This window comes from Nicotiana tabacum, chromosome 9 (assembly GCF_000715075.1).
Source record: "Nicotiana tabacum cultivar K326 chromosome 9, ASM71507v2, whole genome shotgun sequence".
Taxonomy (NCBI): Eukaryota; Viridiplantae; Streptophyta; class Magnoliopsida; order Solanales; family Solanaceae; genus Nicotiana; species Nicotiana tabacum.
Window position 1 is genome coordinate 50,833,371 of NC_134088.1, and position 288,358 is coordinate 51,121,728.

Sequence of the window (288,358 nt, forward strand, 5' to 3'; positions counted from 1 at the left end):
GGATGTGATTGATTATCCTCCGCAAGCCGTTGCTTCCTTGATAGACGTTATTGATTATCCTCCGCAAATCTTCCACGCAGATTGATTGCTATACCTTCCGTAAATAAATAAAATCAAATATTTGTTCTCCTTGATGCTCGTAATTATGGCATGATTGATTCCTTAATCCTTGCTTCTGGATCTTCAGTAGAATCTTGATTTCTTGTTATTCGCACTCTTTCACTTTGCTTTCTAACTTCCTTCTTGGAGTTATTTTCCTGCAATAGAAGTTATTTTCCATCATTAAAACATATATCTAACATTTTTAATGAGGTTTATGGGTGTTTTAACTGGCGTTTCATGACTGGGTTTTGGAGCTAAGAACAAGGTGCTTTGGGGTTGTTTTTTCAGCTGGGTTTGGGACTAATTTTCATGGCTTTTGGGGCTGGTTTTGGGGGCTAATTCGGGGTCGGTTTTTGGGCTGTTTCCAGCTGGGTTTTAATAGAGAAAATTGCTGGTTATAATGGAGGTTTAGAGGTGGTTTCAGGTTATTTTGTGTGGTGTTTGGTGCTAGCTGGTTTTGAAGGTCATTCAAGGACTGTTTTGTAGCATTTTTATGGCTTCTACATGGATGATTTTCGGTGGTTTAATGGAGGAGTTTACAATGTTGTTTCGGCTAGATTTTAATGGTGCTCACTGCTGGTTTTTGGTATAAAAATGGTTGTATTAAAAAAATATATTGTTTCGCTAAATGTTGCATAGTTTGATCTTAAAATTTTAGTACACCATTCATCAATAAAAAAAAATTATTGACTTGTTTAAAGTTTGGAATACTCTTGAAGAAAACTGTGTAAATCTCTTAGAATAAGGAGATTCTATGTGTATCAAACACCAATTATTTATGTAACAAACAACAAAATAAAAATTCATCATCATGAAAAATTATTTTTAAAAATAGAAAGTAAAAAAGGGCAATGCATATACTGACCTTTATAATATCATAGATGCTTAATTTATATTGCTTAATTTCATACACAAGCTGAACAGAAAAGATATCTTCTTTGTACATATATGATATTTGAAAGGTCAGTATATGCATTGCCCTTTTAAAAGTGGTGTAAAATAGTTCTATTAAAAGTTTTTTTTTTCATGAAGAAAATTGTGAGATTCAAGGTCTTTTCATGATGGTTTTAGATTGGCATTCCATGGAGGAAAAAAAGGATTTCGGGGCTAGTCTGCTACTCTATGCTGGTCTAAGGTTTTCCCCCCTTTGCCTTCTATCCGTCTAGGTGTTATATAGTATAAGTGTTATGTCGGTTTTCCCGGGGAGAAAAGATGAGAACGGGTGAGGTGCTGGGAAGGTGAGGTCGGGTGAGTGTAAATCCAAAATCTATCAAATGCAATGTTTATGATTCAGCACGTTCGGAGCTAGTTGAGAAGTTTGAAGTTCATAAGATGATTCAATTTGATTTTGGGGTGCGATTCATAGTTTTGTTATTGTTTTACGTGTTCCGAATGTTCGATCAGGTCCGTATTATATTTATAGACTTGTTGGTGCAGTTGAACGGGGTCTCGGGTGGCTCAGTTATGTTTCAGACCGCCCAAAGCTAAGTTCAAAACTGTTGATATGTTGGTTCTGGTTTCATTCTTCGCAAACGGGGAGGTTGTGTCGCGTTCGCGTAGAAGGGATTGGGAGGGCTGGGCAATTTATCCTACGCATCCGCGATCATCAAGTCGCGTTCGCGAAGCTTCAGGACCTGTGGTCTTCGCGTTCGCGATGGCCACGTCGCGTTCGTGTAGAAGGGTTAGAGGGCAACGAGTCAGTGGGTCGTTGCCCTTTGCATTCGCGAAGGGCAGGTCACATTCGCGATGCTTGAGATGGGCTAGCCTTCACGAGAAAGGTTTTCAGGGCCTTGGTAGGCTTTGCCTTCGCGATCGTGAATAAGGGTCAACTAGGCAGAATCTTGTTTTAAAGTCGGGATTTAGGCTTATTTCTCCCTTTTATGGTGTTGGCCGAATTTTGTGCTTCTTGGAGAGCGGTTTTCATCAAGCACTATAAGGCGAGTGATTTATACCTAATGTAAGTTAAATACATAAATTATGGGTCCATTATAACATGAAAAATGTAGAAATTTTATGAGTTTGTTGAAAGAAAATCTAGGTTGTGATAAAAATGGGATTAGACTACGAAAATGGTTATGGATTGAGCAAAAATTATATATTTGTGTTCGTGAGGTTATGGGTAATAATTATTTACAAAATTTTCCGAAATTCGGGTACGTGGGCCCGGGGGTAAATTTTAGGAATCTTCCAATTAGGATTGGATAATTACTCTAATAGTTAAATTATAAACTTTTGAACATATATTGATTAGTTTGTACAATATTAGGCTAGTTTTGAATTGCGTGGCATCGATTTGAGCCTTTTAGTATGAATTCAAATCAATCCCGAACCACTCGAAAATCAAAACCAAAGAACACACAAGTCATAATAAACCATATGAAGCTATTCATGACCTCAAACCACCAAACTGAATGCAAATACTCAAAACGACCGGTCAGGTCGTTATATTTTAACATATTTATCATTAATAAAGAAAAATAAACTTTTTGTTTAATTAATTTTGTAACATTGTTTTTTTATTATTTAAAATTCCTTTAAAATAGAAACATGTACATAAGGCCATAAGCTAACTCTACCACAAAGACAAAAGAAATTAATCGTAATCAACATCTGCTTCTGCAAAGACATTGAAGAAACTATTCATGAATTGCTTTTGTATTCCAGAAGCAATATTGGCCTTAAAAGCGCTACAACATAAAGGATTAGGAACGACTAATTTTTACAAGCATGGATCAGTTTCAATGTGCAAATTTTCACCATTTTCTTGTTGGTAGCAAAATAATATAATGGCATATATCCAAAAGAGCAGATAATGTAAGAAAAATGGGCTTACATTATTAAATATTTTATTTATATGTAAATATTCAAATTTGATGATAGTGCATAGACATGAGGCCAATAAGTGTTATAATTGGTTATTAGGTTGTGCACTTTATGTGCTTTGGTGGGTCTAGTACGACAGTGAGTGTAGGCTCAACCCGATAAAGTCTGTAATGGGAGGGCCCATCAGGGTTTCATGAATTACAGCTAAGTCCCATCTCTAGCCTTTATATAAATACATAGTCAGAGTTATTTCAGAAGCGTCGTTGTGTGGTAGTTGTCCTATTGGTGCTGCCATATAGGAGAAAGGGTAATAGAGAGGAATACCTAGTCCTTCGTCAATCTGCGATATGGCTCAAACAGGTACGCAACCAGCCTTCTAAAATACCTGATATTTTGTGTCCTAATATCATGTTTGATCTTGGGTTATATTATGTCAATATTCTTACATATGGCATCAGAGTCTAGAGAACATGATTTAGGATAAAAATACCTTGATTAATAAGGTATTATATTTGTTAACCCAAAATTAATATTTGTAATTTCGTCATGATGTTTTTAAAATTTAAAACTGTGATGTTAGGGCTTTTGTTCCTCTCGTCGAGGGCTTCAATTTGATATGTGGAAAGCTATCAAAACTCTCAAAATTGAGAAAGCAACTGCAATTTTGAGAAACTAGGGTTTCAAAATAGAAACGGAAGTGGGTTTGAAATTTTAGAACCATTAAATTCATGTTTTGATTCGATAAAATTATTTTATTGAGTCTCTTTGATTTATCTAAACGTATTTGTGATGTTTAATTGTTGTTTACCTTGTAAAGAATGAATATTTGAAGTTAGGATTTTGGTAGTTTTAAAAGCTTCAAATCTGAATTTAAAACTCACATTCATGATAGATTTTTCAGTTTTCTAGAAATTAAATTATCTAAATATATTTAGAAACACTTTTAGCATGCTTTTCATGTATAAAATCGAATCAAAATCATGAAAATTGAAAAAATTATATTCGGGATAAGCAGCTGAGTCGAACGACCAATTTTCTAGAAATTTCAACCCAACTTGAGGTTGAAGATGACTGCCCAGGACAAAATCCACTCTCGGGACATGGAGCGTGAAGCGTGAAGCGCACGTGCCTCTCTCTCGTTGAGCTAAAACTTTTACTTTAGAACCCAAACATTATTCATGATTTTATAGTATTCTTTCATAATTTTGGAGTTCGGAAAGTATTTATTTTAGATTTATTACTTCGGGGACTTTGAAAATTACAGTAATAATTTTGGCTAGAAAATATTCTGAAATTTTATTAAAAATTATTGAATAATGTTCTGAAGATATTGGTATGCTTCACTCTCTTTGTATATCATTGGATTAATTATTCTCTTATTTTCGAGTATATTAAGCTCACTTTATATTGCAATGAGAAAATATAATTTCAAAAATCGAACTATTTTTCAAAGTAGTCACTTGGTATGTCATACACAATCATTATTATACACATATAATCCTATTTATTTATAAAATTACCAACCCAAAGGAGGGTGATTTTTGAATTAAACGTATTTCTTGGAGTAATTGTAATTGAGACTTGGTTGCTAAAATAATTCTCTCGGGATTATTTTTCAAAATTATTATGTCTCGTGGGATATATGTGACTTGAAAAGTTTGTCTGTCTAAAAGAGATAAATTATTTTTTGAAAGTCACTGTATCTCATTATTATATACTTTGAACTCCATGATGTGGTGAATTGTTGTATGTTATTTTCTCTGCTCAAATAGAGTCAATAATCATACAATCACTTTCATAATTTTTGGTGGATCATATACTAATGTGTATATTGCCATAACTAATCAAATTGTATTTATTACATTATTGTTACATTCTCCTTTATAAAGAGCAATAATATTATTGAAATTGAAATTGTGACTGGGTCAAATTATGAGAAGTAGGAATGTGAAGTTGAGTTTACTTTTGAATTGGTTGAAATGGATATGACTATCCTAAAGGATGCACCGCCAAAACCAACTGAGGAAAGCAGTAAGAAACAGAGAAACCAATATGCTAAATGGGAAATATGTAATAGGCTATGCTTAAAAGCCTTGAAAAGGTCAATTGTTGAGCATTTATTGGGGTCTCTATCGAAAACAGACAATGGTAGGGAATATTTCAAGGTTGTAGGTGAGCGCTTTCAAGTTTCTGATAATGCTGAAACCTCAAGGTTGATGGGTGAGCTAAGAAACTTAACGTATGATGAAACAGTGGGAGTTCACTAGTTTATTTTGAGAATTGTTTCTATCCAAAGCAAGTTGAAGAATTTAGATATTGTAACGACTCATCGGTCGTTTTGAGAATTAACATCTCATTCGGTGGTTTAAGGTCTCAAGCAGCTTCGTATTATGTATTATGACTTTTGTGTGTGGCCGGGTTTGGTTTTCGGATGATTTGGGATTGATTTAGAAGGATGATTCTTATTTTGGAAGCTTAAGTAGTAAGAGTTGACCGGAGTTTAAATTTTATGTAGACGACTTTAGAATAATATTTTGATAATTCCAAAGTTTAAGGTTTGGAAGGTTGAGAGGTTTGACCGGGAGTTGGCTTTATTTATATCGGGTTCGGATTTCGATTTCGGGAGTTGATAAATCTCTGTTGTATCATTTGGAACTCACATGCAAAATTTGACATCATTCCGGGTTGATTTGATATGATTTGGCGTGAGTTGTAGAAGTTGAAAGTTCATAAGTTCATTAAGTTCAATTTGAGGCACGATTCATGGTTTTGATGTTGTTTGACATGATTTGAAGCCCCGAGCAAGTCTGCATTATGTTTTAAAACTTGTTGATATATTTGGACGGGGTACCGGGGTCCCCGGGTGTGTTTCAGATGAGTTTTGGATGGTTTTCATGCTTTTAATCAGGCCTGCTTCTGGTGCGTCGCACCTGCGCATTTTGGAGTACATGTGTGGGGCCGTTTCTGCGTGTTGTGGATCGTAGGTGCGAGGAAGGTTGCTTCTGCGGTTGTTTGGGCGCTTCTGCGATGTCGCAGGTGTGACCCTCTTTTGTGCAGGTGCACGTTTTGGTCTAGGTAGTGGGAACCGTAGATGCTGGATTTTACTCGCAAATGCGACAGCGCAGATGTACTTCTTTGTCTGCAAATGCGAAATCTCTGGCAGAAGGGTTTATATTCGAGGGTTTGCCCATTTTCATCATATTTTCAGTTGTAGACCTCAGTTTTGGGCGATTTTGGAGGGGTTCTTCACGTGTTGGATTGGGGTAAGTGTTCTTTATCCGGAATTGATTATATTTCATGATTCTATAATTATTTTTATAATTAAATTAGTGAATTGAATGAGAGAAAAATGAGAATTTTTGTAAAATCTTCCAAAAATATAAAATGTGGATTTGAAAGCCGATTTAATGTCGGAATTGAATAATTTTGGTATGGTTAGATTCGTATCGGAATGAGTGTTCGTATTTTTGTGAATTTTATTGGGTTCCGAGGTGCGGGGCCGAGGTTGACTTTTGGGTTGACTTTTTAGTATTAATTAAAGATCGAATCTTTATTATCCGAAATTATTTTCTATGATTTCTATTTATGATATTAAGTTGTTTTGGCTAGATTTGAGCCGTCCGGAGATTGTTTCATACGAGAAAGTCATTTTAGAGTATCGGTTTAGCTTCCTTGAGGTAAGTATCTTGCCTAGCTTGGTGTGGGGCAATCACCCATAGGATTCAAGTCGTTTGTACAATTTGTGTCATGTGAAAGCCATGTACGCGAGGTGATGAGTACGTACTCGAGCGTATATATGAAAATTGACCGGTGTAGACTCTTAGGCATCTTTTATGTACTTATTTTGTCACGACCCAAAACACATCATGTCGTGATGGCGCATATCATGATACTAGACAAGCCGACAACTCACACATACCAATATTTTTAAATTCAAGATATACTAAAATAGGTTTAAGTAAGTAAAAATCTCATAAAACTAGATAAAAATGCCACAACTCAATACAGAATTTCCCACAATCCGGGTATTACTGAGTACATGAGCATCTATACGATAACATAGTCCAATATACTGTCTAAGAAAGTAGAATTAAATAAGTATAACTGGTAGATAGGGGAAGGAGAGTCAAGGTCTGCGGACGCCAAGGCAGCTACCGTCATGCACGGAAACACCTGAATATGCACACGAAGTGCAAGGTGTAGCGTGCGTACAACCAACTCAATAAGTAACAAGTCTAACCTTTGGCTAAAAGTAGTGACGAGCTCGAACAATACAGTCCACATACAGAATTAACAGTACGAAAATTGACAGAAAATATGACAATAATATCTCAGAGAATTCATAATCTGCAGGTAACAGTATAAGAATGTAGACATGCTTCCAGGTTTAAAATAAGCTCAATACAAGTAAAATATGTCAAGTTTGTTTGATGTGAGGAATATGACATCTCTATATCCACATGCCAATGTGCATGTCATATGTGATGCCACACAATGAAAGCCTCACGTACTCACATTCTCAGAGTACTCAACCTGACTGTCTCAATTATTACTCATCACACTCAATCATTAGCATTGTACAGGGGCAGATCCAGCCCAAAAATTAATAAATATTGTTGCGGCGCTATAAGGCCCCGAAAAAGTTTACCTGGAATCGGGGTTTCATGATGCCAAGGTAGAATTCGGTACAGACCTTTTGGGTTGAACAGTGCATTGGGGAATTGAAGAAAATATTTGGCAGAACAGGGCATTTCTACGGTTCACTATGCGACCACAGAATCACTCTACGGGTCGCAGAGTGAAGTAGAGAAATGGCCAATTTTGGAGATTCTTTTGTGGTCCATTATGCGGCTGCATAACCATTTCGCGGGCCACACAATCCATCGTAGATCCAACATGAAGATTTCCGGAAGGGAGTTCTGCGGCTCATTATGCGACCGCAGAACTGGTCTGTGGACCGCAGACCTGCTGCAGACCTGACCCGAACATCACAATTCTTAACATTACTTCTACAGCCCATTTTGCGGACTGCATATCCATTTTGCGGTCCACTCTGCGATCGCAGGGCTGTGTTCAGAGGGTCTATTTTTTGGTTTTTATAACCCGACCCTATTTCGATATATATACATTAAGGACTATTTGTAAAGTAAATATCTGTTTTTTTTAGAGTGAGGAAGTGCTCTAGAGTGAGAGGGGGTTCCTCAACTAATTGTTCATCAATTCTTGCTCAAGTCTTGGATAATTAACAAGGAAAACTCATTACATCTTTATCCTAGAGGTAAGATTCTACTCCCTAGCCCTCAATAATGGGATTTAATTGAAAATAGGTAATGAGAAAAGCAATTCTTGGGCGTGGGAGTTATTCATTATGCATGCATGTACTATCAAGGTATGTGGAAAGATTGTTGAGCTCAATTGGGTAGACTTTGGGTAGTGGGATGAAGGAATCCACCATAGGAGGACCTTGAGATCATAATGCCCACCTAATGTTTGATAAAATGCTCAAATGAGCTAGAACCATGAACTCCTTCCTAATTTGTGTTCAACTTTGTTATGTTTCTAAATAGATCAAAGTTACTAAGATTTTCGGAACATTGTAGTAATTTAAGGAAGCTCAAAGTGAGGCATGTTGGATAAACTCCTCTTGTAGAATCGAATCCATGATGTCCTCGTAAGTTGTAATTATGATTGGCTCAAGCTCTTATGCCTCATGTTCCAAGTTATTCCTCATAAGTTTGACTATTCCGAATAAGGCTTGTGTCAAAAGATATATGTTCAATATGTATTCCAAATGCTCCTGTTAGGTTATGTTACCATTTGAGAATGTGTTCAGAGTATGGGTTGTGTATCCAAATGTTATAACTTTAAGTCGTGTTAAAAATGAAAGCTATTATGCCGAATTGTGCAAGAAATCTCAATGTGATTAAGACACTTATTTTCTCACATATGTAATTAAAGTCTCGAGTAGAAATGATTTGTTATTGATGATCCGTGATGATGTTTGGAGGCGAAAGAGGTGAGCATGAAATATGAAATACGGCTAATGTGCCAAGAAAGATATTACATTTGGGGCCGCTAGTGCCAATGAAATTAAGAGACGTGTAAAAGATATTGAAATGAGTTGTAAATACTTTAAATAATAAACACCTTGGGAGTATCTTTAGTCACCGAGGAAGGGTAGGTTGAAATAACCTAACCCCGAAACTACACGTGCCGGTGTAGGAGTGAATTGTGCTTATTCCCCTTATTTGGGATGAGATTGTTGTGATGAGAATATTCCCCTTTATTGGGATGAGATGATTTCTAGAAAAGGTTGATGTCGATCAACATGACATTGTGGTGATACGGCCTAGACGGTCGGGTCGTGATCAGATGCCATGCCACACACATAGTGGTGATTGTGCTTGAAATTATAATTGAGATAATGATTGAGGTTGTGATAGTGATTGTGATTGTGGTTGATGTCTTTGGGTGAGACGGCCTAGCCAATCGGGCTGTGATCGGACTCCGTGCTAAAACCACTGTGGTATATCGGTGCTAAAGATCTCCCAACCTAAAATATGGAAATTTACTTGAAAACATGTCTTGCTCCTAACTTGATGTCTTGATGTTGTTTGAAGTTCTCTTTGAATCTACAATTGTTCTTCCTTGCTTTATTACTAGATCTATTGAGAGGGTGTTTAGTCATTCATACTAGTACTATTCCATATGTACTAACGTCCCTTTTGCCGGGGGGCGATGCATCTTTAATGGGTGCAGGTGGTTCCATAGCAGGCGGCTTTGATCAGTGATAGCAGTACACCCTCTTCCCAACTGACTTGGTGAGCCCCACTTCATTTCGGGGTCATGTACATTTTGTTCCTTGTATATTAAATTTTGAGGTATATCCGGGGCCTTGTCGCTGGCACTGTAATCGTACTCTTTTGTATCTTTTAGATACCCCGTAGGCATAGTGTAGGTTGCATGTTGGTGTTAGAAAAGTCAAACTAGTAATGTTATATTTCTAACACATTGTCAAACTATGAAAGTGTATGTATTTTGAAACATACAAGTGATGTATCTAATGATAATGAATTGGTGTTGTTCACATGATCCTCCTCATTGTCTAATTAATTAAATAGATCTTCCTTTTATTCATGAGTGGGTTCGGGTAGAAGGTATTGTACAGGCTTGCTCGACCGAGTTATCTCGATTGAGCGCCAGTCGCGCTCCCCGAGGTCAGGGCGTGACAGTCGCGCAGTCCGATCCCATCGTGAATTAATAGCAACTGCGCTCACTATGGGTGTGTAGACTTCGGAGAGGTAGATCCAGCCCAAGCGCTATAATAAGCCAATTATGGCATGAATCAATAAAGCCTGCTGCGGCGTGCAGCCCGATCACATAATATTACTCACAAACAGGCCCTCGGCCATACTCAGTCATCAATCTCTCTAGTCTTTCGGGCTCACAACACTCATGCTAAGCAAACCAAATCAATGATACGTGATGTGACAATGTATGATAACAGAGAATGAGATATGATATGCAATGATGAATGCGACTGAGTACATAACTGTAATTAAGAAAATAACTCAACAACAAGGAACGACTACTGTGGGTCCCAATAGCACCAGCACATAGCCTAAACATGATTTCTGATATAAATCACAGCTCAAGTGCTCTAACACATAGGGTACAATAATAATATTCAAATAAGATAGCTACACAGTTCCATGATCACTCATCACTGTAAAGGGGCAGATCCAGCCCAAATGCTGACAAATCCTGTTGTGGTGCGCAGCCCAATCACATCGTGAATTGATAGCAACTGCGGTCATTGTGGGTGTGCAGACTACGAAGGGGCAGATCCAGATAAGCCAATCATGGCATGAACAATAAAGCCTGTTGCGGCGTGCAGTCCGATCCCATAAATATCACTCACAAACAGGCCCTCGGCCTCACTCAGTCATCAATCTCTCCAGTCTCTCGGGCTCACAACACTCATGCTAAGTAGCCCAAATCAATGATATGTGATTTGACAATGTATGATAATAGAGACTGAGATATGATATGCAATGATGAATGTGACTGAGTACATAACTACAATTAAGCAAATAACTCAATAGTAAAGAACGACCATTGTGGATCCCAATAGCACCAGCACATAGTCTAAACATGATTTCTATCATAAATCATAGCTCAAGTGCTCTAACACATAAGGTACAATAATAATATTCAGATAAGATTGCTACACAATTCCATGGAATTGATTGAATCACAATTACTACGATGCACGCCCACACGCCCGTCACCTAGCATGTGTTAATCACATAGCAAGTAATTTCAAGGATTTATACTCTCATAAATAAGTTTAGAAGTGTTACTTACCTCAAACCATGCAAATCTCTACTCCAACAAGCCATTGCCTCGCGAATCAGCCTCTGAATGCCTCAAATCTAGCCATAATCAATTCAAGCTATAGGAATCAATTCCATGCGAAAATGCTAAGTTCTTAATCAAAAGTCAAAGTCAACCCCCGGGCCCACATCTCGGAATCCGATAAAAGTTACAAAATCTGAACACTCATTTAACCATGAGTCAATCCATACTAAAATTACTCAATTCCGACACCAAAATTTCGCTCAAATCCCAAAATTCGGCATAAGAAGTTTTCTCCATTTCTCCCAAATATTTCAACTCAAATCACTAATTAAATGATGAAATCAAGAAAATATTCATGCAATATAACCAAAACCAAGTTAGAATCACTTATCCCAATCACTCCCTTGAAAATCTCTCCAAGAATCACCTCAAACCGAGCTCCAAAAATCAAATTGTGAAATAAACTCAAACCCTCGTTTTTGAGATTTAATATTCTACCCAAAAGTCCTTAATCGCGATTGCGGAAAATGCCTCGCGAACGCGAAGAACAAAACTAAGCTGACCCAGAATTAACTCTACGCGAACGCAAAGAGCTTCAGGAGAATGCGAAGCACTGACTCCTCAGACCTACGCGATCGCGACCCTTTTCACGCGATCGCGAAGAACAAAGCGTGTGACCAGCTCCTCTTCGCAAACTCGACTTAGCCCACGCGTTCGTGATACATTAACTACTTCAGCTATGTTATCGCATACCTCACCTCACAATCGTATAGAACACATTTCCATCAGTGACTAACAACCCTTCGCGATTGCGGACCTATCCACGCGATCGTGTAGAAGGAAACTAAAACACTCCAAACCAACTGGCTTCAACAATCCTCCTTGTCCCATTTCAATTCGTTAACCAACCAAAATCCACCCTAGGACCCTCGGGACCTCAACCAAATATACCAACAAGTCCTAAAATATCATATGAACTCGCTCAAAGCATCAAATCACATCAAACAATGCTAAAACCATGAATCGCACATCGATTGAAGCCTAATGAACTTATGCATTTCTAACTTCTACATTCGATGCCGAAACTTATCAAATAAAGTCCGATTGACCTCAAATTTTGCACACAGGTCATAAATGACACAACGGACATATTCCAACTTTCGAAACCAAAATCTGAGCCCGGTAACTACAAAGTCAACTCTCGGTCAAACTTTCCAATTTCCAAAACTTTCTAATTTTTCAACTTTCACCATTTCAAGCCAAAATCATCTATGGACCTCCAAATCACTATCCGGACACACTCATAAGTTCAAAATCACCCAACGAAGCTATTGAAACCATAAAAACTCGATTATGGAGTCTTTTATAAATAAATCGACATTCAGTTAACCTTTTCAACTTAAGCTTCCAACCTTGAGACTAAGTGTCTCAACTCATTTTGAAACATCCCCAGACCCAAACCAATCACCTCGGAAAGTCACATAACAACAATTGAGCATAGAATAAGTAGCAAATGGTAGAAAGGGGCTACAACACTTAAAACGACCGGCCGGTTCATTACATATTTGGAATTGTTAGCACATGTTATATCTTTTATTCGCCATGTCTACTATCACATGATTTAACTGAAGTTGACAATACATGTCACATTCTTTACTTGTCGAGTTTGCTCTTACATGCTTTATTTGGAGTTGTTACCTCTTTTACTATTACGTGATTTCTTTTATTGTTGAGTTGCTCTTCGTTGAGACTAATGTTACATGATATCCCTTGTTGCGGTTTATTCCCTTGCCTTTATATGTAGTGCTAGTTTGTGTCATATCTTTCATTGTTAGCTTACTTTATACACTAGAATCCGGAGTTGCCATTTCATGGAGATACTTTCCTTATTGAGTTTATCCTTAAACAATTAATTGGAATTAAAGTTATCGAGTGTCATTAATCTATTTTAGTTGAAGTCGTGTTTAAAGGAGATGACATTCCTTGTTGAGTTACTTTTCTGTTCATTTTGTTGTTATTGAGATTCTATATATGTTGTGTTGAGCCGTAGGCTATTTGTTGTGAAAATATTGATATCGTGGAATCCTTGGAAAGGTTGTGGCCTACGGGCACTTGTGATATGAGTGATATGTTGTGTTGTTGTGATGATAGCATGTTAGAATTGTTGTGTGGTTTGATTGTCGTTATGCGGAGTATAAGGGAGGCATGTCACCGTTGTTGTTATATAAGTGTGGCATCTCACTATTGTTAAATGTACATAGTGATATGGGTGGCTATTGTATTATTGTCCGGGCGGAGTGATAAGGGTGGCTATTATACAGAGTGATAAGGGTGGATGTTACACAGAGTGATAAGGGTGGCTATTACATGGAGTGATACAGGTGGCTATTGTACGGAGTGATACGGGTGGCTATCGGAGAGATAAGGGCGGCAATGTCAGGGATGATGTGTGATGTCTTTTGGATATTCTGTTGGTGATTTTCCTTGTGTATGACCTGCACCTTGCATGACTTGTTTTGTTTCTTCGTTGAATTACTCAATGTATTTGATGTTGCTTGTTGACTTGGGCTGCAGTAGTATACTTGCACAAGCATACACCATAGCATATCACTAATACTAGCTCAGGAGTATGAAACTTGATGTTTATTGATCATGCACATGTGTTCTTGTATTATCTGTTTTCATGTTGATATTGAGCATGTGACCACGTCGGGCGGATTGAGATATTGGAACATGAGTTGTCCATGCAGTTGTGATTCGAAAAGTGCGCATGAGGTGACGTGAGTACATGATGATGGGTTGATACCCGTGACTTGTGACTATGAGGTATCACGGGGTGATTTCATTGTGAATCGTGTGTTAGAATGGCTTGATTAATTGATTGTTCTCTATGTTCCTTATTTGGGTTCAATGATACTTCACGGTGTTCTTATTGCTTTACTGTTTATATCACATGTTGATTTTGTTGCCATTTACTGATTTCTGCCTTCCATTATTAGCTTTATACCTCTATACTGCACAGGTTATCTTGTCTAATGAGTGTCTTTACTTGTACCTTGTCACTACTCCACTGAGGTCAGTCTTAATACTTACTGGGTACCAACCGTGGTGTACTCATACTATACTTCTGCACAGTTTTGTGCAGATCCAGGTAATCGGAGTCTGTTGATTGTTAGATAGCGGATCAGATATTGCTACGGAGACTTCAAAGTATACATGTCATCGCATTCGCAGGCCTCAGAGTCACTTTTGAAAGTTATCTTTGTACAGTTTAATTTTGTTTCAGAACAGTTGTACTTAAAGATTTTCTTTAGTAAACTCAATAGAGCTTGTGACTTGTACTACAAATGTTGGGATTGTTAGCTTTGTATATAAATTTTTGTTTCATATTTAATAGTTGTTGGTTTATTTTGCCATTTATTCAGTAAGTATTAGGCTTACCTAGTCTTAAAGACTAGGTACCATCAGGACATCCTACGGAGGGAAACTGGGGTCGTGACCGATGTGACTCTTCCGAATAGTTTCTTCGTTTATGAAGCTCTTTTATAGCTTCTATCTCAATTTAGTCAGATAAGAACTGTTTATACTAGCAATTAGCCATAGACTGTTAATAAGCTAATAACTAAATGTGATGCTGAGGAAGCAAAAGTGAAAAGATAAAAGGTGGATTCTACTATTGAAAAGATAAAATCTGCTAACATGGTTACTCAGGCTAAATCTCCTGTTAATAAATTCAAAGGGACGAAAAAGTGGCAAGGTCCGAAAAGACTCAGAGAATCAAAAGAAATGATAAAAGTGGGAAAATCCATGACAATGAAAATAAAAAAGGTAATGATATGAAATGCCATTTTTGTGATAAGAAGGGTCACAAGATCGCAAATTACTTCAGGTTTAAGGCTTTTAAAGAGAAGCAAAATGGTGATCAAGGTGAGTCTGCTTATATTTACGTAGAAGCTAATTTTATTGAAGCACCAAAAGATACTTGGTGATTAGATAGTGATGCTACTAATCATATAAGCATTGTTTTGCAGGAGGTAAGAAGTCAAAGAAAGTCAAGTCCAAAGGAAGAAAAGGTCAGAGTCGGTGGTAGCACCCTTCTTTATGTTGTTGCTATTGACAATCCATTTAGAGTTAGATAACGATTTTCAGCTTATTTTAGATAATTTGTTTTGTGTTCCAAATTTGGGACAGAATTTGATTTCTATTAATTAGTAGACAAGAATGGTTATCTTGTTACTTTTGGGAATAATAAAGTTGAAATATTTTATGACTCTACATATGTTGGTGTTTGTCCTTTAGGTGTTAATTTGTACAAATTACCTCTGGTTCTTAACTCCTCATTTTATGTTGAGATTGTGAATGATAAGTGAGAAGTCTCGAACACTTTAATATAGACGATATGGTCGCATTTTGAGAGAACGAATTGATAGACTAATGAAGACATATATTCTTTTTCCCCTTAATAATGATGATTTAGAAATATGTTTTGACTGTGTTTGGGGTAAATTGACCAAGATCAAAAAGAAGGCTTCCACTCGAAGTCAAGATCTCTTAAAAATTATTCATACTAATATAAATGGACCATATTCTACGACTTTGTGCGGAAACAAGTACTTCATCACCTTTATCGATGATTGTTCCCGTTATTGTTATATTTATTTAATTAAAAAAAAAGCTGATTCTCTTGATGCTGTAAAAAAATTTTGGGGTAAAGTTGAGAAGCAATTGGGAAAAGTTTATCAAGATTGTGAGATCTGATCATGGTGGGGAGTATTATGGAATATACACAAAAAATGGTTAACACCCGGGACCATTTACTAAATATATTCAAGAAAATAGAATCATTGGCCAAGTAACCATGCCTGCATGCCCGGAGCAAAATGGTGTGGTAGAAAGGCGTAATCGCAAAGTGATGGAAAATGAAAGGCAGCATGATGAGTCAGGCCAATATGCTAGAATTCCTTTGGGTGAAGCTATTAAGGCTGCTAACTATATCCTGAATTGAGTTCTTAGTAAAGTGTCTCATAAGACTCCTTTTGAGCGATGGACTAGCAGAAAACTAAGTTCGAATCATTTTCAAGTTTGGAGATGTCCTATAGAAGTTAAGATATTTGATCTCTGCAAAAGAAAACTGATCCTAGGACTGTTCGTTGTTATTTTATGGGATACTAAAATCATTCAAAAGGATACATGTTTTATTGTCTATCTCGTGGCACCAGAATTGTTGAATCACAGACTATTAAATTCTTGGAGACTAATTTTGCTGATGGAAAAACTCTCAATCTAAAGAGACAAGGGGGAGCAGTGTACATGATATTGCCTCTATGGTGATATAAGATGAGAATATTCAGGCTAATGAATCGTTTTCTGAAGCACCAGCTAACTTGCTTTGTAGATCACAAAGAGAGAGGAGATAGGCTATTTCTACTGATTATCAAGTATATTTGGGTGAGCCTGATTATGACATTGGCCAAATTAAAGATCTTGTAACATATAATTAGGCTATAATAGTTCTGAATCAGAAAAATGGCTTAATGCTATGAAAGATGAGATAAAGTCCATGTAGGACAATGGTGTCTGAGATATTATTGAGTTACCGAGTGGGAACAAACCAATAAATTGCAAATGGGTTTACAAGACCAAGAAATACATTCATGCAAATATTGATCAATTTAAGGCTCGGTTGATGGCAAAAGATTTTACTCAAAAAGAGGAAATTGATTATAATGAAACTTTTGCTCTTGTATCTATTAAATATGGTTTCAAAATTATCATGATATTTGTGGCTCATTTTGACCTCGAACTGCACCAAATGGATGTTAAGATGAGTTTTCTTAATGGAGAATTGTCTGAGAAAATTTATATGTAATAACCTAAAGGTTTCATCGACAGTGGAAAGGAACACTTAGTGTACAAATTGAAGAAGTTTATATATGTCCTGAATCAAGCTTCTCGTCAATGGTATTTGAAATTTAATAGTGTTGTGACATCGTTTGGTTTTTTAGAGAACAAGTTTGATGAATGCATCTATTTGAAGACTAGTGGGAGAAGATTTATTTTTCTTTCCCTCTATGTTGATGATATTCTACTGGCCAGCAATGACTGTGTATTGCTTTTTGATACCAAACAACTCTTGTCAAGACACTTTAAGATGAAAGATCTTGGGGATGCTTCTTTTGTTCTGGGCATCAAGATTCTTCTTGATAAATCTCATAATGTTCTTGGATTTTCTTAGAGGTCTTAAATCATATTCTTTTCAGATTTAATATGTAATCTTGCAAGCCTGGAGATATATCGGTGGTCAAGGGAGACAAATTAAAAGGGAAGCCATGAAAATAATTCCTTATGCTAGTACAATTAACAGTTTGATGTTTGACAGTAGCATTAGGACGACTGGTTCTCGTAGCCCCCTACTTTGTCAATCATAGCCATCTCATCTATTCTATTCTCGATTAATCTTAAATTAAATAAACAAGTAAGAAACCCTCCCTAAGTCGTGCTTGCAATTTTCATTGCACACGGATTTCCCTATGTATACATCAGTTCCTTTCGATCTAGATCTACTTTACCGACAAAAGCTCTTGGTTCGGGTCTGAGGTAAGCCTTCCTCTATCATTGATAGGAAAAAATGGGGTTAATGGTAGGGTAACCATTATCCTTTTTGTAGTGACGAATCTTGTATGTGTTCCTAAGAAAAGGAATTTGTAACTTGCTATCCTCTTGCCTAGCAGTTGATGACTTATTAAGGGAAAAATGAAGTAAGAGCATGCTATTGGAGACGTTGTAACATATGTCGGGAAGGCCCCTCCTTAACTGTGTATCGATCGAAAGGCAGGGCGGCACAAATGATGGAGTCTTTTTTATACATAGCAAAAAAGGCTGACCACTACATAAGTCGCCATCTGTCCAGGAGAGAAAGGCCGTTTTGCGTTGGATGCTCTTTATCTTTCCCATAATTATGGCTCTATTGTCTTGGGGAGCGTTGGGTTGTGTTCCTATCTATTAATAGGACTCTGGTTTACATGATCTGTTATGGTTGTGGCGATTGCGTGTGTACCTTTTATAAAGAACTATCCATTCCTGCCTCTTCCTCTTGCTTGTAGCTATTGAAGTGACTCTTGCTTGTTCCTTTCGGTGCCGATAAAGATCTTTGTCGGTGCTGACTTGGATCTCGGGTGACAGAATAAGGCGACCAGAAGCGACGTATACTCAGGTGTCACGACCCAAATTCCTACTTTAAGGATCGTAATAGCACCTAGTCTCTTCAAGTAGGTAAGCCGATCAGTTACAATAGTTAAACCAATTAACATGATATTACACTGGAATAGTCACAACAATCCTCCAAATACTAGGTAGTATAGTATCACGAACTCTAGATGAATACATAGAAGTATCTCAAAATAAAATATAATACTGTTCAGATAATGAATTAACAATACAATCAAAAGGAAAAGGACTCCAAGGGGTTATGATGACCAAGCAGCTCTATCTTGAATCTGCACGATCAAGAAGCTAACTCTGCCTGAGTCTGTTATCTCCAATACCAGGATCTGTATAAAAATATGCAGAAGTGTAGTATGAGTACACCACAGTCGATACCCAGTGAGTATCAAGTTTAACCTCGGTAGAATAGTGATGAGGTACAAGTCAAGACACCTACTAGACATAATAACATGTGCAGTATATCAGTATAAAGCTAATAATGGAAGCAAGAATCGATAGATGGCATCAAGGAATAAACGTGTGAATAAACAGTAAGGTAATCAGAACACGGTTAAAGTACCATTGAAATCAATTAAGAAAAAAAATTATAATCAAATAATCAAGTCAATCTATCACAAGGTTCCACAACAAAAATGACTCTGAGATACCTCATCTCATAATCCTAAGTCACGAGAGTCACAAATGACAAATCATATGCTCATGACACCTCGTGCCCACATTAGTAATCACAATTGCAAGGACAACTCATGTGCTGCACGGACATTCACATGCCAATATCTCAATCTGTCCGACATGGTCACAGGCTTACTATCACAATCCGCCCGGCATGGTCAGAGGCTCAACATCATAATCCGCTCGATGTGGTCACATGCTCAATATCATAATGGAAATAGATATACAAGAATACATATGCATGATCAATAAATTTCAAATTTCTTACTCCTGAACTGGTATAAATGACATGTTACGATGTAGGCATGTGCAAGTGTACTATTACAGTCCAAGGCAACAAGAAATATCAAAGACATCGAGCAGTTCATTGGAAACAACACAATAAGTCACATAATGTGCATAACACACACAAGGTAAATTACACCATCACACGAATATCATCAATAATTTTTCCACAGGCCATCACGTATCATCCTTGATATAGCCATCCTTATCTCTCCATATTGACAATATCATAATAGCCACTCGTATCGCTCCGCCCAGACAATAACACAATAGCCACTTGTATTACTTCGCCCAGACAATATATCACAATAGCCATCCGTATTTCTCCGTCCAGATGATATATCAATAGCTACCCGTATCACTCCGCATAATCAACAACATTGAAATACCACCCTTATACTCTGCATGTCAATAATCAATTCACATTTCAAATCCACATGTGCCACACATTATAACACGACATATCAACTTGTACCACACGTGCCTATAGGCCATAACATTTCAAAAATAATAATATCAATGTCACCACAACACATAGCCCACTGCTCAACTACAATGTGTACAAGAATCTCAATATCAACATAATAATACCGGGAAATAACTCAACAAAGAAAGATACTCCACAAAATAACAACTTCAACTAAAATAGGTTAACATCTCTTACTAACTTCAACTTCAATTACTTGCTTAAAATAAATTTAATAATGAAACGCATGATGTGTACTAATAACCTCAATTAATACATATAAGAGTAACTAGACAATGAAAGACAGAATATGTACTAACAACTTCAGTTAAAGCATATAAGGATAAACTTGACAATGAAAGATATAGCATCTAATAATAACTTCAAATTAAGACATATAAGAGAAAATTAGACAATAGAAGATAGAACATGAAATAACGATTACAATCTAAGCATATAAGAATGAATTCAACAACGAAAGATGTAACAAGTAATAACAACTTCTAATTAAATGCATAAAAGTGTCATAAGAGTCTAAACCGGCCAATTTTTTCACATAAAAGCCCGAGTACACACTCGTCACCTCATATAAACGTCTTTCACATAATTCAAATAGTGCAATTAGACCAAATCCTATGGGGTAGTTTCCCCACACAAAGTTAGGCAAGATACTTATCTCAAAGAGGCTAAATCAACACACTAAGAAGCCCTTCTCGTGTGAAACAACCTCGAGACGGCTCGAATCTAGCCAATATAACTTAATATCATAAATAAAAATCATAGGAAATAACTCCGAATAATAAAGTTTCGAACTTTATTGAAAACCAAAAAGTCAATCTCGGGTCCGCCCTCGGAACCTAACAAAACCAACAAAATTCGAACACCCATTATGATACGAGTCCAACCATATAAAAATCATCCAATTCTGACCTCAGATAGGCCTTCAAATCATCATTTTATGTTTTAGAAAGTTTTTACTAAAATCCCCTTTTTCTCCAATTTAAATTACTAATTTAATGATAAAAATAAAGATGGAATCATGAAATATAACCAAATCCGGGTCAATAATATTTACCGCAATCCAAAACGTGAAAATTCTCTCAAATATTGCCCAAATCCGAGCTCTCTAACTCAAAAAATGATAAAATAACAAAAGCCCTCGAAATAGAGTAAATATAAGTCTGCCTAGGTATTACTCATTTCAATCGTGGAATGGTCTCCGTGATCGCGAAGACAAAACTCAACAACTGCACAGAACGTTCTGCGCAAACACGAACGACCTATTGCGAATGCGGTGACCAAAACCATAGCCCTTACGCGAACGTGTCTCCAAACACGCGAACGCGAAGGGCAATTGCCTAATGCCTTACCCGCCTTTCCTTAAGCATGATCGCGGGACCTAGCACGTGAACGTGAAGGCAACAGTCTTCCAAGATTCACAAAATGCCTACTGCCAAAATCTCTCTACGCGAATGTGACTCCTTAGTCGCGATCGATGAAGAAAACTAGATATCAGCTGACAACAAACCCAAGACAAGGAGAAATGGCCTGTAGCCCATTCGAAATACAGCCGAGGTCCCCCGGGACCCCATCCAATCATACCAACCAATTCCATAACATACCGCGGACCTACTCGAGGCCTCAATTCACACCAAACAATATCAAAACTATGAATCGCACCTCAATTCAAGCCTAATGAACTTTTAACTTCTACTACTCTTGCCGAACCATATCAAATGAACTCCCAATGACCTCAAATTTTGAATGCAAGTCCCAAATAATACAACGGACCTATATAATGAGTGGTGGTTTTACCATTTATTTTAGTCTCTTTACTTTAGTTTTTGTATCTTTTAATTATAATATGAGGTCATTTATTCTGTGTATTGCTAGATTTTCATGTGAAAGTAATCATGAAGAGAGTTGAGATCAAATGGAGTGGAATTAAGTAAAAAAAAATAGTGCAGATGCAGTTAGTGATTTCTCATCTATGAAATTATGTCATCTTCTGCGGTCTCGCTTCTGCAAGAGTGTAGTTGCATATGCGGAATTGCCAAAGTTCCACTGGGATCGCACATGCGATTGGATATACGCTTCTGTGGTTGAAGTCCGCATTTGTGAAGACGCTTCTGCGGCATCATTTCTGCTTCTGCGGAGCGGCCAGTTCCTCACAAGACTCGCATCTGCGAGTAAAATTACGCATCTACGGATCCGCACCTACGTTGATTTTTCTGCAGGTGCGGCTAACGGGCTTAAGACCTAGAGAACTTAGACATTTTATATTTTCTCCATTTCAAACCCACAAATACACGACCTAGCTTATTGAAAATAAATCTTTGACTAATTTTTGGTCCTCTTGACTAAGAAGACAAGCTTTGGAGATAGGGTACTTACACACACACTTGGGTCTTGAAGATTTGGAGACTTTGGTTGAGAATTTCTTAGTCATTTTTACTCATTTCTTCATTTTCTTGCTTTGTATTGAATATATAAGTGTGTAGTATTTATTTCAACACTTGAATGTTCTTTATGAGAATATTCATTATTAAAGTGTGGATTAAATCTCTTGTTGTGCTTATTGAATGATTTTGATTTATTATGAAGTGAGTTATTATTTCTTTAATTATTCTTGTTCTTTAATATTTTCAAAGGGATTAGCTAACCCTTGGACTCACCCATTAACTTTGAATTAATCTTGGAAAAGGTAATTTTAGTTTGGGAAAGATTAATTAACAAGAACTTAAGGTGTTAACCCTCACTTTATAGATTCTACCTAGGGATAGAATTGAACTACATGTAGCAATAATCGGATGTGCTTAATCTCTTAATTATTTTAGGGATAATTCAATTAGGAAGTCTTGTTAGTCTTCAGAAGAAGCTAATAAAGAATTATTATCCGAGGCTAATTAACATAAACTTACTCATATTTGTAAAATCATGAAATATATTGGATCGTTACTTAAGTGTAATTCCCCGTGTATCAATGCTTGTAGCCATTGATCATTTTACTTTCTTTATAGGTTAGTTCATATTTTTGCATTTAGACATAAATATTTTTCCAAAACCCGTTTAAGTGTTTGGCTTAGCATAATAAGATAAATCTCTTATATTTCCTAATCGCCTACACATTGTTCTCAATGGGATTCGTCCCCAACTTATAGTTGGGTATATTATATTGCACGCGACCGTGTCCGCTTACTTTTTAGTAGTGGATTTGGATGTCATCAAAATTGGCGCCGTTATCGGAGAACAATTTGGCGCATTTAGGTTGTTTGAGAAGAAAGTATACATGCTTTGGTCCAAACGTGTGAATATTTGTGTATTTTGTTATTTGCCTTCTTGTTTAGTTTCTTGCTTATTTTCTTAGTTTTTTAAAATGGCATCACATAATTAAAATTTGTCAGATGATAGTTGTTCATACTTTGATGACCCTTGTCCTTATTGTAGAGGACCACACTTGTGGCAAAATTATTTAAATTCTCTCGGGGGCAGATTGTGCACACAATCTCAAACCCATAAGTAGAGTATTTATGATAAATGCAGTGGTCAAAATGGCCATTTAAAAAATTATGCTTGTTTGTCCTTTCTATCCCCAAGGGGTACTATGACGATTTGACTTTTGGTTTTGATACTTATAGGGATATAGAAGTGGAAGAAATTGAGTATAGTCAAAATGGAGAGTTCAAGCTCATGATGGAATGCCTACTTTAAGGAGGAAAGAATGAGCAAAAAGCCTTAGAGGAGCTTTTGGTAACTAGTGTCCAAAATGATTTGGTGCTTGAAAGGTTGAACTCACAAATGGGAGAAATGCTTAAAGCTTTAGAGGTCCAAAATGCCTCGGAAGTGGATGATAGCCAAGAACCTCTCTTAGAGGTTGAAGCCAAAAATCCTTCTTTGGAAATTGATCAATCAAGAAAAATTCTCAAATGCTCAAAATGAGAGATTAATGCTCATGTTGGAGGCTATTCTTGAAGTTGGGGAGAAGCAAAACTTGGCACTCGAGGACTTGAAATAAGTATTAAATCGGAATGATGAGACTATCCGCACCTTGAAAGATCAAATGCAATCATTGGTTGAGGCTCATAATTCTCACCAACTTGAGAGTGTGGAAAGAGGTCAAGAAGAGTCCAACTTCGAGGAAGAAAGTGAGCTTCATGTTGAGGAATCAAGAATTGAACATCCTCCAACTGACTCCATATTGTTGGTGATGCTGAGAAAAATATAGATTTAGAGTCAACCGGCGTAGTTGAAAAGATGATTGAAAATGACTCTAGTTCGGGGGTCAAAATCCGGAAAAAGTTGCAAGTTGGGAGGCTATTATCTCATTCCAAGCATTTTTCAACTTTGTAATTGCATGGTGACATGGAAATTGAGTCGTATAGATCCATATAGGAGTTCAAAGAAGAATGACAATAGCCATACATCTTGCAATGAGAAAATTCAAGAACGTAAAAAGACATTCGTCAAAAGAAAGCCAAGAAATGCAATATGAATAATTTGAAGTTTGGCTTTTTAATTTACTTACTCCCCCCGTTGCTCGTGGTCACAAGCGTGATTCCAAGTTGCGTACCCAATTCATATCCTCCAAGTGGCGAGAAAAGTGGTAAAGTTGACTCGCATCATACCACGACGTTAAATGCGGTGCTTTGTGGGAGGCAACCCATCGTTTCTAAAATTTTAAGTAATTTTTGAAATTTTCTTTTGTATAATAGTTTATTATCTTATTTTTGACTAATCTGCTGAGTTTCAGAATTTTAGGAGTTCATTTGAGCAGTTTGAGATATTGGAATAAAATAAAATAGTGGCTGCGTAGTTTTCTATTTGATTTCTGGTGCATCCGCATCTGCGAAAAAATTCACGCAGATATGGAAACGCAGAAGCTAGAAAAAGGGCGCAGATGCGCGTTTTGTGCAGAAGCAGTTTGCAGACCGCAGAAGCGCTCAAAACACCGCAGATGCGACTCGTCGGGTAAGTTTAAAGAACCAGCCCTTTTTCAGCAAGTAAATATTCCAAACTCTCCTCTCCCAAATGCTAACTCCTCTCATCTCTTGCAAAAAACTGCTACTCTCACTACCACTGCTTGCATTCTACTGGTAGCACACAAAGTAACCAGGTATGCTCCGTCTCTATCTCTCTTCTACTTCTCTTTTATTCTTCTCTCATTCTCTTCTCTTCTCCACTATAGCTGTTTCCCCCACAGCCCCATTTTTTCTACCCATCTTGATTAGTGTTAGTGTTAGGGTGAGGGAAATTGGTTGAGAGAGTATTTGTGTGCGTTGTCGATGTTGAAAAGAAATTGGGGCAGTCTGAGTACCCAAACAATTTTAAAGAAAAACGAAAACACTCTATGCTTGTACGTGTTCGACCATTTGTCTGAAAGAAATTTTAGTGCTATGTGTAATGAAATCACGTGGAATCAAGTCATATGTTCATGTAGTGTACTAATTTAGAAGTGTTGAGTATGAATTTTGTGCCAAAAACATGATTTGAATTGAACAGAGTCGGAAGTTTCTGAGCCCATGAAAATCTAGTGAAAATTGCTTCTGCGAATAGAAACTCGCAGATATGGGCTCGCACCTGTGTTGACTATTCCGCAAGTGCGCAATTGGCTGAGATGTGAAAAACCACAGAAGCAAAACTTTTTTGCAGAAGCGGAGTTGCACCTGCGATAATTTTTCTGCATGTGCGGAATTAGTTGAGTAATAAAATATCGCAAAGGCGGATTTTCTTCTACAGAAGAGGAACTGCATCTGCGATGGTTTTTCCGCAGGTGCGGTGGCTGGCAGATTTTCACCAAGGCAGTAGCTTTGCATCTATGGCTTACTGGGCCTGTTTGGTTCTATTCTTTGCCTAATTGATGTGTTTTGACTTGCTTAACCTGACTCTAATGCCCAACTAACTTGTTTTTTTATTTTTTAGGTACTTTAAGCTTCAAAAATAGACCCAAACACAAATGAAAATGCGGCACTTGATCATGAAATTGAGTAAGAGGTTGTGGAAGAGAAATTTGACACTGATCGCTTCATGTCTTATGATTGTCATTGCTGATACTATGACAACCTTCTTAAAAATAAGGTCCCGCTTGAAAAGGGGATCTCCGATGTTAAATTGGTCAAATTACTTCCAGATTTCTATGGTCATTTGTAGATCACTGGTTGAACTTGTTTCATGCCTATGCCATGTGATGCCAATGAGGAAGGGGTTCGCTAGTTTTACGCAAACCTTAAACGGACAAACTTCAACGAACCACAACTCACCTTAAGGGCCAAAGTAGTGACATTTGGACCTGAGCAAATCAATGAGGTTTTTGGGCTTCTGGACCATCCACTTGAGCAAGTACAAGAAAAAGATACATGCTCAAACGGAGAGTGGCTAGCATCTAAACTTTATCCCTCAGACAATAGAGCGAAGAGGGATAACAAGAGGAAGCATTTAAAGTCCATTGACTTCATAGCTGAGGCCAATATGTGGCTTATCATCTGTAGAAGAGTCTTACCATGTGGCAATGTCTCTGATGTGTCATACGTTAGGGCCCTAATGATCGCATGCACACTTGACGGCATTCTAGTGAATGTCGGTCATTATATAATTCAGGAGAATAAATAATACCTGTTGCAAGACAGTCCAGGCTTGATGTTTCCATCGTTAATCACAGAGTTGTGCCGACAGGCAGATGTTGATGTGCATAACATCGATCATTGGTTACCAGCTGATAAACCCTTGCATCCGTTGAGAGTAACGGGAGAGGGTAGTGCAATCAAAATAAAGAAGATGAAAATCATCACAGTTGTCGGGCAGAGGGACTCTTTGGGATGCTCAATTCCTAGCTTACATCCATTCGAGACTTAGTGTCATAGCTCCCTAGTGGGCCCTCACACTCTCAGCCTATACCTGACTACTTTACCAGAGAAGATATGAAGACATACCTGGAGGCCCAAAAAAGTCAGGCCGAGTCTCATGAGTAGTTAGAAGCTTCTGTCAGCAGGCTCGAGTCAGCCTATAGCAATATGGCCAAGTCTCATGTTGATCTCCAGGCAGACTTCACGAAGGAGAAAAAGAGAAACAAGAAAAAGGACAAATTCACGGTGAAGATGTGGAGAGGCATCAAGGTCATCTTTAAATGGGGGAAGCCGAACAAAAAGATACTGGTCGAGGACAAGGACAACAGTGAGGGGAATTCCTTCTTGCCGAATGATGCTGATACTAATGATACCGATGATGATATGGCCGAGAGCTCTACACAACAGTGATGAGCCTTTTCCCGCAATCTGCTAGTCTGATGCAAATCTCAGGGGGACCCTCAAACTACTCTTATTTTATTATAATATTATGAAGTGAGGAAACTACATTGTTTTAGTTGGGGTGGCTTTAAGGAGTATATTTTATTTGTACATCTATGCTTGATTTGTTCCCTTGCGGGGATTATGCTTTTGTATGGATATTGTGTGCCCTTACCGGGCTTGTTTTACTATTATGGATAATCATGTGCCCTTGCCGGGTTTAGTTTGTGATTTTATTATATTTGCAGATTAGTCGCTTTTTTTATTTAATTTTCTTTAGTAATTTTTAATTATTTTATTTTTACTCCTTTTAGTAGTTTTTAGTTTATGTTATTTTTTTTATTCCTTTAGTATTAGTCGCTTTTGTTATTTTATTTTATTTAGTAGTTTGTAGTTTATATTATCTTTATCTCTTTAGTAGTAATATACTTGTCAATAAATCTCTTTCGGATTTCTTTATGCCACAGTTCTCTCTCGAGGAGGTTTTTGTGTTGAACCGGGTGACTTTTCTCTATGATGGATGCCGTGACAACTTTCTTAAGGGAATTAGTCTTGTTTATTTATGTGGAGACTTTTGGATTGTTTGGTACTAATAAAATTAGTCTTTTGTATGTGAGTTGTGAATTGAGAATACCCCTCCGAAATTATTTGTTGAAAAATTGAAAATAAGTTGCACGGGGGAGAACAATTTTTGTGATAACATTTTGGCTCATTATGTGACTCTTCGCCCACTAGTTGGCATGATATTTCTCTAATTGTTCTTATTGAGAAGTAAAATTGATCCTTTTTGATTAGTCCATGTGCCATGTGTGTTAGTTTTTGTTAAAAATAATTTTTGTGTTTACTTATATCATCTAAAACTTGTCCGGTTGGTCTTTCACTTCTAATCTTAATAAAGTTTGGTTGGAGGAATGACCTTAGGCATTCTTTGTTATCTTTGAAAAATCCTCTTTAGTCTTTCGAACCTACCATTGCATAAATATTATCACTAGTAATCCCATTTGAGCCTTTAATCTTTTATTTGGCTACTACATTACAAACCTTTATCCTTTTGTGAAATAATTCTCTCTTTTGTACTCGTCCCTCCTTGAATGTTAAGAATGAGGCTAAAAGTCTAAGTTGGGGGTATTGGTGTCAGTTGGAAAATGGTGAAGATATACATTTTGTGGTGTGTATATATATATATATATATATATATATATACTACAAAGTTGTGTTATATGAAGATACTCAAGCTCCAAAAGAAAAGCAAGAGAATATATATATAAGGGAGTCCTGAAAAAATTAGAGAGGTGGTTCAATGTTGGAAACTAGAGGTAAATAAGGGCTATGTGGTTTAAAAGAAGCAAAGTGCAAAAAGAAAGATAAATGTGAGTAGTGTTCAAGGAGGATGTAGTCACTTTTATCCGAAATGCTTATCCTACCCTTCCCTAAAACTATATTATAAGCTTAAAAAGTCCTTATGAGATATCCAACCGACTGTTCTTGAATTGACGGCGAATTAAAATAAGGGCAAGCTTATGGCATGATATTTCTAACACTTGAAATTCTTTGTTGAGAGTGATTGTTTTTGTGCATTTGTCCCTTGTGTTGTTATTATAAATATGATTATTTTGAGACTTTCTTTCTTGTAAGGGTACATGAATTATGATGGATAGGTGACGTTGATAAATTCTTAATTGAATAAATCGAGCATATGTAGTAGACTAGTGCTTTTGAATCACTTCTTGAGGCTTGGTTGTTGTCATTTAATTATTTTGAAACTCCATTGCATCCTTGAAATTGAGGTTTTAAATGAGGGAGTTATTTAGTTGATGTTCACATGCTTGAGCCAAATATTAGTACCAACAAAGTTATAAGTGTAGTGCTTAATTGGAGAATGTGATTTAGGAATGATAGTGACGCTACTTGAGCTTTAAATGGTAGGGCCTTATTGAGTATTTGGTTTTGATTTTCTTGAAGACAAGCAAAAGCTTTAAGTTAGGGGTGTTGATGAGTGGTAATTTTGCCAATTATTTTAGTCTCTTTACTTTAGTTTTTGTATCCTTTAATTATAATACGAGATTATTTATTGTGTGTATTGCTAGATTTTTAGGTGAAAGTAGTTTTGAAGAGAATTGAGATCAAATGGAGTGGAATTGAGATCAAATGGAGTGGAATTGAGCATAAAAGAGTTGAAGTAGTGAAAATGTGGTCAGTGATTTTGCATCTGCTGAATTCTATCCGCTTCTGTGGTCAATTAAGCTTTGGAGCTAGGGTTCTTATACACACTTGGGTCTTGAAGATTTGAAACTTTTCTTCATTTTTACCAAGTGTGTAGTATTTATTCAACACATCAATGTTGTTTATAGGAATATTCATTATTAAAGTGTGAATTAAATCTCTTATTTTGCTTATATATTGAATGACTTTTATTTATTATGAAGTGAGTTATTGTTTCTTTAACTATTTTTGTTCTTTAATATTTCCAAATGGATTATCTAACTCTAGGTCTTGCCCATTAACTTCGAATTAATCTTGAAAAGGCTAATTTGGGGTTGCGAAAGATTAATGTAACGACCCGATCGGTCGTTTTGAGCATTTGCATTCCGTTTAGCTATTTGAAGTCTTGAGCAATATCGTATGATGTATTATGACTTATGTGAATCGTCGGTTTTGGTTTTCAGGTTATTCAGAATCGATTTGAAGAAATCGTCGACTTTGATTTTTAGGTTATTCATAATCGATTTGAAGAATAAATTTCATTGTTGAAGCTTTAAGTTGGAAGAGTTCACCAAGTTTGACTTCTGTGAATTTGACCCCCGAACGAAGTTTTGATGGTTCCGTTAGGTCCGGATAGTTATTTTGGACTCGAACGTATGCCCGGATTTGCATTTGGATTTCTCTAGAAGGTTTCGGCATAAATTGGCGAAAGTTGGATATTCAAAGATTTGGAAAGTTCATATATTTGACCGGGAGTTGACTTTGAGAATATCGGATTCGGATTATAGTTTTGGAAATTGGAATAGCTATGTTATATCATTTGATACTTGTGTGCAAAATTTGAGTTTATTTCGATTTGATTTGATATGTTTTGGCGCGAGTTTTTGGATGTCGAAAGTTCGAAAGTTCATTAAGTTTGATTTGAGATGCGATTCATCGTTTTGATGTTGTTATGCATGATTTGAGGCCTCAAGTAGGTCCGTGTAATGTTATGGGACTTGTTAGCATATTCGGACGGGGTCCCGAGAGGTTCGGTGAGTTTCGGAGATGTTTGGGTTGTGTTGCGCTCGTTTTGTATTATGTTTTGACGTCGTTTCTTCAACCATAAATGGTACCACATTAAGCAAATGAGCTCCAATTTCTGTTTTGATTGATGCATTAGATCGTATCATAATTACGGAGCCATAGCAAAATGAATCGTCAAATTTGGACATCGTATGAGGTGTTTATGGTCATTTTACTAAGAATTGGGTTGTGAGATTTTCGCTGATTAATTACGAAATTGCCACTGACTTCGTATTTAAAAATCTGCACTATTTCTAAATATTGAAACCAACATATCTCCTTCATTATAAGGTCAAATGGAGTGATTCAAAAGCCTAACGTGACTGAACTTTCACGAGGAATCCATTGGAGGCATAAAAAACTAGTTTTGTCATCGTCTGGCACATGAAACGGGGCAGAACAGCTGGGTAAAAATATTTAATATCGAGGGTTTATTCATTTGGTCATATTTTGAATTGGGGAGCTCGAATTTGGGAAATTCTTTAGGCGAATTTTACCATATGGATTGGGTTAAGTGTTCTCTATTTAGTTTTGATTATATTTTGTGAATCTATCTTCATTTATGGTAATTGGATTGTGAATTTTAAAGAGAAAATTGGGGGGTTTTGTACAAAGTTTCATAGAGTGAATTTTTAAGTTTTGAACATCGATTCAAAGTCGTATTTGGGTTAAACTGGCATGGTTGGACTCGTAATTGAATGGATTATCGTATTTTGTGAGTTTGTCGGGTTCCGAGGTACGAGCACGAGTTTGACCTTTTGGTTGACTTTGGGGTTTTGATTAAAGATTTGACATTTATCATTTGGAATTGTTTCCTTAGGTATTATTTGATATTCTTGAGTTTCGTTTTGCTAGTTTCGAACCGTTCAAAAGTCAATACACGCGAGATGGCATTTCTGGAGCATCGTTTGGCTTGCTCGTTATTGGATCCGGCTTGTTCGAGGTAAGTAACACTTCTAAACTTGGTGTTGAGGGTATGAAACCCCGAAATACATGTTATGTGATTGATGTTGAGATGACGCGCATGCTAGGTGACGGGCGTGTGGGCGTGCACTGTAAAAATGGTGATTTAGTCGATTCCATGGAACTGTGTAGCTATCTTATCTTAACATTTTTTACTGTACTCTATGTGTTAGAGCACTTGAGCTGTGATTTATGCTAGAAATCATGTTTAGACTATATGCTGGTACTATTAGGACCCACAGTGGTCGTTCCTTGTTGTTGCGTTATTTGCTTAATTACAGTTATGTACTCAGTCGCATTCATCATTACATATCATATCTCAGTCTCTATTATTGTATATTGTCACATCCTGTATCAATGATTTGGGTTGCTTGGCATGAGTGTTGTGAGCCCGAAAGACTAGAGAGATTGATGATTGAGTGAGGCCGAGGGCCTGATTGTGAGTGATATTTATGGGATCAGGCTGCACGTCGCAGCATGTTTTATTTATTCATGCCTGGATCTGGCCTATTATAGCGATTGGGTTGAAGGAGCCCCTCCGGAGTCTGCACCCCCACAGTGAGCGCAATTTATTTATATTGAGGGATGGATCTTCCTTGGGCATGGATCTTGCCCGAATCATTTATATTTTGGTATGGATTTTCCCTGGGCTTGATTAGCCTTATACATTACTGAGCGACTGACTGTCAGTTGATATATATATATATATATATATATATATATATATATATATATATATATATATATATATATACTTGGGATGAATCTTCCCTGGGCTAGATTAGCCATATACAGTACTGAGTGATTGAGTATTCTGATAGTGCGAGTTCACGAGACTTCCATATTGAGCGTGATGAGTGAAAAGTGTGAGACAGTGAGATTGAGTACTCTGAGAGTGTGAGTATATGAGTTCATCACTGAGATACATTGCATTTGACATGCATACCTAAGATACATGCATAGAGATGCATTCCCTTCTGCTACTTGATTTTGGTGACATTCATGATTTCACCTGTATATTGACATGTAGGTATAGAGATGAATTTTCCTCATGCTATCTAAAAATGAAATATTTTATTTATTGTTGAACTTGTGGGATGGTTCTCTCATTTGAGTCATTTTCCATGACTGAGTACATTTGAATTGTTGCGTATTGGTGCACGGATTGCACGGTTTGTGGCTCTATGTATATTGGTGTGGCATGTCAGTAGAGTAGCTTGTATTTGATAAGATGAGGTCGTCGGATCTAGAATAGGTGCCATCGGATTTGATTGCGGTATATATGAAAAGATAATGTGACTGATTGGCTTAGAAATTTGCTATAGTTCTTGTCTAATGAAGGGGCGCTCCATGACTTGTTGATCTGATGAATAGTAATGAGTTTCTACATGTTTCTTTCATCATTTGTAGTGTACAAAGGTTCTAGAACGAGGTCTTGTTTGATATGAGGTTTATTACCGGTATTGGGTTGTTTTGAGCAGCTACTGTAATCGAAAATTTTGCTACGAGTATGCGAGTCATGTGGTATGTCATGTGAATGCATCATGGGTTGTGGTTATGGCTTGATACAGCTTTTCATACTCATATAGTGTGTAGATGCGAAGTTCGATCTTGTAAGAAATTTCGGATATTGGAAATTGGATTCTGTGGTTTATGGGCTAAGGTTGAAGTAATGATCTTCAGTTATGTTGTGTTGTCAGGTCTATATAGAATAGGGTGACGTGGGATCACCCCCGGGTATGTGCATGGTAAGGTTACACGGCAGTTTGATGTCTTTGGAACAACTCTTAGCACATTCGAGAACGAACATATGTTTAAGTGGAGGAGGATGTAACGACCCGAACGGTCGTTTTGAGCATTTGCATTCCGTTCAACTATTTGAAGTCTTGAGCAGCATCGTATGATGTATTATGACTTATGTGAATCGTCGGTTTTGGTTTTCAGGTTATTCAGAATCAATTTGGAAGAATGAATGTCATTGTTGAAGCTTTAAGTTGGAAGAGTTGACCAAGTGTGACTTCTATGAATTTGATCCTGGAATGGAGCTTTGATAGTTCCCTTAAATCCGGATGGTGATTTTGGACTCGGGCGTATGCACGAATTTGCATTTGGATGTCTCTAGAAGGTTTCAGCACAAATTGACGAAAGTTGAATATTTGAAGGTTTGGAAAGTTCATAAGTTTGACTGGGAGTTGACTTTGAGGATAGCGGATTCGGATTGGGGTTCCAGGAATTGAAATATCTTCGTTATGTCATTTGGGACTTGTGTGCAAATTTTGAGTTCATTTCGATTTGATTTCATATGTTTCGGCGCGAGTTTTTTGAAGTCGAAAGTTCGAAAGTTCATTAAGTTTAATTTGAGGTGCGATTCGTCGTTTCGACATTGTAATGCGTGATTTGAGGTCTTGAGTAGGTCCGTGTTATGTTATGGAACTTGTTGGTATATTCGGACGGGGTCCCGAGGGGCTCGGGTGAGTTTCGGATAGGTTTGGGTTGTGTTGCGTTCGTTTTTTTTTATGTTTCGACGTCGTTTTTCAAGGATAAATGGTACCACATTAAGCAAATGAGCTCCAATTTATGTTTTGATTGAAGCATTAGATCTGTATAGTCATTATCGTCGAATTTGGACATCGTATGAAGAGTTTATGGTCATTTTACTAACGATTGGGTTGCCAGATTTTTCAGATTAATTGTGAAATTGCCACTGACTTCGTATTTAAAAATCAACACTATTTTCAAATATTGAAACCAACATATCTCCTTCATTATATGGTCAAATGGAGTAATTCAAAAGCCTAACTTGACTAAAATTTCACAAAGAATCCATTGGAGGTATCAAAGGCGAGTTTAGGCATCATTTGGCACACAAAACGAGGCAAAATATCTGGACAAAAATATTTAATATCGAGGATTTGTTCATGTGGTCATATTTTGAGTTGGGGAGCTCGGATTTGGGCAATGTTTGAGGCGATTTTCACCATATAGATTGGAGTAAGTATTCTCTACTTGATTTTGGTTATATTTTCTGAATCTATCTTCGTTTTTGGTAATTGGATTATGAATTTTAAAGAGAAAATTGGGGGGTTTCGTACAAAGTTTCATAGAGTGAATTTTAAGTTTTAAACATCGATTCGGAGTCGGATTTGGGTGAAACTAGTATGGTTAGACTCTTAATTAAATGGACTATCGGATTTTGTGAGTTTTGTCGGGTTCCGAGGTGCGGGCCCGGGTTTGTCTTTTTGGTTGACCTTGGGGTTTTGATTAAAGATTCGACCTTTATCATTTGGAATTATTTCCTTAAGCATTATTTGATATTCTTGATTTGCTTTTGGCTAGTTTCGAACCGTTAGGAGGTCCGTACGCGCGAGATGGCATTTTTGGAGCATCGTTTGGCTTGCTCGGTATTGGATCTGGCTTATTCGACGTAAGTAACACTTCTAAACTTGGTGCTGAGGGTATGAAACCCCAAAATACGTGTTATGTGATTGATGTTGAGGTGACGCGCATGCTAGGTGATGGGCGTGTGGGCGTGCACCGTAGAAATGGTGATTTAGTCGATTCCATGGAACTGTGTAGCTATCTTATCTGAACATTTTTATTGTACTCTATGTGTTAGAGTACTTGAGCTGTGATTTATGTTAGAAATCATGTTTAGACTATATGCTGGTACTATTGGGACCCATAGTGGTCGTTCCTTGCTGTTGCATTATTTGCTTAATTGCAGTTATGTACTCAGTCGCATTTATCATTACATATCATATCTCAGTCTCTGTTATTGTATATTGTCGCATCTCGTATCAATGATTCGGGCTGCTTAGCATGAGTGTTGTGAGCCCGAGAGACTAGAGAGATTGATGACTGAATGAGGCCGAGGGCCTGATTGTGAGTGATATTTATGTGATCAGGCTGCACGCCGCAGCATGTTTTATTTATTTATGCCTGGATCTGGCTTATTATATTGCTTGGGTTGAAGGAGCCCCTCCGGAGTCTGCACCCCCATGGGTCTTGCCTAATTATTTATATTGAGGGATGGATCTTCCCTGGGCATGGATCTTGCCCGAATCATTTATATTTGGGGATGGATCATTCCTAGGCTGGTTTGACCTTATACAGTACAGAATGACTGATTGTCATTTAAGATATATATATATACTACTGAGTGATTAAGTATTTTGAGAGTATGAGTGCACGAGATTTCCATTGAGGTGCATCATACATAGTACATACATTGGCATGTAGATATAGAGATGTCATATTTCTCATATCATTCAGAATTGATCTATTTTTACTTGTACTGAGTATTGAGCGTGATGAGTGAGAGAGTGAGACCATGGGATTGAGTACTCTGAGAGTGTGAGTATATGAGTTCATCAATAAGATACATTGCATTTGACATGCGTACCTGAGATACATGCATAGAGATGCATTCCCTTCTGCTACCTGATTTTGGTGACATTCATGATTTCACCTGTATATTGACATATAGGTATAGAGACGAATTTTCCTCATGCTATCTGAAAATGAAACATCTTATTTATTATTGAAAGGTTTTGGGAAAATCACAGTTTTCAAACTTATTCATATATTTTCAGGGTTTTCGGTGAAAGATTTGGGATCTATTGTTATACTTGAAAAGCATGCCTATTTTCTGTAATTGTGAACCAGCTGAGTTATTTTTGCACCATCTTTATTATATTGTTATAAATTGTTGCTGGTTATTGGAGTTGGACTCTGACCCTTGTCCCAGCTCGTCACTACTTTCAACCTAAGGTTAGGTTTGTTACTTATTGAGTACATGAGGTCGGTTGTACTCATACTACACTTTTGCACCTTGCGTGCAGATTTGAATGCTTATGTTGGTGTGCATGACGGGAGCTAGCATTGAAGACGTACCTACTTTCCGGTCATAGATGCCTCTTGTTCATGGTAGCTCTAGACTTATGAAAATATGTTTATGTATTATTTGGATAGATGATGTATTTATTTTTACACTAGCTTTGTAAACTCTAAATCTTAGAAGCTCATGATTTGCACTACCAGTCCTTGGAGAGTTGTATAAAATTTAGTTATCTCATTTTTGACTCACATCAGTATTATTATATTAGGTTTTATTGTTAGTTGGCTTACCTAGCGGGTAAGGTTAGGTGCCATCACGACGATTTGGATTTTGGGTCGTGACAATTAATTAACAAGAACTTGAGGTGTTAACCCCCATTTTATAGATTCTACCTAAGGATTGTACTACTTATAGCCATAATCGGGTGCGATTAATCTCTAAATTGTTTTAGGGATAATTCAATTAAGAAGTCTTGTTAGTATTTGGCAGAAGCTAATAAAGAATTATTATCCGAGGCTAATTAACATAAACTCGCTCTTATTCGTAAAATTGTGAAATACATTGGATCGTTACTTGAGTGTAATTCCCCATGTATCCATGCTTGTAGCCATCAATCATTTTACTTGCTTTCTAAGTTAGTTTATATTTTTGCATTTAGACATAAATATTTTCTCAAAGCTCTTTTAAGTGTTTGGCTTAGCATAATAAGCGATAAATCTATTACATTGCCTAATCGCCTACGCATTGTTCTCTGTGGGATTCGACCCCGACTCATAGTTGGGTATATTATATTGCATGCGACCGTGTCCGCTTAATTTTTAGTAGTGGATATGGACGTTATCACTATACTAACTCTCGGAATCACAATCTAAACCCGATATTAACAAAGTCAACTCCCGGTTAAACCTCTTAATCTTCCAAACTTTCAACTTTCTAGCTTTCGCCAAAAATATCACATCAATTTATGAACCTTCAAATCTAAATTCGGACATACGCTTAAGTCCAAAATTATCATACGAAGCTATTGGAATCATCAAAATACCATTCTGGAGTCGTCTACATAAAAGTCAAACTCCGGTCAATTCTTACTATTTAAGCTTATAAAACAAGAATTATTCTTCCAAATCAATTCTGAATCACCCAAAAATCGAAACCGACCCTACACGCAAGTCATAATATATAATATAAAGCTTCTCAAGACACTTAAACCACCGAACGGAACACTAAAGCTCAATACGACTGGTTGGGTCATTACATTCTCCCCCTCTTAAACAAACGTTCGTCCTCGAACGTGCCAAGAACCATTCCGAAGTCATCAAATCACCGAATGAACTCACCATACACATACTCACGGGTGATCCTATGTCACCCCAATCCACACAAACCCGACAACACCATCCCAACTGAGGATTATTCATTTCACCCATATTGATAAGTCTTAGAACCAAATTTCAATATCTGACCATCCCCCAAAGATCCGATTCCCACATAAACACACTGTATCAACCGCAACCGGTTGTAACAGCTTATGCATTCACCCACAAGGTATAACCACATGACATAACACATCGTCCATATGCCCGTAGCAATAACTCTGAACAGAATGGCTGCCCACAAACAAACCCAGCACCGGTAATTAACCTCACATCAACTAGAACCATGTTCCAAACCTTGCAAACACTTCTAATGATGTAAGAAACATGTAGATCTCATAACCACTCACCCAATCAACAAGTCACACCCCACGCCACTTAGACCCATAAGATGCAATATCTACTGAACCACCACAATGTGAATACAACTGAAGATAGAAAGAGAGATGCATGAGAGAGCTACCCAACATATCCGATAGGCACAACTCTGTATCAGTACCATATTATGAATCCATTCCACAAGAGAGAAACAAAACATATGAACTAATCACAAAGGATCTCATCCTAACATAACTCCATCGTGGCACGCAGCCCGGTCCAAACATACCGACCCACACGAAAACACGAAGATCCTATAGATTTATCCGTAGCTCTGAATCACAAGTAGAATAGACATAAAACCAACCGAAAACATTTCACTAACTCAATTCTGCAGAATAAAATCAAAATACGTAATGGGCTTCCCATATCGGTAGAGCACCCAAATCACAAGTCTTAACCAAACCATCACATCAAAACCTACAGTATTAAATAGCCGAGAGTTCATCCTAGTCTCATAACTCTCAATAGTGAACAAACCAAAATGATAGACACGAGCTACCACTATAAAATCTCTCAACAAGGGTAAACACATAAGCAGAGTATAAGAATCACGAAACACATCCATATATGAAGCAAGATAGAAGGACTCACACCGATAAATAGGACCAGATCAAGATAAGACTGGTACTCCTCAATGACAAATCGAAACCATACTTGTAGCGACACTATTTGGTGCAGTGGCCTCAGCCCTACCAGGAAAAACATATTAACGGGTCGGGCCTCCCCCTTCAGGATGTCCTCTACCCGTCTGTCCTCCACCTCTATCTAGCTGTGAAGATGGAGTAGAAACTGGAGTGGAGCCTATAGCCTGAGTGCTATGATGAAGTCCAACCCTCCACAGTATGGGACAATCTCTTATGATGTGCCTAGTATCGCCACGCTCATAACAACCCCTCTATGGGCGTGGTTCCTGGTGCTGAGTCTGTGCCGAATAACTAGAATAACTGATGTAGGAACTCTGTGCAAGAGGTGCACCAAAAGATGACTGCCCCACATGAGTACCCTGAGGTTCCTGACTAGCTGGAGCACCATGAGTAGTCTAAAGTGCGGACTGGATTGGCCGGCTGATGGAGCCTCTACCATGATGGGTTAGAGCCGAAGAGTAGTATCCACTAAATCCTCCAGGACCTCGAGGCCTCTTGGCCTCCCTATCCTCCCATTCCTAACCCCGCACACCCTCTAACCTTCTGGAAATCTCCACAACCTGCTTATATGGAGTATTAGTCTCCAACTCCCGAGCATGCTGAATCTAAGACCATAACTGAGCCCCTTGATAAACCTGCGGACTTGCTCTCTAATGGTAGAAACCAAAATAGGTGCATGAAGGGATAACTCACTGAAACCTGATGGCATACTCCGACACTGTCATAGTGCCCTGACACAGCTGCTTAAAATCTGTGCGACATGCATCCCGGAGGGTTTGGGAATAAACTCCCTTAAGAATATCTCTGAAAATTGAGCTCAAGTAAGTGGGGCTCCATCAACTGGCCTACCCTCCTCGTAATCTTGCCACCCCTCTGGAGTTTGGGACAATCTCTCATAATATGCCTATTATTGCCACACCCATAACAACCCCTCTGTAGGCATGGCTGGTGGTGCTGAGTCTGTGACGGATAACTAGAATAACCATTGTAGGAACCCCGTGCAGGAGGTGCACTAAAAGATGACTGCCCCACATGAGTACCCTGAGGTCCCTGACAAGCTGGAGCACCACGAGTAGTCTGAAGTGCGTACTGGCCTACCCGCCTGACGGAGCCTCCGACGTGATGGTTCAGAGCTGAAGAGTCGAATCCAGTAAATCCTCCAGGACCTTGAGGCCTCTTGGCCTCCCTATCCTCCCTCTCCTAACCCCGCACACGCTCTAACCTCTTGGTAATCTCCACAACCTACTGAAATGGAGTATCAGTCTCCAACTCCCGAACCATGTTGAATTTAAGACCATAACTGAGCCCCTCGATAAACCTGCGGACTCGCTCTGTAATGATAGAAACCAAAATAGGTTCATGATGGGATAACTCAATTAACCTGATGGCATACTCTGACACTGTTATAGTGCCCAGATGCAGCTGTTCGAACTCTGTGCACCACACATCCCGGAGGGTCTGGGGAACAAACTCCCTCAAGAATATCTCTGAAAATTGAGCCCAAGTGAGTGGGGATACATCAACTGGACTACCCTCCTCGTAAGCCTACCACCACCTATAAGATGCTCCTAATAGCTGAAATGTAGTAAAAGCAACTTCGCTCACCTCCACAATACCCATGGTGAGGAGAATACGATCGCACTTATCCAGAAAACCCTGTTCATCCTTAGTAACTACACCACTGAATGTGGAAGGATCATACTTCTTGAGCCTCTCAAGCCTCTTCTGCTCCTCCTCTGATGCTTTTGTCCTGACCTCAGGCTGAACCGCGATGACAGGCTATACTAGCACCACACCCGGAGTATGACCAACATGAGCCTGTTGCTCTAGAGTATGGGCGGCGGGAGTCTGAGCTCCTTCCCCAGTCTGTGAAGTATCTGGTGCAACCGAAATCAATCTCGCCTGAGCCAATGTACCAAACATGCTCAGGAATGGCACTAAAGTATGCTGAAGTCCAGGGGTAACAACAGGCGCCTCCGGTGCTTGTCCCCCAATCGGAGCTACTAGTGGCTCCTCAGCTGCTGCTCGGATAGATTCTCTAGCTGCTGCATGTGCCCCTCCTCTACCTCTACCTCGGTCCCGGCCTCTGGTGGCTCTAGTAGGGGAACGGGTGTCTACACAGCTGATCAGGTAGTGCGTGTTCTCACCATCTGTGAGAGTATAGAAATACACTCCGAAATCAATAAACCCGCATAATAGGAATGAAAGAAGTGGAATTTTCCTAACAGTTATGTAGCCTCTCGAAAATAAGTACAGACGTCTCCATACCGATCCACAAGACGCTAATAAACTTGCTCGTGACTCCTAGATACCATGAACCTAGGGCTCTGATACCAACTTCTCACGACCCAAATTCTCATCTTAAGGATCGTGATGGTACCTAGTCTCTACAACTAGGTAAGCCGATCAATTACAACCGTTAAACAAATTTACATGATATTTTTAAAGTAGAATTTAAAATAAAGTACCAAAGAAAAGGTGATACAAGCCTACGCGACAATAGTCACAATAATCCTCCTAAGACTAGGTAGTACAGAGTCATGAACTCTAGATGAATACATAGAATTATCTCAAAACAAATACAATAATGTTTGGATAACAAATTAACAATATAATCAAAAGGAAAAGGATTCAAAGGGACTACACCGACCAAGCAGCTCTACCTTGAATCCTCGCGATCAAGAAGCTAACTCTGCCTGAGTTCGTTATCTCCAATACATGGATCTCCATAAAAATGTGCAGAAATATAGTATGAGTACACCACGGTCAGTACCCAGTAAGTATCAAGACTAATCTCGATAGAGTAGTAACGAGGTACAAGTCAAGACACCTACTAGACATAATAACTTGTGCAGTATGTCAGTATAAAGCTAATAATTGATGCAAGAATCAATAGATGGCATCAAGGAATAAACATGTGAATAAACAGTAAGGTAATCAGAACACGGTTAAAGTCCCATTGGAACTAATTATGAAAATATAAATGACAACCAAATAATCAAGCCGTTCTAACACAAGTTCCACAACAAAAATTACTCCGAGATGCCTCATCTCATAATCCCAAGTCACAAGTCCTAAACCACAAATCATATGCTTATGGCACCTCGTGCCCACATTAGTAATCACAACCGCACGGACAACTCACGTGCCGCATAGACATTCACGTGCAATATCTCAATTCGCCTGACATGGTCACAGGCTCACTTTCACAATCCGCCCGGCGTGGTCACAAGCTTAACATCATAATCCGCTCGGCGTGGTCACAGGCTCAATATCACAATGAAAACATATATACAAGAATACATGTGCATAATCAATAAATTTCAAGTTTCTTACTCCTGAACTGGTATAAATGATATGTTACGGTGTAGACATGTGTGAGTGTACTATTACATTCCAAGTCAACAAGTTATATCAAAGACATCGAGCAGTTCATCGGAAACAACACAACAAGACACATAATATGCATAACACACATAAGATAAATTACACCATCACACGAATATCATCAATAATTTGCCTCCAGGCCACCACGTATACTCCTTGATATAGGCACACTTATCTCTCTGTATTAACAATATCATAATAGCCACCTATATCGCTCTTCCCATACAATAACACAATAGCCACTTGTATCACTCCGCCCAGATAATATATCACAATAGCCACCTGTATCGCTCTGCCCAGACAATATATCAATAGCCACCCATATCACTCCGCATAATCAACAACAGTGAGATGTCACCCTTATACTCTGCATGGCAATAATCAATTCACACAACAAATCCACATGTGCCAAAGATCACAACACGGCATATCAACTTATACCACACGTGCCCAGAGGCCACAATATTTTCAAAACAACAATACCAATGTCACCAAAACACATAGCCCACGGCTCAACCACAATGTGTAAAGGAATCTCAATATCAACGTAATAAAACGGGAAATAACCCAACAAAGAAAGATACTCCACAAAACAACAACTTCAACTAAAACAGGTTAATAGCTCTTACTAAATTCAACTTCAATTACTTGCTTAAGAATAAATTTAACAATGAAATGCATGATGTGTACTAATAACCTCAATTAATACATATATGAGTAACTCGACAACGAAAGATAGAACATGTACTAAAAACTTCAATAAAAGCATATAAGGATAAACATGACAATGAAAGATATAGCATGTAATAATAACCTCAATTAAGACATATAAGAGAAAATTCGACAATAGAAGATAGAACATGAAATAACGATTATAATATAAGCATATAAGAATGAATTCAACAATGAAAGATGTAACAAGTAAGAACAACTTCTAATTAAATGAATAAAAGTGTCCTAAGAGTCTAAACCGGTCAATGTTTCCACATATAAACTCGGGTACACACTCATCACCTCATGTACACGTCTTTCACATAATTCAAATAGTGTAATTAGACCAAATCCTACGGGGTAGTTTCCCCCACACAAAGTTAGGCAAGATACTTAACTCAAAGAAGCTAAATCTATACACTAAGAAGCCCTTCCCATGTGAAACAATCTCCGGATGGCTCGAATCTACTCAAAATAACTTAATATCATAAATAAAAACCATAGAAAATAACTACGGATAATAAAGCTTCGATCTTTAATAAAAAACAAAAAGTCAACTCAAGAAGTCAACCCCAGGCCCACACCTCAGAACCCGGCAAAACCAACAAAATTCGAACACCCATTCCGATACGAGTCCAACTATACCAAACTCATCCAATTACGACCTCAAATCGGCCTTCAAATCATCATTTTATGTTTTAGAAAAGTTTTACAAAAATCCTCAAATTCTCCAATTCAAATCACTAATTTAATGATAAAAACAAAAATGAAATCATGAAATATAACCATATCCGACTCAAGAATACTTACCCCAATCCAAAACATGAAAATTCCCTCCAAAATTGCCCAAATCCGAGCTTTCTAACTCAAAAAGTGATTAAATAACAAAAACCCTCGAAATAGAGTAAATACAAGTCATCCCAGGTATTGCTCATCGCAATCGGGGAATGGCCTTCGCAATTGCGAAGATAAAACTCAACAGCTGCCCAAAACGTTCTACGCAAACGCGAACTACCTGTCGCGAACGTGGTGACCAAGATCACAGCCCTTACGCGAACACGTCTCCAAGCACATGAACGTATAAGCCCGAGTACACACTCATCACCTCATGTACACGTCTTTCACGTAATTCAAATAGTGTAATTAGACCAAATCCTACGGGGTAGTTTCCCCCACACAAAGTTAGGCAAGATACTTAACTCAAAGAAGCTAAATCTATATACTAAGAAGCCCTTCCCGTGTGAAACAACCTCTGAATGGCTCGAATCTGCTTAAAATAACTTAATATCATAAATAAAAGCCATAAAAAATAACTACGGATAATAAAGTTTCGATCTTTAATAAAAACCAAAAAGTCAACTCAAGAAGTCAACCCCAGGCCCACACCTCGGAACCCGGCAAAACCAACAAAATCCGAACACCCATTCCGATACGAGTCCAACTATACCAAACTCATCCAATTACGACTTCAAATCATCATTTTATATTTTAGAAAAGTTTTACAAAAATCCTCAATTTCTCCAATTCAAATCACTAATTTAATGATAAAAACAAAAATGAAATCATGAAATATAACCATATCCGACTCAAGAATACTTACCCCAATCCAAAACATAAAAATTCTCTCCAAAATTGCCCAAATCCGAGCTTTCTAACTCAAAAAAGTGATAAAATAACAAAAACCCTCGAAATAGAGTAAATACAAGTCATCCCAGGTATTGCTCATCGCAATCGCGGAATGGCCTTCGCAATTGCGAAGATAAAACTCAACAGCTGCCCAGAACGTTCTATGCAAACGCGAACTACCTGTCGCGAACGAGGTGACCAAGATCACAGCCCTTACGCGAACGCGTCTCCAAACACGTGAACGTAAAGGGCAATTGCCTGCCCTACCTGCCTTTCCTTAAGCGCGATCGCGGCACCTAGCACGCGAACACGAAAGCAACAGTCTTCCAAGCTTCACGAACGCGGTTGTCTCTTCGCGACCGCAAAGAAAAAAATGTCTGCTGCCAAAATCTCTCTACGCGGACACGACTCCTTAGTCGCGATTGCTATGAAGAACACTAGATATCAGCTGACAGCAAACCCAAAACAACGAGAAATGACCCGTAGCCCATCCGAAATATACCTGAGGCCCCCGCGACCCAGTCCAATCATACCAACCAATCCCATAACATAATACGGACTTGTTCGAGGCCTCAAATCACATCAAACAACATCAAAACTACGAATTGCACCTCAATTGAAGCCTAATGAACTAATCATCTTTCAATTTCTACAACTCATGTCGAACCATATCAAATAAACTCTGAATGACCTCAAATTTTGCATGCAAGTACCAAATGATACAACGGACCTATATCAACTCCCAGAATCACAATCCAAACCCGATATCAACAAAGTCAACTCCTGGTCAAACCTCTCAACCTTCCAAACCTTCAACTTTCTATCTTTTGCCAAAAGCATCAAATCAACTACAGACCTCCAAATCAAAATCTGGACGTATGCCTAAGTCTAAAATAATCATACGAAGCAATTGAAATCATCAAAACATCATTCTGAAGTCGTCTATATAAAAGTCAAACTCCGATCAACTCTTACCACTTAACCTTCTAAATCAAGGATCATTTTTCCAAATCAATCCTGAATCGCCCGAAAACCGAAACAGACCATAAACGCAACTCATAATATATATAATATGAAGCTTCTCAAGACCTTAAACCACCGAACGAAACTCTAAAGTTCAAAATGACCGATCGAATCATTATATCAGGTTTGCACTAGACTTGACATAGCTTTTGCTGTAAACGTCCTTGGTAGATACTTATCCGATCCTGGTCATGATCATTGGGTTGCAACCAAGAAGGTCATGAGATATCTTCTTAATACTAAAAACTATATGCTAATCTACAAAAGGGTTTCTAGTCTTGAAATAGTGGGTTATTCAGATGCTGATTTTGGCGGGTGTACAGATGATTATTAGTCCATATCTGGTTACATTTTCACACTTCCTAGTGGTGCTATTTCTTGGAAGAGCATTAAATAGACGTTGGTTACATCATCGACAATGTATGCTGAGTTTGTGGCTTGTTATAGTGCATCCACTTAAGTTGTTTGGCTCCGAAATTTTATTTCAGAACTCAGAGTTGTTGACTCAATTCAGAGACCCATTGTAATCTATTACGATTACAATGCAACTGTGTTCTTTTCTAAGAATAATAAGCTACGTAGTGACATCAAACACATGCAAATCGAGTTTTCGACAGTTAGAGATCTGGTAAAGCAAGGAGACATTATTATTTAGAATATTCATGCAAACAAAATCCTAGCTGATCCACTAACTAAAGGTCTCAGGCCCATTGATTTTAAATGTCATGTTATAAATATGGGTGTTGTAGAGTCTTTTGGTTCTTTAGTTTAGTATGAGTTTTAATATTTTGTGGTTGTGAATATTTATTATATGAAATGAAATGCCCATTTATTATTATATATTATTTTTATGATGCATCATTTCTGTTCACATTATTTGTAAGACACATCATCGTATCTTGAGGTAAAAATAGGTTCGCCTAAGGGTTTTTCAGATGTGCTAATATATGCAACTGTATTCGCTATATATATTGGATGTATTTCAGTAATACGCTATCTTGATATGAAAACTGGTTCGTCCAGGATGTTATTCACTTTTGGTACGTGATGCAATTCTGTAATACGGTATCTTGAGCAAAAATTTGGTTCGCCCAAAATGTGCACCTGTTATATGACTTTATGACATATAGAGGACCGATAAGGTAATAATGCATGAGAACATACTTTTGTATCACATGTGGTACTATTTCTTGCTACACTACTAGATCATGATCTTGTTGACTTAAGAATGTTGTGATTATGGAAGTTTATGTTGTCACGCCCCCAACTCACCCTCCGTAGGATGTCGTGATGGCATCTAGTCTCTAAGACTAGGTAAGCCTAACAATTTTGTGGAATAACATAATACAAAACTGAAGACCAATTCTCAACACATGAAATAAATATAAAACTGCAATTCAATAATTACAACTTCCAAAACCCGGTGGAAATAAGTCACAAGCTTCTAAAAGAAAATACTAAGTGTCTCTATATATCAAGTCTAAATAGAATAAGGGAAAACAATATAATAAAGGTAGAGGGGGACTCCGAGGTCTGCGGACGCTGGCAGATATACCTTAAAGTCTCCACGTGTAGTCCAACTCACTGGTATCTAGTCTGGTGGGAAGAACCTAGATCTGCACAAAAAGATGTGCAGTAGTGTAGTATAAGTACACCACAAAGGTAGTAAAAATGGCGTGTGGTAGCCACTAAATAAGGTGGTGTTTATTTTTTATCCACCAATTCTAATGTTGAGCAAAAATAGTCACTACTCTATTAAAATTAATATAAAAAGATATTTTTACCCTTTCTTCTATTTCTTTTATTCCCAAACCCTTCCTTTATACGCTTCTCTCATTTAAGTTCAGAGCCAAAATTTCATAGGCAAAATTTCGCTCCCTCAATATCGTTCCTGCATGTAACACTCTTCTCTCGATTGAAGTTCAGAGCAAAAATTTCATAAGCAAAATTTTGCTCCCTCAATATCGCTCCTGCCCAGCCCACAACAATTTTCTGCGTATACTTTGTCCAACTTAATCTCTTCTCATTTGTCATCCTCTCTGCAGCGAACTAGCGTACTGGTATGTTTTCGATTTTGCTTTTATGCATTTTTTATTTTGTATATCTCTAATCATGATCAATGCTGTATTTGTCATCAAGTATGTGTGAAATGTCCAAAATAATAATTATAACTTGATTCGCTGAGGAATAAGGTGCAGATTTTTGTGAGAAAGTTATTGAGAACCTTTTGGTATTGAAATGTGTTTGTGGTTCAATCAATATATTGATTATGTAAGGACATTTCAGAAAAATAGTCCTAAAAATTTGTAAGCTAACTGTGTTTAGGAATTTTAGTTAATTGTGCTTCTATTAAAGATGCATCTAATTAGGTCCTGGATTTTAGTTTTTTAGTTTAAATATTAAGGACATTTCAGAAAAATAGTCCTACGAATTTGTAAGCTAATTTTAGTTAATTGTGCTTCTATTAAAGATGTATCTAATTAGGTCCTGAATTTTAGTTTTTTAGTTTAAATATTAAAGACATTTTAGAAAAATAGTCCTAAGAATTTGTAAGCTAATTTTAGTTAATTGTGCTTCTATTAAAGATGCATCTAATTAGGTCCTAAATTTTAGTTTTTTAATTTAAATATTAAGGACATTTCAGAAAAATAGTCCTAAGAATTTGTAAGCTAAGTTTAGTTAATTGTGCTTCTATTAAAGATGCATCTAATTAGGTCCTGAATTTTAGTTTTTTAGTTTAAATATTAAGGACATTTTAGAAAAATAGTCCTAAGAATTTGTAAGCTAATTTTAGTTAACTGTTCTTCTATTAAAGATGCATCCAATTAGGTCCTGGATTTTAGTTTTTTAGTTTAAATATTAAGGATATTTCAGAAAAATAGTCCTAAGAATTTGTAAGCTAATTTTAGTTTATTGTTCTTCTATTAAAGATGCATCTACTTAGGTCCTGGATTTTAGTTTTGTAGTTTAATTATTAAGGACATTTCAAAAAAATAGTCCTAAGAATTTGTAAGCTAATTTTAGTTTACTGTTCTTCTATTAAAGATGCATCTACTTAGGTCCTGGATTTTAGTTTTGTAGTTTAAATATTAAGGACATTTCAGAAAAATAGTCCTAATGTTTACGTTCTATTTCCTTCTTTGTAGTGTGCTAATGGAAGGAGATCGTGTTTTCGAGTTTGATGATTGGCGTAATTCGATGAGCTATTGGAAAGGAGATTTTCAGTATAAGGAAACAATAAAAAGTTTCTTGTCGAACACGCAATGGAAGAAGTTGAGGGATGGTGTTTTTGGAAACTTTTTCCGATTACAAGGTGTGAAGTTCTGTGGTAGACTTATTCATTGTGTGTTGCTTTCAGAAATTATAAGCAATGACTCGCATTCAATGACATTCAAGGTTTTTAATCATGAAGTGAAGTTTACACGTGAAGCGTTCCAGATAATTACTGGGTTGAAATGTTCTTCTTCAGTGGACTTCAAAATTTTACGTGAAAGAGAGAATAGGATTTCGAAAGTCTACTTCCCAGGAAAGGATAGAATCGAGTTAGGCAATTTGTGGCATTTTATTACTAGTCACCCATATGGTACAACTGCATCATTTGTAGGCAGCCATAACGATACGGTGAAGTTGGCAACAATTTATTTTTTTGAATATGTGTTGATGGGGAAGTGCAAGAATCGGAATGTGTCTGAGCGGGTAATGAAAATCGTAGATGACGATGAACTCTGCTCTTCTTTCAATTGGGGCTCTCTTTGTTATGAAAAGTTACTAAAATCATTGAAGAGCTGCTTGAAGCCCAAACAAAATACTTCAGACAATGAGAATGAGAATGAGAAAGAGAAAGAGAAAGATAAAGAGAAGGACAGTTATATTATACTTGGCTTCCCTTTCGCCTTCCGTGTTTGGATTATGGAAGAATTCCCAATTTTTCAAGAAAAATAATTTGTGAACTTCAGAGAATGTGGGTTCCCCCGGATGCTATGTTAAGCGGGTTGTCGGCAAGCGTGACGAGATCTTTCCGTACCTTCGCTTAATTCACCAATTTTACTAACAACAAGGGCTCAAATAGCAATGGATACCATTCAGATATGAAATCTCCACATTATGACACCCTATGTAAAAAGTACTTCCATAATGAAAAAGTAAGTTAACAGGATTACTAGCGATTTTTTTATTTATGTGTTTTAGTTCTGAATACTTACATTTTTTTTCTTATATAATAGTTGTATCAGTTGCTCGAGATGGTACCATTTCTTTCTTTTGAAGTAGATGCGGAGCCCACTAGTGTGCATGTGCCATTGTCTCAAGATCAAAGTTCAATGCCTTCAACACAATTTGATGAAGTCTTGCTTAAGGAAATTGTTAACGTAGGTTTTCTGTCTTTGAATACCATTAGTTTTTTATTTGCTTATTTTTGCTTAAGAGACTTTTTGTTTATATGGTTTTTGATTTAGAGATTATCGGAGAAGTTCAAAAAGGATATGGAGGTAGAATGTACTAGAATACATCAAAAAATAGCTTTATCAGAAAAAAAGGATTCAAAATGACATCAAGGTAATATCCTTAATTTCCGTGCTTGTAACTCTAAGTTAAGGATACCATGTCCTTAATTTTTTAGCTTGTAACTCTCAGTTTAGGACTTCCTATTCTTAACTTTTGAACTTGTAACTCTAAGTTCAGGACTACATGTCCTTAACTTTTTAACTTGTAACTCTAAGTTCAGGACTACATGTCCTTATTTTTTGAACTTGGAACTCTAAGTTAAGGACTACATATCCTTAATTTCTGTGCTTGTAACTCTAAGTTAAGGATCAAGTGTCCTTAATTTGTGAGCTTGTAACTTGAAGTTAAGGACTACCTGTCCTTAAATTTTTAACTTGTAACTCTAAGTTCAGGACTACATGTCCTTAACTTTTTAACTTGTAACTCTAAGTTCAGGACTACGTATCCTTAATTTCTGTGCTTCTCACTCTAAGTTAAGGACCAAGTGTCCTTAATTTGTGAACTTGTAACTTAAAGTTTAGGACTACCTGTCCTTAACTTCTTAACTTGTAACTCTAAGTTCAAGACTACATGTCCTTAACTTTTTAACTTGTAGCTCTAAGTTCAGGACTACATGTCCTTAACGTTTTAGCTTGTAACTCTAAGTTCAGGACTACCTGTCCTTAACTTTTTAACTTGTAACTCTAAGTTCAGGACTACGTGTCCTTAACTTTATAACTTGTAACTCTAAATTCAGGACTACATGTCCTTATTTTTTTAACTTGGAACTCTAAGTTCATGACTACCTGTCCTTAATTTCTGTGCTTGTAACTTGAAGTTTAGGACTATTTGTCCTTAATTTTTTAACTTGTAACTCTAAGTTCAGGACTACATGTCCTTAATTTCTGTGCTTGTAACTCTAAGTTAAGGACCAAGTGTCCTTAATTTGTGAGCTTGTAACTTGAAGTTTAGGACTACCTGTCCTTAACTTTTTAACTTGTAACTCTAAGTTCAGGACTACATGTCCTTTAACTTTTTAACTTGTAGCTCTAAGTTCAGGACTACATGTCCTTAACTTTTTAACTTGTAACTCTAAGTTCAGGACTACATGTCCTTAATTTCTGTGCTTGTAACTCTAAGTTAAGGACCAAGTGTCCTTAATTTGTGAGCTTGTAACTTGAAGTTTAGGACTACCTGTCCTTAACTTTTTAACTTGTAACTCTAAGTTCAGAACTACATGTCCTTAACTTTTTAACTTGTAGCTCTAAGTTCAGGACTACATATCCTTAACTTTTTAACTTGTAACTCTAAGTTCAGGACTACATGTCCTTAATTACTGTGCTTGTAACTCTAAGTTAAGGACGAAGTGTCCTTAATTTGTGAGCTTGTAACTTGAAGTTTAGGACTACCTGTCCTTAACTTTTTAACTTGTAGCTCTAAGTTCAGGACTACATGTCCTTAACTTTTTAACTTGTAGCTCTAAGTTCAGGACTACATGTCCTTAACTCTTTAACTTGTAACTCTAAGTTCAGGACTACCTGTCCTTAACTTTTTAACTTGTATCTCTACGTTCAGGACTACATGTCCTTAACTTTATAACTTGTAACTCTAAGCTCAGGACTACATGTTCTTATTTTTTTAAGTTGGAACTCTAAGTTCAGGACTACCTGTCCTTAATTTCTGTGCTTGTAACTTGAAGTTTAGGACTATTTGTCCTTAACTTTTTAACTTGTAACTCTAAGTTCTGGACTACGTGTCCTTATTTTTTGAACTTGGAACTCTAAGTTCAGGACTAACTGTCCTTAATTTATGTGCTTGTAACTCTAAGTTAAAGACCAAGTGTCCTTAATTTGTGAGCTTGTAACTTGAAGTTTAGGACTACCCGTCCTTAACTTTTTAACTTTAACTCTAAGTTCAAGTCTACATGTCCTTAGTTTCTGTTCTTGTAACTCTAAGTTAAGAAACACTTGTCCTTAATTTGTGAGCTTGTACCTCTATGTTAAGGACCAATGTCCGTAACTTATAAGCAGCTAACATTCTGATTCTTATTTTAAATACTATCTCACAGGCTTTAAAGAAAAACCTAGGATCAAAGATTGATACTTTATTGAAGCTTCTTGACAAACCTCATGAAAGGACCATAGAGAGAGAACCTAGTGTTCCAATTAGCAAAGATGCAATTGATGATCAATGTGATGATATAGATGTGCATGTAGAATATCATTATGAAAGCGATTATAGAGATGCGCATCTAGAAGATGAAACTGATATTGGCATCGAAATTGGGAAAGGTTAGATACAGTTTTTGAATTTGTTATCATTGAAATTTATATTCAATAGCATAATACATATAAATTTTTTTGTGATTACAAATGTGTGTAGAATCTTTTGATGGAATGGAATGTCAGGACCAGGAAAATCCAAAAGAGACAAGTGTAACATACATAATTTGTGAATCTGGAGTGCAATCTCAGGATTTAGAAAATCCATTGGGAACAAGTATAAGTGAGATTGTATGAAAATGTGTTGAAAAAATATATGATCTATCTACACCTCTCTCACTTAAAGAGAAATTTGGAAATCAAAATGATGCCAATCAAAGTTAGATGGAATTTTCATGACATATTGAGTGTTAGTTTTAGTAAACTATTAGTAAAGTTACAAGCTCACAAATTAAGGACACTTGGTCCTTAACTTAGATTTACAAGCATAGAAATTAAGGACATGTAGTCTTGAACTTAGAGTTACAAGTTAAAAAGTTAAGGACAAATAGTCCTAAACTTCAAGTTACAAGCACAGAAATTAAGGACATGTAGTCATGAACTTAGAGTTCCAAGTTAAAAAAATAAGGATATGTAGTCCTGAATTTAGAGTTACAAGTTATAAAGTTCCAAAAGAGACAAGTGTAACAGACATAATTTGTGAATCTGGAGTGCAATCTCAGGATTTAGAAAATCCATTGGAAATAAGTATAAGTGAGATTGTATGCAAATGTGTTGAAAAAATATATGATCTATCTACACCTCTCTCACTTAAATAGAAATTTGGAAATCAAAATGATGCCAATCAAGGTTAGATAGAATTTTCATGACATGTTGAATGTTAGTTTTAGTAAACTATTAGTAACAAGTATTAATTGTAAATGTTACAAAATCTTTTGAAACTGCAAGGAAAGAAGATGGAGTGGACTATCAAGATAATAAAATTTCAAAAGAGAGAAGTGGAGGACAATATCAAGACATAGAAAATACCCAAGGAACAAGCATAAGTGAGATTGTTTGCAAATGTATAGAAGGAACGTATGCTATCTCTACACCTCTCTCTCTTACAGACAATATTGGAAGCCAAAAAAATGCTAGTCAAAATAATGATTTAACTCGCATAATCTTGACAGTTGCAAAAGGTTAGACGGAGTTTTTTCTCATCTTATACATGTTTGTTTTAATCAAAAATTAGTAACAAGTACTAATTGTGTTAGCTCCTGTAAATATTTTGCAGAATCTTGTGAACTTGCAATCGAAGAACATGGAGAATAGTTGCAAGATAAAGAAAATACAAGCAATATGTCAGCACTATTGTCTGTTAAAGAAATACAAGACGGCAGCGTGGCCAACATAAGTATTGATTGTGTCTTTAATATTGTATTCATAATTCAAATTGTCAAGACATTTCAAAAATTATGTCCTTAGTTTTTGTCTCTTCATTTGACAATTCATAGAATTGACGACTTGTCGCAAACTAATGTATATGTAGTGTTGCTTGCAGAGCAAAACAAAAATGAAGCCGTTAACCAATATACTAGGAAAAGGAAGAGAGATATTATCGGTTTTGATGGTCCATCATTTTCTATTCTTACTCCTACTCCTCCGACTACACAAATGAGCATTGATGAGGGTTTGTCTATGGAGGTTGAAGGAAATGTTGAAGAAGAGCTTGGTCGAGGGAAAAGGAATAAGAAGCTTAGTTGGCAATTGAAATCTCCTTTTGAACAGAAAAGAAAAAGAGGAACATCGATGGCGCACAATGAAAATACTCCTAAGTATACAGGCTGGATAAAATCAAAATATACTCGTACATGTATTTTTCATTATGCCAAAGATGATGAAAACTTATTGAAGAAATTCATTGGGTGGTTGGGCAAGGAGAAATGGAAAGGTCGCAAAAAAGTGTAAGTCCCTAAATGTATTCATTATTTCTTAATTGCTTACATTTGTGTCTTGAACTTGTAATTTTAAATTCAGGACTAAGTGTATTGAGCTTCCAACTCTAACTTCATGACTAAATGTCCTAAATTTTTGAGCTTGTAAATCTAAGTTAAGGATTAAATGTCCTTAACTTTTGAGATTGTAAGTGTAAGTTCAGGACTAATTGTCCTTAACTTTTTAACTTGTAACTGTAAGTTAAGGACTACTTGTCTTTAATTTTTGAATTTGCAACTCTAACTTCAGGACCAAGTGTCCTTAATTTTTGAACTTCCACTCTAAGTTCAAGACCAATTGTCCTTAGCGTATGAGCTTGCTTCTCTAAGTTCAGGACTTTAATTTATGAGCTTGTAAGTCTAAGTTCAAGACCAAGTGTCTTTAACTTTTGAACTTGTAACTGTAAGTTAAGGACTACCTGTCCTTAATTTTTGAATTTGCAACTCTAACTTCAGGACCAAGTGTCCTTAATTTTTGAACTTCCACTCTAAGTTCAGGACCAATTGTCCTTAACTTATGAGCTTGTTACTCTAAGTTCATGACTAATTGTCCTTTAATTTATGAGCTAGTAAGTCTAAGTTCAGGACCAAGTGTCCTTAACTTTTGTACTTGTAACTGTAAGTTAAGGACTACATGTCCTTAACTTTTAAATTTGCAACTCTAACTTCAGGACCAAGTGTCCTAAACGTATGACCTTGTTACTGTAAATTCAGGACCAAGTGTCCTTAATTAGGAATTGAGAACTAACTTATAAACTTTCTAACTTTGATATTTTCAAAATTTTCAGGGGACAAACTGATATATATGCTGAGGATAATGGTGTGAGAAAGAATCCATATAAATTGTACCATCAAAAAATCAGTAGAAAAATGTTCTTCCTTGAGCTTGCAGATAGTAGCTTTGTACTTGATGATAAGGTTTGATAATTCACAAGGCATTTATTTTCTTTCTTCTTAATTTATTGTTTTTTTATTTAATTATGACTGATTGATTTTTTTCCTTTTTTTTGTCATTTTATGAAGCATATTGATATTGCCCTGTATTATTTGAGAAAGAAGGAATGCTACCACCCTTGTGCCCATCCTTTTTATTGCACAACTACAGATATACTTTTTGATAACTATATGCTAATTGTGTATAAGGATTTTAATGAAGATGCTTCAGATTTGTTTTGGTGTGATAATAATCAGTTGGTTCTCACACCATATGTGTGGGGTGACAATCGTAGATGTGGAATTGCTTGGACAGAGGTTGACAAAATCTTTTTTCCATGTCGGCTTCCTTCAGAAGATAATGATGTTGTGACACATTTTCTTTTGGGGGTATTGGACTTGAATGAGAGAAAGATTGATGTGTATGATTCCATATATAGTGAGCCATATGAGCAAGGAATGAAACACATTGAAATGTATGCACGCATGATCCCCCACTTGCTAAAGTTCTCACAGTTTGAGAAAAATCACAAGTCTTTTGGAAATGCATTCAACAAATTTGATATTCAGTGGCAAAGATCACCACACCAAACTGGATCGTATGTATTGTCATTTGCTATATAATTTATATGTACTTTAGATTTATTTTATTAAAGATATTATTTAATTGACTCCATATTTTTCTTAGGACTGATTGTGGGGCATTCCTAATCAAGTATGTGGAGTTGTTGATGATGGAAAAGGATGTGGAGAAATTCCAACCTGAGGATATATCAAACTTCAGAAAAGAACTTGCAGCAAATCTTTGGGCACAGGGAGAGTGGAAAAGAAATTCTGGTTATGATACACTACCAGAAAATGTCGGCGACGACTATGATAGTGAAAATGAAACTTCCTGCCCAAAGGAGCTGTAGTGTAGTTATAAAGAAAGTCAGCTGTAGTGAAATTGGTATAAAATTGTTGTAAAGAATCCATATGAATTCTGAAATATCCTGTAAATTGTCACAGGAAACTTTATTTTGTTTGCATAGCATAATTTTTTGGTCACAACTATGCTAAATTATAGTTTCAGCAGTAATATGAAGGCATCGTGTTATTAATTTCTTTCTTTCAGTTAACTATTGATTTGTCCATTTTTTCACAGTTTTAAAGGGCCAATCTTTGATTAAATTATCTTGAAGTTTTTAGAAATTCAAAGCAACACACATTGATTGTTGTAGAACTTCAGAATCTGTTAACTACATCCTTATTTGTTGAAGGATGAAAATAATATTCAAGACATATTTTTTTAAATGTGCTAAACTTCTGGAATATAGACAATAAACTGAGATTTTCAGAAGTTAAGGACATTTTAGAAATTTATGTCCTATATATTAGATTCATACTTCAAATGTTCAGGACGTTTCAAAAAATTATGTCCTGAAGTCTACTTGTACCAATCTCATTTTAAAAATAAGATGTAGCAAGCTATGTTTAGCAAGCTGCAGATGTCAATTTTATAACTACTGATTTGTCCATTTTAAATTGTCAGTTTTTTATTAAATCTGTAGAGATATAGCAAGAGATACATTGATTGTTGTAGAACTTCAGGACATTATGTTCATAAACATCCTGATTTGTTGAACGATGAAAATAATATTCAGGACATATTTTTCTGAAATGTCCTGAACTTCTGGAAATCTAGATAATAATCTGAGATTTCCAGAAGTTAAGGACATTTTAGAAATTTATGTCCTTAATATTAGATTCATACTTCAAATTTTCAGGGCTTGTAAAAGATTATGTCCTTAAGTTTTACTTGTACCAATCTCATTTTAAAAATAAAGATATAGCAAGTTGCAGGCGTCAAATTATATAAAGAAAAGAACTTTCTTGTTTACTTACGGCAAGAATAAAATTCCATAAACAATAATTGATCCGACAAAGGTAAATTGAACTCCCAGAAAAAGAAAAAGAAACAAAGAGCAAGTAAGTGCAAAGAAACTTTGAAAATTCAGGACATCTTTTATATAACCATCTGCTAATGTTTACTTGCTCAAATAAAAACAATCTAAATGAATCCAATTTATAGAAAAAACTTAAAAGAGTAGATAAACATAAGTGGATATATCTATTATTCTCTATGCTTCCTTGAAAATGGATGGACTGCCGGAGAATATATACAAGATATTCTATTATGACCAATTCTTCTGCAACGACCACATTTGAATGTTATTTTTGATGATTCAGTAGTTGGAATATGCCTTTTCTTTTGCCTTCTACCTGGCGGGCTTTGAAATCTGGAGGTTTAATAATTTGTGACTTAATACTCTCTGGTACAATCCAAGAATCTGTATGTCCTACAGGATATATTTGTCTTTCATATGTTTTCAGCCAAGATTCCTTTAAGTACCAGTCCGAGCAGAAATTGGACTTCTTGATGTTTCTCTTCTCGATAGCTGCAATTGCATGTATACATGGTAATTCATCAAATTGAAACTGAAAACAATCACATGTTCTTTTGTTTAAGTCCACCAAGAAAGTAATTCCTTCTTCCTCAACTCTAGAACGCCATGAATCAACAGGGAAGACCTTCAAAGTTGAAAAACTATAAGTTAGTACATTATGTTAAATTATCATTAAAATAATAAGCTAAAGTAAGAACATAATACTTACATTTAAAGTAAAAGCTAAATCTATCTTTTTCTTCAATTCCTCTTCTACCCAACAAGAAACGTCATAAAAAGTTCCTTTTGCTTCATTTCTTCTTTCATAAAACCAATGTTGTAGCTTCACTTGGATGAAATTCATCATTCTTAATATAGGCAACTCCCTTGCTTCTAATAGCACAGAATTCATTGACTCAACTATGTTTGTTGTGAGCATGTCATATCTTCGCCGTGGACTACAAGAACGTGCCCACCTTTCCGGTGGTTCTTCCATCAAGTATTTAAAAGTCTTCTTATCAACTTTTGCTATATCTGACATGTATAGATCAAATTCTTTGCGCCTGTATACTCTTGCAGCACTTTGGAAAAGTTTTATGACCTCACTTTTCACTTTTCTTCGCTTTAGGTTCTGCTCCAAATGATAGATACAAATCCCATGGTGGCTTTCAGGATATACCTTTGCAATGCCATGTACAATAGATTGATGCATGTCCGATAAAAAAATTAAATTGTCACGGCTCCCAATTGCATTGCGAAGCTCACTAAAGTACCACTCATAGGAATTGTCATTTTCAGATTCTGCAATTCCAAAGGCTAGTGGGAATATTTGGTTATTTGCATCCTTTGAAACTAAAATCATTAAAACACTACGATATTTTGACTTCAAAAAAGTTGCATCAACAGCAATCACTGGTCTATAATGATTCCAACCAGCTATTGATGATCCATATGCATAAAACATATAAAGAAACCTGAAAATACAGTTTAACAGAAGGTTAAAAATACAGGACACCAAATCCTTAATATTTTCACTGCACATATCAAAGTTAAGGACACAATGTCCTTAACATTTTCAGTGCACACATCAAAGTTAAGGAGAACTTGTCCTTAACTTTTAGAATGCACACATCATAGTTAAGGACACCATGTCCTTAACTTTTACAATGCACACATCAAAGTTAAGGACACCATGTCCTTAACATTTTCACTGCACACATCAAAGTTAAGGATACCATGTCCTTAACATTTTCACTGCACACATCAAAGTTAAGGACACCACGTCCTTAACATTTTCACTGCACACATCAAAGTTAAGGAAACCATCTCGTTAACTTTTTCACTGCACACATCAAAGTTAAGGACACCATGTCCTTAACATTTTCACTGCACACAGCAAAGTTAAGGACGCACACATCAAAGTTAAGGACACCATCTCGTTAACTTTTTCACTGCACACATCAAAGTTAAGGACACCATGTCCTTAATATTTTCACTGCACACAGCAAAGTTAAGGACACAATGTCCTTAACTTTTTCACTGCACACATCAAAGTTAAGGACACCATGTCCTTAACTTTTACAATGCACACATCAAAGTTAAGGACACCATGTCCTTAAGTTTTTCACTACACACATCCAAGTTAAGGACACCATGTCCTTAACTTTTTCACTGCACATATCTAAGTTAAGGACACCATGTCCTTAACATTTTCACTGCACACATCCAAATTATGGACACCATGTCCTTAACATTTTCACTGCACACATCAAAGTTAAGACACCATGTCCTTAACTTTTTCATTGCACACATCAAAGTTAAGCACAACATGTCCTTAGCTTTTTTACTGCACACATCAAAGTTAAGGACACCATGTCCTTAACATTTTCATTGCACACATCCAAGTTAGGACACCATGTCCTAAAGTTTATAAAACAGACTAATAAAAATCTTTTTGATTGTTTACCTATTGTTGTCGTCTATCTTTATGTTAGTGTATGTTCCCAGATTTTTACTTTTCATCATATACAAGTATGAAGACAATAATTCATAATTCTCTTCAGGAGTTCCTCTTATTAAAGTTGAAGCACGTTGAATAGCACGCCACGCTTTGTGATAACCAATGTCTAGTCCATGCAATTTTTGCATTTCTGCCATGACAAAGGCTGGTGTAACTTCAAACCTTGGGTCTCGAAGATTGTCGATAATGTAACCACTAATCAACTTTGAAGTTGCATGCCTTTGATCAGCTTTCATAGTGTTAACTGAGCAGTCATGATTTTTCTCAATCTTTACTATATTGAATAGTGTTGAATCTTTAATTCTGAAAGCACGCACACACAACCCACACCTATCATCATTGCATTTCAACGAATATCTTGTTGATCTTGATCTAACAACCTTGAATTCAAAATGTCCTTTAATTGCTATATTGGAAAAACAGTTAATTATACTCTTCTTTTTGTCAAATATTGATCCCACTTTTATTTCATCCAACGAAGCATTTTCTCTTAATATCGTAGTTGGGGATTCTTTTTGTTTCGAATTTGAGCTTTGTCTAGTTAGTTGAGTAAAGGTTTTTTCAGCAACTTCTTCTATTACTGGTGCACTCTCTAAGACTTGAATACCCAAAGCTTGTTCGTTGTCAATCTCTATAATGCTTTGTCTTTCTGCTTGAATAGAATCAAATGTTTGAAACACCTCTTCAGTTATTGGTTGAGCTTCAACCACATCTATTTCCATTATCTGTTGGCATTTGTCTTGATTGTCTTGTTGAGTTTCTGTATTGACATGTTCAAAGGTGCTTGTAGAATCAAAAACTCTTTTCGAAATATCAATAATGAAACGACAGCCCTTGAAGAGTGAATGACTTTTTAGTAACTCTATACATGTGTGAAGATCTAAATCTTTGGATACAAGCATTCCCTTGCTTGTTCCCAGATTGATATCAAACCATATCATTGCTTCAAACTTGTCTCTATCCAATTCAATAACTTCAAAGACCTGGTTAATGAAATCTTCAAATCGAATTGCCTCAGGTACTAGAACAAGCTTTGTTTGATGATCAAGATACTTATAGTCTGCAGTCCATCTACCATTAAAAGCAACTATAATACATATTGTATCCATCCTGCAAGTCAAGAAAATGGGAAATTCAGGACATATTTATACAACAATCGTGAAGTTAAGGACAAGATGTCCTAAACTTTATCAATACAAGTTGCAAAACACAGGATACTATGTCCTTAATATTTAGAACAACAGTCATGAAGTTAAGGATATCATGTCCTAAACTTTATCAATACAAGTTGCAAATACAGGACATTATGTCCTTAATATTTACACAGTAGTCATGAAGTTAAGGATATCATGTCCTAAACTTTATTAGTATAGGTTGCAAAAATAGGACACTATGTCCTTAATTTTTACACAGTAGTCATGAAGTTAAGGACATCATGTCCTAAACTTTATCAGTACAAGTTGCAAAAACAGGACACTATGTCCTTAACTTTGATATGTGCAGTCAAAATGTTAAGAACATGGTGTCCTTAACTTGGATGTGTGCATTGTAAAAGTTAAGGACATGATGTCCTTAACTTCGATGTGTGCATTGTAAAATTTAAGGACAAGTTGTCCTTACCTTTGATGTGTGCATTGTAAAAGTTAAGGACAAGCTGTCCTTAACTTTGATGTGTGCAGTGAAAACGTTAAGGACATTGTGTCCTTAACTTTGCTGTGTGCAGTAAAAATGTTAAGGACATAGTGTCCTTAATATTTAGAACAACAGTCATGAAGTTAAGGACATCGTGTCCTTAACTTTATTAATACAATTTGCAAATACAGGACACTATGTCCTTAATATTTAGAACAACAGTCATGAAAGTTAAGGACATCGTGTCCTTAACTTTATTAATACAAGTTGCAAAACACAGGACACTTTATCCTTAATATTTTTTAGAACAACAATCATGTTAAGGACACCAAATCCTTAACATTATGTCCTCAATATTTACAGAACAATCACAGAGTTAAGGACGCGATGTCCTTAACGTTATCAATACAGAAAAGAAAAACAAAATCAAATTCCTAGCATCTTATTCTTCAGTAACGAAATAAAAATCCACACAAACACACAAAAGCATATAGAGATATCTGAAACTTTAGAACTTACTATAATTTTATGGTGAATTTTGGACGAGAAAGTTGAATTATGAACTTAGACAAAAAGTTTGAAATCGGAAGAGAAGCTTCTACAATTTTGGATGATCACAATAATTCTCTGCACGTAAGTTTGCACGTAAGTTTGAGCTGCTGCTGATCGTGAATAAGGAGCGTATGTATCAGCGAAATCCTATATAGCATAAGGGTATTTTCGTCCGATGGCTAAATATTTATTAAAGCAGTGGCTAAAGACTAAATATATTTAAAACAGTGGCGTAAAAGTAAATACATGTGTTATTACTGGCTATCTATGCACATCGCCCTTTACCCAGTAAGTGCCAAGCCTAACCTCGGTAGAATAGTGGCGAGGTCAGGTCAGGGCCCTCCTGGTTTAAAAGATAAGCAAGGCAGAAGATATAATAATATTTTGAAATGAGTGAGAATTTAAGCAACGAGAAGTTTCAGAAAATAATAGCACAGCAAATAGAGTTAAACAACGGGAGCACTCCTGAGGTATCGCCTTGCAACCCAAAAGTAAATGCTCAACAAGGGGATCTCCCGAGTTACCACCTCGTAGTCTCAAAAGTAATTATGCAAGACAGGGAGATCTCCCGAGGTACCGCGTCGTAGTCCCAAAGTAAATATGCAAGACAGGGGGATCTCCCGAGTAAATGCCTTATAGTCCCAAAGTAAATATGCAGTACCGGGGGATCTCCCGAGGAACCGCCTCGTAGTCCCAAAGTAAATATGCAGTACATGGGGATCTCCTGAGGAACCACCTCGTAGTCCCAAAGTAAATATGCAGTACAGGGGGATCTCCCGAGGAACCGCCTCGTAGTCCCAAAGGAAATATGCAGCAGATAACCGAAGGAACTACGAATTTACAGCAAGAAATCTTACAGTTAAAAATTTAATTCAAGCCAAGGGAAGCAGGTAATTCAAATAAGCATGTTGCACAAATTTCAAGTAAGAGTTAAGGCACATAGACATGCGATACTAGGTTAAACATGATCACTACATATGCTAAGGCAACTCAGTTAAAGAATTTAAAAGAAGACAACTCAGCAAGAACCAAAACTTTCCACAATTAGCCCGTCTACGCACTCGTCACCTCGCGTACACAGCGCTCACATATCACAAATTGTTACAACAGTACCAAATCCTAAGGGGATTTTCTCCACATAAGGTTAAACAAGTCACTTACCTCAAATCTCACCCAATCATTCGATACGGATGCCTTTCCCTCAATTTTCCAACTCCGAATAGCGCAAATCTAGCAAAATGCAATTACGTACCATGAATACAACTACAAGAAACTAATTTAAATAGTAAATCTATGACTTTAGCAAAGAATCGAAAAAACGGCCCAAAAAGTCGACCCGGGCCCACATCTCAAAATTCGGTAAAAGTCACAAAATACGAACACCCATTCGACCACGAGTCCAACCATACTAGTTTTACCAAAATCCAACACCAAATCGCCACACAAATCGCCAAATTAAACTCTCCAAATCCCTAGCCTCAAACTCCCAAATTCCACCTTAAATACACACAATCTAGGTGGGGAATCAATGGGGAAACAAGATTATTGATCAAAAATAAGTACAAAAGAATTACCTCAAGAAATCTCTCGAAAATGCTCTTAAAAATCGTCAAGACCCGAGCTCAAAATATTTAAAATGATCAAAAATCACGAACCCTTGAATTAATAGAGTCTGCCCAGTGTTTGATCACTTGACCGCTTTTGCGGAAAATGCACCGCTTCTGCGGTTTTGCCCAGGCTTCCTTGCCTCCGCTTCTGCGATCTCCTATTTGTTTTTGCGGACTCGCTTCTGCGAGAAGCAGTCCGCTTCTGCGGCTCCAGCGCACCTGCATCCTCCTTGTCCGCATCTACGGTCTCGCAGATGCGGAATGTTCCTCGCATCTGTGATCTCTGCCCACACTACTCCAGCCCGTTTTCTGCGATCAACGTGCCGCTTCTGCGGGCTCGCACTTGCGGTCAATCTTGCACAAGTGCGATTACACCAGAGCCGGTGCCTGCCAAATTTGCTCTTTTAACCATCCGGAATCTACCGGAGACCCCCTGGACCTCAACTAAACTTACCAACAAGTCCTAAAATATCATACGGACTTAGTCGAGCCTTTAGATCACATCAAACAACGCTAAAAATACGAATTGCGCATCGATTCAAGCCTAATGAACTTTAGAACATCAAACTTCTATCTCCGACGCCGAAACCTATCAAATCAAGTCCGATTGACCTCAAATTATGCACACGCGTCATAATTGGCATTACAGACCTACTCCAACTTCCGGAATCGGAATCTGACTCCGATGTCAAAAAGCCCCTCCCGGACAAATTTCCCAAAAATTATTCAATTTTCCAACGTTCGCCAATTGACGCTAAAATGACCTACGGACCTTCAATTCAATATTCGAACATTCTCCTAAGACCAAAATCACCCTACGGAGCTATTGAAACCATCAAAACTTCATTACGGAGTCGTCTTCACACAATTCAAACTACGGTCGATTCCTACGACTTAACCTTCCATTTTAGGGACTATATGTCCCATTTCACTTCAAACCAAAAATAAATCCTCCCGACAAGTTACGTAATCACAAAACGAAATAGAGGGAGCAATAAATAGGGGTTCGGGGCTAATACTCTCAGAACGACCGGCCGAGTCGTTACACATGTGTTGATAAAAATACATAGATCACCGTAGTCCGATGTTCAGGGTTGAGTTAATAAAGGTCGGTTAAAGTTTATGGACTTATTGTAAAATAAAAAAATGTGGCCACAAATGTTTTTCTTTCATAATCCCAGAATTTTCTTTTTAAGAAAATTAATTTTTCTTTAGTTCGTTTTAGTTTTGTTTTAAAATAATTTTTTTTCTAATATATCCCAAGTGGGAGAATGTAAGAAAAATGGACTTACATTTTTAAATATTTTATTGGGATCTTTATACAAATAGCCGGCTGGATTTACTCTTTACTTTTCTAGCCGGTATACATAGATTATACACGATTATACACATATTATACATGAATATTTTACTCTCTCTCTCTCTCTCTCTCTCTCTCTCTCTCTCTCTCTCTATATATATATATATATATATATATATATATAGAGAGAGAGAGAGAGAGAGAGAGAGAGAGAGAGAGAGAGAGAGAGAAAGAATTCTTATTGATTGGGATAAATTACAATGGAATAGAACACCACTATTTATAAGAAAAAGTGGCTTACCCACCAAGTAATAAACTCTAAAATCTCTCTAAAATATAGACATTTACCTTAAATACAATTCTATTTGTAACACTCCCCCTTGAATGTCTATTCAATAGATAATGTGCCTCGTTAAAACCTTAACTATGAGCCCAATTATAAGTGTGATAATTGATTATTGGGCCATGCTTTGTACTTGGTGGGTCTAGTATGACGGTGAGTATAGGCTCAACTCGATGAGGCCCTTAATGGGAGGGCCCATCAAGGTTTCATTAATTATAGCTAGGTCACATCTCTAGCTATTATATAAACACATAGTCAGAGTTAATTCAAAATATTTGTTGTGTGTGGTAGTTATCCTATTGATGCTGCCATATTGAAGAAAAGGTAATAGAGAGGAAGACCAAGTCCTTCGTCAATCCAGGGTATGACTCAGACAGGTATGCAAGTGTTCTTGCAAATCTAAATCTAGTTTGTGTCCTAATATCATGTTTGATCTTGGGTTATATTATGTCAATATTCTTACCGATAAAACTTGAAGACCCCAGTACTAATTAAAACCAATTTCATTCAGAAAATTAAGAGCTTATGCGAGGCTCTGTAACACAAACTACAAGAATTAAGACGCATAAGAAAGTTTTTTTTAGGCAATAAAATTAGCCTATGTATTAAGTTAAAAGAGATTTACAGTATTACATCAGGAAATCATTTCCTTGATCTCCTTGAAGTAGAACTTACTTATTTATTACATTTTCAGTTTAAAGGAATTCCTTTTAGAAAGATGTTTACAAATTTATTAAATAAAAGAGTACATTAAAATGGCTTATAAGCAAATCACACTTTATTTATGTGGCAATATTTTAAAGTCCTATGTTGACAAATATCTTAAACTAAACCATATGGCAGCCCTTCTAGAAGCTATGAGACAAATGGCAAGAAGCTTTTGAAAAGTGGCAATTGCATTTGCCACGTTCTTTCCTCTCACCATATGGATCCATGCACATGTGCCTATAAATAGGCTCTCAACTATACTAGAAAATAATCATTAGCAAGACAAAGAAATCCTTCTACTTCTCTCCTTCTAATTTCGGTCTTCATCAGCTTTCCTTTATTTTTTTCTTCTCAAAGTTTAGTAGTTTAATTTCTTTTGTTTCCCTCTTTTAACTAGCTGGATTTGTAATTGAAGTTTGCTGATTCCTGTATCCTATTAAATAGAGATAGACTTATTTAATCCTGGGGAGACATTTCATACTGCTAAAATAGTTTCTTAGGACAGTGCCTAACACGACTCAAGTCAACCCGTGTATCCGCTTACAAAGAATATTATAGCCGTGTTATTATTGAAATTTTTTCTCTCACCTCCTACAATCTAAGAAACTATGGCAAGAAACACTTATGCTGAAAATACTACTGATACTACCAATATTGGCAGTACCTGCGCTGTTCCAGCCCCAGTTGTACTACCATATGCCAGGGTATTTTTCAGATGTGTCAAATATTGAAATTTTTGCCAATAAAAATTTTAAGTGTTGGCAAGAGCGTATTTTCTCACTGCTAGATGTCCATGGTGTTGCACATGTACTGTTGCATCCACAACCTAGTGCAGACACTGATAATAAAATAGTGAAATCATGGCAATATGCCAACAAGGTATGCTGTCATACCATATTGCAAACTATTTCTAATAAACTGTTTGACGTGTATTGCAGTTATAAGGAAGCAAAAGCCATCTGGGAAGCCTTAATTAAAATATTCACTACTGAAGATGCTACAAAACAAAAAATTGTAGTAGGAGAGATGAGAGATGATAAAGAGATGAACGTAAAAATCAACGAATATCAAAAATTGTTAGAAGACTTGAAGGCCGAGGGGATGTCATTACCAGAAAAGTTTGCTGCTGGAGTTCTAATTGAGAAGTTGTCTAACTCATTGAGTGACTACAAAAATAACTTAAAGCACAAACAGAAAAATTTTGCCATTGAGGAATTTGTGACCCACATCCTAATTGAAGATTCCAATAGAAAAAAATCTGCCAAAGCTAGGATGACAGCTCTTAAAGCAAATTTAGTGCAAAGTAGCAACAACAACCGCAAAAGGTACCAGAATAGGTCTCAAGGTTACAAGCCTAAAAATCCTAACCTTAAAAGAAAAAAAGGCTCTTGTTTTGTTTGTGAAAAACTAGGCCATCATGCCTCACAGAGCAGGTACAGAGCAGGAAATGACAAAGGAAAAACTAATACTCCTAAAGCTAACTTAGCTGAAGGAAGTGATATTATTGCAGGTGTCATTTTCCAAGTAAATATTGTTGCACATGCAAAAGAATGGGTGGTAGACTTTGGGGCTACTCGGCATATTTGTGCAAATCAAGAAGTATTTTCCTCTTATACTCCTGTAGAGGATGATAGAGAAGAGGTCTACCGTGGAGACTCAAGTACTACCAAAGTCTTGGGTAAGGGTAAAGTTCTCCTAAAACTCACTTCGGAAAAAACTTTAGTCCTTGTTGATGTACTGCATGTTCCAACTATGAGGGCAAACTTGATCTTTAATCCTTGTTGGGAAGAGCCGGAGTGAAAGTGTCATTTGAATCTGATAAGATCATAATGACTAAAAAAAATGTGTTTGTGGGAAAGGGCTATTGTAACCAAGGACTCTTTGTACTTAATGTTTCTGATGTTATCAATGAAAATGTACCTGCTTCTGCTTATATGGTTGAGTCTATTTCTTTATGGCATGCTAGACTAGGATATATTAATATCACAAATATAAAAAAATGCAGTCACTAGACTTAATATCTGGTTTAGACTCAAACAATATTTGACAAGTGTAAAATATGTGTTGAAACTAAAAGTACTAGAAAGACTTATTTTTCTGTAAATCGAGAAACTGAATTATTATCCTTGATTCACACTGATTTAGGTAATTTATAGCAGATTATGACTAGAGGTGGTAAAAAATATTATGTGACTTTTATTGATGATTTTTCTAGATTTACTAAGTTGTATTTTCTTAGAAATAAAGATGATGCCTTTAAGGAGTGAAGATGGAATAATGTTGTCACAAGAACATTATGTTGAGAAACTTCTTAAGAAGTTTGAATATTTTAATGTCACATCTGTGAGCACTCCTTTTGATACTAACTCTTAGTTGAAAATGAATAATGGTGACCCAGTTACTCAATCTAAATATGAGCAGATTATTAGGAGTCTGATGCATTTAATGAATTTTACAAGGCATGATAAAGCCTATGCTGTGTGTAGACTGAGTAAATACACTCATAATCTCAACAGAGAGCATTGATCTTCATTAGATAAACTAATAAAATATTTGAGAGGAACCATGAATTATGGTATCCTATATAGTGGATTTCCTTCTAGTTTAGAGAGGTACAGTGATGCAAACTGGATCTCTAATTCAAATAAAAAAAAATCCACTAGTAGTTATGTATTCACCCTTAGTGGTGGTGCAATATCGTGGAAATCAGTTAAACATACGATCATTGCTAAATAGACTATGGAATCAGAGTTTGTAGCTCTGGAGTTAGCTGGTTCTGAGGCTGAGTGGCTAAGAAACTTCTTAGCTAATATCCCTTTAATAAAGGACGTATTGCCTCCTATGTTCATGCATTGTGATTGTCAAGGGGCAATAGCTATTGCAAAGAATAAATCTTATAATTGTAAAAGTAGATACATGAAATTAAGACATGATGTCATAAAGCAGCTATTAAGAGATGGAATAATTTTCATTGACTATGTGAAGTCAGAGATAAATTTGGCCGATCCTCTGACTAAACATGTGGGAAGAAAATTAATTCTTCAAACCTCAAAAGAGATGGGGTTAAGGCGGACATGTTGTTAATAGAGATGGTAACCCAACCTATGTGATTGGAGATCCCATGAAGTAGGTTCATATGGGTAATAACAAGTTGATATTGACACTGAAGCACTAAAAGAGAGTGCTTGACTGCTACTAATTGAGAGGTTGAGTTATAACTCTTAATGAATTCGTATTCCTTATGGATGGTGTATTTAAAAGCAGTATACACTTGATGAATTCACCTATATGAGAGTGGAGTGGGGCCGCTCCTATGAGATTTTGGCCTAGTCTCTGGAGCTCTCATGAATAACCATGCACGTGCATGGCCTAGTGGCGCAAAACCGCGTTAAACAACAAAATCGTGAGGGTCGAAATGTGATTCATAAAATCTCTAACTTACAATAAGAATTATTGGTTCATAGAAATATTATATTTCAACAGTAATTCTGTGAGTTAAATTTTATCGGTCTAAGTTTGGTTCATAGTCCAAAAGATACCAAATCTATTGTATTTAGACCATACAAATCCAAGAAGTTTATTTTTGAAGGTTTTTAAAATAGTGGGGGATTGTGACAATATTTTAAACCCCTTTGTTGACAAATGTCTTAAACTAAACCATGTGGCAGCCCTTCTAGAAGCTATGAGATAAATGGCAAGAAACTTTTGAAAAGTGGCAATTGCATTTGCCACGTTCTTTCCTCTCAGCATATGGATCCATGCACATGTGCCTATAAATAGGCTCTCAACTAGACTAGAAAATAATCATTAGCAGGACAAAGAAATTCTTCTACTTCTCTCCTTCTAATTTCGGTCTTCATCAGCTTTCCTTTATTTTTTTTCTTCTCAAAGTTTAGTAGTTTAATTTCTTTTGTTTTCCTCTTTTAACTAGCTGGGTTTGTAATTAAAGTTTGATGATTCATGTATCCTCTTAAATAGAGGTAGACTTGTTTAATCCTGGGGAGAGATTTCATACTGCTGAAATATTTTCTTAGGACAGTGTCTGGCACGACTCAAGTCAACCCGTGTATTTGCTTACAAAGAATAATATAGCAGTGTTATTATTGAAATTTTTGCTCTCACCTCCTACAATCTAAGAAACTATGGCAAGCAATACTGATGCTAAAAAAACTACTGATACTACCAATATTGGCGCTACCTCCGTTGTTCCAGCCTCAGTTGCACTACCATATGCCAGGGCATTTTTCAGATGTGTCAAATATTGAAATTTTTGCCAATGAAAATTTTAAGTGTTGGCAAGAACGTATTTTCTCACTGCTAGATGTCCATGGTGTTGCACATGCACTATTGCATCCACAACCTAGTACAGACGCTGATAATAAAATAGTGAAATCATGGCAACATTCCAACAAAGTATGACATCATACCATATTACAAACTATTTCTAATGAACTGCTTGACGTGTATTGCAGTTATAAGGAAGCAAAAGTCATCTGGAAAGCCTTAATTAAAATATTCACTGCTGAAGATGCTACAAAACAAAAATTTATAGTAGGAAAATTTTATCAGTGGCAGATGAGAGATGACAAAGAGATGAACGTACAAATCAATGAATATCAAAAATAGCTAGAAGACTTGAAGGCCGAGGGGATGTCATTATCAGAAAAGTTTGCTGCTGGAGTTCTGATTGAGAAGTTGTCTGCCTCATAGAGTGATTACAAAAATAACTTAAAGCACAAACAGAAAAATTTTACCATTGAGGAATTTGTGACCCACATCCTAATTGAAGATTCCAATAGAAAGAAATCTGCCAAAGCTAGGATGACAGCTCTTAAAGCAAATTTAGTGCAAAGTAGCAACAACAACCACAAAAGGTACTAGAATAGGTCTCAAGGTTACAAGCCTAAAAATCCTAACCTTAAAAGAAAAAAAGGCTCTTGTTTTGTTTGTGGAAAACTAGGCCATCATGCCTCACAGAGCAGGTACAGAGCAGGAAATGACAAAGGAAAAACTAATACTCCTAAAACTAACTTAGCTGAAGGAAGTGATATTATTGCAGGTGTCATTTCCCAAGTAAACATTATAGTACGTGCAAAAGAATGGGTGGTAGACTTTGGGGCTACTCGGCACATTTGTGCAAATCGAGAAGCATTTTCCTCTTATACTCCTGTAGAGGATGATAGAGAAGAGGTCTACCGTGGAGACTCAAGTACTACCAAAGTCTTGGGTAAGGGTAAAGTTCTCCTAAAACTCACTTCGGGAAAAACTTTAGTCCTTGTTGATGTACTGCATGTTCCAACTATGAGGGCAAACTTGATCTTTATATCCTTGTTGGGAAGAGCCGGAGTGAAAGTATCATTTGAATCTGATAAGATCATAATGACCAAAAATAATGTGTTTGTGGGAAAGGGCTATTGTAACCAAGGACTCTTTGTACTCAATGTTTCTGATGTTATCAATGGACTTTAGTGACTTCAGGAGAAAAAAAGAAATAACTTTATTAGGCAATTTCATTAAGTTGTATGACTATTTAAGGAATTAAGTCGTAGTCAAAATACTTAGAAACAGCGAATTATCTATAATTGCAGGATTTAAGGCACAAGCTTTCTGATCATTGGGCAAATGGCCCTGCAGTCCGAGAAGCTCTCCATGTTCGAAAGGTATGTGAACTATATTATCAATTATTACTTTAAAAAGGGACGTATTGCATCAAGTATATATATATATATATATATATATATAACAAGAAATTGAAGTGTTATTTTGCCTTGATTTTCTACTTATACTAGGGAACCATAAGAAGATGGGAAAGATGTAAGCAAGATGGTATAAAGAGATTCTACACATTTACCTCCATGGATAGTTTTTCGTATCATGTAAATCTTAGCACCAAAGGCTGTCGAGCGCTTATATTCAGATTAGTTTTTTCCCCCCTTCATTTGCTTATAATTCTCAAAATTAAAGCCTTTCATTTAAAGATTTACCAATGGATGTATATTGAAGGCAGTAGATACGGACATATAAATTAACTACTTCCGCGTCGAGTTATAATGAGGTAGTAAGTGTAATAATATTTTAAAAAAATTTCAATATACATAATTGGTCTAAACTTTTCAATATACATAATTGGCCAAAACTTGATTTTCACAAATGAGGTAGTAAGTGTAATGATATTCTGCACTAGATAACTTAAAATTTTGAATCCGCGGCTTGTTGAAGCTGTGGTGATCATGACGGGTGTTCCATTCATGTCTACGGAAGCGTGGATTAAAGCTCTAAACTATTCCATTATTGATGATTGGCGTCCAAATAGGAAGAAAATGCACCGGGTAGGATGGGAAAGGTTACAACTCCAAAATGCCATGGGGCTTGGGCTTGCAAAAGTGGAGTGCAAGAAAAGGACATTCCATGTTGGTTTAGCCCGGAGGATATTTCATAATACCTCATCTCTCTGGGCAAGAGTCCTCATCTCTAACCACTGTAATTGGAACCATATCCCAAAAAATTCAAATCTCCAATCTGGCAGTGTATTCTCAGAGGATGGGATACATGTAGGCAGGCCGGTAGGTGGGTCGTTAACAAAGAGGACAGGGTAGTTTTTTTTTAATGATGCATAGATACCAAATAATACATCCATCAAAAAAAAAAATGCTTGGGGGTTCTCTTACACTAAATGACCTTATTGCCAAGGTGGCCACAATCTACAATAATGGGGAATGGAATACCTCTTCCCTCTCCCTCAACCTTCCAAACAACATCATGAACCTAATCTAATCTACATTCATTCCTACTAATTCAGTCAAGGAAGACAAAATGATTTGGGGTCTGACACACAATGACATCTTTACCACCAAATCAGCCTACACCTTTCTTAGCAGCAAAGATGATTTAATAGAATAGGGAAGGAAATAAATTTAGTTGGATTTGGAAGTTAAAGGTACCCAATAAGATCAAAACATTCATTTGGCTACTGTCCCATGACAGACTACCAACAGGAGCCCTCCTTCACAGAATTAGGATTAACTGTAACCTTGCTTGTTGTTTCTGCTCCTGCACTCTAGAAACAAGTACCCATATTTTCTTCGACCGTCCTAATGCTAAGTTGTTCTGGCATGATCTCACCACTAAAAGCACAACTGCCAGCCAACAGTGGTACCCAAACTTCACAGCCCAGTCTTGGTCCAATGCATGGACCAACCTAAGGAAAATGCCTTTCAATGATATTTTATCATGGGAGGTTATCCTTCCCTTCTGCTTCTGGCACATATGGATAACAAGAAATCATAACCTATTCAACAAAAAGAAAGATCACATCTCCACTTCTAACACCATTGCTATGGTCACTGAATTCTACATAGTAACAGTCAGGGAGAATTTGAGGAATACAATTACTGTAGGTGTCAAATGGGAACCTCCACGGCGTCACTATAAGATTAACATAGATGGGGCAGCTCTAGATAACCCAAGGATAGGTGGCATTGGAGGTGTCTTTAGGACATCCAGTGGAGACTGGATCCTTGGATTTATGGAAAAACATGCCCCATACCACCAACACCCTGCCGGAGACGACTGACTTTTAAGGGGTCTCCAAATTGCAGAACAAAGGGGCCTAACACCACTGGAAATAGTCACAGATTCTACGGAGGTAATAAGATGCTAATCTCAGGAAATAACACTCATGACTCTATTATTTCTGAATGCAGGTTGTTGATTCAAAGGATGGGCAGCGTAGTAGTGAAACACAACTACATCGAGCAGAATAGGGTGGCTGATGCGAGGGAGCAAGAACCAACTTTTTGGGAAGAACAACAATGCTGCCAATTCCTCCGGTGTTTGCAAATGGAATATTTTGGGCAGACATCCTAGGAACTGTAGTACCTAGAACTAGGTGTTTGCAAATGGAATATTTTGGACAGACATCCTAGGAACTGTAGTACCTAGAACTGTTTTGGTTTGTAATAGTGATAGCTCAGAACAAGTTGTCCAACATAGGGGGGAACCAATATCCCCCTAACAATCAGTACTCTATTTAGTAATAATTATTAATATATGCTAATCCCTTTCACCCCAAAAAAAAAAAATTGCTGGGTATGTTCTAGATTCAGTCATTATATCTTTCTATTGAATTACTACATCAGACTTTTTTTTGCTCCATAAATACTGAGCTAACACTCTTTATTGCTTGTCGGTAGTTACATGAGATCATACTCCAATAAAATGACCTATGCCGCAGTAAAGGTAAGAACCTTAATATCATTTCAAATAACTTAATTCCTTTTTATTCCCCCCTTCCTTAATACATGTTGGATTGCTTTAAACAGTGAGCAGGGCACGTAGCTGCAGAGTACAAGCGAGAAGAATGCTTTCTTACGTTTAAGAGATGGATATCTAATGATCCTTTATAAGCAGTTGACTCTAAAGCATTAATCTTTTCCAATACTTCCGTGCAAAGATAAGCTCTTTGAAGCTATTACCATCCCTACTAGCTGAGAATCTTGGTGGGCGCTCCATTGACTCTGTTATGGTTGAGGATTTACAACTCTACTTCTTATTTGTCGCATTACCTTCATAAAACGTTAATTAAATTTTCCTGGATATTCTTCAGGAATTGAGCAAGCATCACAATTCACATGCATGTGTGCACGTATGCATAATGCACGTGTACACATTTCCTAATGTGTAGATATATTTTCTATTTCTTTGTCACTGATATCTCATAATCAAGACAATTTTGTGAAACTCTTTCATGAATTCTTATTCTTAAGAAGCATATATAATATAATAAATAGTACTCAAAAGAACATCCAAAACCGCAACCAAACGACTGAGTTTAGTCCGAATTTCACGTATATGTATAGATTCCAGACTGACATCAAGGGAAAAAATGATTGGACTCTTAAAAGGCTTAAAATGAATGTTGAGGTGAGCACAGGGGGACGTAGCTTGAGAAATCTCAATCATAAAAACAAAGGAACAAATCCTCCAAAAATAGCAATTTATGCTGATCCTGAACCGGTCTTACCTTGGACTGTGTATCCCATGTTTGTTTTGCGAATGTCAATGAAAATTATGGAGTGATTACAAAGGAAAAAGGTTTAGTTTCTCAGCTGAGGTGAAGGGGGTTGTGGCCGCCAACTTGAAAAATAACAGCATTGACGAAACAATCAAAGTAGCAAAAGATCCAGCCTCGGAAAACTTCATTTAATGTACCAAATTCATAAACTTAGAAAAATTACCTATTTATTGTTTAATAAATAAGAACAAATTACTAACAAAATTTTTTCCAACAGGAAGTCTAAGGGTATGAGGGCGTATCTGATCTTTCAGCTGCAACCTAATGACATGTAATGCTTGAGCTACATTTAGTCACTTACTTCCAATATGCTCACAAGAATATAGAATGAGGTGTGTTGGGGTTTCAGTTTTATAATATCCATATCCCCATTGTACAGTTTATGCAATGTCTAAGCAGCATTCAGCTTACTTGTCGCGTACTTCTCTTTTTGGAAGTAAGTCAGCACGTCTGAATCTGAAAGTGAACCTTATTCCTATAAACAAGGAAGCAACAAATATTATACATAAATTTCACTTGCACGGTAAAACTCAGTCCTCATTTAGTTTTTAGATGCTTCAATCTCAATGTCTACAAGTTGACAATGCCTTCTCCAGCAGTAATACTAGAAATACAAGCTCAAACTTGTTACCAGTCTATCTTAATTTCTGTTGTTCACTTCATTGTAGAATGTACGACCTCTAAAGTTGTTTAGAGGAGCAAAAAGGAAAGGTAAACCTGATGTTCATGATCAAAGGCATAGGTTGAGTTCGAGTTTTACAATAGGTAGTGTTATCCTTCTCAATTTCACTTAATAAATTATGAGTTGAGAGCCTAAGAGCGTATTGGGGATTGCCATTGACAACCCACCACAATGGAAGTTTTTATTTTCTAATCATTTAAAAGAACAGGTTGAACAGTATTACCTGAATTCCGAGAGAAGAACTTCAGTATTTCATCAATTATTATCACCTAACAAGAAGAGTAGCAGCAGTCATTAAGGTAGAAATCATGATAAATGGAAAGAACATTTATGAAGGAGAACAGAAGAAACAAGCTACTGGCAAAAGAAATCACCCAAAGCACGATGGGGAAAGGTCAAACAAAATGTCAACATGATCACATGAACACAGAAACATAGCAAATGATTACAATAATTCAGCAACTCCTTTTGGTCCCCGTTGATCATTTTAAGCTCGAGAAACTTGGCCACAATGCATGGTTTTAAGGATTGAAATACAGAGAATCAGCAACCGAGAGAAACAGCATAAAATATATCTCCACCATATTTTCTTTCTGATGCCTGACTTCTAATGTATCTATATATACCGGCAGTTAACAGGGACTCTACCTAGGCAGCAGCTGGGCACGTAACTCAGATTGCATTTAAGATGGATACGAGCTATAGAGATCAACTAAAGATCACACCTTTTTGTCTCCTAAAAATGACATATTTGATACATGTGGCACCAACCTTAGCAATACTTTCCCTCATTTAAAACTAGAACATCTCTCCACCAAATCAGACACTTGGCTGTTTTCAAACATTTACGATAAAAGAATATCTACAGTGCGATACAGCACAAAAAGATTTTTTGCAGCTCACAAATATAAATAAGAATAAGGAGTTCACAGTGCAGGATTTTGATGGTCAATTCTCTTACAGGAAATGAAAGATATAGCACAGCTGTCCACTCTGCCCAGCTTAACGGTGTCACCTGCAATTCACATATCAGAATCATTTTAAGTAACATGTTCAGCACAAAGAAGCATCACCAAACTGAAAGAACTTACACTGAAGTCAGAAGAACAAGAGGTCACTTACAGAGAATAGAGCGGATAATGGTTGCACATAAAGAATGAGGATGTGAAGGATCATGGTGAAGATAATTGAACCAACAAGCCATAAATTACTCCATGGAGGGATGGCACTTAAGAACCAAAAAAACATAGTCAGTCCTGAAAGGACATAAAGTTATTCTGATGTAATGTCTAAATATTGTCGGCATTCTATACAGAAATGGCAAGACAACAAGATCTAGAAACAAAACAGAGCCTCAGCAAACAATGTCTCTAGAAGCTTTAAAAAGACAAGTTAATTCGACATAGAATATGACAAAATGCGGACCGCCATCCACATCTTGTGAAGGACAAGTAACTGCCCCTTGTACATACATTTACTTCTTGAGGACCAAAAAGAGTAGATGAGTAGATCACAAGGTGATAATTAATGTAAAGAACAAAAACATCTTTCCTCAGTCAGAGAAAATATTCAAAAATTCATACCCACCTTCAATAAAATCCTAAAATACTATTTTTATCATTTCTAAGAGGGATTCTGGAATTTAGGAAGGGGTTTTCGATCTCTAAAGAAATCTCTCTCTTAAAATTATAGAATGGTCAAAAGGACTACCAAGTGGATGAGGTACACAGGACTTTGAGTGGCTTTAAATTAACTTTCAGGATCTAAGTTGTAAGGATTCGTCAGAAAAGAACTCAGAGAAACATGTCAATCAAATATTTACTTTTAGCAAAGTCTTTTTGATATAGAAGAGAATTGAAAAGTTGGTAAGAACAAAGCAAAGGAATCATAAGCAATAGGAAAATGACAGTACAACTGCCTATGAGGAGCACCATGAATTTCCAATATTACTGCAATTGGTGGAGGCATTCGGTAGATGCAATTCTTTATTTTAATAACTGTAGCGTCCGGGCCAGCTTGCGCGCACCTCGACTAATCCCACGGGATACCTGCCACCTCCCACCAGCAACAGGTACCTGGTAACTCTATCCACCAAGGCTTGGATAGATGAGAAGAAATCACCTAGTATTTTTTTCTTCCGCTGGGATTTGAACCCGAGACCTCATGGTTCTCACCCATTTCATTGACCACTAGGCCACATCGTTGGGTGCAGATGCAATTCTTTAAAAGAATAGACTTCCATTTCCTCAAATTAAAAGAGAAAAAGGTGTAGGGTTTTACTTTTTAAAAATGCAAGATAATAAATTAGATCAGCAACAGTTTCAGTAGCATGCTTACAGTAAGGATTGATTTTCACTGAGATTATTCAATGCATTGAACATCTCAACAACAACAAGCACCGTCATTGAAACAGTAGATGGGTGGCGATCACTGAATATACTACATGGATAATTTGCTTCCCTGGTTGAACAACTGTCAAAATTCATCTGAAAAAATAAACATGAAAGAGTTAGTTTTATTTTAAGGAAATTCAAGGACACATTCCAAGTCATCAAGTCCCTGAATCTGAATGTTCCCGCCAAACCACATATTAACACCTAAGTTGCTCGGATACGGGTGAGGATCTAGACGTCGGATCCTTCGAGATGTAAATTCAAAGATTCGGGGATACGGATCCTAGTATGGATACAGGAGCGGGGATCCGGCTAAAAATAATTCAAAAACTAAAAAAATAAAAATATCTCTAAATTGTGAGAAATTTTGTGGAATACTTACGTATAGCTTGTAAAGTGTAGATTTTCTTTTTATTCTCAAATTGTAGATATGTCAATGATTGATTTGCTAGATAAGGTATGCTATTTTCTTCAAATTTACCCTAGTTTTGGTTCTGATTTCGGGAATCAAATTGTATCTCGTCTCGGATTTTTTCATCCGTCGTGGTCAAAGTACCCAAAATTATTTGACCAGATCCGGTACGGATCCTATACCCACACCCATACTAGTGTCGTGTCGACACGGGTGCGGCACCTAAACTGCCGTGTCGGAGCAACATAGATTAACACTATGAAACCAGCTCTTCAGTGCTGCCCTCTTATATGCACAAATGAGAAGAGAAAGAACTTTCATTCACCCATAACTCATTTGTTTTCCGTTTGGCCCTCAAGGGAGGTGTTAGAGGTAGATTCTTATTGACAAAGGTTTGAAGTTGGAAAAGAGCACAGTGATTGCCGGTTTTAAATGTAAAACTTTTTCTGACCAGAGGTACTTGAGAACACTCCAACCTCATCAATATAAGAAAGAGAAAGAGAACAACATAAACTGGAGAGAACTGAATAGGATGCACCCAATGACTTCTTGGAGTGAACTTACCAATTCATTGTATGGGAGTTTGGGTCCGTTATCATAATAAACAAACCACCATATGAATCCTGCAACAGTGGCAAGTCCAACATATGCTGCATGAATGGGAATTATGATCAACAAAGAAGTCGAGGAAAGCAAATATAGGACCAAGTATCATATAAAGCATTAAATTACTGCAAGCGAATTTTTATCTCCAAATGCTAGTGGCGTTGAGCACTAATAACATATGCAAAATATTCACCCTCATTTAATCGTGTTACAAATATTTTAGATATTAGCTTCACCAAGGAAAACCTACGACAATTTTAAAATAAGGGGAAAAACAAAAAATCAGACACAAAAAGCGTGAAGAAGAAGCTACAAGACTCGACTAAAAACAGAGGCCATAAACCTGCAAATACTAGGGTTGTAATAAAAGTGAACAAGGAATGTGTACTACCTCCAATAACTAGATAACGAAAAAACAGCCACCCAGAAACTACTGCTTCATTGACCTGTCATAAACAAGTGAAGTAAGTTTCAAATTTGACAATTTTTCAGCATCTTAGTTTTTTAATTCATGTAAAAGGTCAAAAATTTAATGCATTTCCAATCCAACAAACAAAGATGAGGAACAAAGGCTTCATCGAAGATACAAAGCAGAAAGAATACAATCAACTTTGACACATTAAGGACATTTGACACTTTACTATATCAGTCAAATTGAATAATACAAAAAAAGTGAAAATACGTGCATTTCCAAGTTGCATTGACAAGCATATGTCCCAAGTATTTAAGATCAGAAACTTCATCGGAGATATATGTGAAGGAGATGCTACAAAAGCTTGTTTCAAAGTGATGGAAGATAATAAAGAGAGAGAGAGAGAGAGAGAGAGAGGAACTGGGAAAGCAGAGATTCATATATTCTATTTCAAACTTGCCAAACTTGGATATTGTCAAGAACTCCTGAAAAGGTCAATCAACGACCATAATTCTGCTCTTGCAAAATACATAAGTTTGTTAAAACGGATAAGCTATATGTGAGTACATCTCAATAGAAGTACTAGAATGGATTAAGATAGACCCGTCTTACTTTTGTATCCTTTAGATCTTATTACATAGAATTGTTAAGTAGTCATCTAACAAGTAACAACATTATATCTCTCAGACGGGATTCTCCAGTTATTTATGTTTGATTGCATTTATATTCTGAGAATTAGAACGGGAAAAGAATATTATTAATCTATTAACTATCATACGATGAGCCCTATTTATAACTATACACAATTCATATTCTACTCCTATTCCATGTGGGACTAGGATTAATAACATATTAGTTATATAACTATCTAACACTCCCACTCAAGCCGGTGCATACAAATCATATGTACCGAGCTTGTTACATATGTAACTAATACGAAGACAATTGAGGGACTTGGTGAACATATCTGCAAGTTGATCATTTGACTTCACAAACTTTGTAACAATATCTCTTGAGAGTATCTTTTCTCTTACAAAGTGACAGTCAAACTCAATGTGTTTAGTTCTCTCATGAAACACCGGATTTGATGCAATATGAATGGCAGCTTGATTATCACACATAAGTTCCATCTTGCTGATCTCACCAAATGTCAACTTCTTGAGCAACTGTTTGATCCAAACTAGCTCACATGTTGCTATAATCATTGCTCGATATTCTGCTTCTGCATTAGACCGAACAACCACATTCTGTTTCTTGCTCTTCCAAGACACAAAATTACCTCCTTCTAAAACAGAAGGTGATCCTACCTAATTAGCATCTAAGTATCCAACGATCTGCTCATGGCCTCGATCCTCAAACAAATAATCCTTTGCTTGGAGCTGATTTTATATACCAAAGAATGAGGATAACTGCATCCCAATGATTATCACATGGAGAATCCACAAACTAACTCATAACACTCACAGGAAAGGAAATGTCGGGTGTAGTCATTGTGAGGTAATTTAATTTACCAACCGTCTATATCTTTCCCCTGTCCTCGCAGAAGTTTAGAATTCGGATACATAGGAGTATCAACAGGTATACAGCCTGTCATTCCTATCTTCTCAAGAATGAGAATGTCTAGGCATACTTCCATTGTCAAATCCCAATACCTGAGCTAGACTGAGCGACCTCAATACCCAAGAAATACTTTAATCTGCCCAGGTCCTTAGTCTGAAAGAGATGTTGCTTCAACTTAGTAATAGCATCCTGATCATTGCCAGTAATAACAATATTGTCAACATAAATCACTAGATAAATACCGAGATTTGAAGCAGAATGCCGATAAAATACAGAGTGATCGTGCCAAACTCCCGAATAACTGTGCTGAACTTACGAAACTAGGCTCGAGGAGACTGCTTTGGACTATAGAGTGACCGGCGCAACTGACATTCAAGGCCATTAGACTCCGCCCGACCAACAAAACCAAGTGGTTCCATATAAACTTCATCCTCAAGGTCACCGTGAAGAAAAACATTCTTAATGACAAACTGATAGAGAGGCCAATGGAGAACAACAACCATGGATAGAAAAAGGCGAAATGATGCTATTTTAGCCACAGGAGAGGAAGTATCACTGTAATCGAGCCCAAGTATCTAAGTATACCCTTTGGCTACAAGACGGGCCTTAAGTCGATCAACCTGGTCATATGGACCAACTTTGACTGCATAAACCCAACGACAACCAACAGTAGATTTACCTGAAAGAAAAGGAACAAGCTCCCAAGTACCATTCATATGTAAAACAGAGATCTAGCCAAGCTCCCAAGTACCATTCAACCAGGAAGCTATGTTGCTCGGACTCTCCAAAAGTGTTGCCGCACCCGTGTCGGATCCTCCAAAAATGCACTAAATTTGGAGGATCCGACACGCACCCAACAACATTTTTGAAGAGTCCGAGTAACATAGCCAGGAAGAACAGAAAAAGTTCTTCAACACTACATAGGCTCTGTCTCTGATATAATTCGTCACCTTAAAATTTATGCTTCATGTTTGGGGCTAATAACAGAATAATGGGATCTCGTAACTTAACAAGCACTATCAAGCAGTCCATAATCACCATAAAGTTATAAAAACACGAGCCTGATTCACCAGCCTGGTAGCAGAAACAACCGGACAAAAGCACGAGAAAACAGAGCTTCTAAAGTCAAAGCAAGTACGCCATCTAAGCCTTGCAGTAAACAACTTGAAACAAACAACAAAACAGCAGTAGCAATTGCACACAAAAGACCATATTATCTTGAAATACAACGACATGAGTCAACTAAGACGGAAAGAGAAGATAATACCTTCCGAGGTTTGGATTTCATAACATCTGAGTCTTGTTTATTAAACCCAATAGCAGTGGCAGGCAATCCATCAGTGACTAGATTTACCCATAGCAGTTGGACCTGCGTATCAACAAAATAACCTGATAAATCTGAAAAAACTAAGCTCGAGAGTAATAAGGGAATTAGAAACGAGCCAACTTAACATACTTAGAAGAGAAACATATAAAGCATCAAACTAGCTTCCCAGCCTTCAAAAGAACGCTGGAGCCATGTTATTAAAAAATGGATATGGATGATTGTTTATAGTGAAAGAAATGGATACTACAGGAGGATTCAGAGTAAAGATGACTTACAAAAAGAGGACTCAGAGTAGGTATTAGATGCTACCTATGTGAAGCTGAAGCAAAAGTAGAATCCCCTATACACTTATTTTTGCAGTGCCGTTTTGTTTGGGACATTTGGGACATTTGGGCCATGTTCCTGAATGTATTTGGAGTGCATTGGGTAGTTCTTCCAACCTTTAAATCTGCAGTAAGAAGCTGGAGAGGACAGATGCTCGCGGAAAAACTTATTCTTTCACCTTTTGTATACTCTTGGTGTGATTTAAGCAGAACTGATGTATTTTCTTTTGCAGACTTTCTGGATTCCTTTAATATTTAAGGGAAGCTAAGTCCTTTTTGTGTACATATTTAGCACTTTCTTGGTGCAAATCAATGAAACCTTTACCCCAAAAAAATGTTCAAGGTGGACCGCTATTGCATCACTTTCCTTGAACCTCATGCTTGCAAAACAGGGACTTTTTTTTTGATAAAGTAATAAAAATTTCCTTAAAAGAAGGGCATAAATGCCCGTATACAATAAGTATACTAAGAAAAGAGAACCTCACAACAAAATATGGTTCTCTACAAAAGACACTCAATCTTCTATGCCTAAGGGAGTCTCATGGGTGCACCTAAACATAATAAGAGAAAAAAAGGCTACTCCTCAACTGTACAAAACCCTTCTCTACCCCATCAAAAGCTCTCAACACTTTGAGACAGTAACATATCATGATTGCTTCTTTAGAAATATAACAAACACTACTCCGAGAGTGGGGAGAAGGGGGGGGGGTGGCTAAAATGCAGATTAGCAGGGGAAAATATGCACTTGAGATGCTTAAGAACGGGGATGAACATGTTACAGAAGTTATAGGCTACGAACTCACAGGGACAAGAGTATCAGGAATCCCAAGCATAGCTGCCACAAAAATACAGACCACTTCACCAATATTTGAAGATATCATGTATCTAATAAATTGTTTTGTATTGTTGTAGATAGCCCTTCCTTCAGCAACCGCCTGTTCAGAAAACATAATTCAATAAACCAAAGGAATATAGTTTTAAAGGTAAGAGATTTAGGAGAATTTGATGAAAATAGAATATCAGCTTACAGCAACAACAGTGGCAAAGTTATCATCTGCTAAAACCATATCTGAAGCACTCTGCAAGTTGAGACCAGGATGAAAGGGACTAAGTTCACATGTCAATTTCGGGAATCCAATATAAACAATTTATGACAGACCAGAAAATCTTAAAACAAAGCCCACTATGTCATTAAACAATGTATTTCTTGGTAAAGTCATTCGAAACTGCAGAAGGGTAACAAAAAGGTGGTTGCACCAATGTACTGCAGGATATGATTACTGTTTTACATATTCACTGATTTATTTAAGCAGTGGCAAGTTTTGTCCAGTTTGGTTATTTTTATTGTGAAAAGAATTTCTCCAAAGAAAATATTTTCCACGGGAAAACCTTATGGGCAGAAGCCATATTCATTTTCACATATTTAAGCATTTAACGCTATATTACTTGTTTCAAAGAGCTCCTAGGAATTTTGTCAACCTTTACTGTTAATTGTAACAACTTCAACTGCTAATTACAAAATAATAAAAACCTGAAACTCTCGAGGTACAAACAGAAGGAAAAGGAGGATAGGATCCACTCCACCTCTAAAGCAGTAAATCATATTTAGGTGAATTCTTTTGTACAACTTTCATATTAAAAAAAATAACAGACAGATACGTAGGCCTAAGAGAATCAGGTAGCATCAATAATATACGGTCTTACTCGGTGAAACCCTTTCTGGCACTATATTACCTGAGCTAACCAGAAAAGTAATGAGGGCGAGAACGAGGGACAATAAAACTCGTCTAGACAATATACAAGAGCGCCCATTATATAGGAGTTTACGCTACTAGAAATACGATCATTTTAGACTACATAAAATAAGAAAACTTTATCATGAGAAAAAATTTCCAATTACCAGAATTCCTACTTATGACACAATAATAAAGAACATAATTATATACCACAAGACTAATCTAGGAGGGTGTTTGGATTGGCTTAAAAGCTGGTAATTTAGGTTTGACCAAGTATTCACATTCTTATCCCTTACACTTTATATAATTCCCTAAATATCCTTCACAATGAAAGGCCCTAACTCTATTTGTTTCTTTTCCTTCTTCTTCCTCAGCTGCCGTCCATCTCTGCCGTCCTTGTTAGTTCAAGTTGAGAGGATTTTCTCACTTAAAATATCTTAAAACAATTTATCACGTAAAGAAAGTTCATCCAATATTTCGCAGATTCTAAATTTACCGAACTGTTATGTTTTTCTATAAGTTAGATTATGTACAACTGATACTTTCTTTAAGAATTTGGACTTGTATGAGATTTTTGCTGCAACTGAAAAACGTGGAATAAACTTTGATCAATTGCTGCACATTCCGGAACATGATGAAAGGCTGGTAATTTAGGTTTGACCAAGTATTCACATTCTTATCCCTTACACTTTATATAATTCCCTAAATATCCTTCACAATGAAAGGCCCTAACGCTATTTGTTTCTTTTCCTTCTTCTTCCTCAGCTGCCTTCCATCTCTGCCGTCCTTGTTAGTTCAAGTTGAGAGGATTTTCTCACTTAAAATATCTTAAAACAATTTATCATGTAAAGAAAGTTCATCCAATATTTTGCAGATTCTAAATTTACCGAACTGTTAAGTTTTTCTATAAGTTAGATTATGTACAACTGATATTTTCTTTAAGAATTTGGACTTGTATGAGATTTTTGCTGCAACTGAAAAACGAGGAATAAACTTTGATCAATTGCTGCACATTCCGGAACATGATGAATGGCTCTATAGTGATGGGAAAACCACTACACGCGTGACTTTAATGGCTCTTTTCTAATGAAATTTGAAATGCTAATGCTTGTAATCATATGAATACTTTTCACTATTTAATTAGTAAGTTGTTTATTTATAAACATTTATCAAATTATCAATTATTTGTATATTATTCCAATAAATAATTTATATTTGTTAAAAATAATCTTATCTAATTAATTTAGAACTGAAAATGGACTATAATCTGGCAATAATTAGTTTATTTTAGTGTTAACAGCTTTACGGGCATTTTAGCCATTTTAACAGAAAATGGTGCTTATCAGCACTTTTCCACCAAACACATCAACTACTTATTTTAAGCTTCAGCGCTTCTAGCCAAACACGTAACTGCTTCTTTTTTTTAACTCAGCTCCAGCACTTCAAAAGTGCTTTTAAGCCCAAGTAAAGCTACTTTTATTCAGCTAAATCCCAATGGGCTCTAGATACATTCGGACATATATCAGCATTAAATCTCTTGATTCTCACCGTACCCCCTCAAACTCAAGGTAGAGAAGGAATTTGTAAATCCAAACAGGAACGCTGCAACAAAAAGTTATTCTCAAAGGAACAGTGATTTGCAAAATAGCGTCGCCGAAATAGTGTCACCAGAAAGACAATAAGTGTTGAAATTATCATCCACAGAAAGTCACAGATAAGTGTTTCTCATATCACACTAAAAGGAATCTCCTCCCAATTACCAATAAGAGAGATGATAATACAATTTCCACGACATCATCGGCATAGTTTGAAATGGTAGCTGGAGAATAGCCAAATAAATTTCCACAATTTCCATAAGAACAAAGGTGACATTCAGAATTGTAACAACTATAGGGGCATCAAGTTACTAAGTCACACTATGAAAGGTTGGGAGAGCGTAGTGGAAGGGAGGGTGAGGAGGGCAGTGTCTATATCCGACAACCAATTTGGGTTCATGCCGGGTCGTTCCACTACGGAAGCTATCCACCTTATCAGGAGGTTGGTAGAACAGTACAGGGATAGGAAAAAAGATTTGCACATGGTGTTTATTGACCTAGAGAAAGCGTATGACAAGGTTCCTAGGAAGGTTCTTTGGAGATGCCCGGAGGTGAAAGGTGTGTCGGTAGCTTATATTAGGGTTATAAAGGACATGTATAAGGGAGCTAAGACTCGGGTTAGGACTGTGGGAGGTGCCTCGGAGCACTTCCCGGTTATTTTGGGGTTGCACCAAGGGTCTGCGCTCAGCCGTTTCTTATTTGCCCCGGAGATGGATGCACTAACACACCATATTCAAAGGGAGGTGTCATGGTATATGTTGTTCGCTGATGATATAGTTTTGATTGATGAGACGCGAGGCGGCGTTAATGAGAGGCTAGAGGTATGGAGACAGACCCTTGAGGCTAAAGGTTCCAAATTGAGTAGAACTAAGACATAATATCTGGAGTGTAAGTTCAGCGATGCGTCGGGGGAAGCGGACATGGATGTGAGGCTTGACTCACAAGTCATCCCTAAGAGAGGAAGTTTCATGTACCTTGAGTCGATTATTAAGGGGGATGGGGAGATAGACGAGGATATCACGCACCGTATAGGAGTAGGGTGGATGAAATGGAGGTTAGCATCTGGAATCCTGTGTGACAAGAAAGTGTCACCGAAACTCAAAGGCAGGTTCTATAGAGCGGTGGTAAGACCGGCCATGCTGTATGGGGCTGAATGTTGGGTAGCCAAGAATTCGCATACCCAGAAGATGAAAGTAGCAAAAATGAGGATGTTGAGATGGATGTGCGGGCACACTAGACTGGATAAGATTAGGAATGAAGATATTCGGGAGAAGGTGGGCGTGGCTCCCATGGACGACAAGATGTGGGAAGCGAGGCTTAGATGGTTCGGGCACGTGCGGAGGAAAAGCATAGATGCCCCGGTTAGGAGGTGTGGGCGTTTGACATTGGCAGGTACGAGGAGAGGTAGAGGGCGGCCAAAGAAGTATTGGGGTGAGTGACCAGGCAGGACATGACGCGACTTCAGATCTCCGAGGACATGGCTCTGGATAGGAAGGAGTCGAGCGTTTTTCTATGTTGTTCCGGGGGCGGGGCGGGGCTGATAATGTTGCGCTATGGGTTGTTAGTGGTTTATGTAGTTTCCACACTATTTTCTATGCCATTATTGCTGGTTATTGTTATTGCTTTTACATATATTTTTCTATTTCTTACGATGCTGATACTATTTTTCTGGCTTCTGTTGTTGTCACTGATCTATTTGTAGATTTTGAGAAGAAGAAAATGCTTCTTGTAGAATTCTAACAGTGTTCATCTTAGAACCAGGGGCAAATGTCTCTTGGTAATCCACTCCATAAGTCTAAGTGAATCCCTTGGCCACCAATCTTGTTTTGAATCTTTCAATTGAGCCATCAACTTTGTGCTTCACAGTGAAGACCCATTTGCAGCCAACCAACTTCTTGTCTGGTGGTGAAGTGACAAGTTCCCAAGTATCATTTTTTAACAAGGCCTTCATTTTTTTAATCATAGCTTGCTTCCATTTAGGATATACAAAAGCTTCTCTCCAATTCTGGGTAATAGACACAGAAGAAATAGACAAGGCAAAGGCCTATAGAAGGGAGACAAAGAATTATAGGAGACAAAATTAGATAAAAGGGTGTTTGGTGGTGCAAGATCTGACTCCTTTTCTGTGAGCAATAGGTTCATCTAACTCATTAGGAAATGTAGATAACTCACCGGTAGAAGAAAGTTCAGCTTAGGTAGATTGCATGATAGATTCTTCTACTCTATTTTTCCTTGAGTAAGTTTTCAAATCAGGCCTATCCAAACGCCCAATAGTCACCCCATGAATTCTTTCTCCAATTTCACTTTCCTCTATGACAATGTCATCAAGAGGTCCAGTAATGGAACTAGGTAAAATCACCTCTTCCTCCTTAGTGCTCTCCCCCTGCAGAGGTGATGAGGTAATACTGAAATAAGGCTCAGATTCTCGAAAGGTAACATCCATGCTAACAAAAGATCTCCTAGAGGGAGGATGATAACATTTGTAACCTTTCTGTGTCGGAGAATACCCAATGAAAACACACTTTATAGCTCTGGGATCAAGTTTCCCAGAATTTCTATTGTGGACAAAGCAAACACACCTAAACACCTTTAAAGGAACAGTATATTCATTCTTACCCTTTAAAGTTTCCAGAGAACTTTGAAAATTGAGGGGTTTAAGTGGCATTCTGTTGATAAGTTAGGTAGCCGCTATAATAGCATCCCCCAGTAAGATTTTGGTAGATGCATGGTGAACATAAGAGATCTTGCTACTTCTAACATATGCATATTTTATCTTTTAGCGACCCCATTTTGTGCACTAGTGTAAGGACAACTAGTCTGATGGACTATCCCACTGGACTCCAAATAAGCACCAAATCTTTTATCCATGTATTCACTGCCATTATCAGTTCTCAAGATTTTTATTTTGCCATCAAACTGAGTACAAATCAGCTTATGAAATGACTAAAAACAAGAGAAAACTTCACTTTTGGCTTTTAACAAATATACCCAAGTCATCCTAATGCAGTAATCAATGAAAGTAATAAGCCATCGACTACCAGACAAAGAAACAATTTAGGTAGGACCCCATACATCAGAATGAATAGTCATAATCGGAGTTGTGCTTCTATTATCACTCACAGGATAAGAGTTTCTAGTATGCTTGGCATATTCACACGCATCACAGTACAAATATTCAAATCTAGTCCTTGAAAACAAATCGGGATATAACTTCTTCAAAACAAAGAATGATGGGTGTCCTAACCGTCTATGCCGTTGTATTATTTATTGGTTGACATCCTTACTTTCCCCAAAAAAGGCTTGACCAGAGTTTTGAATCCCATCTAATATATACAAGTCATCACGCAATGTACCACTGCCAATCGTTTTCCTTGTTTGAAGATCCTGAAAAATACAATGATCGGGAAAGAACTCGATTTTACAGTTTAGAGCTTTGGTGATGGCACTAATAGATAAAAGATTGACAGGGAACTCAGGGACATGGAGCACGGATGATAGTTTAATATTAGGGGTACAAATGACAGAACTTGTTCCAGAGATAGGTGTTAAAGAACCATTGGCTATTTTAACATTATCTCCTTTGGGACACGGAGAATAGTTTTGAATGCCTTTAGAAAAGCATGTCATGTGTCTATTTGCACCAGAATCGACAATCCAAGAATTAAGGTGAGCAGCAAAGGCAGTACCTGATTGAACATGATTGGATGTGACAACATTAGCAGAGTCAAGTTTGGCTAGGAGGCGACGGAGAAGCTGAATTTCATCAGAAGACGAGATTTCTCCAGAAACCGTCTCCTTGAATGTCTCCATATTTCAGCTCAATCAGAAGGAAATCAGAAGGCGTTTGTGTTGCGGACAGCCAACAAGAGAAAGAAAACTCAACCTCTTTGATAAAAACGGAATCCTAGTGCTGCGAGTGAGATAACTCACTTCAAAAAGGCAGCAATGGCTCTGATACCATGTAGATTTTGACAAGAAGAAAATGCTTCTTGTATTTCTACGTATTTACAACCCATGAACAAGCGAATTTATACAAAGCTCCTAATGCTAATTAAGGAAATAAAATAAATCTATACAATCAATCCAACTATCAAATCAAATCAGAATAAAATCAGATCTCCTAAATAAAAGCAAATCTCCTGAAATCATGTTACTCCTAAATCAAGTTTCCTTGATTCATGCTAATCAACACTATTGTCTATTGTTTATTTTCTTCTTCTTGAGCCGAGGGTCTTTCGGAAACAACCTCTCTATCCCGCCGGGGTTAGGGTAAGGTCTGCGTACACTGTAGCCTCCCAGACCACACTTGTGGGATTTTACTGGGTTGTTGTTGTTGTAATAATATAGAATGCAAAACCCAAACTTTAATACCATGGTATCAAGAAATGATACAAGTCTTGAATAAGAATCTAGGACGCGCAAGAACATCCTAGTTGACAATCCCTTACTCCAGTAGCATGTAGGGTTCCTTGATTCAAATGGCATGAATAGATATTCAATGTTTTGCAATTAAAACAAAAAAAACAACTGGAGGCATTTTCTTGATAACTGGAACCTCCTTATAAGGAGAAAAATGAACTAAGCATTCTTCTTACAACAAGATCCAATCTCCTAGTCCCTCAGAAAGAAAAAAGAATTTCAAACTTTCCCTTTTGGGAATGGAAGACTGAAACCTATGGTTTGATACATAATAATTATCCTTTTTTTGCAGACAAGTGAATAAGTTCGATAATCAATGCTCCATTCTTCATTTATTTCTCGAAACAGTGATTGGAAATTTAATGTGCACAATAGAGACTCAATTCATGTTCTAAAATCATGAAGAAAAAGAAGGCAACACGACTTTCCTGGAACAAATATCCAAATTTAATGTTCAAATGAGGGACTGAATATCCTGTTAGAATAGCTTTGTGAATATATATGTAATTAGTCTGAGTCCCGTATGTAATAGGAGTAGGTTATATATTATGTGTACTTATAAATAGGGTTCGTTGTATTACCATTAACATCAATAATAATATTTTTCTCCCGTGCATTCTCACATGGTATCAGAGCATTAGTGAGAAACTTATCGTTGTGCATCATTCCAGCGACTTCCGGGAAGAAAGACCTCGTCGCCGTGCAATTTTCCGGCGACTTAAGAGGTTGTCTGTAACAAAATCACTTTCCTGGTTTGGTAAGTTCAACACAGTTATTCAGGAGTTTGGCATGACTCGTAGTGAAGCTGATCACTCTGTGTTTTATCGGTATTTTGCTTCAAATCTCTATATTTATCTGGTGGTTTATGTTGAAGATATTGTAATCACCGGCAATGATTAGGATGGTATTACTAAGTTGAAGCAACATCTCTTTCAGCACTTTCAGACTAAGGATCTGGGCAGATTAAAGTATTTTCTGGGTATTGAGGTCGCTCAGTCTAGCTCAGGTATTGTGATCTCACAACGGAAGTATGCCTTACACATTCTTGAGGAGACAAGAATGATAGGCTGTAGACGTGTTGACATTCCTATGGATCCGAATTCTAAACTTTTACCATGACGGGGGGAGCCGCTTAGCGATCCTACAAGATATAGGCGGTTGGTTGGTAAATTAAATTACCTCATAGTGACTAGACCTGACATTTCCTTTCCTGTGAGTGTTGTAAGTCAGTTTATGGATTCTCACTGTGATAGTCATTGGGATGCAGTTGTCCGCATTCTTCGGTATATAAAATCAGCTCCAGACAAAGGACTATTGTTTGAGGATCGAGGCCATGAGCAGATCGTTGGATACTCAGATGCTGATTGGGCAGGATCACCTTCTGATAGACGTTCTACGTCGGGATATTGTGTTTTAGTAAGAGGTAACTTGGTGTCTTGGAAGAGCAAGAAACAGAATGTTATTGCTCGGTCTAGCGCAGCAGAATATCGAGCAATGGCTATAGCAACATGTGAGCTAGTTTGGATCAAACAATTGCTCGAGGATTTGAAATTTGGTGAGATCAGCCAAATGGAACTTGTGTGTGATAATCAAGTTGCCCTTCATATTGCATCGAATCTAGTGTTCCATGAGAGAACTAAACATATTGAGATTGATTGTCACTTCGTCAGAGAAAAGATACTCAGGAGATATTACTACAAAGTTTGTGAAGTCGAATGATAAGTTTGCTGATATTTTCACCAAGTCCCTCACTGGTCCTCGTATTAGTTATATATGTAACAAGCTCGGTACATATGATTTGTATGCACCGGCTTGAGGGGGAGTGTTAGAATAGCTTTGTGAATATATATGTAATTAGTCCGAGTTCCGTATGTAATAGGAGTAGGTTATATATTATGTGTACTTATAAATAGGGTTCGTTGTATTACAATTAACATCAATAATAATATTTTTCTCCCGTGCATTCTCACATATGCAAATTCTGAATCATGAAGAAAAAGAAGAAAAGATATTTTTTCAGAACTATGACCGTAAAATTATGTTCAGAGGAGGACTCAATACCAAAATACTCATCCACTGAAGACAGAAAAGAAGTTTTCAAAAATGTTTTACTAGTAAATTCACCTGAAAAATGGCCAGAATAATGGTCAAAGGAGATAGTGCCACCAAACATCACCAAAAGACAACAATATTATGGAAAAACAAAAAACTTTGCAATTATGCCTTCTTCCAGTAAGTGGAAGCTAATTATATTTACTTAAGATTGTAGAGGCTGATATCATATAGTCAAAGAGAAAAACTCGTGTTGAATTGATTTTAGACAAAACATTAAAGAGTATTCATGATATAGGAGTTTAGATTACATAAAATCAGAAAAGTTTAAGCTAGGAAAACTTTCTTAATCACTGGAATTCCTAATCATGGGCAACCAGAAAGAATAAAGCATATTACCAAGCTAGATATACGCTAACACACAACTACGTTAAATCCTCGACTATCTACAAGGGGAAGGTTAGAGTGCATCTAGGTTCTGAAATTCAAATTGGCAAGTGGGAGTTTTAACATTTCACTAGACTTCTAGCAAGCTTTTTAATTCATCACCAGAAATAAGCTATGCAAAAAAAAGCAAGTACCTTCGCAACTGCAGTTCCAGATCCCATGGCAATTCCAATGTTTGCTTTCTTCAATGCAGGTGCATCATTGACTCCATCTCCAGTCATAGCAACCTTAGAATTAAAATATTAGAAAAATATATCAATATGAAAAGAAAAGAGAAAGAACTAAGTTTGTCAACACAGGAATAATTTGGCGGAGAGATATTTCATAAGCATGGAACTAAAAGAACGAAAAATCCAGGTCTCTTTCTGCAAATTTATGATGCATTCCAATATGAAGAATATTAGCAAGCTTTGATAATCAAAACACTCATGACAAAGCTAAGAGACCTGTTCATTTGAACAAGGATAAAAAAAGTTTCACATGCAAAGTATTAGAAAGAAGTAATGATCGAGGAAACCAATCAACGTGGTTATGGTCCATTTCAATGATAACAATTGTTAAGCAAACTCAGGCGGTGAAAATACTTGAGAAGAGGCTAGAAGACAGCAAATTTACACAAGGACGAGAGAATATTCATATAAAAAGTTTGGAAAGAGGTAATAACAGAAGGAATCTTGTACCTCGTACTGTGTTTAAAACAGCTCAAAACAGAGGTATACGCTTGTCATTGCTACTAACCATTTCAATGGGAAGAGTTGTCAAGTAATCTTACATTAAAAAGTACTCGAGAAGGTAAGCTAAACCTATAGGACATGCGAAGACACATCATATCAGAGACTAACCCAAAGAAGCACTCAAGATGCCAAAGTACCCACTCCATGCAGGTTAATAAGCAAGTAAAAGCACTCAAGATGCCAAAGTACCCAAACCCATGCAGATTAATAAGCAAGTTAACAAGCAGAACTAGAAGTTGCCCCAGCATATAGACAAAGAGATAATGATTTGCAAACAAATGATTGGCCGTACAAATGCAACTTCACCAGCCTTACTACACGTGCCATCATACTACCAGTTCAAAACAGTTTATCACGATGCATACTTTACAAAAAACAAATGTACTCATGACAAAGTTACGAACCATATTTTATGTGGTTCCTTTCTAGTATAAAACAGAGGACCTGTGCAAGCACATTTTCATTTGAGGAAAGATCAAAGCGACAATCAAAAGAGGGGAGAGTTACCACTTCATTTTGATTCTGTAATGCTTCAACAAGCATCCTCTTGTGGGATGGTTCTACCCTGACAACATAAAAGATATCTGTCAATGGAAGGAAATCAACCACTATAAATGACAGAAAAAGACAAGTTAGAACCAAGAGTCAATAACTTTATGTATATATAAATTAAAAATTAAAAATTAAAAAGGGTTCTAACAAGAAGCAAAGTTATTACCTGGATAAAATTGTCATTCGCTGTAATGCCACTGACTTCTGCAATGCCGGAAGTTCTTCAAACTCAGAAGCAGTATAAGAAAACCCAGTAAAATCTCCCAAGTGATCAAAGGCACCGATTTTTTGGCACAAGGATTCTGCAGTTGTCTAAAATTATGCAGAAATTAAATTGGGTGCAAAGCAGATTATTGCAGCTCAAAATATTCAGTATTCACCAGACTCTTCATTTTACCTTGTTATCCCCAGTAACAACGATTACACGTATGCCCGCATTCATACATGAAAGGATGGCATTTCTTACTTCATCCCTTGGTGGATCAAGCATCCCAACCTTTAATTAAGCAAATATTAGAGTAGGTATGTAATTAATAATTTAATATGATCAATATTAAAATGAGAGCAGCATAAATGTAAAATGCTAAAGTTTTGCCGTGGACAAGTAAACTACAGCAACAACATGTCCATCAAACATCTGACTTAATCGGATAGTGAGAGGGTAGGAGGCACCACTAAGAAAATTTCTTTATCATACTATGATTTATGGTAGGAACATGGATGCACAGTTGGAAAAAGGCTCTTTGGATGTAAATCTACTGCATCAATGTTTCAGCAACTAAATGTCACCAAAAGAAAAAATGAAAAATAAAAAAAAATAAACACTATGCCTCTATCCCAAATGAGACTGGTTCAACTTTTGAATCAATTACATCCAGTCCCTCGGCTAGCCAACACATCACGCACTGCGCTCTTACCACTAGACCATAGCCCTGGAGGTCTGAATACTGTCTATTTTATTAATGTCAACTTGTGATATTTAAGAATTTAGCCGATACTGATTTTGAATGACAGAATATTCATAGTAGGACAAAAGGGAACATAATAGTAGTGACATTGTATACACAAATAAGAGTAAGCGGCCTAATCTCTTTGTGTATCTAGAGGAGCTATTCCTTCATAGAACTTGTTGCGTTGAACAAATTAAGGTAAGAAAACCTAACTGAAGAAAGACTCCTTCCTTGTCAATCTATACTGTTAATTTCAAGGCATTTGTATTGTGCGAAGGCGCGGGAGAAAATATGTTATTGATATATTGAATGAATGAATAATACTACACAAGAGGTCCTTATTTATAGCTATACTATACAAGGACATACTACTCATCTACCAATGTGGGACAATACTACACTATATACATGCTGTAAATTAACACTCCCCCTCAAGCCGGTGCATACAAATCATATGTACCGAGCTTGTTACATATATAACTAATACGAGGACCAGTGAGAGACTTGGTGAAGATATCTGCAAGTTGATCATTTGATCTCACAAACTTTGTAGCAATCTCTCCTGAAAATATCATTTCTCTGACGAAGTGACAATCAATCTCAATGTGTTTAGTTTTCTCATGGAACACCGGATTTGATGCAATATGAAGGGCAGCTTGATTATCGCACACAAGTTCCATCCGACTGATTTCACCAAATTTCAACTCCTTGAGCAATTGTTTGGTCCAGACTAGCTCACATGTTGCCATAGCCATTGCTCGATATTCTGCTTATGCACTAGACCGAGCAACTACATTCTGTTTCTTGCTCTTCCAGGACACCAAATTTCCTCCTACTAAAACACAATATCCAGACGTAGAACGTCTATCAGAAGGTGATCCTGCCCAATCAGCATCTAAGTATCCAATGATCTGCTCATGACCTCGATCCTCAAAAAGTAACCCTTTGCCTGGAGCCGATTTTATATATCGAATAATGCGGGCAACTGCATCTCAATGACTATCACAGGGAGAATTCATAAACTGACTTACCACACTCACAGGATAACCAAATTTCCTCCTACTAAAACACAATATCCAGACGTAGAACGTCTATCAGAAGGTGATCCTGCCCAATCAGCATCTGAGTATCCAATGATCTGCTCATGACCTCGATCCTCAAAAAGTAACCCTTTGCCTGGAGCCGATTTTATATATCGAATAATGCGGGCAACTGCATCTCAATGACTATCACAGGGAGAATTCATAAACTGACTTACCACACTCACAGGATAGGAAATGTCGGGTCTAGTCACTGTGAGATAATTTAATTTTTCAACCAGCAGCCTATAGCTTGCAGGATCGCTAAGCGGCTCCCCCTGTCCTGGCATAAGTTTAGAATTCGGATCCATCGGAGTGTCAACAGGTCTGCAACCTATCATCCCCGTCTCCTCAAGAATGTCTAAAGCATATTTTCTTTGAGAAATAACAATACCTGAGCTAGACTGGGCAACCTCAATACCCAGAAAGTACTTCAATCTGCCTAGATCCTTAGTTTGGAAGTACTGGAAGAGATGCTGTTTCAGGTTGGTAATACCATCCTGATCATTGCCAGTAATAACAATATCATCAACATAGACTACCAAATAAATACAGAGACTTGAAGCAGAGTGCCGATAAAACACAGAGTGATCAGCTTCACTACGAATCATGCCAAACTCCTGGATAACCGTGCTGAACTTACCAAACCAGGCTCGAGGAGACTGCTTTAGACCATAAAGTGACCGACGCAAGCGACATACAAGGCCACGAGACTCCCCCTGAGCAACAAAACCAGGTGGTTGCTCCATATAAACCTCATCCTCAAGATCACCGTGAAGAAAGGCATTTTTAATGTCCAGCTGATAGAGGGGCCAATGACGAACCGCAGCCATGGATAGAAAAAGGCGGACTGAAGCCACTTTAGCCACGGGAGAGAAGGTATCACTGTAATCGAGCCCAAATATCTGAGTATATCCTTTGGCAACAAGACGGGCCTTAAGTCGATCAATCTGTCCATCGGGACCAACTTTGACTGCATAAACCCAACAACAACCAACAGTAGATTTACCTGAGGGAAGAGGAACAAGCTCCCAAGTACCACTTGTATGTAAAGCAAACATCTCGTCACTCATAGCCTGGCGCCATCCTGGATGAGACAACGCTTCACCTGTAGACTTAGGTATGGAAACTGAGGACAAAGAAGATATAAAAGCATAATGGGGAGATGACAGACGATGATAGCTCAAACCGACATAATGAGGATTAGGGTTAAGTGTGGTCCTTATACCTTTCCGAAGTGCAATCGGTGTACTAGGAGCAGGGTCCGCAGCAGGAGAAGGGTCAGGTGCAGGACGAGAACTAGTTGGGCCTGATGGAGGACGCAAACGACGATGATAAGTCAAAAGTGGTGTTCCTGTGGCCGGGGAACTAGGGGGAACAACACTAGACTCCTCAACGGTTGGTATGGATGAAAACTCTGTGGTCGAAGGTGGAGGAGGAGCTATAGTAAACTCCTCAAAGGTCGGTATAGGTAAGACCTCAGATATATCATGGTGGTCAGCAGAGGTAAAGAAAGGTTTAGACTCAAAAAATGTGACGTCAGCTGACATAAGGTACCTACGAAGATCTGGAGAATAACAACGATATCCCTTCTGAACACGAGAATAACCAAGGAAGACACACTTGAGAGCACGGGGAGCTAACTTATCTTTCCCAGGGGCTAAGTTATGAACAAAACACGTGCTCCCAAAAACACGAGGTGGAATAGAGTATAAGGGTGACTGGGGAAACAATACTGAATGCGGAATCTGATTCTTGATGGGAGATGAAGGCATCCGATTAATCAAATAACAAGCTGTGAGAATTGCATCGCCCCAAAAACGCAATAGAACACGAGATTCAATTAGAAGTGTGCGAGCAGTCTCAATAAGGTGCCTATTCTTTCTCTCAGCAACCCCATTTTGCTGAGGGGTATAAGGACAAGATGTCTGATGAATAATTCCCTGAGAAGTCATAAATTGCTGAAATTGAGAAGATAAATATTCTAAGGCATTATCACTGCGAAAAATGCGAATAGAAACACCAAATTGGTTTTTGATTTCAGCACAGTAACTCTGGAATATAGAAAATAATTCAGAACGATCTTTCATTAAGAAAAGCCAAGTACATCTTGAATAATCATCAATGAAACTGACAAAGTAACGAAATCCCAAGGATGAACTGACTCTACTAGGACCCCATATATCAGAATGAACTAAGGAGAAGACAGACTCTGCATGACTCTCAACACTACGCGAAAAGGAGGCTCGGGTATGTTTCCCAAGTTGACACGACTCACAATCTAATGTAGACAAACTAGATAAACTAGGCACCATCTTCTGAAGTTTGGATAAACTCGGATGTCCTAAACGTCTGTGGATTAGATCTGGAGGATCTGTAACTAGACATGTTGTGGAAGGACTGAGTGAGTTAAGGTAGTAAAGACCTTCTGATTCACGTCCTGTACCAATTATCTGTCCCGTACTGCGGTCCTGCATAATAAAAGAATCGTCAATAAAATATATACCACAATGGAGGGCACGAGTCAAACGACTAACAGATGCAAGACTAAAAGGACAGCCAGGGACATAAAGAACGGAATCTAGGGTGATAGAAGACAAGGGATTAGCTTGTCCAACTCCTTTTGCCTTAGTTTGACATCCATTGGCTAAAGTAACAGTGGGAAGAAACTGTGAATATACAATATTTGACAAAAGTGATATATTACCAGAGATGTGATCAGAAGCGCCGGAGTCCATGACCCATGGGCCAAGAGTGCTAGACTGGGAAACACAAGCAAAAGAATTACCAGAAACAGAAGTATCAGTCTGAGCAACTGAGGCTACTTGTGGAGATGTCTGCTTACTTGCTCGATACTGAAGGAGCTCATTATATTCTTCATTAGATAAAGAAAATCCTTGATTACCTGGAGTCTCGGTCTGAGCAATGTAAGCATTTTTGGGTGGACGACCATGTAAGGAATAACACATTTTACGAGTGTGTCCAAGTTTGTGACAATAAGAACACTTGGGTCTAGATCTTCCAAAACGACCTCCTCGTCTATGCTCCATAGTTTGAGATGCCCGAACATCCATTGTCTGGGATGCAAGAACAGAGGAATCAAGTATCTGTGATGAGCTCACTGGTGGACTTGGTGCTGCAGCAAGGCGAAGTAATCGAGAGAATAATTCATCAACTGTCGGGACAGACGGACTAGCCAAAATCTGGTCGCGTACTGAATCAAGATCATTAGGAAGTCCAGCGAGGGTAAGAACGAGAAACATCTTCTGTCGCTGCTCTTGTTGTTTTTCCACACTAGCCGAAACTGGCATCAACTTCTCAAATTCCTCCATGACTGCCTGTACTTGACCCAAGTAAGTAGACATATCCAATTCCTGCTTCTTTAAGTTTGTCATCCGTGATATCACATCATAGAAGCGAGATATGTCATTAGTGTATAAGGTGCGTGCCTTTGCCCAAACCAAATAACATGTCTGGAATGGACGAAACAAGGGCATCAACTTGGAATCAATAGATCGCCACAAGATGCTACATAACTGAGCATCGATTTTTGCCCAACGTGCTATTGCCTTTTCATCTCCATCGCTAGACTGTTTGATTAGATGATCTTGAACACCTTGAACTCTACACCATAACTCGACAGATGAAGCCCAAGCTAAGTAGTTTGAACCTCCCATTAAAGGTTCCGAGGTAATAATAGCACTAGAGTTTCCAGAACTCATGTTTCTAGACCCAAAAGCATCAAATCCCAAAGACATTGTTGCAAATTATTACCAAATAGGAGAAAGAATCAACTGTAATCCACTGAAACAGTGTACGGAAACACAGAAACAGAATACTGAAATACTGTAGCTGCCGGAATCTACTGTAGCTGTCGGAATAGTACTGTAGCTACCGGAAAAAACTCAAAGTTGTCGGAATGAAATGAAAACAGTAGGGGTAGGATCGGAATTACCAGGCGACCCAACTGTTCTGAAGGAAGATTTTCAAAAAATGGCCGGAAGTGGTCGTACGCGCCGGCGCGTGAGCTCACGCGCGTGAGCTTCTGGTGGCGCGTGGAGGCGCGTGAGGCTGCTTCTGCCGGAGTTGTTCACTGGGGTTTGGTCGCCGGACAGTGACGACTCTTGTGGTAGTGTTGGATTTTGCACAACACTGACAGAAATGAAGCAGATAGAAAACAACCTTAAAAAATACTGATTTCTCTTTCCCGGAATCGCTGGAATTTATGCACAGCGATAAGTCTCTCACAATTGCTCTGATACCATGTGAGAAGGCACGGGAGAAAATATGTTATTGATATTGAATGAACAATACAATACAAGAGGTCCTTATTTATAGCTATACTATACAAGGACATACTACTCCTCTACCAATGTAGGACAATACTACACTATATACATGCTGTAAATTAACATGTATCAGGCAATACCTAAGAAGCATACGTCCAAATGAACCTCTTCCGTCCCATATCCACACATGTATTTCTACCTTAACCGAAACATAAGATCTTTACTAGAAAAACCATTTATAAACAACTCCAGGGCTATGTTCTTAAAGGTGCCTTTGAGGCGCACTTAAACCTTGAACTTATATGAAGCACAGAGTAAGCAATTTAACTCACATAGGTGGTGCTTTAATGTAAGCATCGAGGTACTAAGACATGCACCTCAACACCCACGTGTTCTTGACTTTTAATTCAAGGGAAAATACAGAGTCTGGTGCAGAGCCTATGCAGTGTAATAAAAGGCGAAAAGTCGGTTAAATCTTGCGAGAAAGCACAGGAGAAAAATATATTATTGATATCTTCTATTAAGTTCTATATTAAATGTCTACAATAGCCCTATTTATACAATACATATTCTGCTCCTATTCTATGTGGGATTAGGGTTATTTACATAACTATCTAACACTCTCCCTCAAGCCGGTGCATACAAATCATATGTACCAAGCTTGTTACCTATGTTACTAATAAGAGGAGTAGTGAGGGACTTGGTGAAAATATTTGCAAGCTGATCATTTGACTTCACAGATTTTGTGGCAATATCTCTTGAGAGTATCTTTTCTCTGACGAAGTGACAGTCAATCTCAATGTGTTTAGTTCTCTCATGGAACACCGAATTTGATGCAATATGAAGGGCAGCTTGATTATCACACAAGTTTCATTTTGCTGATCTCACAAAATTTCAACTCCTTGAGCAAATGTCTGATCCAAACTAGCTCACATGTTGCCACAGCCATTGCTCGATATTCTGCTTCTGCACTAGACCGAGCAACCACATTCTGTTTCTGGCTCTTCTAAGACACCAAAATACCTCCTACTAAAATACAATATCCAAATGTAGAACGTCTATCAGAAGGTGATCTTGCCCAATCAGCATCTGAGTATCCAACAATTTGCTCATGGCCTTGATCTTCAAACAATAATCCTTTGCATGGAGCTGATTTTATATATCGAATAATGCAAACAACTGCATCCCAATAACTATCACAGGGAGAATTCATAAACTGACTCACCACACTCAGTTGAAAGGAAATGTCAAGTCTAGTCACTGTGCGGTAATTTAATTTACCAATTAGCCGCCTATATCTTGCAGGATCGCTAAGCGGCTCCCTCTGTCCTGGCAGAAGTTTAGAATTCGGATCCATGAGAGTGTCAACAGGTCTCCAAACTGTCATTCTTGTCTCCTCAAGAATGTTTAAGGCATATTTCCGTTGTAAGATCACAATACCTGAGCTAGACTAAGGACCTCAATACCCAGAAAATACTTTAATCCGCCCAGATCCTTAGTCTGAAAGAGATGTTGCTTCAGCTTAGTAATACTATCCTGATCATTGCCGGAATATCATCAACATAAACCACCAGATAAATACAGCGATTTGAAGCAGAATACCAATAAAACACAGAGTGATTAGTTTTACAACAAGTCATGCCAAACTCCTGAATAACTGTGCTGAACTTACCAAACCAGGCTCGATGAGACTGTTTTAGACCATATAGCAACCGGCGAAACCGATATACAAGGCCAGTAGACTCTCCCTGAAAAACAAAACCAGGTGGTTGCTCCATATAAACCTCATCCTCAAGGTCACCATAAAGAAAAGCACTATTAATGTCCAACCGATAGAGAGGCCAATGGCGAACAACAGCCATGGATAGAAAAATGCGAACCGATGCTATTTTAGCCACGAGAGAGAAAATATCACTATAATCGAGCCCAAATATCTGAGTATGCCCTTTGGCAACAAGACGAGCCTTAAGTCGATTAACCTGGTCATCTGGACCAACTTTGACTGCATACACCCAACGATAACCAACAATCGGTTTACCCGAAGGAAGAGGAACAAGCTCCCAAGTACCACTCGTCTGTAAAGCAGACATCTCGTCAATCATAGCATGTCACCATCCTGGATGAGAAAGTGCTTCACATGTAGAGGTAGGGGTGGAAACGGAGGACAAAGATGATGCAAATGCATAATGGGGTGATGTCAGACGGTGGTAACTTAAACCGACATTATGGGGATTAGGATTAAGTGTGGACCGTATACCTTTCCGTAGTGCAATCGATTGACTAAGAGGAGATAAGTCTGCAGTATTAGCAAGGTCAGGTGCATGACGTGAATCAGCTGGGCCTGTTGATGGGCGCGGACGACGATGATAAGTCAGGAGTGGTGGAGCTGTAGAAGGTTGAGTTGGTCTAGGTGGTGAGCTTGGAGCTATAGGTGGTGGAGCTGGAGTTGGAGATGTAGGTGGTGAAGTTGGAGTTGTAGAGGAAGATGAATGAGAGATAGTGATTGAATCTCCAAAAGATGGAAACGGTAGCACCTCAGAAATATCTAAGTGATTATCTGGACCTGTGAAGTATGATTGGGTTTCAAAGAAGGTAAGATCAGCAAACATAAGGTACCGCTGGAGATTGAGAACAGAAATAGTAGTGAAACAAGAGTTGTTACCCGAAATGGGATCAGATGCACCTGAATCAATGACCCAAGACTCAGAGGATGAAGATTGGACACAAGTCACGCTATTACATGTTTGAATAACAGAAGCTATCTCAGAAGATGTCTGCTTACATGCTTTGTATCGAAGAAACTCCATATAATCCGGTAAAGAAACCACCCAACCATTCAAAGTATCGGTTCCCATTTTGTTTCGACCAAAATTCTAACAACCTCCGTGAGCCCTAGTTGACTCCCTAAGTATAAGAGAAACTACTGTAGCTCGCCGGAAAATAAAAAAGTCGTCGGAATCTGGTGTAATCTTGATGGGTAGGCTCGAAAAAGCCTTGCAAACAATCTGTCTTGAAGGTCGGCCAAAAATTGGCTGGAAGTAGGCTCACGCGCCGGCGCGTGAAACAGACGCGTCGCCGGAAACTTGTCTCTAACCAGCGCGTGGTGGAGGCTTTGCTGGAGATTTTTTCTGGGGTTTGGTCGCCTCTGTCTTAGGAATCTTGTGGTGGTGTTAGATTTTGCACAACACCAAGGTAAAAAGATTTTGTTGCGGACACTGTCCCTTCTTAAGTCGCCGGAAAATTGCATGGCGACGAGGTCTTTCTTCCCGGAAATTGCTGGAATGATGTACAGCGATAAGTTTCTCACTGATGCTCTGATACCATGTGAGAAAGCAACAACAACAACATACCTAGTATTATCCCACACCGTGGGGTCTAGGAAGGATAGTGTGTACGCAGACCGTACCCCTACCTTGTGAGGATAGAGAGGTTGTTTCCAAGTCTCGGCTCAGGAAAGCATAAGAACCACATTAATGATACCATGTCAGAAAGCACGGGAGAAAAATATATTATTGATTTTTTTCTATTAAGTGTTTTACAATAGCCCTAACACAACACATATTCTACTCTTATTCCATGTGGGACTAGGGTTATTTACATAACTATCTAACAAATATATTGGCGCTTTAAATGTGAAAAATAGAGCACGGACTTTAATGAAGAAAGGTGCAAATGAAGGAAGTGATAAAAAAAATCTACGTATACAACTTTCGGGATAAAGTGGTATGTCCCTTTCACAATCTATTAAGTGATAGGTAAGCAGATAGAGATAGAAGAAGTTAAAATTCTCACTCGCTTAGGCTAGATCACAGTTAAAATCTAAAATTCTTTTAAACAAACTGGTAGTGCAATAAAAGAGAACCTATCCAGACCATAAGAAATAATTTCGCAGTGAAATAAATCATTTGTAGCCAAATAGGGTAAATGAGATATAATTTTAAGAGCAAGGTCTTTATCCCACATAAATATAAGAAATGGAAAACTTCTCTTTCAGTATGTTTGTATGAAAATACAGATGTGTGTTAGAATGTCGAGAAATTTCAGAACAAGAGAAATTCCATACAGATTCTCATTATTTAGAAGAATTCAGAGCGGTGTCCGTAAGTTCAGATTGGATAGTTTAAAATCTTAGCATTTCATGAACTTAAACCTCTGATAGAAGAAACTTTCGCCATGTATTAGAAAGAATGGGTGCAAAAAGATCATTATCAGTAGCAGTTACAGGCATTAAAAACTGCTAAAAAGGTATTCCATGTACATATATATGTGTGTATATACATATATCAATCAACTACGCCTCTACACCAAATTATTTGGAGTCAGCTATTTCAATCCTTTGCATCCGTTCCACTCTACTCAGATCCATCTCATTCCGATACTAAATACTTTGTCTTTAAAGGAAGTACTCCATAAATCACACAAAAAATTAGTAAACAAATCAAAGAAGTTGTAATGCTTTTAACATGCAAAAGTAAGACTGACATTAAGAAGAGAGAGCATACCAACCCAATAAATGTAAGGTCATTTTCGTCATCAAAGGAGAGTGATTGTTGACCCATAGGCATTCTTTTCAAGGCTAATGCTAAGCATCTAAGAGTTTCTTTTCCTGCAAAACTGGAGGGAAAAACAATATGCATCACCTACATAACCTTATATATAAACAAATGCACCAGATTTTCAAATAGTTACGAGAACCCGTTGATACATAGAAGATAAAAGTTAGAAAGATGAACAGCCATGCATCTAGAGGACCTGTCAGATAACTCTGAGATAACTACCATATTCATGTTTAGTACACTAGCAAGAGAGGAAAAAATCCCCAATAATCATAGCAACGGCAATACTCGGGCGTAACGGAGCCTCCTGAACCTGCTTAAGAAGTAATTCTCCCACTCGAGAATGAGAAGATTTCAATCCAACAGCAGCTAAATTCTGCTAGAGCTCATACTGAGCGACTGAACTCTTGAAACAAAAACATTCCTTAATCAAAGAAATATATAGGAAAGGTTATTCACTGTCTCATACAAGTAGTAATCACTACTTACGGAATCTTGGCACTCTTGTAAAATGTTCTCAAAAAACTTAACCATTAGCAGAGGCCACTAAGACTCGAAATGGTCTGTCTATCAGTAGGTGCCCTAGTACAACCTTTTGGATAATGGTGGTATTCGGGCCAACTTACATGCACTTCACTAGCCCACTAGGCATAGAGTACTTCCTACCAGCACACATACCAGATAACTTTATCTGCCAAGACTTAAGTAGATGGAGAGATTTCACCGATATTGCCTCTGGTGGGACAATAACCTTGGTGCCTTCATACAATTTCACATAGGAAAATGTGAGAAGGCACGGGAGAAAATATGTTATTGATATTGAATTATAAATACAATACAAGAGGTCCCTATTTATAGCTATACACTACAAGGAGATATTACTCATCTTCCAATGTGGGACAAGATTACACTATACAGCCGGTGCATACATATCATATGTACCGAGCTTGTTACACATGTAGCTAATACGAGAACCAGTAAGAGACTTTGTGAAAATATCTGCTAGTTTATCATTCGACTTTACAAACTTTGTAACAATATCTCCTGAAAGTATTTTTTCTCTGACAAAGTGACAGTCGATCTTAATGTGTTTAGTCCTCTCATGGAACACCGGATTTGACACAATATGAAGAGCAGCTTGGTTATCACACACTAGTTCCATCGTACTGATTTCACCGAACTTTAACTCCTTGAGCAACTGCTTGACCCAAACTAACTCACACGTCGCCATAGCATGGCCCGATATTCGGCTTCGGCACTAGATCGAGCAACTACATTCTGTTTCTTGCTCTTCCACGAGACCAAGTTACCTCCTACTAGAACACAATATCCAGACGTAGAACGTCTAGCAAAAGGTGATCATGTCCAATCAGCATCTGTGTACCCCAACAATATGCTCGTGGCCTCGATCCTCGAATAGTAATCTTTTGCCTGGAGCTGACTTTATATACCGAAGAATGCGAAGAACTACATCCCAGTGACTATCACATAAACTGACTTACAACACTCACCGGAAAAGAAATGTCAGGTCTAGTCACTGTGAGGTAATTCAATTTGCCAACCAACCTCCTATATCTCGTAGGGTCTCTAAGAGGCTCCCCCGTCCAGGCAGAAGCTTAGCATTCGGATCCATAGGAGAGTCGATAGCTCTGCAACCCATCATTCCAGTCTCCTCAAGAATGTCTAAGACATACTTCCGCTGTGAAATAACAATACATGAGCTAGACTGAGCGACCTCAATACCTAGAAAATACTTCAATCTGCCCAGATCCTTAGTCTGGAAGTGCTGAAATAGATGTTGCTTCAGATTAGTAATACCATCCTGATCATTGCCAGTAATAACAATATCATCAACATAAACCACTAGATAAATACACAGATTAGGAGCAGAATGCCGATAAAACACAGAGTGATCAGCCTCACTACGAGTCATGCCGAACTCCTGAATAATTATGCTGAACTTACCAAACCAAGCTCGAGGGGACTGTTTCAAACCATATAGTGACTTGCGCAATCTGCCAACACAACCATTAAACTCCCCCTGAGCAACAAAACCAGGTGGTTGCTCCATATAAACTTCTTCCTCAAGATCACCGTGGAGAAAAGCATTCTTAATATCTAACTGATAAAGAGGCCAATGACAACCAACAACAGACTTACCTGCAGGAAGAGGAACAAGCTCCCAAGTGCCACTCGCATGTAAAGCAGACGTCTCGTCAATCATAGCATGTCGCCATCCTGGATGAGATAGTGCCTCACCTGTAGACTTAGGGATAGAAATAGTGGACAAAGAAGATATAAAAGCATAATGAGGCGACGACAGGCGATGATAACTTAAACCAACATAGTGGGGATTAGGATTAAGTGTGGATCGTGCAGAGTGCAATTGGTTGACTAAGAGGAGACAAGTCCGCAGTAGGTGCAGAATCTGATGCGGGGCGTGAATCACCTGGGCCTGATGCTGGATGTGGACGACGATGATAAGTCAAGAGTGGTTGAGCTGCAGAAGGTTGAACTGGATTATGTGGAGGAACTGGAGCTATAGGTGGTGGAGCTACAACCGGAGCTGTAGGTGGTGGAACTGGAGCTATAGGTGGTAGAGCTACAACTGGAGCTATAGGTGGTGGAGCTACAACTGGAGCTGTAGGTGGTGGAGCTGGAGTGACTGAATCTCCAAAAGATGAAACTGGTAGTACCTCAGAAATATCTAAGTGATGACCCGAACCTGTGAAGTATGATTGGGTTTCAAAGAAGGTAACATCAGCGGACATAAGGTACCGCTGGAGGTCAGGAGAGTAGCATCGATACCCCTTTTGTGTTCTCGAGAAACCCAGAAATACGCACTTAAGAGCACGAGGAGCTAACTTATTTGTTCCTGGAATAAGGTTATAGACAAAACAAGTGCTTCCAAAGATACGGGGTGGAAGAGAGAACAAAGGTAAGTGGGGAAACATGATAGAGAATGGAACTTGATTCTGGATAGCTGAAGATGGCATACGATTAATAAGATAGCAAGATGTAAGAACTGCATCCCCCAAAAACGCAACGGAGCATGAGATTGTATGAGTAGGGTACGAGCAGTTTCAATAAGATGTCTATTCTTTCTTTCAGCTACCCCATTTTGTTGAGATGTGTACGGACAAGATGTTTGATGAATAATCCCATGAGATTTCATAAACTGCTGAAACGAGGAAGACAAATACTCCCGGGCATTATCACTACGAAATGTGCGAATAGAAACCCCCAAATTGATTTTGAATTTCAGCGTGGAAGGTATGGAAAATAGAAAACAGCTCAGATCGATTTTTTATCAAAAATATCCAAGTGCACCTGGAATAATCATCAATGAAACTGAAAAAGTAGCGGAATCCCAAGGTGGAACTGACCCGACTAGGACCCCAAACATCTGAATGGACTAAAGTAAAAGGTGACTCTGCTCGATTATAAAGACGCCGAGGGAAATGGGAGCGAGTATGCTTACCGAGCTGACATGACTCACACTCTAGAGCTGACAAGTGAGATAAACCAGATACAATTTTCTGAAGTTTTGACAAACTGGGATGTCCCAACCGTTTATGTAATAAATCTGGTGAATCAGTAACAGGACAAGTTGTAGAAGGAAGACAAGATGTGAGTCCATGTGATTTAGCAAGGATAAGGTAATAAAGTCCGTTTGATTCACGCCCGGTACCAATGATCCGCCCCGTACTGCGTTCCTGTATAAAAACATAGTCATCAAGAAATAAAATAGCGCGTTTAAGTGATTTGGCAAAGCGACTAACAACTATGAGATTAAAATGACTATTGGGAACATAAAGGACTGAATCTAAAGGTAAGGAAGGAAGTGGACTTGCTTGACTTATTGCAGTTACCATGGTTTGAGACCCATTGGCCATTGTGACTTTTGGAAGAGATTGAGAATACAAAATAGTAGTGAAAAGAGATTTGTTACCAGAAATATGATCTGATGCACCTGAATCAATGACCCAAGACTCAGAGGATGAAGATTGGGAGAAACAAGTCACGCTATTACCTGTTTGAACAACAGAAGCTATCTCAGAAGATGTCTGCTTACATGCTTTGTACTGAAGGAACTCAATATAATCTGCTAAAGAAACCATCCGACTATTCAAAACATTGGTTCCCATGTCGCTACGAGATGTCTGCTTACATGCTTTGTACTGAAGGAACTCAATATAATCTGCTAAAGAAACCATCCGACTATTCAAAGCATCGGTTCTCATGTTGCTACAATTTGTAGTAGTAGGGTTAACTTGAAATAGTGGAAATAAGTAACTCCTGTGAGAAAACTGAAGAAATAGCTTGAAAACACTGTTTACAGTAGGAAAACAGAACATTGTAGCTCGTCGGAATCTACTGTAGCTAACGGAAAAACTCAAAGTGGTCGGAATGAAACAAAACCAGTGAGGGTAGAATCGGAATTACCAGGCGATCCTACTGTTCAACTGGAACTTTTTCAAAATATGGCCGGAACAGTGCTCACGCGCCGGTGCGTGGGTCAGATCTCGCCGGAAAATTTTTTTCTTTTCCAGGCGCGTGGACGCGTGTTTTCCGGTGGGGTTGACTGGAGTTTGGTCGCCAGAGCCTGAGGAGTCTTGTGGTGGTGTTGGTTTTTTGCACAACACCAACAGAAAGTGAATTGCTTACGGACAGCCTTCTAAGTCGCCGGAAAATTGCACGGCGAAGAGGTCTTTTTTCCCGGAAGTGGCTGGAATGATGCACAGCGACGGGTTTCTCACTAATGCTCTGATACCATATGAGAAGGCACGGGAGAAAATATGTTATTGATATTGAATTATAAATACAATACAAGAGGTCTTTATTTATAGTTATACACAACAAAGAGATATTACTGTTTTTCCAATGTGGGACAAGACTACACTAAACATATCTGTAAACTAACAGAAAAAAAAAATTGGAGTAGAGAATATCAACATTCCCACTCCAAAAAAGCCCTATGAAAGATTCTAAGCTAAGCAAACAAAGAATAACAACTAGAATACATATGCCCTTTCATCTTAGATCTAAGTCTGATATAATAATTATCTCACACGGCGCACCACATTATGCGAACATCGCAATATTTACAATAACATCATATATCCCATCCTCATTAGATTCAAGCTTTAACACTTGCAGAGAGGTAACAGAGGGTCAAATACTACAAATTCCACCCCCTCCCGCCCACCCAAACTATTTCTTCCTCCGTTTCTCAAAGATCTAATACAACAACAACATCAAACCCAGTGAGTTCCCGTAAGTGAGATCTGGGGAGGGCAAGATGTACGCAACCTTACCCCTACCCTGGAAGGGCAGAGAGGCGGTTTCTGATAGACTCTCGGCCGGAGAAAGGATGAAAAGGAGTAATGGCAACAAAACAAGATAAAAATAGAACCGAAGCCAAGAAAGCAGTTAGACTCTAGGTAGTAATAACAATATATGAATTAAAAGATATCATACTAAAGCTAGCAAACTGAGAAAACAAAGGGAAACGTTCGACTACCTACTAATCTTCTACCCTAATCTTCGACTTCCACACCCTACTATCAAGGGTCATATCCTCAATAAGATCTAGTTGCGTCATGTCCCGCCTAATTACCTCTCCCAAGACTTCTTAAACCAACCTCTACCCCTCTTGATACCCACCAAGGCTAACCTCTCACACATTCTAACTAGGGCTTTTATGCTTCTCCTCTTAACATGTCCGAACCATCTCAATCTCGCCTCCCGCATCTTATCCTCCACGAGAGTCACTCCTACCTTATCCCGAATAACATCAGTCTTAATCTTATTTAACCTGGTATGCCCATACATCCACCTTAACATCCTCATTTAAGCTACTTTCATCTTCTAGACATGAGAGTTCTTAACCGGCCAACACTCTGCCTCATATAACATAGTTGGTCTAACAACTACCTTGTAAAACTTCCCTTTAAGTTTCCCCGGCACATTCTTATCACACTAGACACCGGAAGCGAGCCTCCACTTTATCCATCATGCTCCGATACGATGCGTAACATCCTCATCAATCTCCCCATCACCTTGTATTATAGACCAAAGGTACTTGAAACTTTCTCTCCCGGGGATGACTTGTGCATCAAGCCTCACATCCATGTCCGCTTCATGGGTAACTTTGCTGAACTTGCACTCCAAGTACTCCATCTTGGTCCTGCTTAGTTTGAAACCTTTAGACTCAAGAGGTTGTCTCCAAACCTCCAGCCAGTCATTAACACCTCGTATCTCGTCAACCAGAACTAAATCATCCGCAAATAACATACACCATGGCACCTCCCCATCGCCAAGGAAAACAAAAACGGGCTAAGGGTTGATCCCTAATGCAACCCCATCACAACGAGTAAGTTATTTGAATCTCCTCACGTTGTCCTCACTCGTGTCTTAGCTCTATCATAAGTTCCAAAAAAATAATTTACGGTACATTCCATCATCCAATCCCCTCCACCCTGTAACCCAACAGTACCTCTTTCCCACTTTACTTCATGAGGGACTTGAATCCCTGACCCTATGTTGGAGGTGAAGGATCTTTACCACTAGGTTATCCTTCCCTTTTCCTAACGTTCCCAAAGAAATATTTCATAAAAGACGTCATTTTGGGTTTCCTTTTCTCTTGGAACTTAGTCACAATTGAAAAGGGAAGACATTAATATTGTTCTACTTCCCAATCCTGTTGTTTCCCTCTTTAATTAAATGTTTCAACATCTAGAAATAATCATATCTCCTTGAGGATGACAAATATGTTTCTGTCATTTCTCACAAAGGCGGGAATTCCATGATGTAGATGCAGTTTATTCGCTTTTTTCCCTAAAATCTAGAGATGCCTTTATCAGTATCCATATCCTTTTGTTAGGTGATGGAGTTCACTCAGGGAAGATTGAGATAGAGATACTTATCTTACTACTAACGGTCTGTAAAGAAAGTATTGAAATAGAAAAAGAAAAAAAAACTTATGATCTGCAAAGAAAATCTTATTTGCAGATCTACAAAGAAAGTCTTATTTGCATTGTCCTGACAAATCAGACTCAAAGATATGAAGAACAACAGAGGATAATCATAATTATACCATCTCTCAATTTCGAATGAAATGATTGCTATCAAAATGATATTTTTTTCCAAAAAAGTTATCCCTTTTTGTTCATTTTATTATTCTACATAGTGCACGATAGGGTATGTGCACATGTTGGAAAGGGTTGATTTTAAAGTGTTACTCTTCCATTAACTCAGCTTCTTTTTGAAATATCTCAACTAGAGGTTGTTAAATCCTTGAACTTCCCCTCAAGAAGCATCACAGATATTTCATAGGTACATAGCCATTTTTAGATCTGCAAATCCGTGAATATTTGCACTATGCCTTTAGAATAGAAATTGTCTAACAATAAGAGAGACCAAGCATAAAGGATAATAGAAAGAGCGGACGATAAAAATAATGAGTAATAAATGCTAGCATATTACAACCGAAGGACATTATTAAATGATGAATTGGTGAAATGTGCAACTTTTATTATTGGCTCATTGACTGCAGACTGAATTAAGTCAACAAAGCCAAAACATAAATCAATTGTCCTTTGATAATTGAAGTAGGTGCTAAGTATCAGACTTGAACATATATATATGCATAGACACCAAATTAAGGCCACAATCCCAGCACAGCAGAAAAATCCACACTTATATCCTCCACAAATGTCATTCCTATTTCAGATAAGTTGAATTCAGACCTTCAAAAATACCTCTAAGAATACAAGCTTTCTATCTGAACCATCCGCATCAAAATATCCCACTCACACAAGTACCAAGCTTGCAGAAAAAATACAACCATCAAAGAGAGCGAATAGGCCTAACCTATTAAATTTTACTTCCAACTGAGCTCTAATATGTGCAGAAAGAGGGACTGTAGAACCATCATCATTGCACAGTATATTGTTACATCTTGAAAGTATGCTTTCCGGAGCTCCTTTTGAGAACATTATCTCCATCTGCTTTCGGCTACAAAGCACACTCATCATTTTGCGATCACGTGAAAATTCCAGTACAGAAACCTGCAAGATATGGAATAAGTAAAGACGAATATCACAACAAGCATAGCACCAAATTTGGTGTTTTGATTCTTTTTCATAAATGATAATCATATAAGTAAACAAATTAATAAAGCAGCTTGATTTCCGGGAGAAGGAAAATGAAAGGCGTTGATTCTAAATACAACAACAACAACAACAACAACAAAAAATCCAGTATAATCCCACGAGTGGGTATGAGAAGGTTAGTGTGTACGCAGACTTTACCTCTACCTTGAGGGTAGAGAGGTTGTTTCTGATAGACCCCCAGTTCAAGGATAGAAAAAGAGAGCAGTAACAACAAGCAATACCAACAGCAAGATAATAAGAAAACAAGCAGTAACCATAACAAGATAATAAGAGAACAAGTAGTATCAACAGCAATATAATAAGAAAACATGTAGTAATAAAGACTGTCAATAACCAAAATACAAGGCTGACTAGCTACTACTACCGGTATGGGGAAAACACACACTCGACTACCTACTAACATTTTACCCTAATCCTCGACCTCCACACCTTCCTATCAAGGTCATGTCCTCTGTGAGCTGAATCAACGCCAAGTCCTGCCTAATAACCTATCCCCAGTACTTCTTTGGCCTACCTCTACCCCTCTTCAGACCACCCAAGGCCAACCTCTCACACCTCCTCACTGGAGCATCTGTGCTTCTCCTCTTCACATGTCCAAACCACCTAAGCCTCGCTTCTCGCATCTTGTCCTCCACCGAGGCTACTCCTACCTTGTCCCGAATATCTTCCAAAGGTGTTGATTCTAAATACTCTGCAAAATTAACCTTTCCTGATTTTTCAACTTCAGATTAAAAATACAATCATCGGGGCCATAGAAGCAGCAATGATCATACTGTAAAGCCGAGTAAATTTTCGTAAGGCTTTAAAGACTTTATGGTGCACTAATGATTAATTTGATCATCGTTTTGCAAGCCAAGCTAACCACGGATAAAAAATATATATATATATATATATATATATATATATATATATATATATATATAATATTGGGTATGTTGTTGTTGTTGTGTGTGTGTGTGAAGGTTTGGGACGTGACAAACTTGGTATCACAACACTAGGTTCAAGAGTCCTAGGGTGTTATGGAGGTGTGTTAGTGTGGCTAACCACACTTATATTGGGGAGGCTACAACGACATTTAGGAAAGTTTCCCTTGTTCTACTCTAGATCGTGCGTCGAAATTTAGAGTAAAGTCTAAATGATTCGTCCGTCAATTTCACGGTAAATATACACACGATGCGGTGGAAAAAGAAAGGCCCAAGGCCTAAGAAATGTCGCGAGTTGCAAAGATTTATGTGAGAGGTACCAGTTTCCCTCGTACTGATGAAAGGGATATAAGTTAGAAAGAAGACCAAGGTAAATAACGTCAAACAGTTGGCCTCGAACATCAGAGATATCCTAAAGGGGTGTCAAGGATAAGCTATGAAGGAGACAAAAAAGCTCCGTTCTCAGAAACATTTGGAATCGTACAAGGATTCGTAAATGAGTTCTAAAGATTAGAATGAGTAAGGGCATATCAAGAAGTTATGTCCCTAAACAATATTAAGATTCTTGTCAAAGGAACTAAAATAATACAATCATTGCAACGACCACTACTGATGAGATCAAGTGAGACTCAAACAGGGAAAATAGAGAAGTCAAAAGCCAAGCAAGCAAGACTTGTGTCCCATGCTTCTTTGAGAAAAAGTTGTGAGTAGACAAGCACCAATGAGCTAAAGTGGTGCAAATTGATGAGTTCACATGAACGTCTTATGACTCAAGTACAAGAAGAGCTCAGAATAATGTTTTAGTATGATTAGTGCGTGCATCTTTATGATGAAAGGAAAAGACATATCGAGAAAGACGAGTGACGAATAAGAGCTAACGTGACGAATGTCGACTAAAACTTTTGGTCAGCTAAAACTTTTGGTTTGGCAAGTCCTAACCATGGCCATGTAGTACATGTCGACAAGTGACGAATAAGAGCTAACGTGTATTGTTGAACATGAGAGCTAAGTTCATGGTATTCGAAACATACCATATATGAGGAATATGTTTGGAGTTTTAGCCACCTCTCAAGAGCTAACGACACGACAATTGAGACCTAGAGTCAACTAGTACATATGGATTATGTGAGGGTCATATATGATCCTAAGTGGATTGAGTAGAAAAGTGAATGAGTTGCTAAGGCATGAGATATAGGAAAGACCAAACCTTGAAGGTGATGAAGAAAACATAAGCCTCCCTCGGAAGACAAGTTGCTAGGAAAGCATAATGACGAGCTCTTCATGCCATGTATGCCTCGTTTGGCAAATGGACCTTAGAGCTTTTTTGTGTTTTACGCCTTTGATAACACTGATACTCTCAAGGACAGCTATAACCTGATGAGCTTATTATCATTGCCAAACGAGGCATACATGGCACGAAGAGCTCGTCATTGTGCTTTCCAATACATATTTGTCATTATTCAAAAGCAGAATGACGAGCTCTTCGTGCCATGTATGCCTCCTTGGTGTTTCCCTATAGGATCTTGTCGGGTAGCTGATCATCAGTTCTATGACCACCCAAAACTTCTAGGAGTGCAAAAAGATCATTGACTTCCTAGTCTTGTAGGTTCCTTTTAAATAGAGGGTTCCAATTGTTACCCTCCTTGCATTTGAGCAATCTCTACATTCTGGCTGATGGTGATCTAATATAACCCAGTATAGGATTCTTTTAATACAGTGTTACCAAGCCATTTGTCCTCCCAAAATCCGACATGACGACCACTTTAAAGGATACATTCTGGAAGAATTCATTGTGATAACTATTGATGTGCTTCCATACCCAACCCAATGAGAACTTGTGCTTTTCCTTGTGCACCATTTATTTTGAACTCCATATCTAGCATCTACGACTTCCTTCCAATAACCTGCCTCACTCTGCCAATATTTCCATAGCCATTTCATCAGCATGCTTTTATTGTGTAGTTTTGAATTTCTAATTCTTAAGCCCCCGTGTGCCTTAGGTTGTGTTACTCTTGTCCACTTCACAAGAGAGAATTTGTGTGTTAAGTTGTTGCCTTCCCATAAAAACTTCCTTCTCAGTCTATCAATCTGCTTCAAGACTGAACTTGGCATTGGATATAATGTCATGCAATAGGTAGGGATACTGTCAAGAAAACTATTGACCAAACTAAGCCTGCCACCCATTGAGAGGTACTGCATTTATCGAGTTGCTAGATTTTTCTTAATTTTTTCAATGACTCCATTCCATATGCCAACTGGTTTGACTTTAGCACCAAGGGACAATCCCATGTATGTGGTGGGAAAAGGTCCTATTTGGTAACATATGATGTCAACTGGCTCATCTAGGTTGGGTACTACATTAACAGGGTTTATAATACTCTTAAGCATGTTAATGTGTAAGCCAGAAGTTGCTTCAAAGATTGGTAGAGTAAAGTTGAGGTTTGAGACCTTTCTGCCCCACAAATAGATCAGGGTATCAGAGAGACAGATACTGCATTAGCAGGATTTCTGCCAACATGAAACCCTTGTATCCATTGTAATTCTTTAGCCTTCTCCAGCATCTGGGTGAGCCCTTACATATATAAATAGAAATATGGGAGAGGGAATCCCCTGTGACTCTTCTTAGGAGAAAAAAAACAGGTATTCTATTAATCAAAACTGAATATTTCACAGTAGATATGCTGAAGTAAATCCATCTTATCCACATGTTCCCATAGCCCATTTTTTCAGTATCTTGACTAAATAAAACCAATTCAATTGGTCAAAACCCTTTTCACTATCCAACTTGCACAAAATTCTAGATTTACCACTTTTAATTCTCCAGTCCAAGACCTCATTAGCCATCAAAGGAAGCAATTGTGATTTGCTTTTTTTTTCATGAATGCACTCTGTTGTCCTGATACCAGCTTGCTAATGACCTTCTTCCTTCTTTCAGCTAAATTTTTGCAGTCTACTTGTAAACACTGCCTATTAGACTGATAGGCCTGAAGTCTCTGAGCTCAATAGCACCTTTCTTTTTTGGTATAAGTGCAATAAAAGAAGCATTACAAGATCTCACATGTGACAGTTCTGATGGAAATAATTGAGGGCATCTAAAATATGTGACTTGACAAACTCCCAGGACTTCTGAAAAAAAGTCATAGTGAATCCATCAGGAACTGATGCTTTGTCTGGGGCACAGAAATTCAAAGCTTCCAGCACCTCTAATTCATCAAAAGGTAGTTCTAATTCTTCACTTTCCTATATACAGAGTGTGGGCAACCCCTCAAAGTCTGCTGCAGACCTCCATGATTCTGCCTCGTTGTATAGATTCTGGTAATGGCCCAAGATTTCATCCCTGGGTAGCATTTTATCTTCTATTATCTCTTCCCTCACTTTTTGTCTATCAATACAGTTGCTTCTTCTATGTGAGTTTGCCATTCTTTGAAAGAATTTTGTGTTCTTATTTCCTTCCTTCAACCAAAAATATCTGGATTTTTGCTTCCAAGAGATTTCTTCTGCAATTGCTATTTGTTGTAATTCAAATCTTAGGTTGAGTGCCTTTAGTTTTCTTCTGAAGTTTGAGCCCTATGTTCAGCAATCTGCTCTAGTAGGTCTAGTTCAGCAAGCGCCTTGTTCCTCTTAACTTCAACCTTGCCAAAAACTTCCTTGTTCCATTTTGTGATTCTTTCTTAAGATTCCTTAACTTTTGGTTGAGGATGAAATCTGGAGTATCCACTACTATATAAGAATTCCACTATCCTTTTGTCATAAACAAATTCAATTTGTAGCCACATATTTTCAAACTTGAAGTAACAGGGTGTGACCTCCCAATCCCCACTTTCTAGGATAATAGGCTTGTGAAGATAGATCATTCTAGGCATAGCAATCTGTTTAATATCTTTGAACATGTCATTCCATTCTAGTGAAACAAGGAACCTGTCAATTCTTGAGGCTTGGAGAAAATCCTCCCCTATTTACCAGATGAATTGGGCACCCTGAAGTGGAAGATCAAGCAAAATCCAGATCCATGGTAATGTTAGAGAAGTCAATCATTGCCCTAGATCTCCTTGTACAGTTGAGTCATTCACTTTTAAATCTACAAACAATGAAAAATCACCACCAATTACCAAGTGATCAGACCACAATCCCCTGACTGCTGCTAATTCATGCCATAATACATTTCTTTCTGAATTGGAGTGAGGACCATAAACCCTTGTCAAGACCCATATAAAATCATCTGTTAAGCTTTCAAATCTACACGAAATTGAGAAGACCCTAGTTTGGAATTCAACACATTGACAGAATCTTTTGTCCCACATGATTAGGATCTAATTTGCTCGGACTCGGGTGCGGGCATCTGATACGGGCACAGATCCGAGTGTCGGATTCGGCAAAATTTAAATTTTAAGATTCGGAGGTGCGGATCCAGGTATGGATAAGGATATGGGGATTCGGCCAAAAAAAATCAAAATTATAAAAAATAGAGCTATAAAGAGAAAAAGAAAGTCATTCAAGACCTTCCACCAACTCTCTGTCTATATCGTTGCTACTGTCTACCAGAAGTCCGAACTCAAAACATGACCCCTTGAATTCTTGGTTTTTCCGAAACACAAAGCAGCAAATATGAGACAAAAGTACTACAATATTGAAGGTATGCCATTTCCCATGTCTTAAATCTGTTTTATTTTTAATTTTGAGAAATCAAAATCTCAATTTCGCCCCAAATTTGTCGATGGACTCAGGTCAAAGTATCCGAAGTTAGTTGACCGAATACGGGACGTATCCCGCTCCCGCACCCGCTCCCGTCCCGTGTCGAGACGGGTGCGTCACCAAAAACGAAGAGTCCGCGCAACTTAGATTAAGATCCCTCGAGTACCACATGTTTTCAAATCAGCCCATGAAACCCATATATTCCCCCAAATCTACCTGATCGTTCTCGGGTCCTCAATTTTGGTCTCTTGTAGACATAAGACATCAACCCTTCATTTCTTTATAAGAGATTTCAAAGTAGTACTCTTATTATTATTGTTTAGACCATGTAAATTCCAACTAAGTAGCTTCACTTTCATTTAGAATGAGCTTTTTAGACCTGTCTTTTTCCTTCTTCCCACTGCCCTCCCCATGCCAACTTTTTAAGTTCAGTTTTCCCTTTATTCTTCCCCTTTTTAATTTCCTCCAATTTCATTAAGAATCTTACAAGCAAGGTATGTGTTAAGTGATGCATGGAAGGGTACACTTCCTCATTGATGTCGCAACAAGTGTCTTGAGGCTAATATGATGTATCCACAAATAAGGGAAAGAACCCACAAGGCATATAGAAGGGTGCAGGTACATACTTTCCATTAATGGGGTAAAGTTGGGTAATCAAGGTCACTTTGATATGTTGTTTTAGTAAGAAAAGACTTACCAACTAGAGGAAATGAGGTAAAAGAAGTTAAAGATGATCTCTAAGCTAAGATGATCATAGTTACCGTAAAGGAGTTCATACCAGCCTCATAAACTCATTTAGAGCAAAATTGTTAATAAAAGGTACGAAACTACCAACACTAACGCAACGGATTTCGGTATCAACAACTATAAACTAAAAGATGACGGGGAGTTCATGACTCTGTGTTATAACGGGAAAGTGAGACTACTAGTGAAGATGTGATGGTGTGGTTAAGTCAAGAAACACATACAATGATACCACGAGTTTATGGGAGATAGGGAGCTATGTGACTTAGTAAGGGTGTTAATGATGCATTTAGAATGAAACGAGACGAGGAACGAATATCCAAGTCACAAAGAGAAAGCAGTACCAACACTTCGACTAGGCCGAGAGGGTAATCTAAAGGTAACAAACAGAATAGCCTACCCAAATACACAAGAACGGGTTATGAGTATATCACAGGGGCATCAAAAGAGATGATAAACATTTGATACGAATTGGGCATGCTTACTATGATATATCTCAAGCTACAACTCAAAACGACATTAATTAGTAGATATAGTATTGGTAATAACATGAGTTACTTACCGATGATTGACTCAAGTAGGGCAAGTGTTATATTCAAACTTAAGGACAATGAAAGGTCGTTTACAAATAGTTTGAAAAGGGCTTAAAGTTTCAAAGGAAGTCCAATGAGGGCAAGGGACATGTTTGAATAGAAGTTCATGAAAGGCGTTAAGGGTACTTTGGAAGTGTTAAGCAATGAAAAGGTGCATGAGAGTTTTCATAAAGGGAGTAAAATGGACCCTTAGTTCCTACTAGACCCTACGAGCATTACAAGAAGAAAAGGAATGTGGCCTTAGAATGGCCTTACCCTTAAGGTTGTTTTCAGTCGACTCAATGTGTCGTAGGTCAATACTACAAGAATAGGTGCACAACCCATCGCTTGATATTCCTTCGAAACAGAAGAGCATATAAAGAGGATCACCAGTAAGAAAATCCTACGTTGCAAATTTGGATAAGACAGGTTACGAGTTATAATAGATTCAAGAAAATTATTGCAAAACTCAATTCCTAAGAAGCCATGTACCAAAGAAAGGTGGGTAAAAAGTAAAATGCCTTCATTAGCTCCAAAGGTACATGTATGTAAGCTTTCACATATGAAGAAGTCCAAGTTGTATCCATTTATGTTCGATTAGGTAAGAATTCATCTTCACGTAAAGAAGTGTAATAATGATGTTGCGTGATTGTTTACGGAGCTCAAATGTATATAGCTCAAATGTATGTAAAGGTAACGTTCATGTGATTCTAGAAATAAAGTTCATGCTTTGCATTGTCTCTTGAGTGTAGATGTTCATGTGAGAAAGCACGGGAAATAATATATTATTGGTGTACGTTAAGTGTCTTACAATAACCCTATTTATATGTTAGGCTTACCTAGTCTTACAGACTAGCTGCCATCACGACATCCTACGGTGGGAGATTGGGATCGTGACATAATCATAACACTGGAACTTCCATAACCCATGTTTTTAGACCCAAAAACATCAAATCCCAGACACATCGTTGGATTGAAGAGAGGTCTAGCAAATTATCACCAAATAACAGGAAGAATCAATTGTAACTCGCTGAAACAGACGAAGGAAACACTGTAGTCGCCGGAAAATTTACTGTAGCTGCCGAAAAATTAGTGGTCGCCGGAAAAATCCCAAAGTGATCGGAATGAAAGAAAATAGTACGGGTAGGGTCGGAATTACTAGACGAGACAATTGTCCGGAAGAAACCTTTTCAAAAAATGGTTGGAAAAAGTGTCACGCGCCGGCGCATGGGTCTGACGTGCCTCCGGCGTCAAAGGTTCTTCAGACACGTGAGGGCGCATGGCTAGGGTTCTGCCAATGTGGTTTTTTGGGGTTTGGTCGCTTGAGAATTCCGCATCTGCTGGTGGTGTTACTTTTCATAACAAAAAACCACCGGAGAAGAGGTGACGCAAAAACATCCTGAAATTCACCAGAAAAAAGGCACGGTGACTGTCGCGGACTCGTTGGTTACCGCACAGCGGAGATTTCTCACTAGATGTATGTTATTGATGTACGTTAAATGTCATACAATAGCCCTATTTATATACAATGTTTACATATACCTAAATCCTTCTATACTATTTCTAACAATTCAAATATGAGGAGAGAAGCTACATGGTGTTTATTATGTGTACTTAAGTGTATCGAGTTGCATTTGAGACGAAGAGCGACTATGGTAATATGTTTGAAGAGTAAAATGCCAAATGGGCCATAGTCAAGCATCTTATTGTGTATTGAGTTGTTGTGGCATTGGTTGCTGCCATGGATGGCCTTATTATTGTGTTTCTTATGGCTCGCTGACAGGTTGAAGGTATTTTGGATAGTCTTGTATACAAAGAAAACTATGCCGAAATTTTTAAGAATTTGGGGAGTTAGCCGAATTTAGAGGCCGTAAGAAAGTTAAAGTTTTGTGAAGGAGGTCTATGGCCCATTTAGGGTCATAGACCTAAAAGGAGGATAATTCTATAAGTAGGAATGACTTGCGAGACATTCGAGAAGTCGACTAAATTTTGAGACTCTAAAGGAAATGAACTGGTAGCAAAGAAACCTAAGAGCTTGTTCTACGGATGAAGAAGGCTAAGTTCCAACATTCGAGGAAGAATGTTACTAAGCAGGTAAGAATATAAAGCCCTGTAAAATTTCGTAAGGTTTTAAAGACTTTATGGTGCACTAATGATTAATTAGGTCATCGTTTTGCGTGTCAGGGCTAACCACGAACTAAGAAAATATTATACGAGCGTGGTTATATATATATATATATATATATATATGTGTGTGTGTGTGTGTGTGTGTGTGTGTGTGTGTGCGCGCGCGCGGCGTGACAAAATATAAAGCCTCGTAATATTTCGTAAGGCTTTAAAGACTTTATGGTGCACTAATAGTTAATTTGGTCATCAGTTTACGTGCCAGGGCTAACCATGGATTGAAGAAAATATTATACGAGCATAATAATATGTATACATATATATATATATATATATGTGAAGGTCTGAGGCGTGACACATACGATTCAAGAGAAAGGGGGAAAGGAGATAAATTCTAGAAATCTAAAGATAAATAGTCTATAGGACCCTACACAACTTCTATAAACACCAAAGGTTAAACAGTAGCCAAGCCCGAAAAGGGACAAGTTCTGACTTATTCATGTAACAGTGCCTTGTATTTCTTGCTTGGCAGAATTATGCTCTAGACTGAATTAACTAATCGAAAAAAAAAATTCGCATTCTAGACTGAATTAGCTCACAAATCTAAGGGTGGCCCACGGTCGCAGTTCAAGACCTTTCACGTTTTGCAACCAAAAATTGAGGACTACTAGGGATTTGTAGAACTTGCAATAACCACTTTTTCTCAATAGATAGTCCGGATCTATGTTGCACGGACTCTCCAAAAGTGCTGCCGCACCCGTGTCGGATCCTCCAAAAATGCACTAAATTTGGAGGATCCGACACGCACCCAACAACATTGTTGAAGAGTTCGAGTAACATAGGTCCGGACTACTAGGGATTTGTAGAACTTGCAATAACCACTTTTTCTCAATAGATGGTCCAGCTCTACGCTGGAACCCCCTAGTCGCAAAAGCTTGGTGCACCCAGCTGCTATTTAAGATTGTATTACCTGTAACAAACTTTTACCTTGAATTCATCTTAGCTTTTTGCCTTCATTCAAAATTTTAAAGGCAGATGCAAACAAGAGGGAACAATTGATGCATGATGTCTTTAACGAATGTGACAATCGAAATGGTGAAAACCATTATATTCACCGTATTTTCCATGATAAAACTATTGCATAAATTTCACGGTCTTGTGCGCATTTGATAATAGGGAGTTACTATCATCTCAGCGGGAAGCACGCTTTTAGTAAGATCCAATAGGGGAACACATTTGGAACACTTATGAAAGTAACATGATTTCAAATGTGTTCGGCAACTTGAATCACGCTCCCATTTGGATATCTCAGATATAATTTATTTCCAAGTTTAAGCACAAGCAATTCAGTTTGAAAATCCATGAGAATGTGAATGCAACTCTTAAAATTTTTTATTATCAAAGTAAAAAGATAAATAAATTAGCATAACTCACCTTTTTAAATTGGCTTTCCCAATAGCGATTACAATAAGATGCCCGTTCATGCTTGCTTAGCATATTTAAAGCAGATGGCATTGTATCAAAACCAGGAAGACCAATCTGACAAAAATTGAAGAGAGAAGAAACATAGAATTACATCTGATTATCAGTCAGAAATTCAATTTATGCGCATGCAAAATGTACATATCTTAAACAAATACTTCCTTCATCCCTTTTTATTTGACCTGTGGGAACTAAAATGTTAATTTGACTTATTATATAAGTAATAGTGAAAGGAAACAATAGAAATAATGGTTGTACAGATAGATTGATAGAAAATCATCAAATCATTTAAAATTTGAGTTATTAAATAAATTATAGATCTTGAAAAATGTAAAGTTGTATAAACTAATACAACAACAACAACAAACCTAGTATAATCCCACAGGTGGGATTATAAACTAATGTTATCAATTAAATGATGTCAAACATTTGGGACTTATACAAAATAGAAAGAAATGTTATATAAATTAGAGGGTTAGGAAGTAATAAAGAAACTACAGAAGCTAAAGTCAAGACTAACTTTTTCTGCCAGCAAACGAAGGGCAACTTCAGTTGATTCACCAATCTTCTCGTAAATCCTCTTATCTGGGTTGTACTGTATAACAGACTCATTGCAAAGAGCTGAGCACATTGCTATATGAAGAAGACAAGGAAGTTGTGCAGGAATCTCTAGCTGCTCATAGGAACACCAAAACAAATGAACTATTAAATGAAGATACTAAGGAGAATAGAAGCAAGTAGCAAACAAATAATCTATATATTATTAAAGGAATGAAGTCTAGCCTATAGGAGAAAGACATAAAGTAGTTTTAGGAAGAAAAAAATTAGTTAGTTTAGTTAATAATTAGTTACTCATTTTGAATTTGAAATAAAAATAATTAAATATCTATATATTTTTAAGGAAACTATTATAAAAATAAATGAGGAAAAATATATAAATAAATAACTTCAGTGTTAAGATACATAAAAGGATAAGACTAATTTATTTTTTGAGATGAGAATGTTTTTGAATAATAATAATACATATGGTCTTGCTATATCTATACCTATATCTATATCTATAACTATATATTATTAAAAGGAAGGAAATCTAGCCTAGGATTATGACAAGTGGCAGCATAGGAGAAAGACATATAGTAGTTTTAGGACAAAATTAGTTAGTTTAGTTAATAATTAGTTACTCATTTTGAATTTGAACAAAAAATAATTAAATATCTATATATGTTTTAGGAAATTATTATAATAAATGAGGAAAAATATATAAATAAATAACTTCAGTGTTAAGATACATAAAAGGATAAGACTAATTTATTTTTTGAGATGAGAAAGTTTTTGAATAATAATTCATATGGTCTTGCTATATGGATAAGATCATGTAACTAAAAATATTATAATAGATAAAACTCCAAAAATAAATAAAAAAATATAAAGATATAATTTAAATTCTTATGTAGTAATCTTAATAAAAAAATTAAACTTCCATATTAAATACAAACGGGGAGGAGAATTTAATTTAATTTCTTATTGAAAATAACATAAAAATAATAATTATTACAATTATTAATAGATTTATGACATATAATAAAACAACTTCTATGTTTAATCTTTGAAATAATTCAACACCATCCATTTAAAAGAATAATATAATAATTTCCGTATAATAAATAAACACAAAAATAACAAAAGGCTTATCTCTTTATAATTGTGATGAATTCAAAATTATAATTTACTAAAACAATATTATATATTTAAATTTTGAGTAAAAAACAAAATGAGAAAGATAATGAAATATTATAGTAGAAAAGAATATACGAAAAGAGGGGGATAAAAGATAATCTTATGATATTTATACTTTGAATTAATAAAAAAATAAAATATAAATAAATAACAATCAAGAAAATTATCTTTATCCCCCTCTTTGTGGGAAAATATATAAATATAATAATATATAAATTTATGGAAAATATAAAATATCAGACTTATTATTAGAATTATGATGAGAAAAGTCATACATATAATAATAACTAAAATCATAATAAACAAATAGTCATAAAGGAAGAATACTAAAAAAAAGAACGAAAGAATATCAAGCGATAAGCGTAAAAATGTATATACTAATTAAATTTCTCATGTAGGAAATTTTACTTAATAAATAAACTCATAATTTCATAATGAAAAAAATATATATAAAGATACTATTAGGACATTTACACATAAGATAAGCATATTATATATAAAACACAAAACAATACTCTCTTCGTTTCAATTTATGTGAACCTATTTGACTGGGCACGGAGTTTAAGAAAAAAGAGAAGACTTTTGAATTTATGGTGCAAAATGAGGCACATATATTTTGTGTGGCTATAAATCATTGCATAAAGGTAAATTGTTTCCAAATATGGAAAGGGGTCATTCTTTTTGGCACGGATTATAAAGGAAATAGGTTCACATAAATTGCAACGGAGGCAGTAATTATTAAAAATATTGATAGACTTTTACAAAAATAACAAAAGGCTTATCTCTTCATACTTTTGATGAATTCAAAATCATCATTTAGTAAAAAATATTATATTATTTTAATTTTGAGTAAAATACAAAATGAGAAAACTAATCAAATATTACAGTAGAAAATAATGTACAAAAAGAGGGGGATAAAGATAATTTTATGATATTTATACTTTGAATTATATCATAAGCCAATTGACAAGTTAATAAATAAAAGATAAAATAAATAACCCCAAGAAAATTATTGATAAATTCAGATAATTGAAGAATTTTAAACGGTATAAAATAAGTTTAAAAAAATAACAAAAATAACATAAGCCAATTGACAAGTTAATAAAAAGTCACATTAGTAAATGTATAGTACTAACCACTTGTTAATTTAATAAAGAATAAATAAGGAACAAGATTATTTGGTTACTATATGATGTGTTCCTTTTATTTTGTATAGATTTGGTTATATTTCTGCACACTATATTAAAAGATAAAATAACAACTAATATTTTTTTTTAAATATGATATATTAGATCATAATTTTATAAGCTTAATACTCTGTCAAATTATCCGCGCATCGCAGGGGTTCTAACACTAGTTGTTTTCTGTAAAGTAGAAGGGTGTTTACTTTCTACTAATAGCATATATACAGGCTGATCAAGAAGCCGCCCACTTCACAGGTTTTGTACATGCAAAAGAGTTTGCCTACTAAGTGCTGGAGAATCATCTAGGCATCAGACATGAGAAAAATGGCATTTCAATTCACAGAATCCCGGAGTGTAGCAAACTCATCATAGAGGGTCCTTGGACCAATAAAATTAGGTTAACGCATACCACTACGAATTAGCTGTCCTGTACCTTTCTTATTTCAACAAAGAAAACACAGGACTAGTCAGATGCCAACATCGGTGAACTAGATTCTTGGGATTAACTTAGGTCCAAGGTCCATTTTCTTGACATGGTATCAAAACCGAACACATTCCTAATGTTGAACTACCCTATACTCACCCAAGTAACGCTACTACATGCTCCAGATGTCCAGTTCTAAGCATCCAACGGATGTTAGAATCCCACATAGATTAAGTGTATAAGTTGTAGTTTCCTTATATGGTTTTGCACAATCATCACATCTTAATCTTGATTTTGGGATTGAGCTAACTCCATTTTCTTTACCAGACTCATTCTTAGAGGAGCTGAAAGGATAGGAAAAGTATTTAGCAGGGACAAATGACAAGCTTGAGGGGGCTTTTGAAAATTCTTAATGTAAAAGGTCAATTTCACAACTTCAGAAGGTAGCACAGGGCCAACACTGCCTTTCAGAGACTATCCTATTTCTCTTGCTCGTTGCATAAATTTAAATGCCATAAGGAAATTATATTTGGTAAGTTTTCTGATTTTTCTTTTTTTCCTTTTTTTTTTTTGGTTTTGCAAAGCCTTCACTTGAGATGATAAGCATTCAAGAGATAATTGTCTAAGATTTACATCACAATCACGGAGAATTCAGTTTCACCGGATCCATGTCCTACACTGCTAACACATGAGCGGCATTGCTTGCAGTCAAAACAAAAGAAGCATATGTAGTTCAAGGAAAACCTGGGCTCCCAAGCTGTCAAATATAAAACCTTCTGGTGCATAAGTTGTGCCACTGATGACGTATTCAGAGGCCACTGGACCATTATTTACTGAATGAAGCACACAGATCTGAACAGAAAAAAAATATCAAAAATTCTTTAGCAAGTGAATACTATTTGTCAAAGAACTTACAGACTAATGAACAAACCTCAATATTGTAGGTACCAGAAAATGATAGACTTAAAAAAAATATTGTGCTCTTCAAATCTAGAGTACACAATTTACATGTGCTAATGATTTTTTAAAACATTGGCAGAATATCTGCATTACTATCCATTTCGGTCCTCCGGGCCTATTTCTTTCGAATATTTAGCAATTTAGATTATCTCTACCTTTTCAACTGCCTTTGAAAAGATTAGGAAGACTCCTAGCAAAAGTTGGACCTAACATAAGCTTACCAGCATGACTAAGTCTTATTCCAACTAGTTAGTATCACCTATATGGATCTTTTATTTCTGCTGCGTTCTATTTTTCGCAAAGTTTGCATGTATTCCAGGAGATTGTAGCCCTTTCAAGGAAACCTCCGATATGATTTTAGGTCTACCTCATTCCTCTTTAATATCTTCAATTATCATGCTTTCATACGTATGGATCATTGCATACCGGGCTCTATGGAATTTGGAAAACATGTCTAAACCATCTCAAATGACATTCTCTCAACCTATCATCTACTGTGCTACTTGTACCTAATGTCAATAGTGTAATGATTTCTAATATCGTCAAATCTAGTACAATCGCACATCTATCTTAACACTCACATTTCTACGACACTCATCTTATGAATATATTTGACTTTCGAGGCCCATCGCTCAATCTTATATAACATTCCTGCTCTTATTATGGTTTCTACAGAACTTGCCTTTTAACTTTGACAGATGGACTACTATCGCAGAACTCTTCGATAAACTTTTCTATTTCAACCATCTACCTTAGTTCTATGTGTTACATCTTCATTTATCATACCATTCTCATGGAACATCAAGCCTAGATATCTGAATTGTCTGTATTTAAGCACCACAACCCCATCTAATCTTACATCACCTTCACACTTCTTATGCTGCCTTAACTTGCGGAGTCCTAGCACCCTCACCACCCACCCACCCACACCCATCCCCACCCCCCAGTCTTTCAAAACCTTTGCTGTAAGAAAAGCCATTTGGGAAGAACGGGAAGGAGGGAAGATTAAAAAGGGACAAATACAGTATATAATTTAGAACATACCTTTGACACAGACATCATATTTGTTGTGAGAGTACCAGTCTTGTCGCTGCAGATTACTGTCGTGCAGCCCAAGGTTTCCACGGATGGCAAGGATCTCACAATAGCATTTAAACGAGCCATTCGCTTTGTCCCAAGGGCCAAACAGCTGCCAAAATTAGAAAAACAAGCATAGGATTTTCTAACTTTTATTTCTTTTCTATTGGGAGGGAGGTGGATTGGAGGAGACTGAAAAAAAGAGCATAAAGTAGGGTTAAAAAGCAAAAAGTATCTTCGAGCAACAGACTAAAACAATAAAAGATTATAGTGGTGAGCATGTCGGGGAGTCTTTTACATTATGGTGGAAGATAACTCTTGCTTAAAATATATTTTTTCTCCAATTTTGACCAGAAATCGAACATAAGAAGCTGGTATTCAGTGAATCTCCCTGCTTCTATGGTGTACTTGGTTGGTTTTATTCCCTGCCATAAGTACTATAAAGGAGAAGTACTAATGTTCTTCTAAACATGCCACTCGTGACGAGAGAAGAGTCTCATGCATCAGATACATGAAACAGGAGAGAATATGTAAACAGAACATGTTGGGACACATAACCAATTCATAATTGTATGACATACAAACCAATTGCCCGGAAGCAATTTATGGAACAACATATATATATATGCTACTTATAAAAGTTGAGTTTGTGTTAGAGCTTTAGCATGTGTTTGGTTCTTTCTAGTTTTTCCACTCCGGTATTACCCTTATACATGATCAACGGCTTCAAACATATAGAAGGCAATTGGTTGTTTTATTTTCAATTTAGCCAAACTTGAAGAGATTTCACGATCAAAACTGACATATGTTCTTAAGTTATTTTGAAGTGAAGATAGCACTTGCATATAACAGACAAAAAGAGAAAATCTAACATAAAAATCAGTAAGTAAATGCAGAATCAATTAAAACCATTATGGTGCTACTATTATTATAAAAAGAAATAAACTATAAAAACCTTTTTTAGCTTTTACTTAATATATTATACAACAACAACAAACCCAGTATAATCCCACGAGTGGGGTCTGGAGAGGGTAGTGTGTACGCAGACCTTACCCCTACCTTGAGATAGAGAGGTTGTTTCCGATAGACTCCCGGCTCAAAGAAGAAAAAAGAAAGAAGTAACAACCAGCAATATCAACATCAACATAATAAGTGTGAGAAGGCACGGGAGAAAATATGTTATTGATATTGGATGAATGAATAATACTACACAAGAGGTCCTTATTTATAGCTATACTATACAAGGACATACTACTCCTCTACCAATGTGGGACAATACTACACTATATACATGCTGTAAATTAACACTCCCCCTCAAGCCGGTGCATACAAATCATATGTACCGAGCTTGTTACATATATAACTAATACGAGGACCAGTGAGAGACTTGGTGAAAATATCTGCAAGTTGATCATTTGACCTCACAAACTTTATAGCAATCTCTCCTGAAAGTATCTTTTCTCTGACGAAGTGACAATCAATCTCAATGTGTTTAATTCTCTCATGGAACACCGGATTTGATGCAATATGAAGGGCAGCTTGATTATCGCACACAAGTTCCATCCGACTGATTTTACCAAATTTCAACTCCTTGAGCAATTGTTTGGTCCAGACTAGCTCACATGTTGCCATAGCCATTGCTCGATATTCTGCTTCTGCACTAGACCGAGCAACTACATTCTGTTTCTTTCTCTTCCAGGATACCAAATTTCCTCCTACTAAAACACAATATCCAGACGTAGAACGTCTATCAGAAGGTGATCCTGCCCAATCAGCATCTGAGTATCCAATGATCTGCTCATGACCTCGATCCTCAAAGAGTAACCCTTTGCCTGGAGCCGATTTTATATATCGAATAATGCGGACAACTGCATCCCAATGACTATCACAGGGAGAATTCATAAACTGACTTACAACACTCACAGGATAGGAAATGTCGGGTCTAGTCACTGTGAGATAATTTAATTTTCCAACCAGCCGCCTATAGCCTGCAGGATCGCTAAGCGGCTCCCCCTGTCCTGGCATAAGTTTAGAATTCGGATCCATCGGAGTGTCAACAGGTCTGCAACCTATCATCCCCGTCTCCTCAAGAATGTCTAAAGCATATTTTCTTTGAGAAATAACAATACCTGAGCTAGACTGGGCAACCTCAATACCCAGAAAGTACTTCAATCTGCCTAGATCCTTAGTTTGGAAGTGCTGGAAGAGATGCTGCTTCAGATTGGTAATACCATCCTGATCATTGCCAGTAATAACAATATCATCAACATAGACTACCAGATAAATACAGAGACTTGAAGCAGAGTGCCGATAAAACACAGAGTGATCAGCTTCACTACGAATCATGCCAAACTCCTGGATAACCGTGCTGAACTTACCAAACCAGGCACGAGGAGACTGCTTTAGACCATAAAGTGACCGACGCAAGCGACATACAAGGCCACGAGACTCCCCTGAGCAACAAAACCAGGTGGTTGCTCCATATAAACCTCATCCTCAAGATCACCGTGAAGAAAGGCATTTTTAATGTCCAGCTGATAGAGGGGCCAATGACGAACCGCAGCCATGGATAGAAAAAGGCGGACTGAAGCCACTTTAGCCACGGGAGAGAAGGTATCACTGTAATCGAACCCAAATATCTGAGTATATCCTTTGGCAACAAGACGGGCCTTAAGTCGATCAATCTGTCCATCGGGACCAACTTTGACTGCATAAACCCAACAACAACCAACAGTAGATTTACCTGAGGGAAGAGGAACAAGCTCCCAAGTACCACTTGTATGTAAAGCAAACATCTCGTCACTCATAGCCTGGCGCCATCCTGGATGAGACAACGCTTCACCTGTAGACTTAGGTATGGAAACTGAGGACAAAGAAGATATAAAAGCATAATGGGGAGATGACAGACGATGATAGCTCAAACCGACATAATGAGGATTAGGGTTAAGTGTGGTCCGTATACCTTTCCGAAGTGCAATCGGTGTACTAGGAGCAGGGTCCACAGCAGGAGCAGGGTCAGGTGCAGGACGAGAATCAGTTGGGCCTGATGGAGGACGCAAACGACGATGATAAGTCAAGAGTGATGTTCCGGTGGCCGGGGAACTAGGGGGAACAACACTAGACTCCTCAACGGTTGGTATGGATGAAACCTCTGTGGTCGAAGGTGGAGGAGGAGCTATAGTAAACTCCTCAAAGGTCGGTATAGGTAAGACCTCAGATATATCATGGTGGTCAGCAGAGGTAAAGAAAGGTTTAGACTCAAAAAATGTGACGTCAGCTGACATAAGGTACCTACGAAGATCTGGAGAATAACAACGATATCCCTTCTGAACACGAGAATAACCAAGGAAGACACACTTGAGAGCACGGGGAGCTAACTTATCTTTCCCAGGGGCTAAGTTATGAACAAAACACGTGCTCCCAAAAACACGAGGTGGAAGAGAGTATAAGGGTGACTGGGGAAACAATACTGAATGCGGAATCTGATTCTTGATGGGAGATGAAGGCATCCGATTAATCAAATAACAAGCTATGAGAACTGCATCGCCCTAAAAACGCAACGGAACACGAGATTCAATTAGAAGTGTGCGAGCAGTCTCAATAAGGTGCCTATTCTTTCTCTCAGCAACCCCATTTTGCTGAGGGGTATAAGGACAAGATGTCTGATGAATAATTCCCTTAGAAGTCATAAACTGCTGAAATTGAGAAGATAAATATTCTAAGGCATTATCACTGCGAAAAATGCGAATAGAAACACCAAATTGGTTTTTGATTTCAGCACAGAAACTCTGGAATATAGAAAATAACTCAGAACGATCTTTCATTAAGAAAAGCCAAGTACATCTTGAATAATCATCAATGAAACTGACAAAGTAACGAAATCCCAAGGATGAACTAACTCTACTAGGACCTCATATATCAGAATGAACTAAGGAGAAGACAGACTCTGCATGACTCTCAACACTACGCGAAAAGGAGGCTCAGGTATGTTTCCCAAGTTGACACGACTCACAATCTAATGTAGACAAACTAGATAAACTAGGCACCATCTTCTGAAGTTTGGATAAACTCGGATGTCCTAAACGTCTGTGGATTAGATCTGGAGGATCTGTAACTAGACATGTTGTGGAAGGACTGAGTGAGTTAAGGTAGTAAAGGCCTTCTGATTCACGTCCTGTACCAATTGTCTGTCCCGTACTGCGGTCCTGCATAATAAAAAAATCGTCAATAAAATATATACCACAATGGAGGGCACGAGTCAAACGACTAACAGATGCAAGACTAAAAGGACAGCCAGGGACATAAAGAACGGAATCTAGGGTGATAGAAGACAAGGGATTAGCTTGTCTAACTCCTTTTGCATTAGTTTGACATCCATTGGCTAAAGTAACAGTGGGAAGAGACTGTGAATATACAATATTTGACAAAAGTGATATATTACCAGAGATGTGATCAGAAGCGTCGGAGTCCATGACCCATGGGCCAAAAGTGCTAGACTGGGAAACACAAGCAAAAGAATTACCAGAAACAGAAGTATCAGTCTGAGCAACTGAGGCTACTTGTGGAGATGTCTGCTTACTTGCTCGATACTGAAGGAGCTCATTATGTTCTTCTTTAGATAAAGAAAATCCTTGGTTACCTGGAGTCTCGGTCTGAGCAATGTAAGCATTTTTGGGTGGACGACCATGTAAGGAATAACACATTTCACGAGTGTGTCCAAGTTTGTGACAATAAGAACACTTGGGTCTAGATCTTCCAAAACGACCTCCTCCTCGTCTATGCTCCATAGTTTGAGATGCCCGAACATCCATTGTCTGGGATGCAAGAACAGAGGAATCAAGTATCTGTGATGAGATCACTGGTGGACTTGGTGCTGCAGCAAGGCGGAGTAATCGAGAGAATAATTCATCAACTGTCGGGACAGACGGACTAGCCAAAATCTGGTCGCGTACTGAATCAAGATCATTAGGAAGTCCAGCGAAGGTATGAACGAGAAACATCTTTTGTCGCTGCTCTTGTTGTTTTTCCACACTAGCCGAAACTGGCATCAACTTCTCAAATTCCTCCATGACTGCCTGTACTTGACCCAAGTAAGTAGACATATCCAATTCCTGCTTCTTTAAGTTTGTCATCAATGATATCACATCATAGAAGCGAGATATGTCATTAGTGTATAAGGTGCGTGCCTTTGCCCAAACCAAATAACATGTCTGGAATGGACGAAACAAGGGCATCAACTTGGAATCAATAGATCGCTACAAGATGCTACATAACTGAGCATCGATTTTTGCCCAAAGTGCTATTGCCTTTTCATCTCCATCGCTAGACTGTTTGATTGGATGATCTTGAACACCTTGACCTCTACACCATAACTCGACAGATGAAGCCCAAGCTAAGTAGTTTGAACCTCCCATTAAAGGTTCCGAGGTAATAATAGCACTAGAGTTTCCAGAACTCATGTTTCTAGACCCAAAAGCATCAAATCCCAAAGACATTGTTGCAAATTATTGCCAAATAGGAGAAAGAATCAACTGTAATCCACTGAAACAGTGTACGGAAACACAGAAACAGAATACTGAAAACTGTAGCTGCCGGAATCTACTGTAGCTGCCGGAATCTACTGTAGCTGTCGGAATAGTACTGTAGCTGTCGGAATAGTACTGTAGCTGCCGGAAAAAACTCAAAGTTGTCGGAATGAAATGAAAACAGTAGGGGTAGGATCGGAATTACCAGGCGACCCAACTGTTCTGAAGGAAGATTTTCAAAAAATGGCCGGAAGTGGTCGTACGCGCCGGCGCGTGAGCTTATGGTGGCGCGTGGAGGCGCGTGGGGCTGCTTCTGCCGGAGTTGTTCACTGGGGTTTGGTCGCCGGACAGTGACGACTCTTGTGGTAGTGTTGGATTTTGCACAACACTGACAGAAATGAAGCAGATAGAAAACAACCTTAAAAAAAATACTGATTTCTCTTTCCCGGAATCGCTGGAATTTATGCACAGCGATAAGTCTCTCACAATTGCTCTGATACCATGTGAGAAGGCACGGGAGAAAATATGTTATTGATATTGGATGAATGAATAATACTACACAAGAGGTCCTTATTTATAGCTATATTATACAAGGACATACTACTCCTCTACCAATGTGGGACAATACTACACTATATACATGATGTAAATTAACAATAAGAAAACAAGCAGTAACAATAACAAGATAATAAGAGAATAAGCAGTATCAACAGCAAGATAATAAGAGAACAAGCAGTATCAACAGCAAGATGTAGTAATCATATCTGTCAAAAACCGAATACAAGGCTATGTTGACTGACTTAATTATTAGGAAAGATTTGATTCTGAGTCAGATTTGATTTTATTCAGATTAATTGTAATTGATTGTAAATTGATTGTAATTTATTTTCCTTCCTAAAATAGTCATAGGACTTAGTGTATAAATACCTTTGCTTAGGGATGTAAGAAATACACAGAAATATAAGAAGCCTTTTCTTCTTCTAAAAAATCTACATGGTATCAGAGTCATTGCTGCCATTTTGAGGTGAGTTATCTTCCTCGCAGCACTAGGATTCCGTTTTTATCAAAGAGGTCGACTTTTCTCACTGTTGGTGGCTGTCCACGACACAAACCCCTTTTGGTTCCGTCGAGACAGATTTGTTTTCCGGCGAGACAAATTATTTTGAGCAATTTTCTTCAGATTTCCTTCTGATTGGGCAGAAAATATAGAGACATTCAAGGAGACGATTTCTGGAGAAATTATCTTCGGATGAAATTCAGCTTCTTCGTCGCCTCCGAGCCAAACTTGACTCCGCTAATGTTGCCACATCCAATTATGTGCAATCAGGTACGGCCTTTGCTACTCACCTTAATTATTGGATTGTTGATTCTGGTGCAAATAGACACATAACAGGCTCTTCTAAAGGCATTCAAAACTATTCGCCGTGTCTCAAAGGAGATAATGTTAAAATAGTCAATGGGTCTTTAACATCTATCTCTGGAACAGGTTCTGTCGTTTGTACTTCTAATATTAAACTATCATCCATGCTCCATGTCCATGAGTTCCCTGTCAATCTTTTATCTCTTAGTGTCATCACCAAAGCTCTAAACTGTAAAATCGAGTTCTTTCCCGATCATTGTATTTTTCAAGATATTCAAACAGGGAAAAGGATTGGCAGTAGTAGATTGCATGATGACTTGTATATATTAGATGGAATTCAAAACTCTGGTCAGGCCTTTTTTGGGGAAGGTAAGGATGTCAACCAAGAAATAATACAGCGGCATAGACGGTTAGGACACCCATCATTCTTTGTTATGAAGAGGTTATATCCTGATTTGTTTTCAAGGACTCAATTTGAATCTTTTTTCTGTGATGCGCGTGAATATGTCAAGCATACTAGAAACTCTTATCCTGTGAGTGATAATAGAAGCACAACTCCATTTATGACTATTCATTATGATTTATGGGGTCCTACACAAACTGTTTCTTTGTCTAGTAGTCGATGGCTTGTTACTTTTATTGATTGCTGCACTAGGATGACTTGGGTATATTTGATAAAAGCCAAAAGTGAAGTTTTTTCTTATTTTCAATCATTTCATAAAATGATTTGTACTCAGTTTGATGCCAAAACAAAAATCTTGAGAACTGACAATGGCAGCGAATACATGGATAAAAGATTTGGTGCTTATTTGGAGTCCAATGGGATAGTCCATCACACTAGTTGTCTTTATACTCGTGCACAACATGGGGTCGCTGAAAGAAAAAATAGGCATGTGTTAGAAGTAGCATGATCTCTTATATTCACCATGCATCTACCAAAACCTTATTGGGGGATGCTATTCTTGTGGCTACCTATCTTATTAACACAATGCCACTTAAAACCCTCAATTTTCAAAGTCCTCTTGAAGCTTTAAAGGGTAAGAATGAATATACTGTTCCTCCAAAGGTGTTTGGGTGTGTTTGCTTTGTCCACACTAGAAATTCTGGGAAACTTGATCCTACAGTTATAAAGTGTATTTTCATTGGGTATTCTCTGACACAGAAAGGTTACAAATGTTATCATCCTCCCTCTAGGAGATCATTTGTTAGCATGGATGTTACTTTTCGAGAATCTGAGCCCTATTTCAGTATTACCCCATCACCTTTTCAGGGGGAGAGCAGTAAGGGGGAAGAAGTGATTCTACCTAGTTCCCACTACCTAGTGAAATTGGAGAAAGAATTCAGGGGGAGACCATTGGGCATTTGGATAGGCCTGATTTGAAAACTTACTCAAGGAAAAATAGAGCAGAAGAAGTCATCATGCAATCTACCGAAGCTGAACCTTCTTCTACCGGTGAGTTATCTACATTTCCTAATGAGTTAGATGAACCTATTGCTCACAGAAAAGGAGTCAGATCTTGCACCACCAAACACCATTTATCTAATTTGTCTCATATAATTCTCTGTGTCCCTCCTATAGAGCCTTTGCCTTGTCTATTTCTTCTGTGTTTATTCCTCAGAATTAGAGGAAAGCTTTTGCAAATCCTAAATGAAAGCAAGCTATGATTGAAGAAATGAAGGCATGGTCAAAAAATGAGACTTGGGAACTTGTCACTTCACCACCAGACAAGAAGTTGATTGGCTGCAAATGGGTCTTCACTATGAAGCACAAAGCTGATGGCTCGATTGAAAGATTCAAAGCAAGATTGGTGGCTAAGGGATTCGCTCAGACTTATGGAGTGGATTATCAAGAGACATTTGCCCATGTTGTTGTCTTGTGCAGCTAATCTTGATTGGGACTTGCAACAGTTTGATGTGAAGAATGCATTTCTTTATGGTGACTTAGAAGAAGAGGTGTATATGGAGATTCCTCCTGAATTTGATACTGCACAAAGTCAAGGAAAGGTATACAGGTTGAAGAAAGCCTTGTACGAACTGAAGCAATCCCCCAGAGCTTGGTTTGACAGATTCTGCAAAGCAATAATCTCCTTTGGTTACCAACAAAGCAATCATGATCACACTCTCTTCATAAGACATCATACGGCTAAACTCACTCTTCTCATAGTTTATGTTGATGACATAGTAATGACATGAGATGACAAAGAGGAGATGGCCCGATTGAAGAAGTTGTTGGCACATGAATTTGAGATCAAGGATCTAGGAAAATTGCAGTACTTCTTGGGAATTGAGGTTGCTAGATCAAAAAGAGGAATCTTTATTTCTCAGAGGAAGTATATTCTGGATCTCCTGAAAGAAAGTGGTATGACAGGTTGCAGACCCGCAGAATCGCCCGTTGAAAGCAATCACAAGTTACAAAGCGGAGTTGGAGAGTCAGTTGATTAGGAGAGACATCAGAGGTTGGTTGGAAGACTCATTTATCTCTCACACACTAGACCAGACATAGCCTATTCAGTTAGCCTGGTGAGTCAGTTCATGCATGATCCCCAAGATCCTCATATGCAAGTTGCCTTTCACATTTTGTGGTATCTAAAGTCTGCTCCTGGAAAAGGTCTACTTTTCTCCAAACATGATCACCTCCAAATAGAAGCCTTTACAGACGCAGATTGGGCTGGATCTCTGGATGAAAGAAGATCTACATCCGGTTACTGTACGCTCGTAGGAGGAAACTTAGTTACTTGGAGAAGCAAAAAGCAAAGTGTAGTTGCTAGATCAAGTGCGGAGGCAGAATATAGAGCTATAGCCTAGGGAGTTTGCAAACTGTTTTGGCAACAAAAGCTACTAGAGGAGTTGAGGCCGTCGGAAAAAGGAAAACTTTCCTTGTACTATGACAATAAGGCTGCTATCGGTATAGCTCATAATCCAGTCCAGCATGACCGAACAAAGCATGTAGGAACTGATCGACACTTCATTAAAGAAAAAATTACAACTGGTGTCTTGAGTTTGTTTCATGTGCCATCGGAAAAACAGTTAGCTTATGTGTTTCTTAACAAACAGACTTTTCATACACTGGTTTTCAAGTTGGGCATGTGCGACATTTTTGCACCAACTTGGGGAGGAGTGTTGATTGACTTAATTGTTAGGAAAGAATTGATTCTGATTGAGAAAGATTTGATTCTAAGTGAGATTTGATTTTATTCTGATTGATTGTAAATTGATTGTAATTTATTTTCCTTCCTAAAATAGTCATAGGACTTAGGGTGTGTTTGGTATAACGGAAAATGTTTTCCGTGGAAAATGTTTTCCAAGAAAATATTTTCTTGGAAAATTAGTAGTCTTACTCATTTTCCGGTGTTTGGTATGCAAATTAAGGAAAATAACTTCTCAAGAGTATTCATAAATAATTTAGATACAATAGCCATAAAATTTCGAACCAACAAACTTCCGAACCGCTAAACTTTCGAACCCGTAAACTCTATAATTTCTAAACCCGCAAACTTCCAAATACATAAACCTCCGAACTCATAACTTTGGAACTCGTAAAATTTCGAACCAGTAAACTCAAAAATGAAAAAACCAGAACTGAAAAAATATATATTAAAAAAAAAAAATTGCCGTAAGGGTGGTTTGAGGAGGGGTTAGCAGGATGGGTGGTGACGAAAAAGAAAAAAAAACTGAAATCTGAATAAAAAACCTTTTTGGAGAGAGGAGGTGGGAGAGGTGGGTTAGGGGAGAGAAGGGGGAGGGGCTTGCGGTTAGATGTGGGGGTAGGTGAAGTTTTTGAAAAATGTTTTCCTAACTTTTTCTAGGGAAGTTATTTTCCTCCAATTTCAGGAAAATGTGATATCTAGGAAAATAAAATGGGAAAATATTTTTCGGAAAATGTTTTCTATCATACCAAACACACCCTTAGTGTATAAATACATTTGCTTAGGGATGTAAGAAATACACAGAAATACAAGAAGCTTTTTCTTCTTCTCAAAAATCTATAGGCTAATTACTAATACTACCGGTATATGGAAGACACACACTCGACTACTTACTAACCTTCTACCCTAATTCTCGACCTCCAAACCTTCCTATCAAGGGTTATGTCCTCAGTGAGCTGAAGCAACACCAAGTCCTGCCTTATTACCTCCTCAGTACTTCTTTCCTACCTCTACCCCTCTTTAGACCAACCGAGGCCAACCTCTCACACCTGCTCAATGGGGTATTTGTGCTTCTTCTCTTCACATGCCCAAACCACCTAAGCCTCGCTTCCCGCATCTTGTCCTCCACCGAGGCTACTCCTACCTTGTCCCGAATATCTTCATTTCTAATCTTATCAATCATGGTATGTCCGCACATCCATCTCAACATCCTTATTTCCGCTACTTTCATCTTCTGGACATGAGAGTTCTTGACTAGCCAACACTCTGCTCCGTACAACATGGTAGGTCTGACAACCACTCTGTAAAACTTACCCTTAAGTTTAGGTGGTACATTCTTATCACATAAAACACTGGATGCGAGTCTCTATTTCATCCACTCTGCTCCAATACAATGAGTAACATCCTCATCAATCTCCCAATTTCCTTGGATAATAGACCTAAGGTACTTGAAACTAACTCTCTTAGGGATGACTTGTGTATCAAGCCTCATGTCCACGCCTGCACCATCAGTTTCGTCATTGAACTTGCACTCAAAGTACTCGGTCTTGGTCCTACTCAACTTAAAACCTTTAGACTCCAAGGTCAGTCTCCAACCTCCGGTCCTACTCAACTACTTAATATATTATCTTGAAATTAAAAAAGAAAATATTCTAATAGATAAATACTCTCTCAGTGCATGCGTTACGAGGTTCGAGAAAGCCATAACAAAAAAATACACTAGCACATAAAAAGTCTTCCACCAGATTGAAACTCAGATAGGAAGTGAAGCATGATTAGGTGAAATATTTAAACAAAAAGTAATGGCCTGGATATAATAGAAAAATTAAGGAAACAAAAAGTTCTCCAAAGAAAATCGCAACAAGAGCAAAATCTATTTTCTTCTGTAAACTCTTATTTAAACCACTTCCAATTTATCACACAAAGGGACATTATCATCTTCCACTAATCATCACAGAAAGAAATATGTCGGGATACTCTCATTTTACTTATCATGCTTAGGAAATTAGCTCGTAGTATTACTTTTAGTTTTCAAAATAAAAACATCAATACCCAGCGTTGAAGGAACAAACTGAAGATTTGGTAACAAACTCAATAATAAAAAGAACAAAAAGGATTCCTTTTCATTTAATTTTTCAGTACTAGGTTATTTTTAACATTTATATGTTAGTTAACCTTCTAACTAAATTGATAAATTACTGTTTTTCATCTTCTACTACTATCATGGGCAATGCATAAGTGTCCAAAGTTATTAGAAAAAGAGGACGGAGATGAGAAAATATTGCAGCCTTTTCTCCATCAGCAATGTACCTAACCAAAATTCAGTGTTACTGTTTACTGTCCTTTTTATCTAAAATGGTGCTGCCCTACGTGTTGGAAAGATGAAACACCTTATTAGCACATAACATGTTTTAAAGCAACAACTTTCTGGATACATATCAGAATGAACAGAGAACTTAAACCAAGAGAAAAATGGCTATATGTAATACGCAAAGCACTTACTCAACAGATAAACAGAGAAACAGTGAACAACCAAGAATTATCTTTGGAGCCGATAACAAGAAATACACAGTTCAATAGACAAAACTCATTTTGTTGGCATGCTGATCACATGATAAATCTTAAGCCATGACGCTAGTAAAAAGTTCTTCAAGGTTTATTCTCTGCCCAGTGGACTACTGTGATCTCACTCTTTTTGTTGAAACCCATAAGGGGGAATGACGTTTACGTTTGGCTCCAATGGACATTTTGGTGGAATATTTTTTTTTTGGTTGGGGGGAAAGAATTAAGGATAATGACATCCACGCAAGTATCCCAACTGAAAAATACACAGATATTTTATATAAAACTTTTCCAGACACCAACTTAGGAATTCAAAGAACATGGTTTCACATACTCACGTTGTAACAACAGCAGGAAGCCCTTCAGGGATTGCTGCAACAGCCAGGGCAACTGCAATCTAAACAGGGAAGACAGAAATACTCATTGTCAGTTATACGGTCAAAAACCAAATCAGTCCATGTAAGAAACCAAGGACAAAAAAAGGACTTACTGGAAAATGGATAACAAACATAAGATGCCCATTATATCAAACAAACAAATAATCCCATGAAAGTATCACTCATAATGAAAATAATTGTTCAAACTCACGAATCATGTAATCTAAGCATCATCTGTTACTTTAAAGTTTCCTATGAATTGTTTAATAGCTTTGTGATAGGGGTATAAATTAAATGGATCGGCATGTGAACTACTGGCTCAACTTGGTGTTGATTTGACCAAGCTCCTCTTTTCATGCTTGAGCCAGCTCAAGTACCACATACAGATTTCATCTCAACAAGAAGGGTATTTAGTTTGAGTTAATGTGAAGGATAACTGAAAGAAATCAATCAAGAGAGAGCTGGAACTGACTTATGCTTAAAAAACATGAAAGTCTTAGACCTAAACAGCATTCCTTGAAACAGAGGAAAGTAAATTTGGTTAGACATCACTGCAGGATATGTAGTTTATTGCTGTCCTATACACTATTATAATCCAAATGCCCACATGGGATGTCCTTGCGATGGAAGAGCTGGAGTGACTTTGATACTAGGTGAATTCTTCCTACCTGCCTAAGCCTTGGTGGATAGAGTTACCTAGTGCCTGTGTCATTAGGGCCTAGTAGATAGCCAATGGATTAGCCAAAGTACGCAAACTGTGGACAACCGTTATCAATAGAAAAATATAAGACAAATGGATGAAGGCCATGACCAAAAAAATGGGCATTATAATTTGGTCATTGGTCTTGAATTTAACTACTCAAAGAAAAAAAAAAGGGACAAAGTTTCAATTAAGATTTGGAGAAACCCAGGATCATATTCTCTGATTTAAAGGTCAGAAAAAGCATCCATAATGTTGGTTTTATCTCTAATATCTACAGCTTCCATTCTTCATCTTTGTAATGCTAGTCGATCCCTCAATATGTACATCACTCTTAATCTGCATCAGCTCTTAACAATAAGCCCGAACGCCTGGAAGGTTGAGACTTACAACTGTGAGAAAGCACGGGAGAAAATATATTATTGATATTAGATACTCAATACAATACAAGAGGTCCTTATTTATAGTTATACTCTACAAGAACATATTACTCCTATTCCAATGTGGGACAAGACTACATTATTTACATATCTGTAAACTAACACTCCCCCTCAAGCCGATGCATACAAATCATATGTACCGAGCTTGTTACATATATAACCAATACGAGGACCAGTGAGGGACTTGATGAAAATATTTGCAAGCTGATCATTCGACCTCACAAACTTTGTAGCAATCTCTCCTGAAAGTATCTTTTCTCTGACGAAATGACAATCAATCTCAATGTGTTTAGTTCTCTCATGGAACACCAGATTTGATGCAATATGAATGACAGCTTGATTATCGCCGACTGATTTCACCAAATTTCAACTCCTTGAGCAATTGTTTTGTCTAGACTAGCTCACATATTGCCATAGCCATTGTTCGATATTCTGCTTCTGCACTAGACCGAGCAACGACATTCTGTTTCTTGCTCTTCCAGGATACCAAATTTCCTCCTACTAAAACACAATATCCAGACGTAGAACATCTATCAGAAGGTGATCCTGCCCAATCAGCATTTGAGTATCCAACGATCTGCTCATGACCTCGATCCTCAAACAGTAACCCTTTGCCTGGAGCCGATTTTATATACCGAATAATGCGGACAACTGCATCCCAATGATTATCACAGGGAGAATTCATAAACTGACTTACAACACTCACAGGATAAGAAATGTCGGGTCTAGTCACTGTGAGATAATTTAATTTACCAACCAGCCGCCTATAGCTTGCAGGATCGCTAAGGGGCTCCCCCTGTCCTGACAGAAGTTTAGAATTCAGATCCAACGGAGTGTCAACAAGTCTGCAACCTATCATCCATGTCTCCTCAAGAATGTCTAAGCCATATTTTCTTTGAGAAATAACAATACCTGAGCTAGACTGACCAACCTCAATACCTAGAAAGTACTTCATCTGCCTAGATCCTTAGTTTGGAAGTGCTGGAAGAGATACTGCTTCAGATTGGTAATACCATCCTGATCATTGCCAGTAATAACAATATCATCAACATAGACTACCAGATAAATACAGAGACTTGACGCATAGTGCCAATAAAACACAGAGTGATCGGCTTCACTACGAGTCATGCCAAACTCCTGGATAACCGTGCTGAACTTACCAAACCAGGCTCGAGGAGACTGTTTTAGACCATAAAGTGATCGACGCAAGCAACATACAAGGTCACGAGACTCCCCCTGAGTAACAAAACCAGGTGGTTGCTCGATATAAACGTCATCCTCAAGATCATCGTGAAGAAAGGCATTCTTAATGTCCAGCTGATAGAGAGGACAATGACGAACCGCAGCCATGGATAGAAAAAGGCGGACTGATGCGACTTTAGCCACGGGAGAGAAGGTATCACTGTAATCGAGCCCAAATATCTGAGTATATCCTTTGGCAACAAGACGGGCCTTAAGTCGATCAACCTGGCCATCGGGACCAACTTTGACTGCATAAACTCAACGATAACCAACAATAGATTTACCTGAAGGAAGAGGAACAAGCTCCCAAGTACCACTTGTATGTAAAGCAGACATCTCGTCACTCAGAGCTTGTCGCCATCCTGGATGAGACAACGCTTCACCTGTAGACTTAGGGATGGAAACCGAGGACAAAGAAGATATAAAAGCATAATGGGGAGATGACAAAGGATGATAACTTAAACCGACATAATGGGGATTAGGATTAAGTGTGGTCCGTATACCTTTCCGAAGTGCAATCGGTGTACTAGGAAGAGACAAGTCCGCAGTAGGAGCAGGGTCAGGTGCAGGACAAGAACCAGTTGGGCTTGATGTAGGGTGCAGACGACGATGATAAGTCAAGAGTGGTGTTCCTGCGGCTGGGGATCTAGGAGGAACAACACTAGACTCCTCAACGATTGCTATGGGTGAAACTTCTGTGGTCGAAGGTGAAGGAGGAGCTATAGTAAACTTTTCAAAGGTCGGTATAGGTAAGACCTCAGATATATCATGGTGGTCAGCAGAGAAAAAGAAAGGTTTAGACTCAAAAAATGTGACGTTAGCTGACATAAGGTACCTACGAAGATCAGGGGAATAACAACGATATCCCTTCTGAACACGAGAATAACCAAGGAAGACACACTTGAGAGCACGAGGAGCTAACTTATCTTTCCCAGGGGCTAAGTTATGAACAAAACACGTGCTCCCAAAAACACGAGGTGGAAGAGAGTATAAGGGTGACTGGGAAACAATACTGAATGCGGAATCTGATCCTTGATAGGAGATGAAGGCATCCGATTAATCAAATATCAAGCTGTGAGAACTGCATCGCCCCAAAAACGCAACGGAACACGAGATTCAATTAGAAGTGTGTGAGCAGTCTCAATAAGGTGCATATTCTTTCTCTGTGCAACCCCATTTTGCTGAGGGGTATAAAGACAAGATGTCTGATGAATAATTCCTTGAGAAGTCATAAACTGCTGAAACTGAGAAGATAAATATTCTAAGGCATTATCATTGCGAAAAATGCTAATAGAAACACCAAATTGGTTTTTGATTTCAGCACAGAAACTCTAGAATATAGAAAATAACTCAGAACGATCTTTCATTAAGAAAAGCCAAGTACATCTTGAATAATCATCAATAAAACTAACAAAATAACGAAATCCCAAGGTTGAACTGACTCTACTAGGAACCCATATATCAGAATGAACTAAGGAGAAAACAGACTTTGCATGACTCTCAACACTACGCACCATTTTCTGAAGTTTGGATAAACTTGGATGTCCTAAACGTCTGTGGATTAGGTCTGGAGGATCTGTAACTAGACATGTTGTGGAAGGACTGAGTGAGTTAAGGTAGTAAAGGCCTTCTGATTCATGTCATGTACCAATTGTCTGTCCCGTACTGCGGTCCTGCATAATAAAAGAATCGTCAATAAAATATATACCACAATGGAGGGCACGAGTCAAACGACTAACAGATGCAAGACTAAAAGGACAGCCAGGGACATAAAGAACGGAATCTAGGGTGATAGAAGATAAGGGATTAGCTTGTCCAACTCCTTTTGCCTTAGTTTGACATTCATTGGCTAAAGTAACAGTGGGAAGAGACTGTGAATATACAATATTCGACAAAAGTGATATATTACCAGAGATGTGATCAGAAGCGCCTGAGTCCATGACCCATGGTCCAAGAGTACTAGACTGGAAAACACAAGCAAAAGAATTACCAGCAATAGAAGTATCAGTCTGAGCAACCGAGGCTACTTGTGGAGATGTCTGCTTACTTGCTCGATACTGAAGGAGCTCATTATATTATTCTTTAGATAAAGAAAATCCCTGGTTACCTGTAGTCTCGGTCTGAGCAATGTAAGCATTTTTGGGTGGACGACCATATAAGGAATAGCACATTTCACGAGTGTGTCCAAGTTTGTGAAAATAAGAACACTTAGATCTAGATCTTCCGAAACAACCTCATCCTCGTCTATTCTCCATAGTTTGAGACGCCCGAACATCCACTGTTTGGGATGCGAGAACAGAGGAATCAAGTATCTGTGATGAGATCACTGGTGGACTTGGTGCTGCAGCAAAGCGGAGTAATCGAGAGAATAATTCATCAACTGTGGGGACAATCGGACTAGCCAAAATCCGGTCGCGTACTGAATCAAGATCATTAGGAAGTCCAGCAAGGGTAAGAACTAGAAACATCTTCTGTCGTTGCTCTTGTTGTTTTTCAACACTAGCAGAAACTGGAATCAACTTCTCAAATTCCTCCATGACTGCCTGTACTTGACCCAAGTAGACATATCTAATTCCTGCTTCTTTAAGTTTGTCATCCGCGATATCACATCATAGAAGCGAGATATGTCATTAGTGTATAAGGTACGAGCCTTTGCCCAAACCAAATAACATGTCTGGAATAGACGAAACAAGGGCATCAACTTGGAATCAATAGATCGCCACAAGATGCTACATAACTGAGCATCGATCTTTGCCCAAAGTGCTATCGCCTTTTCATCTCCTTCGCTAGACTGTTTGATTAGATGATCTTGAACACCTTGACCTTTACACCACAACTCGACAGATGAAGCCCAAGCTAAGTAGTTTGAACTTCCCATTAAATGTTCCGAGGTAATCATAACACTAGAGCTTCCAGAACTCATGTTTCTAGACTCAAAAACATCAAATCCCAAAGACATCGTTGCAAATTATTACCAAATAAGAGAAAGAATCAATTGTAATCCACTGAAACAGAGTAAGGAAATATTGTAGTCGTCGGAACCTCAATGTAGATGCCGGACAAAACATGTCGGACAAAACACTGTTCACGCCGGAAAAATATAAAAGTTGTCGGAATTTGGTGTAACATGGATGGGTAGGAATTGTTGTGCGAGTAAGCTTTCCTGAAGGAAGTTCGTCGGAAAATGGCTGTAAGGGGTCTCACGCGCCCGGCGCGTGCACAGATCTCACCGGCGCGTGAGGGCGCGTGGTTTGAGTTTTCCGGTGGGAGTTTTTTGGGGTTTGGTCGCGGGACTACGGCGGACCTTGTGGTGGTGTTGGTTTGTTCACAACACTTATAAATAGTGACTTTGACGCAAACAGTCACTTAGGGCACCGGAAAATTGCACGGTGACTGAGTTCTCTCTTCCCAGATGTCGCTGGAATGACGCACAGCGATCTTTTCTCACCGAAGCTCTGATACCATGTGAGAAAGCACGGGAGAAAATATATTATTGATATTAGATACTCAATATAATACAAGAGGTACTTATTTATAGCTATACTCTACAAGAACATATTACTCCTATTCCAATGTAGGATAAGACTACATTATTTACATATCTCTAAACTAACAACAACTAAGTGAATGCCTGGAAGGTTGGGAGTTAAGCCCCACATTACCCCCCCCCCGGCTCCCTCATAGGCCACCTCAATGCATGTCTTTAACCCCCCCATCGCCCCAAGGCTTGCCTTGAGACTTACCCAGAAACACCTTTGAAAATAATGCTCTAAAGCAGGAGCAATACGTTAATTCCTACATAACATATGCCAAGACATTGATACATGTAAAATCTAAGTTGAACATGTAATCCCATAGAAAGATTTCTTTTTATGAATTGTTCATTTTAAATATTCAGTTTAAATAAGTCGTATCTTGCTCAGACTAATAAATAGAGCTGAGGTTCTAGTTAAAGCCACTAATAGAAAAGTGAAATAACTAGTTATAGTAAGCATGAAAGGGCTAAACTGTCAGATCCTTCATGATCTGAATTTTAAGATTTGGGGGTACGGATCCATGTATAGATGGGATTCGGCTAAAAATAATTCAAATATTTAAAAATAGAGTAATAAAAATATGTCTAAATTATGAGAAATTATGTGAAAAACTTACAAGGTCTATGAGAGAGAAAATATTGATCAAGATGAGAATCCAAGAAGGAGATAAAAGGAAAAGGACTAACATAGAAATTTCTATATACAAGATATTCCATTTTCTTCAATTTCACCCTAGTTTTTGTTTTTATTTCAAAAGCCAATGTATCTATCCCGAATTTCTCCATCGATTTTGGTCAAAGTACCCAAAATTGGTTGACCAGATCCAGTATGGATCCCACACTCACACCCATGTCCTGTCGACACGGGTGCGGCAACGATAGTGAAGAGTGCGAGCAACTTAGTGTACAATAACTAATAGAGACAAAATCAGTCAGGTACAAAAACTAATACTGAAACAAACCAATCATGTCGAAAAACCTCTGTACTAATAAATAAGGAGGGTAAGATCTACTATCCAACTCATAAAGCTTTATTGTAGCGGTACTTTAACATTAAAATAGCCACTTGTGAACTTACAATATTTAGGCACAAACTGATTAGAAATGCTATTGATGAGAATCCTATACCTTAAAGTAATGTATTGCACCTCGCAAGAAGCCACCATGGGCAGCATCACTAAAATGCCCAATGTTTACCACCCAAACTAGTACACATATACCTGCAATGATCTAAAATAACAAAAGCATAGCTTCAGTAACATATCAAAGATTAATGAAAAATGTGGATAAACAAATAAGTTTCTAGGTATTATCAGGTGGTTAATGAAATTTAAAGAACTATTAGATAGGTAATAAATCATTTCCTAATTATATGTTTGCTTTGCCCCATTTAGCAGTAGAGCAAGTTCATGTTTATTGGAGAAGATATTATGGAATAAGACAAATAGGGCACATTCACTCCCTTAAAGAGCTATTGTAGGTTCCACTCCATTACTCAATCACTCTTCTTCCTTTTATAATATTTTCCCCCCCTTCATCCCTTTTCCTTCTGAAGCTAAGAGGGTAGGGCATATGTTCAAAATGTAGGTTTGATCCTGATTAATTTGTAACTTAGCAGTATGACTGTTGAGAATATTGGGTGAAAATTTGTGTATATTAATTAGAATCAATCAGGGAATATTTGTTTAAACATCCACTAGCTTAGAAGAATTATCACGCAACATTCTGTCTCCCGTGTATGTTTCACTTTTCACATAGTAGTAGAGCAAGGTTAGGAAATAGTCGCTGCACAACCTCCGGAAGAAAGAAAAATAGGCGGCGTGCAATTGTCCGGTGGTCATTATTGTTGCTTTAGTTATTCTCTAATTTCGAGGGTGTTGTGCATAAGGCGATAAACCAGCACCATCACCAGGTCATGCATCGTCCAGCAAGCAACACCCAGCAATCCCGTCGGGAAAGGAACTCTCACTTGGTCTCACGCACCAGTCAAGGAAGGAATTTTCCAGCGAAATCTATTTACGCGTCAGTTATTTTCCAGGGAATTTTCCATCTTCCAGGCGATGATTCTGCAGTTTTTTCTACACTACGGAGTTTCTGCATAATCTGGATTTTGTCTGTTTAAATCCAACTCAAATCTGAACAATTTTGTCATGAGTATCCAACAGTATCCAACTAGCAGAACTACATTTTCTGGTGGCACAGTGACTTTGTATCCAATTTCATCACTTCTCCGACATATTGGAGGAAGACTTTTCATTCCTAATCCAGTCTAGGGAACATCAAATTGTCTTGGCAATAAGATATTCCTGAACCTTCTTCTGAAGTAATATTTTAATGAACATTTGTTCAATTATGTTAATAACCACAAACCCAGTATAATCTCACAAGTGGGGTCTGGGGAGGACAATGTGTACGCAGACCTTACTCCTACCTGGTGAAGGTAGAGAGGTTGTTTCCGATAAACCCTCGACTCAGCAAAGGTGAAAAAAAGGAAGAGAAAAAGAAGAATAATTTTTTTCTGAAGTAATTTTTTTATCAACATTTGTTCAATTGTGTTAACAACTAACCCAGTATAATCCCACAAGTGGAGGTCTGGGGAGGGCAGTTCGTATGCAAACCTTACCCCTACATAAGATAATTGGAGGAGGAACAACAACAGTAAAATAAGATAACTAAAGTGAACGAAACAACAGGAAGTAATAGAGATTTAAGAATATGAAAATACAAGAGTGCTACTAATACTACTAGTAAGGGAAGGGGAAACTTTCGACTACCTACTAAACTTCAACCCTAATTCTCAACCTTCACATCCTCTATCGAAGGTCATGTCCTCAATAAGTTGAAGCAGCGTCATGTCCTGCCTAATCACCTCTCCCCGGTACTTCTTTGGCTTACCTCTACCTCTTCTCAAGAGTATCTGTGCTTCTCCTCTTCACGTGTCCAAACCATTTCAGCCTCGACTCCCGCATTTTATCCTCAACGGGGGCCACTCGTACTTTGTCCGGAATAACTTCATTCCTAATCTTATCTCTCCTGGTATGCCTACACATCCATCTCAGCATTCTCATTTCTGCTAATTTCATGTTCTGAACATGGGAGTTCTTGACTGGCCAACACTCAGCCCCATACAGCATAATTGGTCTAACCACCACTCTGTAGAACTGACCCTTTAGTCATGGTGGCACATTCTTATCACATAAAACACCGGATGCGAGCCTCCATTTCATCCACCCCGCTTCAATACGATGTGTGATATCCTCGTCAATCTCCCTGTTAACTTGGATTATAGACCTGAGATACTTGAAACTACCTCTCTTGGAGATGACTTGAGTATCAAGCTTCACATCCACGTCCGCTTCATGAGTCCTGTCACTGATCTTGCATCTCAGGTATTCTATTTTGGTCCTGCTCAGTTCAATAATGTTAACAAGAATTGAAAACCACGGCTACAGGGATTCTGGTGATTTGAACTCTAACAAGGTTCCTTTATGGGAATACACTGAGTTTCTTAAAGTATAAGGAAGCACATAAACAAACATCTTCAGAAATCACATCTGTTGTCCAAACAGGTAAACTTGTACCTTAACTTTCTCAATCTTCCATTATTGGGACCTTTTTTATGAAGTAAAGGAATTTTATAGATGGCATAGAGAAGATGCAAGAAGTACATAAGAGGGAGAGTACATAATAAAAGAGTCAGCTATGAAACAAAAAAGCTCTAAGAGCTAAAGAGCTGACAAAAATCCGAAAGGTTTAGGACAAAATCTACAGGAGCTAAATTATGCCAACTATACAACCATAGGAGACATTATTGGGTCTTGGATCACTAACTTAGGATCCTCTGATCATACTTTTGGTAATAAATTTCTTTTTTACTTCTAATTCTTATTCTCAATCTCTTCAGGCTATTACATTAGCCAATGGATCTCAAACCATGGCAACTAGTGCAGGTCAAGCTTCCTTACTGCCCTCTTTGACTTTAAACTTAGTTCTTTATCTTCCTGGTTGCCCCTTTAATCTAATATACATTAGTCATTTGTCTCGGTCTCTTAATAGTTCCGTTACTTTTCTCAATAACTCTGTTGTTATACAGGATTGTAGTAAGGGACAGAAATTGGTACTGGACACGAATCACATGGACTTTACAACCTTAATCTTTCGAGATCAACAGAACTTGTCTTATTTCCAACTCGCCTGAGTTACTTCATGGACAATTAGGACATCCTCATTGGTCTATTTCTAATTTGTGTAACTTGTCTACCTTAGAATAGGAGTCATGTCAACTTGTAAGCATACTCACGCTTCCTTCCCTCGTTGCCTTGATAATCATGCAAAGTCTTCTTTCTCTTTAGTTCATTCATATGTTTAGGTCCTAGTCGAGCCGGCTCTTCTTTGGGGTTCCATTACTCCGTTAGTTCATCGATGATTATTCAAGGTATACTTTGAATTTCTTAATGAAAGATTATTCGAAGTATCAATTATCCAGACTTTTTGTGTTGAAATACAAACTCACTTTGTTGTTCTCATTCGCACCTTTACATTGTCTGCAATTTTCATTCACACCTTTTCAACTAAAATGGAGATAGGCTATGATTGAGATACTTGCTTTACACTCTAGTGGTACTTGGAAACTTGTTCATTTACCTCTACGTAAATCTACTATTTGTTGTTGATGGATTTATGCAGTTAAAGTTGGCCCAGTTGGCAGAATTGATGGAATTAAGGTACATCTAGTGGCCAAAGGTTATGCTCAAATTTTTGGACTAGAATACAGTAATACATTCTCCCATGGCTACAATTGCAATTGTTTGCCTTTTCTATCCATATTGTTCGTCATTGGCCTCTTTATCGATTGAACATCAAGAATGCTTTTCTCTATGGCAATCTTGAGAATGAAGTATATATGGAGCAACCTCTCAATTTTATTACTCACGAGGAATCTAGTGGTCTTGTACACCAGTTGCATCAGTCTCTATATGGTTTGAAACAATCTCCTCGAGTATGGTTTGGTAAGTTCAACATGGTTATATCAGGAGGTTGATATGACTTGCAGTGAGGCTAATCATTCTATATTCTACTGGTATGTTGCTCCACATCTGTGTATTTATTTGGTAGTTTACATTAATGATATAGTTATCATGAGCAATGATTAGGATGGTATTAGCAAATTGAAGATCTGCCAACACTTCCAGACAATGGATCGAGGCAAATTAAGTATTTCCAAGGCATTGAAGACCGCTCAGTCCAAATAAGGAATTGTCATCTCACAATGTAAGTATGCTATGGATATTCTAGAGGAACAAAAAAGACAAATTATAGACCAATTGATACTCCTATGGATCCGAATGCTAAGCTTCTGCCAAGAGTGGGGAAGCCCTATAATGATCCTGGAAAATTGGTAAGCTGAATTACCTCATAGTGACTCAACCTGACATTGACTTTCAAGTGAGTGTAGTAATTCAGTTTATGGACTCCCCAAGCAACATTCATTTGGATGTAGTTGTATGTGTTCTTCAGTAAAATCAGCCTTATGATTGCTTTTCGAGGATCTAGAACACGAGTAGATTGATGGATATATAGATGCAGATTGGGCAGAATAACCATTTGATAGACGGTCTACTTCTAGATATTGAATTCTCGTTCGAGGTAATGTCGTGTCTTGGAAAAGCAAGAAGCATAGTGTGGTTGCTCGATATAGTGAAAAAGTAGACTATCGCGCAATGGTTGTGGCAACCAGAAAGCTAGTCTAGATCAAGCAATTGCTTAAAGAATTGAAGTTTGAACAAATCCGTTAGATGGAACTTGTGTGAGATAATCAAGTTGCTATTCATATTGCGTAGAATCCGATGTTTCAAGAGAGAACTAAACACATAGAGATCGGCTGTTACTTGTCAGGCGATATTCTCAGGAAACATTGTCACAAGTTTGTGACATGAAACGATCAGTTTACAAATATTTTTACCAAGTCCTTTACTGGTCATCGAATTAGATACCTTTGTGACAAGCTTGGGTACATATGACTTGTATGCACCAGCTTGCGAGGAAGTGTTGAGAATATTCAGTACATTAGTTAGAATTGACTATGGATATATTAGTTTAATTGTAATTATGTAGCCTTGATTTCTTTCCTAGTTTAGAATAAGTGTATGTATTATTTAAACATAGACTACCTTAGGAGAATTATCAAGCAATACATTTCTCAATCCTTCTCCATTGTATGTTTCATCTCTCACAATTAGCAACAGAAATAATCATACCAGGTCATATAAATATAATGAAACTAAGACAATAAATCCTACTCATTTATGCATAGTGCACAACTGGGGTCAGGGCTTTTATTCAAAACTGTACATAAGAAGTAAAAAAACAAGAGGTTGAGGGGGTTCAATCTACAGGTTTTTACATCAAGGTAAAATCTAGGAATAACAAAATCATCTCAGAAGTTGTATCTGGAAAGGAAATAAATACACACCTTTGCCAAAAAAGTACCAAATTCATCCAACTTTTTCTTCAATGGTGTCGCCTCCTGCAACAACAAGACAGCAAATCACTGTTATACCAAAACAAAGGGTATTGTTAGTACGGGTCAACGTATAAAGCTCACATCTTCCGTCATCAACATAGAATCACGTATACTGCCCATTGCAGTATTAGATCCAACCCCAATAACAACAGCTCTTGCCCTTCCAGCGACCACTGTAGTGCCCTGGCCATCAAAACAGAAATTTATCACATTGCCATGTTCGAAGACTATTTTAAGCAGCCAGCTATGGCTAAAACAACATACTAAAAACAAGTTTCTGAAGAAAGAATTATTACATATAACAAAAGAAATGTCTTTGACATTATAACCAGAAGTTAATTGTTTTCCATCATCTTTATTCAGTTGCAGGTTCTAAATGATGTCTACCTATTCTTTCATCCCAAGACTTTATGAGGGTTAACTGATCAATTTTCAGTCTATCATCCAGATTTTTTGGGGTGGAGCAGTCTATCATCCAGAATCAAAATTTCTTTTTTTATTTTTATTTTTGATAAGGAGAAATCTCCAAGTGTGAAAACTTTCATTTTTCTAAATAAATACTATAGATTTAGAACTTACTTAATTTGAAGTTAACAATGATTTTTAGTAATAACAATAATTATTAAGAATAATTTAAGAAAAAGAGAAAGTCACAAATGGGAAGAAGATTCAAGATAGTAGTTAATACCACAAAACCTACAAATGGTGAAAAGTGGAAGAGCTTGTGACCAGTGAAGAAGATGCAAACTTAACAAGCCCAAGCAAGTCATCAATATTCCCATTTTACCACAAAAAAAAGACAGTAGATTTCTAAAGTCATCTTACATAAGCAAACTGTTCAGGGTCTCTATATCTACAAGAGTTTTCGACCTATTGACATGTCTCTTAAGTAAAAAGGTAAATCTCAGCACTCTTTAGCATCCCACAAATTCAAGGATGCGCTTCTTCAACCGATAGAAAGTTCACTCGCAAATACTTCTAATTTTTAAATCAAACATGCAAAGCTAAACATTCTTCAAGCTGAATAAATCAAGTCACAGTATTATCATCTCCCACATTACATGGTCAATGACATCAGCATGATGTACCATTTTAAGAAATTCATGCTCTAAGCTCCCCTTACATAGTATACTCCACAGGACTGGTTTTAGTAACTTACAGAAAAGAGGATGTTTGTCTTGTCCTGGTATACTGCATTTGTAGCAGTTGTTGCATCAAGCTCTTTTTCAACAGAGCAGCTCTCACCTGTCATCAGAAGATGGCATAAGAAAAATAAAAGACAAGGAAAGGACTTAAAGAGCCTACAATTACATGTGTAACAAGCTCGGTACATATGATGTGTATGCACCGGCTTGAGGGGGAGTGTTAGTTTACAGATATGTATAGTGTAGTCTTGTCCCACATTGGAAGAGGAGTAATATCTCCTTGTAGTGTATAGCTATAAATAGGGACCTCTTGTATTGTATTTATCATCCAATATCAATAACATATTTTCTCCCGTGCCTTCTCACATGGTATCAGAGCATTAGTGAGAAAAGATCGCTGTGCGTCATTCCAGCGTTAACCGGGAAGAAAGAACTTAGTCATCGTGTAATTTTTCCGGTGACCTAAGGCTTGTCTAAGTGAAAGTCACTTTCTGTCGGTGTTGTGCTAAAACCAACACCACCACGAGGTAGATCACCCTCCGACTACCAACCCCTGAAATTTTATCCGGCAGAAAAGCCGCCACACTCCTCCACGCGCCGGCAACAACTTTTCCGGCGAGGGTTCCGGCCACTTTCCGGCCATTTTTTCGCGAAGCTTCTTCAAGACAGTGTGCTCTCCTCAAAATTCCGAGCCTACCCATCTAATTCAAATCAAATTCCGGCCACTTTTGAAAATATTTCTTCAGGACAACTTGCTCGCAAAGGAATTCCGAGTCTATCCATCCTGGTTACAACAAATTCCGACAACTTTGGAATTTTCCGGCGAGCTACAGTATTTCCGGCGTGAACAGTGTTTCCGGCGTGAACAGTGTTTCCGGCACAGAAAGTGTTCTATTTTCCTGCTGTAAACAGTGTTTTTCAAGCTATTTTTTCAGTTTTCTCACAGGAATTACTTATTTCCACTATTTCAAGTTAACCATACTACTACAAAATGTAGCGACATGGGAACCGATGCTTTGAATAGTCGGATGGTTTCTTTAGCAGAGTATATTGAGTTCCTTCAGAATAAAGCATGTAAGCAGACATCTTCTGAGATAGCTTCTGTTGTTCAAGCAGGTAATAGCGTGACTTGTTTCTCCCAATCTTCATCCTCTGAGTCTTGGGTCATTGATTCAGGTGCATCAGATCATATTTCTGGTAACAAATCTCTTTTCACTACTATTTTGTATTCTCAATCTCTTCCAAAAGTCACAATGGCCAATGGGTCTCAAACCATGGCAACTGCAATAGGTCAAGCAAGCCCACTTCCTTCCTTACCTTTAGATTTAGTCCTTTATGTTCCCAATAATCCTTTTAATCTCATAGTTGTTAGTCGCTTAGCCAAATCACTTAAATGCGCTGTTTTATTTCTTGATGACTATGTTTTTATACAGGAACGCAGTACGGGGCGGATCATTGGTACCGGGCGTGAATCAAACGGACTTTATTACCTTATCCTTGCTAAATCACATGGACTCACATCTTGTCTTCCTTCTACAACTTGTCTTGTTACTGATTCACCAGATTTATTACATAAACGGTTGGGACATCCCAGTTTGTCAAAACTTCAGAAAATGGTATCTGGTTTATCTCACTTGTCAGCTCTAGAGTGTGAGTCATGTCAGCTCGGTAAGCATACCCGCTCCCATTTCCCTCGGCGTCTTGATAATCGAGCAGAGTCACCTTTTACTTTAGTCCATTCAGATGTTTGGGGTCCTAGTCGGGTCAGTTCCACCTTAGGATTCCGCTACTTTGTTAGTTTCATTGATGATTATTCCAGGTGCACTTGGATATTTTTGATAAAAAATCGATCTGAGCTGTTTTCTATTTTTCAGACCTTCCACGCTGAAATTCAAAATCAATTTGGGGTTTCTATTCGCACATTTCGTAGTGATAATGCCCGAGAGTATTTGTCTTCCCCATTTCAGCAGTTTATGAAATCTCATGGGATTATTCATCAAACATCTTGTCCGTACACATCTCAACAAAATGGGGTAGCTGAAAGAAAGAATAGACACTGCTCGTACCCTATTCATACAATCTCATGCTCCGTTGCGTTTTTGGGGGGGATGCTGTTCTTACATCTTGCTATCTTATTAATCGTATGCCATCTTCAGCTATCCAGAACCAAGTTCCATTCTCTGTCATGTTTCCCCATTTACCTTTGTTCTCTCTTCCACCCCGTATCTTTGGAAGCACTTGTTTTATCCATAACCTTACTCCAGGAACAGATAAGTTAGCTCCTTGTGCTCTTAAGTACGTATTTCTGGGTTTCTCGAGAACACAAAAGGGGTATCGATGCTACTCTCCTGACCTCCAACGGTACCTTATGTCCGCTGATGTTACCTTCTTTGAAACCCAAACATACTTCACAGGTTCGGGTCATCACTTAGATATTTATGAGGTTCACAGGTTCGGGTCATCACTTAGATATTTATGAGGTTCTACCAGTTTCATCTTTTGGAGATTCAGTCACTCCAGCTCCACCACCTACAGCTCCAGTTGTAGCTCCACCACCTATAGCTCCAGTTGTAGCTCTACCACCTATAGCTCCAGTTCCACCACCTACAGCTCCGGTTGTAGCTCCACCACCTATAGCTCCAGTTCCTCCACATAATCCAGTTCAACCTTCTGCAGCTCCACCACTCTTGACTTATCATCGTCGTCCACATCCAGCATCAGGCCCAGGTGATTCACGCCCCGCATCAGATTCTGCACCTACTGCGGACTTGTCTCCTCTTAGTCAACCAATTGCACTCCGCAAAGGTGTACGATCCACACTTAATCCTAATCCCCACTATGTCGGTTTAAGTTATCATCGTCTGTCGTCACCACATTATGCTTTTATATCTTCTTTGTCCACTGTTTCTATCCCTAAGTCTACAGGTGAGGCACTATCTCATCCAGGATGGCGACATGCTATGATTGACGAGATGTCTGCTTTACATGCGAGTGACACTTGGGAGCTTGTTCCTCTTCCTGCAGGTAAGTCTACTGTTGGTTGTCGTTTGGTTTATGCAGTCAAAGTCGGCCCGGATGGCCAGGTTGATCGGCTTAAGGCTCCTCTTGTTGCAAAAGGATATACTCAGATTTTTGGGCTTGATTATAGTGATACTTTCTCTCTCGTGGCTAAAGTAGCATTTGTTCGTCTCTTTTTGTCCATGGTTGTTGTACGTCATTGGCCTCTTTATCAGTTAGACATTAAGAATACTTTTCTCCACGGTGATCTTGAGGAAGAAGTTTATATGGAGCAACCACCTGGTTTTGTTGCTCAGGGGGAGTTTAATAGTTGTGTGTGCAGATTGCGCAAGTCACTATATGGTTTGAAACAGTCCCCTCGAGCTTGGTTTGGTAAGTTCAGCACAATTATTCAGGAGCTCGGCATGACTCGTAGTGAGGCTGATCACTCTGTGTTTTATCGGCATTCTACTCCTAATCTGTGTATTTATCTAGTGGTTTATGTTGATGATATTGTTATTACTGGTAATGATCAGGATGGTATTACTAATCTGAAGCAACATCTCTTTCAGCACTTCCAGACTAAGGATCTGGGCAGAATGAAGTATTTTCTAGGTATTGAGGTCGCTCAGTCTAGCTCAGGTATTGTTATTTCACAGTGGAAGTATGCCTTAGACATTCTTGAGGAGACTGGAATGATGAGTTGCAGACCTATTGACTCTCCTATGGATCCGACTGCTAAGCTTCTGCCTGGACAGGGGGGGCCTCTTAGAGACCCTACGAGATATAGGAGGTTGGTTGGCAAATTGAATTACCTCACAGTGACTAGACCTGACATTTCTTTTCCGGTGAGTGTTGTAAGTCAGTTTATGGATTCTCCCTGTGATAGTCACTGGGATGCAGTTGTTCGCATTCTTCGGTATATAAAGTCAGCTACAGGCAAAGGATTACTATTCGAGGATCGAGGCCACGAGCAGATTGTTGGGTACACAGATGCTGATTGGGCAGGATCACCTTTTGATAGACGTTCTACGTCTGGATATTGTGTTCTAGTAGGAGGTAATTTGGTCTCGTGGAAGAGCAAGAAACAGAATGTAGTTGCTCGATCTAGCGCCGAAGCCGAAAATCGGGCCATGGCTATGGCGACGTGTGAGTTAGTTTGGGTCAAGCAGTTGCTCAAGGAGTTAAAGTTCGGAGAAATCAGCAAGATGGAACTAGTGTGTGATAACCAAGCTACTCTTCATATTGCGTCAAATCCGGTGTTCCATGAGAGGACTAAACACATTGAAACCGACTGTCACTTTGTTAGAGAAAAAATACTTTCAGGAGATATTGTTACAAAGTTTGTAAAGTCGAATGATCAACTAGCAGATATTTTCACTAAGTCTCTTACTGGTTCTCGTATTAGTTACATGTGTAACAAGCTCGGTACATATGATGTGTATGCACCGGCTTGAGGGGGAGTGTTAGTTTATAGATATGTATAGTGTAGTCTTGTCCCACATTGGAAGAGGAGTAATATCTCCTTGTAGTGTATAGCTATAAATAGGGACCTCTTGTATTGTATTTATCATCCAATATCAATAACATATTTTCTCCCGTGCCTTCTCACAGATAGAACTGATACACTTTTACTTTCCAGTCAAAATCTCATGTTATCAGTGAAACAGTTTAGTTTGAGAACATAAAACTTGAAGCATCATTTAATTAGTAGATATAACACCTACAAACTCTGAGTATTCAAAGGAAGGGTTTACATATTGCACTCTAACAGTTCCTTTTTACGAGGATGCTGGCACTCCAATAGTAAATTCTTTTTTTGGAAATGAAAAGAACAACATACACTACTAGGTTCCCATACAATAGTAATTAATATTCCAAAGTAAGCAACCCTCCATCATTAATAAAGTTTTGCTTTATGACGGCAGTCGACTATTCCACCGGGTACCTGTTACCTACAATGGTGTCGAGTTAACTCTGGCTACCAAGGCTTAAGTAGATCAAACGAAATCACCTAATGTTTTTTTATGGGACCTCATGGTTCTCCTCCAGCTTCATAGACCACTAGGTCATACCCTTGGGTCCCCATTCCCTTCTCTATCCCTTCAACAATTAATTAAGATGGTTCGAACATGTGAAGAGGAAAAGCACAGATGCCCCAGTTAGGAGATGTGAGAGGTTGACCTTGGTAGGTATGAGGAGAGGTAGAGGTAGAGGTAGGCCAAAGAAATATTGAGGAGAGGTGATTAGCCACGACATGGCACATCTTAAGCTTACGGAGAACATGATCCTTGATAGGAGGGTGTGGAGGTCGAGAATTAGGGTAGAAAGTTAGTAGGTAGTCAAGCATTTTACTTTTCGTTTCCCGTACTGGTAGTTTTAGTGTTAGTATAGTATCTTTTTATTATTAGATTGCTATTACTACCTACTCTTTGACTGCTATCTTTCGCTTGGGTTTTCGTAATATCTTGTTGTTGTTACTGCTTGTTGCCACTGCTTCTTTTCATCTTTTTTTAGCCCAAGGAGTCTATTGGAAATAGCCTTTCTGCTCTCCCAGGGTAGGGGTAAGGTCTGCGTACACACCACCTCCCCAGACCCCACTTGTGGGAATTCACTAGGTTTGTTATTGTTGTTGTATAATTAGTATTTCTAGCACCTAATAGTTGATAACTCATAACTGATAATTTTTAAGAAAATCTTATATAATTTAGTTATGACCGTAATCAATTCAGTATTAACAGCTATGTAATTAATTTAAATTAATGTCAATAACACTAAATAATTTGTTATTTTGATCACTTTAATGTCAGTTTTGTAGCATAAGGTCTTAGAAATATACAATTCCTATAAAATATAAGTTGTTTGTGATGAAATTATCATTGATCATCCTTTTTTTATTTATGCAGGTACATTTGGGAACGTTATAATAAACAAATAAGCAAACTTCTAGCCTCACAAGATTATTAATTGTTAAAGAGTTCACTATATTCACATTATTTGTGAATTCTTTATATGATGTGTTTTCATGCATTCTTGACAAACAAATGGTAATGGAAGGTCAAGTTTCATTAATCTGCAAAGAAAATTGAACAAAATTATCATCTATAAGGACAAGTGTACCTGTTAAAATTGCCTGATCAACACGTAAGTGATCACTCAAAATCTCAATCATTCTCATATCAGCTGGAATTTTACACCCAACTTCACATTTCATGGAAAGGTCAAAAAGAAAAGTTTAGTACAAAATAAAAAGAGAATGAGTATAACAATGTTATACAATTTTCCAGTTGATAAAGCTAAAAGACTTAACATACCACTCACTTCTACAATATCTCCAGGTACAAGGTCCGTTGCAGGTAATATGGAGAAACAACCTGACAGATCAATTTCACACGATATTTGAGCAGGATATGTTGAAAATGCTAATAGTCATACCAAGGACATAAAAAGGAAATGACTGAAAGTGATAAATAAAATCTTCCAAGGTTTTATTTAGCAGTAGGAAAGGAATTTCACAATTCCATGTCTCTATGTACTAGAGTGGATTCCAGGATGATGTATAGATTTCATATGGAGATCAATGGAGTTACAAAGCAAGGCAATATTACAACAACAACAATCCAGTAGGATCCCACTAGTGGGGCATGGGGAGGGTAGAGTGTACGCAGACCTTACCCCTACCCCGGAGGGGTAGAGAGGCTGTTTCCGGGAGACGCTCGGCTCAACAGAAGAGACAATAATATCAGAAAAGAACAAAAGAATAGATCAGTAACAACACACGAAACCAGAAAAATAATATCAGCATCGTAAGAGACAGCAAATAAGTGGAAGGGCAATAACACAATACTGTGCAAAATGAAAAAAATAGTGTTAAAACAACAAAAACCGCTAGCAGTCCTAGACACAACTCTATCAGACTAGCCGGTACAAAGAGGAAAACGCTCGACTACCCCCTAGCCTACAACCCTAATGCTCGACCTCCACACCTTCCTATCAAGAGCCAGGTCCTCGGAAATCTGAAGTCGCGTCATGTCTTGTCTGATCACCTCACTCCAATACTTCTTAGGCCGCCCTCTACCTCTTCTTGTACCTGCCAAAGCCAACCGCTCACACCTCCTAACCGAGGCATCTAGGTTTCTCCTCCGCACGTGCCCAAACCATCTAAGCCTCGCTTCCCGCATCTTGTCGTCCATGGGAGCAACGCCCACTCTCTCCCGAATATCTTCATTCCTAATCTTATCCAGCCTAGTGCGCCTGCACATCCATCTCAACATCCTCATTTCAGCTACTTTCATCTTCTGGATATATGAATTCTTGACTGACCAACACTCAGCCCCATACAACATGGCCGGTCAAACCACCGCTTTATAGAACTTACATTTAAGTTACGGTGACACATTCTTGTGACACAGGACTCCAGACGCTAACCGCCATTTCATCCACCCCACCCCCATACGGTGCGTGACATCCTCGTCGATCTCCCCATCTCCATGGATAATTGACCCTAGGTACTTGAAACTCTCTCTCTTGGGGATAACTTGTGAGTCGAGCCTCACTTCCACATCTGCTTCCCTGGTCACACCGCTGAACTTACACTCCAGATATTCTGTCTTAGTCCTACTCAACTTGAAACCTTTGAACTCCAGGGCCTGCCTCCATACCTCCAGTCTCATTAACGCCGCCTCGCGTCTCATCAATCAGAACTATATCATCAGCGAACAATATACACCATGGCACCTCCCCTTGAATATGGTGTATTAGGCCGTCCATCGCCAGGGAAAATAAGAACAGGCTGAGCGAAGATCCTTGGTGTAACCCCATAACCAACGGAAAAAGCTCAGAGTCACCTTCCACAGTCCTAACCCGAGTCTTAGCTCCATCATACATATCATTTATCGCTCTAATGTACGCTACCGGTACACCTTTCACCTCTAGGCATCTCGAAAGCACGTCCCTAGGGACCTTGTCATACGCCTTCTCTAGGTTAATAAACACCATGTGCAAATCCCTCTTCCTATCCCTGTACTGTTCCAACAACCTCCTGATAAGGTGGATAGCTACCGTAGTAACGGCCCAGCATGAACCCGAACTAGTTTTCTGATATCGACACCGCCCTCCCAAACTTTCATGGTATGACTTAGTAGCTTGATGCCCCTATAGTTGTTATAATTCTGGATATCACCTTTGTTCTTGTACAGCGGAACCATCGTACCCTATCTCCACTCATCTGGCATCCTCTTTGTCCTGAAATAACATTAAACACCCCAGTCAGCCACTCCAAGCCTGCTCTACCCACATACCTCCAAAATTCTACTGGAATCTTGTATGGTCCAGTCGCTTTGCCCCGACTCATCTTACGCATAGCTCCCACGACCTCCTCAACCTTAATATGCCTACAGTACCTAAAGTCTCGGTGACTCTCGAAGTGCCCCAATTCGCCTAGCACGATGTTACCGTCCCCCTCTTCATTCAGAAGTTTATGAAAGTACGCCTGCCATCTTTGCTTAATTTGGGTCTCTTCCATCAATACTCTACTTGCCTCGTCTTTGATGCACCTCACTTGATCCAGGTCATAAGCCTTCCTCTCTCTCGCTTTAGCCAGCCAAAATAACTTCTTGTCCCTACCTTTACCCCTTTTTCCCTTCAGTTCCTCATACAACCGACCAAACGCAGCAGTCTTAGCCTCTGTGACCACTAATTTCGCCTCCTTCCTAGCTTCCTTATATCTTACTCTATTCGCTCTCCTGCTCCTCGTCGGTGCTCTCCACTAACTTAAGGTACGCCGCTTTCTTTGCTTCCACTTTACCTTGGACCACGTCATTCCACCACCAGTTGCCTCGGTGCCCGCCATAGTAACCCTTCGAGACCCCTAACACCTCTCTCGCCGCCTCCCTTATACATTCCGCCCTCGCCGTCCACATAGCGCTAGCATTCCCACCACTCTTCCAGGCTACCATAGCCGTCAGCCCCAACTCCTGCGCATTATCCTTAGTCAAAACTCCCTACCTGATCCTCGGTTGATCCCGTACAAACCTCTCCTTCCTCTTTATCAAGATACCAAAATCCATCACCAAGAGCCTATGTTGAGTCGCGAGGTTCTCAATCGGGATCACCTTACAATCCTCGCACAACCCCCTATCACACCTCCTAAGGAGGAGATAATCAATCCGAGTCTTAGCCACCATACTCCGAAAAGTAATCGAATGCTCCTCCCTCTGCGGAAATAAGAGTTCACGATCACCAACTCAAAAGCGCTAGCGAAATCCAACAGTGAAGCACCTCCTCCGTTCCAATCCCCAAAGCCGAAGCCATCGTGCACCTTGCCATAGCCCCCAGCAGACGACCCAATATGACCATTGAAATCCCCTCCTATAAATAACTTCTCCGTAGGCAGAGTACGCCGCACTACCTCATCCAACCCCTCCTAGAAGCGCCTTTTAACCTCCTCGTCCAAGCCCGCTTGCGGCGTGTAAGCGCTAATGACATTCAGAGTGCTCCCTCCAACTACTAACTTTATCGCCATCAATCTGTCATTCATGCGCCTAACCTTAACATTGTCGTCATAGTAACATACAGCTTTTGTTGATTTTTATTTTTTCTTTTTTTGTTTTTTATTCTTTTTGGGCAAAGGCAATCTCACTTTTGCTCAGGACCTTCTAATCAACTTTGAGTCAGAACTTCTACCAATGACAGGCTGATTATCTAAATTTCTTTTTCAATTTCTCTAAAGATGAAAAATTATTTGAGCTTGCAGTCTAATCCTTGACATAAAATAATACAAAAGAGACTGTGAAAAGCTTTGGACAGCCTAAATAAGTTGTGCATTAGCACATCTATAAATTGTTACTCACAATAAAGTCAAAATGTGGATTTCACCTAATAAAAAGATACAGAATCACGAATGTTATAGGTAACAAAAATAAAGACACTGTGGCACATGTTTCAATATCAAAGATCATAATACCAAAATATGAAGCACAATAAGGATACAGGTAATCGAGCACCAACAACAACAACAAACCCATTGTAATTCCATAAATGGGGTCTGGGGAGGATAGTGTGTACGCAGACCTTACCCCTACCTTATAAAGGTAGAGAGGTTGTTTCCGATAGACCCTCGGCTCAAGGAACAGTGGAGATAAGATAAAGCAACCAAGTAGCAAACAATGATAACAACAATGTAATATGGTAACGAGCGCGAATGACACAACATGTAATAATAAAGAACCATGATAAGATAATACAAAAATAATCCTAGTACTACTGGTAAGCTTAGGAGGAACACACTACTATCAGTCAACCTACAACCCAAATCCTCGACTTCCACACGATAGGTAAGCTGAAGCAACGACATGTCCTGCCTAATTACCTCTCCCCAATATTTCTTCGGCCTACCCCTTCCCTTCCTCAGACCCGCCATGGACAAACCCTCACACCGCCTGACCGGAGCATCTATATCTCTCTTCTTCACATACCCAAACCATCTCAACCTCGATTCTCGCAACTTGTCCTTCACAGATGCCACTCCTACCTTGTCCCTAATAACTTCATTCCTAATCCTATCATTCCTGATATGCCCACACATCCATCTCAACATCGTCATTTCAACTACTTTCATCTTTTGGACGTGGGACTTCTTAACGAGCCAGCACTCAGCCCCATACAACATATTCGGTCTAACCACCACTCCGTAAAACTTGCCCTCAAGTCCAGGTGGCACATTCTTATCACACAAAACCCTCGAGGCTAGCCTCCATCTCATCCACCCCGCTCCAATACGATGAGTAACATCCTCGTCGATCTCCCCGTTGCCTTGAATAATAGACCCAAGATACTTGAAACTACCCCTTTTGGGGATGACTTGAGTACCAATCTTCACTTCCAGTTATTTTATGCGATTGAATTTTGTCTTACATAAATGCAGCTTACACCCATTAAGAATAAAATATGTAAGCCAAAAGAAAGAGACACAATGAACAGGATCAGAATCAGATTAGAGGCTTAAAGGAACATCCATAAGCACTAGTAACAAAAAAATAACTTTCACCAGTTGATAAGAGGATTCAACACTCGGAGAAGGTCAAATTACCATTGCGCAGGACAGTGGCAATGTCAGCTTGGTATGCACGTAATTCCTGCAATTAGGAAACAACTTGTGAGTTAAACATTTCAAGAGCAAACGATGGACAAGACAAAACATAACAACTACAAAAAACTGATACATTTTATGAAAATCATAATTTTCCTCCATGTAAGCATAGATAGTCAAAATGCCAAACACTAATGATCAAGGGACAAAGTGATACCATGACAGTTTAAAAAATGACTAGATTAGTTTGCACCTTATCTTTTTCTTTTTGTTAATTAGGAATATCTAGTTCGTACATCGATATCATATATCATAGCATATTTATGTAGCTCAATCAAAATAACAATGAGCACAACCAAAAACCATTTAGCATGTAATTTCTCCATTTTGGGATAGTTCGTAAAACAAAAGTTGCTAGTATGACCATGAACGGTGGATTTTTTGCTAAATGGAAAGAGGTTGTTACTGCCAGGGGTTAACGGGGAGAGAACAGAAATCAACAATTTAAAAGGTATACGCCAAGAATAGGTAGAAAGATGGATTAGAAACTTAGAGATTATAGCTCAATATTAACAGGTAAACGCTACCCAAATGGATAGTGTTAAATCAAAACTATAACTGTTTGAAATTTTCACAAAAAGAAGGTGAAGATCAGCAGCAGCAGAAATTTTGATAAGATCTAGACAAGAGAATAATGGTCAAGCGCTTTACCATAATGTGCCAAATCTATAACATCACATAAACGAAAAGTTTAACAACAACAACAACATTAAATAACATAAACCAAATCTATAACTTTTCGTTATACGGTGTGAAAAAAACTGTAACAATAAAAAGCATCCCAAACAACTTAGGAGTCGTTTGGTTGATTGTATGGGCATAAATAATCCCTGCGTAAACTAATACAGTGTTTGGTTGGCCGCTAACAAAACATAATCGAAGCATAACTCAATTAGCATTTTGCTGGCTGCATGAGAAAAAATAATCGCCACATACTTAATGCAGCATTTGGTTGGCTGTATTAAACAATACCCGCATTATGTTAGGCGGGAATCTATGTATTATTTTATGGGGGATAGGATGTAGAGTAAGATATGTGTATTAGTGACATGGGCGTTAAACTATCTAAAGGCGAAAATGCCCTTTAAAGCAATTAATTCCTGTGTAATTATCCCTTCATTATTTATCACCGCATAACAATCCCTTAACTATTAATCACCACATAAACACACTGCTTTATAATCCTGGATAACTAGTATGTGAACCAAACGACCTTTTACTGTCTACAGAAGCTAAAACAAAAACAAGGTACGAGTTATTCTATAGATCTTAAGAGAATACAAACCATAAAGATTTAATGCACAATTTGCTATATTATTCTTGTGAAAGAATCTGAGCATCCAACCAAAAACCTTATGGCAATGGGTGGAGTAGCCCAGGACTATTTAAACTCCTTTGGAAACCCTTGCATAACCAATGAGGGACAAGCGTAGTATTCTCGGACACCCTCCCGCATGTCGGCATGTGTCACCCAATTCTAGGGTTTACACGTGGATTTGAATTTTTTTTTACTTTATCTCTTTTGAAGCAGAGAGAGAAGAAGCTCAACAAGAGTGGTCCTAGAGTAGGAGACATATTAGACTCAACAAAGGGGGCTTGGAGCAATGTCAGTGGTTTGACGAGCTGATTTGGGAGAGAGAGAAGTCAAGAGCAACTTCATGGGTTAGGTTGAGAGAGAAGCGCAAAGCGATAGAACATGAGCGAAGGAAGTAGTTGTACAAACAGGCTCACCAAAGTTTGGCTCTGATACCATGTGAAAGAATCTGATCATTCAACCCAAAACCTTAATGTAATGGGTAGAATATCCCAGGATTATTTAAACCCCTTCGGAAACCTTACACAACCGATCAAGGACAAGTGAAGCATTCGCTATCAATTCCCATAAACAATTTATCACTGGAACAAAGTCATGACAAGGAAAATACTACAGTACACACATCAAATTGTGTACCAAGGACCAGTAGGATCGCGTTTGGATGAGACATGACAATTTGTAGTAACATGAGGATGTGATGCTTATCCTGTCTTATATAATAAGAATTGAAATTACTGACGCGGGAAATGAAATAAGATGTTCCTTTTTTTGATAAGGTAAATAATTTTATTAACAATTGGGGGAAACCAAATGAAGAGAACCTACACCAAAATATGGTTCTCAAGAAAAGAGGCCCAATCCTCTCTACAAATGAAATAAGATGTTAAGCACATGGAACGACTAGTTTCTAAATTAACTTGATGCATCCTCTCTTGTGAAAAATGATCTGGAAAAGAAAAGAAGACAAAAGGACGGAATATACAAGAAAGAGCACACATGTGATCAAGAGGATAGAGAATTCAACCTAGTAAAAGGAGACCGAAATCAAAAGAATAACTTAAAGGAGTAGGATGCTAACACAGCAATGTAACTACTTTTACACTAAACTGGATATCTCACCTCAAGAGCCTTTTCTGCATTTGTTTCTGTAATCACACCGACCGCTGCATTTGCAGCCAATATCATCAAGATAACCTATAAACATAACTTGTGATTATGGTAAAAGGAAGATTACTGCAAAAATGAAACGAATTTTGTTCTTCAAAATTACCCCCAAAAGACTTTTCTACGCACTTTGTAACACACTTTCTTTAGATTAATCGATATCACACGGAGAACATGTTCGCTGTAACATATTGAATTATTACTTCTGAGCTATTTTTGCCACGTAGTATCTTCCTATTCATACTTTTTCCTTGCTACTATTAGATAATCAAAAAATGATGCTATTCATACTATAAGCAAAAAGTACATCATGTGCTAAAATCATGAAGCAAACAAGGATGAAAAAGTATACATTAAAATGTTCATAAGTAGCTTAAGTTTGATGAAAAAGTATACATTAAAATGTTCATAAGTAGCTTAAATTTGGTAACATCGTTTCATTCTACTATCAGTATGACACACTATTGTTAGTTTATTCATTAGACATTTATGTTTGGTGGAAGAAAAATTCCACCAAATTGTACTCCTGCTCCGTGCCCTAATGGTAGTAAGAAAGAGAAGTCAAGCTAGCTTACAGAAGGTTCAATGAAGGCTGATAAGACCGTCTCTCCATTAGCCAGTGCCAAAGAAAAGGAAATAAAAGCAGCTGCAATTAGAATTTTAACCAGCAAATCATCAAATTGCTTCAGCACCAACTTCCAGAAAGGAGTGCCTGCAATAAATGATAATACATAGACAGAACTAAGCCACAATGTAGCAATTATTACTTATCAGAAGAAAATTTTCTTCATTAATAAGCACAATGCCTGAACTTTATTCAACTCAATTGAATTGTTGAAACCAGCAGTAGCTTCGGTTCATTCAATATGTCATGATGTGGGTCATGAAACACCTGAATCTGGCTGATACTCTATTACATACTCAATGAATAATATTCATAGAACACTGCAAACTCCCCCATTGCTGAAAGGAATGGAGATTGTTGAAGATACAATTAAGTAATTAAAAATGTGCTCTCTTAACAGCTTAACCTTCTAGATGCGATAGTCACACACTTCAGCCTGGTAGCAGAACAGGCAGAGGTCCTGTGTTCGAATCTCACTCCCATCCATTATTACGAAGAATTTTTTTGTGCTTGGCTCATATAAATATAAAAGAATCAAACCCGTACGTGAGGGGGCGTGCTGAAGATATAATAGAGTAATAAAAAGCGTAAGCTTTTAGTTAGTCACACAATTCAACAAAGATAATGTTGTAGGATACGGGATTAGGAATCAGTAATATCACAAAGAAGGACAGGATATGGAGTTTCACTTTTGTGAAGTGGAGAGACCAGTGCGATCTAGAAGCCCCTAGCCCTGATAGATTCAGATTGGTGTTTGTATTTTACATAAATGCTGGAACATTGAGAGATGTTTCAGACACAATATAAGGAGAAGAAATTTTGAAAGAAGTTTAAGTGCTTTTATTTCTCTGATCCCAAAGAAAAGTGGAGCTTTGGAACTAAAGGTCTTTAAACCAATAAGCTTGACAGTATTAATAAGAGACTGCAAAGGTCTTTCCAGCATCCACTTTGCAGATGACACATTGTTTTCACGTGAAGACAAGGATGATCAGTTAAACAATATTAGAGTAGTCTTATTGGCCTTTGAAGTAGCCTGCAAATTGCATGTCGATTTCGAAAAGGGTAGCTTTTCCTCTATGAGGAACATCACAAATATTCAACAGCTCGCATGGATACCAGGATTTAAGATTGGTACATCACCAACATCAGGCATACCATTAGGAGCAAAACATAAAAGCAAAGTGTATGGTGTAGAGTGGTAAAAAATCTGAAAGAATCTTAACTACCCAAAGGATGCATTACCTAGACAGGCTGACTTAGATAAACAGGCAGTTGAGTACCATTCTGGACCACTGCCTACTTCACTCACAATTTCAGCAAAACGGGAGAAAAGATTAGACAAAATCAGAAGGGGCATCTTCTTGAATAGAAAGAAAAGAAAAAGGGAAAATTCTTGTAAGGTGGAAAAAGCACTGTGACTGCCATAGGAAGGGAGATGAGCATCAGACACTTAAAACACCACGATACGAAGTTGTCTCGGGAAGTGGGCATGGGGATTTTGCTATGGCAAACGAAAAGCTGAATTCAGACCAAATTATCAGAATGGAAGGAAATGGACCCCTAGCCAATATGGCAATAACCACATTTTGAGGAGTGAGCCTATGGAGATGGATCAACAAAGAATGGGAGAAAAGAATTGTTAATGCAATTGCAAAGGATGGGAGAAATCTTCCAGAATACAGATTGATAGTAGGGGTTGCGATAGAGTCAGATTTTGATCTGATGTTAGAATTTCGGACACTTTCACTCAGGAGAGATTTCTAGATCTATACAGATTTCCAGAGAATCCTGAGGGCCTGATAGCTCAGAATTATAAAAATGGTAGCGACATTAAGTTCAGAGGAAAATGTAATGATTAGAACTGGAGCAGATCAATAAAATGCTTACTTTACTGCAAATCATTCTGCATTCTATCAGCACCAAAATGAAAGAAGTTTAAGAAAATTAAACCTTTATGCATAGCATGGATAACAAGGAAAGAGGGGAATAGAAGGTGTTTTGAACAGCAGGTCCGCTCTGTTCTCTTGAGATATTCTTTTGAAATGGGTTCTCTTGAGATTTAATCATGAAAGCATCAACTTGGTGACCTACAAAATGTGAATATCTACTTTGTCCACAAAGAAAATGAAGTTTTGCTATTGATTTTGGAACCAAACACTTGTTTGCCATTTATCAGGAAATACACTTACAGCATAACAGTGACATTGATTAACCTGGTCATTTATTTATGACCAATTTGGCTTAAGCCTGTGGATCAGCTCTATAATTGTGTTGAGTAATTAAGAATACCGTTAATTAGAAAAATTTTCTTATCACCTGTACTGTAAGCTCCTCCAGAAAAAGCTCTCTTGTAGTACCATATCAATGCAACAAGAGCTTTCTCTGTTTGTCTTCTCTATTCACGAATGCTACTTGTTCATCAAAAGTCTAGATTTTTATTAAAAGTAATTAAATGAAACACAGAAATAAAATCTCCATAAGTAAACAGAAGTTAGCTTATTGACTATGCATGTTTATCTTTTACCCTATTTTAGATGCCACCTAATTGTATGTATCTGAGAAAGAAGGAGAGAGAGGAAGACGAAAGAACTTACTTTTTTCTTGAGGCAGCACTGAGAACATTCATGGAACATGCAACCAAAGAGAAAATTGATATCAGAGAAGACAAAAATCAAGGAACTGACAAGCATATATATAGTAATATGAAACAATCCCATGCACAATTATCAAAATTATAACTTATTAAACAAATTCCGCTTATCATTTGTGTTGAAGGGAAAACTTATCACCATAGATACTAATTAGAAAGAGAAAAAAACATTTCTTATTGTGTCAGAGACAAAGAAAAGAAAATTGAGTGACACTTTAGGGGTATCGCAATGGCCTCTCCTGAAATAAACATTGTCTCACCCTGCCCATTAGAACATTACTGTATTCATGACATCCCATCCAGAATCATAAGGCAGTGCAAAACATGCCCTCACTGTCTCAAAGAATGATAATAATATGCACCCAAGGATATGGCTTGATGGTCAATGAAGTGGACGAAAAATCATAGAAAACCAAGGTTCAAATCTTATTATGCTATGCGATTTCTTCCATCTACCTAAGCCTTGGTGAGCAGTGTTGAGTTGTTTCACATCGGTGGGACCTGGAATTTGGTCCCCTTATATGATCTTGGGCAATCTTCACCTCATGAGCTAGCTTTTTGGGTCAAGTTAAACTCAAGGTCCTTACATGGTATCAAAGCTACACCCATCTTAATTATCCAATGTTGGGTCTCCACACTATGTTGTCTGCGCTCCAATTGGCAGGCCCAGGAATGCGTGGGGAGGGGTATAGAGTTGTCCCACATAAGTGTGATGTGGAATATTTGGTCCCCTTATATGATCTTGGACAATCATAACCTCATGAGCTAGCTTTGGGGTTGAGTTAGGCCCAACGTCCTTTTTATTTACGGACAAAATTACCACATGCATGTTCTGGTAGAGGATAGCAGGTACCCGGTGGGAATCGAGGCGAACTAGCCAGACACCACTGTTAGTTAAGAAAAAAGAACATTAAGGGTGTGTTTGGTTTCCAATTTTCCCATGTTTGGTTGGTTTAAATATTTTGGAAAATAATTTCCTTATGAACTCATTTTTCCTCCAATTAGAGGAAAATGTTTTACTTATCAAGAGAAGGGAAAACATTTTCCAAAACTCCTTCTCAACCTTCCCCAATCTATTCCCCACCCTCACCAACCCACCCCACACCCACCAACCTAACCCCACCCACCCCCTCTCTCAGAAAAGGCTTTTATTTCTTCAAATTTCAGTTTTTTCTTTCCGTCACCACCCACCCTACTTCCCCCCGCAAATTTGTAATTTCAAATTTCTATTTTTTCATTTTTCTGCACCACCCACCCCCGCACAAAAAAAGTTTTTTTTTGTAATTTTCAAATTTCTTTTTTTTCTTTTTTCTGCACCACACACCACTGCCCCCCACCCCACCCCGCACAAAAAAATAATAATTTTTTTTTTACTATTTTTTTTGTAATATCAAATTTCTGTTTTTTCGTTTTTCTGCAAAAAAATATATATATATTTTTAGTTTTAGTTTTTTTCATCTTTCGGTTTACAGGTTAGAAATTTTACAAGTTATAAAGTTATGAGTTCAGAGGTTTATGTGTTTGGAAGTTTACGGGTTTAGAAATTATAAAGTTTGTGGGTTCGAAATTTCGCGGTTTCGAAAGTTTAGCGGTTCGGAAGTTTATGAAATTTGTGGGTTCGGAATATTGTTGGTTCGAAAGTTTATGGCTTCATGTTTATTGTACCTAAATTATTTATGAATACTCTTGAGAAGTTATTTTCCTTAATTTGCGTACCAAACACCGGAAAATGAATAAGATTACTACTTGTTTTCCAAAAAAATATTTTCTTGGAAAACATTTTCCGTTATACCAAACACACCCTAACACTATAACATTTTGTGGCCTCATAACTCTTGGATCCAAACACTTCACTTTATTCTCCACATCCTATACCCGTTATAACACCCAAATTGAACTAGCTGCATAATCAGCTCATCAATTGTTTTCCATCATTAGCCAAAAATTACAATGCAGTTTAGAAATGATAGCTACCTAAGCATCATAATTACATTCGGAACTTGGTTGGAAGTGGAGGTTGCTTACCATCAGAGCAACTAGCACTAATCTTGTTAAATTTACTAAACTAGAAGATTCTAATTCTAGGAACCTTTTTTCCTTCTCAAAAGACCTGGCTAAGGAATCTCTACAGATTCTATGAATTTACATCAACAGAATGCCCACAAACCTAAGACCAACTCCCGCTAGCACAATGTATGCTATAATTAAAGTGTGCACATGCCTATAATGTTCCGCTTACTGAATGTAAGGGGCACAAAGGAGTCAAATTGCACATATTTTGGTCCTGAGTTCGTTCCTGTGAACTCATACTTCACAAAAACAATAGTTTTACAAGATGGAAATAACGCGTGCAGCATAGCCAATTAAGTATGTGATAAAATAGGACACAACAGAGTACTGTAACTTATATTTGTTTACACTATACAAGATCCTGATCCCAGAAATATTCCCGAATATGCAGGCATAGCAAATGAGAACTAAATGGAAGAGAATGATTACCATTTTTGCCGTATAATCTGGCGTGTTGTGTAACCTGGGAAACAAAAGAAAAAGAATTAGATCACAACCCAAAAAAACTCATTTCCTAACAGGTAAGAAATATACAAAATGATGATATAATTCAACAACAACAACAACATACCCAGTATAATCCCACATAGTGGGGTCTGGGGAGGGTAGTGTGTACGCAGACCTTACCCCTACCTTTGTAGAGGTAGAGAGGTTACTTCCAATAGACCCTCAGCTCAGGCAAGCATAGGTACCACAATAATAACAAGAAACAAGACGGGACAACACCGAAAAACCATGTAAAAGCAGGATACACAACAAGATAATGTAATTAAAAAAAAAAATTAAAAAATCAAATAAGCCTACTACCAACCAAATGCGAGAGTACGTACTAACACTACCGCTATCAATAATCTAGACTACCTAACCTACTATACTAATCTTCGACCTTCACACCTTCCTATCATGGGTCATGTCCTCGGTCAGTTGTAGTTGCGCCATGTCATGCCTAATCACCTCACCCCAACTCTTCTTCGGCCTATCTCTACCTCTCCTAAGGCCCTCCAATGCCAACCTCTCACACCTCCTTACCGGAGCGTCTGTGCTTCTCCTCCTCACATGTCCAAACCATCTAAGCCGTGCTTCCCACATCTTGTCCTCAATAGGGGTCACGCCCACCTTGCCCCGAATAACTTCATTCTGATCCTATCTAATCTGGTGTGCCCGCACATCCATCTCAACATCCTCATCTCTGCTACCTTCATCTTCTGGACGTGAGAGCTCTTGACTGGCCAACACCCAGCCTCATACAACATAGCCGGTCTGACCACCGCTCTATAAAACATACCTTTAAGTTTTGGTAGTACCTTCTTGTCAGTGTTTTGAATAGCGTGAGGCGACAAAAAGCGATGAGGACCCGCTTCACTGAGGCGAAAAGCGAGAAGCGTAGCGCTCGCCTTTTTTATGTGAAGCGAAATAAAATGTTAAATTTGCATATATAAATAACTAAAAACTCAATAACAACAGCATATTAATAAATATATAAATTCAAAAACTCAATAGATAGAAATCAAATATTTTAATATACGGTTTATAGAGAGAAATTAATTGTAATTAAAGAGAGAAAATAACAGTTAATTGTAATTGTAATTATAGAGAGAAGTTAATATGCAAGTAATTGTTTACTAAACTGGAAAAAGTAAATCAAAAGAGAGAAACAGAAGAAGAAAGAAGGGCAGAAGCAAAAACAAAGGTGAAAGAAAAGAAAGAAAGAATATTTCTGCTGGAAATCAGTTGTTGCCGGAAAGAAGAAGAACAAAAAAGACTTAATACCTGAAAAAGAAAAAGAAAAGAAAGTAGAAAGAAGAGAGGCTTACTACCGGAAAAGACGCCGGAAAAACAGAGGCATACTGCCGAAAAAAGAAAGAAGAGAAGCTTACTGCCGGAAAAAGAAAGAGAAAAGAAAGAAGAAGAAAAGAAGAAAGAAAGAAGAAAGAAGAAGAAAGAGGTACCTGGGAGTCGAGAAAACCCTAACTTTTATTTAAGTCTCTTCTTTTTTTTAAAAAGCGACGCCTCTGTCACCTTGTCGGCGCTACTTCGCCTCGTCGGTGCTTTTTAAAAACGCATCGCAACAGGCCAAAAAAAGCGTCTGAGCCTCGCTTCGCGTCGCTACTCGCAATTAGCGACGTAGCGAGCGCTATTTACAACACTGGTCGCACAAAACACCGGACGCAAGTCTCCATTTCATCCATCCCGCCCCAATACGATGTGTGACATCTTCATCAATCTCCTCATCCCTGTATAATAGACCCAAAGTACTTAAAACTAGGGATGGGCATTCGGTACTTCGGTTCGATATTTAAGAATTTCGGTTCGGTATTTCGGTATTCGGTTTATCAATTGTGTATACCAAATACCGTACCAAAATATTTCGGTACGGTTCGGTATTTCTTATTTTGCTTCGGTACGGTTTCGGTTTAAACCAAATCTTCACTATCTCCCCCACTCCATTAACTAATGTAATCCATGTTGATCGTAGCTTTTTCAAATAAATTGTCATGCTATGTTATGAGGCTTCTGCCTATTCAAATCTGTAGTTCTTTGGGTTGAAAAGATACGTTTCAACTTTTAAAACCAATGCAGCTAGTATTATTTACTAGCATTTGACTAAAAATGGAGGCAATGCAAGGGAAGCATCTTATAATACCATTTGCTAATACAAGAGAAAAAGTTGCACCAAGTATTACAACTTACACGTAAAAAGCAACATCTCCTTTGATGCCTCGAGTATAAAGCCATACTTTATCCTAAAGCAAAAAGAAGGATAGTTGAACAATCCATTCAAGCTCAATGCCGAAGATAGTTGCTCTCTGTACACTTTTCATCTCTGCTTCGAGATTTCTGGAAGTTCTTAATCTGCTTGGTGGAACTTTGCTAAAGCCTAAGGGTAAGGAATTAGGGAATTAGAGATTTTGGACTTTTGGGGTGTGGAATCATGGCAACATGCCAACAAGGTATGTCGTCATACTATATTACAAACTATTTCTAATGAACCGTTTGACGTGTATTGCAGTTATAAGGAAGCAAAAGCTATCTGGGAAGCCTTAATTAAAACATTCACTGCTGAAGATGCTACAAAACAAAAATTTGTAGCAGGAAAATTTTATCAATGGAAGATGAGAGATGATAAAGAGATGAACGTGCAAATCAACGAATATCAAAAATTGCTAGAAGACTTGAAGGCCGAGGGGATGTCTTTACCAGAAAAGTTTGTTGTTGGAGTGCTAATTGAGAAGCTGCCTGACTCATGGAATGACTACAAAAACAACTTAAAGCACAAACAGAAAAATTTCGCCATTAAGGAAATTGTGACCCACATCCTAATTGAAGATTCCAACAGAAAAGAGTCTGCCAAAGCTAGGATGACAGCTCTTAAAGCAAATTTAGTGCAAAGAAGCAACAACAACCGCAAAAGGTACGAGAATAAGTCTCAAGGTTACAAGCCTAAAAATCCTAACCTTAAAAGAAAAAAAGGCTCTTGTTTTGTTTGTGGAAAACCAGGCCATCATGCCTCACAGTGCAGGTACAGAGCAGGAAATGACAAAGGAAAAACTAATACTCCTAAGGCTAACTTAGCTGAAGGAAGTGATATTATTGCAGCTGTCATTTCTCAAGTAAACATTGTAGCACATGCAAAAGAATGGGTGGTAGACTCTGGGGCTACTCGGCATATTTGTACAAATCGAGAAGCATTTTCTTCTTATACTCCTATAGAGAATGATAGAGAAGAGGTCTACCTTGGAGACTCAAGTACTACCAAAGTCTTGGGTAAGGGTAAAGTTCTTCTGAAACTCACTTCGGGAAAAACTTTAGCCCTTGTTGATGTACTGCATATTCCTACTATGAGGGCAAACTTGATCTCTGTATCCTTATTGGGAAGAGCCTGAGTGAAAGTGTCATTTGCATCTGATAAGATTATAACGACCAAAAACAATGTGTTTGTGGGAAAGGGCTATTGTAACCAGGGACTCTTTGTACTTAATATTTTTGATGTTATCAATAGAAATGCATTTGCTTCTACTTATATGGTTAAGTCTATTTCTTTATGGCATGCAACATTAGGACATGTTAATTTCGCATATATAAGAAAAATACAGTCATTAGGTTTAATATCTGGTTTAGACTCAAACAATATTAATAAGTGTGAAATATGTGTTGAAGCTAAAAGTACTAAAAAGACTTGTTTTTCTGTAAATCGAGAAACTGAATTATTATCGTTGGTTCACATTGATTTAGGCGATTTAAAACAGACTACGACTAGAGGTGGTAAAATATATTATGTGACTTTTATTGATGATTTTTCTAGATATATTAAGTTGTATTTGCTTAGAAATAAAGATGATGTCTTTAATACTTTTATTTCTTATAAAACTGAGGTTGAAAATCAACTTAGTAGAAAAATCAAGAGAATTAGATCTGATAGAGGTAGAGAATATTTATCTTTAAATGGTTTTTGTGAAAAGAATGGAATTATTCATGAAGTAACTCCGCCTTCTTCACCTGAGTCAAATGGAGTAGCTATAAGGAAAAATAGAACATTGAAAGAGATGATGAACTCTATGTTAGTTAGTTCTAATGCTCATGATAATTTGTGGGGTGAAGTTATTTTATATGCATGTCACTTACAAAATAGAATACCACATAGAAGAACTGGCAAAACTCCGTATGAATTGTGGAAGGATTATAAACCTAACTTGAAATATTTAAAAGTGTGGGGGTGCCTTGCTAAAGTCCTTTTGCCTGAACCTACAAAGAGAAAAATAGGTTCTAAAACTGCTAATTGGATATGCTAATTGGATATGCTAAACATAGTGTTGCATATAGATTTCTTGTTTTAAAAAGTGATGTGCTTGATTGCAATACTATAATTGAGACAAAGAATATTGAGTTCTTTGAATATATTTATCCACTGTCTGATAAAATTTCTCATACACCTGTTGAAACAAATAATGAAATTACCTCTAACGAGGAATTGAGAAGGAGCAAAAGGCCTAGGAAGGAATATTTTTCTTATGGAAATGATTTTCAAACTTTTCTTGTTGATAATGAACCATCGAATTATTTTGAAGCTATATCTTGTTCTGATGCTGAATATTGGAAAGAGGCAATAAAAATTGAAATTGATTCTATTATGAAAAATAATACATGGATTTTAACGGATTTACCTCATGGTGCAAAACCTATTGGTTGTAAATGGATTTTCAAAAAGAAATTTAATCCTGATGGATCTTTAGATAAATATAAAGCTCGGTTAGTAGCAAAAGGATTTTCTCAAAAATAAAATATAGATTATTTTGATACATTTGCACCGGTGACTAGAATTTCTTCTATTCGAGTTTTAATTGCCTTAGCTTCAATTCATAAGCTTTTTATCCACCAAATGGATGTCAAAACTGCTTTTCTAAACGGTGATTTAGAAGAAAAAATTTATATGGTTCAACCTGAAGGCTGTGTCATTCCTGGACAAGAAAATAAAGTTTGTAAATTAATTAAAGTCTTTATGGCCTTAAACAAGCTCCTAAGCAGTGGTATGAGAAATTTGAACAAGTGTTACTGAGAGACAGTTTCTCTTCGGTGGAGGTGGATAAATGTGTTTATACTAAAGTGGTAGACAATGATTATGTGATAATATGTCTGTATGTTGATGACATGCTTATATTTGGTACAAGTTTAAATATTATGCAAAGTACTAAATTATTTTTGTCTGCTAATTTTGATATGAAAGATCTGGGTGAAGTAAATACAATATTGGGAGTTAAAGTTATAAGGAGTGAAGATGGAATAATGTTGTCACAAGAACATTATGTTGAGGGACTTCTGTGAGCACTCATTTTGATGCTAACTCTCAGTTGAAAAAGAATAATGGTGACCCAGTTGCTCAATCTAAATATGCTCAGATTATTGGGAGTCTGGTGCATTTAATGAATTTTACAAGGCCGGATATAGCCTATGTTGTGTGTAGACTGAGTAGATCATAATCCCAACAGAGAGCATTGGTCTGCACTAGTTAGACTAATAAAATATTTATGAGGAACCATGAATTATGGTATCCTATATAGTGGATTTCCTTCTACTTTAGAAGGGTACAGTGATGCAAACTGGATCTTTGATTCATATGAAACCAAATCCACTAGTGGCTATGTATTCTTGGTGGTGGTGCAATATCGTGAAAATCAACTAAATAGATGATCATAGCTAGATCGACTATGGAATCAGAGTTTGTAGCTCTGGAGTTAGCTGGTTCTGAGGCTGAGTGGCTAAGAAACTTCTTAGCTAATATCCCTTTAATAAAGGACGTATTGCCTCCAGTGTCTATGCATTGTGATTGTCAAACGGCAATAGCTATTGCAAAGAATAAATCTTATAATTGTAAAAGTAGACACATGAAGTTGAGACATGATGTCATAAAGCAGCTGCTGAGAGATGGAATAATTTCCATTGACTATGTGAAGTCAGAGATAAATTTGGCCGATCCTCTGACTAAACCTGTGGGACACATGAAATTGAGACATGATGTCATAAAGCAGCTGCTGAGAGATGGAATAATTTCCATTGACTATGTGAAGTCCGAGATAAATTTGGCCGATCCTCTGACAAAACCTGTGGGAAGAAAATTAATTCTTCAAACCTCAAAAGAGATGGGGTTAAGGCTGACATCATGTCAATAGAGATGGTAACCCAACCTATATGATTGGAGATCCCATGAAGTAGGTTCATATGGGTAATAACAAGTTGATATTGACACTGAAGCACTAAGAGTGAGTGTTTGACCGCTACTAATTGAGAGGTTGAGTTATAACTCTTAATGAATTCATATTCCTTATGAATAGTGTATTTAAAAGCAGTATACACTTGATGAATTCACCTATATGAAAGTGGAGTGAGGCCGCTCCTATGAGATTTTGACCTAGTCTCTAGAGCTCTCATGAATAACCAAGAAAGCGCATGGCCTAGTGGCGCAAAACCGCATTGAACAGCAAAATCGTGAGGGTCAAAATGTGATTGATAAAATCTCTGACTTACAATAAGAATTATTGGTTCATACAAATATTACATTTCACCAGTAATTCTGTGAGTTAAATTGTATTGGTCTAAGTTTGGTTTATAGTCCAAAAGACACCAAACCTACTGCATTTGGACCATGCAAATCCAGCAAGTTTTAGAGCCCATTTGGACATAAGAAATTTTTCCCTTTTTTCCAAAAACAATTCACTTTTTTTCGAAATCAACGTTTGTTCATAAAATTTTCAATTTTCACTTGAAGATGCATTTTCGAAATTTTTGAAATTTTGAAAAACTTGTTTTTCAAAATTTTCACTCAAATCACTCACAAAACTTCAAAAACAACCCAAAATTATATTCATGTCCAAACACAACTCTAAATTTCAAATACCATTTTCCCTTGAAAAAAATTTTCCCTATTTTAGAATTTTACAATTCTTATGTCCAAATACCCACTTACTCTTCTATCCATTACTCTTTTATTTGTACAACAAAAAAATTGAAATAGTGGGGGACTGTGGTAGTATTTCAATATTGTTGTGGACAAGTGGCTACATAAATGGTAAGTGGCTTGATCTCCTAATGCTATGGCCAAATGTGTAGAGCACCTACCAAATGTCTCTTTGCATGGAAAGTTTTTGACAAGTAGACGAACACGTGTCACTTTCTTATACAATACTTACAATTATAAATACCCACTTCCTATACCATCCGAAAACGCACCAAAAATATTTTGTTCTCTAATGATTGCTAATGATTAGTAATCATCACTACAAGCCTTTTCATTTTCAATTACGGCCTAGCCTTTTGTGTAATCCAATTTCTTTTATAATCTTTGTTTATTTCCTCAGTCCAAACTTGCTGGTATTATTTAATTTTGTTGATTCCTGTATCCTCTAAATAAATAGAGGTAGGCTTGTTTAATCCTGGAAAAACATGTCACATTGCTGAAATAGTTTCTTAGGACAGTATCCAGCACCACTCAAGCCAATCCGTGTATCTATATCTACTCACAAATATTATTGCAGTATTATTGTTATTTTCCCGTGTTATTTCCCTACAAGAGTAATAGTTGTTGTTTGTAATTGTAAGCTTATTAAATATATGCACCTGTATATCCGTAAGACCTTTAGTCGGATCCACGCCAAAGAATTCAAGAACCTGTAAATGGAATTGCAGCATTGTTATAAAAATTGGGTCTTGAGAGAATCCAGTTTAAGCAGAAATGGTACAATTGAGAATACCTCAGAGACAGATCGGGCGTAAGCGTCCTCCATTGAAGGAGGTGAGCTTCTAGGGCTGGTATTTCTATAATTTGAAGTGAACAGTGTTCTTGTCTCTCTCTCTCTCTCTCAGTACAATATAGGACTTACGGAGGTGATCTTGTGCACCTGTAGTCTTGTCTGATGAGATCTGACAAAGCGACTGGTTTCTTTTGCCAGGCAAAAAACGTTATAATTAAGGAAGTTTTTAGTCACCAATTATGGCGTTGGCCTGTATTAGGGTTTAGATAGGAAAAATGGTGTGTTTGGATTGTACCAAAGCCGGATAAAACTTATGGATACTCTTAAAGTTTTTAGTATTTAACTCATTATATTTTCAAAGTTATGGGTTCATATTTATTATTTTTATAATTTTAATAAATTTTTACATATAAACTTTTACTCTGTGTCAAAAGTTATGAGTTCAGTTGATCACGTCGGTGATACACTACATCCGCCCCTGGATTGGACCTCGGTATCTGTCAATTGAGAATGGCGTGAGCATTTCATGGTTGGTGAGTATATTTTTCTAAAACAATTGTTTTGTATAGTGATTTTGTTTGGCGGTTTTCGCGTTTGATAAAGTTTGAGAGAATTGCTTGAGTTTCATGGACGGTCTATATTCTGTATACAATAAATGGAGAGGTAAAATCACCATATTAAGCTAAATGGTACAGTCATATCTCTCTATAACAACATACTTATATAACATACATTCACTATAAAAGCCAAATTTTCCTCAGAACAGATTTTTTAAGTTATATTTTAACTCTCTATTATAACTTTTTACATATAATGGCAACAGTTATATTTATACCAAACGCTTTTTGTAAAATTAGTCATCTATAACAGCCATATAGAATCTTTAAGATTACTAATAATAATTCTAAAAATAAGCACAAACCTTTTCCATTAAACAAAGTTTTTATCTTTCATTAGATATAAGATTTGAAGATTTACACATTATCTCTTTTTCATTGGACAAATTTCAAGAAATATTTAGATAAAAACTTTAATTGTTAAGCTCTTAGATTATCTTCAAGGAATAACTATTTGATACTTTTTTAATCTTCAATAATTCAAGTGTTATATCATTATATCGCTAGTAAGATAATGAAATCTACGAAACAAGCTATAATTATAAAGTTCTTCCATCAATCTTGAAAAAAATTATTTTTTAGGTAGCTTTAAAATGTCTGCCTTAGAGTTTAAATCTTTATACTTTTAGTTATAAATTTATTAATAATGTATTAGCTTTCTTCAATATTTAACTAGTGAAATATGCATATCTTTTGAGATTATAATTTTGAATAATTTTCTTATCTTTTATATGTAACATTAAAAAAAGAAAAAATAATTAATTTTGGATAATTTTTATCTATAATAGCAAAAAAATATTTAAACGTCAAATGATGTTATAGGTGTATAATAACCATTCACTATAAAAGTCAAAAAATATAAGAACAAACGAGGTTGTTATAGAGAGGGTTGACTGTATAACCATATTAAGTGGTATATAACAAATGTAGATTTTTAGGATAAAGTTCCAACAACGTTGGAGTTTAAACTTATTTTAAAATAAAAAACGTAAAAAAAAAACTACCAATCCAAATTGGAGAATACTTTCTTCCCAATATGGCATATATATATATAAAGATGACAAGTGTAGAGTTTTAGGAAAAAATTATTTTCTCTAGCATCCATTTGCTCGCGAAAAAATAAGAATTTTTTCCTGATTTAAACATATGTTTTTTATTATTTTTTTCAATAAAATATGTCAATAATTATCCAATTTCTCCACAATTTGTGCCAAACGGTTCAGCCACCATAAGGTCATAATCCATCTTCTTCTTCCTTGTGGGTTTTCTTCTTGGATGTAATCTTTATTGGATGTAATGTAACTTAAAATATTTTTGGCATCTCAATTTATGTATTGCAGTTTCACCATATATTGTTATATCTGTGCATTATAGTTGATAATTAATATGTTACAAAAGTTGTGGTTCTAACATTTATTATTTTTGCTTGTTTGTACTATGTGTGTATATGTATTTGCTCATATTTTCATCGCTCTATTATGAATAATCAAATAGAATATAACATGTTTCTTTATAGAAGCATGTTTTATTTTCTTTATTTGTTATATATAGTTGTGACATCACGAAAATGGTCCATGGTGATGTAAAATCAACTTGAATTCCTTTGTCAAAAAGTTAGAATTGTTAAGGTATTGTTTGTTGAGCTAAGCGTGAAGTTGTTCCTCTCTTTATCTGAGAAATATAGCCTTAGCATGTTGACGATCAATTTTGACCCTATCCTTTATAAATTAAGGTATTTACACTTATTAATCAGCAATAAACATAGTAAAATATTTTTAAATCAGTAATACCTAATTTCTAAAATATAAATGCTTATCGCACTATGCCCAAGGACCGTAATAATGTGTGGGGTAAGTCTAAGGCTAGCCTTAAATCAAGGCTCAGGAGACTCAGCTGTAAGGCTAAGCCCAACATTGGCCCAGACAATCAAACAGGACAGGCCTATGCAGGAGAATCAGGAAGGCCCACCAGTGAAAGGGAAGGCCAAATGCGTGAAGGGGAAGTCTCCCACACAACCCAAATTGTTAATGAATTTCATCATCTGGAATGCTAGGGGGAGCTAACAATGGTGAGTTTAGGAGGCATCGTGCTGAGATGGTCAAGCTGCACAAACCTGCAATGATTGTCCTGCTGGAAACTAGGATGACTGAGCATAAGCACCTGAGCCAAGAATTGGGCTTCTCAGGCCAAATCCAGAACCCAACTGTGGGTCTGTCAGGAGGTATTGTCATCATGTGGAAGGATGACCTCCTGAAGATTGATGAGGCTTTCTACCACCCCTCAAGGCATCAATGTTATGGTTAAGGTAACACCATCTTCTAACCCTTGGATTTTTACTGCTGTTTATGCTAGTAATACTTATGTAAATAGGAGAAACCTTTGGCAGCAACTTAGAACTATTCCTGAGAATATAAGGGGAGTTTGCTAGTAGGCAGGGACTTAAATGAAGTCCTAAGAGCAAGAGACAAGCAAGGGGGAATTGCATCTCTTCTCCAAGAGCCAATTTATTCTGACAGTGCATCAACCACTGTAAACTTATTAATCTAGGCTTCAAGGGCAGCAAGTATGCATGGACTAACATGAGGTACAGGAATAGAAGCCAACTAATCCTAGATAGACAGATAAATACTTTGGTAATGATCATTGGATCCAGGAATACCCCTCTAGTACAATTAGCCACCTCCCTAGAACTCATTCTGATCATTGCCCCATACTAGTCAACATGTGGTACAAACCAAGCAATACATTAACAAAACCTTTTAGGATTAGTGAAATCAAGCACCTTTAATGACATCACAACACAATAAAGACTATTTTCTTCACTTAGGCTAATTTTTAAGGTTAGGTTTAGGTATTTTATTCACCCCTCTCCTTAGGTTGAGTCATTTTTAGGACATAACAAGCGTAGATGTTGAAGGAAAACATGCTAAACTTGAAGTTGGAAGTAAGTTTGAGGTGTTGTGCATATGGGACTGTTTTAGAAGGTTTTTGAGCTAGCTTAATCTGGTTCTTGATGTAGTAGCTGGATGTGTTGTTGTTGATGTTGTTCTTGTTGTTTTGGGGTGTTGGTTTGAATTGGAAGGAAATGATATAGGTGATGTCCAATTTTATGAAATCGTAGGTATGTTGTTGTTGATTGTTGGACTGTTTGGGAGGTATAATATGATTATTGTTGATGTTGTTTGGGCTGTTTAGTGATTTTTGTAACTTGTGGGAAGTCATATAAATAGGGGAGATGCTGCACGTTTTATCATAAAATAGGTTGTGGTCGATATGTAATAGTTACGATGCTTACACGACAACGATTGTATCATTTCTCTTATTGTAGACTAAGGAGCCGTGGCATTTGCATAACTTGAGGTTGGGCAGCATATAGAAGGTATGTGAGGCTATCCCTTTCTTTCTTTTGCACGACTCCGGTTGTGCGTAACATAAGCGAATGAGCTTCCAAAGATACTCCACTCTAAGATGCTAGCAGTACATACATTGTTTTCCCTTCTTATGGAATGATTGATGTTGATGTTGCTTCTCTTATTCTTATGTTATCAAATATTGTTGGTATTTCCTGATTCTTATAAGATTCGTGATTTCGAGTTAGCTCTAATAACTTATATGGAGGTTACCGACCTTACGTCACTCCGAAAGGTTCAGAATATGATTTCATGAGTCCAGCATGCAATATATATATATTCGAGTTAGCTCTAATAGGTGCATATATATATATAATGATTTCATGAGTCCAACATGCAATATATATATTCGAGTTAGCTCTAATAGGTGCATATATATATATGCACCTATTTTACTTTACCAAATCGCGATATAGTCGGCCATCTACGTCACCTATTGTACAACTACTAATCAGTTAGGTTTTACCGAGCTCCACATGGTCGGGTACGATTCTACCGAGCCTTATGACGGGTCCTATTTATAGCTCTATTTAGGGAGACAAGATCCCTAAATCAAGTTCCTCTTGAATGATAATAAAACTATCATCGATGGCTGCAAAATGGTTGGCTTTAAATGCAAATATTCTTTCTGACGGCTGCTCATTGAATGCTATCCAATATCAACTCTTCAAATCTTTGCTATCGGTTACCCTATCTCCGGAATTCACCCAACACCGGTCACATGCTCGCATCCCCAACTACTTGCTGACTCACATCTTCCCTATCTTTAGTTCCAAGTGTCACTTCCTCATTTGTCCAACTGTCACTAATCAATTTTACTGCATACAGTTATCGGGGTTGGATTTGAATTAATAGACTACCCAATGCTAATACCAGGGAAGGAAAAAAAAGGGATCTTTACGCAAATAGCCGGCCATATTCATTATTATTTTTTTTTTAGCCATATACATAGATTATATACAATCCAAGGCCAGTCAGTCAATCCAAGGCCCTCACTGCCGCAATTGGAAGCCTTAAATAACGCCGACTTGATTTCCCAAGTGCTCCTCCAATACCATAACCCATTTCACGCAATGGAATCCTCTCTTCAGCTCCACGACATTTCTCTCACCCCTTTCCTTGTCCATCAAGCCCTCCTCTGCCTAAAACACTCTTCAAAAATTGCCCTCTCATTCTTCCAGTATTCCCAGTCCCATCCTAGTTTCTCCCTCGACTCCATCACTTTCAATCTCCTCATCAACATTCTTTGCAAAGTCCACCAGTTCGATGTTGCGTGACAACGTATTATCCAAATGGACTAGAGGCTCATTAAACCCAACTTTACTACTTTCTATTTGTTGATCCGTAGGCTTATTTCTGCTGGTTTGACCTTGTCAAGCCATTCAGGCATTCAATGAAATGCATATATTTATGGATGAAGAAAGTGAAGAGCAAGTGTGGAAGTCGTATTTTTGTTATCTTCTTGATACCCTTTGTAAATATGGATATGTTAAAGTGGTTATTGAAGTGTTAAATAGGGAGAAGTGGAGATTGGAGCTCAATTGTAAGATTTATACCATTTTGATATATGGTTGGTGTAAGGTGAAGAATATAGACATGGCTAGGAGGTTTCTAGGGGAGATGTTGGAGAAGGGAATTGATCCGAACGTGGTGAGTTACAATGTGTTGTTGAATGGGATTTGCAGGAGAGCGAGTTTGCATCCTAAGGGAAGGTTTGAGAAGGTAATTAGGGAAGTAGAGAAGCTGTTTGATTAAATGACTGAACGTGGTATGGAATCGGATGTGACCAGCTATTCTGTACCCCTTCATGTCTATAGCCGAGCTCATAAGCCGGATTTATTACTTGATAAATTAAGGATTATGAGACGCAAAGGGATATGCTTGAATATTGTGACATATAGCTCAGTTATCAAGTGCCTCTGTTCTTGTGGTGGGATTGAAGGATATCTGCCATATAAGGTAACCTTTGAGACACTTTATAAAGGCTTAATACAATCCAATATGTTGAGAACGTGGAGAAGGTTAAAGAAAAGGCTTGATGAGGAATCAATAACTTTTGGTTCAGAGTTTGAAAATTATAACCTAAAGCCTTACGGAAGGTGATTTGGTGAAGTCTTGAAAGGGGTACAAGGCTGACTAATCTGATGTCGAGCTAATTGGTATGTCCTGATTCATGGGGAGCTACTTACCGTTACTCATTCAATATGTTAGGATTATTACATGCCCCTGCCGACCAGCACATGCACGCAGTTGGAGAAAAACAATCATCTAGCTTTTGTCTTTGCTGGAATTTGAACTTTGATTTCCATGGTTTTCAACCGCTAGGCCACACCGTAGGGTGCTGTTTTTGACACATTTTAAACTTATGTTGTATTTGGCATGAGTTTGTTAATTTAATGTCCCCGGAAGTGGTTACTCCATTTGGATTGACTGTTTGATGGTTGTTAAGCTGAAGGTGTAAAAGCTGCAACAATGGATCACATGCAACCACAAATTATCCTTGTAATTGATGATGTAGGAGACCTCAAGAGCACAGAAGTAGCAAATATTCTGTCATTCTTAGGATTATGTCACAAACCTGAACATGTCAATAAAATCTTTTCCATGGAGAATGAATATAAAAAAAACTGCATGTTCATACTCAAAATGGTCTAGTGGAATCATTGATCAAACGCCTCCAATTAATTTCTAGAACAATGCTTATAAGAAGAAAACTTCCTATCTCAACATGAGGTCATGTTATTTTGCATGCAGCTCTTGTGCGGATCAGGCCCACAAGTTATCATAAATTCTTCCCATTATAATTGGCTTTTGGTTAGGAGCCAAGTATTTTCCATCTTAAAATATTTGGATGTGCGGTATATCTTTCAATTGCTCTACCACAATGCATAAAGATGGGTCCCCAAAGAAGGTTGGGCATATATGTTGGGTATGAATCTCCTTCTATTATAAAATATTTGGAACCTATGACTGGAGATTTATTTACGGCAAAACTTACTGATTGCCATTTTAATGAATTAGTATACCCAATATTAGGGTGAAAAAATAAGCAGTTGGAAAAAGTGATAGATTGGAATGCATTATCACTATCTCATTTAGACCATCGAACAAATCACTGTGAACATGAGGTTTAAAAGATAATTTATTTGTAAAATATTACAATCAACTGTTAGATACATTCACTGACCTACGAAGGGTGACTAAGTCGCATATTCCAGCTGCTAATGCTCCTATTAGAAAATGTCCCGGATGGACAATCTATAAATGCAAATGAGTCTAAGCCACGCTTAAAATGTGATCGACCAATCGGTTCCAAAGATAAAAATCTTCGAAAAAGAAAAGGAGCAAATGATCTAGGGAATCATAATATGGAGGCAATTGCTCAAAAACAGTCTCGTGACATAATAAATGATAATACCTCAAATGAGGTCGAGGTACCTGAATATAATAAGAATGAAGAAATATCAATAAGTTATGTCTCTAAGGGAAAAAAGGTGGAACCAAAATAATATTATGGTCGACAATGTTTTTGCTTATAATGTTATTGTTGAAATAATGCAACAAGATGAGGATCTTGAACCATGATTTGTCGATGAATGTTGATAAAGAAATAATTGGTCAATGTTGAAATGTGTGATCATCTCATCTAAAAGCTTAAAGTGTTAGAGAGAACACATTTTATTAACTTAATTATCTCTTTAACATGCTCCTTCACGTGCAGAATTCATTCATTTTTTCATTGGCCAAGCACATGAAAAATTAATTTTTTATAATAGTGGTGGTGAGACTCACATTCAGGACCTCTGCCTGCTCTGATACCATGTTGAAGTGTGTGACCATCTCATATAATAACTTAAGCTATTAGAGAGAGCATACTTTATTTACTTAGTTGTCTCTTCAACAGCTAAAATGGAAAGATTATATCCACACAGAATTGACTTCACTTGAAAACACCTAAAGGAATAAAGCTAGTGGGATACAAATATATTTTTGTGCGAAAACGAAATGATAAAAATGAATTCGTTAGCTATAAAGCATGACTTGTGGCACAAATTTTATTGCAATCCGGTGGTATAAGTCCAATCAGTTAGAGCTCAAGTAAAACATATGTGAATCTTCCAAAATTTCACAACAACAATAGATAACAAGTAAGTGCAATAATAAATAAAAGCAAGTACAACCTCTCAAGGCAGCAGTCACTCAACTCATCACAACAGCTCATACTCTAGGCTCTCAGCCCTCAATACACACTCTCAATAGGTACCTGCGCTCACTGGGGGTGTGCAGACTCCGGAGGGGCTCCTTTCAGCCCAAGCGCTATATCGTTGTGGCGTGCAGCCTGACCCAATCATATAAGTAGCCATAAGGCTCGTTGCGGCGTGCAACCGATCCACAATCCATAAATAAACATAAGGCTCGTTGCGGCGTGCAACCCGATCCATATACCCTCACATAGCTCACAACTCGACACTCAAGCCCTATCTCAGTCACTGACCTCTCCAGCCCCTCGGGCTCACAGAATATCATAATAATCAGCCCAAACAGAGAATACAACAAGTACCAACAAGAAATGAGAGGGAACAGAGATATAACACACTAGTAAGACTGTGATTGCGTACATGACAACAATTAGCAGTCAATTCAGCAAGTATACAACAGCTACGAGTCCCAACAGCGATATCATATGGCCTAACAAGGTTTCTAACATGAAAGGCAGTCTATTGCTCAAAGACAAGGAAAAATAAGTAATAACAATGAATATTCAACTTTACAGTCTCACGGGACGGACCAAGTCATAATCCCTCGCAGTGAACGCTTACACGCCCGTCACTTAGCATGTGCGTCACTTCCAAACACTCACATCATACCAATTCTCGGGGTTTCATATCCTCAAAACCAGATTTAAGACTGTTACTTACCTCAGCCGCACAGAAATCCTACTCCGCAATGCCCTTGCCCCTCGAATCAATCTCCAAACGCCCCGAATCTAGACATAAGTAGTGCGATATAATTAATGTAGGCTAAAAGAATCAATTCCACAAGAGAAGCACGAAATTATAAGTCAAAATCCGAAATAGGCTCAAACCGGCCCCCAGGCCTATGTCTCGAAATCCGACAAAAGTCACAAAATATGAACACCCATCCACTCACGAGTACAACCATACACGAATTACTCGAATCCAACCTCAAATCACCTTCCAAAACTTGAAATTTTAGTCTATGACGTTTCTACCATTTCCCCCCAAATTTACAAATCAAATCCCTAATTAGATGATGAAAATAGCAATAGATTCATGAAATATAGTCCAACCCGAGTTAGAATCACTTACCCCACCAATCTTATTAAAGAAACCTCGAAATATCGCCTCACACCGAGCTTTCAAAGTCCCAAAATCGAAATGGGAATCAAACCCTCGAAGTTCCAATTTTTGCCAGTTCTTCCGCACCTGCGGACATTCTGTCGCATCTGCGATGCAACACCTGCAGAAATTCCATCGTAGGTGCGGATCCCACTTAAGCTCCCAGACTCCGCATCTGCGATCACTCATTCTCATCTACGGGCCCTGCCCATTTCTACGATCCTTCCCACTCATGTCTTCTTCCGCATATGCGTTTTCGCATATGCGATCCTAACCTCGCACCTGCGCTTCCAGTCCAACCCAGCCTTGCTCGCATCTGCGTCTTCCTCTTCGCTTCGGCGGGGCCGCACCTGCGGGCTCCCACCGCAGGTGCGAAATACCAGAACACCCGAAAAAAACCAGCAATGCTTAAGTCCAAATTTCCTTCCGATGGGCATCCGAAACATCGACCTCAACCAAACATACCAACAAGTCATTTAACCCCATGTGAACTTAGCCAAACCTTCGAATCACTCAAAACAACATCAAAACACCAATTACACACGGATTCAAGCCTAAAGAACTTCTAAACCTTCAAATTCCACAAACGACACCGAAACCTACCAAACCATGTCCGATTGGCCTCAAATTTTGCACACAAGTCATATTCAACATCACGACTTTATTCCAACTTCCAGAATCGGAATCCGACCCCGATATCAAAAAGTCAACCCCCGGTCAAACATCCCAAAAAATCGACTTTCGCCATTTCAAGCCTAAATTAGCTACAGACCTCAAATTCATAGGCCGGACAAGCTCATAAGTCCAAAATCACCCAACGGAGCTAATAGAACTGACATAACTCTATTTTGGAGTCGTCTTCACACAATTCCGACTATGATAAAAAAATCCTGAGACTTAGCTTCCGTTTTAGGGACTAAGTGTCCATCCTCTTCGCTTCTGCGGGGCCGCACCTGCGGGCTCCCACCGCAGGTGCGAAACACCAGAACACCAGAAAAAACCAGCAATGCCTAAGTCCAAATTTCCTTCCGATGGACATCCGAAACACTCCCGAAGCCCCCGGGACTTCAACCAAACATACCAACAAGTCATATAATCCCATGTGAACTTAGCCAAACCTCCGAATCACTCAACACAACATCAAAACACCAATTACACCCGGATTCAAGTCTAAAGAACTTCTAAACTTTTAAATTCCACAAACGACACCGAAACCTACCAAACCACGTCCGATTGGCCTCAAATCTTGCACACAAGTCATATTCAACATTACGAATTTATTCCAACTTCCAGAATCGAAATCCGACCCCGATATCAAAAAGTCAACCTCCCGTTCAAACTTCCCAAAAAATTAACTTTCGTCATTTCAAGCCTAAATTAGCTACAGACCTCAAATTCATAGTCTGGACAAGCTCCTATGTCCAAAATCACCCAACGGAGCTAACAGAACCGACATAACTCCATTCTGGAGTCGTCTTCATACAATTTTGACTACGGAAAAAAATCTTGAGACTTAGCTTCCGTTTTAGGGACTAAGTGTCCCAAAACACTCCGAAACAAAAAACAAGACCTCCCGGCAAGTCACATAAGAAGAAACAGATACGGGGAAAACAGTAAATAGGGGATCGGGGAAAATACACTCAAAATGACCTGTCGGGTCGTTATATCCTCCTCCTCTTAAAATAATCGTTCGTCCTCAAAGGAGCATAGAGACATACATGAAGTGGTGAAAAGATAAGGATAACGGCTGCACATATCGTGCTTGGTCTCCCAAGTCGCCTCCTCGACCAGCTGACCCCTCCATTGAACCTTCACAGAAGCAATATTCTTCGACCTCAGATTTCGAACCTGCCTATCTAAGATCGCCACTGGCTCCTCAACATAAGATAAATCCTTGTCCAACTGGACTGAGCTGAAATCCAACACGCGAGACGGATCGCCGTGATACTTTCGGAGCATAGAAACACAGAATACTGGATGAACTCCTGCTAGACTGGGAGGCAAGGCAAGCTCATAAGTAGCCTCCTTAACACATCGCAATACCTCAAATGGACCGATAAATCTCGGGCTCAGCTTGCCCTTCTTCCCGAACCTCATAACACCCTTCATGAGTGACACCCGGAGCAAGACTCGCTCTCCAACCATGACTGCAATATCGCGAACCTTCCGATCCGCATAACTCTTCTGTCTGGATTGGGCTGTGTGTAGTCTATCCTGAATCACCCTAACCTTCTCCAGAGCATCCTGAACCAAGTCTGTACCCAATAATCTAGCCTTGTCCGGCTCAAACCAACCCACTGAAGACCTACACCGCCTACCATACAGAGCCTCATACAGTGCCATCTGGATGCTCGACTGATAACTGTTGTTGTAGGCAAACTCTGCTAGTGGCAAGAACTGATCCCACGAACCCCCATACTCTATCATTCACACACGGAGCATATCCTTTAATATCTGAATAATGCGCTCGGACTGTCTGTCCGTCTGAGGGTGAAATGCTATGCTTAACTCTACTCGAGTTCCCAACTCATGCTGTACGATGCTCCAGATTCGTGATGTAAACTGCGTACCTCAGTAAAAAATGATAGATACCGGTACGCCATGAAGCCTGCCGATCTCGCGTATATACACTCGAGCCAGCTGCTCGGAAGAATAGGTAGTCATCACAGGAATAAAATGAGATAACTTGATCAGCTGGTCCACAATCACCCAAACTGTATCACACTTCCGCTGAGTCCGTGGAAGCCCAACAACAAAATTCGTAGTGATCCGCTCCCATTTCCACTACGGAATCTCTAACTTCGGAAGCAACCCACTTGGTCGCTGATGCTCATACTTCACCTGCTGGCAGTTTAGGCACCTAACTACATACTCCACTATGTCCTTCTTCATCCTGCTCCACCAGTAATGCTGCCTCAAGTCCTGATACATCCTTGCGGCACCTGGATAAATAAAATACCGCGAACTGTGACCCTCCTGGAGAATCAGATCACGCAAACCATCTACATTGGGCACACATAGCCTGCCCTGCATCCTCAATGCACCATCATCCCCAATAGTGACATTCTTAGCATCACCATGTCGGACCGTGTCCTTAAGGACAAGAAGATGGGGGTCATCATACTGATGCTCCCTGATACGATCATAAAGAGAAGACCGAGAGACCACACATGCCAATACTCGACTCGACTCAGAAATATCCAATCTAACAAACTGGCTGGCTAAGGCCTGAACATCCAATGCCAATGGCCTCTCTACTGCTGGAAGATATACTAAGCTCCCCAAACTCTCCGCCCAGCGACTCAAGGCATCGGCCACCACATTAGCCTTCCCGGGATAGTACAAAATAGTGATATCATAGTCCTTAAGAAGCTCCAACCACCTCCGCTGACGCAAGTTAAGATCTTTCTATTTGAACAGATGCTGCAAACTCCGATGATCAGTGTAAATCTCACAATGGACACCGTACAAATAATGCCGCCAAATCTTCAAGGCGTGAACAATAGCTTCTAACTCAAGGTCGTGGACAGGATAGTTCTTCTCATGAGGCTTTAACTGGCACGAAGCATAAGCAATCACTCTACCCTCCTACATAAAAACACACCCAATGCCGATCCGCGAGGCCTCATAATACACTGTGTAAGAACCAGAAGCTGATGGTAGAACTAGAACTGGAGCCATGGTCAAAGCAGTCTTGCATTTCTGAAAGCTCTCCTCGCACTCATCCGACCACCTGAAAGGAGCACTCTTTTGGGTCAATTTGGTCACGGGCGATGCAATAGATGAGAAACCCTCCAAAAAATGACGGTAATAGCCTGCCAAACCAAGAAAGCCCCTAATCTCCATGGCTGAGGATGGTCTGGGCCAACTCTACACCGCCTCTATCTTCTTCGGATCCACCTGAATACCCTCACTGGACACCACGTGCCCCAAGAACGCCACTGAACTGAGCCAAAACTCACACTTGGAGAACTTTGCATAAAGCTTCTCCTCCCCCAATCTCTGTAACACAATCCTCAGATGCTGGGCCTGCTCCTCCTGGCTACGAGAGTACACCAGGATATCAACAATGAATACAATGACAAACGAGTCTAAATAAGGCTGAAACAGACTGTTCATCAGATGCATGAACGCTGCTGGGGTGTTGGTCAACCCAAAAGACATCACAAGGAACTCATAATGGCCATATCGGGTCCTGAAAGCTGTCTTAAGAATATCCGAGTCTCGAATCTTCAACTGGTGATACCCTGACCTCAAATCAATCTTGGAGAACACCATCGCTCCCTGAAGCTGGTCAAACAAATCATCAATACGCAGCAAAGGATACTTGTTCTTGATTATGACCTTGTTCAACTGTCTGTAGTCAATGCATATTCTCATAGTACCATCCTTCTTCTTCACAAATAGAACTGGTGCACCTCAAGGTGACACGCTAGGACAAATAAACCACTTATCAAGGAGTTCCTGAAGCTGCTCCTTCAACTCATTCAACTCAGCCGGCGCCATACGGTACGGTGGAATAGAAATGGGCTGAGTGCCCGGCACCAAATCAATACCGAAATCAATATCCTTATCGGGTGGCGTGCCCGGCAGGTCTGCAGGAAACACATCCGGAATATCATGCACCACCGGAACATAATCAATGGCAGGAGTGTGTGTACTAACTTCCCTCACAAAAGCCAAATAGGATAGACAACCCTTCTCAACCATCCGCTGTGCCTTCAAGTATGAAATCACTATACTGGGAACATAGTCTATAGAACCGCTCCACTCAACCCTCGGTAACCCCGGCATCGCCAACGTCACAGTCTTAGCGTGACAATCTAGAATAGCATAACATGGAGACAACCAATCCATACCCAATATCACATCAAAATCGACCATACTAAGCAACAAAAGATCCACTATGGTCTCCAGACCCCCAATAGTCACCACACATGACCGATATATGCGGTCCACAATAATAGTATCACCCACAGGAGTAGGTACGTGAACAGATGAAACTAAAGACTCACGGGGCATATCCAGAAAGTGAGCGAAATACGAGGAAACACATGAATAAGTGGAACTAGGGTCAAATAATATAGAGGTATCTCTGTGGCAAACTGAGACAATACTTGTAATCACAGCATCCGAAGCAATGGCATCTAGTCTGGCAGGAAGAGCATAGGAATGGGCCTGGCCACCCCCTGATCGGCCTCCCCCTCTCGGGCGACCCCTAGCTGACTGGGCTCCACCCCAAGCTGGCTGAGTGGGTGGGGAAGAAACTGGTGTTTATGTTATAGACTGGTTTCTCTGCTAAGCCGGACCTCCCGTAAGGCGGGGAAAGTGTCTCCTGATGTGGCTAAAATCTTCAAACTCATTTCAATTCCCCGTTGTTGGTGCCGAGGACTGAAAGGAGCCCCGAGCACCGAGATAATTAGCAAAAGGACATAGAATAGACGAACCCTGACCCGATGGAGCACGGGACGAACTTTGAGCTGGGAGGGCACTGCGAGATGAATGGCCCTACTGATAACTGTGTGAACCATGGCCAGATGATGCACCACGGTGAACTAGGCGAGCCGTGTGAGCATGTCTGAAAGGACGACCCCTACTGTGGTGGAACTGCCCCCAGAAGGAACACCGCTAAATCCACCCTGCCCACGAGGCCTCTTGGCCTTTCTCTCAACCCGCTCCTGTTTGCGAACTATCTCAATCTGACGAGCAATGTCGACAACCTCATCGAAAGTAGCACCAGTCACTCTGTCTCTAGTCATAAGCAATCGCAACTGAAAAGTGAGGTCATCTATGAACCTACTGATCCTCTCCCTGTCTGTGGGAACCAACCAGATAGCATAACGGGCCAACTCTGAAAATTTCTTCTCATACTGCGTCACAGACATATCACCCTGACGAAGCTGCTCGAACTGCCTGCGCAGCTCCTCTCTACGGGACTGTAGCATGAACGTCTCCAGGAATAGACCGGAGAACTGCTGCCATGTAAGGGGTGTTGCGCCGATCGGCCTACGCCTCTTGTAAGCCTCCCACCAACTGAAGGCAGCCCCATAGAACTGAAAAGTAGTGAACGAGACCCCACTGGACTCTAGAATACCTGCTGTACGGAGTATCCTCTGACACCTGTCCAATAGGCCCTGTGCATCCTCTCCCTCGGTACCACTGAAAGATGGAGGCTGGAGTCTCCCAAACCTCTCCAATCGATGCTGCTCATCATCAGGAATGACAAGAACCACATAGTCCTGAGCAGCTGCAACTGTCTGGGCTGGTGGTGCCCCCGGTGTCTGGAATCCCTGTACCATCTGCTCTGGTGTGTGGGCAGCGGGAGTCTGAGCACCTCCCCCGGCCTGAGAAGTGGCTGTTGCGGCCGGAATAGAGACCGCCTGAGCAAGACTAGTGCATGCGGTCAGAATCTGAGCTAAGGCCTCCTGAAGGCCTGGAATCACAATAGGAACAAGTGGTGCCTGAGCTGGTCCCATTGGCTCATCCACAATTAGAGCCTGCTCCTAAACTGGGGCCACTGGTGGATATGCAGGTGCTGCTCTAGTTGCTGTGCGAGCTGCACCTCTGCCCCTACCACGGCCTCTACCACGACCTCGGCCTCTCGCGGCCCTGACTGGTGGTACTGGTGGCTGTCCATCCTGCCCTATAGTACGCGTCCTCACCATTTGTGAGAGAATTAGAACAACAGAAATTTAGTTACCAGAATCAAAAGATTCGCACGATAATAATTCAAGAATGTAAAGTTTCCTAGGGGTTCGGCAGCCTCTCGAAGATAAGTACAGACGTCTCTATACCGATTCGCAAGACTCTACTAAACCTGCTCATAACTCGTGAGACCTATGTAACCTAGGCTCTGATACCAACTTGTCACGACCCAAATACCTAACCAGTCGTGATGGCGCCTATCGTGGAACTAGGCAAGCCAACATTCTCAATATGCTTTCAATATATAATAGAAGAGAGCTAAGGCAATTAAAGTAACTGAAGGTTTACATAATAACGGGGTAAAAACCCAAAATGCCAGTGCAGAATGTAGCTCGACATAGCGGGTGTCACTAAGTCATGAGCATCTAACAACCAATGTAGAAACAGAGTCTACTACAGTATGTGCCAAATGCCAATACAAGAGAGAAAAGATAATAAGAAAGGAGAAACAAGGACTGTGGACACTGGCAGCTACCTCATAAGTCTCCGATAATCAGCTCTCGCACGAACTCAGCGACTGTCAGAACCGTATACACCTGGATCTGCACATGAAGTGCAAGGTGTAGCATGAGTACAAGTAACTCAGCAAGTAACAAAATTAAATAAGGAACTGAGAAGCATTGACGAGCTATAAAAAAATACAGATCATTTCAAAAGTTATCAGTGAAGGGTGAACATGCTTTCAAATCCGGTGGTATGAGTCCAATCAGTTCGAGCTCAAGTAAAACAAATATGAATCTTCCAGAAATTTCACAATAACAATAGAGAACAACTAAGTGCAACAATAAATAAAAGCAAGTACAACCTCTCAAGGCAGAAGTCACTCAACTCATCACAATAGCTCATACTCTCGGCTCTCAGTCCTCAATACACAATCTCAATATGTACCTGCGCTCACTGGGGGTGTGCAGACTCCGGAGGGGCTCCTTTCAGCCCAAGCGCTATATCGTTGTGGCATGTAGCCCGACCCAATCATATAAGTAGCCATAAGGCTCGTTGCGGCATGCAACCCAATCCACAATCCATAAATAACCATAAGGCTCGTTGCGGCGTGCAACCCAATCCATATACCCTCACATAGCTCACAACTCGGCACTCAAGCCCTATCTCAGTCACTGACCTCTCCAGCCCCTCGGGCTCACAGAATATCATAATAATCAGCCCAAACAGAGAATATAACAAGTATCAACAAGAATTAAGAGGGAACAGAGATATAACACACTTGTAAGATTATGACTGAGTACAAGACAATAATTAACAGTCAATTTAATAAGTATATGACCACTGCAGGTCCCAACAGTGATATCATATGGCCTAAGCATGGTTTCTAACATGAAAGGCAGTCAATTGCTCAAAGACAAGGAAAAACAAGTAATAACAATGGTTATTCGACTTTACAGTCTCACGAGAAGGACCAAGTCACAATCCCTCGCGGTGCACGCTCACACGCCCGTCACTAGCATGTGCGTCATTTCTAAACACTCACATCATACCAATTATTGGGGTTTCATACCCTCAAAACCAGATTTAAGACTGTTACTTATCTCAACCGCGTAAAAATCCTACTCCGCAATGCCTTGCTCCTCGAATAAATTTCCAAACTCCGCGAATCTAGCCACAAGCAGTGCTATATAATTAATTTAGGCTAAAAGAATCAATTCCACAAGAGAAACACGAAATTATAAGTCAAAATCTAAAATAGGCTCAAACCGGCCCCTGGGCCCACATCTCGAAATCCGAAAAAAGTCACAAAATATGAACACCCATCCACTCACCAGTCCAACCATACAAGAATTACTCGAATCCAACCTCAAATCACCTTCCAAAACTTGAAATTTTAGTCTATGAAGTTTCTACCATTTCCCCCCCAAATTTACAACTCAAATCCCTAATTAGATGATGAAAATAGCAATAGATTCATGAAATATTGTCCAACCCGAGTTAGAATCACTTACCCCAACAATCTTCTTGAAGAAACCTTTAAAAATCGCATCACACCGAGCTCTCAAAGTCCCAAAATTGAAATGGGAATCAAACCCTCGAAGTTCCATTTTCTGCCTAGTTCTTCCGCACCTGCGGACATTCTGTCGCATCTGCGATGCCGCACCTGCGGAAATTCCATCGCAGGTGCGGATCCCACTTAAGCTCCTAGACTCCACATCTGCGGTTACTCATTCACATCTGCGGGTGCGCACCTGCGGGCCCTGCCCGCTTCTGCGATCCTCCCCACTCAGGCCTTCTTCCGCATGTGCGCCTCCCTTTTCGCATATGCGTTTTCGTAGATGCGCTCCTAACCTCACACTTGCGCTTCCAGTCTAACCCAGCCTTGCCCGCATCTGCGTCCTCCTCTTCTCCAGAACACCAGAAAAAAACCAGCAATGCCTAAGTCCAAATTTCCTTCCGATGGGCATCCAAAACACCCCTGAGGCCCCCGGGACCTCAACCAAACATACCAACAAGTCGTATAACCCCATGCGAACTTAGCCGAACCTTCGAATCACTCAAAACAACATCCAAACAATAATTGCACTCGGATTCAAGCCTAAAGAACTTCTAAACTTTCAAATTCTACAAACGACGCTGAAACCTGCCAAACCACGTCCGATTGGCCTCAAATTTTGCACACAAGTGATATTCAACATTACAGACCTATTCTAACTTTCGGAATTGAAAGCCGACCTCGATATCAAAATGTCAACCCCCGGTCAAACTTTCCAAAAATTCGACTTTCGCTATTTCAAGCCTAAATTAGCTACAGAGCTCAAATTAACAGTCCGGACACGCTCCTAAGTCCAAAATCACCCAACGCAGCTAACAGAATCGATGGAACTCCATTCTGGAGCCGTCTTCACACAATTCTGACTACGGTCAAAAATCTTGAGACTTAGCTTCCGTTTTAGGGACTAAGAGTCCCAAAACACTCTAAAACCAAAAACAAGACCTCCCGACAAGTCACGAAAGTAGAAACAGATACGAGGAAAATAGTAAATAGGGATCAGGGCTAATACACTCCAAACGATCGGCCGGGTCGTTACAATGCCCATCACCAAAGCAGGTATATATAACACTATGCATGCGCCCACTGCTGGCATGTCAGACTCCGGAGGGCGGATCCTGCCCAAGTGCTACTCATAATCACACAGTCCAATGGTGGGGCCTAGTGCATGTGTTTCCCCAAATCAGTAACACTTAGCCTAATATGAGCCTGGTGTACGCGTCACCTCATAATCAATTCCAAATCGGCTCTATGTCCCAAGCTTAACCATCAACTACTCAAGTCTCAGTTAACCACATCTCACAGTACTCAATTCTTCAGTGTTACACATATGAGGCATCAACAAAATGTGAGGAAAAAAATAATCAAGTATTGAGATAGAGATATGATACACGGATATAGCTTCATGATTGAGTGTATGTGTACAATTAAGGCAATTAGCTTAGAAATAATAGATATAGCCCTATTATGTCTCAAACAACTAGCACATAGCCTAGACATGTTTCCAACATGAATTAGAACTCAAATAATCATACAGGTTTAGAAACACGGATATAATGAGGCATGATAGCAAAATAATCCCGTAACAGTCTAAAAGTCACCTCCAATTATGAACACTCCGGTGCACGCACACACTCCTATCACTTAGCGCATATCTCACCCTAATATCTCTTATATAACATAGTTCCTAGGGTTAAATACCCTCAAATCCAATATTAGAAATGCTATTTACCTCAAAACGCGGAGATCAATACTCCAAAAAGCCCTTGCCAAACGAATCGACCTCCGAGCGACTCGAATCTAGCCAAAGCAACTTAATATCATCAATAAAAACCATTGGAAACAATTCCAAATGATAAAGCTAATATGTTGAATCAAATATGCAAAGTCAACCCAAAAATTCAACCCCGGGCTTGCACCCCGGAATCCGACAAAATTTACAAATTTCGAACACCCATTCAAATATGAGTCTAATCATACCAATTTTATCCAATTTCAACCACAAATTGACCCTCAAATCATCAAATCTCACTGTCCAACAACATAGCCTAAAATCTCCAAATTCCATATTAAATTCACATAAACTAAGTGTAATAATCAATGGGTAATCAATATCTATCATCAAAAGTGATTAAACTTCACTTACCTCTTCAATTGCAGCAAAAAGTCTCTCAAAAATCGCCCTTAACAGAGCTCCAAAACTCCCAAAATGAGAGAACACTCAAACCCTTCGAATATAAGAACCTGTCAGTGATTACGCATATGCGGCCAAGCCTACCACAGATACGAAAACACCAGAAGTCTGCATCATCAGCAATGCACAAGTCCAAAATATGATCCACAACTCATCTAAAACACACCCGAGGCCCCCGGGACCCCGTCCAAACTTACCAACAAGTCCTAAAACACAACACGAACCTACTTGAAGCCTCAAATCACATCAAACAACAACAAAATCACGAATTGCACCCCAATTCAAGCCTAATAAACTAATGAACTTCCAACTTCTAAAACTCATGCCGAATCACATCAAACCAACCCTGGAATGACCTCAATTTTACACACAAGTCCCAAATGACACAACGGTCCTATTCCAACTTTCGGAGCTAAAATCGGAACTCGATATCAATAAAGTCAACTCTCGGTCAAACCTCTCAACCTTCCAAACCTCCAACTTTCTAACTTTTGCCAAAAAGCATCAAGCTGACCTTCGAACCTCCAAATCCAAATTCGGACACACGCCTAAGTCCAAAATCAATACGAAGCTGTTTAAACCATAAAAACTCCATTCCGAAGTTGTCTACACAAAAGTCAAATTCCGATCAACTCTTACAAGCTAGGCTTCCAACCTTGGGACTAAGTGTTCCAATTCACTCCAAAACCTCACAGAAACCAAACCAACTACCCCGGAAAGACATGAAACCTCAAATACATATAAGTAAAGCATCAAATAAGGGGAACGAGGATAAAGTACTCAAAACGACCGGTCAGATCATTACATAAAATTTTGTCTTGGTCTTAAAATTGGGCATATGAAAGATGGAATTTTTGTCCACCAATCGACATACACCGAAAAGATCTTAAAGCATTTTTATATGGATAAAGCACAACCATTTAGTACCCGGATGGTTGTGAGACCACTTGATGTAAATAAAGATCCATCCCAGTCTCACGAAAATGATGAAGAGCTTAATGGTGATGAAACTACATAACTTTGTGCAATAGGGGCACTAATGTATCTTGCAAATAGTACTCGACCATATATAACTTTTGCAGTAAGTTTATTAGCAAAATTTAGTTCATGTCCAATAACAAGAAACAGGAATTGTGTTATGCATATTTTCAGATACCTCAAAGGGACTATTGATATGTGATTATTTTATTCTTATGAATCCGATTCACAAATGATTACTTATGCAGATGCAGGTTATTTGTCTAATCCACATAACGCCCGATCTCAAACAGACTATCTATTTACTTGTGGAGGTACAACTATTTCATGACGTTCAACAAAACAAACTTTAGCTGCTACATCTTCCAATCATGCAGAGTTAATGGCTATTCATGAAGCTAGTCGAGAATGTGTATGGTTGAGATTAGTGACTCAACACATTCAACAACCATGTGGTAATTCTTTAAAGACGAATATTCAAACAATATTGTATGCGGATAATGATGCTTGCATAACTTAACTAAAAGAAGGATGTATCAAAAGAGACAGAACACAACATATTTCACCAAAGTTTTTTTTCACGCATGATCTTCAACAGAATGGTGAGATAGATGTTCAATAAATCCGTTCAAGCGAGAATCTGACAAATTTATTCACTAAGGCATTACCAATATTAACATTTGAGAAGCTGACACGTAAGATTGGAATGCATCGTCTCCAAGATATCAAATAAAGTTTTCATCAGGGGGAGTTTATTACGTGCTGTACTCTTTTTCCCTTAACCAAAGTTTTGTCCCAATTGCATTTTCCTAGTAAGTTTTTTAAAAAGGCAGCACTCAATGAATATTATAAGATGTGGGTGTAAGGACTTTGCTCACTCACTCACTCTAACTCTCGTTTAGTAGACAACCAATGGAGTCCTAATGCCCCTTCTATATATATATATATAGGTGACCGAACAACTGCCACCTAATTACTAGATAACCCATTATAATAAATATTTATGTACTTCGAAAATCACTTGCTTGATCAAACCCAAGGATGTCCCTAGCTATTCTTCTTCTTCTTCTGTCATTTCTTCACCTACTTTGCTATTGATGAATCCCACCTCTTCGACTATTTTATTAACTTGCACCAGAGTGCAAAAGATACACCCATACCTCAGAATATGTACATCAGTAGCTTTTCCCTCATAACAGATGGAGCATCACGAATCCTTACACACACATTGAATATGACTCAATCAAGACGGTTCTGTTCAACTCTCAAGTCAAGCAAGTACATGTTGAGAAGTTTTTAAGCAATAATGCACTAGGTGACATATAAGTCAAACAACTGAGAAAAGACATCACAGGGTAGGCTATTTATTTCACTTAGGCATCACATTTCAAATCAAATATACCGGCAATTAAGCATGAACATACGAAATTCACTTCCTTACCGTTTTAAACATGCCCAAGTATTAGCAATTTAATTGAACCAATTCCAACAACCTACCCATAACAACCCTACCTCAAGAGCAGAATCGTTACCACTAAGCACCCTCAACTCGCGCACTCACCCAATAAGAGAAGTTAACAATATCACCAGTCCGCCATCTGACCATGTTCCCTCACCAACAAACAAGAGAGTGAATATAGAAATAGTCAACACATTCAAATATAACTTTGAATATAATTTAAGGACATTACAACAAACAAGAGAGTGAATATAATTTAAGGACATTACAACAAACAAGAGAGGACCATGTTCCCTCACCAACAAACAAGAGAGTGAATAAGAGTTGGATTCAATTTATGTTTTGTTATTAGAAAAAACGAGCTTACCGCTCAATATGATTGTTAAGATAATCGGAGAAGCTCATATTTGATTATATTATTATTGTTGCTATTGTTTGTTATTGTTTTTGTTGTTGTTGATGGGTTGTTGATGACCCTTAGTGGTCTTTGGGATGTATTAAAAACAGGGGAGTTGCTGCTCAATTTTCTGTAAGCTATGCGACTAGCCAAATACGATAGTATGACATTATATGTTGATGACAATATCATTTCACTTGTTATAGACGCAAGAAGTTGTGTTGTGCTTGGGTGAGGAATAAGGAAGATATCATACAAGTATGTTAAGATACTTCCTTCTTTCTTTTTGAATGATCTAAAGTGAAATTAATGTAAACGATACGCTATTTCATAACGGATCTACTCCTAGCAACTAAGGTTGTCCATGTTGGTCTTTTCTTATGAAGTTATTCTAAGAAAGTATATATGATCCTTGAATCCTATTGAGGTTCATATTGATGGTATGGAAGTCCATAATGTTAATCAAAGGTGCGACGACCTTACATCACTCTAAAAAGGTTTAGAACGTGATTCCATCTGCCAGCATACATTATATATATGTATCTATTTTACTCTTCCGAGCCACGCTATAGTTGGCTGGGTACAACACCTATTGTGCAACCACTGATCAGTTGGGTTTTACCGAGCTCCACGTGGCTAGGTATGATTCTACTGAGCCTAATGATGGCCGGGTATGTTTTTACCGAGCCTATTACGGCCGTGTACGATATGATGATAATGATGCTCATAGAGGCGAATGTTTTTAAAAGCTTATGTATATATATGTATCATGCATTTCATGTTGGTAGTCCTCAGAGGTACTCAAATGTTACAGGTTGTATCTTCTCTATCACTTTTTACATTACTGTTCTTATTTATGCTTTCCAGCCTTACATACTCGATACTTTATTCGTACTAATGTCCCTTTTGCCCGGGGATGCCGCGTTTCATGCCCGTAGGTCCCGATAGATAGGTTGACGATTCTCTTAGTAGGCTATTAGCTCAGCGGAAGGTGTTGATGCACTCCACTTGCTCCGAAATTGCCTATTTGGTCAGTATGCCTTGGACATGTATTGATTGGTATGGCGGGGCCCTACCTCGACCCTTATGCCGTTTATGTAATCTTGAGTCTTATAGATAGATGTCATGTATATGGATGCTGGTAAGTCCTTGTCGGCATATGTTTTGAGTATACAAATGATCATGTCGGCCTTATAGGCCCGTATGTCACATGTATAAATTTGTATATCATGTTGGATCGTCCTATGTCGATTATTGCCTTATGTTTTATTCTGGTTATCTCATGACTGCCTTTCCGGCCCATTTACGCATGATGATATGATAATAAAAATACGTTACGTGAGTACTCGGTTGAGTAAGGCACTGGATGCCCGTCGCGTCCCTCCGATTTGGGTCGTGTCAATCGTCACCAATCAAAACCTCCTTAGCACCACCCCGTTGAACCGTGTCCTTCAATACCAACAAGTGAGGATTATCAAACTGGTGAGCCTTGATATGCTCCAACAATGATAACTGAGCCACAATGCAAGCAAGAACTCGACTGGGCTCCGAAACATCCAATCTCACAAACTGATTGGCCAAAGCCTGAACATACATGGCTAGTGGCCTCTATGCTACCGGTAAATATGCCAAATTGCCCATACTCTCAGCCTTCCTACTCAATGCATTGGCCACCACATTGGCCTTCCCCGGATGATATAATATAGTGATATCATAGTCTTTCAGCCACTCTAACCATCTCAGCTGCCGCAAATCAAGGTTCTTCTACTTGAACATGTGCTGGAGACTCCAATTGTCCGTATAAACCTCACATTGAATGCCGTACAGATAGTTCCTTCAGATCTTCAATGCATGAACAATGGCATCCAACACTAAGTCATGTACGGGGTAATTCTTCTCATGAACCTTCAACTGCCGAGACACATAATCTATCACCCTAACGTCCTGCATTAACACCACGCCAAGCCCAATACGTGACGCATCGCAATATACGGTATAAGATCCCGAACCAGTGGAGAACACTAACACTGGGGTTGTAGTCAAAGTAGTCTTGAGGTTCTAAAAACTCGCCTCACACTTCTTAGACCATCTGAAAGGACCACCCTTCTTGGTCATTCTAGTCAAAGGTGCAAAAATGAATGAAAAACTCTCCACAAAACGACGATAATAATCTGTCAAGCCCAAGAAGTTTGAATCTCTATAGCTGCAGACGGTTTAGGCCAACTCTGAACTACCTCAATATTCTTTGGATCTACATTGATCCCCTCACTATACACCACGTGGCCCAAGAACGCCACTGAATCAAGCCAAAACTCACACTTGGAGAATTTAGCATATAACTTCTTCTCCCTCAAAGTCTAGAGTATGATCCTCAGATGCTGCTCATGATCCTCCTGGCTGCGTGAGTACACCAATATATTATCAATGAATACTATGACGAAAGAATCAAGATATCGTTGGAACACACTGTTCATCAAGTGGATAAAGGCTAATGGGGCATTGGTCAGCCCAAAAGATATTACTAGGAGCTCGTAGTGACCATAGCAGGTCCTGAGAGCCGTCTTCTAAATATCCAAATACCGAATCTTCAACTGATGATTCCCAGACCTCTAATCAATCTTCGAGAACACTCTGGCACCTGAACTTGATCAAACAAGTCATCAATGCATGGTAGTAGGTACCTATTCTTGATAGTGACCTTATTCAACTGCATGTAATCAATACACATCCTCATAGTACCATCCTTCTTGTTGACAAATAGAATTGGTGCACCCCAAGGTAACACACTAGGCCGGATGAAACCCTTATCAAGTAATTCCTGCAATTGTTCCTTCAACTCAATATGTGCCATGCGATACGATGAAATAGAGATGGGCTGAGTGCCCGATAACAAGTCTAACCAAAATCAATGTCCCTATCGGGTGGCATGCCCAACAGGTCTACTGGAAATACATCCTACGAAAGTCTCTCACAACTGGAACTGGCTCAACGGTAGGACTATCAACATTAACATCCCTTATGAGTCCCACCCCGAGCTGGCTAAGCGGGTGGTGTAGTAACCGGTGCAAAAGTCGTAGCCTAACCTCTATGCTGCACGGGACCTCTAATAATATGGGGGAAAAACCTCCTCACGTGTCCCAACTCCCCTCACTCATAGAAACCTTAATCTAGGGATGACCGTGGGGCCTAAACTTGACCCCGAGAACTAGAATAGCCACTAGAAGAACACAGTATGAACTCTTAGCTGGGAGTACACTAAAAGATGACTGAATAGGATGAGTACTATATGTACCATGTGTCACGCCCAACCTCGGGAAGCGCGACCGATGCTCAACCGAGTGAACCCGGCCGAGCAATCCTGTTAGATACTTTCTACCCAATTCACCCATGATCAAGAATTGACGTGATTTCGTAATTATACCGTAGGAAGCTCATTCATACAATCCTAAATCATTTCATTAGTCATTGCGCCTTTAAGTCTCAAAATACACATTTCTTATAGTTCGAGTGGAAAAAGTGATCAAACACAACATAACTTGTTTAACATTCCCAACACCCATATACAACCCCATAGTGTCTACGGAGCCTCTGAAGATACAAAGGAGAGTAAAGATGGTGCCGACAACAAGGCCCTGACTATACCTTAAAAGTGACCACAATATAAACAAAAGGTACAATACATGACCCCAGAATGAAATGGGGCTCACCGAGTCCACTGAGAAGAGGATGCTACACTATCTGTGATCATCACTGTCTGCTTTGTAACCACCTGCATCCATTTAAAGATGCAGTGCCCCCGGCAAAAAGGGACGTTAGTACCGTTGAATAGCACTAGTATGTATAGCTAAACACTAACTCAATAGAATGAATAATAATACAAGAGGAACATCAAAAATTCAATAAGAGCTTCAAATAATATTAAAACATCAATTTAAAGATCACATAAGTTTTCAAGTTAATTTCCACGTTATTAGGTTGGGTGATCTTTAGTGCCGATATTCCACAATTCACAATGCCTCCGTATTCTTACACGAAGTTCGATCTCGACCCGATTGGCTAGGTCGTCTCATTTGAGACATCAACCATAACCACAATTTACAGTAATACCATGTGTGCGGCATGGCGTCCGATCACGGCCTGATCGGCTAGGACGTCTCACCCAAGACGTTACCATTTTCAGTCAACCATCTCACATCATACTTCTTTCATATCTTTCAATTCATTGGCACTAGTGATCACGATTACAAAGTCATTCTTGGCACTTGGCCGTATTTCATAATTCCAGACCCCTTTTCCACATTCAATATCATTATCATTGTCAACAACAATAAGGCTTACCATTCAAGACATTAAATTCACATATGAGCAATTTGGGAATCTTAGGCACATAGAGGCTTTTTATACAATTTGGCATAACAACCTTTATTTTGATCTTGACATGAAGTCTTAACATTTCTAACACATATTTCACATTTTTGAACACATCCTCAAATAACAAGATAACATGATGAAGCATTTAGAATAAATATTGAACTTACATCCTTCAACACAAACAGATTAGAAATCACCAATTCTATAATTATCAAGGGCTTACTCCAATTACGAATACTGTGAGATTCGATTCTAAGAAGAAAGGAGTTTAGCCAATATACCTCAATTGAGCTTATCAAACTCTAAAATGATCAGGAATTCTTAGCAACTTCAATCTATTTTAGAAATATAACAAGTTGGACCAAAATTAGGAAGATGGTCATGATTCTAGCTCATTTGAGTATATTATCAAACACTAGGTGTGAATCAATATTTTAAGGCCCTTTTTGTGGAAGATTACATCATTCCCCAACCCATTCTCTATCATTTTTAGCTCACAATCTTCCCACATACTTCAAGGTTACATGCATGCAAGGTAAGCACTCCCATCCCCATGAATCACCTTACTAATGGCCCATTCTAGTTACATTTTGAAAGTAAGAGTTTGGGTGATAGAATCTTACCTCTTAAGAAGAAGACCTAGGTGCCTCTCTTGATAATCTTCAAGGTTTTAAGTGAGAATTGAAGAGCAATTTGATGAAGATCACTTCTCCTTCTAGGACCCTCTCTCTCACTCTAAAAATATCAGAAATAAAGCTCAAAATGCTCTATGGGATGTGTTTTAACGGAATAGGGTCGGGTTTAAAAACCCCAAAATTAAAGCTCCGGAACAGGTTCTACGGTAGCATAGTGGTTATGCGGTCCGTGGAATGACCGCAAAAATGGGTGCCAAAACTGGAAAGAAACTGACCTGGTCTGCGGTCACTATGCGGCCCGCAGACCTGTTATGCGGTCACATAATGCACCGCAGAACGGTTCTATGGTCGCATAGTGTACCGTAGAACCTCCATCCGAAAAAGTCTAAGGATGATTATGCGACCAAAGTGCGGCCCACGAAACGGTTATACGTTCGCATAATGGCCGCAGAATTGACATAAAAAATGCCCCAGAAAACTATCCCACTCTGCGGTCCGCAGAGTGGTTCTGCGACCGCATAATGGGCCGTAGAAATGGCTACTTCTGCCCAAAATTTTCCTTCAACTCTCCAGCGCATTGTTCAATCCAAAAAGTCCGAACCGCGACTCGCAAGCTCGCCGCGAAGAATTTCTTCTATTATTAACCTCTACGCCTACTTTGGCATCACAGAATCCGGGTTTTTAGGAAACGTTTACGGGGACTTACACCATGACTAGCTGATGATGAACTGGACGGGCCATATGAGCAGGCCTAAAAGGAAGACCCCTATTGTGATGTGATTGACCTCCATATGAGGTACCACTGAAACTACCTGAACTACGGGGCCTCTTTCCCTCCCGCTCCTCATGCTCAAGCCTACGAACCCGCTCCAAGTGCCTAGAAGTCTCGACCACCTAGTCAAAACTAACATCTATCTCTGTCTCTCGAGCCAAACTAAAGTGTAGGCCATAGTTGAGGCAATCAATGCACCTTCTGATCCTCTCTCTCTCTCTCTCTCTTTCTCTCTCCATATGAACCAGCCACATTGCATGAAGAGCTAGATCTGCGAACCTCATCTCATACTGAGTTACTATCATACCCTCATATTGTAGCTACTAAAACTGCCTACGCAACTCCTCCATGCGAGTCTGTGGGAAAAACTTCTCTAAGAAGAGAACTTAGAACTCATGCCACGTAAGTGGTGCTGTGTCGGCTGGCCTGTTTAACTCATAAGCCTGCCACCATTTGTAGGCTGCCCCTGTCAGCTGAAATGTAGTAAATGCAATTTCGCTGGTGTCCAAAAGACCTGTTGTGCGCAGGATCCGATGACACCTCTCTAGAAAATCCTGTGCATCCTCTAACTCTGCTCCACTGAACTTTGGAGGCTTAAGCCTCCCAAACCGCTCCAATCTTTTCTGCTCCTCATCACTCATAGGTGGGAAAACCTTGGCATGATCAGCAGTAACTAGCTGAACTGGTAACACCCTCGGTGTCTGATGAACCGAAGCTAGCTGCTCTGGAGCACAGGCGACAGTAGTCTAGGCACCTCCCCTAGCCTATGAAGTGGCTGGTGCAGTTAGAACTAAAACCGCCTGAGCCAGGCTCGTGCATACATTCAAATTATGGGTTTAGGCCTCTTGAAGGCCAGGAATAACGATGAGCACTGTCGGTGCCTAGGCTGGTCCCACCGGCTCTATAATATTTGGTGCCTGCTCCTTAATTGGAGTAATTGGTGGCTCCACAAGTACTGCTCTGGCTGTAGTACGAGCCGCACCTCAGCATCTACTGCGGTCCCGACCTCTAGTAGACCTAACTGGTAGTACCGGTAGCCGTCCGTCTGATCCGGTCGCACGTGTCCTCACCATCTGTGAGATAATAAAAGAGTCAAGTTTCAAGCTTTGGAAATAACAAATCCGCATTACAAGAATGCAAGAAAGTGAAGTTTTCAAACGATTTGGTAGCCTCTCGAAGATAAGTACAGACGTCTCTGTACTGATCTATAGGACTCTACTAAACTTGCTCATGATTCGTGGACCTAAGCAACCTAGTGCTCTGATACTAGCTTCTCACGACCCAACTCCCATCAGAGCCGCGATTTGGCGCCTAACACTACTTGCTAGGGAAACTAATAGCCACATAACACTATGCATCTAGGTAAACACGGTTTAATAAACTTTAACATTGAAAATATCATAATTAATTAATGAAAAAAGTAACAATACTGATACAATCATCCTCAAAATATGGTGTCAACGAGTATATGAGCACTACTGAGTATGAAAATATAAACCAAATACTTAGTACAATTGTCTGGACAATAGAGCAGTAATAAAGGAAAATAATGGAAAGAGAGTCAAGGTCTGCGGACGTCAAAGCAGCTACCTCGAAGTTTCCAAATACTAGTACCGACACAGATCAAGCAATAACCATGTCCAGATGTACCTGGATCGGCACACGAAGTGCAAAGTGTAGTATGAGTACAACCGACTCATATACTCAATAAGAAATAGAACTAACCTTAGGCTGATAGTAGTAACGAGCTCAGAAGTAGACAGTCAGAAACCAATATAAACGACAACACTAATATAATGATGACAATAGCAATAGCTCGCAGGAATTATCCTAATCAGCTCGTTCATATTACATAAATTTACGAATGCTTTCAAGTATAACAATTAAAGCCCAATACTGATAAGAACATGTCAGTTATAGATAGCATGAGGAATGATACTTCTCAATGCCTACATGTCAAGTATGCATGTCAAATGAATAATTTTACACTGATATCCCCAGATGCTCTCACTCTTAACATACTCAAATTATCTGTCTCAAATGCCCATCTCATCAACACACATCCAAGCACTCAGCACTATACGAGTACCTACATCAATGCCCTTCACCAAAGCGTGTGTGTGTATATATAGGGAAAAAGGCTAGATGTGTCCTTCTATTTTCGTATATAGTTTATATTTATCCTCCGTTTCACTTTTCGTTCAAATCCATCCCTACTGTTAGCAAAGTAAACAAAAATACCCTCAACCCTAACGGTTGTCCACCGTGGCAACCCAATGCCTCAAAATTATAAACGTGTCATTTCCTTATTGGACATGTTTTAAAGCTTCTTTTCTTAAAAATTTCTCTTATTTTGAAATACATTTTTATTAGTGGGTCTCATTTCCCATTTATTTTTCTTTCTCTTTCTTTTTTGTCTCAGCTCCTCAGACAAACCCAAAACGCGCCACCACCGGGCAGTGTTGGTGGTGGGTCTATTTTACCTTCCCACCTCCCACAAATATTTTACTTTCTTAGATCAAAATTATCATTCATGAAGGTTGCTAGCTTAGTGTAATCCTTCTTAAGCAGAGCCTTTTGTTCTTCCACAGATACGTTTGCAACTTCTTCCATAGCAATATATATTGTTCACTCCACCGTCCACAAACTGATGAGCAGTGAAAATATCAAAAAGATTTAATGCATTATAAAAGGGTGAATTCAAAGAAATATTCAAGTTGAAAATTGGCAGCTTATAAAAAGTGAATTAAATACAAAGAAATTTGTAACTGCTGAGGAGAATGGGCAGGCACTGGTGGTAGCAAGAATTGGAAACTTAAAGCATGTTTGTTGTATTGGCTCTTTAAGCCTCTAAAAATCTCATTAATTCTACTTACTTCATGAAAAGAAAAAGAAAAGTAAGGGATTCATACATAAAAGAAGAGATAATCTTCCAAAGTTAAAATCATATGTAGTTTCCAGAAAAATAATTTCCATTCACCTTGCCGATGCATTGATTAAAGGACTCTGTGTGAAGAGAGACGAAAAAGAAAGAGAACGGAGAAAAAAATAAATAGGAAGAGGGACCCACCAATAAAAATGCATTTCAAAATAAGAGAAATTATTAAGAAAAGAAGCTTTAAAACGTGTCCAATAAGGAAATGACACTTGTATAACTTTGAGTGACTGGGTTGCCACAGTGGACAACCGTTAGGGTTGAGGGTATTTTTGTTTACTTTGCTAACGGTAGGGACGGATTTAAACGAAAAGTGAAACGGAGGATAAATGTAAACTATATATCACTGTGCCTGCTCTTACTACTGGTATGTCAGACTCCGGAGGGGCAGATCCTACCTAAGCGCTAATATAAAGCCTATATGCCATGCTGCAGCATGCAACTCCAATCAACATAATAATAATAATAATAATAATAATAATAATAATAATAATAATAATAATAATAATAATAATAATAATAGTAAAACCAATATTGCATGCTGTGGCGTGCAACTCGATCCACAATAACACTCTCAACATGGCTCTAAGGCCCACCTCAGTCATCAACTTCTCAAGTCACAAGGGCTCACAATCTCATATTACTCAGCCCAACAGAACCACATATAGAACAACAATGATAACATAACAATGAATGATGAACAACGACTGATATATGACATGCAAATAAAGAATCATGACTGAGTGTAAAATTAAAGGTAAATCAGATAACCCAAAATAATAGAAATAGCCTCATCAGGTCTCAGTCAAATAACCACATAGCCTAATATGATTTCTAACATTATCATGGCTCATATAATCTAACAAGTAGGAAAAGCACGGATAAAACAGGACATTATAGCAACATAGTACAAAAATCAACCCGGATCAAGATTACTTAGGTGCACTCCCACACGCCAATCATCTAGCATGTGCGTCACCCCAACACGTCACAAATAACATGGTTCTCAGGGATAATTACTCTCAATTCCAAGTTTAGAATTGTTACTTACCTAAAAACATATAACTCAATACTCCAACAAGCCCTTACCCCAACAAAATTCACAAATTCCGAATACCCATTCTATTACGAATCCAACCATACTAATTGCATCCAATTCCATCCACAAATCGATCACCAAATCTCACTCTCCAACCACATGGTCTAAAATCCTCAAATTTCAATTCACATAAACTAGGTGTAATAATCAATGGGTAATCATTATTTAACATCAAAAGTGATTAAGCTTCACTTACCTCTTCAATTGTAGCAAAAACCCTCTCAAAAATTGCCTTTAACCGAGCTCCACAAGTTCAAAATGAGAATAATGGCTCAAACCCTCGTTTTAACCTTCTTCCCAGTGATTCTCGCACCTGCGACTCACTTAACTGCATTTGCGGTTCCGCTGGTGCGGTCCAAGAGGCGCATCTGTAATCCCTTATCAACCTCTAGCTTTTCACTTTTGGAACACACCCTTGCATCTATGAGTCCGCTTCTGCGGAAGTCCTACCACACTTGCGAGCTCCCCAAACCCATCCAACTCCGCACCTGCGCATCCACATCTGCGGCTCATCCTGCGTATCTGCGCTCACACAGCCTTGCCCAACCTTCTCCGCTTCTGCGTTCCCTTCTTCGTATCTTCGGGCTCGCAGATGCGGAACATCCCCGCACCTGCGCTCCTCCCCAACCCCAGCCAATCTCGCTTCTGTGACCACCAGGTTGCTTCTGCGGCGTTGCACCTGCGGCAAATCCCTCGCAGGTGCGATTACACCAGAACTGAAACCTTTAGCCATTCCTCAAGTCCAAATATGAATCCGATTTAAATCCGAATCACACTCGAAGCACCTAGGACCCCATCCAAACATACCAACAAGTCCTAAAATACTTTACACACTTACTCGATGCCTCAAATCACATCAAACAACATCAAAATAACGAATCGCACCCCAATTCAAGCCTAATGAAACTAATGAAAAGAAAATTGCCCTTTGTCCACCTATTGAGCCAAAAATGTCCCTTCCGTTATTTTAGTGGCTCAATAATGCGCTTATTACTAACAAACTTATCTGAAAAAGAATTAATTAATATCCACGTGTCACCTTCCCATTGACTAAATATAAATCTCTACTAAACTATAAAAAAAAACCACCATAACCTAGGTTTTGATTGGCCGCATTGATTTTAATCACGTAATCCAAATCTTTTGTTCGTAAAAGACAATGTAACTTATTCTTCTTCATCTTTTAATTAAGTTCTGCGAATGGGAGAATTTTTGTCACCATAAAAAGAAGAAAAGTAACAATTTAAACAAGAAAATGTTGATTTTGGGAATAAAATGAAACGAGTATGGGAATAAAATTTCGAATTTTAACTTTGGAAGTAATTCAGTAAATGAAAGTAGATTCATTAAGGAAATCAAATGGGTATGACATGGGTCTGAGAAAATAATTCATTATCTCCTCCTCTAATTCGATTTCATGGAGATCGGAGAAGAAAGAGGGAGTTTGCAGCGAGGCGGGTCCGTTTTTGGGGCAGGTCCGATGAAAACGTAGGTTATGGGTTTCTTTTTAAATTTTGGTAAGGATTTATATTTAGACCAATGGACGGTAAAACGTGGATATTAATTATTTTTTTCCAAATAAGTCCGTTAGTAATAAGGGCATAATTGAGCAACTAAGATAACGGTAAGGGCATTTTTAGCTCAATAGGTGGACGAAGTTATTTTTGCACCAAATCAAATAGTCTAGGGGCAGTTTTGGCCCTTCTCCGATACTTTTTCTACAACATGAAAAGGAAGAACTCATTTTGTGAAAAAAAGACAATACTTTTTATACATCATGAAAAAAAAGTACTTATTTTATTGAAATAAAAGAAAATACTTTTTCTATATCATACAAAGAAAACATTCATTTTGTAGAAATTATTAGGCACGACACTTTATCTATAATATTAAAAGAAAATACTTTTTCTACAACAAGAAAAGAAAGTACTCATTTTATAAAAAAAAAATACTTTTTTTACTACTTTTTTATTATTCTTATCTTTGTTAGTATTATAAGATGAAGAACTATCAAATAGAATTCTAAATTCAAATTGAGGAAAGAAATCATTTGACATGAATTGACATTTGTTCCAAAACATAAGATAATTTTTATGTATGCTTGTTTAAAATTAAAGTTGAGAATATTGCAAAAAGTTGGATCAATTTGGGCGGGTTGGGTTGCAACCTACTGTTTAGCCTATCTTGATCTAACCCATTTTAATCTAAGTAAACTTTGGGCAGGGTTCGACAATGTCAGCCCCGCCGGGGCCCAAATACAGCCCAAATAACCCATTTGTCCACCCGAACTAATACACTAGCATAAAAGGGATCAATAAACTTATGCAGGCCATAACACGTGGGTACAACCAAGAATATGTAAAAACAATGCAAGGCATATTGTAAGAATAACAGAAGATTTAGCACCAACAAAAGTTACGACATCCGGCCCTCTCTCCACAAATTCTTGGTGAATGACACTTGCATTTCTTTTCAAGCTCTCTGACAGCTGCCACATAAAGAACTCCACGAGGGATTTAGCAGTTTCAAATATCACCCTGCCAGTCACATAGAGCACAAATCTCCTATTGTGTGGCACTGCTAAAGTCGACGACACACATGAGAGCCATCCATTGCTCTGTAAATCAACGGGTTGACTCATATCTTCTAATCTTTTTGAAGTCACTTTCTCAAATGCCTTGTGATTTCTCTGAATTGATTACTCACTTCATCAACAATTGAACAAGCAGAAATTGATTTGGAAGCTGCCATAGCTTGATGAGATGTCTTCACAAATGTTTCCACTGCCCCATTACAAAGGGAAACTAGAATGTCTCTCATTTTAGCTTGATGTTTAGGATTGGTTAACCCAGAAAATATCTCATCGTAGAAGTTTATGTCCACTGTTTTATCAAGATAAACAGCAACTGCAGTGCTCACAAATGTCTGGATACAAACACCTATCATTACTTATACACATATCATCACAAACCACATCCATCCATCTTGGCGCATTCGATGAATTTGATTTCCAATAATGGTCATCCACATTCAACTCCTTCCGTGAATGGCTCTTTGAGTAGAATCCTATAAGCAGATTCCTCGCAAAGCTATCAACACCAACTGAAACGAACCCATTCCCAGCTTTACTCGTCATTCTTGTTAGGATATACTATAAACCATGCTGTTGTTATAATATTCTTTATGGAATAATAGTTTATTTATTTATTCAATTCAATAAAGTTTTATTTTAAATAGATCATGTGTTTGTCTGTGTGTCATTTGATTATATAATAGATGATTTAGTGTATGAAATTTAGCTTATACACGGAAGATTAAATCATCGGTTATTATAAGTCATAAAGTTTATATTCACAATATGAAATTTGACAAACCATCGAAATGGTTGTAGCACAAGATTTAATATAATTTATCTTGATTATGAGAATGATTTAGTTCCGACTTCTTGTGCTAGTACATTTTATATGTATTGAACGGATCAAGTAGAGATAAATATTTTATACTGACTTAATAAAATAATTTCTCTAGTCCATTCAATGTACTTATACTCTTAATCTCGATATAATTATTATTAGTTGTGTATGTCATTTATTGTTTTGATTTACTAAAATACGAGATTCTTTCGTGGGCCAATAATCCTAGTAAATTGGACAATAATAATATACATTGGCGAAGTAATAATTAGTTGTAGAATCCATGTCTCGGCTTTTGAGATTGATGATACTCCTTTATGAAAGCTTATAAGTTTTTAATGTGTAAACCCAACTGGTGAATTTTGTATCCGACACATGAAATAAGTTAAGCGAAAGTCTAAAGGAAGTAATTAATAAATTAAATTGTCAATAATTTAATTTGATTGATTAGTATCTGAATCTTAACATGAGGAGTTAAATAAGGTTTTATGGAAGAATTTCGAAATTGAACTAAGGAGTGCAATTACGAATTTTTAGTGGAATAATTTTTAATTTATTATGGTAGAAATTAATTTTGAATTTCGAAATTAATTCCATAATAGGGAGCCTTGTTAATTAAATTTTTTGGCCCCTACTATGCCTAAATAATAGAAAATAAAGGAAACCCTTTCTTTTGTGGAAGAAGAAAACCTGACAGGTTTTGAAAAAGGGGTTTTAACCTAAAATATATATTTAATATAGGGCTGGCCGTTTTTGTACTCGTTTTTGCCTTGGAATTTCGCCCATCCGAAATTCTCTCTTTCCGAATATTATTTGGGTAACACAGTAGAAGACTGTGGAATGTTTTGCTGAGGTCGTGGTCTTGCTACTATGGAACTGGAGACAGATTAATCTGCTTTGTTCACGCTTCAAGAGGTAACTCGAATAATCTCCGTATGTGCTAATTTAATTTACACATGAATATGATACTGTAATTACTTCCGTTGTGATATATAATCCAACTTGGTATTAGAGCCTACTCACGTCTAATTAGATAATTAGGATGAACATGAAAAGGAACATCATGTTAATATACAAGTTTTGAATTACATGCAAAGATTTTTTTTTCTGTAAAACTACACTGTTTTGAGCATGAATATTTGTTCCGAGAATTTGATTATTTTAAAAATCATGTAATATCTGCTTATTGTTGATGATATTTGATTAGAATAATCTGAAAATTTCGTTAATCCGAGGAAAACGCAAAAGCCACTATTTATTCGAATTGGTTAGAAAATCGGAGGTCAATATGTTGACGGACTCCGATTGACCTGAAATTTGGCAGGTCCATGAGAAATGGCCCATTGATCAATACTCATCAACTTCGCTCCTAATGTAAGCCGTTTTCGGGCTTTCGGGGTCGTTTAGATGGTGTTTTGGGCGTTTTTCTAATTTTCTGGAATTGTTTCAATTTGTTTTAAAGTTATTTTTAATCCAGTGGTGGTAGGGATCGTTTCCTATGGACTCCAGGGTTAAATTCTGGTGATATAATGACACACGTTGACGTAGGTCTTCTTCCATATTGGATAAACTCATTATAGATAATCACTAGGTAATACTAGTTGTTGATTACTTGTATTTACTCTCCATCTGAGTATGCATGTTGGTTCAATGGGACTAGTATATTGAATGTTGATTCACTTGACTTAAATTAACAATTTACTCTCCATCTGAGTAAGGTCTGTTTAAATTCATGGAGTGAATAATCTGTCATTACATATGTATATTGCGAGAATAGCTCTTTTTCCATCGAAACTTGTTGTTCAAGGTGCATGGATTATATATATGTAGTGTGTTTTGAATTTTAATATTCAATAAAACATGACTGATTTTGATCTATTTATTTAATTGTTTCTCAGATTAACCATGACTGCTTTCAATCCCCTTGCTACTATTCTTACTCAAAACAAACTTGAGGGTCCGAATTATGTTGGTTGGAAATGAAACTTAGATATTGTCCTAATTGCTGAAGAGTACAAATTTATGCTCGATGAGGTGTGTCCAGAAAAACTCGGAGATGATGCTACGGATAATGAACAGAAAGTTTACCAAAAATGGGTTAAGGCTGATGAGATGGCGCGGTGTTACATTCTGACATCTATGTTTCATTGTTCTGCAACATTAGCATCAGTCTATGGAGTCAGCTTATGACATTCTGGAAAATCTCACAGAGAAGTTTGGAGATCAGAATTGTGCGGCTAAGCAGACTGCCATGAAAGCTCTTCTGAATACCAAAATGGTTGAAGGTTCATCAGTTAAGGATCATGTTTTTAAGATGCTGAGTCTTCTGAATGAACTGGAGGTCCTTAGAACTAACATTGATAAGGACACGCAGATTGAGATGATCCTGCAGACTCTACCTGACAGTTTTCAGCAGTTTTGCCTGAATTATAATATGAACAAAATGGATTTGTCACTTGCAAAATTGCTGAATGAGCTACAGTTGGCAGAGACTATTATCAAGCAATAAGCTACTCTTGTGGCATTGAATTTTAAGGTAGGTTCTTCTTCAAAGCCGAGAGGTAGGCAGAAGAAGATAAAGGCTCAAAAACCCTCTGTTGCAAGCGCAACTGCTGGCGTGAAAAAGCATAAGGGCAAGTGTTATCACTGCAAGAAGCCTAGACATCTTAAGAAGAAATGTCCGGCTTATCTGGTCAAGCTGAATAATAAACCAGGTGATTTACATCTACTTGTCATTGAAACTCTTTTAGCGGTTGTTTCTACCATGTCATGGTGTGTAGATTCAGGAGCCACTAATCATGTCTGCACTTATTTGCAGGGGTTTCAAGTAATGTGGCGGCTAAGTAGAGGAGAAATCAATGTTTATCAAGTAGATGGTTCGGCAGCCCCAACTTTAGCATTAGGAAATATTAGTATTTTGTTTGGTACTAATAGAGTATTTATTAGCTTTAAAGGACACATTATATGTACCTTCCGTTAGAAGGAATTTAATTTTGGTTTCTAGCGCTATGAGAGATGGTTATGACATTAATTTTTATTATATTGATAAATATGTTATTAGTCACAATAAACGTTATCTCTCTTCGCCTACATTGATTAATGGTCTTTTTATTATTGGTTCTATTCCTAAACTGTTACAACCTAAAGAACTGAATTATAATGATTTACCAAATAAGAGAAAACGCTCTTCTGAATTAATTGAAACATATTTATGGTACTTGCGTTTGGGTCATATAAATCTAAACCGTATTTCAAGGTTGGTTAAGGATGGACCTTTAAGTTCATTAAAAGTGGAGGCACTACTAACTTGTGAATCTTGTTTAGAAGAAAAAATGACAAAACGAAATTTTCCCTCAAAAGGAAATCAAGCAAGTGATAAATTAGAGTTAATTCATTCTGATTTGTGTGGTCCAATGAATGTCCAAGCAAGGGGCGATTTTTAATATTTTATGACTTTCACAGATAATTACTCAAAGTATGGATATATTTATTTATTACGTCAAAAGTCTGGATATTTTGAAAAAGTTTAAAGAATTTAAGACAGAAACTGAAAAGCGACATAATAAATGTATCAAGACACTACGATCTAATCATGGTGGGGAGTATCTCTCTGCAAAATTTATTAGTTACTTATTAGAATGTGGAATTACCTCTCAATTATCTGCACCTGGTACACCACAACAAAATGGTGTAGCTAAAATAAGAAATATGACTCTTATGGAAATGGTTAGATCAATGATGAGTTATTCTAGTTTTCCTTCGTCCTTTTGGGGACATGCCTTAGAAATAACAAATTACGTTCTGAATTTAGTTCGTTTTAAGTCAGTACCTTTGACCCCTACAGAATTGTGGACTGGGCACAAGCCTAGTTTGCGGTATATTCGAGTTTGGGATTGTCCGGCACATGTGCTTAAAGGGAAAACAGATAAATTGGAGGCGAGAACGGATATATGTGTGTTTGTGGGTTATCCAAAAGGGGCGAAAGGTGGTTTATTCTATTATCCTAAAGAAAGAAAGGTAATTATTAGCACTAATGCCAAGTTTCTTGAAGAAGACTATTTTATGAACCATGTTCCTAGAAGTAAACTTGTTTTACAGGAACTTAGCAAAGGAATGGAAACTCAGTCATCTGAAAAACAAAACGACCAGATGCAAACCCCGGAAGTCGATTTTGACCTGCTATTGCATTTTAGTAGTGGGAGAAATGTCAATAGACTTGATATTCCGCATGAACAAGTGCCCAAAGCCATACTACCACAAATTAGTGGGAGTTATGTTGAGCAAGCTGCACAACAGGATGAAGTCATTGATATCCCTGTGGATAGCATGGAGACTCGGGTTCCTAATAATGATGTGGTTCAACCACAAGATCATAATGGTGTAGTTACAACTGGTGTAGTGCGTAGTCATAGTGGGAGAGAAATAAGATAGCCATTTCGTTATACACTCTTGGGAGAATCATAAGATAGAATCCCTGAAGAGCCAACTTTCGAACCTGTCAATTACGACCAAGCACTACATGATAAAGATGCTGATACGTGGGTTGTTGCTATGAAATCAGAGACGGGGTCTATGTACTCTAATCAAGTCTGGGATCTTGTAGGACCACCCGATAGGGTTAAACCCATTGGATGCAAGTGGATCTATAAGAAAAAAATAGGTGTAGACGGAAAAATGTAAACTTTTAGAGCAAGGCTTGTAGCGAAAGGGTTTACTCAGAAAGAAGGGATCGATTATGAGGAAACCTTCTCGCAGGTAGCCATGCTTAAGTCTATTAGGATTTTCTTATCCATTGTTACTCATTATGATTATGAGATTTGGCAAATGGATGTCAAGACAACTTTCCTTAATGGAAGTCTTGATGAGTGCATCTATATGATGCAACCAGACAGTTTCGTGGAAAGTGGCAAGGAACAGATGTTGTGTAAGCTTAAAAGGTCCATTTATGGACTGAAATAAACATTTAGGGCATGGAACACTTATTTTGACAAGGCGATTAAAACTTTTGGTTTTGATCAATGTCTTAACGAGTCTTATGTATACAAGAAGTGGGATAAGGACAAAGTGGAATTTTTAATCTTATATGTAGATGACATATTGCTCATAGAAAATAATGTGGGCATGTTGGGTTCAGTTAAGCAGTGGTTGTCCACGCACTTTGATATGAAAGATTTGGGAGAAGCAGCTCATATCCTTGGGATCAAGCTCTTGCTAGATCGCAAAACAAAGATATTAGGCTTATCCCAGGCTCTTTATATTGATACAATACTCTCCAAGTTTAGCATGCATGATTCCAAGAAAGGATTTCTCCCTTTCAGGCATGGAATTTCTCTATCTAAAGATCAGTCTCCTAAAACTGACGAAGATATAGAAAAGATGAAGGCGGTCCCCTATGCATCTGCTGTGGGGAGTCTGATGTATGCCATGTTATGTACTAGACCTTACATCTGCTTTGCCATAGGCGTTGTTAATAGATTTTTGTCTATTCTTGGGAGAGAGCATTGGACAGCGGTTAAGCATATAATCAAGTACCTGAAAAGGACTAGGGATTATATGCTAGTCTACCATTCAGATGACCTTGTGCCTATTGGGTATACTAATTCAGATTTCCAATCAGATAGAGATTCTAGAAAGTCTACCTCAGGAAATGTGTTTACTCTGGGAGGTGGAGCCATAAGTTGGAGAAGCATCAAGCAAACTTGTGTTGCTAATTCCACTATGGAAGCTGAATATGTGGCTGCCTCTGAGGCAGTCAAGGAGGCGGTTTGGCTCGGGAACTTCTTAAGAGAGTTGGGTGTAGTTCCCTCGATTCAAGCACCAATAACACTTTATTATGATAATACTGGTGCGGTTGCAAATTCGAAGGAGCCACGAAGCCATAAAAGAGCAAAGCACATTGAGCGTAAATATCATTTAATTCATGAGATAGTGCAAAGAGGGGATGTAGTAGTCACTAAGATTGCGTCAGAGAACAACTTGGCAGACCCGTTTACTAAGAGCTTGTTGTCACAACCCAAACTGATGGGCCGCGACGGGCACCCAGTACCTTACTCATCCGAGTACCAACGTAACATATCTTTCTTATTACATCATCATATACATATGACATACGGGCCTAATCGGCCAACATGATCATTTATATACTCAAAACATAGGCCGACAAGGCCGTACAATCTTTCACGTACACGGCGTATGTCTACAAGCCTCTAAGAGTACAAAAATATCATAAAGGTCGGGACAGGGCCCCGCCATAGTAATCAGTACATGTCCTACTCATACTGACCACATAAGCCACTCCGGAGCAAATGGAGCGCACCAACACCTTCCGCTGAGCTGATAGCCTACTTGGAGAACTCTCAACCTGTCTATCAGGACCTACGGGCATAAAACGCAGAGTCCCCAGGCAAAAGGGGCGTTAGTACAAATAATGTACCGAGTATATAAGGAATAAAAATCAGTAAATGATAGACATGAGGAACATGGAGTAAAAGACTCAACATGTAAATCTGAATAACTCTGTGAATAAATAATATTTACAATGCCATGCATATGCGTATAATGTCATACCATGCATAGGTATATGCGTTCATAACATCATCAAGCCTTTAAGGGCATCCCATCATATCATCTTGGCCACTGTGGGCAAATCATCAACGTATACCAGCTGATCAGGTGGTGGTGCGTATATAACGCCGTAACCTTTTTTCATATCCCATATACATAGATATACATATATACACGTATATAACGCCATCTGGTCATGGGTCAATGTACATGTATAAATGAGTGCAATGCATGAGAAGTACATCAATAAAATCTTTCGGAATATCATAAGACCATTATGTCTTTGATTAATATCATAAAATAAACTTTATCAACTATGTATTTTTCTAAGACCCATGAGCATATGATAAAATAATTGGACACATGGGGAATCAAGAACTTAAGCATCTCTAGCATTTCTATGAATAGAGTCATTTATGAAAGTTGCGTATTTTTCTCGTTTCATTTGTATCATTTGGATCATGCCAAAAGAAAGAAGGGATAGCCTTAACATACCTGGAATAGGAAAAATTCGTGTGATATTCTTGAGAAGGATTACACCGTACTCCTTTAGAACCGCAAAAACTTTCGTTGCTAAGGTACTAATAATTCTCGTTAGAAAGTTTGTTGAAAACTTGCTGGATTGAGCGTAGCGTCTGGTTTGAAATGTTTGAATTAGGAAAAGGTTATAAGATTTAGATGAAGCGAAATGAAGCCATTTTAAGTCTTGCTGATTGAGTGTAGCATCTTGGTTATTTTAAGTCCAATTAAGCCAAATGTTGCCAAATCTCTTCCACGTAAGTATCATATGTACATCACTTTAGATGCCACCTTTCAATCAAGATTGTTAGTCACTTAATTTGAGTGGGGGGTGGGGGAGGGGGCTGCCACATCATGCCACTTAGTCTTTATCATATATATATCCCTAATTAATTAGGTAATATCCCATTACCCAATAATCAACCAATTACCCACATAATTAAGAATCATCTCAAATTACTTAAAATACTACTCACTTTTAACACACCTTATACACCTTACTATCATGGCCATGTGGTACCTTGTATGGTACTAGTCCATAAATACCTGGTATTTTAGCTCGGGCCGTATTTTATCCCAAATTACCAAACTTTGACGAAACTCCTTTCCTTCAATTTTCTTACCCTCTCCCCTTTACGAATTTACTCATCACGTGTTTGAAATTTCATAATGCTTATAATCTTAATATAAACTCATTCCCGTTCTTACGTAGATTAACTTACGACAAAACTTTAACGTACGAAAAAATAAAATACGGGATGTCATATCTCATTTCCGAGCTTTCATCAATTTACTTATGGCGTACTTTTAAGTACAAAAATATGGGGTGTAACATATCCCCCCCTTTGGAACATTCGTCCTCGAATGTTGACTGATGCACTTATCGTTCTCATAACCCGTAGCTCTTGCAAATACTTTTATACTCTTTTTTCCATTTAGGCAACTGTTCTTTGAATAAATCCAAAGTACAGGGTATTCCCACTTGTAGGTCTCTTTCTCACACCACGGCCTGTGTTCAGAATTCTTCTAATCTTGTAACTGTTGCTACCTTCTTTCATGCAGCCTATACGATTCTGACCTTGTAAGTGCGCCTATGCGACTCTTCTCTCCTTTTTTCTCCAGCTTTTAGCCAATCTCTAGGCCTCACTTTGTGAACATATATAGAGCTTGACAAGATGTCCCTCTGGGTATCTATAGGTATATTGAAGTTCTTCGCTCGGTACTTTGTTGAACTTACAAATATTACTATACCTTATTTCATAGATCTGTTTATCCATCCACATGACTTTACTGCATCAAGGTAGGTCTTACTATACCTTAACTCTTACTTCGATTTATCGTTGCTGAGGTCTGCTATCAAATTCTAGCTTACTCTCGTTGCTTATCTTATATGCATAAGTCTAAGTCCTTTAACGCTTCCTCATTACTGTTCATCTTAAGAATAACGACCTAATCTCATTTCATACTTTGTAACTTTTATCCATCCATTGTTGATTCACCTCAATATTGATCTACAATCTACCACTGATAACTGAAACTCCTTACGTAATACCTTGCCACTAGGGCTTATGTTGCATAGAGGAATATTTGAAGTGATTTTCTTGATCCACCTGGGGGCGATACGATACTATACTTCCATAATCGTATTTCATAGCACCCCAATGTGATTTACCTTATGTGGTATTTAATCCTGTACAATTCATGAAATCATTACTCAATCGAAGGCCCAAACGTCATCCTTTATCTGTCACAATTACACCCTCATTCTACTACCAGAGCAACATTCCATTTCTTCTAAATGCTACTAATCTTAGACTCATTTGGGTTCATTCAGGCTATACTGAGCTTTCTATAACTTAGAGAAACTACCAGCTCTCTTGTTTTCATGGGCTTAATCCCGAGGACTTATCCATTCTCGACACCTCCTCCCTCGCCCTTTCTTATCCTTACTCCTGTCTTCCTAAAACCTTGTCGCCTTACCATATTTTAGCTTGCAACCTTCCTTCAACTTGCTTGCACCATAGATTTTCCTTGTTTTATTTTAGAACATCAAGTGAGACATCACATTGTCCCTAACTCCTCTTTACTTTCTTAATTAGACTGCTCGATATAGGCTGGAAGACATGCTATTGACGATGCTGCTGTCATTCCTGGATACTGAATCCCCGTGCTCCAAGCCTTCTATCCAAAGTATGAACTGTTCACAACCTTCTGCGTTTGAGTATTTCATACATTGTTTACCTTTGCCTTAAAATCTCGCATCATATCTTCTATCTCCTTCATGACCTCCCTTCCACATAGGTATAATTCACATCCATAACTTGAAGCTCTATTATAATACCTGCACCTCTGGTGCACACACAATACGGCGGGAGCTTCATACTGACTTCTTATGAGGCTGGTACCCTTCTAACTGGCTTTATCGTAGAGCTGTTGTAGAATATGGTTGTTGTAATATCTCTCTTGTACCTATGATATTAAGAATAATTCTACAGTGTTCTCAATCATGATGTCTAAAATTTTCTGGGTCCCATAATTAGACTCGTGATTCATTTGGTTGATGTAACTCTTTAGTTTCCTCTTCCTTCTGATCAGCCTTCATGTAGGCTTGAGCTATCTTCTGATCTGCGGCTCCTAGTATTATTTATTACTTTAGCCTTCCATGGGTGCTATAGAATATCCATGATACAATCTTCTAACAATTCAATCCTTTGTTTATACCCTGAGCTCAATTCTTTCTTTTAACTTATACCGGAGTCTTCTACGGCTTGTATAATTGTCAACATATATGATGCATAGATAATACTCCAAAATCTTAAGTGCATTCATAACGTAACTCACTCTGGATCACTGATCGAATAATGCCTTTCGTTCCTTCTTAACTTTCTTTAAATGTAAGCAATTACTTTTCCTGGTCGTTTTGCCACTTGTTGCATGCATACTTAGCTTATCTTAGTTCCCACACAAGCCGAAATTTTCGTGCAACTCATATGATCTCGAATATTACTTTTGATTTTTTCTTCCTATTCCTTAGCCACGGTACGTGCCAATTTCTCATGGAGTGCATACAATGTTGTAGTGAGACTGTTTTTTTTACATGACCATTTCCTTTTTAGGTCACTGTGCTTAGGTTGAAGCCTTCTTCCTTATTTTCTCAGCTAGTCTTTCGTTGTAGTACTTAGGGAAGACCTTCTGACTCTTGTAAAGCTGCGAGCTTATTACATCGCATATTTGATGGAATGTTTTTGATTGTCTTCCTCGCCTATAATTATCCGTAGTTACTTATTTCCATGCCCTTGTGCTTGTAGGGTTGCTCCTGAACTGAAGTTTAAACTGTCTTCCCAGTGAGACTATCTTTTATTTCCATAACATTCATACGGTACCTTTAACTACCCCAACTCTTATCTGAATATTTCTCAAGGGTCACGATGTCGTATCTGTGAGACTGAATTCCCCATGTTGGGGTTCACTATGTACGTCTTACATAATCTCTTGATTTGTCTATGACCTCTTGTCTATCCATAACTAGACTCTTCCTGAATCAACTACTAACTGCTCGTTGGTCAATTTTCATATCTGTATTCTGCATAATCCCTCTTGGGTTATTCCCTTTGTCTTAACTTACGTCTTGCACTGGCTCCTTATTTATCAATAATATCTCGGGTGGGAACCCTTACTTCCTTTCCTTGACATCGTGTTTGCATAATGTTTTGGAATCGTAGCATATCTGTAGAATTTGAATCAGTGCAATCTCAATCCTTTTCTTATTTTTTCGCATTCTTTTACCATTCCATAGTTACTAGAACCACTTAATTCTGACTTAATGCCACCTCACTCCATTTTCCCCCTTTAGGAGAGCATTAAGATTTAGTGTTGCGATGATCTACGTATAGATGTTTTACCTTATCATCTTTGGCATCTTTTCACATCATCGATGATCCTTACTCGCCTCGTGGAAATCCTTCTGTACCAAGGATAACGAAATTCCTCACTCGCGAGGGTGACACTTAGTGCAACTGGCACATACAATCCCTTAAACTTAAGGGAGGCATCTTCTTGAATGACCATTCTCTGAATTTCTCATGAATCTTCTTCTGTTGTCCATTCTATTATCGCTAGAATGCAAATCTGAAATTCTCATAATGTCGACCATTACCAAATCATTCAGTCCCTAATTCATGTTTAGTTTATCTTATTCACCAGCCCATACTGATTTCTATTATTCCGGGGTCTAACTTTTCCTTCTGATAGTCGCGTTGGAGTCACAAACTTATTTCTCGAAATGAGGATATGACTTTATGGCCTATACTCTTTTGTTGTCTCAAGGCCTGTCACCTCTCGTCCTTTCCTTCACTTGACTATAGACTCTTTAATACTATCATCATTTTTTTTAATCTACCGTTGTCATCCATGTATCACATCCTACTCATAATGCTTCATTAACTCTCTTCTTATTTCCCCCAAACATTTATGTCTATCACTTTATTCTCAAAACTCGAATAAGATATTTTTTTGCTTTTAGCCCCCCTTGCTCCATCTACTGGCTCTTTGGGTTGCCTAACATTCTTTCTCCACTAGGGACGGGAGCTACACTAAGGTAATACTTATCCTTTCAAGGCTTCCAGTGCCTATCTTTGTAGTATTCATATCTAGCTGTACTATTTTAGAGTGCATCCTCTGGGTGTGTCATAAGGAGAACTATTAGCACATTTGCAATATCCTTCGGAAATGTCAGCTAACACTAATAATCTATCCACCATTTTGGGTTACCCTAACCCCAACTAGATCCTGACATCCTGCCTTCTCTTATACTAATTCTGTTAGCCCCCATAGGGCATAAATGAGATGGGTGTGGCCAATTGTACATACCACTGTTATTGTTGAAGGTAACTCAAAAGGCTTATATTCCTCTGCCTGAATTGTAAATACAGAAAAGTTTCATTAACTGGGTGCCTCATACCCTTCTTCATCTTGCTTTTTTTACTTGTTGAAACTTGTATCTATCTTCTGAATCTCTCATTGCCTTTCACTATAGGGGTGGATAGATATTCCTGCCTTAAGGCTCCTTATTTAAAAGGCTTACACGTCTTAGTACACACATGATCTGCTGAAGACCTTTCATTTATCCATCATAAGCATCATGCAAAATCGATTTCCTCTGGCTCAACTCTTTCACAGCCATATGCAATCTCTTACCAACCATTTTTCTAGACGTAGGCATTGTCATATTAGGAATAAGATAGAGTTTAGGAAATTGAGTTCCTTCAAATGAGCTCTACCACACGATCTAGAGTAAGAAGAAAGAGTGACATTCCTAAATGCCATGTAGCCTCCTGCTTATAAGTGTGGTTCACAATACACCCATCAATAAGACTCTACTAGATATGACTTGTAGACTCCCTAGGACAGAACTGCTATGATACCACTGTCACGACCCAAACCGATGGGCCGCGATAGGCACCCGGTACCTTACTCAACTGAGTACCAACGTAACGTATCTTTCTTATTACATCTTCATATACACATGACATACGGGCCAAATAGGCCAACATGATTATTTATAAACTCAAAATATAGGCCGACAAGGCCGTACAATCTTTTACATACACGACATATATCTACAAGCCTCTAACAATACAAAAATGTCATAAAGGTCGGGACAGGGCCCCATCATAGTAATCAGTACATGTCCTATTCATACTGACCACATAAGAAACTCCGGAGCAAATGGAGCGCACCAACACCTTCCGCTGAGCTGATAGCCTACTTGGAGGACTCTCAACCTGTCTATCAGGACCTGCGGGTATGAAACATAGCGTCCCCAAGCAAAAGGGACGTCAGTACAAATAATGTACCGAGTATGTAAGGAATAAAAATCAGTAAATGATAGACATGAGGAACATGGAGTAAAAGACTCAACATGTAAATCTGAATAACTCTGTGAATAAATAATATTTACAATGCCATGTATATGCATATAAATGTCATGCCATGCATAGGTATATGCGTTCATAACATCATCAAGCCTCTAAGGGCATCCCATCATATCATCTCGGCCACTGTGGGCAAATCATCAACGTATACCAGCTGATCAGGTGGTGGTGCGTATATAACGCCGTAACCTTTTTCCATATCACATATACATATATACGCGTATATAATGCCATCTGGTCATGGGTCAATGTACATATATAAATGAATGCAATGCATGAGAAGTACGTCATAAAATCTTTCGGAATGTCATAAGACCATTATGTCTTTGATTAATATCATGAAATAAACTTTATCAACTACGTATTTTTCTGATACCCATGAGCAGATGATAAAATAATTGGACACATGGGGAATCAAGAACATAAGCATCTCTAGCATTTCTATGAATAGAGCCATTTATGGAAGTTGCGTATTTTGCTCGTTTTATTTGTATTATTTGGATCATGCCAAAAGAAAGAAGGGATAGCCTTAACATACATGGAGTAGGAAAAATTCGTGTGATATTCTTGAGAAGGATTATACCGTACTCCTTTAGAACCGCAAAAACTTTCGTTGCTAAGGTACTAATAATTCTCGTAAGAAATTTTGTTGAAAACTTGTTGGATTGAGCGTAGCGTCTGGTTTGAAATGTTTGAATTAGGTAATTTTCCAAATGTTGCCAAATCTCTTACACGTAAGTATCATATGTACATCACTTTAGATGTCACCTTTCAATCAAGATTGTTAGTCACTTAATTTGAGTGGGGGGGCTGGCTGCCACATCATGCCACTTAGTGTTTTGATTTATTAAAAGGCGAGATTCTTTCATGGTTCAATAAGCTTGGTAAATTGGATAATAATGATATACATTGGCGAAGTAATAATTAGTTGATAGAATCCATGTCTCGGCTTTTGAGATTGATGATACTCCTTTATGAAAGCTTATAAGTTTTTATGTATAAACCCGGCCGATAGATTTTGTATCTGACACATGAAATAATTTAAGCGAAAGTCTAAATGAAGTAATCACTAAATTAAATTGTCAGTAATTTAATTTGACTGATTAGTATCTAAATCTTAACATGAGGAGTTAAATAAGGTTTTATGGAAGAATTTCGAAATTGAACTAAGGAGTGCAATTTCGAATTTTTAGTAGAATAAATTATAATTTATTACAGTAGAAATTAATTTCCATAATAGGGAGCCTTGTTAATTAAATTATGTGGTCCCTACTGTGCCTAAATAATAGAAAATAAAGGAAACCCTTCCTTTGTGGAAGAAGAAAACTTGACAGGTTTTGGAAAATGGGATTTAACCTAAAATATATACTCCATATAGGGCTGGCCGTTTTTGTACTCGTTTTTGCCTTGGAATTTCGCCAACCCAAAATTCTCTCTTTTCGAATATTATTTGGGTAATACAATAGAAGACTGTGGAACATTTTTCTGAGGTCGTGGTCTTGCTACTCTGGAACTGGAGACCGAGAATAATCTGCTTTGTTCACGCTTTAAGAGGTAACTCGAATAATCTCCATATGTGCTAATTATTTAATTTACACGTGAATATGATAATATAATTTCTTCCGCTGTGATATATAATCCAACAATTCTATCCATGGCCGTATCAGCAAAAATTGTGCTACCCAACTCTCCAGTCCCCACTTTATTTTCTAATCCATAGCCCCTCAAAATCCCAACTGTTACAGCCTCTAAAACGCGAGTAACAAAATTCATGAACTCCTCAAATGTAGCAGTTTTATATAACTGTTTTAAACTACTCCTATTAGGAACTTTCTCTGAAGCAGACTGCAAATATTCTGTAACATCCTTAGATATAACACAGACAGCTTCGGCGGAATTAGATATCATTTCAGCCATTGACACTAAAGCTCCCAACTGCCTCAAAACCCCCGTTCTTTTCCTTTCCACAGAGGGCATGTGACACAACCTATATGCACCATAACTTGACAAACCAAACAACTGTTGCTCCCAAACGCACAAGCAAGTATACGTGATTGTATAAGTAATATAATAATAAGAAGAGTATCGAACCCACAAAGACTTGTGTTAACTACCTATTAATTTCACCAAAATCTTTATTCAGTCGAGTTAATCAGAGTTGAATAGTGTGATTATAACTAAGCAATGAATGTAACAGTAACTAATTAAACATGAAGAAAATGGTTGTTGAGAATTCAGTAGAGATAACATTCCAGAGTTGTGATCGATTTACCAATCCTATTGCGTTCTAATTAACTCTACCTTTCATACAATTCGCTCATGGTTACTAATTAATTGAGTAATTGCTCTTGTACCATTCTCCCGAATTACTACTCGCCTACTCGAAATAGAATAGCGCCTATATTCCTATGGAATCAATCTATTAAGAATGCATTAAGATTACGATATTTAATTAAGCATGGTGACTAGGTATATTCCTATCCTAACCGCAAATCCGCACCCCACTCAAAGTTAAGATCATGCTTTCTTTAATTCTTCTCTAATCTAAACGTAGCTTTCCTAAGCATAGCATAGATAGTAAATAGAACCTAATTGTTGGCTAGACAATTAAGCAATTAATCACAGAATTGAAGAAACAACCATATATTAGCGAACTATAATCAAGGTAAAATCAACATCGAACAACAATATTATGGCTAAATCACAACCCTAGAACTTATGGGTTTTAGCCACTCATGATAAAGTTAAAATTTTTTACAAGTGTTTGAATAGTTGAAAATACTGAGAAAGATGAAGAAAAACTGAGAATCCTTGCTCCTGAGTGTTCTGTGTGTGTGCTTTCCTCTCAAAGTGGCGTCTCCCCCTCCAAAATAGGTTTAGACTTCTTTTTATACGAGTCGGGGGTTTGTAGGGCCGTCAAAACCTTGTCCCGAACGAAATAGGAGAGTGTCCCGTTACCCAGCGTCCAGGGTAGCACGTCGCACTAGCCCTGGTGCTGAGCTGTTGGCCAAAAATTTCAGGTCTATAATTTGTGCCGCTTTTTTCTTCTGTTCTCTTTTTGATTCAAATCTTGCACTTTCGTCCCACATTTTCTCCGGGTGACTTCTACACATAAAAATACCATGAATTAGAATAAATTATTACATTACACATACGAAATCCACAAAACATGAATAAAATGCTAGGCAATATGCATATAAATATACATACTTTAAGCCGAATATCAACACACCACACTTAAACTCTTGCTCGCCCTCGAGCAATGGAACTATTAACTACACCCCAACCACTTACATATCAACTATAGAGGAGAAATTCAATTTCTTTTCAAATCATGCACTCTACCTTTGACTATGGTCGTTACCGGCAATCAAGCATGAACATATGAAATTCACATTCGTCCAATTATAAATATGTCCAAGTATAAGCAATTTAATTCAACCAATTCCAACAACCTACCCATAACCACCCTACCTCAAGAGCCGACTTGTTACCACTAAGCACTCTCAACTCGCGCACTCACCCAACAAGAGAAGTTAACCATATCATCAATCCGTCATGAGACCATGTGCCCTCACCAACAAATAAGGAATAGTCCACATATTCAAATATAACTTTGAACATAATTTAAGGACATCAAACAATTTTAAAAAAGTCACTCACTCTCACAAAGAAATTCATGTGCATCCCGTGGTCATACCATAAGCTTGCCCGTAGTGTATATCGCTACTAATCTAAGCTAGTCAAGTCTAGGATCAATTAGGTCTTTCCGGGTTGTAATGTAGGCTAGAGCACGGGTATAATACATTTAGAATAGTGACTAACCCTCCTAAGCACTTTAATATACTATACTTAATAATCAAGCACATATTCTTCTCAACCAATTCACTTGCCACAAACCATACACAACATAGCCCTTTTTTCAATTAAGCACTTCTACATCCCCGCTAGCACGAATTAGTAAGATTAGGAGGTGTGTGTTTTTTCTTTTCGAATATCCACATTATTTGTATTTTTGTTTTTGACTTTTTTTTCTACACAAACTCCTTACATTAAGGTTCGTCGTCTAGTGGCCTTTTTATAACTTAGTGCACCTTGTGGGCCCTTCCCTGGTTCCGCACAAAAGCTATCAACCAATCTCTCACCTTGATTCTTTTAGCGACTAAGTGCCTTCGGAGGTAAAGGCTCAACAAGCTTAAGTTAAGAACAAAATTAGGGATATGGCTTGTAATGTGGGTGTCAAGGAAAAGATCTAAAGGCTCAAAGGTGCAAACAATGGGAAAATTTTATTTGTAAGTGACAAGAACATTTATGATCGAGCAAAGAACTGCCTATGTCATCTCCTAGACTAGCACAACTTAAAGATTTTGCTTTGACTAACACACATGGAAAGTTCTAGACTACACAGAATAACACAGAATATCATGAATCCTTACACACACATTGCATATGACTCAATCAAGACGGTTTTGTTCAACTTTCAAGTCAAGCAAGTACATACAATTGAGAAATTTTAAGCATTAATTCACTAGGTGACATACAAGTCAAACAACTGAGAAAAGGTGTCACAGAGTAGGCTATTTATTTCACTTAGGCAGCACATTTCAAATCAAATATACCTGCAATCAAGCATGAAGATACGAAATTCACTTCCTTCCCGTTTTAAACATGCCCAAGTATTAGCAATTTAATTGAACCAATTCCAACAACCTACCCATAACTATCTTACCTCAAGAGACGACTCATTACCACTAAGCACCCTCAACTCGCGTACTCACCCAACTAGAGAAGTTAACAATATCACGAGTCCATCATGAGACCATGTTCCCTTACAAACAACCAAGAGAGTGAATATAGAAATAGTCCATACATTCAAATATAACTTTGAACATAATTTAAGGATATTACACAATTGAATAAAAGTCAATCACTCTCACAAAAAAATGTATGTGCATCCCGTGGTCGTACCATATGCTTCTACTAATATAAACTAGCCAAGTCTAGGATCAATTAGGTCTTTCGGGGTTGTAATGTAGGATAAGGGACGGTTAGGATACATTTAAGAATCGTGACTAACCCTCCTAAGCAAAATACACTACACTCCCGCTAGCACGAAATAGTAAGATTAGGAGGTGTGTATTTTTTTCTTTTTGAATATCCACATTAATTGTATTATGTTTTTTTTTTTGACTTTTTTTTTCTACACTCCTTATATTAAGGCTCATCGGATAGTGGCCTTTTTATAACTTAGTGCACCTTGTGGGGCCTTCCCTGGTTCCACTCTAAAGCGATCTCCTAATCTCTCACCTTACTTCTTTTAACGACTAAGTGACTTCGAAGGTAAAGGTTCAACAAGCTTAAGTTAAGAACAAAATTAGGGACATGGCTTGTAATGTAGGTGCCAAGGAAAAGGTCTGCATGCTCAAAGGGGCTAAAAACGAGAAAAATATATTCGTAAGTGACAAACACATTTATGATCGAGTAAAGAATTGCCTACATCATCTCCTAGACTAGCACAACTTATAGATTTTGCTTTAACTAACACATAGGGCAAGTTCTAGACTACACAAGATAGCACAAAATATCATGAATCCTTACACACACATTGCACATGACTTAATCAAGACGGCTCTATTCAACTCTCAAGTCAAACAAGCACATACATTTGAGAAATCTTTAAGCAATAATGCACTAGGTGACATACAAATCAAACAACTGAGAAAAGGCGTCAAAAACTAGGCTATTTATTTCACTTAGGCATCACATTTCAAATCAAATATAATACGAAGACAGAGCGCATGCCATAGCCTAATGTGTCAGCACCAAACATGTCATAGGTATCTAAAGCAACTCAGTTTTCTTCCTATCCTACTCCTAAAAAGATAAAAGCAAAATACCCGGTTCAAGCTACACCCTTGGAAAAGAACCGGTGCCCAAAGAAAAACCAAGGGAATTACTACCTAACTATCCTAATAAAAGCAAAAGAAAATCTTTTTGGTGTTTTTAATCGGACCTTAATCTGTCAAAAAAGCCATGCAAGAGATCCGTTGTCGGGAAAAGTTCGAGCTTTTTCCAAATTATTTTTTGATTTTTCTATATTTTCGTTTTTTTCCCAATAATTTTCTACTATAAACTAAACTATTTCTAACTACGGGTTCTAAAAAAATGAGAATATTTTATACAATTAAACTCAGAAAGTAGTTCCCCCACCCCCCACTTATGTTATGCATAGTCCTCGATGCATGGATCATAGAGAAAAATATTAAAACAAGGATGAGAAATACTCCCCGAGACCCTCTTGGGCCTAGCTAGAAACATGATCCTCAATATTAAAGGTGGGGATGACCCCACACTTAAGCTCAAACATGCTCTTCAACTTCAATTTCGGGTAAGATTTTTCCTAATCTGCAAAACAAAACGTGACACTACAAAAATAAAATAGCAATAAAATACACGCTGGGTTGCCTCCCAAAAGTGCTTGATTAAACGTCGTGGCACGACTCTGCTACTCTACTCATGCTAGGCTCTTTCACTTCTTCCTTATCCCATGAAGTCTAGCCTTTTTGCACGCTCTAGGAAGGTCTCCTCTTTCATATATGGCTATTTTCTCACTCATCTTGTGACACCACCTCCTCTAACTCAGTTTTCTCATATGGATCACTACAACTCATATAAGGACTTTGCTCTACCCCCTTCGATTCCACCATAGTAATCATGCACATATCCTCATAATGCTTAGGGAGATTAAGTTCCGTATACACATTAAAAGTGATTTTCTCATCCTAAACTCTCATCTTCAACTTTCCCTGCCTCACATCAATAATCTCTCCACCAGTAGCTAAGAATGGTCATCCCAAAATAATGGGCACTTCCTCATCTGCCTCGTAATTAAGAACAATAAAATCAGCAGGAAGAATAAAGTTTCCCACTCGAACTAGCACATCCTCAATAATTCCTTCTAGCATCACTAGTGACCTAGTTGTCAACTTTAAAGTGATTGTAGTAGGTCTAAGGACCCTCAATCCTAGTTGCTTGAACAAAGATGATGGCATCAAATTTATACTAGCCCCTAAATCACACAAGGCTCTACCAACTTCTTGTTTCCCAAGAGACAAAGGAATTGTAAAACTCCCAGGATCCTTCAACTTAGGAGGAAGTTTACTCTGAACTCTAGCACTACACTCTTCAGCAAGTGCAACAGTTTCAAACTTTGTATGTCTTCGCTTGTTTGCCACAATATCTCTGAAATACTTTGCATACTTAGGCACTTCCTACAAAACATCCACCAAAGGCAAATTCACACGCACTCGGCTCAAAATATCTAAGAAATTCTTGTACATAGCATCATATTTTTGCTTCTTTAGTCTTTGTGGAAATGGAGGTGGTGGCCTTGTAACAATTACTAACTCTGATCTTTCGCTCTCTTTCTCAGTCTCCTCAAGTGGCTTAGGAACCAATTCTCCTTCAGGCTAGCCATGTAATTCTTTTTCCTTGAAAATTCTTATAATACTCTTCCATTTTTCAAGGAAACCGCATTGACTTGAGCCTTAGGATTAGGCTCAGTATCACTAGGAAGAGCCCCAGCTGGTTGAGTATTTTGGGCACTGGCAAGTTGCCCCATTTGTCACTCTAAATTTCAAATAGTTGCTGACTGGGCCTGCTGGTCAGTCATCAATTACTTTTGCATCTTCTCAATATGACTCGTTGAGTTCGTGGGTTGTTCAACTTGTGGTGGTCTATATTGCTGTTTGAGGAGCTTGTGGCCTGTACTGATTCTGAGCACCTTGATTTCCACCCCAAGAAAAGTTTGGGTGGTTCCTCCAGTTAGGATTGTAAGTGTTCCCATACTGATTTGTCTAGCTCCTATTTGCATTACCCAAAAACATAGACTCTGGAGTTACTGGGCATAAATCGCTCGTGTGACACTCTCTACATACTACACTAGCTGAACTTGCTGCTTATTAATAACCAAGGTCATTTTATTGACTTGGTTGGCTAATGTGGCAACTTGCACTGATAATGCAAAAATTGAATCTAACTCGAGGACCCCTACATATTTTTAAACTGTGTGTCTACCCATCTCTTCTTGCCAGTCATGATTAATTTTGGAGAATTTTTTTAATAATGCATAAATCTCATCAGAGCTTTTCTCCAACACTTAACCTCCCATTGCAGCATCGACCACATTTTTTGTCTCTGGATGTAGCCCTTCAATGAAGGTATGAGCCAACACTTCATTCATCTGGTTGTGATAAGGACAATCTCTAAGCAGCCCCTTGAACCTCTCCCAAGCTGAATATAAAGACTCACCCGTCTTCTATTTAAAGGCGCCTATCTTACTTCTGATCTTTGCAGTTTTTCCTGAGGGGAAGAATCGTGCCAAAATATTTCTAGCCAGATCACTCCATGATGTAATATAGTTAGCCAGTTCCGCTTTCAACCACCTCTTTGCTTCGCCCAATAGAGAGAATGGAAACAGTGTGACCCTCACATAGTCCGGAGTGACTCCATTAGTGATATAATTGTCACTAATCTCCAAGAAGTTTAGAAAGTATTGTTGTGGATCCTTATGTGGAAGACCCATAAATTGCCTGTTTGTATGTAGCAGCTGGATCATGCTTTGTTTCAGCTCAAAGTGCGCAGTGATTCTGGGCTTTACAATGCTGGAGGTGAGATTAGCAAATCTAGGCATCGCCACCTCCTGAACAACCATATGTTGCTCGTCTGTCATGTCCACAAGTAGTTGAACAAGTGCTTGAACAAAATATTGTCCCTTTCTTCTCTCAACCTCATGTTAAATATTCTCTCAGGTTCTGGGTCAAAGCCTTGAAGTCTATCCTAGCTCCTGACCCTTTGCATTCAAAAAACGTTCCTGGGAGCAGAGCAACCAATAAGAAATGTTAGACTTGACGAAATAGACAACAAAAGTAAAAGCTAGTAAAGTAGTCAATATTCAAGTCCCCGGCAACGGCGCCAAAAATATGTTGCTCCCAAACGCACACGAGTATACGTGATCGTGCAAGTAATACAATGATAAGAAGAGTGTCGAACCCACAGAGACTTGTGTTAACTACCTACCAATTTCACTAAAATTGTTATTCAATCAAGTCAATCAGAGTTGAATAGTGTGATTATAACTAAGCAATGAATGTAACAGTAACTAATTAAACACGAAGAAAATGGTTGTTGAGAATTCAGTAGAGATAACATTCCAGGGTTGTGATCGATTTACCAATCCTATTGCGTTCTAATTAACTCTACCTCTCATACAATTCGCTCATGGTTACTAATTAATTGAGTAATTGCTCTTGTACCATTCTCCCGAATTACTACTCACCTACTCGAAATAGAATAATGCCTATATTCCTATGGAATCAATCTATTAAGAATGCATTAAGATTACGATATTTAATTAATCATGGTGACTAGGTATATTCCTATCCTAACCACAAATCCGCACCCCACTCAAAGTTAAGATCATGCTTTCTTTAATTCTTCTCTAATCTAAATGTAGCTTTCCTAAACATATCATAGATAGTAAATAGAACCTAACTGTTGGCCATACAATTAACCAATTAATCACAGAACTGAAGAAATAACCATATATTAGCGAACTATATTCAAGTTAAAATCAACTTCGAACAACAATATTCATGTCTAAATCTCAACCCCAGAATTTATGGGTTTTAGCCACTCATGATAAAGTTAAACAATTTCACAAGTGTTTGAATAGTTGAAAATACTAAGAAAGATGAAGAAAAACTGAGAATCCTTGCTCCCAAGTGTTCCGTGTGTGTGTTTTCCTCTCAAAGTGGCGTCTCCCTCTCCAAATAGGTTTAGACTTCTTTTTATACGAGTTGGGGGTATGTAGGGCCATCAAAATGTTGTCCCGAGAGAAATAGGAGAGTGACCCATCACTCAATGTCCAGGGTAGCGCGTCGCACTAGACCGGCGTTGAGCTATTGGCCAAAAATTGCAGGACTATTGATAGTAGGCTATATTTATGCAATTTAGACACTAGTTACACTCTAATTTAGCCGCACTTTATTGATATTTGAATGCTAAAAGATAACAAAATGCTCTAATTAAGAATTTGATGCTTTGCAGGAGCTACTTCAAGCTAGGAGGGAGCTAACGAGTGTTTTGGAGTCAACATGGAGTGTGAAAGGCCAATCGAAGGTTAGCCCGGTCAAAAAGGAGCGAGAAAAGTAAGCGAGCTGACCCCTCCAGGTGCGCGGCCGCGAATTGGTCCGCGAACTCAAGGCAGTGAGACAGTGGAAATCCGCGGCCGGATCCACGGTCGAATCCGCGGCCGCGGACGGGCGGACAAAAGCCAAACATGCAGGGTTAATTATGTAATTTTTTAGGCGACTAACCTAAACCTATATGAAGCCTAAACTCGCCCAGAAGTGAGAGATAGCAGGTTTTAGAAGATTTTAGAGGCAAGAACATGGGAGAGAAGACGAATAATTTCCTAAGAGTTTTCATCTTCTTCTTCATACTTCTATTTATTGATTATGAATTATTTTAGTGATTTGTTTTCCATTAGTATGAGTAGCTAAATCTATTATCTAGGGTTGATGGAACCAATTATTGGATGAAGTCTTGACTCTATTTTGTTATAATTGAGCTGTGTTTGTTCTATGATTGTTCAACTACGTATTGTATTGTGGTTAATTGGAAATGGCCCTTGATTAATCGTGTCTAGTTACCTTGTGTTGCTTGAGAAAGAACACTTGGTTAGATTATTGTTGAACAACACCACTTTTGGGTAAGTTAAGAGATTAATTACTTGAATTTAAAAGTGGAGTTAGAAATAACGAAGCTTTGGTGGGATAATTCTGAGTTGCATAAATTGTTAACTAGAGTAGTTCGAGAGAATGCTTCTAGTAAATTATCGTAATTGATCGAGAGATAATTATGGTAGCCCGAAACTCATAATCCTCATAGAGTATTACGGCGAGATTATAGCTAAAGAGTTAAGAATTAATCCGGCAATTGGGGAAATCAATAGCCCTAGATCCTTTTACCCTTGAATTCAATTTTAGTCTTGATTATTGCTAATTTTATTGTCATTTTTCCTTAGCTAAATAAATTTCATTGATTATTCATAAAACTCTTGCATCCGGAAGTTGTCTGAGCTTATCATTAGCATTATTTAAAGTTGTAGTAAATAGGTTAGTTCCCTGTGGGATTCGACTCTGGACTTGAACCGGGTTATATTTGCAGCGACCGCTTAGTCCTTTTTACAAGGCATAGTTGGGCGTGATCAAATTTTGGCATCGTTGCCGAGGAACTAACGGTGTTATTTATTACAACTTAGAAGAATTGCTAGGATTCTTAGTTTAGATCAATTTCTTATGGTGTTCAAATTTTTCCATTGAAATTCTCACGTTTGAATTCTCCTGTGACTCAGGTGTATGCCTAGAAGCTCTTCGAGGACTGGTGAACTTTTTGAAGGACTCTCAGACCCCGAGAAAGCATTCAGGGCATTAAATCAAGCTAACAAGAAGAACAAACAGTTACAACAAAAACACACACTCGAAATTGAAATGGACAACGTGGACGTGTCATCGAAAATAATCGGAATAGTCGGGTTGATCCAAACAATGGAGTGGTGGAACCTCTTGTGCCAAAAGCTGCTCTTTATGATTGGGCACAACCAACTGCTGATAACTTAGCCAACGCCATTGCTGTACCTCAGATACAAGCGGAGACATTCCAGATCACCAACAACATGCTGCATCTGTTGCAAAATAAGGGACTGTTCTCCGGGTCATACATTGAAGACCCAAAACAACATCTGAAGAATTTCCTATCAATATGTGTGACCCAAAGACAGCCGAATGTGACTCCTAAAGCCATTAAGCTATTACTGTTTCCATTCTCTGTGACTGAAGAGGCTCAAACTTGGCTGAATTCGCTCCCAATAAACTCCATTGCCACTTGGGAAGAATTAGTCAAACAGTTCTTAAACAAGTTTTATCCTCCCAACAAGACTGCAAGGCAGATTGATAAGATATTGCAGTTCAGTCAGAAACCAACTGAGACCTTGCAAGAAACCCGGGAAAGGTTGAAGGGTATGCTAGTGAAGTGTCCACACCATGGCATTCCAGATCAGATGCTGGGACAAAGATTCTACATGCGTTTAGCAGATAGTTTGAAGGCTAATGTAGATGCTTCAGCTGGGGGTGCATTTTCTAGCAAGACATTCATAGAGTGCAAGATTCTTCTTGACAAGATAACTCAAAATTCAGGCTGGATGGCTAGAGGTAAGACACTTACACCAATAGTGTATTCTGTTTCTCTTGACCCAAACAATTCCCATGCAGAGAACATAGCCACTCTCACGACTCAGATGAGCATACTGACAAAGAAAATTGATAAGATGGGTACAAAGCAAGTGCACATTGTTGATACAACAAATAGAGGATTGTGCACTCCTTGCATAAACCAGTCGTATGTGTGCTCGTGGAGTGGAGAGAATGACAACCAGGGCTTCAGAGAAGATATGAATTATGTTAATAATTTTGAAGGTCAGAGGAAAGGTGGGCAACAATGAGGACCAGCACCAAACCAGCAGTACAGACCCAACCTGCAACAACACAACCCCAATTCTGGAGGCGCACGACCACAAGGTCAAGTTGTGCCTTATCAAAGGCAACAAGGTTATAATCATCAGCACCAGCAACAGTTGGCCTACCAACAACCTCATCAACAACAGGACAACAACATGGTAGAAATCAGGGGTATGCTACAATAACTCATTGGAACAAATGGTAAGATGCAAGCAAAGTTAGCAGCACATGATTCAGCAATCAAAAGCATTGAAACTCAACTGGGACAGTTTTCTATGGCCTTGAACGATCGCCCCCAAGGAACATTGCATGCAGATACAAATATTAACCCAAAGGAACAGAACCCAAATCAGCTAATGACAGTGAGTCTCAGGAATGGAAGAGATTAGACAGAGAGCAAGAAGTTGCTCAATTTACGAGAGAGACTACGCCGACTACGCCAACTACACCAGTTACATTAGAGGCAGATGAGTCAGCAGAGCTCACCGAGGTTGTAATTGAACAAGCACAGGTTGACAAGGGTAAGGAGAAGGACGGTGAACAAGTCTCAGAACAGGTGACACCTCTTATGCCAGAAGCTTCCAACAAAGAAAAGACATCAAGCAGTGGACAAAGGTTGACTTCTGCACCATTCCCTCAAAGATTGGCAAAACAAAAGAAAGATGATCAATACAGGAAATTCATGGAAATGCTTCGACAAATTCAATTGAATATTCCACTGATGGATGCTTTGAGGGAAATGCCAGGGTATCCAAAAATGATGAAGGACCTGATGTCGTGGAAATTTGACTTCCAGGACCTGTCCACTGTAACTCTGACACAGACCTGCAGTGTGGTAGTGACAAGACCTATGGCCCAAAAGGTGTTTGATCCAGGTAGCTTCACTATCCCATGCACTATTGGGAGTTATGCTTTTGCTAAAGCATTATGTGACTTGGGAGCCAGCATAAACGTGATGCCCTTGGCAATCTATACAAAATTGGGCATTGGCAGAGCTAGACCAACCTCAATGTTATTGCAACTGGTTGATCGCACAGTCAAAAGACCAACAGGAATTCTTGATGATGTGCTTGTGCAAGTGGGAAAATTTGTATTTCTTGCAGACTTTGTTATTCTTGACTGTCAGGTGGATGAAGAGATACCCATCATTCTGGGAAGGCCATTCTTAGCCACTGGGAGAGCATTAATTGATTGTGAGACTGGAGAGTTGAAAATAAGGTTGAACAATGAAAAATAATATTCAACGTTCAACAATCCATGAGGAGACCTAGTGAATTTGCAAAATGCTCACTAGTGGAGGCCGTGGATGTGATACTGCAAGAAGAGGATGAGACCCTTAATGTCAAAGATCCACTAGAAGCCTGCTTGATGAATTTGGAAGAGATGGACGGTGAAGGGTTGGCAGAGTGGGTCATGGCTCTCGAAGGTCAAGGATTTTGGAAAAGGGAACCTCAGTTCGAGCCCCTACGCTTAGAAGAGAGAGCAACACCACCTGCAAAACCATTAATAGAGGAGCCACCACAACTGGACTTGAAACCGCTTCCAGCCCACCTCAGGTATGCCTTCTTGGGGCCTAATTCTACTTTGCCTGTTATTATATCATCTGGTTTACTAGCTGTGCAGGTAGAGCAACTATTGTAGGTATTGCAAGAATGTAAGACTGCAATTGGTTGGACCATGGCAGACATAAAGGGTATCAGCCCAGCCTTTTGCATGCACAAAATTTTTCTGGAAGAGGGGCACAAACCTTCCAGGGAACATCAACGACGGCTGGACCCGAATATGAAGGAAGTAGTAAAGAAGAAAATGATCAAGTGGTTGGATGCGGGTATCATCTTCCCCATCTCTGACAGCAACTGGGTCAGTCCTTTCTAATGTGTGCCAAAAAAGGGAGGAATGACGGTCGTACAAAATGAGAATAACGAGTTGATCTCTACTCGTACAGTCACGGTGTGGTGGATCTGCATGGACTATCGGAAATTGAACACAGTCACTCGAAAGAACCATTTCCCATTGCCTTTCATTGACCAAATGTTGGACAAGTTAGCTGGGCGGTCCCACTTCTGTTTCTTGGATGGATACTCGGGGTATAACCAGATCTCAATAGCCCCGGAAGACAAAGATAAAACATCCTTCACTTGTCCATATGGAATCTTTGCCTTTCGGAGAATGCCCTTTGGACTTTGCAATGCACCGGCTACATTCCAACGATGCATGTTAGCTATTTTCACTAACATGGTGGAGGATATTATGGAGGTGTTTATGGATGATTTCTCCGTGGTAGGGGATTCATTTGAAGATTGTCTTCACAACTTAAGAAGAGTGCTCAAAAGATGTGTGGAGACAAATCTGGTGCTAAATTGGGAAAAGTGCCATTTTATGGTACAAGAAAGAATAGTGTTGGGGCATCGAGTGTCCAACAAGGGCATTGAAGTCGACCATGCCAAGGTTGATGCGATTGAGAAGCTGCCACCGCCCATTTTGGTAAATGTAGTGAGAAGTTTCCTTGGGCACGCCGGGTTCTATAAGCGATTCATTAGAGATTTTTCCAAAATTGCTAACCTCTTATGTAAGCTGCTTGAAAAGGATCAGCCCTTTGTGTTTTCTAATGATTGCAGGTTGGTTATTGAGGAGCTGAAGAAGAGATTGGTGACTGCACCCATCATAGTGACACCCAACTAGGAGCAACCGTTCGAGCTCATGTGCGATGCCAGTGATTATGCTATATGAGCAGTCTTGGGGCAACGCAAAGACAAGATGATACATCCAATTTACTATGCAAGTAGGACGCTCAGTAGTGCATAACTCAATTACACTGTAACGGAAAAGGAAATGCTGGCTGTAGTGTTTGCCTTCGATAAATTCAGGTCGTACTTAATTGGTTCAAAAGTTATTGTTTATACTGACCATGCAGCAATTAGGTACTTGATTGCAAAGAAGGAGTCAAAGCCACGCTTGATTCACTGGGTTCTTTTGCTACAAGAATTCGATCTGGAAATCCATGACAGAAAGGGGACGGACAATCAAGTGGCAGACCACCTCTCAAGATTGGAAGGAGTTGAAAAGAGAATGGAGGTGGAAGACATAACAGAGATATTCCTGGATGAACAGTTACTTGTTGTGACAATGGAGGAGACGCCATGGTATGCTGATATTGCTAACTATTTAGCAAGCGGTATTGTACCTTATGAACTCCCCTCAATTCAAAAGAAAACGTTCTTCCACGATTGTCGAGCCTATTATTGGGACGAACCTCTATTGTTTAAAATATGTGTATATAACATGATCCGGTGGTGTATCCCCGAGAAAGATCAACCTTCTGTTTTGCAGGCTTGCCATGCTTCACCATATGGTGGACACTTTGGAGGAATCCGAATAGCAACAAAAGTGTTGGAATCGGGATTGTATTGGCCTACCCTATTCAAGGATGCCCATGCTTGGGTCAAAAGTTGCGATAAATGCCAAAAGAATAGGCAACATATCTCGCCGTCACGAGATGCGATGACCACAATTCAAGAGGTGGAGGTTTTTGACATGTGGGGGATCGACTTTATGGGTTCGTTTGTCAGCTCGTATGGTAACAAATATATATTGGTAGCGGTTGACTAAGTCTCTAAGTGGGTGAAACGGTGGCTCTCCCAACCAATGATGCAAAAGGGGTAACAATTTTCCTAAAGAAAAACATCTTCACACGTTTTGGCACCTCGAGAGCTATAATCAGTGATGGTGGAACTCATTTTTGCAAAAGAGCATTCGCACATCTGTTGGAAAAGTATGGAGTTCGCCACAAAGTAGCCACACCGTACCACCCACAGACGAGCGGGCAAGTTAAAGTGTCCAATAGAGAAATTAAAAGTGTCCTGACAAAGACTGTGAATGCAACAAGGACTGATTAGGTGAAAAAGCTGGATGATGCATTATGGGCGTACCACACAATATTCAAAACTCTAATTGGTATGTCACCATACAAGTTGGTGTTTGGAAAGGCATGCCACCTTCCGGTAGAGCTCGAAAAGCACTTTGGGCACTACGGCAGTTGAATCTGGATATAGAGACCGCAGGCACCAGCAGAGTCACTGAGTTACATGAGCCCGAGGAATTCAGGTTCCATGCATTTGAGAATGCTAGATTATACAAAGAAATGATGAAAATGATCCATGATAAGCACATCTTAGATCGGAACTTCAAGCTCGGAGATCTAGTGTTGTTATACAACTCGAGATTGAGATTGTTTTCGGGTAAGTTGAAGTCCCGATGGTCAAGACCCTTCAGAGTGGTGCAAGTGTTCTCAAGTGGAGCTGTAGAGATTGAATCCGAAGATGGGACAAACAAGTTCACGGTAAATGGGCAAAAGTTGAAACATTACCTTGGAATGGTCGAAAAGAAAGGGGATAAAGTGGTGATAACTTTGGAAGAGCCCCAGTACGCGAACGATGAGTGATAATGAAAGCATGCGTCGTGATGCAACGTTAAATCAGGCGTTTCCTGGGAGGCAACCCATGGTTTGTTGTAAATCATTGTGCCGCAATGTTAACTTAGGCGCTTTTTGGGAGGCAACCCATTATTTTCTTACTTTGGTTGTTGTAATTGATTTTGAATGACTTTGACCGATCTACTTGTGTGCATGGCAAATATTATGCGCATTGGAAGGATTCGGGGGTCGAAATTAACCCGTGAATAGGTAAAAATGCAGCAAAGACAAATATTGGCTGGAGACGGAGATCCGCGGCCGCGGATATGGCCGCGGATTTTGGCCTGTGTTCTGCCCCCCGTCCGCGACCGTGGATTGGGGCATGGATTTTTGGTCCCCCTCTGCCCAGAATCCGCAGCCGCGAATTGGACCGCGGATCTGGGCACGGATATGGGGCGTGTCTAGGTAAGTTTTGTTTTTTTAATTTTTAGTCAAATGTTTTTTTTATGTTCCCTAACTTAACCTCACTTCCCCCACTTCTCTTATTTCCTTCCTAATTTCAAGCCCCCAAACCCTTCTCCTTCCCCCCACAACTAAAACACCCCCTCCCTTCCCCTATATTTTCCTTTAAACACAAGACTCTTCTCCTTCCTTCTCTTCTCCACTCAACTAATCTCCAACCTCCGTTCTTCTCAAGATCTCCAAGTAAGTACATGATTTTATTCCTCTTTCTTAGTATTTTTCTTTTTTTCTTTTCAGTGATTTTTTTTCCAATCTTTTCCCTTGCTATTGTATGTATAGGGTAGTAAAATCATAGGTGCTTTTGTCTGGAATTTGGATTGTGGTTTATATGTGGCATATGGAGGCTATTTGAATTGGTTGATTTGGGGGAAGCCATTGTTGGGTTTGTGAGGAATGGTAGTCTAATTGGGTCTTTGGGTGAATTGGGGGACATATGTACACTACCTGTTTGTTGATTTGCCTTAATGAGTGTTGAATATAAATTGTGCGAGTGAAGTCTGAGTAACCGCCATTAGGTCACATATTCCGCTCTCCACTGATAGTAGTATTTATTGTGTAGGTAAGATACAACCTTCAAGGAAGAGACGCGCTACTGGGGCCTCATCAAGTGGTCATGAAGGCTCATCTCGGGGACGGGCACTGGCCAGTGCAGCCCAGTTTGATCGTACCATGTTTGTCTCCAGAGCTGCCCAAGACCGTTTCAGTTTGAGGCCACTAAAAAACCTGTACCGGAAAGGGTTATTGACAACGCGTCCCTCCAGGATGAGTGCCCTAATATGTATCGGGAGTTGATCAGGTGCAGATTGGACATCTTTTTCGAAAAGCCGAAGGAGGGTAACTTGATGCTTGTCCGGGAGTTCTATGCCAACTACCCTGAACATGAGGATAGAATATGCACTGTGCGACACACGAGGGTGGATGCCTCGATAGAAGCCATCAGGAGAGTGTATCTATTGCCTGAATTCAATGGGGAGGAGGATTTCTATGATGCTTACAGGAGAGAACCCATCACATGGAACATGTTTTTCAGAACTATCTGTGCACCAGACAAAGAGGTAGTGTGGGTTGTGCCGGGATCGAAGCTACACTCTACCTCACTCACTTTTGAAGAAAAGTGCTGGTTGTACATCATCAACAGTCGCTTGCTGCCATCCCACAACACCTCAGAGGTAAATGGTCCGAGAGCTGCCTTGATCTGGTGCTTCATGAATGGCCACGACTTTGATGTGGCCAAGGTTATTCAGTCTGAGATGTTCGTCCGTTCACCACAGAAGAGGTATGGTTTTTTTCCCCTCTCTGATCACTAGATTGTGCCGGGCAGCGAGGGTGCTTGAGAACCCAAATACGGATGGCATGGTAAAGAAAGAAGCAAAGTTTCGGGCAGACAAAGTGACCATCGGGAAAGACCCGGTGGCACCAGGGGCAACTTATAGTGATGATTCTAATTAGTCGGAAGAGGGCGATGAAGGGCAGGAGGAGGTTGAACCTGCCTCACCCCCACAGGAACAAGCTGCAGTGCCTGAAGGACCATCCCAGGTCAGACGGAGTACACGGATGACAACCTTAGAACAAGACATAGTAGGACTGCGCACTTCCGTCATGGAGTTGGGGGCTAGAGTTGATACTTTGGCCACCCAAAATGCGAAGTCAGAAAAGAAAATCATGGGCTGACTATGTGTGCTGGGGAGAGCATGTCATCTCGACCCTGGCACTGTCTCCGATCAAGACTGATCCATCAGGGAAGTTCCTTTACCTCGCATTACTTTACTTTGTATAACATGGGGACATGCCATCTTTTTAAGTGTGGGGTGGGGGATACTTTGTTATATGTTGTATGTAGATAGTTTCGTAGTTTATTTGTATAAATCAATTTCGACTTGGCCCGACGATGGATATCATTCGACGGGTTTCTTGAGGGACTAAAGTCGAAAGAAAAAAAAAGAAAAAAAAGAGAGATTTTCTTTTGTAGTAGTGTATCAATTCCCCATTGGTTTTTCTTTAAACCACGGTTCTTTTCCAAGGGTTTTATTTGAACCGGGTGTAGTTAGATTTTTATTTTTAGTTAGGAACTTATGGGCTATGGGAAGAATTAGAATATGATCCCTTAATTTCATAATGCCTTGAATATATTGGTTACTTTAGTGTGACGCATAGGCTCATTTGTTGACTCTTGTAAGAAAGCCTTCAAATGTATGTTCTTAATTTGGCTTAAGTACCCTGATCTGAGTGTTTGATGATCTAATCTGGAATGAGTCATGTGCTCTGTGTGTGTGAGGCTTGTTATATTCTATGCACGACATTTAACGCCTAGAACTTGTCCCGTGTGTCTGCAAAGCGAAATGGTAGTCTTGTTTAGTCTGAAAAGTGATATAGGCATTTCTTTGTTGAACCATATATATATATATATATATATATATATATATATATATGTACACACACATACTCCACCCACGCCGTAGTCTTGTTTAATCTGAGAAGCGATATAGGCATTTCTTTGTTGAACCATATATACACATACTCCACCCACCTATTTGCTATGTACCATAGTTAACCCCGTTGAGCCTGTAATCTTGTTTCCTTGGCAACCACATTACAAGCCCTATCCCTTATTTGAATTGACCATCATTTTGAACCCTTTACCTCTCGTAAGCACTTAAAATACTATGAATTTACAAAGAATATAGTGTGGGGTAGTTGGTGGAGCTTTTGAGTGGAACTAGGGAAATAAGGAGAAAGGTATATCTTGTTGGAAAAGCCACTTGTTCTTAAAAAAAGAAGAAGAGAAGAACATTGTTAATAGTGTATTATGTTGATTGGTAATAATTCTTTGGTGGCTTTTAGGGTGATTGTGCTCAAAGAAGAAGTGTGGGATGGTATATGTGGTGTTAAAGATGAAAATATTGGTTTAACTTAGGTGTGGACTTGATTGTAAAATAAATATATTTAAGTATTTAGGGAGGTGTAGTCACTATTATATCCAAATATATCCTACCCAACCTGCATCCTACATTACATCCAAATAAAGTCCTACTTGATCCTAGACTGAGTGAGCTCAATTAGTAGAGTCGTACACTACGGGCAAGCCTATGGTACGTTTTCTGTGGCACAAGAATGTCATTTCTGAGGGTGAGTGAATTCTGTTCCTTTTAAAGTTCCTCAGTGTGTGTGAATTTTACTGATTATGAAATGAGTCTCTTTTGTTGTGAGAAAGCACTTGATTCATGAAGGAGAGGTAAGTCTGGACCTATGAATTAGAGTAAGTAAGCCGGTTAGGAACATTGCGTGGCTAGAGGGAGTCAACTCTTGAGGTGTAGATGTTACACTAATGTTCTCAATTAATGTGAAATATTCTTGGTGTGACGAGTAGGGAAGTCGCTCAGTGAAGTTAGGCCTCTTAGAATGTGGTTTGATTGCTCGGGGACGAGCAATGGTTTAAGTGTGGGGTGTTGATAGTAGGCTATATTTATGCAATTTAGACACTAGTTACACTCTAATTTAGCCGCACTTTATTGATATTTGAATGCTAAAAGATAACAAAATTCTCTAATTAAGAATTTGATGCTTTGCAGGAGCTACTCCGAGCTAGGAGGGAGCTAACGAGTGTTTTGGAGTCAACATGGAGTGTGAAAGGCCAATCGAAGGTTAGCCCGGTCGAAAAGGAGCGAGAAAAGCAAGCGAGACAACCCATCCAGGTGTGCGGCCATGAAGTGGGCCACAAATTGGTCCGCAAACTCCAGGCAGTGGAAATCTGCGGCCGGATCCGTGGTCGAATCCGCGGCCGCGGACTGGCGGATGAAAGCCAAACACGCAGGGTTAATTATATAATTTCCTAGGCGACTAACCTAAACCTATATGAAGCCTAAACTCGCCCAGAAGTCAGAGATTGCTGGTTTTAGAAAATTTTAGAGGCAAGAACAAGGGAGAGAAGACGGATAATTTCCTAAGAGTTTTCATCTTCTTCTTCATACTTCTATTTGTTGATTATGAATTATTTTAGTGATTTGTTTTCCATTAGTATGAGTAGCTAAATCTATTATCTAGGGTTGATGGAACCAATTGTTGGATGAAGTCTTGACTTTATTTTATTATAATTGAGCCGTGTTTGTTCTATGATTGTTCAACTACGTATTATATTGTAGTTAATTGGAAGGGCCCTTGAATAATCATGTCTAGTTACCTTGTGTTGCTTGAGAAAGAACACTTGGTTAGATTGTTGTTGAACAACACCACTTTTGGGTAAGTTAAGAGATTAATTACTTGAATTTAAAAGTGGGGTTAGAAATAACGAAGCTTTGGTGGGATAATTCTAAGTTGCATAAATTGTTAACTAGAGTAGTTCGAGAGAATGCTTCTAGTAAATTATCGTAATTGATCGAAAGATAATTACGGTAGCCCAGAACTCATAATCCTCATAGAGTATTACGGCAATATTATAGCTAAAGAGTTAAGAATTAATCCGGCAATTGGGGAAATCAATAGCCCTAGATCCTTTTACCCTTGAATTCAATTTTAGTCTTGATTACTGCTAATTTTATTGTCATTTTTCCTTAGCTAAATAAATTTCACTGATTATTCATAAAACTCTTGCATCCGGAAGTTGTCTGAGCTTATCATTAGCATTATTTAAAGTTGTAGTAAATAGGTTAGTTCCCTGTGGGATTTGACTCCGGACTTGAACCGGGTTATATTTGCAGCGACCACTTAGTCCTTTTTACAAGGCATAGTTGGGCGTGATCAACTGTAATTTGCGCCACGGATAGGGCGATGCACTACCTTGGGTGCTACACTGGTCCATTTTTTTCTTTTGTTCTCTTTTTGCTTCAGATCCTATACTTTCGTCCCGCATTGCCTCCGGGTGAGTCCTACACATAAAAATACCACGAATTAGAATATATTATTACATTATACATATGAAATCCACAAAACATGAGTAAAATGCGAGGCAATATGCATATAAATATACATACTTTAAGCCGAATATCAGCAACCCAAGAAAAATTATCCATTTTTTCTCTTTGGGTATAGTTCACACCTTTCTTCAATATCTTAACACCCATATAACAAAAAGACAATATATAATCCCTAGGCAAGCTTCAATAGTCAAAGTCTAAGGTCTTATAGCAAATTCAAGAAATCTTGAAAGAGGGAAAAACACAAGAATGAACAGTAGATCTAAAATCGATGAAATGGTAAAACCCAACTGAAAGAGATTGAAATTTTAAGGGTACCCACAATTTGAAAATGTGGATATAGATACTCATATGGATAGGAATTGTAAAAATAGAGGAACCTAGGGTTTCATTTCTTATTTTCTATTCCTGAAATAATTGAATAGCAAAAATGGGCCAATAAATGATAGTAAATGCTTAAATTTGTACTATTATGCTTATAATTTAAGAAAATTATAATGGAGAAATGAATATAGAAGGAACATTGAGAAAAAAGAACCTCTGACAGTTTTAGAGAAAAGAAATGAGGAGACTGGCTGGCTACATGCAAAGCTTTGTGAGTAATTTATGTTTGTTTGTTTGCTTGCTTGCTTGTTTTTTCTTAGTTTGATATGTAAGGATTTATTTCCTTCAATGAAAATGGTAAAAGGAACCTGGTCACCTTTCAAAGTTCGGTGAACAAGACCCAGATTGATTACCTTCTCTATAGGAAATGCGATAAAGGTCTATGCACTTATTGCAAGGTCATCCCGATGAGAACCTCATGACCCCGCATTGGCTTCTGGTTATGGACCTTGAGATCAAGAGGAGTAGGAGGACAAGGGCGGTGTGTAGGCAACCTAGGATCAATTAGGGTAACTTGACTAAGGACAAAGCCCAGGAGTTGGGGGAGAGGTTGTTGGCTATGAGGGCATGTAGGAGGAGGGGGGATGCGACTAGGATGTGGACCACGACAACGGATTGCATTAGGGAAGATACTTGAGATATTTTAGGGGTCACGAAGGGTTATTCTGGGGGTCATAGAGGGGACTGGTGGTAGAATGGAGAGGTCCAAGGTAAGTTGGATGCCAAGAAAGCAGCTTACTTGAAGCTTGTGGAGAGCACAGACGAGGAGGATAAAAGGTCATATCGGGAGCATTATAAGAAGGCAAAGAAAGAGACGAAGTTAGTAGTAACGACAACCATGACCGCGACGTTTGGACGTCTATACGAGGAACTCGGGGGCAGGGGCAAGGACAAGAAGCTATTCCGGTTGGCCAAAGTAAGGGATAAGAAGGCCCGGGACTTGGACCAAGTGAAGTGCATCAAAGACGAGGACGACAAAGTATTAATGGACAAGGCACATATTAGACAAAGATGACAGACTTACTTCTATAAATTGTTTAACAAGGAGGGGAACAGAAGCATCGTGCTGGGTGAGTTGGAGCACTCCGAGAGCCAGCGTGATTATGGGTATTGTAGGTGTATTAAGGCAGAAGAGGTGGAGAGGGCGATGCATAAGATGAGCAGGGGCAGAGCTACGGGACCAGACGAAATCCCGATGGAACTTTGGAAGAATACGGGCCGAGCTGGCTTGGAATTTTTTACTGAGTTATTTAATGTTATTTTTAAGACAAAGAGGATGCCTGAAGAATGGAGGTGGATAACGATGGTTCCATTGTACAAGAACAAGGGCGATATCCAAAATTTCAATAACTAGGGGGTATAAAGTTGTTGAGCCACACTATGAAGGTTTGGGAGAGGGTGGTGGAAGCCAAGGTGAGGAGGAGCGTGTCTATTTTTGAAAACCAGTTCGGATTCATGTCGGGGCGTTCGACGACATAAGCTATCCACTTGGTGAGGAGACTAGTGGAGCAGTATAGGGAGAGTAAGGACTTGCATATAGTAATCATTGACCTTAAAAAAACATACGATAAAGTCCCGAGGGAGGTTCTGTGGAGGTGCATGGAGGTTAGCAGCATCCCGGTAGTGTACACTAGGATAATTAAGTATATGTACGATGGTGCTAAGTCTCGAGTGAGGTCTGTGGGAGGAGACTCGGAACACTTTCTAGTTATGATGGGGCTGTATCAGGGATCGGCTCTTAGCCCATTCCTATTTTCCATAGCGATGGACGTGCTGACGCGGCACATCCAAGGGGAGATGTCATGGTGCATGTTGTTTGCAGATGATATATTGTTGATAGACGAGACACGAGGCGGGGTTATTGCGAGGTTGGAGGTTTGGAGATAGACCTTGAAGTCTAAAGGTTTCAAGTTGAGCAGGACCAAGACAAAGTACTTGGAGTGCAAATTCAATGACGGGACCCTTGAAGCAGATATGGATGTGAAAATAAATACTCAAGTCATCCCCAAGAGAAGTAGTTTCAAGTATCTCGGATCTTTTATATAGGGTAACAGGGAGATCGACGAGGATGTCATGCACCGTATTGGAGTGGGATGGATGAAGTGGAGGCTTGCATCTGGTGTTCTATGTGATAAGAATGTGCCGCCAAAACTTAAGGGCAAATTTTACAGAGTGGTGGTTCGATCGATCCTGCTATATGGGGCTGAGTGTTGGCCAGTCAAGAGCTCCCATGTGTAGAAGATGAAAGTAGTAAAAATGAGCATGTTGAGATGGATGTGTGGATGTACCAGGAGGGATAAGATTAGGAATGAAATTATTTGGGAAAAAGTGGGATTGGCTTTTGTGGAGGACAAGATGCGGGATTTGAGGCTGAGATGAATCGGTCATGTTAAGAGGAGAAGCATTGACGCTCATGTTAGCAGGTGTGAGAGGTTGACCATGGCGGCTTTGAGAAGAGGTCGAGGCAGACTAATAAGTACTGGGGAAAGGTGATTAGGCAGGACATGGCGCGACTTCAACTCACTAAGGACATGACATTTGATTAGCACTTGATTAGGGTAGACAGTTAGTAGGTGATAAATGGGGATTTTGACAACTTATTAGCACCTTTTTGCTTTAGTTTTAGTCCAAAAGCATTTAATTGTGTTTCCGAAAATGGATGAAATATGCTTAATTGCAAGAATAGTAGAAAATAAGCCCCTAAGATGAAATTCAACTCAAGAAGGAGTGATCTGAACTCAAGGACACAAAAAGGCACAGAAGCTCAGAAGTGCAGACCGCAGATTTTCATCTGCGGCCGCAGAACATGGGCAAGAGAAAAAGTTCAGAGAACTTGCATCTCAAGTTCAACATAAGTGCGGCCACAGAAGAACAGCTACTCGGTCGCAGTCACATTTGTGCGGTCCGCAAAAGAGCAATGTGTGGCCGCACTCAGAAATGCGCGGACCGTAGAAAGAGAGAAGTGCGGTCACAGTTCAGAATTATGTGGCCGCAGGTTTCCATTCCTGTCAGGCTGAAGTAAAGTGTGGACCGCACATGGAATTGTGCGGCCGCAGAACCTCCGAAAGGGCATTTTTGTCCGAAAATTTCAGGACTGTATAAATAGAAGAGTTTCACTTTTTTAGGTCAAGTTTTGACATCAGCAGCTATAGTTGACGTTTTCTTTTACTCTTTTTAGTAGTTTTTGCTATTTTGAGCTTTTTAAATATTGATTTCATCATTTTAATTATCAATATGGGTTTAACTATCACTTCTTCTTCTTCTTCTTCTTCTTCTTTTTCTTTCAATTTAAGCATGAGTAGCTAGATTTTCACTAGGGTTGTGACCCAACCCTAATAGGTGTTTGATTTATTGCTTTTTTGTGGTTGGGTGTTGATTATCTAGCCTAGTTCTTGTTTTTATGCAAAGAATTAATGGTTGCAAATATTATTTCATGCCTATTTGACTTGGTCTCTACTTGAGAAAGAGAGACTTAGTCTAGAAAAACTTGGCTAGCAAGAAATTGGGTTTATCGAGAGATTGATAAGCCCAATTAAAGGGTTGAACCTAGAGATAGTAAAACTCGACTTGAGCTTATCATCAACTGTTTTGTTCAATACCCATTTGGACATGAGAAAGCTAAATTGGGCAAAATCACTCTCTGACCGAAAGGTATTGAGTGGGTACTTGGGTGTTGATAGCTATAATATACCCCGACCAATAAAACAAGTTTTAAAGTTTACAACCCATTAGGCGAACACCTAGGTGAAGGTCATAGCCCTAGGCCTTTCATATCATTTGAAAAACAACCAAAAACACTTTTCTATTTTAAATTTTTAGTTTGTAGTCTTCGTTTAAATTAGACCTAGAAACAACCCAAATTTGTGGAAGTGCAATTTGAGATAATTCAAGCTCATACACTATAATATATATTCCTAAGACCCATTCATAGCTCCCTGTGGAAAATCGATCCCGACTCCTTGTTGGGTATTACTATTGCATCGACCGTTTTCATATCCTCTAATAGAGGAGTGAAATTGGACGAGATCAGTAGGTAGCTGGGAGTTTCCTCCTTTCTTACCAGTAGTACTAGTAGCTCGCATGTACTTTCCTATTTCTCAGATCTATATTACATCATGTTGTTTAGTTTGTTTCAGTTATCGTATTCTACTTTGTTACTATTTTGGTACTACTTATTTTATTTCTCCCCCCCCCTCCTTTCTTTTTCTTCTTTTTTTCTCCCTTTGCTTCTTCTTCTTATTCTTTTTCTCCTCCTCCCTACCTTTCTGAGACGAGGGTCTATTGAAAACAGGCTCTCTACCTTCACTGGGTAGGAGTAAGATATACTTTCATACTATTCTTCCCAGACCCCGCATGTGAGAATATACTGGATATGGTGTTATTTTGGTGTTGTTCTAATGAAAATGTTAAAAGGAAGAGAAGGAAATTCTATTGGGAAAATGAAAGGACGAAAAGGAATAGCGATTTTTCAAAAACATTTCTCTGGAAAATACTGGGAAAGCTTGTCTGGATTTCTGGGATCCTTTTGATATTCTAATTAATTGCTCTTGCGCGACATTGTTCTGCTGCCGAAAACTACTTTGCATGGGCCGATCACGTGACTTAATAATAACCCAGGTGTAATACCCTCCCCAGACCCCACTAGTGAAATTATACTGGATTATTGTTGTCGTCGTTGTTGTGTAATACCCTCTTTTACTATTCTCCATAACTAGTACTAGTTGATTTCAAAATATTGAAATCCAGTTCGAGGAGACCTTTTAAGAAATCAGTTTACATTAGCTAGAAATTTTAGTATACTAATTCTTTAGTTTTAAAGTACAATCAATTAATTGATCAACTATTTCACTAGGGGACAAATCTAAAATTCTGCATTTTATCTAGCCAAGCAAAAAACAGACTAGAAGATCAGTATAATGAAACACACGTCATCTGATTGATATGTCTTACCAGTTTTTAAGGAATAAAAGAAACTGAATTGATAAGGCTTCATTTTGCTTCAAGCGAATCACATCCTATATAACACAGTTAAACACTCTAGTGTATACCAATAGAGGCATTTACAGCGACTTGGGGGACAAAGGAGAGGCACGCCCGGTGGGTCTTTTCCCAGTGTTTCAGCAAAGGCTTTCTCATTGACAGCATTCTCATGTAACTCTTTACAAAACCCAAATTCAAGGAGTAGATTTTCATGCTTCATAATGCAACACCCACTATGCCATCCACTCTTTACTTGGAAATTTCCATCGGCATTCAAGCCTATGTACAAATATAATCACAATTTTGGGGGACAAGCAATTACGCCTTCCCCAGGTCAACTACGTATGACCTCAAAAATGAAAAGAATGAACAAGCTATACCGAAAGAAGAAACTCATTTTACAATTACACACCAATTACTGACTTACATTATAATGCAATGCTCTTCTGAGTTTCATGACGGCAAGGATAGGGGATGATCACCCTCAAAAAGTGGGAACCCCAAATTGCAGCAAGCATGAGAAGCAAGATTGTAGATCATTCATGAAGTGCTAACTTCCAAGCTGCCGGAACAAGTTAAGATTCAGCAGGACGAGACTGAACCATGGAAACATCCAAGGGCACTTTTCCCTTTCAGGCTCCAGAATCCTGAGAGGTCAGCATTCGGATGTGTCCGCCGAGAATAAATCAGAAGCTCCATGAAGAAGCAAAAATTCAGGAGATATGGGGGATGGAATACAACTTTCTAAAATAATTTTGATTTCACTGGCATCGTACAATCAATATCATCCTCAAGATCACTAAATGAAATTTCCTCCTCATTTCCCGTTAAAATTCCAGTGCCAGAGTATCCTTCTGACTCTTCAATGTCTTGTAGCCAATCATCCTCATGCTCATCATAGTCCAAGAATGGTGGTTTAGAAGAAGGACCAGCCACCAATTCCTTATCTAAGATCTTACTAGGAGGATTTTCTTCGGTAACAACCTTGTCAATAAATTGGATCTCTGTACTTCCATGTTCGAGCTTCTCAGTTTCAATGTCAGGAGTGGTCTCAAATGGAAAACTCCTTTGGGGCATCAAAAATCTACAGTGAGCATCTTCGGATGAGGTGGAATCGAAGTCTTCACATGGCGAATACGTGCTCTCCTTCAAGAGAAGCATATTCATACCAAAAAAATCTGAGTCGGGTTTTGTCTTCTTTTGGAGCTCTCGCATCCACATAGCCCTTGCTTCCACAAGCTGAGAAATGAGCTCACAAAAATTAATAGAGCACAGAGACTAGCTAATTATCACGTGACGCCTTGTAGATACAGAATGTAGGACAAGTAAAATTACAACACATTCATCATTGGAACTACTCTGGTGATGCACAATACCCCATTATCGGGCAATACTCTTGGTTAAAGCTACTCATAACCAAGAAATAAAATTGCTTCTAGCAATGATATCAGGGGCTTGAACCAAATCAAGGCTGTTTCAGTTTTACCTGCTCCCGAATATCTTCTCCTTTAAAATAACTAACACAGATGAAATCATTAACTTTCTGGACGGCAACTCAACCAGCTGTTTCTTTAAACTCATAAATTGACCCCAACAAATCGTGTTTCATGCAATTTTTTAGCAAATTGAGTTGGGTTATCTGTTATCCACATGCTTTTGAGCATAACTAATTAATCAATTGTGATTATCATCAAACACTCTGGTTGGATTTTCAAGAAAATCCATTTGGGTTGGTGAAGAATGATGATCTTATAAGGCAGAGCAGAGTATTAACAAACCTGGGGTGTAGACAACAGCTCAGCATCATGTTTATTGAGTCTTGTGTGAAGAAGAACAAAATAAACCATCCAAAAGTAACCCTCATTCATATGGACAGGGCAAAGTTCATTTCTGAGAGCAGCTAATCTCGGTGCCAGACGTTCAACAGCAAATCCATGCTTCTGCTGGGCTTCAGAGATCTCAAAATCTAAACGGATGAGAAAGAAATATTAATGATAGTTTTTTGGAAACATAACCACATTTTACTACTTAAAAAAAATAGACCAAGATATTATTAAGTATCAACACTACCTCAAAGATACATAGACATACAATGCATACATCCATAATATACATCAAAGGAGACTTTCACGGTTGACCCTAGCATGATCAACAAAGGAAGAAAGAAGATAATATACCAACCAGCAAAGGCAGTGATTTTTGAAAGCAAATTAAAAAACTCAAGCCATGCTGCAGACCAGGAAATAGATGCAACATCAGCGCCCTGTCTTTAACGTATGTTTTTGACTTGCTTTCTATTTTATCCATCTCATCAAGAATTAATTCATTCCTCAAAAAGCAAAGCTTAGTAGTGTTTCTTATTGTCAAACTAGCATATCAGAATATCACTTCTATTATTTGACATCCGATGTGATCTTTCCACATCCTATTCACATCTTTTAACTACTATTATAACAGATCTGTACCAAACTCAAATACAATCACTCGGTTAACTTTTCTTCTGTAATCTCCATGAAAATTCAACTAGGTCAAGCAACTACGAATGAAAGAATAAAAGGAACAAAGCCCATCATTTAAATTTACATCATCAAATGTCTTGCTATTCCACGAGCCTAAACAAAAAAAGGAACCATATCAGGAGTAAACCAAACTGTGCTTCCAGCTGACATTCTTTGATCCTCTCAACCTAATACGAATGTGCTTTTCGGCCACTGTTGTCAAAGTGTCGATTAAGGGCGCTTAAGCATTGAAGCCAGGTGCAAAACAGGCTGAGCACTTTGCCTCGCTTACCTTGCAGTTCACTGCAGTCACCAAAGCGTTAAGGCATATGCCTACCAATGGGCTCTCTCCTGAAGAGACCACAACTAAACAATAGATATTTTACTTAATTGTAAACAAATTTAATTCCTTTGTCCATGTAAATTTTATTTCTGCTTATAGCTATATTCTTAATATACATATGTATCATTTTATTTCATCCTTTATTTGCACTTTTCTTCCCTAAACCCCACGCTTTAATTGCATTATGCACTTAAAGCCCAACAGAGCTTAGCTATTTTATGCACTTTTCGCTTTGGATAATACTGTTTTTGGCTTAATAGGATGAGATCAGCTTGATTTCAACTCAAGCAGTTCTCAAACATTTCAGTATTCCAGTTCAATGTAGTAACTGCAACTGAATCATCAACATATTTTGAAGCACCATTATGGATGGTAATTTGATACCAAGGCTTGTATTGTTAAACTATAGAAACAACCTCTGCCGACTGCAACAAGTACTAATAGAAAACACACTTATCAAGCATCTCCAGCCAGGGGCGATGCCACCTATTACACTGTGTATATAAGTAAAATATTGATTTTAGATGTATAAAATATATATTGAACACCCTTTGTCAGGAATTTTATTTTTACTTATTTCAAGTCTGAACACCCTTGGAAACATTTCTGGCTTCGCCACTGTCTCCAGCATTTCACCTTATTATATGACTTAGACTTTTATTAAAAACAGCTTTCATACACAGTACTATCTTTTTGTTCCTTATCAGTACTGTTTTAGCACCGGTTTCCATGCTCTGTACTTTCTCTATTTAGTCAATTAATTTTCGAATAAGATGGGTCAGGGGTAAAAATTTTCCTACCTAATCGGAGGTCTTTCGAATGCAGTTGTGAATTTCTCCAAAGATAAATTCAGAAGGAATCACCCAGAGTGCTATACACTATAACCTTGACGTCTGCTAGACAAACAAAGAAACAAAAATTTGACAAATGTTTGCACCAATTATCAGTGATTATAACACCTTAATCACATTCTATAGACTAAACCATCCATTTTAAGAACATAGTCACCACAAACTAAACAATCAATCAATCAACGACTCAATCAGAAACTAGTTGAGGTCGATTATATGGAACCTCCATATCCATTCAGCTTTATTCGAACCTGATCCATTCCAAGACTAAGTAATTTATCCAGGCTTTGGTGACTAGTGGCAAGAGCACAATGCCTGATCTGGGTTAGGTGCACTTAACCAGTTCAACCCTACGCCAAATCCAGGGTAAGGGGTGAGGCCATTATTTACAAAATTTCAAACTCTGCCCCACTGGTACTAAATAATTTATCTTACAAGGTTGAAAAAAGTAATGAAACAATCAAAAACTTTGTACCAACAAAAAATGTAAAATATATACCGTCAAAGTCGTCTTCCTCTAAGGGAAAATCCAACCAAGTCTCGGGATGATGAGCTATATTCCTAGCGAAGCCCAATGCTTCATCAGTTACTCCAACTGCATCATCAAACAAACTATCCTCCTCCACTTCATAATTCGAATATTCTAGAAAAACCCCCATGTCTCCAACATATTCCCTCTCTTCCTCCTCCGATTCACCACTTGAACCTGATCGATCTACCGAATCTGTCCGGTCCAGATCGGCATCCAAATGCTCCGATTTTACCCTCCAAACTGCCGCCGTCGGAGGTGGAGGAGGAGGTGGTGGTGGCGAAGGAGCGAGAAATGAAGCGACACCCCATAGTTGACGAGTTAAGGTTTCTTTCAGTTCGGACAAGTCTTCCTTAACACCCCCGCCGCCTTCGTTAACATCGGAGGAATCAACGTCATTACAATCAAATCCATTTTCTTCTAAATCGATTTCCTGGTAAATTAAAATTTCATTTTCGTCTCCTTGAGATTTGGAGGAATGAGTGACGACGTCGTTTTTGTCTTCTTCCTCCTCTTCTCTTTCATCATCGAGATGGAGAGTGGTGGCTAAAGAACGAGGGAGCCATGATGACATGGCTACAGTAGGCTATACTTGTAATGAAGATTGGAATTTGATTGGATCGAGGAAGAAGAGGACATTTCAGAAAAAGTGCCTTGCATATGATTTTGATTTCTGTTATTTTTAGCTCTTTTCTTGTATTGGAGATTACGTGGATTTGGGTCCCCCATATAAAAGAAAACTCAAATTTTAAAGATTTGAGCCCCCAAGTTTCAATAAATAGTTGGTTGTACTATTTACTTTCCCTAACGGCTTGTTTGGATGGTTATTACGCAAATTGTAGGTTGAAATCTTGATGAAATCATGTATCTCCTTTCCTTAGTTGTTCTTCAATCACTTCATAGCTCAAAAGTCCTATGAAAATCATGTTTTTGGTATATTTTTACCCTGTAGGAATGGGCCTAGATGAAACTATCCTTTCTGAGCTGAAGTGGAAAAATTGGTAAGCAAAAAAGCACAGGCGCGGCGCACCATGATCTGTCCATGTGGAGAACTTCAGAGAATCAATTTTGTCAGACATGCCATCAACTTGCACTATCGCGCTGCGCCATGCGGCACAGTAGTGTATTTTTCTTTGCTTTGAAAATTTTCTCACTTTTTAACATCCAAACTTGGTCCTCGATCCCGAACTCAATCCTGATTTAGTTCTTTGGGCTTCTATCTGGCTTCAAAGCTCCACCATATCCGTTTTAGCTCTAAAATTGCTTCCTAACGCGGGAATGTCACGCCCTAAACCTGGGGAGGCGAGACCGGCACCCGGTGCCTCACTTATCCGAGCGTACCAACTTGAGACTGAGGGGCACTGAACGTACAATGTCATACTTTGGCCATAGGGCCACATTGCAAGACAGTTTGTGAAACAAAATATAAAACTGAATAAAAACTAGATCTGACTGAACATCAATATAAAGCTAGGCCGACAGGGCCGTCATAACTACTACAGCTAACAAACCAAAAAAGTATACATACAAGGCGTACAAGCCCAACTGTAAGGTCCTGTAAAAAAGAATTCTAATGATTTAAGCTTTAAAATGTGCCAGTAGTATTTGGGAATAATATATTCGAGTATTAAACGAGACCTATGGGATATAACCACATTATTTAGAAATAAAAATATATGTTTAAGATGTGTTGGAACATATTAAGGAGTTTTGTGAATATAAAGAATTTGTGTGTAACAAGTTGGATACATTAAATGGAAATGATGTTATTATGTAAACATGGTTTCATACTTATATGAAGGTTTGGAAGTCAATTCGGGTCTATATCATAGCAAGGTATTAATTGAGGGTGAGTGGAGAAGCAAGAAATCGAAAAGAAAATAACTCGGAGCGTGCTAGGGACAGTGCAACACGCGGATTGTGGCACGCGATCCCTCTCAGCAACGTTGAAAACCAGTGAAGTATAGGCATTTGGCGCTAGCACTGGCACGCTACCCCCACCTGAAGATTTTCCCTTAAGTACTCACCTTGGGGGTTCATTTTCCCCATTTCACTTGGACGGATTTGGGAGCTCTTCTCCACTCTCTCAAGACCACCAACTCCTCTCATCTTCAAGGTAAGCAATCCCTATTATCTTGGTATTAAATTCTATCATTTCTACACTAGTATTGATGAGATCTACACATAAAATACCTAGATCTTCAAGAAATTTCTTCAAGAACTCAAAGGAGGGTTTTGCAAGATTTCTTCTAAAAGGTAATCCTACACCCTTAGACTTACATGTATGGATATATTATGGGAATATGAGTATGAATTAAGTATTGAAACTTATGGAATGGTGATTGGAAGCCATAAGTTTCCAATTTATATACATAACCATTGTAGAGATTGAAAGGTGATTATTTGATGGAATTTTATTGGTTGGGTGTGGATGGATGGTCATGTATGTGATGTTGGAAGTTATGAATTGTTTAAGAATGATGGTGTGATAAATTTTTGGTAAATGATAGTAGTTGGATGAACTAATTCTATGGTTAAGAGATGTAGAGATTCATGCCTACTAGGTGTTTGATAAAATGCCTAAATGGCCTAAATTATGGAATTTGTTACTAATATTGGTCTCATTGGATGTTGTTATTGTAGATTGAAGTTGCTTAGTGTAGTGGATCATTGTAGTATCATTAAGGGGCGAATTCCAGGTATGTTGGATAAACTTTCTCTCTTGAAATTGAATTCCATAATGTTCCCGTAAATTCCAAATGTGGTTGTCTCAAGTTCCTTATTCTATGTTTCGAGTTGTTCCCAATAAATTCGATTGTCCCGAATAAGCAAAGTGATGAGAATTGTGTAATCAAAACTTGTCCCGAATGTTCCTATCACATTATGTTATCCTTTGGGAATGTGTTCAAGAATGATATGTGTATTAAAATGCTATGTCTTTGAGTCGTGTTTCAAATGAAGGTTATGATTCCAAATTGTGTGAGAAAATCTCAATGATCTTAAGACTCTTAATTGCTCATATGTGTACCGAAAGTCTTGATTGAAAATGTCTTATTGTTGATAATCTATAAAGATGGTTGGAAGCGAAATAAGTGAATTAGGGATATACAGTGTGGCCAACGTGTCAAGAATTTAAGTTATGATTGTGGCTAGTAGTGCAAATAATTTGAGAGGATGCTATAAAGAATATGAAATGAGCCTCGACTCAATTATTTAAAAATGAATTCGAAAATAGAATTGCCTAAGAGCTTTTGTACTCAATTCATGCCCATTAGTGGCTACTTTAACTAATGCTTTGCTTTATAAATATATCTAGTGTGATTCGAGTTCTTACATACTCGTGTGTTAAAATTGTACATTGTCATTTCTGAGGAAAAGTATGGTAAGAATAAATGGTGTATTGATTGTTTTTGATTTTGATGTGTGTTTCTATTGCTGGTTGGTATGCCCCATTCTTTGGAAGAAACCATTTGTGTTTAAAGTTCCCATTACAAATGGATTTGAAGTATATGATTTCTAAAATATTCTATATGTTGATATTTGATGGTGATCTTTGAAATTGAAAGATGTGAAAGTGTGGAATATGAAATGCGGCCACCGTGTCAGGAATAAAGAATCTTGTGAGTGGCCAAACGAGCTAAGGAAATATTATTGTTATGAGTGACTGGAAATACTAATGAGAATTTATACAAAGTGAAAGATGTTGAGGTGAGTACAATTGTATTTATGTTACCTTTGTGTGCAAATCAAATCAAAAATATTTTTGGGAGCATCATTATCAAAACAGAGGAAGGGTGGGTCATAAGGCCCACACCTGAAACTACACGTGCCAGTGTAGGGGTGGATTGTGATTATTCCCCTTATTTGGGATGAAATTGAAATATTGGTGAAATTGTGATTATTCACCATTATTTGGGATGAAATTGAAATATTGGTGAAATTATGATTATTCCACTTAATTGGGATAAAACTGGTAATAGTTGTGAATTGGAAAAGTCAACCCACGTGGCATATGTGGGAAGGCGGCCTAGCTGATCGGGTGGAGATCGGACGCCATGTTGCGCACATGGTGGTACTACTCTTGGTAACAACTTTATTTCGCATTACATGTAAAACCACATTATTCGTGGGGAGATGGCCTAGTCGATTGGGCATGATTGGACTCCGTGCTAACAAAGATGGTGGTATATTGGTGCTAATGATCTCCCAACCAAAAATATATATTATTTTCGTATTTTGAAAATTGTTATGTTGCAATTGGGCATTTGGATATAGTTGGTTATGACTTGTTGTTTCTATGGCTTTCCTATTCTTATATGGTCATTCTATTTTGAAAGAGGACTTTTAGCTTTACATACTAGTACTATTCTATATGTACTAACGTCCCTTTTGCCGGGGGCGCAGCATCTTCAATGGATGCAGGTGGTTCATCAGCGGTCAGCTTTGGTCCTCGTTAGCAGTCACTCTCTTTTGGTGAGCCATACTCTATTCCGGGCCTGATGTCATTTGATGTTGTACATTGTGTTTTGAGGTATAGCCGGGGACTTGTTGCCGGCACTTTCATTCTTCACTTCTGTTGTACTTAGAGGCTCCGTAGACAGGTTGTGGGTGGTATTTGATGTGGGGAATTGAATTAGAACTGTTGGTATTTGGCAACATGTTTTTCATTAAATCTATAAACTCGTACTATTTTGAAAATATTGAATGGTGTTGTTAATGGGAATGAAATGGAAGTTGTTAATAAAATCTTTTCATGTGTTTGATTAATGGAGTACATATCCTCTTTATTCATGGATGAGTTTGGGTAGAAGAAAATCTAATCGGCTTGCTCGGCCGGGTTCTCTCGGTTGAGCGCCGGTCGCGCTCCCCGAGTTTGGGGTGTGACAAACTTCGTATCAGAGCCTAAGGTTTTAAAGTATCCTAGGATATCTCGGAGCCGTGTCTAGTAGAGTCATTTTTATCGGTGTGTTGTCGACCACATCTATAATGAGGAGGCTACATGGACATTTAGGAATTTCACACTTCTTTGATACTCTAAATCGTGCGATAGAGCTCAAGATAGGAAGCTAAATTCCTCGTCATGTCTCATTTTCCATATGAGTAACCCATGGGTTTAAGGCAACAAAGAGGGAATGAAAGAACCAGTTGCTAAGGGAAGTGCTTAATGTCACCACGCCACCAGATCATGTGGTGAGAGAACCTAAGAAAAGAAAGAGGGTTGTTTGTACCAATAAGCCAGAATGTTTGATTTGCAAGAAGCGCCACTTGGGGACGTGTTTGATGACTCTTGAAATGTGTTATGGTTGTGGAAAGAGGGGGCACAAGATGAACAAAATGCCCTAGGTTTGGTACACCTAGCCTCGTCTGCCCGATATGCGGGCAGGAACATTTTGCGTCGTGTTGTGAGTATGCTCAAGAGTGTGTTAGGGGTGGTAGGCTTGGGAAATTCCAATGGCCCACATAACAAACCGGTATAGAGATTGTTACTCCCGTCATGAAGGCTTGGAGAAAGAATTGGGCGAATGTTTTTGATATATGCAAAAAGGGTAAATATCAGATCAGTGGGGCGAGTCAGTTTAGTGGACCTCATCCCCGTTGTGTGAAGTGTATGAGATATCATTCGGGGGTATGTCACTATGGTACCAATGTATGTTATGGATGTGGAGTCGAGGGGCATCAATTAAGGTATTTCCATGTCAATCTAAAATCGCCGTGTAAGTCACTCCTTAGTACATCATTATGAACACCGCATTATTTTCCTTGTAGTATATGAACATCCATATAGAAGGGGCTTACATAAATATGGTCTTAACCAAAACGTTGCATGTACCTACTCTTTGAACGAGGCACAATATTCGTGAAGCCTCTTGATCACAATTCTCTTATTTACAACCTCTTGAGGAATTGAGTTTTATAATGATTCTTTGGAATGAGTTATAACTCTAGGTTAATACTTCCCACTACTTCCCTAAATTCTTAACAAGGGACTATACCTGATGAATTTCTTACAGAACCTTCTGATTCGAATGGATAACATCTGCTCACTTGTTCCTATGCACGCACCGTCATAATGTTTACCTATGTGGTATCATATCTAATGTAAAACAGCCTAGTGTTGATATCCTTCTTGAGCTACTCTTTTTCTCTCCGGTGTATGTAGTTCCTATGATTAAATCACTTTAATCCTTTGTGAATATTATCATGAATCCTTTTCATTGTCTAGTAACATGAGAGCATATCTTAGCACCTATCATATACACCTGTCAATTGAAAGGGGTCATTTGTCCGCATAAAGTTTCTGGGAAATTTAAAATTTCACAAATTCGTCACAGGAAGATCTTGTGGTTCGCCCATCTCAGTATGACTTTCATGTCCACCTAGATCATGCCTTAGTGAGTAACTCACATTGTTCCTAGCATTATAGTTGCCCATGAAGTGGCCTAGTATTGCAGCTTGAGAGTTGTTATGGCAAAAACATGTCTAGCTCACAGCAAAATGTTCATTCTCTCTAACCAATACATGATTTCACTTGTGTGAGGTTGAAAGTTAAGCAACCTTATGATGAGCATATTGAATTGAAAGACAAATTCGTCATAACTCTAGTCCTCTCATATAAGATCAACTATTGGAAAAGGTTAAGTTGTGAGAATGATAATAATCTCACAAGTGTTCAACTTCTTTTTCATCTCCATGGGCTTGTGACATAGATTCCTTGTGTCAGTTAATGTTAAGACCCTAATGCAATTTCATGCATTTTGAAACCCATATCACATTCGGGGTGCCAAAATATTCTCATTTCAAGTTGAACTGATTTTTTTTCTTACATTCCAAGAGGCGACTAGTGTCACATACTTGGCTATCTCTTCTTGAGCACTACTATTGTCGAACAAGGCACATATGAAATGAAACAATTATTGTTGTCCTTTTCATGACTCATTTCTTTTAAATCTCAAAATCATGAACATGATCCCTACATTATCAATGCCTACTAGGCAACTCTATGCCTCATTTGTCGAATCAATGATGTCATCACAATAATTAACCATGCCAGTGCTATTGGTAGTAACCTTCATGCCTCTTAGGATATAGGGGGACAACGGGTAGGAGAAATGGAGGTTTGGGCTCTAGAAGGATTTAGGGTTGCTCAGCACATTGATGGATTCCTAAATAATTCTAGCCAATCTCGAACTTCGTTGTTCATATTTATAATAACTTATGGGGGTTGAAGGTTCAAATATGTCAAAGAAGAAGCATCATCTCATGATCAAACATATTTGATAAGAGTTTTATGGTCATATTCAAGATAGCCCATCTTAGACTAATTGTTGGAGGTTGCCAAAGGTTTAGTTTGGGTGTTCGGCGTAGGGATGTAGAGTTGAAGAAATTGAACGGGTTATTCTCAAGATTTTCTCTATGAATATATTGGGTGAATTGTTAAGGAAGGTAAAGTATGTGTAGTCACATTAGGACTTATGAAATCTTGAAGCAAATATGCCGAACTATGAGTATGATAATTCCCCATCATTGTCCTCCATGTACCCGGTGTTTCATGTGTCTATGTCTAAGAAGGTAGTTGGAAATCCTTGTCTATCGTTCCGGTGAAAGCTAGTGAAGGTGAAGTTATTGGATAATTGGCCTATGAGAGGCACTTAATTTTTATCCTTGTTAGATAAGTTCGGAAGTTGAGATTGCCTCCGTCGTGTATTATGGTGAAGTCTGTGAGTTGAGGAGGCCACCTCGAAGGCCGAAAGTGTTAAGGAAAGAAAATGTTCTCGCTTGATTGTATTGTCAAATGATTGTGAATCGAAAGGTACTTTCTATGTGTTGTGATTTAAATATGTGCAGCTCATGTTCAGATATAACTTTTGGTAATGTAATGCCCGAAATGTTAAGATTGGTTTTATTGATGTATATTATGATGACTTGTTGAGTTGCGGACATATGGTTAGGACTGGTTTTGGGATTCTCTGGCAGGTGGATAGGTCCAATTACAGGGGAGACTCTGGCGAAATTTGTGAAAATTTAAGGAGTTAGTCAAAATTTGGAACTGATGGTGTGTGAAGTAACAGTTGGGTCACATTGGATGCTAATGGCGGATCTTGATCCTCATTCGAGGACGAATGATCCTAAGCGAGGGAGAATGTAAAGCCCCGTAAAAAAATTTTCCTAATGATTTAGGATTTAAAAATGCGCCAGTGGTATTAGGGAATAATGTATTCGAGTATTAAAGGAGACCTATGGGATATAACCACATCAATTAGAAATGAAAATATATGTTTAAGGTGTGTTGGAACATATTAAGGCGTTTTGTGAATAGGAAGAATTTGTGTGTAACAAGTTGGATATATTAAATGGAAAGGATGTTATTATGTAAACATGGTTTCAAACTTATATGAAGGTTTGAAAGTCAATTCGGGTCTATATCATAGCAAGGTATTAATTGAGGGTGAGTGGAGAAGAAAGAAATCGAAAAGAAAATAACTAGGAGCGTGCTAGGGATAGTGCAACGCGTGGATTGTGGCACGCCAGCCCTCTCAGCAACTTTGAAAACCAGTGAAGTATAGGCATTCAGCACTGGCACTGGCACGCTACCCCCACCTGAAGATTTTCCCTTAAGTACCCACCTTGGAGGTTCATTTCCCACATTTCACTTGGATGGATTTGGGAGCTCTTTTCTACTCTCTCAAGACCACCAACTCCTCTCATCTTCAAGGTAATCAATCCCCATTATCTAGGTGTTAAATTCCATCATTTCTACACTATTCTTGATGAGATCTACACATAAAATACCTAGATCTTCAAGAAAGTTCTGCAAGAACTCAAAGGAGGATTTGGCAAGATTTCTCCCAAAAGGTAATCCTACACCCTTAGACTTACATGTATGGATATATTATGGGAATATGAGTATGAATTAAGTATTGAAACTTATGGTATGGTGATTGGAAGCCATAAGTTCCCAATTTATATACATAACTATTGTAGAGATTGAAAGGTGATTATTTGATGGAATTTTGGTTGTTGGGTGTGGATGGATAGTCATGTATGTTATGTTAGAAGTTATGAATTATTTAAGAATGATGGTGGGATAAATTGTTGGTAAATGGTTGTAGTTGGATGAACTAATTCTATGGTTAAGAGGTGTAGAGATTCATGCCTACTAGATGTTTGATAAAATGCCTAAATGGCCTAAATTATGGAATTTGTTACTAATATTGGTCCGATTGGATATTGTTATTGTAGATTGAAGTTGCTTAGTGTAGTGGATCGTTGTAGTATCATTAAGGGGAGAATTCCAGGTATGTTGGCTAAACTTTCTCTCTTGGAATGTAATTCCATGATGTTTCCGTAAGTTCCAAGTATTGTTGTCTCAAGTTCCTTATTCTATGTTTCGAGTTATTCCCAATAAATTTGATTGTCCCGAATAAGCAAAGTGATACGAATTGTGTAATCAAAACTTGTCATGAATGTTCCTATCACATTATGTTATCCTTTGGGATTGTGTCTAAGAATGATATGTGTATTAAAATGCTATGTCTTTGAATCGTGTTCCAAATGAAGGTTATGGTGCCAAATTGTGTGAGAAAATCTCAATGATCTTAAGACTCTTAATTGCTCATATGTGTACCTAAAGTCTTGATTGGAAATGTCTTATTATTGATAATCTATAAAGATGGTTGAAAGTGAAATAAGTGAATTGGGATATAGAGTGTGGCAAACGTGCCAAGAATTTAAGTTATGATTGTGGCTAGTAGTGCAAATAATTTGAGAGGATGCGATAAAGAATATGAAATGAGCCTCAACTCAATTGTTTAAAAATGACTTCGAAAATAGAATTTTCTAAGAGCTTTTGTACTCAATTCATGCTCATAAGTGGCTACTTTAACTAATGCTTTGCTTTATAAATATATTCAGTGTGATTTGAGTTCTTACATACTCGTGTGTTGAAATTGTACATTGTCATTTTTGAGGAAGAGTATTACAAGAATAAATGGTGTATTGATTATTTTTGATTTTGATGTGTGTTTCTATTGCTGGTTGGTATGCACCATTCTTTGGGAAGAAATCATTTGTGTTTACAGTTCCCATTAAAAATGGATTTGAAGTATATGATTTCTGAAATATTCTATATATTGATATTTGATGGTGATTTTTGAAACTGAAAGAGGTGAAAATGTGGAATATGAAATACGGCCACCGTGCCAGGAATAAAGTGTCACGACCCAAACCGATGGGCCGCGACAGGCACCCGGTACCTTACTCAACCGAGTACCAACGTAACGTATCTTTCTTATTACATCATCATATACACGTGACATACGGGCCTAATAGGCCAACATCATCATTTATAAACTCAAAACATAGGCCGGCAAAGCCGTACAATCTTTCACGTACACGACATATGCTTATAAGCCTCTAAGAGTACATAAATATCATAAAGGTCGGGATAGGGCCCCGCCATACTAATCAGTATATGTCCTAATCATACTGACCACATAAGCAACTCCGGAACAAATAGAGTGCACCAACATCTTCCGCTGAGCTGATCGCCTACTTGGAGGACTCTCGACCTATGTATCGAGACCTGCGAGCATGAAACGCAGCGTGCCTAGGCAAAAGGGACGCAAGTACAAATAATTTACCGAGTATGTAAGGAATGAAATTCAGTAAATAATAGACATGAGAGAAACATGGAGTAAAAGACTCGACATGTACGTCTGCATAGCTCTGTAAATTATTTCATTTTTATAATATCATGCATATGCGTATAAATGTCATACCATACATTGGTATATGCGTTCATAACGTCATCAAGCCTCTGAGGGCATCCCATCATATCATTTCGGCCACTGTGGGTAAATCATCAATGTATACCAGTTGATCAGGTGGTAGTGCGTATATAATGCCATAACCTTTTCCTATATCCCATATACATATAATATACATATATACGCGTATATAACGTCATCTGGTCATGGGTCAATGTATATGTATAAATGCATGAAATGCATAAGAAATACGTTAATAATATTTTCTCGGAATGTCATAAAAATAATATGCCTTAAGAAATACGTTAATAAGATTTTCTCGGAATGTCATAAAAATAATATGCCTGTCGGATAAATTTTATCAAATACGTATTTTTCTGAGACCCATGAACAGAAGATATAATAATAATTCACATAGGGAATCAAGAATATAGACACCCCTAATATTTCTATGAATAGAGTCGTTTATGAAAGCTGTGTGTTTGCTCGTTTCTTTCAGTATCATTTGGATCATGCCAAAAATAAAGAAGGGATAACCTTTACATACCTGGAGTAGGAAAAAATCCGTATGATATTCTTGGAAAAGGTTGCACCGTACTCCCTTAGAATCGCAAAATCTGTGCTATTAAGTGTAGAACATGTGGCAATGAATTGGTTCATCAAGAAACAGTCTTTGGTTGCAGCGCCATTTTTTTTTAGTATCAAAGTGTAGAGGGATTCCTGCTGCTTTGAACTTGTACAAATTTTTAGTTGGTTTACTATAAGAAGGATTTTGTTCTTTGCTAACATTGATATTCAGGTTGTGAACATCAAAAGCTTGAAGAGAGGCAAATTAGGCAAAAGCAGCTGCTCACTCTCATGAATATAAGTTTCAATTTTTTTGTCTTGAAAATATTAGAAGGGAAATGTCTTGTATATAACATGTTAGGTTGCCACCTAATTAAAAAGGACTATGAGTCATGAATTATGACTAAGGGTCATACGGTTTGTGTAGTGGCTTGCTGCCACGTTTTTGTAGTTCAAGCTTTATCCAAAATCACCATTAATTAACTACTAATCTCACGATTAATTGATAATCTCCCACTATCCGATAATTAACCAATTACCCACATAATTAGGAATTGTCTCAAATTACTTAACGTTCTACTTATTTTTAATACACTTTTATACATCATACTATCATGGTCATATGGTACCTTGTATGGCACTAGTCCATAAATACTAAGTATTTTAGCTCGAGCTGTATTTTATCCCAAAATGTCGAACTTCGACGAAATTCATTTTCTTTGATTTGCTTACCCTTTCTCATTCACGAACTTACTCATCATGTGCTTAAAATAGCATAATGCTTATAATCTCAAAATAATCCCATTCCCGTACTTATGTTGATTAACTTACGACAAAACTTTAACGTACGAAAATGTGGGATGTAATATCTCATTTCCGAGCTTTCATCAATTTACTTATGGCGTATTTTTACGTACGAAAACATGAGGTGTAACATCATTACCCCCCTTTGGAACATTCGTCCTCGAATGTTGACTGATGCACTTATCATTCTCATAATCCATAGCTCTTGCGAATAATTTAATATTCTTCTAGCCATGTAGGCAACTGTTCTTTGAATAAATCGAAAACCTAGGGTATTCCCCCCTTTAGTCCTCTTTCTCATACCATGACTTATGGTTGAAATCTTTCCAATCTCGAAACTGTTGCTACCTCCTGTCATGCAGCCTGTATGACTCTGACTTTGTAAGTGCGCCTATGCGACTCTTCTCTTCTTTTCCCTCCACCATTTAGCCAATCTCTAGGCCTCACTTTGTAAACATATACAGAGATTAACAAGATGTCCCTCTGGGCATCTATAGGTATACTTGAAATTCTTTGCTCGGTACCTTTATTTTTTTGAACTTATGAATATTGCTATATTTTATTTCATAGGTCCGATTATCCATTCGTATGATTCTACTGCATCTAGGTAGGTCATACTACACCATAACTCTTACTTTGATTTATCGTTACTGAGGTATCTTACCGAACTCCAGGTTACTTTCGTTACTTATCCCATATGTATAAATCTAAGTCCTTTAATGCTTCCTCATTACTTGTTCATCTTAAGAATGATGGCCTAATCTCACCTCATACTTTGTGACTTGTGTCCATCCATTATTGATTCACCTCAATATTGATCTATCATCTGCCACTGCTAACTTGATCTCTTATGTAACATTGCCGCTAGGGCTCACGTCTCATTGGGGACATCTGGAGTAATTAGATTGATCCACCTAGGGGCGATACTATACTTCCATAACCGTATTTCATAGTATCCCAATGCGATTCACTTTACATGGGTATTTTAATCCCCTTCAAGTCATTACTCAATCGAAGGCCTAAATGTTATTCTTTATCCATCACAATTACACCCTCATTCTACCACCAGGGCAATATTCCATTTCTTCTAAATGCCATTAGTCTTAGACTCCTTTGAGTTCATTCAGGCTATACTGAGCTTTGTATAACTTAGAGAAACCATCATCTCTTCTTGTTTTCATGGGCTTAATCGTGAGGACTTATCCATTCTCGTCACCTTCTCACTCGCCCTTTCTTATCCTTATTCCTGGCTTCCTAAAACCTTGTCGCTTTACCATACTTTAGTTTGCCACTTACACATATCCATTTATACTACTCGCAACCTCTTTTCAACTTGCTTGCACCATAGATTTCCTTATGTTTATTATGGAACATCAAGCGAGACATCGCATCGTCTCTAACTCTTCTTTACTCTCTTGGACAGATCTCTCAGTACCTAGAAACCATAGGCTGGAAGATATGCTACTGTCTATGCCGCTATTATTCCTGGATACTGAATCCCCGCGTTTTTAGCCTTCTATCCGAAGTCTGAACTATTCACAATCTCTATATTTTAGTATCTCATACATTGTTCGCCTTTACCTTACTTACCTTAAAAATCTTACATTACATCTTCTACCTCTTTCATGACCTCCCTTCCATATAGTTATGATTCACATCCACAACTTGAAGCTCTATTATAATACTCGCACCTCCTTACACAATCCGGTGAGAGCTCCATACTGACTTCTTATGAGGTTGGTACCCTTCTAACTGAATATGGTGGTTGTACTATCTTGTACCTCTAATATTAAGAGCGATTCTGCAATGTTCTTAATACGATTTCTATAATTGTCTGGGGCCAATAATCAAACTCATGATTCACTTGGTTGATGTAACTCTTCAGTTTCCTCTTCCTTCTGATCAGCCTTTTATGTAGGCTTAAGCTATCTTCCGATATGCGGCTCATGGAATTTAGTTATTACTTTAGCCTTTCATGGATGCTATGGAAAACCATGATACAATCTTGTAATGATTCAATCTTTTGTCTATGACCTGGACCTAATTCCTTTTTTATAACTCATACCGGAGTCTTTTAAGGCTGATCATTAATCGAATAATTCCTTTCGTTCTATTTGAACTTTCTTCAAATGTAAGCAATTGCTTTTCCTGGTCTTTTTGCCCCTTGTTGCGTGCATACTTAGCTTATCTGAGCTTAGGTTGAAGCCTTCTTCCTTACTTTCTCAACTAGTCTTTCATTGTAGTATTTAGGGAGTATCCTCTGACTCTTGTAAAGTTGTGAGCTTATTACATTGTATACTCGACGGACCTTTTGATGTCCTTCCTTGACTATAATTATCCGTAGTTACTTACTTCCACCCCCTTGTGCTTTGGTTGCTTCTGAACTTGATATTTTGACTGACTTCCCAGTGGCACTCTCTTTTATCTCCGTAACACTCATATGATACCTTTAACTACCCCAACTCCTAAATAAATATTTCTCAATTATCACGATGTCATAACTGCGAGGCTGAATTCACTATATTGGGTTTTACTATGTTTATCTTACACGATCTGCTGACTCATCTGTAACCTCCTGTTTAGCCATAACTAGGCTCTTCCTGATCAATTACTAACCACTCGTTGGCCCATTCTCATCTCAATATTCCGCGTAATCTTTCTCGGGTTATTTCCTTTGTCTTAACTTACATCTCGCACTGGGTCCTTATTTATTAATAACAGCTTGGGCAGGAACCCTTACTTCCTCTCCTTGACATCGTGCTTGCATAATATTCTGGAATCGTAGCATATCTGCAGGATTTGGGTAAGTGCCATCTCATTCCTTTTTCATTTTTATCGCATTCTTCCTTTACCATTCCATAGTCACTAAAATCACTTAATTCTGACTTAATTCCACATCACTCTACATTATTCCCCCCTTTAGGGGAGTACTGAGAGCTGAAGCCATGAGGATCTACCTGTCGATATTTTACCTCTTTATCTTTGGCATCTTCTCACATCATCGATGGCCCTTACTCGCCTTGCGGTAATTCTTATGTATCAAAGATAATAAAATTCCTTACTCACGAGGGCGACACTTAGCATAACTGGCACATATAGTCCCTTAAGCTTAACTTTGCTTACATTGCTTGCTTTAGCGAAACGTCTTCCTGAATGACCATTCTATGAATTTCTCATGAATATTCTTCTGTTATCCATTCTATTATTGTCAGAACGCAATCTGAAATTCTTATGATGTCCACCATTATCAAACCACTCAGTCCCTAATTCATGTTTAGTTTATCTTGTTCACCAATCCATACTGATTTCTATTACTCTGGGGTCTAACTTCTCCTTCTGGTAATCACGTTAGAGTCACGAATTTATTTCTCAAAATGAGGATAAAACTTTATGGACTATACTCTTTTGTTGCCTCCAGGCCTGGCACCTCTCATATTTTCCTTCCCTTGATTATACACTATGTAATATTGTCATTTCATTTTTTTTATCCACCGTTGTCATCCATGTATTACATCTTACTCATAATGCTTCATTAGCCCTCTTCTTATTTCCCGCTAACATTTATGCCTATCACCTTATTCTGAAAACTTCAACAAGACATTCTTTTGCTTTAGCTCCCCTTTCCCATCTACTGGCTCCTCGGGTTGCCTAACATTTTTCCTTTACTAGGGACCGGAGCCATACTAAGGTAATATTTATCCGTTTTAGGATTCTAGTGCCTATGTTTCTAGTACTCATATCCAGATGTACTATTTTAGAGTGCACCATCTAGGTGTCTCACAAGGAGAATTATTAGTACATTTGTAATATTCTTCGGAAATGTCAACTAACGCAAATAATCCATCCACCATTTTTAGGTTATTATAACCTCGGCCGGGTCCTAATATCTCGTCCTTCTCTTAAACCATATTTGTTAGCTCCCATAGGGCATAACTAAGATCTATGTGGCCAATTGTATATACCTCTATTACTGTTGAAGGTACCTCAGAATGCTTATATTTCTCTTCCTGAATTGTAAGTAATGATAATCTTTACTAGCTGAGTACCTCGTGCCTCTCTTCATCTTTCTTCTTTTACTTTGTTGAAACTTGTATCTACCTTCTGATTCTCTCGTTGCTTTTTACCATATGGGTGGATATATATTCATGCCTTAGGGCTCCCTTTCCAGAAGCTCACATGTCTTGGTACACATATGATCTGCTGGAGACCTCACATTTACTCATCATAAGCATGATACAAAATCAAGTTCCTATGACTCAGCTCTTCTACATCTGCATTCAATCCCTTACCAATCGTATTTCTATATGTAGGCATTGTCGTATTATGAATAAGATAGAGTTTAGGAAATTGAGTTCTTACAACTGAGCTCTACCGCACGATCTAGAGTAAGAAGAAAGAGTGACAGTCCTAAATGCCATGAAGCCTCCTACTTATAAGTGTGGTGCACGACACACCCATAAACAAGACTCTACTAGACATGACTTATAGACTCCCTAGGACAAAACTGCTCTGATACCACTTTTGTCACGACCCAAACCGATGGGCCGCGACAGGCACCCGGTACCTTACTCAACCGAGTACCAACGTAACGTATATTACTTATTACATCATCATATACACGTAACATACGGGCCTAATAGGCCAACATCACCATTTAAAAACTCAAAACATAGGCCGACAAGGCCGTACAATCTTTCACGTACATGACATATGTCTATAAGCCTCTAAGAGTACATAAATGTCATAAAGGTCGGGACAAGGCCCCTCCATCTTAATCAGTACCTGTCCTAATCGTACTGACCACATAAGCAACTCCGGAACAAATGGAGTACACCAATATCTTTCGCTGAGCTGATCGCCTACTTGGAGGACTCTCGACCTGTCTATCGAGACCTGCGGGCATGAAACGCAACATCCCCAGGCAAAAGGGATGTCAGTACAAATAATGTACTGAGTATGTAAGGAATGAAATTCAGTAAATAATAGACATGAGAGAAACATGGAGTAAAAGACTCGACATGTACGTCTGCATAGCTCTGTGAATTATTTTATTTTTATAATATTAGGCATATGCGTATAAATGTCATACCATGCATTGGTATATGCGTTCATAACATCATCAAGCCTCTGAGGGAATCCCATTATATCATTTCGGCCACTGTGGGTAAATCATCAACGTATACCAGTTGATCAGGTGGTGGTGCGTATATAACGTCATAACCTTTTCCCATATCCCATATACATATAATATACATATATACGCGTATATAACGCCATCTGATCATGGGTCAATGTATATATATAAATGTGTGAAATGCATAAGAAATACGTTAATAATATTTTCTCGGAATGTCATAAAAATAATATGCCTTAAGAAATACGTTAATAAGATTTTCTCGGAATGTCATAAAAATAATATGCCTGTCGGATAATTTTATCAAATATGTATTTTTCTGAGACCCATGAACAGAAGATATAATAATAATTCACATGGGGAATCAAGAATATAGACACCCCTAATATTTCTATGAATAGAGTCATTTATGGAAACTGTGCGTTTGCTCGTTTCTTTCAGCATCATTTGGATCATGCCAAAAAGAAAGAAGGGATAGCCTTAACATACCTGGAGTAGGGAAAAGTCCGTATGATATTCTTGAAAAAGGTTGCACCGTACTCCCTTAGAATCGCAAAATCTATGCTATTAAGTGTAGAACATGTGGCAATGAATTGGTTCATCAAGAAACAATCTTTGGTTGCAACGCCATTTTTGTAGTATCAAAGTGTAGAGGGATTCCAACTGCTTTGAACTTGTACAAATTTTCAGTTGGTTTACTATAAGAAGGATTTTGTTCTTTGCTGACATTGATATTCAGGTTGTGAACATCAAAAGCTTGAAGAGAGGCAAATCAGGCAAAAGCAGCTGCTCACTCTCATGAATATAAGTTTCAATTTTTTTGTCTTAAAAATATTAGAAGGGAAATGTCTTGTATATAACATGTTAGGTTGCCACCTAATTAAAAAGGGCTGTGAATCATGAATTATGACTAAGAGTCATACGGTTTGTGTAGTGGCATGCTGCCACATTTTTGTAGTTCAAGCTTTATCCAAAATCACCATTAATTAACCACTAATATCACGATTAATTGATAATCTCCCACTATCTGATAATTAACCAATTACCCACATAATTAAGAATTCTCTTAAATTACTTAAAGTTCTACTTATTTTTAATACACTTTTATACATCATACTATCATGGTTATATGGTACCTTGTATGGTACTAGTCCATAAATACCGGGTATTTTAGCTCGAGCCGTATTTTATCCCAAAATGTCGAACTTCGATGAAATCCATTTTCTTTGATTTGCTTACCCTTTCTCCTTCACGAACTTACTCATCATGTGTTTAAAATAGCATAATGCTTATAATCTCGAAATAATCCCATTCCCGTAGTTATGTTGATTAACTTCCGACAAAACTTTAACGTATGAAAATGCGGGATGTAATATCTCATTTTCGAGCTTTCATCAATTTACTTATGGCGTATTTTTACGTACGAAAACATGGGGTGTAACATTATGAATCTTGTGAGTGGCCAAATGAGCCAAGGGAATATTGTTATTGTGAGTGACTGGAAATACTAACGAGAATTTATACAAAGTGAAAGATGTTGAGGTGAGTACAATTGTATTTATGTTACCTTTGTATGCAAATCAAATCAAAAATATTTTTGGGAGCATCATTAGTAAAATCGAGGAAAGGTGGGTCATAAGGCCTGCACCTGAAACTACACGTGCTGGTGTATGGGTGGATTGTGATTATTCCCCTTATTTGGGATGAAATTGAAATATTGGTGAAATTGTGATTATTTCCCATTATTTGGGATGAAATTGAAATATTGGTGAAATTGTGATTATTCTCCATTATTTGGGATAAAATTGAAATATTGGTGAAATTGTGATTATTCCCCTTAATTGGGATGAAACTTGTAATAGTTGTGAATTGGAGAAGTCAACCCACACGACATATGTGGGAAGACGGCCTAGCTGATCGGGTGGAGATCGGAGGCCATGTTGCACACATGGTGGTACTACTCTTGGTAACAACTTTATTTCGCATCACATATCAAACCACATTGTTCGTGGGGAGATGGCCTAGCCGATCGGGCATGGTCGGACTCTGTGCTAACAAAGACGGTGGTATATCGGTGCTAATGATCTCCCAACCAAACATATATATTATTTTCGTATTTTGAAAATTGTTATGTTGCAATTGGGCATTTGGATATAGTTGATTGTGACTTGTTGTTTCAATGGTTTTCCTATTCTTATATGGTCATTCTATTTTGAAAGAGGACTTTTAGCTTTACATACTAGTACTATTCCATATGTACTAACGTCCCTTTTGCCGGGGGCCTTGTATCATCAATGGATGCAGGTGGTTCATCAGCGGGAAGCTTTGGTCCTTGTTAGCAGTCACTCTCTTTTGGTGAGCCCTAGTCTATTCGGGCTTGATGTTATTTGATGTTGTACATTGTGTTTTTAGGTATAGCGGGGACCTTGTTGCCGGCACTTTCATTCTTTACTTCTGTTCTACTTAGAGGCTCCGTAGATAGGTTGTGGGTGGTATTTGATGTGGGGAATTGAATTAGAACTGTTGGTATTTGGCAACATGTTTTTCATTAAATCTATAAACTCGTACTATTTTGAAAATATTGAATGGAGTTGTTAATGGGAATGAAATGGAAGTTGTTAATAAAATCTTTTCAGTGTTTGATTAATGGAGTACATCTCCTCTTTATTCATGGATGAGTTTTGGTAGAAGAAAATCTAATAGGCTTGCTCGGCCGGGTTCTCTCAGTTGAGCGCCGGTCGCGCTCCCCTAGTTTGGGGCGTGTCACCAACATACTGCACTGACTGACATGATATGTCTACAAGCCTCTACTGATGGATGTACTGTGGTCGGAACAGGGCCCCGATCTAGCCATAATATATATACATATATACACAATATGTACTCAAAATTCTAGACTCGGCAACTCTAAAGTATGTGGAGCTTACCGATCAAGCTGATCAAGGATAGCACCTACGGAGGAGGTCTACCAGGCTGTCTATCCGAACCTGCATGCATGAAATGCAGAGTTCCCAAGAATGGAACATCAGTACGAAATAATGTACAGAGTTTGTAAGGCAATAGAATAACTGAAAGCTGAAACTAAACTGATAATATAATAACTGAAAGTAACCGGGAGTCAGATGATTTGGAGATATACTTACTTGCTGATACTGACTCAACTCTCTCAATATAGTAAGTAAAATAGATGTCCGACCCTATAAGACTCGGAACGTGTAACTGCTTTGCCGTAGTAGGCTCGCTCATAGGCGCTCGGCCATACTATGCTCTATATATCGGCCATTCTGGACTCGCTCATAGGCACTCGACCACAATAGGCTCAGTATATAACTTACCATCTGATCAGAGGTTGCCTAATAGGGGCCTGCCCATTGATTATAGCTCGATGGTAATGTGTGTGTGTGTGTGTATATATATATATATATATATATATATATATATATATATATATATATATATATATATATATATATATATATATCCTCTACTCTCTTGACTGGAAGAAGACAATACTTAATTGAATATGAAGTCCCGATAAGGGAGAATACTGTAACTTATGAGACTAGGATAATGTACATAAACTTCTCTTTATGTCTCGTCATCAAATGCATGTAGTTACGGGATCATGCCAAAATGAAGGAAAGGTTTAGCCTTAACATACCTTATCACAATCTTTTCAATCACCAAGTTGAACTCGCCTCTTTGCACCTTAATCTACAACAACGATAATAATACTATCATTAAGTTACGAAAGGTACAACTATCGCATAACGAACGATAAGCTTATTTTGTATTAAAACGGGCAGGATCTCCTCTATAATCCTTACTTTCTCTAAATTCAAGATAACACCAAAAATACAAGAACACAACAATAACAACATATATACATTATTTTCCAACCTTATATACACCATAAAATACTACAAAACAGCCCAACACACCCCAATCTCTACATGTACAAAACAACCACCGTAGTAGTGTCAAACAACCCGAAAATGTTATGACGAATGACCAGCCTACCACCCTGAATTTATGTGGCGTTTCTCCCCACCCTTTCTCCTCCAAAACTCCCTAAAATAGTAGCAAAACACGCAATCCAACAACAACACAAAACAACCCACAAAACAGTCCACTACAAGTTAAATAACGCGAACTCACGGCTTTCGATCACCGTCCCGTGAGTTCTTACAATTATAGAATGACTTCCCATATATTTCCATCAGAAAAAATGTATGAAAGAGAGCAGTAAACTTACCTTATTTATTGAATAACTCAGCTCCTATCTTGGTTCTTCAAACTCTAGGTTTTTTCTCCAACTAGAACTTGAAAAGGGGAGAAAATCAATTAGGGCTTGTGTGCAATATTTGGGAGGATTTTTGCAGGGGCTTATGTCCGGTTTTTATGCCCTATTGTCAGAGTAATATATGAAGGAAGTAGGTCTTTAAAAGGTCTCTTTGGACGAGTAGGTGACACACCTACTTGTCACCTAGCAGTCTGTGCAGTCTCGCAAAAATGCATATATCTCTCTACTCCGATGTCGTATTGACAAAAGGTTTAATGTGTTAGAAAATAGACTCATAGATATTCAATTTAATCGGTGGATCACCCCGTAAATCTAAGTATTCAGTCACTCTCAAAAACATGTTAGTGGTAAAGATATATCATACTATATTTCAAACCTTTCAAACCTCACACTTGTATTGAACCAAACTTCATCACCCTTCACAAAATAATAACATGAAGCTCCCACCTTCTTTAAGCACAAATATAGCAAGAGTTACCACTAACAAGAAATAATTTTTGAGAGTATTCAGTCACTCTCAAAAGTACTACACTAAAAAAATAGAAAGTATTCAGTCACTCTCAAAAACAAAAATTCACGTGCCATAAAAAATATATCATAGGCTTTTCTGTAGTGTAGTACTCTACTAATTCAAGCTCACTCAGTCAAAAATCAAGAAGGACTTTATTTTGGTTATAATGTAGGTTGTGGGATGAGTAGGATACAGTTGGATATAGTGACTACACCTTCCTAAGCACCTTAATACATATACATTAACATTTCAAACCTCACACTTGTATTGAACCAAACACCCCACCCTTCACAAAATAATAACATGAAGCTCCCACCTTCTTTAAGCACAAATATAGCAAGAGTTACCACTAAAAAGAAATAATTTTTTTTTCTTTTTTGTTTTCCTTTTTATTAAGTTCTGATGTATCTTGTCAAGCATATTTTCATGGTTTTTTTGTTTCTCTTTTTTCAATTCCCAACAAGTGGATCTCACAATATTTTTTCAAACAATTCACATTTTTTCAAATTTTGAAATTTCACTCAAAAATACAACCATAGCTTTAACTAGGAAGGAAGAGACTATTGGGAAGCCTATCTTCGTGCCTACCCCCAGTTCTCTATGCTCGGTTCCACAATCAATCCCAGATCCATATATTTGAGGGAGGTCCAATCCGCGCTCTTCTAATTGCTTAGAAGGGTTCAAGAACCCCTTTACATCTAGGGCTCATTGAAGCCCTATTCTGTGTATATTCAAGAACATGGCTATCAAATGGTCGACTGCGAAACCCATCAGGGTTCAAAAATAGTATACTATTACGATGCCCTCGATGGGCGATCGTTCAACGGACTACTTTTGCGATGTCTGTCACATGAAGAAGCTCAGCAAGCCTTGCAAGAAGTACATGCTTTACTAATAGGGGAATAGTAATAGTTATTTGCTGGGTTGGTTTTGCTCTCTACCTTCTCACGGTGGGATGGAAACAAGAGAGGTCAACTGGAGTGGAAGCCAAAGGATGGGGCCGAGAATCTGTGATTGATCCGAAGAACCACTCCCAGATACGATTCTGCTCCCCCTTCGTACTACCATGGGATTCTTGCTCGACTTTCTTTCAGCTTAAGAAGGCTGCTGTGAGAATGAGAATTACTTTGGAACTCTAGGTGAATGGGCATTTTAGGACGGGATCTAAAAGCTCTCCAACGTGTTGCGGAGCCTTCGGCCGTGAGAGAGTGGATGTAATTCAGCTCGAACAAAGCGAGAGGGTGGATGTAATTTAGCTCGAATGAAGTGAGAGGGTGGTTATAATTTAGCTCGAACGAAGTGATAGGGTGGATGTAATTTAGCTCGAACGAAGTGAGAGGGGTAATAGACTATTACTGTTCAGTTCATGTGACGAACCGAACCTCTCGGGTGACCTTCTTATGCGAAGCACCAGATCTAGATCAAGATCTCCATTACGCCGTATGATATATCGATCCAGAGAACTTACTTTCAGTTTAAGTCATCCATTCTGCTCCTATCTAAAGTGATGCTAGGCTGCTTCACAGAGGTGCGCTTCGCTCGACCACATGATGAACATATTTTAAGCTAACTGCATGTCGAGCGCTTAAGCGGAGCTTGTGGTCACTTGTTCCTCGCTTGTTCAAAAGAGCTTCAGATTGGATTCAACACTACATACAATATTCCATTCCGACTCCCTTTATGCCTTTTTCTGCTCCACAATGCTCTCTCCAAAACAAAACTCAAGTGAGTGAAAGAAGCCAGCATTCCCTCTCTTCTTTCCCCTATCGCTAGGGGCCTTGCCTTTTTAAATTAAAGGCTACATTCGATTCTGACAATGGGTAAAGCTATTTCCCAACCCTACCTTTATGCAGGAATTGACCAAATAAGGAAGATTGTGACCCCCAACGAAAAAGGAATGACATTTTCGGGGAATAGCCCGCTTAAATAAACTAGATTGAGGAAAGGGAGGATATCTGAAAGGATCAGAGAATGGGGATAAACTACTCAGGATATCCTGATAACTAACCCACCTCGAGCTGATTATGAGAAACCCATTTACGCCTTTGAATGAAAGTTTTGGGATATAGGGCCAAACCCTCTTCTCTCTTTCACCCATCTACCTCGGCTTCCTTGTCTTCTTTAGTTGGAACATAATCCAGCCTATAAGTTGCCTTGTGATTCACAAAGTTTGGTAACCCTTTGCTCTTTCTTCCCCAAGCCAAGTCCAGGGAAATGTCCCAT

The 288,358-nt window shown here is 38.3% G+C and overlaps 3 protein-coding genes, 1 non-coding gene and 2 pseudogenes across 5 annotated transcripts; 3 read left to right on the plus strand and 3 right to left on the minus strand.

The window, feature by feature from the left end:
- Window positions 1-74,796: 74,796 nt before the first annotated feature.
- Window positions 74,797-182,970, minus strand: LOC107814435 (calcium-transporting ATPase 3, endoplasmic reticulum-type). 2 transcript variants are annotated; one of them, XM_075221674.1, is made up of 34 exons: window positions 182,688-182,970; window positions 182,554-182,604; window positions 174,874-174,907; window positions 172,319-172,336; window positions 169,675-169,811; window positions 169,055-169,129; window positions 166,561-166,606; window positions 161,786-161,845; window positions 161,592-161,672; window positions 155,489-155,574; window positions 154,411-154,512; window positions 154,279-154,332; window positions 148,935-149,036; window positions 141,851-141,909; window positions 128,887-129,031; window positions 127,627-127,734; window positions 124,058-124,210; window positions 123,490-123,594; window positions 112,699-112,895; window positions 104,770-104,881; window positions 94,347-94,445; window positions 94,116-94,261; window positions 93,905-93,962; window positions 92,798-92,890; window positions 83,443-83,493; window positions 83,218-83,349; window positions 82,032-82,133; window positions 79,184-79,238; window positions 78,751-78,836; window positions 77,719-77,867; window positions 76,504-76,609; window positions 76,343-76,396; window positions 75,605-75,650; window positions 74,797-75,174 (listed from the first exon to the last, which is right to left on the minus strand). In XM_075221674.1, the coding sequence occupies exons 1-34, from the start codon at window positions 182,718-182,720 to the stop codon at window positions 75,107-75,109; spliced, it is 3,003 nt and encodes a 1,000-aa protein (XP_075077775.1). In that variant the 5' UTR covers window positions 182,721-182,970; the 3' UTR covers window positions 74,797-75,106. The 2 variants fall into 2 exon arrangements, with proteins under 2 accessions (XP_075077775.1, XP_075077777.1); XM_075221676.1 differs by lacking the exon at window positions 169,055-169,129 and having other exon boundaries at window positions 182,688-182,969.
- A 4,332-nt stretch (window positions 182,971-187,302) lies between these two features.
- Window positions 187,303-188,817, plus strand: LOC142163893 (pentatricopeptide repeat-containing protein At2g13420, mitochondrial-like; annotated as a pseudogene).
- A 29,118-nt stretch (window positions 188,818-217,935) lies between these two features.
- Window positions 217,936-239,665, minus strand: LOC107786391 (protein PHLOEM PROTEIN 2-LIKE A10-like; annotated as a pseudogene).
- A 622-nt stretch (window positions 239,666-240,287) lies between these two features.
- LOC142164429 (small nucleolar RNA R71) lies at window positions 240,288-240,394 on the plus strand. The gene has a single exon (XR_012695200.1). It is a non-coding gene; the product is annotated as a small nucleolar RNA R71 (small nucleolar RNA).
- Window positions 240,395-241,188: 794 nt separating this feature from the next.
- Window positions 241,189-245,859, plus strand: LOC142163894 (uncharacterized). Its single transcript, XM_075221047.1, has 6 exons — window positions 241,189-241,200; window positions 242,152-242,252; window positions 243,461-243,565; window positions 243,637-244,580; window positions 244,964-245,268; window positions 245,419-245,859. The coding sequence occupies exons 1-6, from the start codon at window positions 241,189-241,191 to the stop codon at window positions 245,857-245,859; spliced, it is 1,908 nt and encodes a 635-aa protein (XP_075077148.1).
- A 14,110-nt stretch (window positions 245,860-259,969) lies between these two features.
- Window positions 259,970-264,723, minus strand: LOC107786394 (uncharacterized). Its single transcript, XM_016607862.2, has 3 exons — window positions 264,021-264,723; window positions 261,608-261,795; window positions 259,970-261,068 (listed from the first exon to the last, which is right to left on the minus strand). Exons 1-3 carry the CDS (start codon window positions 264,622-264,624, stop codon window positions 260,574-260,576), a joined length of 1,287 nt encoding a protein of 428 aa, XP_016463348.1. The 5' UTR covers window positions 264,625-264,723; the 3' UTR covers window positions 259,970-260,573.
- Between the last annotated feature and the right edge of the window lie 23,635 nt (window positions 264,724-288,358).

Excerpts from the sequence above, each read along its gene's own strand:
- LOC107814435 (XM_075221674.1), bottom strand. The coding sequence starts at position 182,720 with ATGGAGGACGCTTACGCCCGATCTGTCTCTGAG. Across the intron at positions 155,575-161,591 it reads TGATCAGGCAATTTTAACAG|GTGAGAGCTGCTCTGTTGAA; the intron begins GTACACTTGTCC and ends TTCTGATGACAG. Across the intron at positions 104,882-112,698 it reads TTGGAAGTAAAATTTAATAG|TTTTGCAGGAAAAGAAACTC; the intron begins GTTAGGCCTATT and ends TTTTCCCTCCAG.
- LOC142163894 (XM_075221047.1), top strand. Across the intron at positions 242,253-243,460 it reads GTCAAAAAGGAGCGAGAAAA|GTGTATGCCTAGAAGCTCTT; the intron begins GTAAGCGAGCTG and ends CCTGTGACTCAG. Across the intron at positions 245,269-245,418 it reads CACCATTCCCTCAAAGATTG|GACCTGTCCACTGTAACTCT; the intron begins GCAAAACAAAAG and ends TTTGACTTCCAG.
- LOC107786394 (XM_016607862.2), bottom strand. The coding sequence starts at position 264,624 with ATGTCATCATGGCTCCCTCGTTCTTTAGCCACCACTCTCCATCTCGAT. Across the intron at positions 261,796-264,020 it reads AGAGGAAGACGACTTTGACG|ATTTTGAGATCTCTGAAGCC; the intron begins GTATATATTTTA and ends TCATCCGTTTAG. Across the intron at positions 261,069-261,607 it reads AGCTGTTGTCTACACCCCAG|CTTGTGGAAGCAAGGGCTAT; the intron begins GTTTGTTAATAC and ends CTCATTTCTCAG.